General features: G+C 39.8%; 2 protein-coding genes and 1 long non-coding RNA gene across 15 annotated transcripts; 2 read left to right on the top strand and 1 right to left on the bottom strand.

Annotated features, from left to right (window-relative positions):
• Positions 1–26,861: 26,861 nt before the first annotated feature.
• Positions 26,862–34,798, bottom strand: LOC113539694 (uncharacterized). Of its 2 annotated transcripts, XM_053227061.1 has the most exons (6): positions 34,564–34,798; positions 32,879–33,011; positions 31,432–31,664; positions 30,249–31,320; positions 28,755–30,161; positions 26,862–27,560 (listed from the first exon to the last, which is right to left on the bottom strand). In XM_053227061.1, exons 3-4 carry the CDS (start codon positions 31,637–31,639, stop codon positions 30,389–30,391), a joined length of 1,140 nt encoding a protein of 379 aa, XP_053083036.1. In that variant the 5' UTR covers positions 31,640–31,664; positions 32,879–33,011; positions 34,564–34,798; the 3' UTR covers positions 26,862–27,560; positions 28,755–30,161; positions 30,249–30,388. The 2 variants fall into 2 exon arrangements, with proteins under 2 accessions (XP_053083036.1, XP_026791474.2); XM_026935673.3 differs by having other exon boundaries at positions 28,755–31,320.
• A 13,424-nt stretch (positions 34,799–48,222) lies between these two features.
• On the top strand, positions 48,223–51,524 carry LOC128317096 (uncharacterized). Its single transcript, XR_008300584.1, has 6 exons — positions 48,223–48,413; positions 48,604–48,728; positions 49,231–49,263; positions 49,344–49,415; positions 50,032–50,211; positions 51,101–51,524. It is a non-coding gene; the product is annotated as an uncharacterized LOC128317096 (long non-coding RNA).
• A 55,153-nt stretch (positions 51,525–106,677) lies between these two features.
• Positions 106,678–260,319, top strand: kaznb (kazrin, periplakin interacting protein b). Of its 12 annotated transcripts, XM_034314428.2 has the most exons (10): positions 107,325–107,353; positions 188,285–191,145; positions 227,594–227,690; positions 227,823–227,899; positions 231,032–231,220; positions 232,775–232,911; positions 233,280–233,450; positions 245,693–245,873; positions 255,642–255,775; positions 258,207–260,319. In XM_034314428.2, the coding sequence occupies exons 5-10, from the start codon at positions 231,088–231,090 to the stop codon at positions 258,378–258,380; spliced, it is 930 nt and encodes a 309-aa protein (XP_034170319.1). In that variant the 5' UTR covers positions 107,325–107,353; positions 188,285–191,145; positions 227,594–227,690; positions 227,823–227,899; positions 231,032–231,087; the 3' UTR covers positions 258,381–260,319. The 12 variants fall into 12 exon arrangements, with proteins under 12 accessions (XP_053083030.1, XP_053083031.1, XP_053083029.1 ...); XM_026935671.3 differs by lacking the exons at positions 227,594–227,690; positions 227,823–227,899 and adding an exon at positions 216,811–217,174 and having other exon boundaries at positions 107,324–107,353; XM_026935670.3 differs by lacking the exon at positions 107,325–107,353 and having other exon boundaries at positions 188,285–188,392.
• Positions 260,320–266,989: the final 6,670 nt, after the last annotated feature.

Here is a 266,989-nt window from a genome sequence, read left to right as displayed (position 1 = left end):
GCCCTGTCTGTCATAACAAATTATTACCACTAATTTCTGATTGTGGTGTAAGGTCTTGCTCTTATTAATAAACATATTCACCCAAGGTCTAAACATGGCATCAAATAACCTTCACCATAAACCTTTTTCATTCATAGCCCTTTTAAATTCATTCATCTTCAGTAACCTTTATCATTCTTTCCATCTTTATCCTGGTTAGGGTCACAGTGGATCTGGAGCCAATCCTGGTAACACTGGGTGCAAGGTGGGAGAAATCACCCTAGAGGGGACACCAGTCCATCACAGGGAATCAAATAAAGAAAAACTTGTGAAGATGGCAAAACCATAATTGCTCTTGTGCTGAGTTGGGTAGAGGGTTCAAATTCAAATTCAAATTTCATTTGTCACATGCATAACCATACACAGTACGACTTGCAGTGAAATTCTTTATACAACTGTTCCAACATAGAAAATAAAATATAAAAAAAATTAAATATAAAGAAAAAAAAAAATCTTAAGGCTGTTAGTTGAAAGCTGTTAAAGTGTGAGCAGTTCATGTCATTGATCTTGACTTGAAGGAGAACTCAGAAAAACTTTTAATTAATATACTTTAATTTTTCTTCACAAAGTGTAGAGGGAAATCTTCATGCACACTGCTTTTCATTTTACATTGTCAGTAGACATCTGAATGAATGTAACTCAGCAAAAAATTGGATTGTTGTCTAGACTCTCAGGTTCATGTTTGTGCTGCATGTCTAAGCAGAACATAGTATTGGTGCACAGGGCAAAATCTGTGTTTGCATGATGTAACACTGGGATGCAATTATATAGAACAAAACGACACATCTGACTAATTTTTGCCACTAAAGTCAACTTCTGAATATGTTGACTTTTGAGCCTTTCGAAGAATGACAACACTGGTGTTTTTACCCACTTCAACCTCACGTTTCCTCCATCTACTGGAAGAAAATGGAAGAAGTTACAAAAAAACAAAAAACGTTTCCCTGCAGTGGTCTCAGTTCTGACATCGACTGTGCGGTTAGAGAGAGAGAGAGAGATGGGGTGGAGTGGAGACCATACTGGCAGTGAGGAGAGAGAGAGAGAGAGGGAGAGATATATTAAGGTGAAGGGAGGGGTAAAGTAGAGGCAGAGGGAGGAGAAAGAAGGGCACACACCAACAGATCACAGCACAACAAATAGTGTACCAGTCTAGGTCTGTGTGTTGAGAGCTATCTGCCTTGGAAGAAGGTGAAAAACAGCCTGCAAATAGCTTCAGCATCTTTTGCGTATATCTCAGAGCCTGACTATCAGTGAAGCAGAAATCCAGCACACGGTCGCTGAGAGGCAGTAGCAGCTTTAACAGGCAAGGCATCATTACTTCTTCTCCCCATTTGTGAGGAGTGGGACTTCCTATCCTGAGTAGTATGTCTGTTGCTTTTCAAATAGTGTCCTACATAACTGTGTTTCTCTGCTGATAAAGAATTCACCTTCTGTCCTCAGTTTGGAAAAAGGTTGAAGGTTGGCATTCCCATCAGCTGCAGGTTTACAAGCCGTCACACATTTGGATGCACTAAGCCATGGAAGACACACTCACTTGCAGACCTGCCACCTTCTCCCAGGTGTTTGGCCATCAGGGACAACTGATGCAAGCCAGTGAGTACTTCTGACACACAACACACCCACAATGCCAATCACTAATGTGTCACAAAACAGCAAGCTGCTGTTTTTTCTTCTTCACCTCGAGCTCACTTCTTTGTGAGCAAATTGTGGCACATTGTGAATACTACTCTCAGTCCAGACACACTGATCAACCGGCAGAATGGGCAAAGCTGCTACTAATGAGCCTCACTCATTTCCCATGCAGATGAGAGCTAGGACTCGAGAATATGCCTTTCCATGGTCACAGACAGAGTGCCAATATATATATATACTCTGAAATGACACAGCACTTCAGTGAATTCTTGTCATACTTAGTACCCCCTGTCTCATGAGCTTCTTATGAAACAAATCTCACTTAAATCTGATCCCATTGTTTACAAATAGTAAAACAGTAAATTTGGTAAAAATAATCAGATTGAAAAAAATTAAGAAAAATCATACATAAATATTAGCATATTACACAAAATGTAAGAGCAATATTGTTAGATAAATATAACTTTGCTTTGGTCTAGAACCAGCAATAATAATTTAAGCATTTTGAATAAAGCTGTCATTCTTATGTTGCTATTCTATATTCACAGTAGTCAGTTGAGAAACCCCTTTAAAGCAGGATGTAGGTGGTAGGAAAATTATTACAAATGATTCCCTTAAATATAGAGGGCACAATATCAAGCAGCCTGTGAATCCTTCAAAATTGGTAAACATAGACTCTAACAGTATGTGGCTCGACCTGATTGCTATAAATTTAGGAAGTTTTTTCTCTAGCATGCACTTCTGTCTGTCAAATCTAGCAAACAGACTGCAGCAGCTTTGCTCTGTAGTAATGCTCATAAAATAGGGCAGCATGCTACAGATCATAGCTGTATAACAAGAACCCCAACTTCCACCATTCTTTATTCCATAATTTTTTTTCCCCTTCTCATAAGAGCAACATTATCTTAGGTTAAAAAAAATGCAATCTAATGATTGTAAGCATTTCTTTCATGTTAGTATTTTCTCCTGTAACTCAGAATTATATAGTTTTAATGTGAATAAATGAATCTGACACTGACGTAAATGCTTTTCTGCTTGAATGGATAAAAAGATGTAAATGGATCTGGCCATCTGGTCTCTGGTTATGGAATTATTGAGACCTTTATAAATAAGTCCCTTTTTTTTTTGTTTTGTTTTTTTTGTTTGTTTTTTTGTGCATACATTAAATTAGTTGCAATGTTTGCTATGCTGGGATGTATTAGTCTGCATGCTGGGTTAATATCAGCTAAATATGCTGGAGTCCTCTACAGTAGGTGGTCATGAGTAATGCTGGAATATGGATTATGCAATTTCCCCCACCATGCCCAGCTATTGCAGATTGAGAATGAGGTTTTAATGTTATATTGTCCCCCACTAAATTTATTTCTATTCTAATGTAACATCTCAAATCTAATATGCCTCAAAGGGTTCCTGCAGTTTTGAATTATGGGTTTGCTGTAATTTTCTATTTGATAATTTTTCTTTCCACACTTATTGTAACACCTAGGACTTGATCCTTGCTAGTATGCTTATAAGTGTATACATCACTCATAGTATACTGTATGTTGCTGGGAACAAAGGGATGCTGTGTTCTCGTTTGCATCCTGCAGGTTATATCTGCTTGCCCAGCTCCAAATCAGTGATGGCCTCTATCTCTCTGGGGCTGAGCTATTTCAAGGGAATGGTGGTGGAAAGCTGTGGAAACAAATAATGCTCTGTAAATAAGTGCAAAATGCTCTTGGGCAATACCGCAGACACAGAGGCATGCTTATTTAACAGAAGCCCAAAACTAGGAATAATAGTGAGGTCAAAATACTGGTAAAGTTGTAACAATCAACAAAGGCTTGTTATGTCAGGAAACAGGTAACTGAAAGATACTTTGCATTATGTGTGTTTGGAATGAGTATATATATAGGTTGGTGTGTTTGTTGCCAAATGCAGCATTAACCTGACATCCTATGTTGAATATTACCAAACTTTTTATTTATGCATGGCGGAAACAATGGCTATGTAGGCTTAGAATGCTACATTAGTAGCAAAGCAATAAATTAAAGACAAATTGAGTCATATTTGCCCTGCCATTCTTGGTGGGTAATTTGGTAGTATGTAAACACCAGGCCACCAGATCTGTAACACCAGATCTATTTCTGCACCTTTCTGCATAGCCGACTCAGGTCGATTTGACAGTAAGAAAGGAATGGCATCAGCAGAACTGTGTTAAATCCTATACCTTTTTCTAGTAGTTGAGAAACAAGCAACAAATGATAACCTGTCCATGCAATAGGTTGGTATGTACAGTGTGTATGAACTCTAGAATGTTCCCCTCTCATTCACACTGGCCAGTTCACTTTGCCAGTCAGTTATTTTACCTTCTAAGTCACCCATGGAATGTTGTTGTTTGGTGTGGAAGTTACTCCATGAGTATGGAGTTAATAATCTAGTATTTTAAAAGTACTGTCTTATTCTGTTATTAATCTTAAAATTTGTTATTCAGTAATTATAATTGTAACTGGTGTGTTGCACAGCAAGAGAAGAAAGATACGAAACTACCAGAACTGGCCATATCTAACTGCATGTTAACAAAGACACTGTATCTGTAATTTTTCATACAAATGTTTATTGACTGTGTTAACTGGGCATCATTCAGGGCTTTGCAATAGGATAGGATAAACTTTATTTGTCCCCGAAAGGAAATTTGTCTTGGGTAAAGTGCTACAGTGTTGCTCTGAACATACAATAATAATAAATAAAACAAATTAAATAAAACAATTAAGAACATACATTATATTACATTATATTACATACAACAGTGTATAAATATAAAATGCAAGATATGTAAAGTGCAAAACACAGTAAAGAGCTAATATGCTATAGTTGCGTTGTTCTTGGTAAAATTCAGCAGTTTTATCAAGGCAGGAAAAAATGAACGCTTCAGTCTGTTAGTTTTACACATTGGCATTCTCAGTCTCTTTCCCGATGGCAGCGGCTGGTATTTGCTAAAGAGAGGATGTTCGGAATTAGTACTGATACTTATTGCTCTTCTCATCACTGCCTGTTCATATAAAGACTGTATGGGCTCATATTGTTTTATTCCTATGATTTTCATGGCGATTTAATGAGTCTATTAAGGTCAACAGAAGCCTAATGTTAGAGTTTTATTATCCCAATTTCCCTCAATGGCTTGAACAAGCATCAAAATATTAGCTCTGATCTTTGAAATTGTTAATACAACTAATTTCTGTTTTTTTTTTTTAAATTACAGGGCTTTAATTGTTATATACTGCAACAGTAGCTGATTGACATCCAGACATGTAGGAAGTCAATCAGTACTCAGTGGACTGACTACCAGTGTTTCTAGTAAAAAGAACTCCAGAATAATCCTAATTGTCAGAAATTTCACGTAACTGACTGTATAGTTGAATGTCCCTGTCAAAGAGAATATCTCGATTAGGCATAATTCAACTAATTTTAACATGGGTTTACAGAGGATTTTGTTTAAATCTGTTCAGTATTTGAACATGTCAGACCTGAAAAGTTCCACTGATAATCCACAAAGAAGCAAGACCCTCTGGACAGCACAGATGTAATGAATCGCCGGAGGCGGGTTGTTAGCAGATATAATAGCAAATAATCCAAAACAGTGGGCAGAAACGTAGTCGAGAAACAGGCAGTAAAGTCCGGTAAACCAGGAAGTCGAACAGCGAGGCGAACAAATCCAAAAACACAAGGCAAAGGCAGAAAACCGTAAACGTGAACAGGGTCGAGCACAAAAGACAGCAAAACACTATGGCAGAGAGAAAAGGCTTGGTAATGTCCCAAAAACAATACTTCGCGTCCTAGTGTAGTGAACGCTCTGTTTAAATATCTGAAAGAACCCCGGAAGTGTTTCTCGTGGGTGGTGTCAAAACTCGGGCGAGGGCTCCCTCTGGCGGGCAGGTGCCGGTGGTGATGCTACAACAGAGCTAAAAGCTGTGGATTGTTCGACTTGAGAGCTGCAGCAAGAATTTTATTAAAACCCGATTTTCACATAGGATTTTCAGTTCATCCACACTGTATAATGCTGTTTACCCTGAGCAGAGTGAGGCATGTTTAGATAAGAGTAGGCTGAAACTGTGTTAAAGTGAAGACTTACTTTAGAAACTTGAAATTAGGTTTTGATATCTGTGCCTTTAAAAAAACCTCTTTAAACCTATTGGAAGGTCTGTTTTGAATACCAGTCTTCTGGAATTTCTAGATTACAAAATATTTTTGAATGTATGGTGAGGTTTTTTTGATTTGAGATATAGATCATGACAACAATCACACCAACTGCAAAAAGTTTAGATGAGAAACAGAGCTTATCAGTCTGTTTAATGTTTCCAAGTCAAACTGTAATGTTTAGCATGAAATTGCTAAACATTACAATTTTTACTTGGAAACCAGATGGACAGGGATGTTGACTTGGAAACCAGATGGACAGTGCGAGCATAGTGAAAGTCAAGTATATTTGTGCCTTTAAAGCTGAATTATACTTGCTGTTAACTATGCTTACATGTACACAAGATGGCCGCCACGCGTATCCTGTGGTCGTTCGACACGTTGCTTTTGCATGTCCTCAGAAATTAATCCACGTGGTGCAATACCAAAGTAAATGGTTGTGGCATTGTTGCACCATGTGACATTGTGTCCCCAACTGACTAAACAAGCTAATTTGGTTTCTGAAATATATTATATGGCCAAAAGTTTGTGGACACCTGACTATCGATCTCATATCTGGGTCTTCAACAAACTGTTGCCACAAACTACATCTGCATATTAGTATTAGTATAGCACATCTGTATATTGTACATATTACATCTGTATATTCTTGCACTATCTTAATTTAATTCCACTTATCTCTCATTGCCCTTGTCTGTACATAACTGCTCTTAACTGTACATTCTGTTTATTTACTACTGTTTATACATACTGTTTATACTGTACATTCCGTTTATTTACTACTGTTTATACACACTGTTTATACTGTACATACTGCACTTGCTGCTTTTTGCACTTCTGATTAGATGCTAAACTGCATTTCGTTACTCTGTATTTATACATGTGTAATGACAATAAAGTTGAATCTAATCTAATCTAAAAGTTGGAAGCACACAATTACATAGAATGTCTCTGTATGCTGTAGCATTACAATTTTACCTTCACTGGAACTAAGAGGCCCAAACATGTTCCAGCATGACAATGCCCCTGTGCACAAACCGAGCTCCATGAAGACATGGTTTGCCAAGGTTGGTGTGGAAGAACTCGAGTGGTCTGCACAGAGCCTTTACCTCAACCCCACTGAACACCTTTGGGATGAACTGAAATGCTGACTGTGCCTCAGGCCTTCTCACCTGACATCAGTACCTGACCTCACTAATACTCTTGGGGCTGATGGGCAAATCCCCACTGCTAAGCTCCAAAATCTAGTGGAAAGCCTTCCTAGGAGAGTTTAGGTTATTACAACAGCAAAGGGGGACTACATCTGAAATGGGTTGTTCAAAAAGCAAATATGAATGTGATGGTCATGTGTCTGCAAACTTTTGGCCATATAGTGTAGCATACTTATGTACTATTTGAATAACAGTGGATGGCACTTTTAATCCTCCAGATGCACATAAGATATACAAGCAAGTATGTGAACAATGCCACTTGCGTAGCAGGTACGTGCACACACGTACGCATGGTGAAAGTGAAGTATATTTGCCCCTTAATTTCTGAGGACGTGCACAAGTGACGCAACAGACGACCACAGGATACATGCAGAGGCCATCTTGTGTATGTAGTTAAACAGTAGTAGTTAACAGCAGCTATAAATAAACCTTTATGGCTTGAGTCAATCCATAGACTAAGCATCAACAACAAAATAGAAATGTTGCAAAACTTCAGCATTTGAGTTTATAACATACAAATGCAATACAAAAACTCCCCACTGGGTCTGTTAGACCAGTTACCCAAAGGACAAGACATGGCTTTGCTATATAACTGTCAAAGCCTTCAACACAGAAATCTAAGTTTTAAAGATATAAAATGAAGTTCACTAGGCTGTAAGAGTAAGAGCTTCAAAATGTAAGTTTGGGTCCTATTCTATTGGGAATGGGCAGGATTAAAAATTGTCCTGCAGACAGCCCCTAGAAGGCCTCAGAGACATTTTGGGTTCACTTTTAAATCCTTGCTATGCCATCCACCCATATATACTGTCATTGGTAGCCATAGCCAGGTTAGACTAGCCCTGATTCCAGAAGCTATCATAAATGGCTGGACAGTGAATCAAATTCTAGCTAATGGTAAATATAATTTAGTTACATCATGTTTTACTTCTGATTAATTTATCATCAGACTATATAGTGTAGGTCATGCTTATGAGCAATTTACAGAGATTTCAGTGTTTTCAAGCAAAATGGCGTAATATCAAACGTCAAAAAATGCAGTTAGTTATAAGTTTGAGTGCAGACTCTATTAGATGACATTTAAACAGTGAGTGTACTACATGAGGTCTACGATCCCACTGTTATTTTCTATGCAGTGAACAAACAGTGAAAAGGAAGCCAAATACCATATGGATACCTACGTATGGTATATCTCACTTGGCAATGGATATAACAACAGTTTATGAGATTAGGGACTCATAATCTCATATTAGAGAGTAGGGTTACTGTACTTTTATGTCCAGTGGAAAGGCAAATAAAAACTGCTGATACAAAGAATGGGAAAACTGGAGGACGTTTTCCTTTTGAGTCAGCACAAATGGCACCAGGATAGTAAATAATAAATGGGCCGATCTAAGCTGGTATACTAAAATGTGACTCTGCGCCATTTCTCTAGTTATATATCTCAAGTTAACATTTAAAACCTTGCTGGCTTTCTCCACTGTAACTTGTCTGTTGTTAAAGAACCATATGCTCTAGCTAAATAAACAGGCACTATGGCAGTGTATAATCAGTTTCTGTGCAAAGATGATGCCCAGTTTAGTCCATCATTAGAGTCCCTCACGGGTAGACAAATGCAGCACTCCCATCCATGCTCAGTGATTCTTGAATATTGAATATCTTTGCTTCAGACTCATTCTCTCATCTTCCTCTCTCATCTTTCAAACCCAGTTCAAAGTGGAGCTGGTGTCAATGGCAGGATGGGGCACTGTGACAAAATGGGGGTTTATTATAGACCATATTAAATGCAACAAGGACACTGCTATGTGTTAGAGCAAATGTATCCTATCAGCCGACACTTGTTGTGCCTTAAAGCTTATTAGTCTCACTTTTGGAGAACATCCAGGGAAAAGGTATATTTAGAAATAGTAAGCAGATGCAATGTAAACTTTATGGCTGCTCTTAAATGGTAGGTGGTTTTACTGCTGATTTTAATAATTGGAGGATTATTTTTATCCTTGAAATATTTTCTTATGTATCCCTTTTCTGCTTTTCTGACATAAGGAATATTATGCACTTCATATATAGAAAGAAAGTGACATTTTTGCTCCGCTTAGCAGAAAGAGAATAGAAGCTCACTTTATAGCACGTTGGCTAACTCACTAACTCACTAATCACTACTAGCTCACATTGATTTGTACATTCCTGTTAAAGGTGCTTCTGGTAAAACTGCCGTTCCTTCTTTTCAGCTTTCATATTTTAAGCTAAAGGTTATATTCCTGAAAATGCGGTTAGAGAAGTAGAGGTTAGTACCTACCAAAGGTGGTCCAAGGAAGCACAACCAGTGAACAGGCGACAGGGTCATGGGCGCCCAAGGCTCATTGATGTATGCGGGAAGCAAAGGCTAGCTTGTCTGGTCTAATCCCACAGGTTTCAGAACGAAAGGTTAGAAAGGTTTCAGAACACACAGTGCATCACAGCTTGCTGTGTATGGGGCTGCATAGCCGAAGACTGGGCAGAATGCCCATGCTGACCCCTGTATACTGCCGAATGTGCCTACAATGGGCACATGAGCATCAGAACTGGACCATGGAGCAATGGAAGAACATGGCCTGGTCTGATGAATCATGTTTTCTTTTACATTATTTGGACAACAGGGTGCTTGTGCATCACCTACCTGGGGATGAGATGGCAACAGGATACTCTATGGGAAGAAAGCAAGCCAGCAGTGTGATGCTTTGGGCAATGTTCTGCTGGGAAGCTGTGGGCCCTGGCACTCATGTGGATGCGACACATACTATGTACTTTAACTTGTTCTATCTTGAATTTATTCTCTACTAGTAAGGTAAACTAGTACTTGACTCAGTTAGATCTATAATCTTGCCACTTGAATTGTGTTGTATATTATTGTTGATTCTGTAGCATTGCTTGGAAGTGTCTGTTGATCTATGCTAATTAGTTCTCTCCGGTAGCTAAGCGAGAGTAGTTTCGGTCTCCCTTAAGGTGTGAATTGTGAGCAGGGCTTACTAAGATATATTAAATGTGTATCTAGCTCAATACTCAGAATATTCAATTGTTCATTAAGTTGTTCTTTCTTGAATTTATTCTCTCCTGGTAAGATCGGATTCTGACTTTTGTGAACTATCTACTTGACTCAGTTGGATCTAAATTCTTGCCACTAGAATTGTTGTACATTATTGTTGATTCTGTAGTGTTGCTTGGAAGTGTCTGTTGGTCTATGCTAATTAGTTCTCTCAGTTGGCTATTCAAGAGCAGTTTCGGTCTCCCTTAAGGTGTGAATTGTGGGCTTTCTAAGATATATTGAAGGTTATCCACATATTCTTCAATGGTTAAACACGTAAACTTAGATAGAAAGTTTAGTAATGTTTATTTCTTCATGTTCACTTAGGTTTTACCAGTTTCCTCTCAGCCCTATTTTCACTAACTCCACTCCTGACTAGGCTGCAGACATGTGCCTCAAACCCATTTCTATTTTCACCTCTCACAGACCCAGAAGCTCTCATCCACTAAAAGAGGCCAAACTACCAGTAACCTCATCTATCCTCCTCTGTGGTCTCAGTCTCAAACAGTGGTGGTAGGTGTGCTCTGGAACTGCCAGTCTGCTGTAAAGAAAGCTGATTTCATTTAAGCTTTACCTTCCCATTACTTTCTTGACTTTCTGGCACTAACTGAGACCTGGATGTCTCCACAGAACTGAGCTACACCAGTTGCCCTATCCTCTGCTTATGCTCCTCATGCTTTTCCCTACCGACAGCAGCCCTCTTACTGTCCTCGGAGACTTCAATCTCCCCTCTGACAAGCTCTAGTCCTCTTTCCTTTTCCCTCTTTTGCATTCCTTCTCTTTGACAATCAGCAGCTGCCCTCCCACACACAAGGGAGGAAATGCCCTGGACCTGGTCTTCTGGTATCCTTCTTGGTATCCTTCTGGTATCCTTCTTGGTATCCTTCACCATCACCCTCCCTATCCTGTCTAAAACCAACTATCAATTTTTCTCTCCCACTCATCGAAACCTCCACTATATCTCCCCTTCTTCCATAGCTTCCTCCACCCTATCATCCCTTCCAGGCCCTGACACTGTTTCCTCCCTACCATTGGAGTTAGCCACAGACCCTTTCCTCTCAGGTGTTTGTTCAGTCCCTTGTCATTTCGAGACTGGATTACTGCAACACCCTCCTGGCAGGTCTGCTTCTGAGTGCCACTCGACCTCTGCAACTGATCCAGAATGCAGCTGCATTGCTGGTTTTCAGCCTTCCTAAGTTCTCCCACATCACTCCATTGCTATGATCCCTCCACTGGCTTCCTGTAGCTCCCCGCATCAGATTTAAAACACTGATGCTTGTCTACAAAACCAAAAATGGACCTTACTTCAAAGCACTTATCACATCCTGCACTGAACCATGCTACCTGTGATCCTCTAGCACTGCTCAACTGGTCCCACATCTTTCAGGGTTCAAGGAAGGCATGCATCAAGACTCTTGTCTGTTCTGGCACCTAGGTGGTGGAATGAACTTCCCCTAAATGTCAAACAGCTGTGTCACTGGCAGTCTTCAAATGATGTCTGAAGACCTCTTCCTAAAGTACTTATATTAGCACTTCAAAAACACTTTGTGTTGTTTGTGCGATTTTTACTATATTACCTCCCCAACAGAGTTTTAGACTGATGGTATTCTTAGTCTGTGACCTAGTGAACCAGTATCAGAATGTATTTATTGATAGTGACTTCAAAGCACTTCTGTAAGTCACTCTGGATAAGGGCATCTGCCAAATGCCAAAAATATGTAACATACCACCTACATAAACATTGTTTGCAGACCAAGTACACCCCTTCATGACAATGGTATTCCCTAATGGCTGTGGAGTCATTCAGCAGGATACTGCATCCTGCCACACTACAAAAATTGTTAAGGAATGGTTTGAGGAACATGACAAAGAGTTCAAGGTGTTGACTTGGCCTCCAAATTCCCCAGATCACAATCTAATTGAGCATCTGTGGGATGTGCTGGACAAACAGGTCCTATCCATGGAGGCCTCACTTCGCAACTTACAGGACTTAAAGGATATGCTGCTAACGTCTTGGTGCCAGATACCACGGAACACCTTCAGAAGTCTTGTAGAGTCAGAGCTGTTTTGGCAGCACAAGGGGGACCTACACAATATTAGGCAGTTGGTTTTAATGTTATGGTTGATTAATGTATATTTAATTCATCTTGGCTGCTTGACATACACTATTTGCTTTTCAATGAATACTACCACTCTGTAGTTTCTATCTATAGGTTAAACTTGTCCAAGTGAATCTGCCTTTAATTAGAGTCATTTAGAGTTCAAATACAAAAAAAAACAATTCTTACTTCAATTTCTTTGCATCTTTGTTTTGTCTGTAGCATGAATAGTGATTAAATTAAATTATAATTTAAAATATATTAAGTTATAACATAAGTAACATATTTTTTTTATGTAGAGAGTTACTTCAAAAGGAGCAGGAAAAAGTCCCATTCTGATGTACTTAACTTTGATGTTGCAAAAAAGAGAAGCAATCATTAGGGGGTGAACACTTTCTGGAGGCTCTGTACACTCACTGTCCACTTTATTAGGAACACCTGTACACCTGCACAATCAAGCAATTATCCAATCAGCCAGTCATGTGACAGCAATGCAATGTGTAAAATTATGCAGATACAAATCAAGAGTTTCAGGTAATGTTTATATCAAATATCAGAATGTGGAAGAATGTGATCTCAGTGACTTTGACTCTTTGACTGTGGTTACTCATGCCAGATGGGCTGGTTTCAAAAACTGCTGATCTAGGATTTTTGTGCAGATTCTAGAGTGTACGCAGAATACTGAGAAAAAGTGTATGGCAGTTCTGCAGGAAACACCTTGTTGATGAGAGAATGGCCAGACTGGTTCAAGCTGCCAGGAAGTCTACAGTAACTCAAATAACCACTCTTTACGACAATGGTGGGCAGAAAAGTATCTCAGAATGCATACCAGACAATATTTTTCAAATTTTCAAATGTCTAATTTTGGTGAACCTGTGCCTATGAACACTGTAGCCTATGATTCCTGTTCTTGGAATGATCCACGGTCTTCTGCTGTTGCTCTGAGAAAGTAATGGGGAAGTATTTGATTAGGTCAAAAGCCTTACATTTATGAACTTGAATGTAAAGGTAAGGAGATACAACAGATGGAGGAGGACAGAAGACAAAGGGAATATGACCTAGAGGCAAGTGGTCAAGGCCTTGTACCCTAATCAAATATTTTCCCATTTCTTTCACTGTCTGTATACATTTTTGCTCCAGAAATTATAATTGCACAGTTTCTGCCTGATTACACATGAGTAAAAACAACCACAACAACAACAAAAATCTTGATTCAATTTCAAAACTACAAGAGAACAGTTTCTATAAATGTTTGAAAATAGGGAGGCTGATGTTGCAGATGAGGATTTGCCATAACTTCAAAATTTCTGAAATATGGAAAGGATGGTGATGAAAATGGGTTTTACTTAATTTATTCATCTAATTTGTGCATTTTGGAGAAGCACAAGCTCAAACCATTTCTCCTCTGATATGATTACTAGCACATTAAATATTATTTGGTCACCGTGGGTAACCATGTGCTTCTTGTTTTGAACCATATGACTATGTTGATATGCATAATCTTACATTCTGTAAAAAAGCACACTCCTCTCTGAAGGAAGAATTTAGATCTTAATTTACAAAGAGCTTTAACTCTAGAATTCATTGATATGTTGTACAAAAATATGTGCTTTGCATAATTATTTGTTGAGTTCAACTACCTATGGAGCTTAGAAGCCGACAAGAGTAGTTGAATATGAATTTTGTATATATTTGCAGTATATGATATATTCAAATACATTAACTAAAATATTTTTTTCTGTGATGTATTTAATAAATTTATATTTTACCTATTTATTTTTTCTTTGTTTTCAACTTGATAGGTGTCAGGTGGTAGAGATGGGTGCAGGTGCAGGTGAGGTTTATTAAAATTCAACAGACAATCCAAAACAATAGGCAAGAGCAGGCAAGGCAAGTGTGTTGGGTTGCTGCAGTAGTAACACAACTTCTTTTTTCCATGGTATTCACTTTCATTGTTGCTTAGATTGGCTTGGCCCACTTGCATGGGTTCAGGGCCTCAGACTGGGAGTTCCACTCCAATTTGGGTCTCTGGCAAATGCACAGGAGAATGCCTAGGCAGATGGTGAGATCAGTCATTGAGGCCACAGTTGCAGAATCGCAGCAGTCAAGTTCAGTGATTTTGAGTTCAAACCTTTGTGATATGCCTCTTGCATGTCGGTTCGTTCCATCCACTCCCTGCCACGAGGATATGGAACTCTAGTGAATAGTCTGCAGAACTTTGTTGACCTTGGGTGATGTAGAGGAGCAGCTCTCTGATCTCTTTTCCTTATGGAGGATGATTAAACACTCACTAGAATAGTTCTATGAAGAGACTGTAGGATGAGATAGGCTCCCCTGCCTGGGACCAGACAGCCATGGCCAAGATTAGCACCTTGGCTGTGAGCAGTTTGATGAAAGGGGTGACCTTCTGTCAGTCAGAAACACCTTCTTGGCCAGAGAAATAAAGTGAGCATTGCAGCATGACGCCGTTACACTGAGCTGGCTCTCCCAAATACTTTTCGGGATGGGAGATGAGGGAAGGAGCTGAAATGGCAGGATGCTGTGGTGCTGTGAAAGCCAGTGGGAGCATGTTGATGAGCTGTGTCAGCTTGGCGTCCAGCAGGGACGCCTGTTGGTGCTCCCTGACTAGATGGCTCACCTGCTGCATATATGTGCTGGTGAAGTGTTCGCAAGGTTTATTAAAATCCAAATGTTGATCCAAAATGTTAGGCAACAGTAATGTTAGAAACAAACTCGTGAAAACCAGAAACAAACAAAGTCAGAAACCAGAACAATGTGAACAATAAAGAAAGGCTTGGTGTGTACACACTGAGTTTTACCTCATGGTGATTGAGAGTTTAGTGTGTGCTTATACAGTATGTGTGGTGACTGAGTCCAGGTGTGTGCAATCAGTAATCTGGTGATGATCTGTGAATGTGAGAGTGCTGGCGAGTGCTGGAAATCGTAGTCCATGGAGGGCATATTCAGTGCCAGATCCAGCGCTGAAATTACAATAGGAGTAAGATTTTAGATTTTAAAAAATCAGAACTGTAAAATTTCGGATTTTAAAAATTCAGAATCCTAAATACAAATCCCAAAAATTCAAATGTCAAACATTCAGATTTTTTAGATTAGATTAAACTTTATTGTTATTGTGCAGAGTATGAATACAGAGCCAATGAAATGCAGTTTTTTTGCATATCCCAGCTTGCTAGGCAGCCATGATATGGCACCCCTGGAGCAGATGTGGTTAAGGGCCTTGCTCAAGTGCCCAACAGCAGCAGCTTGACAGTGCTAGGGCTTGAACCCCTGACCTTCTCATCAGTAACCCAGAGCCTCCACAGCCTCCTTTAGCTCAAAGGAAGGTCCAATTACTAAGATAACTGGACACTTGTTAATGAAATTCTCACAATTATCTGGGCTTGGTGCCGCTGCTGCCACAATGTGTCATATTTTAGAGATTGAACCTACCATTAGCTGTAGCTTCGCTGGCCTGTCAAATTGGAATCAGTGACCCAACTAGATGTCGCAATGAGTGGTGGCTGACATTAAACGAATGAAGAAGGGCTAAAGAGATTAATCCAGGCAGATAGGAAGGGTGAAACAGAATTGAACATTTTGCTTACTCTCATTCTTATACCTGCTTTGTTTTGGTGTAAACATCAGGTAGTGTACAAAACTAATTATGGTATGATTTCACAACAAACTAAGTAGGGTATGACTTCACACCACAAGCTGTTGTGTTCTGATTTTTGAACTGCGAAAAGCTTTGGAGGCTGCATTCGCTTTTTAGAGGTATGTGAAGTGTGTTGACTCACTTTCTACCCCTGACACATAAATACCTCTTATTGACACAAAACCTGTCACAGGTTCTCCCTGCAAGCACATTATGAAGGCATTAAAACCAGACATACATGTTGAACTGTGTTTTAAAGGGTCTCTTCAAGCATGCAATTTTTAATGTGTGTCTCATTTTCATATTAAAAGGAACACTGCAGAATTACCTACTTTAAATATAAGAACTAGCATCCCACAAATCATTTTAATCACAAGGGGTGATTTCACTACATACTGATTAAGACAACTTCTTCATTAACAAGGACATCCCAACTGGCTTCTAGGATTCATTCTCTGTCTGTTTCTGTTTTTGTCTTTCTCTGTCCCAACCGGAAAGGTGAAAGCTAACATGTGCTTGCTCTGAGACACATGAAGCCAGCCAACTGCATCTCCTCAAACTGCTGCTCATGCTGCATCTTATGGTAATATAACACACTCAGAGGAAAGTGCTATCTACCCTCTTTCGCATGCGTGAGCTCACAGACTCCCACAATCGGACAGTGTCGCTGTGAGTGACAAGGGAGAGAGCATGCCATCCCTCCCACTGAGATTGCACAGCCAGTTTTGCTTCCTAGCCTCCCAGCCATGGATGGATGTCTTTACTGGGTCACACCAGTTACTGAAAGCAAAGGTTCACATTCTGACTGATATTTAATGTTTGATAATGTATATTATTTATATGAGACAATACGAGGAAGAAACCTTGAGAGGAACCAGACTGAAAAGGGAACCCATCCTCATCTGGGTGCAACGGATAGTGCAATTATAAATAAATCCCTTCTATTATTGTGTACTATATGGACAAATAGTGCAAATGTGCAACCAGCAAATTCATCAATGTTTTCGCAAGAAGTCTGGTTGGTTAAAATCTATCCACTGTCCACTGATGGAGTCCTGAGTACAAAGAGGCTTGTGGCAACTGCAGCCCCAAAGCCACCACAGCAATCGCAGTCCCAAGCCATCACAGTACAGCTCCCCATATGTGAGCCCCAAGCCATCTCCACAGCCCCCAGGTGGCACCATCCCCAGCAATCCAAACGGTTCTTCAGGCCGTCCATATGGGGCCACCCCCAGCAGCAGCGAGCAAACTCAACTGATGAGAACTCCAACCAGAAGTAGGGCATCAGGATAGGTCAGGTAGGTCTGGAGAGCACAGAAGGGGTCAGGATCACTGGCATCTCAGAATTAGCATGTGTAGCTTGACAGAGTGAGAGAGAGAGAGAGAGAGAGAGAGAGAGGGAGAGATTTTTATGTAAGCTTTTGTCCTCTAATGGTTAAGGACAATGTACTTTGCGTGCAGAGTGCAAGCAGGGACTCCGGACAATACTAGCTATGACAGCATAACTAAAAGGGAGAGACAGCATCCAAACATCCCAGTTCACCACAACACTCTATGCCCGTGAACCCTCCAGACCTGCCCCTGTACCTAAGAAAAAACTATTCACAAAAGGCTTCATATGTTTTAAACATTGAGACTGTGTCTGAGCCCTGAACACTAAGTGAAAGGCTGTTCCATAACTGTGGGACTTTGTAAGAGAAAGCTCTACCCCCAGCTGTAGCCCTCACTATTCGAGGTACCAACAAATAGCCTGCACCTTTTGATCTATGTAGGCGTGGGGATCATAAAAGACCAAAAGTTTGCTCAGGTACTGTGGTGCAAGACTATTTAGTGCTTTATAGGTCAATAGTAGTATTTTATAATCAATACGAAATTTGACTGGGAGCCAGTGCAGTGTGGATAAGATAGGGGTGATGTGGTCATATCTTCTGGTTCTAGTAAGGACTCTCACTGCTGCATTCTGGACTAACTGGAGCTTGTTTATTCATCGACTAGAGCATCCAGACAGAAAGGCAATACAGTAATCCAACGTAGAGGTAACAAAAGCATGAACTAATTTTTCTGAATCGTGTAGTGACAATATACAGTTAGGTCCAGAAGTATTTGGATAATGACAGAGTTTTTGTGATTTTGCCTTTATACACGACCACTGTGGATGTGAAATAAAACAATCAAGATGTAATTCAATCAAGTGTAGACTTTCAGCTTTATTTTAAGAGGTTTTACAAAAATATGGCATTTACCATTTAGGAATTAAAGCCATTTTCAACAAAGTACCTCCATTTTCAGGGGCTCAAAGGTATTTGGACAAAGTGACATAACTGTAAATATAACCATAATTTTAATACTTGGATGAAAATTCTTTGCAGTCAATGACTGCCTGGAGCCCATGGAAATCACCAAGTTTCCACTGAGTTTCCTCCCTAGAGATGCTTTGCCAGGTCTTCACTTCAGCCACCTTCAGTTGCTGCTTGTTTGTGGGTCTTTCTGCCTTCAGTCTTGTCTTCAGTAAGTGAAAAGCATGCTCTATTGGGTTGAGATCAGGTGACTGACATGGCCATTGAAGAATATTCCATTTCTTTGCCTTCAAAATGTCTTGAGTTGCTTTCGCAGTATGTTTAAGGTCATTATCCACCTGCACTGTGAAGTGGCATCCTATCAGTTTTGTAGCATTTGGCTGAATGTGAGCAGAGAGTATAGCCCTATACACCTCAGAATTCATCTTTCTACTTCTGTCAGCAGTCACATCATCAATAAACACCAGTGAGCCCATTGGCAGCCATACATGCCCATGCCATAACACTCTCTCCACCATGTTTGACACATGATGTGGTATAAGTTGGATCATGAGCTGTTCCTTTCTTTCACCATACTTTTCTCTTCCCATCATTCTGGTACAAGTTAATCTTGGTTTCATCAGTCCACAGAATCTTATTCCAGAACATGAGAGGCTTTTTTAGATGTTTTCTGGCAAAGTCCAATCTGGCTTTCCTGTTCTTGAATGTTACCAGTGGTTTGCACCTTGTAAACCCTCTGTATTTACATTCATGAAGGCTTCTCTTGATTGTAGATTTTGGCAATGATACGCCTACCTTCTCCAGAGTATTCTTGACTTCTGTTGATGTTGTGAAAGGGTTTTTCTTCACCAAGGAAAGGATTCTGTGATCATCCACTTTAGTTCCACTTCCAGGCCTTTCGATGTCGTTGAGCTCACCAGTGCTTTCCTTCTTTTTAAGAATGTACCCAACTGTTGATTTGGCCACACCTAATGTTTTTGCTATCTCTCTTATAGATTTATATTGTTTTTTCAGCCTAATGATTGCCTCCTTCATTTGCATTGAGATCTCCTTGGACTTCATATTGGTAGTTCCAGTCGAACAGCTGCCAAATGCCAACTCAATACCTGATATCAACTCCAGACTTTTTATCTGCTTCATTTGTCTTGAAGTAACGAGGGCATGGACCGAACGTGGTCAATTAACTTCTTGTCAGTCAATTGTCCAAATACTGTACCTTTGAACCCCTGAAAATGGAAGTACTTTGCTTAAAATGGCTGTAATTCCTAAATAGTAAATGCCATATTTTTGTGGAACCTCTTAAAATAAAGCTGAAAGTCTACACTTTGATCACATCTTGATTATTTTATTTCAAATCCGTTGTGGTGGTTATAAAGGCAAAATCACAAAAACTCTGTCATTGTCCAAATACTTCTGGACCTGACTGTATTTCTTATTTTAGCAATATTTCTGAAGTGAAAAAAAGTGATCCTAGTGATATTATCTACATGAACTTCAAATGAAAGAAAGTCAATAATCACACCAAGGTCTTTTACTGCTGCACATGATAAAACAGAAAGGCTATCCAGAGTTATTATGTAATCAGAAAGCTTACTTCGAGCTGCATGTGGTCCTAGTACAAGTATTTCTGTCTTGTCAGAATTAAGTAAGAGAAAGTTAATAAGCATCCAGTTTCTAATGTCTTTTACACATTCCTCAACTTTAATAAGCTGGTGTCTGTCAGTCAGTGACATCACCAACAACCTCCACAGTGCAGGAGTGAAGGTTTCACAATCCACTGTTCGAAGAAGACTTTGAGAGCAGAAATATAGAGGCCATACCACAAGATGCAAACCACTCATCAGCTGTAAGAATCAGAAGACCAAATGTGTGGAGAAAGGATCTGCTCATGATCCATAACTGCTGATCTCCTGGGATTTTCACACACAACAGTCTCTAGACTCGAGAACGGTGTGAAAACCAAAAAACATCCTGTGAGTGGAGGGTCTGCAGGCTGAAACACCTTGCTGATTGGAGAGATCAGAGGAGAATGACCAGACTGTTCTGAGATGACAAGAACTCTATAGTGACTCAAATAAGCACTCTTTAAAACCGTGGTGAGCAGAAAAGCATCTCAGAAAACACATCAAGGTGAATGGGCTACAACTGCAGAAGACCACATCAGGTTCCACTCCTGTCAGCCAAGAACAAGCATCTGAGGCTATCATGGGCACAGACTCACTGAAACTGCACAGTTGAAGACTTTTTATTCAACTGTTCAGTTTGGGTGAGCCTCTGTCCATGATAGCCCCAGATTCCTGTTCTTAATTGACAGGAGTAGAACCCAATGTGGTCTTTCCTGTTGTAGCCCAACCACCTCAAGGTTCGAAGTTTTGTGCTTGCTGATATGATTTTCTGCTCATCAAGGTTGTAAATAGTGAGTATTTGAGTTACTATATCCTTCCTGGCAACTCGAACCAATCTGGCCATTTTTCTCTGACCTCTCTTATAAGCAAGGTGTTTCCACCCACACAACTGTCACTCACAGAACTGTTTTTGTTTTTCACACCATTCTGTGTAAACTCTAGAGACTGTTGTGTGTGAAAATCCCAGGAGATCAGCAGTTTCTGAAATATTCAAACCAGTCCATTTGGCACCAACATCCATGCCACGGGTAAAATCACAGAGATCAATCTTTTCCCCATTCTGATGTTTGATGTGAACATTACTTGAAGCTCTTGACCTGTATGTGTGTGTATATATATATATATATATATATATACATATACCCTATTTTTTAGTACAAACTTTGTTATAGACTTTTATTTTATGACTTCTACATTATCGATTCAATACAAAAACTTTTTATTTACAGAAAAATGTTTGTATGTCAGTAAAGAAAGCAGCATATTATATAAGAGACCACTTTTCAGACAAAAAACATAGTGAAGGCTGCTGGGTTTTGCTGCAAAAATAAGAAGCACGTGTGATAGTCAAAGTCTCCTGAAGAACTGTGGCTGTTTTTGCAAGATGTTCAGTAAAACTTACAGCTATTGTCCTTATAAAACTGCACAAATTGTACCTGAGACTACTATTTTTTGTGGGATGAACTAAAATGACATCTGTGCCCCAGGCCTTCTCACATGACATCAGTGCCCGAGCACACAAATTCTCTTGTGGCTGAGTTGGCCAATCCCCACAGCCATGCTCCAAATTCACATTTAGAAAAGCATGAGGTTTAGTTTGTACATAGATATTGTACATATATGATCAGCAACATTCTGATACTAAACTTTCAAGGTCAATTGCAGTTTTTTCTTAACCAAAGCCAAAAACGTTCTTGTTTTTTTATAGAGCGCAACTCATTTACTGTGTTTTTCCCTTTAGTACATTTTTTGTTTGTTAGGCAATGCTTTCAACACTCACCTCTGCTGAGATGCATGTAGAGTTGAAACGCATATGGGATATGGTATGTTTAAAGTCTTATTGTATTTAATCCCGCACGCACATGGCACATGGCTCGCCTTTTTAATCTGTGTTTGTATAACAATTAAAGGCTATGAAAAGGGCAGTGTTTCCTACTGCTGGGGTTCCTGCCATTTCCGGCATTCTGACGAAGAACCCAGAATTTTTAAGTGTATTGTTACTAATCAAGCTCAAGACAGAAGTTATGTACTACTTAGGAAACAATATCCCATGGAGTATAAATCATGCAAAACAAAATCTGCAGTATGCAAAGGATGTGTGCAGTATGCAGTTTTAAGTCCTGTGTGAGTCATTTCAGAAAAGACACACTGAAATTGTACTGCAGGGTTAAACTACTCTGAAGAGCAGGTCAATGAAAAAAAAAAACATTAAATCATTATTAAGAATAAATTAACGATATGGTTGATTATTGTTTTAGATGAGTGGGTGGGGCTACAATGCTGATTGCGCCTCACTGGTCAACCTTCACCAGCTCAAAATAAGAGTCTATCACTTAAACTTCCAGAGCTGCTAGAGGGTCTTTGTACATTTTAGCTTCCTGCATTGAACTGAAACGTAAACAAACAGCAAAACAACTTGTTTCTTGTTTTTTCTTTTTTGTCTATAGTGGAAGAAACGGGATTTCAGCCCGAATCACCATCTAATCGCCATCTAATCATTATTAAGAATAAATTAACCATACGGGTTCATTATTGGTTTGGTCAAGTGGATGGGGCGAAGATGCTGATTGCGCTTCTTTTTTTTTTCAACGGTCTTTGTACATGCACGAGCTAATTTTTTTGATAAAAGAGAGTGCAGGACCGGAGCTGGTAACTGCTACATTACTAGCTATAAGCAGCAGATTATGTATATATTATTATAAATGGAAAATAAGTTAATAAATTAATGCATATATAAATAAATTGAAGGGGAAAACCTGTCCAATAGACTGGTGATTTATTTCTGTAGCATACTTTCAAAAAATAATAATAGATCATATTTATTGTTCTTTTTGCCAGATTATCATATTTAATTAGATTAGCAGTGCAACGTCAGCCAGTTGGCTTACTGTACCACTTACAGATTTTTCAGTATATCTAGTTTTTTTGCTTGGTGTTGGAAGAAAATTGATAAATGCGTATTCCGTGAAACGGATAATATGAACTCGACAGGTGCATGTACGTTTCACCTAAATAAACTTGATAAACCTATAGAAACATTTTTTAAAAACTTTTTTTAAATTTTTTTTTTAAACTTTAATTAGGTTTACACAATCCATGTACAGTGTGGCAACAGTTCTGATAAATCTATCTAAAGTTTTTAAACGATCAAATAAAAAAATAATTTCCTTTATGTGTTTCTACTGACAGTTCTCTGACTTTTTGAAAGTGAGTCTATAATCAGCATTACTTAGTCTACTGTGTTCATACAATATTAGAATATGTTGAAGCTGAATTTGGAAAAGATTTATTAAAAATCCTGGAATTGAAATGTGATTGATGTATAAATAATAATAATAATAATAATAATAATAATAATAATAATAATAAATAATAAATAATGCTACAAACAAATAATATTTAAACATGTACAATGGAAATAAAAAGTCTACACACCCCTGTTAAAATGGCAGGTTTTTGTGAAGTAAAAAAGGAAACTAAGATAAATCAAGTCAGAACCTTTTCCACCCTCAATGTGAAATTACAGTGTATAAAAATTAAGTGAAAAACAATCAGAAACATTTTAGGGAAAACAGGAAAAATTAAAAAGTTACAATAACCTGGTTTCATAAGTGTGCACGCCCCTTTATTATTGGGGACGTGGCTGTGTTCAGAATGAAACAATCACATTCAATCTCAGGTTCAAAAGTAATTATTATACATGTGTTATCAATGAAATTATTCTGATTAACCCCAAAATTAACCCCAAACCAGCTGTTTCTGTAGGATTTTCTTGACCTCTTCTTGGTTTCATTTGACTGCTGAAGCCATGGTCTACAAAGAGCTTACAAAGCATGTATGGTATCTCACTTGTTGAAAGGTATCGACCAGGAGAGGGATATAAAAGAAGTTCCAAAACATTATTTGTGCTATGGAACACCGTGAAGGCCGTCATCAGTAAGTGAAAAAATATGGAACACCACAGTGACATTACCAAGAACAGGAGATCCTTCCAAAATTTACAAAAAGACAAGACAAAAACTTACCAGAGAGGCTGCCAAGAGACCTATGACAACATTAAAGGAGCTGCAGGAATGTCTGACAAGTACTGCATGTGACGACAATCTCTCATATTCTTCACATGTCTGGGCTATGAGTTAGGGTGGCTAGACAGAAAACCTTTCTCACAAAAAAACATCCAAGCCCCACTAAATCACCCTAAACTATGTGGCAAAATATGTTATGGTCTGGTGATGAGAACAATTCCAAAAGTTATAATTCCATAATTTCAAAAAGATATGTTTGGTGCAAAAAAAGCACATCACCAAAAGAACACTATGCCTACGGTGAAGCATGGTGGTGACAGCATCGTGCTGTACGGCTGCTTTTTCTCAGCCAGAACTGGGGCATTTATCAAGGTGGAGGGAATCATAAATAGCTACAAATTCCAGTCAATTTAGTGCAAAATATTCAGGCATCTGCTAGTAAGCTGCAGATGAAAAGGAATTTCACAACAATGACCCAAAGCATACATACAAATCAACAAAGGAATGGCTTAACCAAAACAAGATCAATGTATCTGAATGGCCTAGCCAGAGCCCAGACCTGAATCCAACTAAAAATCTGTGAGGTGACCAGAAGCGGGCCACAAAAAACGGCCATTTTAACAGGGGTGTGTAGACTTTTTATATCCATTGTAATTGTACAGGGACTCCAAATTATGTAAAAAATTAAAAGTTTAAAAACTGCATAATTGATAAGTATTCATCCCCATTTGTTTTAGCAATCTAAATTAGGACTAGTATTTAATTTTTGAGACTTCACAGTAAATATGTTAAACAGGGTACACCTGTTTTCATTTTAAATCCACCTGTGTCCAGTTGTGTGCTGAACTTTGATTTTGGGAGGTTTCACAGCTAAAATGGAAGATCAGATCTGTCCTGCTGTCGTGAAGACCAAGGAACTGCCCATTAAGCTTTGAGATGAAGTTATTAGAAGTAAAAATTCTGGAGGTTATAAAAAAATAGCAAAGCTTTGAACCTTCCTAGAAGCACTGTGAAATCCATTATAAGTGGAAAAAAATATGGCTTTTTTTTTTTTTTAACTCGGACGCTGCTAAGATCCAGCCAAACTGAGTGCCTAGGCAAGAAGAGCAGTCGTCAGAGAATTGTCCATGAAGGGGTTACCAGAGCTCAGTGGCTGAAATAGAAGAAGCTGTGCAGACCTCAACAATATCATCAGCTCATCACAGATCCAGCCTCTGTGGGAGCATGGCTAGAAGGAAGTTACTTCTGAGAAAATCTTTTAACGGTTACTCACATTTATTACTTTGCACAGCTGACATATATTCATAGAAAAATGCTAGTATTTTGCTAATGTTTTGCTATAATTTCCTGTTGACACTTGTGGAGTAAGAGAAGCAGTAATCTTGGAGTTATAAGAAGAAAGCCTTGTTGTCAGTGTGATCTGAGAGCAAAGGACTGCTGCATCATCACCATGGAAACCAGCTGGGTCAAACTTCTCATTTATTAATGTAGGGACAGTCTTGTCTTTTCCCTTCATTGAATTTTCACTATGCTTTTCAAAATACTTTAAATTCATTGGTGCAGAGAAATGAACTTCACTCCCTGTCTTACTTTTATCAATTGATAAGCAGGGCTGGCAGGGTCCTCAAAAATGGATTCTCTTATAGAAGAATTATCAATGCAATTATGCAAAGCTCAAGTGCAGTACCGGGAAGTGCACTATGATGCCTTACAGTAAATATATTAAAATACTTGTATGGCGTTTTATGCTTTTACCAGGACACTTTGCATTTTGGGCAATAAAATTGAGTTTTATGCAAATAAAATATAGATACAGTAGATTCAAAGATGATAAGATTCAAATTGGACTGGAAAATTTGGATGCAGGTGCTGGGACAGGGTTGCTATATTGAGGGTGGGGGAAGGTTTCAAGTAGGCACGGGTCCCAGTAGGACTTTAGGGAATTTTCACCTGATTTTTAATTCAATTCAATTCAATTTATTATTTGTATTACTCTTTCAACAATGGAAATGTATATATTCTGGATATAAATTTTAAATTTAAACTTGATTTTCATTTACCTTCAAGCATAAACTAAATTTTATTGTTTCAGTAAGGAAAAGAATAATTGAATCTGCAAATGCATTCAATCAAAATTCAAAACAGCCTTCCAAACAGTAAAAAATATAATCTTCCTCCAAACTCAAAACTATGCTTCACAAAACCTTAATGGTTGTTTTAAGCTCAGATGCATTAACTCATTTATAATCTATACCATATTTTTTTTTGTAAAGACATGAAAAATTATAAAGTAATAAGTAGAGAATGACATTTTGACCTGACTTGAATTAGGGTGTTGCCAGTTGAGTTATTATTAACCAAACTAAAAAAATTAAATGCTCCATCTATCATTGCACAACAAGTAGGGTAATACTACTCACCAGCACCACACAAATAACTTGTCTCCAGCAAACTCTACAAATATAAACACTGGCAGCTTTACTGAGTAGTGGTTGGAAAACACCTGTGAATGGATGGAGGCCAGCTGACTTACAGGGAACTGCAGACTAGTGTCATTGTTTAGGTTTGAGACACTTGGACATTATGGATTGCTCTTTTCCTCCCTCTTATGTCAATCCCTACACTGTTTAAAAAAAACAAAAAAACAAAAAAAAACCCTGTTGTTTTTACAGGAAAACGCTGGCACAATATGTACAGCAGCACAGTAGATAACTTTACTGGCACAATATGTAAACTGATTTACAGTGAATGAAATCACAGCTGAATCACATTACAAACTTGTTAAGTCTAAAAAAAACTTGTTTATTTATATACAACACAGTTATGCAAAATTGACTATTTCCTGTATTTTTTACATGTAATAATTGCTTATTGTGCATCAATAAATGATACAATTAACAGGGAAATATCAAACAAAATGCATTTTAACTGGTAAAACAACAGTAAAACTTTGCATTTTAAATGGAGATGTTCTGTATATTATACATAAAATCTATTCATAATATGCTGTATTTTTATGTTTTAATAATGAAGTTATTGTGGTAAATCTCAAAAACACATCTTGAGAAAAGACAAGAAGCAAAATATAACTTGAGAAATTTATTTAACAGCCATCGTCAATAGCTGTAAACAACTGGATGAATTTTTATTCAAACAAAGTTTTCAAAGTTTGAAACAAAGTTTATGTGCCAGGCACACAACAACAACCCACACTCTCCCTGTCTGGAATGTTCCACAGTATGGCATAAAACTAATCTATCTCCATGGAGCCAATCAGGTGATGCCAAAAGGCCAAGGTACAGGTCAGATCTACAGGCGAGCCCCCTCACGTTTGTTAAGGTATTTTTTGCAATAAAAACAGTTCTAATTGAATAAATGCAAGATAGATAAGTTTTATACCATATTGTGAAACATTCCCGCAAAGAAAGAACATCTTAATGAAACAAGCAGGTGGCGGACTCGCTACCAGAAAAAGTTAGTGCATCTTTAAGACTTTAAAAAAAAATTATATAGTGCCTTAATAAACATAATACACATTGTGGATTTAGAGCGAAAACTAACAGTACCTCTTTTCAAACAAAGAGTCAGAGTCCACAGAAAGAGTCCATATTTAGGCTTAACGCCACTCGTGATCGGAGAGTTCCTGTATCAGGGTGAGGACTCGAGGGTTCACGTTGAGACGACGATTGGAGTTTTTATTCTCTACTTTGGTTCCTTTTTCTGGGTTTATTGAGAAAAAACACCTGTAGAACAAAAGCATATTAAAGCATATTAAGCATTTTAATTGATCAGTTATAAAAAAAAATAAAAAAGACTACAAGAAACAATATACACACTACCGGTCAAAAGTTTGGAAAGTGTACTATTTTGATTGTTTTTGAAAGAAGTTTCTTCTGCTCAACAAGGCTGCATTTATTTGATCCAAAATACAGCAAAAACAGTATTATTGTGAAATATTTTTACAATTTAAAAATGCAATTTGTTTCTGTGATTTAAAGCTGAATTTTCAGCATCATTACTCCAGTAATGATCCTTCAAAAATCATTCTAATATGCTGATTTGCTACTCAAGAAACACTAATGTTAAAAACAGTACAATTTTTCAGGATTATGTAATGAATAAAGTTCAAAACAACAGCATTTATTTGAAATATAAAGCTTTTGCAACATTATAAATGTCTATACTGTCACTTGATCAATTTAATGCATCCTTGCTGAATAAATGTATTAATTTAAGTTCTTTCCTAAAAAATAAATAAATAAATAAATGAATGAATGAATAAATAAAATAATCTTACCGACAATGTTACAGAAGCTTTCTATTTCAGATAAATACTGTTCTTTTGAACTTTATATTCAAAGAAAAAAAAAAAAAAAAAAAAACTGTTTTCAACACTGATAATCATCAAATGTTTCTTGAGCATCAAATCATCATATTAGAATGATTCCTGAAGGATCACGTGACTGAATTTTGAGCATTTTAGTGATGCTCAAAATTCAGCTTTGCATCACAGGAATAAATTACACTTTAAAATATATTCAAATAGAAAAGTTTTTACATTTTAATAATATTTCACAATAACAGCTTTTTTTGTATTTTTAATAACATAAATGCAGCCTTGGTGAGCAGAAGAGACTTCTTTCAAAAACAGTAAAAATAGTACAGTTTCCAAACTTTTGACATGCATATATAAAAAAAACAGTCTGAGCCTTGCCAAGACTCAGAGCTGAACCAAGAGACTCAGGCCACACCCAGAGGCAAGGCCGAGAGTCAGACCCAGACTAAGACCGGGCTCAAGTCCGGCTCTTAGTCTGGGTCTGACTCTCGGTCTTGAGTCCCGGCCTTAGTTAAGGTCCGGATTAAGACCGGGACCTCTGAGCCGGACTCCAGGTCCCAGAGTCCCAGGTCTGAGAAATGAGTAAGCCATGTTTACTCACCTTTGAAGAAACTCCAGAGTTGAAGCCAGCTCATGAAGCAAGCCAGCTGTGCCTCGAACATGAGGCACAATGCAGAAATGAAGGAGGAGATGTTTGTGTTGATAAGGTTCCGATCCAGACTCAGCATGTACACTATATTACCAAAAGTATTCGGTCACCCATCCAAATGATCAGAATCAGGTGTCCCAATCACTTGGCCTGGCCACAGGTGTATAAAATCAAGCACTTAGGCATGCAGACTGTTTTTACAAACATTTGTGAAAGAATGGGCCGCTCTCAGGAGCTCAGTGAATTCCAGCGTGGAACTGTCATAGGATGCCACCTGTGCAACAAATCCAGTCGTGAAATTTCTTTGCTCCTAAATATTCCACAGTCAACTGTCAGCTTTATCATAACAAAATGGAAGAGTTTGGGAACAGCAGCAACTCAGCCACGAAGTGGTAGGCCACGTAAACTGACGGAGAGGGGTCAGCGGATGCTGAAGCGCATAGTGCAAAGAGGTCGTCGACTTTCTTCACAGTCAATTGCTACAGAGCTCCAAACTTCATGTGACCTTCAGATTAGCCCAAGTACAGTACGCAGAGAGCTTCATGGAATGGGTTTCCATGGCCGAGCAGCTGCATCCAAGCCACACATCACCAAGTGCAATGCAAAGCGTCGGATGCAGTGGTGTAAAGCACGCCGTCACTGGACTCTAGAGCAGTGGAGACGCGTTCTCTGGAGTGATGAATCACGCTTTTCCATCTGGCAATCTGATGGACGAGTCTGGGTTTGGAGGTTGCCAGGAGAACGGTACATTTCGGACTGCATTGTGCCGAGTGTGAAATTTGGTGGAGGAGGAATTATGGTGTGGGGTTGTCTTTCAGGAGTTGGGCTTGGCCCCTTAGTTCCAGTGAAAGGAACTTTGAATGCTTCAGGATACCAAAACATTATGGACAATTCCATGCTCCCAACCTTGTGGGAACAGTTTGGAGCGGGCCCCTTCCTCTTCCAACATGACTGTGCACCAGTGCACAAAGCAAGGTCCATAAAGACATGGATGACAGAGTCTGGTGTGGATGAACTTGACTGGCCTGCACAGAGTCCTGACCTGAACCCGATAGAACACCTTTGGGATGAATTAGAGCGGAGACTGAGAGCCAGGCCTTCTCGACCAACATCAGTGTGTGACCTCACCAATGCGCTTTTGGAAGAATGGTCAAAAATTCCTATAAACACACTCCTCAACCTTGTGGACAGCCTTCCCAGAAGAGTTGAAGCTGTAATAGCTGCAAAAGGTGGACCGACATCATATTGAACCCTATGGGTTAGGAATGGGATGGCACTTAAGTTCATATGTGAGTCAAGGCAGGTGACAGAATACTTTTGGTAATATAGTGTACCTTGTGGAGGAATAGCAGGACTGTCCTATGAACAAATTATTTAAGTGCTGCACTCACATGACAAATTCTATAAACAGTGCAATTAAAAAAAAGAGATATGAAACAGACTTACCACAGACAATAACAACGGGTGTCAGAAGCACTTGCTCCAGTTGGACCTCTTCTGCCAGACATGTATCTTCTACATGGAAGAACATGGACTCCTCCTTCTCATCAAAGTAGCTGAGCAGAAGCAGGATCATCTCTATCACATTATCTGAACAGCCACTCTGCAGTCCCCAGATCCTCTGAAGCCTTGCATAATTCTGAAGGAATTTCTTGCTCTTGTTGACACAAACTGTGGTCATGTAGCCTTTTTCCTTTCAAATCCAAATTTCGTGTGAATGTCTCTTTGAGGTCAATCCCAGTGAGTTCCATAAAGTGGACTGACATGCCAAGTTCATCAAACCAAAACGGCCACTCCTCTCTAAGGCATTTGATACTTTTTCCCTGGTTGACATGTTGACGCTGTGTGTAAAATGTGGACTTCATTAAACATTTTACCTCCTCTGGATTGGCATCAGAGTGTTGGAACATCACCTTGAGTTTTTCCATCTTTTGCTGCTGGCTCTCTTGAGTTTCTTCAAGGGGCAGAAATTTTACATTCCATTTAATGCATCCATAAGTGTCCTGCATTGCTGCTCTGTCTTCTAATGGGATCTCGTCTGTTTGGTCCGAGTCATCGGTCTGATGTTTTCTTTTTCTTATTTTGGGTGTTGAAGTGCGCCTCACATTTTCAATTCTGTTTTGCAACTGTTTGACAAGGGAATGGTAGCCTGTTCCAACAATATCACCCTCTATTACATCTTGGAGAGAACTGGGATATTTTGCCACCATTTTTGTTGCAACGTCAGTTGAATGCTTTTTACCTACATGAGGGCATTTTTGCATCATCTCAGTCACAACAATCCAGACCATTTGCCTCGTTAGTTTTGGGCCAGGCCTTTTTCCCCTCTCTAAAGCCTGCATCACTTCCTCAGGAAATTTACTCCATGGAATTTCAAAGTTGATGTCCCACTGTGTGTCAAGTCCTGGACTGCTGGAGGAGCTTGACGATGAACTTTGGGGTGAAACAGAGAGCGATGGCAGCGATTGGGTAGGTGAGGCTTCCATAGATGATAGTGAACTCTTCTCGGGAGTGTGGTCTTTAAATGGCAAAAAAATAAGATTGATTCATACTGTAAAATATTTCACAATGTCCATGTCTGCTGTTGATTTTGAATAGTTGTGTGGTGGTGTATAGTGTTTTTACTTACATTTCTGTTTCCAAGCAGAAAGAAGCTTTCTGGCTTCTACAGGTCTTAATGCTGTCATCAAATCAGCCTCCGTTACGAAGCGTAGATCATACGTCTCGACTCCAATGGACTGCAAGTGCTCTTCCAGGATGTTTTTGTTTACTGCTTGAAGTTGTGGTAGGACTTCCATGATGGCGCCATCTAGGAAGGTTCGCTCTGAGTCAGTCATATTTGCACTGAAGACAAAATGGCACCTTCAAACAAAACAGAAAATATATACAGTACATACACTTAACAGAGCAGGGACATGCATCAGGTAACACTTATATTAATGTCAAATTATTTACAGTAAGAAGTGAGCTTTAATTGGACTTTATTTTTCCACAATACTGTGTTTTAGTGGAATGACTTGGTATCCATCAAGAATGTATGATACCAAAGGATAGAAATCAGGCAGGTCATTAATGTTGATGCACTGTAACCCAAGACTGTCCTTTGTCACAGAATACAGATGGTATTCTGAGAGGAAGGTGCCTTTGTGGATATCCATCAGAACATACACAGATGTGTCATTATGAATCAAGATGAGTAGAAGTTCACCAAACTCCATATACTCATCATTTCTGTACACAAGAAACTGTCCTTTTTTATATGCAGTGCCCTTGTACTGAATGTCTGTGGTAACTGTGGTATGGCTTTCTGAAAAGGCTAACTCCCTGACTGCATGTTTAATAGTGTTACTGTAGAGGTTGGGATAAAACACACAGCTGTCCTTCACTTGCAGTAGTTTACTGCATTCTTGCCCAGCTAAAAGATATGCCTGATACATCTGATGACGCTCTGACGAAGTTTGACAAATGTTTTTGAAGTTTTTCAAGTGTCTGGCACATCTTTTAAAATAACTGTGCTTACTTTCAAACCTAAGCGTCCATATCAATGGACCAAATTTCAAGATCAGTGCTGAATAATGGCACAAATAGTGGTGCTTGGGTTTTAGTTGCACTTCGGGAAACAACATCTTTCTCAACTCCAAATATTCTTGGATCAAAATGTCAAGATATGCTATCTTGGACAAGGAATTGTTCTGAGCACAAATAAGATCCACAATGTCTTTTAGCTGGAGAGCTAACTGCCATACTTCATCCTCATGATTTTGCACTTTGTCACCAATCAAAACTGGTAGCAATCTCAAAAGGTTCCAGTTTTGAATGGCTTGCCCTGATAACTTGGCACTGTCTGGGTTGACAGCACATGGCTTTGTGAGTGCTTCAGATCCTTTGTACTTTAACTGTTTGATGCGCCTGTTTAAGAGTGAGTACGTGAACCATTTTTTCTTTTTTATAATGTTCTTCAGGTACAGTGTTAGATCATATGACAAGACTCCTTCAAAGAGGTCATGACCTAAACAGGGCGGGAGACCAGGCTGGGATACGTGAAAAGACTCAAGGGCATTAAAGATAGAGTTTACCTTTATCCCTCTGACGCCTTGGATGTTTTCAGCCTGGAGATCAGCAACAGCTGCGTCATACATCTCTGGAGTGCGTAGAGGACCACAGACATTCGGATCAGCCACAAACTCACTTCTTGTGATTTCACAGTACCTGCAAAAATATTGAGAATGGCTGAAGTTCTCTGTAAACCCACCTATGCAATGAGAACCCAAGTTATCCCCAGCAATGCAGTAAAGACCCCCTTTTACTGTTTGTCCATCTACATTTATTCCATCTGTCTCCAAGGATTTCAGATCTGCCAACAACTCTGAGAAAACTTTGACTACTCCAAAACGCTTAAGGTCATCCTCAACACACAACAAGACTAAAAACATATTATCAGTATTTGAACGCAAATGAATGGGTAAATTTGCTAATGAAATATAGACTGCAAGAACTTTGTGCATCTTTTTAGCAGAACCCAGGGGATTCACAATTTCAAATGAATCTTGGTACAAAATCAGTTTGAGGCTTTAAGGGTTTTCATTGAAGAACTGGTGACATTTGAAATTTTGTCCATCATATAAATCCGTAAAAACCTCTACATCAGGATCTCCAAACTGTTGTGACTGTGTATTCCTCCCTAAACGTGACTGTAAAAAGCTCTTCAGAGTTTCTGCTACTGGTATGTAGTAAGCAAATTTTTGTCATGTTTTCATCCATTCCCAGTGCCACTTTTTGGGGTTCTGTGTAATTAAACATTTTTGTGAATGTCTGATTTCTAGAGTATGTAGTTCTTAATTGTCCCTGATGACAGGCAGAGAACAAATCTGACTCTTTAATGCAGTCACAGATTTTAGAGACTGCTTCATCTGATAGGCTCATATCATTTTTTAAAAAAGAACTTACTCTAGTTATTGTATAGGCTTGACCTAACTCGTGCACATTCTGCATTTCCTCAACAATAGTCTGTATAGTTGAGGCAGAAATTAGCAGCTGTCCTTGTAGTTTAAGGTAAAAGAGACACATGTTTCTGACATAAGACTGACTATCATTCTCTGGCATATCACTGGCTGCACTAGCTGTTGGCATGACTTCATGTGTGTTTTCTGAATCATCTGTACTGGCAATGACATCTGGGGGCTGAGGGCGAGTTTCCCTGTACATGTTATCGATACCATCTGGGGAGCATGCTTTATGCTTTCTACACATGTGAGAAGTAAATGACGACTTTTTTGTAAACACGTGTTTACAACCACTTACTGGACATGACACAGACCTGCCCTCGCCAATATGATCATTTAAGTGAGACACAAGCTCTTTCACCGTGTGAAAACGGCGGGCACATAATGAAACTGCGCATTTTAAATCCGCAACAACAGCTATAGGAGCAGCTTGCGCTGCATTGTGCACACGATAAAAATGGCCCTTGAAAGCTGAGTAAGTGATAAATGTTTGACTACAGTTGGCGCCAACACATTTAAAAAGACAACGGGGCTCATTCCTATGCACTTTGCAATGTAGTACATAGCCTCTTAATGTATCCAATTTCTTTTTACAAAAGACACAGGTGATCATTTTTGGGATTTCAAGTGTTTGCCTGTGCTTTTCAGCTGAACCAAGTTATCACGCATTGATCTAGCTAGCTAGTTCACACCATGTGCTTTCAGCACACATTTTCGTTTGGTCTCGAAAAAAGTAGGCTAAACACTGTGAAGCTTACCGTGCAAACTTTTAATTTTCCAATTGAACAGCAGCAGACCCTCTAAAAACTTCTTAAAATTGTAGATAAAAACGTTTAAAAGACACTGTTCCGAAGACTTCTGCTGTGCCTCTGTTTTCTTTCTAGCAAGCGCTGCTCTGGCTCGCTCGTTATTGACGTCAGCCGCAGGTGAGTGTCTCCCGCTCCTCACGTCATTATCCAATCAGAGACGAGTTTATCTGCGAACTATGCGATTCAAAATTAGCAGACTCAGCGGCAGAGCACAATGAGAGAGGACAAGTACAAGTCTGTGTTTAGAGGAGGCACTGGTTGTTTAGCCTGTGATAATGATAAAATGCTCAAAACAATGCTGAAATAATTTATAAATATAAATAGAAAACCAGTAGGCTAAGTATAACATTACAATTTAAAGACTAAAAGAAACATAAAGCATACAAGGATTATGGTTAGGACTGAACAGAAGTGTTACTTTGCACAGGCCTCAGTAATTTTAATTCCTTATACACATACTTTATAAATAGAGTAGGCTACAAATAAATCATAAAGCGATGTTAGTGAAGGCACTGTTTGGTTGTTTAGCCTGTGATAATGACACAATGCTCAAATTATTACTATTGTTTTATCAATAGGCCTATGTAGAAAACCAGTAGGCTAAGAATTACATTAAAATTTAAAGACTAAAAGAAACATAAGGCATATAAGGATTAGGACTGAACAGTACCTATTACTTTGCATATCAATATTATAATTTGAATTATAAAAACAATGTTATTATAATTGTAGCCTATATTTTTATATATAAATCCAGACAGGCAACCTCTCAGGTTCACAATACATTTTTTTCTAAAAACATTTTTACTACCTCAATTTGCATCAATCATATTAAAAGTACAGCATAAACTTGTATAGTGACTTACTTTAGTTGTATTTTTAAGAACAACTGACTAAAACTTTAGTTTTTACAATATTTGCATGTCAAATGAACAAAGTTGTTTTGTTATGAGTATTACAGTATTTCTCTGTTTTTTTTATACCAATCTTTGTAGTTTTAACAAATAAATTTGATTATAATCGCATATCGATGTTGTAAATATAACAAAACATTCTGTTTAATAGTTTACAAAAGTTCACTGTGATTTAAACAAAAAATATATGTTTTTGGATTTACAATACTTTTCTGTAGGAATTTTACAGTGTTTTCCTGTAAATCTCACAGTCATTTTTTACAGTGTAACAATGCAGATGTATGTGACTGGATAGGGTTTGTTCTCGTTGTGAGGCCGGTAGTTTGTAATTATTGTACACTCAAGCCTAACCTCAATCAGAACTGAATCCTGTGATCAATTCTTCTTTCCTTTTCAACACCTTCCCCCTCAGATAAGGAGATCAGATTTTCCCATGTGTTTTAAATGTGCAAAAAACAAGTCTTGTAAAACAATTTTTGTAAATTTTAAGTCTATGTGCTTAATGTATTAAGCAGTTTTAAACTACTTTAAAGGTGATATGATTCCCAGCATAAAGAAGAGGCAAATATCATTTTCATACAAAGGGATTCATGTTTCTCAGATTACTACCATCTGTCATATTTTGTGTATTGAAATTGAGAAATGTACTTCTGGAAAGGCACAGTTATACCTGATTTACCCACCATATTTTCTGTCTATTCTTCAGGGACATCTCATCAAATGCACCAACCTTTGAGGCGAGCACACAATCACACAGGCTCTCTGGAATGAACTGGACATTAGAGACTTGTATTTGCTCTGTGTTAAATAAAAAAAATTACAGAGGAGAGATATATATAGAGGAGATAGGAGAACTGGAGATTGGAACTGTGTTGTTGTATGCAAGGAAAAAAGTTTGTTAAATAATACCATAACCATAATAAAAGTGTATTGTTCTGTTTTCCAGTAGCCTGATTAGCCTACTGTTGGGTGTGACTAGGTGATGTAGTTATATATCACTGAAGGGGGTTTCAAGACATTTATATTTGTATTGGATTCAGTTATGTTTGTAATTTGGCATCCCTTTAAAAGGGTGAAGCTGAATGCATTCGTATGTCCATACTCTTGGACACCTGAGGGACTGTAGACTTCCCTCAAATTGCCTTGACACACAAAGACCCATGGTGACTCTTCTAGTCCCACAAGCTAAAAGAGAATCAAAGTGCTAAAAAAGAATGATATTCTCCCCTTACACTAATATACACTAATAAATAGAGGAGCTCAGATAGACCTAATATTTACTAGCAAAACATTTCAGAGACAGAGCTGCAAAGGCATAAGTAATTAAAATTGTGAATATTCCAGAGCAAACTATTATGTACTTAATATTGTGTAAATATAACAACAACAACAATGGCATTCATGCATTAGAATGAGTGTGGTCTATTTTAGATAAGTTTAATTCATTGTCAGAGCTCACTTTAGCAAGTAATCCAAAAGTGTCCAAGTTCATATTTGATATTTATTGTTGCATACCATATAATTTACTGAGACTAATCTAGCAGAGCCAGAATATGCTAATTTGTTTCATTTTCCTAAAAAAAAATATTGCAAATGAAATATCTTTTCTACACCAAGTTACTTTTTTTAACCCTTGTATTTAGATTTTTTCTCCTACAGGGCATACATGTACAATAGTTGTGCCAACTACATCAATTTACATTAATAACAAAAAGGATGGTATAATACACCTAATATGCTATAATACACCTGCTGCATACATTCTGTATACCTTCAAATAAACATCAAAAGAATAAACCATGCAATGTATTGTAGTTAACTGAATCAATGATGCTTCTCACAAAGTACACAAATATTAACCTAACCCCAGTAGAACTTTACACATCATTGCTTACTTATATAATACCTGAAAAACATATTTACAGTTACATAGATTCCTTTAAACTACTCAGCATTATACAGAAGGCTTTCTACACAGCAGAACATAAGTAGTATACTAAATACGCTCTAAATGCAAAATTACAAAAATAACAATACTCAATGTATATACACAGTTACCGGCCATTCAAAAATAAAAAATACCACACATTACGTATTTTAGACTACTCTAGATCAAATACCAAGATTTCAATTGTGATCTAATTTTTTTTCAAATCTTTTTAAAAGTGCTTAATTTGTCCCTTATTGCAAATCTTATTTCTTCCAGATATAACGAATTTCCCAGCTCTCTTGCCCACATTGATTTCTGATTTCCATAGTTGTAATATTAGCTTTTTTGATAATATCATGCAAAATAAAATTGCCCGTTTTTGAAAATTATTACAATTTTGCGTCACCACTCCCAGAATTCCCAGGATGGGTTCAGGCTCCATCTCAATAGAATATACCTCAGAGAGGAATCTAAATATGATTGGATCTTACAACATGACCGAAGAGAATGAAACAAAGTGCCTTCTGATGATCCAAGTTAGTTTTAAGCAGTATTTTCAAGCAGATTTTTTTCGTTTGTGAAATCCTTCATACAGGCTAAAATGAATGGATGGGTTATTATTCTGACAGAATATTCTGACAGGTCAATATCAATTCACCTTCGCAAGATCTTTTATATTCCATCTCCTTTCTGAGCATTTTATCTTCTATTCTGCTGTATGCGAGAACAACGCAGGTAGTCATCTGCATAATAACAAGGGGAATGTGTGGACAGCAGCACACTAACTTCAGCATCAAGCTCCTCAAGAGGAAACCTGGAGATAAACCAGAATCAGAAGAGAACCCAACCTCTTCTGGGTGACATCTGATAGTGGGAGATGAGATTAATCAATACCATAGATAATTACAGTATAAAGTCTGGCTTTTAATGGAATCATTTTCTTAGTTGTAGTCAGCTGTGAATAAAGATTGGATTGCATAGTGTTATCCAGCTTGTGTGTAATGACCTGTGACTGTATCCCTGGTTTTCAGTGGTGTGTGTGTTTTTCCATTTCAGTGCTGCCCTTCATTTATCCACAGTGTCATGTCCTATGTTATGGAATTTCAAACTAATCCTCATAAACACAGACTGTGAAATAAGAAGCTGTCTGTCAAACCTAGATCATGTAAAGAATTTAGCTCATTTAGATTAAGCTGATGTATTCTCCACCAATATATGTAAGGAAATTAGCAGATCAGCTCAGAAGGGGAAATTTGTAAACTTAATCTTTTAATAGCTGATCAACTATTCATCCAGCGATAAGTTGAAACGAGTGTATTTATTAATTGTGTATGGGATATTACCTCCGTGGCCACCGGCAATAATATCCTAAATATAGTAAAACACTATATTAAGAGCACAGTAACATGATTGGCAGTTTAAGGCAATAAATCTGAAGCACAGAGACACAAGACACTGGCCTTTAAAAATCAGACGAGACTTTATTACTATTCTAAAACACAGAAACTAATCTAACACACACACACACACACACATAAACAGGGGTGAAAATGGCTTTGAAAGGAGAGTGAATGAAATTCCAAGTTTCTAGCAGTTTCTCAGACCATGACCTGAACAAACCATCAACTTATGAGTTTGATTTAACATTCGCTTCATTTAGAAGGGCTTTAAACTTGTATTAACTGCACCAGTTCAGCAAGAATCTGGAGGTACTATACTTGCGTTTGTGTTGCCAGGATTCCCTCGTTGTGTTGTTGTTTGGAAGGAGTTTCCGGCGATGTTGATTGGTCGGCGGTCAGGTTGGCCTTATGTAGCGTCTCGAAAGACCAATGAGGAAGATAAACAGAGTGAGGCGCTAACCCAGCGGAGTCTCGTAGGCGGGTTGCAAAACTTTGATGAGTGGTTCACAGCAGTGCGAAGGCGACAGTTGGAGGCTTTGCAGGAACCAGTCTGGATGCAGAATCTCGGAGCAAGCGTGATCTCCTCGTGATGAACTTCTAAAGCTCTTGGTTGATAAGACTTCCTTCAGATGTGGATGGAAACTCTCTTGAGCTGTTAGTTGAAGAGAGGCTCTCTGAAGATGTTGATGGACTCTTGCAGAGATGTGTTGGATGAGACTCCTTGAAAGATGTTGTGGATGAGACTCTCTGCAAAGATGTGGTGGATGAGACTCTCTGCAAAGATGTGGTCGATGAGACTCAGAATTTCCTTTGTGTCAGGGGGTTTTAACCCTTTCCAGTTGGGCTGACCCCAAAGTGTTTGCTCCAATCAGCGGGATCTTGGGGCAGGGTGTAAACTGTATTCTCCTCCTCTGACACTAATTAACATTCTGGTCTCTGAGTTATGTGCTTTGCAAACTTTGCACAAGTAACATGCATGTAATACATTGTACTCAACTTCACATTATACCAACCCTTAGGAAATTCAATATACGGAATGACATTAAAAGAGGCAAGAAGTTTCCAAACTATGGTGCATCATCTTAAAAGTCATTGTCCTTACAGAAGATATAAAGTAGCCTTATGTAGTCTGTTAAGGCTGGGTTCTGTGGAATGTGTGAAGGGTGGTGAACTTTGTGTTTCTGGGGAGAGGGGAGGTCTGGGGAGGTCCTTGGGTGAGCCATCTGGTCTTGGCCGACGGCTTAGATCAGTGAGTTTGACAGAGGTTCTTCTTGGCTGAGAGAGTTCGTCCTCTTGTCAGGGATGTCCTATCAGTTGCCGATTGTTCACAGGACAGTTGACATCCAGCAATCAGTAACCAAGCGGTAATTAACTTGGCTCTGCAAAGTCTGGGAGCAGGATTCCTAGATTTATTGCTTTCCTTGCCTGTTCTCTTCAGATCCTGCAATCATAAACATTTTATTGATATGTAACGAGGTACCTTGATGGACAGTAAATCTTTTGCATGTAAAGGCATGTGACAGACCAAGCTGTGCCCAGTGTAGCCAGAGCAGCTAGAAGTATGGCTCCATTGACCTGTCTATGGCTGGAAAGTTGTTGCCAATGCCTTTAATGCCCAGACACAGCTGGAAAGTCCAGGGCTTATGTTTCCTGTTAACATATGAACTGTCGGTTACAGATTAAGTGTTAATTTAGCATTAAGTAAACACTGTTGAAAGCCTGTGGTACATAGCACTGTTGTAGTGAATGAATTGGTGTCATTTGCCAATAATTGGATGGTATGTTAGCCTATTGATTGTGCTTATTGCCTTTTGAACTGTGTTCTCTATGTTGTACATCACATGTAGGAAAGCACAGAATTAGTTACTCATTGCATGAAGATAATAGGCCTCAGTGTTGTGACTTAGCATTGCAACTTATATGACACAATCGACTGTAATTTAGCTTGCACAACACAACTGAGGCGTTTACTGGTGCTTTTGTTTGGAAACAGGATTCATAGCCAGAACAATAACATGCTTCCTACTGAGGATGGAAGATAACAAGGAAGAGATATTAGCCTATTCCAGTATTGTTTTATAACTGAGTCATATTATGCTATTTCCTGTAATGTGATTCCTGTTTCCAGTGAGAGATTTTCTTGCTTTTAAATACAAGAAAATCATGAGAAAAAGTCTGTTAGAACAGTTATTTTATTTGCTTGTGCATGTGTGTAGCACACTGTATCTTAAATGACCCATGAAATGCTGTCGATAAAGTATACCTCGGTATGAGTGGAGGATAGGAAAGTTGGTCTCTGTTTTTCCTGTTATGGTCTGCTGAGCCACATTTACTACTTCTGAGTTAATTAACCTTTCATTAAAAGCTTGAAAAGTTTACTTGATCCTCTGAGTTACTCTTCTTCTGACAATCACTATCAAGCTGGGCAGCATCCTGGACAGACTTAGCTCAGAAACTACAGTGTAGTTCCAGTACCCCTGACAGCATATCCCCAAAGACTGCATTTCCCAGAATGCAGTGAGCACCTTGTCACCTCTCTGAGTTGCAGAAGTGAGGATGTGGCAGCCTATTAATTGGACTGGTTATGTGCCAAATGGCAGGACCTTGGCTCATCCTTAATCTATCTGATAAACAGATCTGACAACACTCTCACATCCTCTCTCTCTCTCTTCCTGCACAGCTGGCATGATGTGGCTACCATGTGAAGTGAATAACCATTATTATTGAACATAGCCACTTTATTAGGAACGCCATACTAATACTGGGTAGGATGCGGCCTTGGCTCTTAGAACAGCCTCATTTCTTTGTGGCATGGATTCCCAAAGGTGTTGGAAACATGCATTTGAGATTCTAGTTTATATTGATATTTATATCCCATATTTGCTGCTGATTTGTCACCATTTTACCACATCCCATAGGTACTCTATTGGATTCAGATCTGGTGACTGGGGAGGCACTGAACTCATTTTCATGTTTATGGAATCAGTTCGAGATGACTTGGACTTCGTGACTTGTCATGGCACATTATTGTGCTGGAAGTAGCCATTATAAGTTTAATTATAAGATAAATTGTGGCCCTAAAGGGATGCACGTGCTCAGCAGCAATACTCAGATAGGCTGTTGCATTCAGATGATGCTGGATTGGTATTAAGAGGCTCTATGTATGCCAAGATACACCGCCGCCAGCCAACTGTTGACACAAGGCAGGTTGGCTCATGACCTATCTCATTGCATGTTGCAGCAGAAATCATCAGACCACGTGATGTTTTTCCAGTCTTCACTTGTCCGAGTTTGGTGTGCCTTGCCTACCGTAAACTCAGATTCCTGTTCTTGACTCACAGGAGTGGAACTAGGTATGGTCTTATGCTGTTATATCCCATCCACCTCAAGGTTCAAAGTATTGTGCATTCTGAGATGCATTAATGCTCACCACAGTTGTAAGGAGTGGTTAAATGAGTTACTGTAGCCTTCCTGTCAGCTCCAACCAGTCTAACCATTCTTTTTTTTCTCACCATTTGGTATAAACTCTAGAGACTGTTGTGTGTGAAAATACCAGGAGATTGGAAGTTTCTGAAATACTGAAACCAGCCTGTCTGAGACCAACCATGCCATGCTGTCACATGATTGGCTGATAATTACATGAATAAGCAGGTGTACAGGTGTTCCTAATAAAGTGGCTAGTGAGTGCATTTCTGCATTTGCTCTCAGCCAGGTAATGGTCTAACAGAGGAATGAAGTTGAGGTGGGAGAGCATCATGCCACTTTCAGCGCACTGCATTTGTTGTTGCACTGATTGATTGAGGCATTCAAGGCTGTTATTTCTGTGACTTTTGAATAAATGCATTAAAAAGGGGATGATTGCAAAAGCTCTACAGTGCAAATGCAGTCCCACTAAGTCTAGCAGGCTGCTGGCAGAGGATTAATAATAAACTGAGTCTTACTGAGGGAATGACTCAAGGCCTATGGGAGTTGGATTAAAGAGGAACCCACTGCATACCAATAAACACAATTATCTATAGGGCAAGAGCAGGGCAGTGTGGTTCTTGGTTAACTAACCAAGGTAAGACTCACACTAGCTGAGGCAGGACACATTAACATAACCTAGCAGTAATGAATCCTTATGTCTAAATACTATTTTTAGAGTAAGTTTTAGTTTAGTACTGCCCTGAATAAGCTATTTCACATATGTTTACATATAGTCCAGAAGACAATATAATTTGAATTTACACAAATGAACCAGTTCAAAAATATACGTAAGCTTGATTCTTAATACTGTGTTTTGTTAGCTGGATGATCAACTAGTGTTTTTAATGTTTTGTGATAGTTGTTCATGAGTCCCTTGTTTGTCCTGAGCAGTTGAACTGCCCACTGTTCTTCAGAAAAATCCTCCATGTCCTGCAGATTCTTTGCTTTTCCAGCATCTTCAGCATATTTGACCCCTTTTTAACAGTGGCTATATGATGTTGAGATCCATCTTTTCACAGTGAGGACAACTGATGGACTCATACACAACTATTACAAAAGGTGCAAACATTCACTGCTCAAGAAGGAAACAGGGTGACCGGTGTAAATTGTTATTATTTTGTTTAAATATCTTTTTTTTTTTCATTTAGTATTGCCATTCAGAAGCTATATAAGATATTTACAGAAGACAAAATAATAATAATTTACACCATATGTAAACTCTGAATATGGGGCTGCGTAGCCACAGCGTGCCCATGCTGACCTCTGTCCACCACCGAAAGCACCCACAATGGGCACGTAAGTATCAGAATTGGACCATGGAGCAAAGGAAGAAGGTGGCCAGCTGGGTGCGTGTGTGTTGCTTACCTGGGGAAGATGTACTATGTACTATGGAGAAGGCCTAAGATGGGACTAAGATGGTGCCGGTGTCTGTGGCATACCGTCTACTGCGTGGTCTCATTGTTGGTTTTCTCCTTTTATACTTATTAATTCAGGATGTTTCTACAGTTCTGGTCTATGATCACCAAACGCTTCTTAATTTTAGAAATATTACTGAAGACCAGATCAAATCTGGGGGATGTGCACTTACCCCTTTTTAGCAACTATTCCTGTGTGTCTGCACTGACTGCATGATGGGATCTTTCAGAGAAAGCGCTGCAGAAGACAGGGACCATGGGGAGGTGCTGCCACTAAATATAAGCTGATTTGGAAGTTTGGGTGTGTACGATAATCCTGCCTGTTTTCCCTCATGGCTGACCAAGACCATGACTGCTTCCTCCTCTATCACTCATTGGAAGACGCTTATCAATGGATTAGACCTATTATACCATTAGTTACACTCTATCTAAATTCCAGAAAGTGGTGAGAGTTTCAGGAAATAAATATTTCTCAGATATTATTGGAAGAAACTGTCAAAAACCAAAGTTTCTTTTTTGTACCATCAATGCTGTTATCAATCCTTCTGCTTTTGCTTTTCCAGATCTGTCTTCAACAACATGTGAAAGCTTTCTTAAATTTTTGTTACAAAGACTGCAAATGTTACACTGCACACTGTACTGCCTAATCAGATTGTACCTTCTTGTGAAGCTGTTCGGAGGGAGTTTGAGCCTATCTCTCTCTCTCACTTCACGATATTATTGGTAATTTAAAGCCTACTACTTCTCCTCAAGATATCATTCCTACACGCTTTCTTAAACAGATTGTAGTGACTATTGGGCCTAACATTCTTTCTATTATAAACAAATACCGTGTTACTGGAACTGTCCCTGACCACTTAAAACATTTTACAGTTGTGCCTTTTCTCAAAAAAAAAAAAAAAAAACTAATCTTGACTCCTCTGTCTTAGCTAATTTAGACCTATGTCGAATCTACCTTTCATCTCAAAAATTTTGGAAAAAGCTGTCTTTACACACCTGCAAGCATTTCGGAGCACCAACTCTATTTTTGAAATATTTCAGTCTGGTTTTAGAGCCCATCACAGTACAGAAACTGCCCTGCTCAGAGTACTATATGATATCTACTTATCTGTTGATTCTGGCGACTCTATGATTCTTATACTTCTAGACTTTACTGCAGTGTTTGACATGATTAATCATTCCATTCTCATCACTTGTTTGGAGCACTGTGTGGGAATCCGGGGAAATATTCTCAATTGATTTAAATCTTATTTGACTAACAGAAGCTTTTCAGTTAGCATTGCAAATCTCACCTCCTCCTCAGCCCATCTCATCTGTGGAGTGCCACAGGGCTCCATTCTTGCCCAGGTTTTATTTTCCCTTTACATGCTCCCTATAGGTGCTATCTTTAAGAGACATGGGGTGTCTTTTCACTGTTAAGATGACGATACCCAAATCTACTTGTCTCTGTAACTTGGAGACTCAAATGCTCTTGAAACACTTTTGTCTTGCCTAAAAGAACTCAAATTTCCTACATCTAAATGAGAGTAAGACTGAGATTGCTATTTTTGGTCCAGCATCTACCGCACCAAATTTAGTACCTAACTTGGATCATCCTATATTAAAGAGCACATAAAAATTCTCAGGTTTTTACTGGATAGTGATCTTAAACAAGCAGATTAATGCAGCTGTCTGAACATGTTTTTTTTAACTTAGGCTCTTGGCTAAGGTCAAGTCTTTTCTAACTTTTAAGGATCTTCAAAAAGTGACTCTTCCTTTTATCTGTTCTTGTCTGGATTATTGAAACTCTGTCTACACTGGAATTAATCAGACATCTATGGCCCGATTATAATTAGTCCAGAATATTGCCGCCAGACTCCTGAGGGGTACATGGAAGCACAAACACATTTTGCCTATTCTTGCTTCACTACACTGGTCACAGGTACGCTACAGAATTGATTTCAAAACACTCCTACTAGTTTACAAATCTCTGAATAATCTAGCTCCTTCATACCTTACAGAGCTTCTATCTGTTCGCAATCCCTCTAGAAGTCTCCGGTCATGGATGACCGTGCTTTCACTGTGGCTGGCTCTAAGCTTTGGAATAGCTTGCTTCTGTGCATTAGAACTGCTCCTACCTTAACTATTTTCAAATCCAAGTTAAAAATGTATTTCTTTTCCTTGTCATTTGACCAGCCATAGAGAAAGTTTTAAATTTGTTTTATGATTGTTATGTAACAGCAGTTATAATCTTAATTTTTTTTGTTTTGTTGATATTGTTTTATTTCTATTTTAGCTTCTGTAATTATTGTTGTAAAGCACTTTGGTCAACCTATGTTGTTTTTAATGGTCCTATATAAATAAAATTGCCATTGCCATTGACACTGACATGGCAAGGAAACAAGCTGGCGGAAGCAGTATGATGCTCTTGGCAATGTTCTGCTGGGAAACATTGGGTCCTGGTGTAAAGGGTTAATGGATGGTACATTAAATTTTTAATGGAAAAGAGACCCCCCCCCTTTTAAAATAGGAACATTACCAATGGAGTTATCCATGCACATGTGTAAGTGTGTATTAGAACACCGCCACATCAGTAGACGGCCCTTGAGCGCTCGTGTGAAGCACAATAGAGACTAGTTTTCTCCTGGGCGCGATCTAAGAAGTAAATTCATTTTGTCTGTCTCTTTATTGTTTCACAGGTAAAGTAATATATACTTTAAACATTCTTCTGTTAATTTTTGTGACTTTGTTGAAGTAACTGAAAGTGATCACGAAGTGTGTTAAGTGACTGTGCGCGATTCTTATATGTTTCGGTGGATGCTAAATTGAGGCTGAATTTAATTGAGGTCATAGGTGTAATGATTAAGTGCATTTGAGAGTGTACCGTATAATGTTAGTTTACGGCAAAATGTCTGTAATGTTAAACACATTGGCAATGACTTGTTTGCTATTTAGTGGTACGGCTAACTGTGCACCTGTTGTATTAGCTGTTCAATAGCCATATTGAAAATGCGCACGTCCTGATTTTGCCAAGTGGTTGCTGTCCTGAGACCAACATATTTCATGATGTTCTTGGGACAACAACTGCGCGAGCCAATCAACGTTTATGATGTCATCACCGTGTGCCGTGCTGCTGCCGATTCCGCCAAAGTTTAAAAAAAAGCAATAACGGCAAAACCCCTCTGTCAAGCACGCAAGTTACAAGGTAAGACCAACACAGTTTTCACATTTCCTTATTAATTTACAGTAGTCTGCTACTACGGCTGATGATCATAAAATGCATATTTGTTTTTTAGATTAACATTGGTGAGTTAAGTGTTGATACCAGTCAAAACTGATGATGAAACGGTCTGATAGGAACATTTAGATTTTAATATTATTTTTATAGTCTGCCTAGCTACAAACAAAACAAACAAACAAAAAAACCTACAGACTGTGACTAAATGGTCGCATTTTTCTGCCGGTGCGACAAAGTTTGTTAGCGCTCGCACTGGTACCACGGCAAAGTTTCCCAAAATCTCATTTATTGGTGCCGTTTCTGTTGCGTATGAACAAAACAGCGCTGGTTTGAAACGCGCCGCAACAACCGTTTATCAGTTCAGCTCGGTCCATCAGACAGTGCAGCGCGATGCCATGCGAGACCCAGTGAGTGAGAAGCGTTTGAATTAGCTGATTTATTGTGTTACACGATGTTGTCTTCAGACCATCATATGAATATGTTGACCTCAGGTCGTCACTGATTTATTGTGTTACACGATGTTGTCTTCAGACCATCATATGAATATGTTGACCTCAAGTCATCACTGATTTATTGTGTTACATGATGTTGTCTTCAGACCATCATATGAATATGTTGACCTCAAGTCATCACTGATTTATTGTGTTACACGATGTTGTCTTCAGACCATCATATGAATATGTTGACCTCAAGTCATCACGGATTTATTCTGTTACACGATGTTGTCTTCAGACCATCATATGTTGACCTCAAGTCATCACCGATTTATTGTGTTACATGATGTTGTCTTCAGACCATCATATGAATATGTTGACCTCAAGTCATCACCGATTTATTCTGTTACACGATGTTGTCTTCAGACCATCATATGAATATGTTGACCTCAAGTCATCACGGATTTATTGTGTTACACGATGTTGTCTTCAGACCATCATATGAATATGTTGACCTCAAGTCATCACGGATTTATTCTGTTACACGATGTTGTCTTCAGACCATCATATGTTGACCTCAAGTCATCACCGATTTATTGTGTTACATGATGTTGTCTTCACACCATCGTATGAATATGTTGACCTCAAGTCATCACCGATTTATTCTGTTACACGATGTTGTCTTCAGACCATCATATGAATATGTTGACCTCAAGTCATCACTGATTTATTGTGTTACACGATGTTGTCTTCAGACCATCATATGAATATGATCTACTTTATTAAATGTGTTCAAATCATCAAAATAGTTTTGCAAAGAACAAAGAAAAATACTGCACCCAAAATCTGTTCAGTCATGTAAATCACATGCTTATAATTACAGTTGTTTTCAGCTGTCTTTTTATGATGTTATTATTGTTAGAAAAAAATAATAATAATTTCATTCAATTAAAAGAAGAACTGTCTTAATTGTAGCTTATGTATTTAAAGGACAGCAAGTTGCATTAAGAGCATATGATGGAAGGTAAGATTTCTCTCTATTTAATGTAATTTAACAATGTTTAAATTTTAACATGGTTTAAGTCTAACACAATGCACACCATGTTGTTATAAATATGTTTTTGTAGTGTTATCAAATGGGCTTTTTTATTGTTAATGATAACCCAATGTGCTTGCAAAATGTGTCATCTATTAATTATTCTTCATCTTTGTAGATGTTAAGGCATTAATGCTTTTCCAAAATAGGAGGCCAGCATTCACAGTAGGAAGTGTGGGGCCATATAACATCCAAGTGCAAAGTTTAAACACGTTAATGGAGGACAGCAAGGTTTCTGACGAGGTAAATCAATATCCTTATAGTAAACGGCTATGTAAATTTTCAACACTTATTTCCTGTCCACTTTTCCTACCACCAAGGAAAATGTCCATGGCCTCTGTCTAATTCATAAGTTCTGCATGTGATTGACAAAGATATTTTGTCTATTTTCTTTGGTTGCCAGATGCCAAAAGACACCAAAATACATACAAAATACAAAACAAACTGGGAAATTAACTTGCAGAAACCCCAGAATACATAAAAATAAATAACATGCTTTGTGTTTTTGCTCTAGCGGTAACGTATGCCTCCAACATCTGGCCATTTTGTTCTCCCTTCCAGTCTGTTTCAGGGTTAAATCACTTCCTCTCTTGCAAACCAAGCATGATTGTATTATTTAATTATTTATTTATTTATTTTACATTTTCATTTACAGAACCAAAAAGATCTTTACCTCATATTTTACATTTTCATTTACAGAACCAAAAAGATCTTTACCTCATATTTTTTTTCTTTAAATTCTCAGGTCATGGATTCCATATGTAATGTTCTTAGCAAGGTAAGCATGGTTTTATTGGCAATAATTTGAATTGGATACATAAAAAAATAACATAATTGCTCTGCACTGATTTGTCCTAGGATGAACAAACATGTTTCTGAAGTCTTATAAAGGAGTGACATTCCTCTTTAATTGACAGAAGGCTTTCACTAGTAAGTACATTTTTGTAAGTACATTTCAGACCTGTAGCCTTGACATGAGTTCTGACATATTTTTGAACAGAAGGGACAGTTATGGTCATGAGGGAGGCCATAGGGAAACCTGGCCTACTGCAGTGAGGAAGAGATGGAGGAGGAGGACAAGGAGGAAGAGAAGCATGAGCAACTCAATGAAGAAAGACATAGGCAAGATGAGGGAGTGGAGGAAAAGGAAAGGAAAGTGTACAAAGTTTTAGGAAGGTTAACAGCTCAAGGAAAGTGCTACCAGGTAGATGAAGATGAGTTGAGGTGGAGGGTCAAAGGAGAAAACATGTCCACAAACATGTTCAGAATGTTAATAAGGGTTTGTATTTCTACTACATGCATACATTTAAGTATAAAAGCACAAAAACAGTCATAAGATTTAATGGCAAATTAAAATAGTTCCAAGACTGCCAATTTTAAGAAACATAAATGCTGTTTTTTATATGCAAAGCACTTCATCTTGAATTATGAGTCACAGCAACTCATTCACAGTTAGCCACTCTGCCTCTTAGGGCTATTCACATGATTGCTGTCATGTTCTGCTGTCATGCTTTGCATCTGTGACACAGTACTTCTTTATACATAGGTCGGCAAAAAAGATGTTCCACCCAAAGTGCTGCAGCAGCCTACAAAGGCAAAGACAAAGGTGACAATATTCAGCACTTCAACAGAGGGAGAGGCGGAAGACCTTGCCGTGGCACTGGCCAAACGTGCCAAAAGAGAAGCTGCTTACTGGGATACCCAAAGAGGACAGCCCAGCAATACTGTAAGTGTGTTTATGTAAGCTCTCTCTCTCTCTCTCTCTGTCTGTCTCTCTTTTGCACACACACACACACACACACACACACACACACACACACAAACTTTTGGTGTCATGTCTTAGAAGATCTTGATGGCTATAACATTATTTTCTTTTCAAAAACCATGGGAATCAGTTAAGATGCAACACTGTATATCAATATTTTCATCCTATTAATAGGCATTAGTCACACAAATTTTTACTATCAGGAGAAAATTTTCGAAAGTGTCCATCTTATCAAAATCCATTGTCCATTAAACATATTTTGCTGGCCTGTAGTACTTCAACTCCTTTGAGGAACTTGTTGTATTCTGTTGATACTTTTGGAAAAAAAGGTTTTTAACCAGGTAAATACAAACTTAGTCTTAAGGTATTTAGAAAAAATTTATCTTAAACATCTTTAGTTTTATTTTTGACTAACAACTAAACCTGGCTCTCGCCATGAATATAGCCATAGAAGCTGGCATGGCGTTAAAAAAAGGAAGAAAAAAATAGGCATCAAATATCCTGCTCAACTGTTTTAGCGTGATGATCCTCTATGTTGGAAACTGTCAGAGGAAGGAAAATTAGAAAATGCTTAGGGATAAAATATCACACCTACAGCTTATATAATTTTGTTTTTTAAAATATAAATTAATCAAAATGTCAGTAATGTAAGCATATTTACTAAATAGATCTAGCCTTTCCCCAGACAATGTAGATTATTAAAATGTGATAGCAGCGTGGGTCTGGACAGATTTGTCTTATCTGCCTTTTTTCCATACAGTACATTACTAGAAGAGGACACATACATGGCCCACCACTGAGGTGTCTGTATAGTTACTCAAATGACATGCTTATTTTTATTTATTTGCAGGAGGAGCATTGAAAGAATGAAAATGAATTTGCAAAACCTTGGTCCTGAATCGGAGCTGGATTTAGCCACTCACCTCTTTGGGCCCACAGCAGCCAATGTTTTCTTATCTTTTTTGGGGAATTGTATGAAATAAACTCAGCACCCAGGATTGGCACGCATGCACTATCAAGTTTGTTTGTAAACAAAGAAGAAAAGTTCAGATTACAAAACGCAGAGGAGTGATATTTCATTTGATTTTTATTTAATTTTACATTACAGTTAAAAGCACAGGTGACTAAATACAAGCTTTTAATGATGGTAACTTTATGATTACTGGAGCACTCCAGATGTAGTGAAGAACAAATGCAAAGTTTGATAAAAAGGCAAAAAAAATGCACTTGAATAAAAGTACTTCATTTTAACCCTTGAGTTTTGTATTATTTTTTTGCACCGATTGCTTTGTGTTTTCTTCTCAACTTGATAGAAAACTTGATGTGATATCTGTCCTTGTCTCTGAGGCAATGCCGCTGTCAGTCTTTCTTTTTCTGTTTGCAAATAGTGGACATATTTTACGTGACTTGTCCTCCACACAAAATTAAATCTTTTATTGTTTGAATTTTCTTCTTTTATTTGCACTTTCAGTTCATTGACTTTATGGGCAATATCCTCAGGAATTCTCTCCCATGTTTGTAGAGTCTTCAGGATGCTTTCCAGCTTCCTGATAGTTGAACTAGGCCTGTCTTTGTCTTCAGTTTCATGTTGTGTAGGTTCCACTGAACTATTAATAGCATTTTCTGATTTTGTCTCACTTATCTCATTTAAAAGTCCCTTCGCAAGTAGTAGACAAGCACATTTCTTATGAGAAAGTACAGCAGTCACACACATTTGTCCCAATACATGGTTTTGATACTGCTCTCCCAAATAAGCTTTCAACATCTATTTTTTTGATGCTTTGCAAAAAATGGTATACTTATTCCTTTGTATCAAGTTGTTGGCATGGGCTTGCAGTTACAGTAACTCTCTTGGCCCAACCACTGTCTAGCATCCTCTGAGCAGATTTCTTTGTTTCTTCTATTTTGCATTCTAGAGGGTTATAGACCCTCCCAACCGACTGCAAATCCTGTATTATGTTGAAATACTTGTCAGTCTTGTTTAGTAGCTCATCAATGAGGTGATCCAGTCTACGGTTTCTGATACCACAGAGGAACTGGTATTTTAAACGGTGGAAGATACTAGAGGGAAAGAAAAACAGAGAGATTGAGGTTGCATAAAGACCAGGTTAGAACAATTAGAATGTACTCTTTTAATTTAGTCAGAATTCACTGAGATTAACAAGCAAATCAAAAGTCAAACAAATAATTACATTAACTTAAAAGTATGTTTTCTGTTGACAGTTGTGGTCTTCATATATTCATATGATGGTCTGAAGACAACATCGTGTAACACAATAAATCAGTGATGACTTGAGGTCAACATATTCATACGATGGTCTGAAGACAACATCGTGTAACAGAATAAATCGGTGATGACTTGAGGTCAACATATTCATACGATGGTCTGAAGACAACATCGTGTAACAGAATAAATCGGTGATGACTTGAGGTCAACATATTCATATGATGGTCTGAAGACAACATCGTGTAACACAATAAATCGGTGATGACTTGAGATCAACATATTCATATGATGGTCTGAAGACAACATCGTGTAACAGAATAAATCAGTGACGACTTGAGGTCAACATATTCATATGATGGTCTGAAGACAACATCGTGTAACACAATAAATCAGTGACGACTTGAGATCAACATATTCATATGATGGTGTGAAGACAACATCGTGTAACACAATAAATCACTGACGACTTGAGGTCAACATATTCATATGATGGTCTGAAGACAACATCGTGTAACACAATAAATCAGTGATGACTTGAGATCAACATATTCATATGATGGTCTGAAGACAACATCATGTAACAGAATAAATAAGTGATGACTTGAGATCAACATATTCATATGATGGTCTGAAGACAACTTCTGAATTTACTGAAGACATCATCAGTTTTGACTGGTATCAACACTTAACTCACCAATGTTAATCTAAAAAACAAATTTTATGATCATCAGCCGTAGTAGCAGACTACTGTAAATTAATAAGGAAATGTGAAAACTGTGTTGATCTTACCTTGTAACTTGCGTGCTTGACAGAGGGGTTTTGCCGTTATTGCTTTTTTTTAAACTTTGGCGGAATCGGCAGCAGCACGGCACACGGTGATGACATCATAAACGTTGATTGGCTCGCGCAGTTGTTGTCCCAAGAACATCATGAAATATGTTGGTCTCAGGACAGCAACCACTTGGCAAAATCAGGACGTGCATTGAATGCTCTGCATGCACATGCTCAATGTGTGACACGATGCAGATTACATTGTAAACGTTCTAAATGCAGTAGTGGTCGATGTATTTCTCTTGATATGTGTGTTTGTGACACATTTGTGTTTGGTTCTTTTGAGTAACGTGAGACACTTGTTAAGTGAACTTGGAACTTTAGTTTGTCCTTTAAGTTTTGTATATGGAATTTGTTGGCGTGCATATTCTGCTCTATATGCATGATATGTAACTCAGTGTTTTTTTATGTGAAATAAATAAGGTAAATGGATGCATATGTATACGTGTATGTTGTGTGTATGTATTATCCATATCACGTTATCCCATGTACAGATGTCATGTAACATGAGAAGTGCTCACAGTTTCTTTTTTCCTCTCTTTATTGACTTTTCTTATTTATGACCCATTAACAAAAGAACACATGAACAGGTACCCCTGCACTCACCCTTCTATACATACAGTTTACATAAATTAAATACTACAATAACAAATTATAATAAAAAAAAAAGGTACAATAATAAATAATAAGTACATAATAAATCAATAGATGTATTTTCAACATTTACAATGCCAAGTAAACATCAGTATAATGTTAAGTAAAGTCTATATCCCCACTTACATGATATTCATGTATGGTTCCCAAAGCCAATCAAAATCTTTTCGCTTGCCCTTTGCAATATAAGTTAGTCTCTCCAGTCCGATACAGTTCAAGATCTCCTTTTTCCACATTTTCAAGAATGGAGCGTCCATGCTCTTCCAACACAATGCAATAGCTCTCCTGGCTTGGAGAAGACTGAAATCTAGGAGCTTAGTTTGTTTCAAAGTAAAATCCAATGGATATATTCCAAGAATACAGAGTTTAACATTCAAAGGAATTTGGACATTGAATATGTCTGACATACATGTAATAACCTCTTTCCAAAATTGTTTTACTTTTGAACATTCCCAAAGGCAATGGTATAATGTGCCCTTCTCATCCAAACATTTAGAGCACACATCTGGGATGTTACCAGACATATGGTGAAGTTTAACAGGAGTTATGTAGGTTCTCATTAACCATTTATATTGAAGTAATTTAAACCTTGTATTTATTGTTTGTGTTTGTGCTTTTAGACATGCATCATTCCAGTCTGCTTCATCTATATCTTCATTCATATCCAATTTCCAAGCATTTAATTTATCTAATGTTGACTCAGTACTATATTTAACCAATAAATTGTAATACCTAGATATATGCCCCCTTCCTTCTAAATTTCCAAGAGTTGTTTCCTCTAGTTTTGATAAAGATGATATACAACTTATCTGTTCCTTTTTTGATGACAAAAAACTTTTTAACTGTAAATATTTAAAAAAAATGTTTTTTTGGGATTAAATATTTCTGGCATAAATGATAAAAGGGAAGTAAAACTCCATCTTCATATAAATCCATAATTTTCTGAACGCCTCTTGTATTCCATAACTTAAAGCCTCCGTCTTTATTACCTGGTATAAACTGAATATTACCCCAAATAGGAGTAAATTGGGAGAGTTTCGGCATATCACCTATATGTTTATGTGCAGCATGCCAAATTGAAATTGTATTTTTAAGAAAAGGATTTTTTGTGTGAAGTGCTCACAGTTACTAATAGGTTCGATCTCAGAAGTAAATTGATGCGCCAAGGGAACGACACTCATTTTGTCTGTCTCTTTATTGTTTCACAGTTTCACAGGTACACAGTGCTTAACGGGCTATGTGTCCTTAGTTGCCGACCCAGATATCCCCTAGGTCTGAGGCCGGTAACACTGGCATTCATGTAGATGTTACTTTGACATGTACCACCTACTTGAACACTGTTGCAGACCATGTACACCCCTTCATAGCAATGGTATTCCCTAATGGAAGCAGGATAATGCACCCTGTAACACTGTAAAGTATTGTCCAGGAATGGTTTGAGGAACATGACAAAGAGTTCAAGGTGTTGACCTCTAGTTTCCCCAGATCTCAATCCAGTCAAGTATCTGTGTGATGTGCTGGACAAACAAGCCCCACCTCGCAACTTACAGGACTTAAAGGATCTACTGCTAATGTCTTGGTGCCAGATACAATAGCACACCTTCAGAGGTCTTGTGGAGTCCATGCCTTGACCTACACAATATTAGGCAGGTGGTTTTAAAGTTATGGCTGATCTGTGTGTGTATGTACGTGTATGTATATATATATATATATATATATATATATATATATATATATATATATATATGAAAGGCCAAACAGGAAATAATTATATGAATATCTGAATATATATTTATAGATCCTGATTATAAAGTTATAATTCTGAATATGTAAATGCAAATCTGAATATGTAGTTATAAATCCTGAATATCTAAATGTAAACCCTGATTATATATCATATGATTATATATCATATATCATGATTATACAGTTAGGTCCTATTTTTTGTGAAAATAGTTTTTGTGATTTTGCCTTTATACACCACCACAACGGATTTGAAATAAAACAATCAAGATGTGATCGAATTGTAGACTTTCAGCTTTATTTTAAGAGGTTCCACAAAAATATGGCATTTACCATTTAGGAATTACAGCCATTTTCAGCAAAGAACTTCCATTTTCAGGGGCTCAAAGGTATTTGGACAATTGACTGACAAAAAGTTAATTGACCAGGTTCGGTCCATTCCCTCGTTACATCAAGACAAATGAAGCAGATAAAAGGTCTGGAGTTGATATCAGGTATTGAGTTGGCATTTGGCAGCTGTTCGACTGGAGCTACCAATATGAAGTCCAAGGAGATCTCAATGCAAGTGAAGGAGGCCTTCATTAGGCTGAAAAAACAAAAAAGACCTATCAGAGAGATAGAAAATACTTTAAGAGTGGCCAAATCAAAAATTTGGTACATTATTGAAAAGAAGGAATGCACTGGCGAGCTCAGCAACACCAAAAGGCCTAGAAGACCACGGAAGACAACAAAAGTGGATGATCGCAGAATCCTTTCCTTGGTGAAGAAAAACCCCTTCACAACATCAACAGAAGTAAAGAATACTCTGGAGAAGGCAGGCGTATCATTGTCAAAATCTACAATCAAGAGACGCCTTCATGAATGTAATCTTGATTGTTTTATTTCAAATCCATTGTGGTGATGTATAAAGGCAAAATAACAAAAACTGCATCACTGTCCAAATACTTCTGGACCTAACTGTATATGTAACCCTGATTATGATAATACATTTATCAGGCATATTGATAGACAAGCTCTTAATTTTTCCATGTTTGACTAAACCAATAAACATGCTTGGTGTAATCAGTTTTTGTTTTTGTCTCAATCATCAATCAATTATTCATCAACAGATTGTTGACAATTTCCCTAGCCCTCTCAGTCATGCTGAATTCTGCAGAAAAGCTGCATAGCATTAACGCTGTTAATGGACTGTGAGGACCCTTTGGCCTTTTGTAAAGTAGAGGAACATACTCCCTTTGGTTTAGATAAGTATTGTACACTTAAAATAATTATGTGATAGTACAATATTTACATTGATAAATGTATACAGGATGTACAGGCCTACTGTTTTCATAAAAAAATCCAATAAGAACATCTTATTGACATGCCTGATCATAAAGATATATTTATATTGATATGTAAACAATATATATTCAGATCAGCATTTATATATTCGTGATTTACATTTATATATTCAGAGTTATAACTTTATATTGCTGCCACTACAGGTCACTTGAGCAAGGCCCTTAACCCTCAACTGCTCAGTTGTATAAAAAATGAGATAAAGGTAAGTTGTTCTGCATAAGGGCATCTGCTAAATGCCGTAAATGTAAGTTGAATATTTGTACACTTCCTCAAGTGAATTTACAAGAGAAAAACCTACTTTTAACTCCATAAACTTTCATTTTGACTTTTGAAGTACTAACTAAATATCTAAAATACCATGAGATTTTTTTTTCTATATTTCTCTTGCCTGCTGCTATCATTTTAAAAAATTATTTTAAAATTAAATTCACATCAGTATCAAATTAAACTGCAACAACTGTGTTAATTTAGCAAAGGCCATTTGCCATCAAATCTAATAATGCAAGATAAGCAAAGTAAGCTAGCTTTAAGTTTGGGACATTTGCTTGCTAGTTTTGTTTTATTGTTATTGCCTCCTTAGCACATTCATTCCAACTGGTTTGGAATGTTAATCGATTATAAAATCATGTCTGGAATGTTAGTTTTTGATCAGTTAAAAATATTTACTTTTAAAGTTGCATACTTGAGTATATTTAAACGTTGATACTTTTTAACTTTCACTCAAGTAGGTTTTTGACTCCCTACTTCTACTTTTAATTGAGTATGATTTTGACACAGTACCCTTACTTTTGCTTAAGTATAGTTACTCTGTACTTTTTCCACCCCTGGTCATAAGTAATATGTAATATTTCAATATTTCAGTTAGCAGGCGATTTGAGTGAAAGAGAGAGACTTCCTCCAAGGTATGTCCAGCATTAGGTATGCTAGTTAGATGAAAGAGTGATGTTAACTGCCCAGTGCTAAATTGTTGTTTCCTGCCTCTACAGCGGTGGAGTCTCTGAACAGTCTGAATGATCAGATTGCCCACTTCATGCTGGACAGGCCCAACATACCAAGTCATGAGGATGATGCCTTCTTGCCCAGTGGGGGCGACAGACTGACACCGTCCATGGCTCTGATGAGACAACTGCTTATGGATGCACAGGTACACTTTAACTCATACAGCTGTGATTCATTTAACCATTATGTTCAGCAATGGATGTCCTGCAAAGCAGTACAATAGTAAAATGTGTCGAACTTTTCTTAATCTCTGTTATTTGAAATGTAAGTACTATTAATGGAAACATAAAACTCCTGCTTGGAAAGCCTCTATATGGCAGGTGTGTGTTTACAGGTGTGAGAGAATAACAGAAGAGAATAAGTGGTGTTGTTGTTGTTCTTTCGGCTGCTCCCGTTAGGGGTTGCCACAGCTGCATGTTTGATTTAGCACAGGTTTTATGCTGGATGCCCTTCCTGATGCAACCCTCCTTTTCTGCTCCAGACACATAGTTCCAAGACTTGAACTACATTCCAAATCAATATACTAAAATATACAATGTCTAAATAGTATGCCAGTAGTACACCATTAATGGCGTGGTATACTGTTTGGACATCAGTAGTATGTAGTAAACAGTCAGGACATAGTTCCATGAGGGAACAAATGCACAACTACTCACACTTTTATTTCCTCACTTTAACTGTTTCAGCTTATTGATAACATACAGTACATAGGCCAACATTTATTAGGGGGCCCCCTGGTGGCTGCAGGACCTTAAGCAGCCGCTTATGTCTATTATGAGGTAGAGCCGATTCTGCAATGTACAGTCACTAATGAATTGACTATAAGTCTATTAGAATAAAGAAATTTTAACAAATCAATATAAGTACAAATCAAATAATATAAAAAGACACACTATTATTATATTATTATTATAACAGTATTGAGTCATTGAATAACGGATATACTTTAACTTAGCAACATGACACATTTGTTTTATGAACACGAAACTTGAACAGCATATACAGGAGGAGATTCTGAGGTCATATGCAAAGTTTGGGGCATGGTTATACAGTTAATTTAGCAACATGACATATTTGCTTTATGAATACACTGAATACAAGTTCAGAAGCTCTCAGTCTCCCAACATTCATTATGTAACTGAACTTGGAATCATTCCACAGTCTTGTGCAAAGAGAAGAATGCTTTATTAAAATGCCATCAGATCCTTCTTTTGCACGTGTGTGTGTGTGGGAGAGAGAGAGAGAAAGAGAGAGAGAGAGAGGCAGGTAGTATTTCTTTACAGCTGAGTGTTATTTATGCATAGGTAGAACTTGGAGGAAACATAGCAAAAATTTGATGACTCGTTCCTAGTGATCTACTCTGGGTAGGTCATCAGCAGAATTCAGCATATTAATCAGAGTTTCAACTTCAGGCAGGTCTCAGTGTCCCAACACTGCCAGCCTGTGACTCTGGTTCATAGCAACCGATAAATTAGGCTAACTCATCTGCTGTATCTGATCCCATAATGATTCTGTCAGATTGGTTGAAGAGGAACTGACGAAAACTCTAGCACTTAGGTCATCTTTGTTTTATTAACCCCCACTGCTAGTATCCTCAAGATGGGAGATAGTCGAGATTTTCAGATTTTACAGAGCTGAAAGGATATGGATGTTGACAGAAACTGAAGTGACCTTAGGTGTCGCAATTTGAATAATTAATGTCATTTTGTTTGATAGAGAAGTATGAATTATTTAATGTGCTCAGTCTCTTTAAAGTTCAGAGTTCATATGGACTGTTCAAAACACATTAGTGAGGCCTTTCACTTTGACAAGTGTTGAATTGGTGGCTGTGTTGCCTAGCCTTATTTCATACAGAGAATAATCACAAGTTTCTCTGGTGTGGTTGCTATGAAAAAACATGAATATATTAGCAGGATATTGAATGAAAAAATATCTGTTGTATGCAGGGAAGTTGGTTGCCCTGTATTGATTGAGTAGATTGACTCTTCTCTCCTCCCAGCATGAAAAGGAAGCACTTGTCCACTGCACAAAAGCTTTTACAGACTTTTAAAAAAACTATTTCCTGATACAATATTACAATTACAATATTCCTCCTTCATCTATAGGAGCTATTTATGTAGAGAATAATAACACCACTGGTGCACCACTTGCTAGTGGGAAGGTCCCTGGAGTGCATTTTTAGTTGTGCATTGTGTTTGACTAGTTCTTCTAAGTTGTTACAACCTCAATTAGTCTAGGGGCATGTGGGGCATAACACTTCTTTGATTATTAAAAATATCAGTTGTGCGTGTGTAGTCAGGGACCAACAACTAGTAATGCAAATCAATCCAGGTGATTTATTTATCTATATACAAGTGGAAAAGTGTGTGGTGCCAAGTGATAGTGGTAATATTTACCAATTATTTACAATAACATGTAACAAGACACAAAAGGGGAAAAGGGACGTGAGCGGCACCAAAGCAAAGAAATGAACAAAACAAAACAAGTCTAACTATTTTGTAACCCTCTAACCTAACTGTAACAAAAGATAGAAAAATAAATCTTCAGCGTCCAGGATGCGCTAACTACCTACTCTATCTATCCAAACCAAAAGTACAGAGGGTGGTGCTCGCTCCTAACCTAGTGTGTCTAATACAAAAAAAAGGAATTCCTACGTGCTGTCCAATGTATGTCACGTGACGTACTTACCTGTCCACTTTTCCCCAACACTAACAGAGTCACAAACCAGGGTAACGAACATCAAGTTTAACTATACAAACAAGTCACTAGAACAAAGCGGGGGAAACATGGAACAAATGACATACAAGAACAAAACACAGTAGGGCAGCGTAACTAGAACACAGGTACAATAGGGTTTTAGTTTTAACAGCCAGAACAACAACTTCTGCATGAATGAATGGCTGCGGGTTTTAAATAGGCGGGGTCAGAGGTGGATTGGTTGTCACGGCTGATGACATCAGCGTGGATAATCGAGTACAGGAACGTTATCCAATGAGGCATTTGCTGCAGAGAGAGAGAAAGAGAGGGAGGGCAAGAGAAAAGGGGAGAGAACAAAACACATATTTATATACAGTACCAGTCAAAAGTTTGGACACACCTTCTCCTTCAGTGGTTTTTCTTTATTTTTATTATTTTCAACATTGTACATTAATACTGGAGACATCCAAACTATGAAAGAACACGTATGGAATTATGTAGTAAACAAAAAAGTGTTAAACAACCCAGAATATGTTTTATATTTTAGATTGTCCAAAGTAGCTACATTTCACTTTGATGACAGCTTTTCACACTCATGGCATTCTCTCAGCAGATTCACGAGGTAGTCACCTGGAATGGTTTTCAATTCACAGGTGTGCCTTGTCAAGAGTTAATTTGTGAATATCAATAGATATTGAATTTAATTAGCGCAAATCCAAGCACTGAAGGTACCCTATTGTTTTTGATAGAATTTTTCATATTATTATTAGGTGTTATTTATATTAGGTGATGAACCCTACTGTAATTGTTAGGATCTTCCTTCCTTCCTTTCATCCTTCCATTTTTCCATCTTTCTGTCCACTTTTCCGTCCGTCCGTCTGTCTTACAAATTGTGCAGCCCAAACCGTAAGTCGTAGAGACATGAAACTTGGTCAACAGGTAGTACTCCCTCCCGCTACTCAGGCAAGCAAGATGAGCCCGATCGGCCCAATGGTAGCAATAGAGCACAAGTGGTTACTTTTTGGTCCATATCTCATGAACTGTGAGTCTTACAAACTAAATTCTTTTTTCCTCTGATTCCTTGGTTTCTCCCAAACAAAAAATCCTCAAGAGCCATTCAGCTCCACCACTTAGATTTTTTTGCTAAATTGCATAATATGCAAAACATACTTTTGCAAACTAGTCCTAGGATTTTTGTGAATGGCAATAATTATTAAAACATGTTGACATTTGTAAACGATATAGCCACCACTTGTCAATCAATAGTAATGAGGCCTTATTTACTCAAACAGTTGTAACTCATGAATGCTTGCATGGATTAGCATGAAACTTGAAAGTTACATACAGGAGGAGATTCTGAGCTCATTTGCAAAGTTTGGGGTGCGGTTATACAATAGGGTGGAGATAAGGTCAGATAACTGTTTCTCAGGAGCTGTAAGACCAATCGAGCTGAAATTTGGTACGGTGTATCTATATACTGTATCTGTATTGGTAAGTGTATTTTTAAGATGACCTAATTAAAAAACATGGCTCCCATCAGCTACCAGCAGGCATTTAACAGGGTTAACATTGAGCTGATGTTATGAAACATGAATGGAAGGTTTAGGTAGTGACCCATTAGTTAGTCATCCAGTCTCAAATTGGCCCCGGCAAGGGGGGTGGTGGTGGGTGGGGTTGCCCGGTAGGGCTGTTCATATTTTTGCACACAAAACAAGCATGTCTCTTGGAAAATAAGGTGTAGAAAGAAATTTCTTCTTTAGCTTAATTCTATTGCTGAAACTATAGAAAACTGCCTTTTGGAGCATTTAGCCACACCCACTCAAATTTATAATAATTTGCATAATATGTGAAACATACTTTTGCAAACTATTCCTAGGACTTTTGGCCAATCTTCTCAATATTGATGTCAAACTACTCAGGAAAGTGTGAAACTCATTAATTATCAAAAACACGTTGACATTTATTTAAAAAAAATGGCAGCCACACATCATTAACTTCGAAGGAGGTTGAGCTAGTTTACTCAAATAGCTGTACTTCATGATTGGTCATATGAATTTGAAAAAAACTGGAAATATATTTTAGGCAGACAGACAGATAGATACTTTATTGATCCCAGTAAACAATTACAGACATAACACATGACATTACAGACACCAAATACTAACAAGACACACTTATCATTACTATTCAATACAAAGTCCTGAGGCCACCTGCAAAGGTTAGGGCGTAATCGTATATAGGGGTGGAGTTGAGGGTTAAGGGCCTTGCTCGAAGACACAGCAATGACAGAATGGTAGTGCTGGAATTTGAACTTATGACCCTCTGATCAGGGGTCCAACAGCTAAATTTGGTGTCAAAATACTCATCAGAGCGTGAATCTCAATAACTATCAGAAACATGTTGACATTTTTAAGCAATATGCCCACCGCACTTTAATCAATTCTATTGAGGTGGAGCTTAGCTTACTCAAACAGCTGTAACTCATAATTGCTTGAATAGATTTTCATGAAACTTGAAAATATTATACAGGACAAGATTCTGAGGTCATAAGCAAAACTTGAGGCGTGGTCATTCATAGGAGTGGCACAAAGTTCAGATAACTCTTTCAGGAACCATAAGTTGCATCGAGCTGAAATTTGGTATGCTGCATCTATGTTCTAATCTGTAAGTGGTTTCTTTGATGATAATTAATTAAAAACATGGCAGCCAGCAGCCAATCAGATTTAAGCAGGCATTTGTCAGGGTTAAAAGTTAGCTATCATCACAAAATTTAAATGGTAGATTTGGGTAGGGACACTCCACTATTTGATGCAGTCCCAATCAAATTGGCTACCGGGGGAGGAGGTGTGCTATTCAAGTTGTGAACACAAAAACAAGCACATCTCTAGGATATGCTTGGTAAGCATGGATATGCTTATTAATAAGGTGTACAGTTAAATTTCTTTTTTAGTTTGATTGTCTTGCACAATCCATACAAAATTGACTTTTTGAAAATACTGCACTGCCTACATAAATTTGTGATAATTTAATAATAAATAATACATTTGTTACAATTTAATAATAAATTGTCTTTTGGACCACTTAGCACTGCCTACAGAAATTTGTGATAATTTGCATAATATGTTAAACCTGCTATAACCCTAGGATTTTTTGGCCTATCAAAAAAATTGGTGTCAAAATGTGAACCTCAGTAATGTTCAAAAACATGCACACATTTACAATGGATATAATAAGTCTACACACCCCTGTTAAAATGGCAGGTTTTTGTGAAGTAAAAGAATGACACTAAGGACACTAAGAAAAATTACGTCAGATCTTTTCTCACCTTTAATGTGCAATTGCAAAGTATACAAATAAAGTGAAAAACAATCAGAAACTTTTATACGGAAAAAAATAAAAATAAAAAACTCACAATAACCAAGTTGCATAATTGTGCACACCCTTAAACTGCTTTGTTGAAGCACCTTTTGATTTTATTATAAAATCAAAATCTTGGCCATATTTTCCCCCTTTTCCTTGAAAAAACATTCCAGATCCATGAAATTGTGAGGGCTTCTCCTGTGCACAGCCTGCTTCAGTTCACTCCACAGATTTTCAGTTGGATTCAGGTCTGGGCTCTGGCTAGGCCATTCAGCAATGTTGATCTTCCTTTGGTTAAGCCATTCCTTTGTTGATTTGGATGGATGCTTTGGGTTATTATCATGCTGAAAGGTGAAACTCCTTTTCATCTTCAACTTACTAGCAGACACCTGAATGTTTTGCACTAAAATCGACTGTTATTTGTAGCTATTCATTATTCCCTCCACATTGACTGGCTGAAGAAAAGCAGCCCTAAAGCATGATGGTGCCACCACCAAGTTTCACTGTGGGTATGGTGTTGTTCTGGTGATGTGCAATTTTGGTGCCAAACATGTCTGTTGGAATTATGGAATTATTATACCTTTTGGAATTGGTCTCATCAGATCATTACACATTTTACTACAGGGTTTGAGGTGATTTAGGCAGGCCTGGATGTTTTTTTGAGAAAGCACTTCTGTCTATCCACCCTACCCCATAGCCCAGACATGTAAAGAATATGAGAGATTGTTGTCACATGCAGGGAGTAAACAGTACTTGTCAGATATTCCTGCAGCTCCTTTAATGTTGCCGTAGGTCTCTTGGCAGCCTCCCTGGTAAGTTTTTGTCTTGTCCTTTTTTGTAAATTTTGGAGGGACATCCTGTTCTTGGTAATGTCACTGTGGTGCCCATTTTCTCCACTTGTTGATGATGGCCTTCACGGTGTTCCATGGTACATCTAATGTTTTGGAAATTCTTTTATACCCCTCTAATGATTGATCTCTTTTGACAAGTGACACACCGAAAGCTTACATGCTTTGTAAGCTCTTTTCAGAACATGGCTTCAGCAGTCAGATGAAACCAAGAAGAGGTCAAGAAAATCCTACAGAAACAGCTGGTCTCTATTTGAGGTTAATCAGAATAATTTCATTGATGGTAGCTGTATGGTAATTAATGTTGATCATGAGATTGAATGTGTTTGAACACATTCTGAACACCGCCACAACTTTTTTATTTTTCCTATTTTTCCCTAAATTTTTCTGGTTGTTTTTCACTTAATTTTTATATGTTGTAATTTCACATTAAGGGTGGAAAAAGTTTTGACATGACTTATCCTGGTTTAATTTTTGTCATCACAAAAACTTGCCATTTTAATGGGGTGTGTAGACTTTTTATATCCACTGTATAAATAAGATGGCAGGTACATGCCAATCAATTATTGAGGTGAGGTGGAGTCTAATTTACTGAAACAGTTTTAACTCATGATTTGTTGCACCACACCTGAAAAGTATATACAGGCATTTAACAGGGTTAGCACTGATATATTGTCATGAAACTTGAATGATAGGTTTGGGTAGGGAACCTTAACTCTGCCTATAGAAATTTGTGATAATTTGCAAATATGTGAAACCTACCTTTTCAATCTAGTCCTAGGATCTTTGGCCAATTTTCAAAATTTTGATGTCAAAATACTCAGTTGTGTGTGAATCCCAGTAATTAACAAAAACATGTTGACATTTCTAAACAATATGGCCACAATACCTCAATCAATTCTAAGGAGGTGGAGACTAAGTTACACATACTGCTTTAACTCACGATTGCTTGCATGGTTTCACACAAAATATGATAGGCATATACAGGACTGGTAAACCATGCAACTCAATCAAATTGGCTAATGGGGGGAGGGGGCGCTGTTCATGGTTTTTCTACCCAAAAACAAGAATGTCTCTGGAAAATGTTAATAGTGAAATTTCTTTTTCTGTGTAATCCTTTGGCTGAACACATATAAATTTGCCTTTTGGACCACATAATATGCAAAATAGATTTTTGCAAAGTATTCCTAGGATTTTTTTGGCCTATGTTCACAAAATTGGTGTCAAATTATTCAGCAGAGTCTAATATTCGAGATTTATCAAAAAACATGTTGAGATTTGCAAACAATATTTGTTGAAGGTGCTTGGAGATGGATAATCACCGCTTACAGCTATATTTAAAGTTAGTTTTGTTGGGGTACTTGGTGTTAAGTGGATATTTTTAGCATTTGGATGGACTAAAGTTAAAAGAATTATCATTAAGGAACTGTGGCACAGTTTTTAGTGTTTCATCCTTCTGCACAGTTTTGTGGTCCAATATCTGATTAAGGACAGATAGTATCAATTTGCATGAATATAAAGTATTTGTTTTTTAGTTTTTAAAGTGAAATTCTTACTGAGTTCCCAGCAGGAGATTATGAAGCTTATGAAGCTGTCCTGATGAAACGCCTGTCTTCAGGACACATGAGTCTACAATGTGATGTAAAGAACCAGATGAATTATGAATTACAAGAGGGATGAAAAGGCAAAAATATGTTTTTTGATAAAATGCATATAATGAGATTTAGGTCCTGGGTTTAGCTCCTAGACGGACTTTGTGACTCTCTATGTGACACTCACATACGTTGCTATACGTGTGGAGACATTAGCATACATGAACACATGTATGCTAGAATAGGGTTATGTGGTAAAACAAGACAAAATTTGGCCTTTCAATATCATACCACCGCATTTTTAAGAGTAATACTGAGCTGGTAGTTCATATGTTATTGTCTCTTAAATGCATTGTTCAGAATGTGCTGCTCTTGCACTGAGATTAACCCCTTATGGTTATGTCTGTACACAGACCAGAATGTAAGTTTTACTTACATAATAAAAGAGAACTGCTTTTGTAATATCCATTAAACCTAGCATATGTGGTGTTATTCTGGGAACTTTGGAGAATGAGAAATCAGTGTCTCATTGTGATTACACATGACTACACAAAGGGTCAGAGACAGGACCAGGAAATGAAAATAAACAATTGTCACAATAAGAGCACGGTTAACACTTTAGGCATGGAAAAATAAATCCTTTCTTGTTCTTGAGCTAGTGTCACTCCTAGTACTACGGATTCATTCAGTGTGATTTGTGTCTTAGTGTAGACTTTAAAATATGCAAATTTCTGATGTAAATGTTTGGACAGCCTTAACTGGATGTTCTATCTAGCTAACTATTTCTCTGTTTTCAAAACATGACATTAATTTCTTGGAGTTCTAAAGATCCAAGAGTGGAGATTTCTCCTTACATTTCCTCACTTAATTGCTCCCAGAACAACAACTGGTGATGCACACAGAGATGTCTTAACATTAAAGTCCTTTGCTGTTTAAGTGTCTTCCATCCATCCATCCATCCATCCATCCATTTTTCTGTACCACTTATCCTACACAGGGTCATGGGGAGCCTGGAGCCTATTCCAGGGGACTCAGGGCACAAGTCAGGGGACACCTTGGACGGCGTGCCAACCCATCACAGGGCACACAAAATGATTGGCTAGTCTCCTCTTGGTTTCTCTGATGTATAGCTGATTAGATCTCTTATGGGAAAGACAATAAACAACTCCTGCAGTGATGCACAAGGACTGATGCGTAATAAAAATAAATATCCTTTAGGTACTGTGATTTTACTACCTGTATTAATAAATTTGCAGATGAAACATCTTGTACGGTTGCATGTAAGAGTGATAGATTCAATTAACCTGATCATTTAATTCACTTTTGACAAGCAGGTCTTTGATTTTTATGTATCGTCTGTAGGAGATGAGTGGAGGTTCCTTAAAAGGGAAGCTGTCTCAGGATCGTCCTGGAGGAGTGTGAAATTTTTAAGTATAATTTCCATCTCTTTTTTATTAGTGCGATGATAAGTGAGCATCAAAGTAATTCTCTCTGTCCTACCAGTGGAATGACCAGAGGTCAGTGCATCAGTTCTGTCAGTAGTGCTAACACTGGTCATGGCATGATCTATGACAATGAATCCACAGTTGTAAAAATAATTTCCTCACTTTTCTGGAGAAAGTCTTCATTCTCATTGCAGATGCTTTAAAGTCTCATTAGCTGTGAACAGGGAATGAAATTTTTGTGGCAAGTGAACTTTCAGTTCTCAAAGTTGATGTGTTGGAAGCAGTAAACATGAGCAAGCTTAAGGATCTGAGCAACTTTGACAAGGGCCAAACTGTGATGGCTAGATGACTGGGTCAGAGCATCTCCAAAATGGCAGGCCTCGTGGGGTATTCCTGGTATACAGTGGCTAGTACCTACGAAAAGTGGTCCAAGGAAGGACAACCAGTGAACCAGCAACAGGATCATGGGCGCCCAAGGCTCACTGATGTGCATGGGGAGTGAAGGCTAGCCCCTCTGGTCTGATCCCACAGAAGAGCTACTGTAGTGCAAATTGCTGAAAAAGTTAATGCTGGCTATTTCTATTTGTATATATATATACACACACACACACACACACACATATATTTACATACATATACAGCCACAGAGTCCTTCCATTTTTGTGGGTCTATCCTGCCTTCAGTAAGTGAAAAGCATGCTCAATTGGGTTGAAGTCATTGGACATTTAACAACATTTTGCTGCATTCGATGTATGGGTCATTATCCATCTGTACTGTGAAGCACTGTCCTATCAGTTTTGCAGCATTTGACTGAATCTGAGCAGAAAGTATAGTTCTATACACTTCAGAATTCATCCTTCTACTTCTATCAGCAGTCACACATTCAATAAACACCAGTGACCCTGTTCCACTGGCAGCCATACATGCCCATGCCATAACACTCCCTCCACCATGTTTGACACATGATGTGGCATGCGTTGGATCATGAGCTCTTCCATTTCTTCTCTGTACTCATCTCTTCCCATCATTCTGGTACAAGTTAATCTTGCATCAGAACTGGTCAGGCTTTTTTTTTTTTTTTTTTAGAGGTTTTTTTAGATGTTTTGCAAAGTGTTGCCAGTTCACCGGTTGTTTTTCCTTGGATCACTTTGGTAGGTACTAACCACTGCATATCAGGAACACTCCACAAGACCTGCTGTTTTGGAGATGCTCTGACCGACTTGTCTAGCCATCACAATTTGGTCACTCAGATCCTTAGGCTTGCCTATTTTTCCTGCTTCCAACACAGAGAACTGACTGTTCACTTGCTGGCTAATATGTTCCACCCCTTGACGGGTGCCAGTATAATGAGATAGTCAATCTGATCTGTATGTATTTGATGAAGTCCTTTGTTGTGTTGGCAGAACATTGTGGGTCGTTGTCCTGCATGACATTATGAAGTTCCTACCGATTAGACTGGATGCATTTCTCTGTAGATTGGCAGACAGAATGTTTCTCTAGACTTGACTCTGCTGCTACCATCATGAGTTACTTCATCAATAAAGATTAACGAGCCTGTTCCAAAAGCAGCCATGCAAGCCCAAGCCGTGCAACTACACCTATATGCAAAATAACATGTTAAGGGATGAATAATAATTTTGGGCAGAGTCTGTTAAAATGTAGAAAATTAATTTGAACAGAACCTCCAGTGTTTTTTTTTTTTTGGATTTGAGCAATGAATTGAGTGCTTCCCTTGACATTTACAAAGCCGAATAGTGCATATGCAATTGTAGATCTTTCTGGGGAAAATTATTTATCAAATGCATTTAAGAAGAACGAATATCAGTGTATCAGTGTATTTTGGAGTTTGAGTGCTTATAGGATGTGACAGTCCACATGAGCGCTTTAGCCTTTTTATCTTTTAGTAAACATGCACATGGTAAAATGCCATTATATTGCAAGTCAGGCATATAACTTGCTGCACTGATTAGCAGCATGACTGGATTCTTGTGGTCATTTGTAGGACCTGAATTCTGCTTGCAGTTGTGGATGTCTTCAATAATAATGGCACCAGTAAGCTTTGATTAGATACAGTATTTTATAGTAAGTATATTACATCTCAATCACAAGGAGCTTATGTAGTAAAACAGTGGGGTCCAAAAGTCCCCCCCCATGAAAATTTTGGATTTTTTTTTTTAATTGAAAATACTCAAAGTTTTAGACAATTGAAATATTTGAAACAAAGGAAGTAAATGTTCAATATCTTGAACATTTAATATTCAAGATTCTGCACTATTTCTAGGTCCCTATTTAAATGTAAGCAGTTATGTGATATTGACCATGTTAACTGCTTTGTACAAAAGGCCAGATTTTCCTCATGCTTAAGTTCTTTTATTGAAGCACGTGTTCAGACAACACTCGATCTAAAATGAATCATAACGTTTTGCGCAAACTTGTGGCGTCCACGCCAGCTCAAGTGCACAATGTTATTAAAGCAAAAAAGGGGACATATCAAATACTAAGAAACACTGAAATTCATGTAAATATTTAAAAAGTTGTTGTCAGTAATATAATTTGTAATGAAAATTGTATTAAATTATAAACAAATTCAAAATAGAACCATTTTCACTAGTGTTCATAGTTATATTAGGGCAAAGATTAGTTTTGTTTCAAGATGGAGTTCTCAGCATTGGACGAATACACAGATATCAGCACAATAATTTAAAAATATGGCCACATGTTTTGAGAGACACTCTGGTGGAAATTTTTCAAATATACAGTAGATGCACAGAATATAAATTTCTAAAGTTCAAATACATATGCTTCTTAGGTTAGCTAATTTCCTCATACACTGCATGCTCATACACTGCATTCAGTTCTTAAGTAACGTCACAGTTCCTTTCTGTGGTTTATGACACAGTATGATATACTATAATCTATAAAAATTATCAGATCAGATTTACTCAAGCTCTTGCAGGTATGAACTCGATGTGTCAGTCATGAATCTTCTATGTATGTCATTTAACAGACTGTTGTACTTCAGTTGACTTCATTTAGCCAGTTGCTTTTGCATAAACATTTCAGCTTTGCATTTCTTAACTCCTTACCTAATGACCATCTGGCTCTTGGTGATTTAGACAGGCCACAGATGTCACATCCTTCTTTGAAGTTCAGAGAAGAAGCAATACAAGAAAAAAAGGACTGTTACCATAACATGATGAAATGTGTGTTTCCACATTTTCTGCCTGAGTAGAGAAGATAAATTACAGCTCTTGTAGAGTAGATTATACTTTCACTGCCAGAAAGTATGGTTTCATGTAAGTTTAGTGTGGGGTGCTAATTTATTCCTATTCAATCACAGCAGTTTGACTGAATCGTGGCACTAAAAAATTATCGGCTAATCAAGATTGAACAGAGTATGTGTGAGCCAAACAAATGTCATTAATGGGTTCTCTGGCTGGACTATTGATCTGTAGGGTTTGAGTTTCATCACCGTTTTCGTACTTTGTCTGTAGTGCATACCAGCTATGCAGAACTTATTCACAAGTGAATATGCTTTCTTTGGAAAATAATTACTAATTAATAAGCAATTACTAAGCAGCCTTAGTAACTTTCACTATACATGTCAGCTAAATGTTGCTTTATTGTCCAATAGTATGAGTTAAAGCCATTGTAAGTGATGTAGGTGATTTTGTTAATTTCTACCAGACTTAGCCGTAGAAACAGTCCATCACCTCCCCTTAATCCCATGCACGCCATTTAAACCAAACTCTCCAAAGCTTTTTTTGGTCTCCCTGCATATGCTAATACTGCACGACTATTACTGGAGATTTGGAAATGTAAAAAATGTAGGCACCCCTGGTCAAATTATTTTTTTTGGTTGTAAAATGAACTTTACAAACTTCAGTTTGAATTGAACTTTAATGCTCATTTATTATGTATTTTCTTAATTTAACTGACTGAAATATATAAACTCTAAATCTAGTGTATATTCAGTGCCATCTTTCAGAAGTAATTACTTTTTGTAGCCTTTAGACTTAACCTTTTGCATTTTTAGCCAAATGAGTGGCTGTTTATTTGCCATTCTGAAAAAAAATGTTAATGACATAAGCATCACTTCTTTGTTTGTTTTTTTTTTTTTTTAGTGCGCTTGCATCAAGACATTACCCCCTTTTTATTTATTTGATTAATTTTTCTTGTTTTCCTATTTTGTCATTTCCTTTATCAGGACCAACTTTCTTTCCAAGAATTCTTGGCTCAGCCTGAAGCATAAGTAATTTTAAATTTGATCCGAATATGAAACGATTGCCAAAGCTGCATTGTTGCTCTGTGATCTCTTTTGTAAAGACCCAGAAACAGCATGCTGTCTGTTTGCTCATGAAGAGTGTTGGTGGCAGAATGATATTCCATGCTGCTTGATTCCCACCAGGTGCAATCTGTTCCAGGAACCCATCCAGGCAGGTCTTCACTAGCGCACATTAATCTACAGCCAGCTTTTTATCAGGAAACAACTCTGTATAGGATGGCAGACAAGTTCCAGATGTCAATAACCTTCTCAGAGAAGAGATGTTCCCTCAAGACATTTTCTCAGTTTCTCAGGCAGCATATGGCCTTTTATTTGGTTTCTGTTATCAGGTATTCATCTATTCTTATAACAGATGAGAAGAAAGAACATTTTTGCCCTTAACTTCATAGAGAAACAGTAGCAGATTTGCATTGCTAAGTGGAGTGGTGGCGCTTTGCTAATTAATAGTGTGCATCTGATTAAGTGCATTCCAATGGTGAAACTGCCCTAGTTGTAGAGGTGTTGGAAAATAAGATAACATTAATAAGCATACTACAGAATAGGTAAATTCCGAATCCTACTACCAGTGTGGGCATCTTTAAATTGGTCAATGCATTAAAGCTGGTATTATACTGTAACAAAGGGATTTAAGAGTTTACTATCTAGATATTTTCCCCCTAAAAAGCAGTCTTGTGAACTCAAATATTTTGCAGGCCAGTTGTGCTCTGCCATATTTTACATGATGTACTGGTAGTGCTGAAATTGTTATGAAATTATTATGACATTGTTTTTTAAAATCATTATTATTTATTAATCATTAAACTTGAAAGGCATACATACATAGAATAATATTTTGACATAACATACACAGTTTGGAGCACGATCATGCAAAGGGGGTGGAGCTAAAGTTAGATAAATTTTTCTCAGCAATCGTGAGTCTGATCAAGCTGAAATTTAGTATGCTGCATCCATGCTAATTTGTAAGTGGATTTTTAATGCTGACCTAATTACTACTGCCATCGATCAATCAGTATTCAGCAGGCATTTGGCAGGGTTAACATCATGAATCATGAAACTTGATATGGGTACAGACCCACTGCTGTGGGATGCAGTCTCATTGAAATTGGCCACTTGGTGGTGCCTTTCATTTTTGTGCACGCAAAAGCAAGCATATCTCTTGTACAAATAAGGTGCTAATTTGTTTGCACAAACTCTACAAAATTGCTTAAGCTCTACCTGATTTTTGTGATAATTTTTGTGATAATTTGCATAATATGCAAAAACTATTTGTGACAAGGAAGAGGGAGGGGCCAGGCTGTGAGGATGCACGCCTGGCACTGAGTTGTCTAATCAGTTGTCTAATCAGTTAGATAACTAGTCTGATAAAGGAGCGGTTGGAAACGCCTGAGAGAGAGAGAGAGTTGCACGCGTGTTTTATGTTGGTGCTACGTTTGTGGTTTCTCTTATGTTTGAGTTCTGTTTATTATTAAAACTTTGTGTTGGTTCACTTGGTTCCCGCCTCCTCCTTGCCCATTTTTGAAGTTTCTTACATTGGTGCTGAAACCTGGGAGGGAGAAGGGATGTGCTGTTGGAGATCCCTCGCCAATGCGGGAGGATCGCAGTGCCGAGGAAGTGTGGTGTTGGAGCGGTTGCTGGAGGACGGAGGAGTCGCTGCAGTCGGCCTGAAAAGGGGAGGAGTCGCTGCCGTTGGCCTGAAAAGGGGAGGTGCGGCTGCCGTCTGTCTGAAAAGGGGAGGAGCCATAGCCATAACATTAATTTACGAGAACAGGTCATTGTGTAGCTCATCTTCATTTTATAACTTGTACATAGCAACTGTTCTCTGAAATGTTGTTTCTTTTTTTATCGTTTATTGTTTGTAAACACATATACCGTCTTTAACCCCTCTTCACTGTTCTCACTGAGGTTGTTTCTTGTTTATTCTTTAGCTTGATAGAGGAATGGTGTGGGCGCACTGAATGTGTATAGGCGAATGCTGAGGTCATGGATTGCTGAAAGGGTGGTTGGCAGACATGGACTTGTTCGTTGTCCAGTCTGCACTAGTTTACTTGGGTGGGCTTTATTTTGGTTTTTTGTTTCCGGGTCCTGGGAAGGAAGGGGGTTGCTATAATGGTAGACTTTTGATGATAAAATTTTAGGCCTAGTTCTTTTTGTAAATAAAACGTTTCATAGTTATGACTGACCTCAGCATTTTAAGTTGGAATGTCAATGGCCTACATGCTCCCTGTAAACACACAAGCTTTTTAAATTAATGTGAAGGAGGAATATTGATATAGCTTTAACGAAGAATGACGTATGTAGGTCCAATAAGAAATTCTCTGAGGTGATTTCATATGCTGCTAATAACAAAATTAAAGCTGTGTTGAAAAGGTGTTTCTATATTGAATTGGGGCAGTGGTGCAGATGGAATAATAGCTCACATTAAGACTATGATTGAAAATAGGAATATAGCCTTCCTTTCTGTTTATTTCCACCTGCTAGTGCCCCTGAATTTTTTTCTGCACTCTCAACTTACCTACTTAAGATGTCAGATTTTGAAGTAGTGATTGGAGCAGATATGAATGCTGTAATGTCCCATTACTTGGGTAGGTCTGGAGAAAAAGAATCATACTCACAGGCATTTGCTACTTACTTTCTTTTTCTTTTTGTTACTCTCTCTTCCACAGTGCATACAGCAGACATTTGGCCTATGTCCCTATTGGATCACAGTGGTAACGTCAGACTCTCATTAGCTGCTCAACCATTGTGCGCACCTCGCTGGTGCTTTAACTCAAAATTACTGAATGATGAAGGATTCTGTTGTCAGTTAATGTTGAGTTTATTCAAATTAACCAAGATTCAGACCAATGAATTCTTTGGGATGTAGTTAAGGGCCTCGTCAGTTATAACTCAATTTCGTATACCTCTTTCAGTAGTAAAACTCATCTTAAAAAGATATCTGACCTTGAATTCCAGCTTATATCTCTAGAAAGATATAATCAGCACTCTTTTCTAAAACTTGTTGTTAAAAAGAGCTTAATCAGTTGTACCAGTCCAGAGCTGAATTTCTTATTCAAAAATCTAGACAGTACTACTACTTCAGTGGTAGTAGAGCAGAGTATAGCATTTCTTTCCATTTTAAACTATATACCTCAGAATCTGACTGTGATACCTCAACTATAGTATAATTTCTTGGCTCACTGGATTTACCATATCTAACTAACATAGAAATGCCCTAAATTGTATGAATAAAGGAAATCTCCAAGTATAGACAGAATCCCTATAGAGTTCTGTGCTGCTTTTTGGGACAAGTTGGGTCTTCTTGTGTTACATATGATAAACTACTCAATTGATCAAGGTTGTTTTTGGCAAGTGATTAATACAGCCATTTTCTCCCATCTCCTGAAAAAAGACAAGGACCCAACTTCTTGCTCAATATATCACCCAATTTCTATGATTGGAACAGATATTAAACTGTACACAAATGTCTTAGCATAACATTTGGAGGTATTTATGACCAAACTTGTCCACCAAGACTAATCAGGCTTTATTATATCACATACTGCTTTGGACTACCTCAGTTGACTCTTTCATATTATGTACTTAGCTAATGGGATTTTATCTCTAAATGCAATGAAAGCATTTGATCAGCTTGAATGGAGGTGTTTATGGGTAGTATTAGATCATTTGGGTCTAGGTTCAGGTTTTATCATCATGGTCAGGTGTCAGATATGTTCACAACCTTTTTCCTTAGGCAGGGGAACTCGCCAGGGCTACCCTCTCTCTGCCTTATTCATTGCATTGTATCTGGAACATTTAGCTCAGGCTATCACTGTTAGAAACACATAGAACACCATATCTCATTATACGCAGACAGTATCCTGTAATTTATCGATAACCTTGCTCTTTCAGTTCCTCATGTTATGACAGACAATTTACAGATATTAGCCATTTCACAGGTTGAAAGATGAATTGGAATAAGTCTTGCTTTCTTCTGTTTAGTCCTGATCTGGCTTCTTTACCTCTTCCCAATGCTGTTCCAATCGTTCATTCTTTTAGATATCTTGGGATTGATATATATGCTTCCCTGTATAATATTGTTACCAAAAATGTTAAAAATATCCTCTTAAAAGTTAGTTCAGCTCTGTCAAATTGGTCACATATCCCTCATTCTTTACATGCCCAAATATCTTCAGTGAAACTGAATGTCCTCCTTCACATTAATTTCTATAGTTCCATGATCCCTCTGCCTCCACCTGTTATTTATTGGAATAAGCTAAACTCAGTACTTTGCTGCTATATTTGGAATGAGAAATGCCCTCGTATTAAGCGATCCACCATTCAGCGCAGTAAGACAGAAGGAGGTCTGTGTTTCCCTAATTTTAAATTATATGTATCAACTTGTATCAACTTGCTGCAGCAGCAGGCAGAACACAGCCAGGGGGCTGGTGTTTAGAGAGCCTTTTATTTTCTTAGGTGTGAGGGGAAAGGGCAGGCGGGAGTGAAGAGGGGGTAGGGGACGCCGTCTAGAGGTGCAGAGGGCAGTGAGGGATGTCTCAAGGTGGAGCGTGTTGGCGGTCGCTGTGGGCAGGGCAGTGTGGCACAGGCTGGTAGCAAGGTGTGGTGGCGGGAGGACTGGGATTCTTCTGAGTGTAGCGAGGGTGAAGGGTCTTGGCCATGGCTTGTAGCAGAGGGAGAGCGTTGGTGTTGTCCATTCAGCACCACAGTGGCAGTAGTGTGAGGAGCGTGCAGCCATTTATGCGTGTGGTATGGCAGCCCGTTGTCACATCTTTTACTTTATGCCCACTCTGTGTTTGGTTTAACCCTGATGCCCTGGTATCATGGTGAGCCATTGAAGAATCATTTATTGCTCCATATAAATTAAAAGATGTTTTTTTTGTGGTGTTCTTATTAGACAAAGTAAGCCACACTTTGGCCCCATATTCGCACATCTTATTTCTACCTGGAAAGATACCTGGCAGTGGAAAGATACACAGTGTCCATCATGAAATGGCACCATCATTTTCCTATTTTCCAGAATCATATTGTTCAATCTGAAAATGCTCTTTGTCAGTGGAGTTTTGCAGACATTTATGATGACATAGGTTTAAAAACCTTTCAGGTTATAAAGACCCAATATAATTTAACAGATACTTCATTTTTCATGTATTTATATATCACATCTACTCTCTGTGGCTATGGCGTCCTATCAGACACAAAGTTACCTGTCCACCCACTGCATGATAGATTTTTCATATGATATTTTTCATGATATTTTATAAAATTCCACTGCTGCCTCAAATACCTACTTATTTCTCCTAAAATCATCCTACAAACCTGGGAACTGGGAGGGTGGGGATTTGTTTAAATTTCGTTCGTGTATTTTTCCACACCGGTTATTAATTACACAACCCAATATATATATATATATATGCACACACACACACACACACACACACATATATATATATATATATATATATATATATATATATATATTCAAAAAAAAAAAAAATTATAAACAATATGGCTGCCTATACATCAATCAATTCTAAGGAGGCAGAGGTAGATTACTCAAATAGTGGTAATTCATGATTGGTGACTTAATAGCTGTTTCTTAGGAATTTGGCGCCTCACAACAACACCAAGAATGTACTGCAGCCTACAAATATGACCCCCACAAACCACAGTTCCCAATCTGCTTCATGGTCTACAGACTTGGCTGCCATGGACTACAACATCCAACACACAGGAACTCTGTCTTACTGATCATGCACACCTGGACTCAATCACTTTAACACTCTATATACAATCCCTGCCAAAAGTATTGGAACAGGCCAGTTCTTTTGTTTTTGCTATACACTGAAGACATTTGGGTTTGAGATTAAAGATGAAAATGTCTTTCATGTTTGCTTAAACTCCATATAGCCAATCATGAATTACAGCTCTTTAAATAATCCAGCTCTGCCTTCTTAGAATTTATTGATGTATGGCAGCCATATTCTTTACAAATGTCTACATGTTTTTGATAATTATTGAGGTTCACACTCTGCTAAGTAGTTTAACACCACAATTTTGAAGATAGGCCACAACTCCTAGGACTAGTCTGCAAAAGTGGGTTCTGCATATTATGCAAATTATCACAAATTTAAGTGGGCAGAGCAAAGGGTCCAAAAGACAGTTTTTTTAGTGTGTGAGGAAACACAGTAAGACAAAAAAGAATTTTCACTGTACACCTTATTTTTCCAAAGATATGCTTGTGTTTGTGTGCTCAAACATGAATAGTGGTCCCCAGTAGCCAGTTTGAATGAGACTCCATCAGATTGTAGTGGATCCCTACCCCAACCTACAGTTCAAGTTTCATGATGCTTGCTGAATGATAACCCTGCCACATATGTGCTGAATTCTCATTGGCAGATGGCAGACATGTTTTTCAAGCAATTAAGTCATCAAAAATCCACACACACATAAGCATATAGAGGCATCATACCAAATTTCAGCTCAATCAGACTTAAGGTTCCTAAGAAACAGCTATCTGACCTTAGCTCTGCCCCCTTTGCATGACCATGCCCCCAACTTTGCAAATGATCTCAGAATCTTGTCCTGTACATGCCACTAGAATTGATTGATGTGTGGTGGCCAGGTTATTTAGAAATGTCAAGATTTTTTGATAATTATTGAGGATCACAGTCTGGGACTCTGGAGGACTAGTGGTTGGGCCACAGCACTTTCACCGCTGCGACCCGCGTTCAATTCCCGCCAGGGAGCCAACCCCAGCTACTGGGGTTCCGTGCAACAGTGCACTCTCAGTGCTGGTCCCAAGCCCAGATAAAATTAGGAAGGGTTGTGTCAGGAAGGGCATCCGCCATAAAAACTGCGCCAAATCAAATAAGCAGACCAAATACGATGTGCTGACCCCTAACGGGAGCAGCTGAAAGGGAAACAACAGCACTGAGGCTCACACTCTGCTGAGCAGTTTGACACCAAATATGTGAAGACATACCAAAAATCCTTGTTTGCTTGTTTTTATGTGCAAAAACATGAATAGCGTCCCCCCAGAGGCCTAGATCAGAGAGGCTATATCAATTATTAGGGAGTCTTTAGATTTAGATTAGATGGACCATAATTTCAAGTTTTGTGACAACAGCTCAGTGTTTCCCTTGTCAAATGCCTGCTGAAAGCTGATTGGCCGATGGCCAATATACATGGCCTTGTATATAGACTCCTATCATGAAAATGTATAGGGATGTCCACAGTCATGAGCAGCTCTCCTCTCTCTCTCACTCTCTCTCTCCTCATCTGAACTGATAGGGTAAGCAGAACATGGCTGACATGTTGAGCAATTTAATTTTTCAGCCACTCAGAGCAAGATGACTAGGCAGTTGGTCATTCTGTTATCCCCAAGGGCATCAAATGTTTCTCACACAATTTCTGCTTTCCCCACACTTGTCTACATGCCTTGCAGTCACCTCAGGAGACCCATCACTGCGAAAAAGAAAACACACAAGTGCTTTGGCAGAGAGGATGCAAAAGCTTAAGAAAAGATTGGGAATAATAAATTAAAAAATTCTATAATAAATAGATCTGTCTATTAAAAGTCAGTATTTCTAGTGAGTACTATAAGTAATAATACAGATACACAGATGGCTACTTTTCTGTTTAAAACTACACTGCTGTTTTCTGTCATTACATTGTTTGTTTGTTGGTTTGTTGTGACTTAATGTAATCAGATTCAGTCTCAATTCATATTAGGGAAAATCAGTGACAACACTAAGGAAAACACTCACAACTCACAAATCTAGGAATATTTGTGACATTGAGAATGATATCTAACATCACATTACAGTCTCTCTGGGGCACTGTCACATTTATTCAAATAAATTGATTTAATTAAGAACAGTGCAGTTGGTGTGCTAACAACACAGCTGCATGGTTGCAAGTTGTACCAGTGTTTAAATCACTGCATTGTCTTTTCCTTAGTTAAATTCTTTTGCATATGCCAATATGCTGTTAGTTGAGAAAACAATAAACAACCACTAAATAATCTGTGCTTCGTGCATGAATCACGAAGGTTTATATTCAAATTCTTTAATTAAGTTAGAATATAATAATAATTATTTAGATGCAATGTTCAGAGAGACTGGGTACTAAAAAAGCTGAAATTATAGGGTTCTAAATGTTTTAGAGACTACTGAGTTCTCTTCTGATTTCTACTGCTCAATATACTGATTTATAAGTCTCAAACCTTTCAGACAACATTTAGACAGAAGCCTGCATTTAGAATTTCAATCTAACAAATGTCTTTTCAGGTCTGGAGGTCAGGACAAGCAGAACGCTTAGAAGCCCAGGAAAACAGGGCAAATCCACAGTCTCAAACAGAATCAGTATATGAAATGAAACAATGATTACAATACAGGAACTTGGAACATAACCAAGTGGTGCAAGTAAACACTAGCATGAGTTCACAAAGTGCATAGGGCGAAAATGGACCATTTATACACAAGAGGTCATGATATTTGTAAAGTCACATGGGTGCACATGACAGAGAGGGTGGACCACTATCCTCCCATCATTAAATACAAACAAGAGCATGTTCTAGTGATTTGATGGAGTTTTGCCACTGATGGTTCTGTACAGGAAAGATATGATAGGTCTCACATAATTGTTGAACCAGTGACAGAATGATCTGCTGTGCCATCTCACTCAAACATCCCTAAACACGAACGTCATTTAAAAACATACCAACAGAGGATGTCTGAATTGTGTGCATCATGTCTTGTCTTCATTTCTACCAGTCCTCTGTTAGCGCTTACTTTCAGAGGGAAATCTGAAGCTCTAATAGTGCACAAATGAAGCCAAAATTTTACATACACTTGGGCTAAAGATATTCAAACTAAAGTTTTCCACAACTCCACACGTTTCATGTTACCATACATTTACTGTGTTAACGTCAAGTAGGGTATATACGTTATTTAAAAAAAAAAACATCATTTTAAAATAATAACTAAGAGACAGATTTATTTCAGCTCTTATTTGCTACATTAGATTTTCAGTGGTCAAAAGTTTACATACATGTTGTTAGTATTTGGTGGCATTGTCTTTGAATTGCTTGAACATGAATTAAATGTTTGGGGTAGCTTTCCACAAGCTTCTGACAATACTTTTTATGGCCAAACAGTTAAAGTTTTGTTTAATCTGACCAGATAACAGTCTTCCAATCTTCAATCTGGCTTTTTTATGCTGGTGTTGGAGTAGGGGCTTCTTCTCTGCATGACGGCTTTTCAGGCCATGGTCAGGCCACAGATGTACATACTTTGGTACCTGATGCCTCCAACTCCTTTACCAGTGCTTTTGTTGTTGTCTTAAGTTCAGTTGAACCTTTCACACCAAAGTTCATTCATCCCTGGGAGTTAATTTATGCTTCTTAATTTTATTGATCCGGAGCAATGCAGTGTCTGTGTGGTCCCAAGATTTGTTTGTGCAGATGCTCGTGGTACCTTCAGTTGTTTGAAAATTGCTCCTAAATATGAACCAGTGTTGTGGAAGTTCACAATTTGTTTCTGAATTCCTGGCTGAGTAGCTTGTATTTTCCCAAGTGCACTCCCAATTAACTCCCAATTATGACAATTAGCTAATAAGAAGCTTCTAAAATTACATATTCTAACCCATTATTCTGGAATCATCATTGTCTGGAATCTTCCAGACTAATTAAGGAGACAGTCATTGTGGTTTATGTAAAAATTTGACCCACTGGAATTCTGATATAGTGAGTTTAGCCTAGGTATACTTTTGGCATCAACTGTATTTCTGATTCTAAAATACTAATGAGTACCACACGCTACTTTATGAAATATGGGTAGTTACTTCAGGCAGGTCCATGTGGCAATGAAAGCAAATACACTTGCTCTGTAAGGATATATATTCAATTGATAGATGGATTATAGATGGATTTAGCATTTAATACTATCCCCCAAACTCAAAATTGGCTTGTAAAGGTCATGTATTTTTTTTTTAAGTTGAAAAGCATCTTGTAACTCAAACAACAAAGATCATATGTCCAGTCTCAGGGACAGGAACTGCATGATGCTCAATTGTAGTCTGGGAAACCACAGACAAATCTATGTGAGTGTCTAAGAGATAGTAATTTATTCCGTACAATAAATTCAGTATATCCTCTATACCTTTGTAAAAATCTACATACCCATGTTAAAATTTGTTAAAATTTTCGTGAAGTAAAAAAATTATGCCAAGATAAATAATTTTTCCACCTTTAATGTGATATAAAAGCCATTAAAATTCAAGTGAAAAACAAATAGAAGCATTTTATAGAAAAAAAAAGAATGTAAAATAACCTGGTTGCACAAGTGTGCACATGCCTTAACATTGTTAAAGCACATCTGGCTTGCAGTACAGCACTTAGTCTTTTTAGGTAAGAGTCTACCAGCTTAGCTTATCTTGACTTTATTCCACGCTTCCTTGCAAAAATGCTACAGATCTATCAAGTTGCGAGGGGATCTCCTGTGCACAGCCCCCTTCAAGTTATTCCACAGGTTTTTGAATTTAGATCTGGGCTCTAACTGGGCAATTCCAAAACTTTGATAATTTTCTTCTGAAGTAACTCTTCAAAATATCTTTTAATGAGATATTAACAATGCTTTTGCAGTGTGTTTAGGGTCATTATCCACCTGCACTGTGAAGCGGCATATCAGTTTTGTAGCATTTGGCTGAATGTGAGCAGAGAGTATAGCCCTATACACCTCAGAATTCATCTTGCTACTGCTGTCAGCAGTCACATCATCAATAAACACCAGTGAGCCCGTTCCATTGGCAGCCATACATGCCCATGCCATAACACTACCTCCACCATGTTTGACACATGATGTGGTATACTTTGGATCATGAGCTGATCCTTTCTTTCACCATACTTTTCTCTTCCCATCATTCTGGTACAAGTTAATCTTGGTTTCATTAATCCAATGAATCTTATTGCATAACATGGGAGGCTTTTTTAGATGTTTTCTGGCAAAGTCTAATCTGGCTTTCCTGTTCTTGAATGTTACCAGTGGTTGGCACCTTGTTGTAAACCCTCTGTATTTACATTCATGAAGGTGTCCCTGATTGTAGATTTTGACAATGATACGCCTACCTTCTCCAGAATATTCTTGACTTCTGTTGATGTTGTGAAGGGGTTTTTCTTCACCAAGGAAAGGATTCTGCGATCATCCACTTTTGCTGTCTTTCGTGGTCTTCCAGGCCTTTTGGTGTTGCTGAGCTCGCCAGTGCATTCCTTCTTTTTAAGAATGTACCAAATTGTTGATTTGGCCACACCTAAAGTTTTTTCTATCTCTCTGATAGGTCTCTTTTTTTTTCATCCTAAAGATGGCCTCCTTCACTTGCATTGAGATCTCCTTGGACTTCATATTGGTAGCTTCAGTAGAACATCTGCCAAATACCAACTCAATACCTGATATCAACTCCAGACCTTTTATCTGCTTAATTTGTCTTGAAATAACGAGGGAATGGACCGCATCTGGTCAATTAACTTCTTGTCAGTCAATTGTCCGAATACCTGCGAGCCCCTGAAAATGGAAGTTCTTTGCTGAAAATGGCTGTAATTCCTAAATGGTAAATGCCATATTTTTGTGGAACCTCTTAAAATAAAGCTGAAAGTCTACACTTCGATCACATCTTGATTGTTTTATTTCAGATCCATTGTGGTGGTGTATAAAGGCAAAATCACAAAAACTCCTTCATTGTCCAAATACTTCCGGACCTGCCTGACTATATGTATATATACATACATTTATATATATATATATATATATATATATATATATATATATATATATATATATATATATATATATATATACATATATATATATAAAGAATTCTGTGAATATTAACAATCGAGAACCCTATACTCCCAAACCATCCCGCATCAAATCCTATCACCAGTAGAAGGCCCCACCCATACATGACCAGTGAAGCACTATGATGGAAACACCTGTCGATCCCGCCCCCAGAACATTTCTCTGAGTAATATATCTTAAAAAAAAGACCATATGTGCTGCAGAGCACTTTGACCACCCACAGGAACAAGTGGCCACAAACATTTGTTACAGTGCAAGAACAATTGTCCAGCACATTTCAGTTCTGCAGCACATAACATAAACTTGTCCAACACATACCAATGGTACCTCAGTCTTGTTTTCCTTTCCATGTGAAGCGCATTATTGCAGGATATGCCAGCGTAAAACGAATATCCAACTCGTGCAACCACTTTCTGACCGCCGTGAACCGCTGTCTTTTTTTCCACAACATCCCTCGTCATGTAAGGAAACAGGGATATCTTGGAGCCCCTCCACATAATGCTGCCCCTCTCCCACACTTTCGCCCTCACTGCCACCATAACCCTCTCTCTTTCCAGGAAGCTATGGAAATGCATAATAATAGGACGAGGAGGTTTATTTTCATCCGGCATTGGCGCTGAAGATCGGCGAACATGCTGCAAATCTGTTTCGGATAAATCCACGCCCAAGGCCTCGAAGAGTATCAGCCTCACACATTCCCATAATTTACCACTCTTGGATTTTTCTTTAAGACCAAATAGCCACAAGTTAAGGCACCCCTCTCTGTTGGCAATATCACACAAGGAATCTCGAATCTCTGCACACTCTTTAGCACATGCAAAGAAATTAAAGAAATGCTGTAGTGCAAAGATGTCTTCAAAAATAATGAAACTAAATGTTTCTACATTTAAAAAATAAAAGCAGTAATAAATGAAAGTCAATATTCCTAGGGAATTCATGTGATTGTCACCAATCTTGGTCAACATTATGCCAAGACATAGAGGATGCTAAATTGCGAAGGGATTTTTGATATCTCGAGTGGTTTTGCAATGGCAAGGCAATAAATTTATGGTGAAAAAATGGAACTAGGAAGCGTCTGATATTGAGTGATTTAGATGAAACTTGGATGACCACATGGATGTGACTATTTTGATGCACAGTCATAGCGCTACCAACTGGCAGCATGAAGTGTGTGACTTACAACAGACTTTAAAATAATCCTCATATATTTATCCGAATCTCCTCAAACTTGGTCAGAATAATGTCAAGACATAGTTGATGTAAAATTGTGAAAGGATTTTTGATATCTTAAACAGTGTTGCCATGGTAATGCATCAAACATTCAAAAGGGGGCACTTTTACTCTTTTTGGGTGTTTTTGAGGCTCTTAGCATGTTTAAAATTTCATGAAAGTTGGCACACACATCAGAGTTGTAGGCCGTTAGGCGTAGGCAAAAGCTAAGACATGGCCATGGAGGAGGGGCTCTGTAGTGGAGGGGGGGCACTGTAGTGCCCCCTTTTGACTAAAGTGGTGGGGCCAGTTGTACCTACAGTCACCAAACTCTGTACATACATTGTTCTCATCAACCCGGACAACTTTCAAACTGACAGTCATTAGCTCCACCCAACAGGAAGTAGGTCATTTTGGATTTAATGTGGATTTTTTGAAAAGCAATCTTTTTTAAAAAAGACATCTTAAGGATATAAGGATAACAATGTATATCTTTTATGTTCTTCATGCATTATCTTACCAAATATTAGCTCTATGTTTGGGCATGGAAGCTGTTGTAAAGCCTTAGACCTGGGCTTAACCTACCACATCAGTGCAAAACAAGTTACTCTACAGCGGTCACTTCACTATGCATTGTTTTCATACACCCACCAGGTGGTGATGGCACCGTAGTGCTTGGGCCCATTATCGCTGCTTGCAGCTATATTTACAGCTGTAATTCCATTCTAGAAGATATAACTTTTACATGCTTACTAGGTGGCAAAAAACTCTGAAACTTGCAGTGTGGAAATGCAGTAATTGGAATTGTAATCTCATACATTTTGTGTTATTTTTGACTATATAGCCATTGTTTTCATTCTAAGAAGATGAATATAGCATTCTTCTATGGGAGAGGGAAAGAGAAAATGGCAGACTTAGTTCTTCCACCAGAGGAGAGTGAGGATGAGCTAGTGAGCAGCAATGAGGAAATCAACATTGACTGGATGCTGGATGAGAGCAGTAACAGTTCAGAGTCAGTTTCAGACACAGAACCAGAATCAGAGCCACTGTAGACCGGCATAGAATTTTACCCAGTGGGGTGTATGTGTATGTACAGCAGGTACAGGTACCAAATTGGGGTGGTCGCATCTGTGCGGGAGTGGTGGTACAGCTTGAACAAAATTGTGTGATTTGGGCTGTGGGCTCAGCCCAGTACGTATGTAGGTACATTTATGTAAGAGAATAAGTTTATTGAAGAATGCCTGCAATGCCACTCCATGTTATAGGTTAACTTCAGAAATGGCTAAACCAAACTTAAAATAGAGGGTTATGACAGTGGGTCTTAGCTTCCTTGCTGATATAACATGGTATTTAATGCATTATTTTTGGCCATGGCCTGCCACAGACCCGGCTATACTGGAATCTGAAAACAAGAGTAGAGAATGTTGCAAGCATCATGGGTGGGAGTTCATCAAATGATTCCTCCACTCCACTGTTGAAGCCAGCTGTCAGGAAATTGAGGAGTGGCCTTACTTTGAGCAACTTATCTCCACCTCCAACAAAAGTGACCAAGTGCCATGTGGAGATGTAAAAAAGTAAAGCCACTTCTCAATTTCCTGACAGCTAACTTCAACAGTATCCAAATGGATGAAATGTTGTGTGTGGATGAGCAGATTATCCCCTTCAAGGGCAAGAACCAGTTGAAGCAATATGTCCCAATGAAGCCGAAACACCGGGGGTACAAGGTATTCGTTTTGGCATTGTGTATAACTTTGATGTCTACACAGGGCCATTTCAGCCACCTAATGGATGCCCTAACATTGGTGAAAGTGGTAAGATTTTGTTGAAGCTGGTCTATATTATACCCTGCAACATGTCGTACAAGATCTTCTATGACAACTGGTTCTACAGCATAGATCTTCAAGTGCTCCTTGAAAAAAAGAAGAGCCACAGCATAGGAACAGTCAGGCAAAACCGTCTTGCAGGATGTACATTCATAGATGACCAAACCATGAAGAAGAAGGGACGAGACACACTTCAGGAGAAGATTACCACTCATGTGATTACAACTGCCCTGTCACACTCTTGAGCACCTTTGTCGGAGCAAACCCTGTGACACGTGCAGAGGTGGGACAAAAAAAGAAAAGAATTCCTACAAGTCCCATGCCCCAACATTGTATCACTGTACAACATGAGCATGAGAGGAGTGGATCTTCTTGATTCACTAATTGCTCTCTACCACACCAAGATCCGCTCCAAGAAGTGTTACCCTCGGATTGTGTTCCATATGCTGGACTTGACCGTGTTAGAGGCATGGCTTCTCTACCGAAGGGATTGATGATCCCGGAGAAGGCCCAACTCTCACTGTTGGATTTTAAGACTGAAGTTGCCTTCTGCTTATATATGGAGTCCAACAAAAGAAAAGGGAGGCCTCCTCAAGCTGTCCAGAAAGAACGAAGAGGGTTCCAAGGCTATGTACCACCAGATCCTGTTAGGAGAGTGACCACTGGCCCTTACAGGGAAATGAAAACGGAAGATGTAAGGTGCTTGAATGCAAAGGCATTGTGAGGACCAAGTGCTCAAAGTGTTTCATCTTCCTCTGCATCACAAGTGAGAGAAACTACTTCTTGGACTTTCACAAGGGGTGAAATGGGATGAAATTAGGAAATAGCATGGAGGTTTAGAATGAAAGATATGATTTAGATTGAAATGTAGGATATGAAAAGATCCACAATGGAAATGTCAGTTGGTTATACCTGAATGTTTTTAGAATTGTGACAAAACTCAGTGTCTTTATGCGTGGATATACCTACACTATCATATTATATATTATGATTAACAATTGAAAGGACACTAATTTTGTTGTTATAATATGAATTTCATTAAATAATATGAAGTCATGAATAACTTTTTTCTGTAAAAGGTGTGTTTTCTAAGTCACACCTCTCTTTGAAAGTCTGTCTGTTCTGTTTACATGATATAAAATCTGGGTTCAAGATGAAGCAGCATATCCCAGTCCTGTGATGGGTACAATAACACAGAACCTGTCATTTTCAACACCAAATCTCTCACACACACCCCAAAAAACCAAACATTTTCCTAACAGTTCACTGTCTTTATTTTCACAACGTTAACAACACAAACTTGTCAGCATCTGCATTTAAACAAGACAACAGAGAACAAAAGAACAGACTATAGAACAGAAGAGAAAGTGTGTGTAGAGAGAAAGTGAGTGTTTGTGTGTTAGTATGTGTTCATGTTAGCATATTTGCATGTATTTGCTCACGTGTTCTGTCTTGAACAATCACAATCTTACTGAATTTTTCTGTTGAATTTCAACAGTAATTGGCTCTCGATATTTACAATGCAGGCTTGATCTTTTAGCTGTGAGTCCTGCATGACTAAAAAGTCTCTCACAGGCTGGAGATGCTGAGATGGCTGTGTTACTTTGAGAGACAACTTCTTGCCTTGTGGAAAGGAATGTAACCGATCCATACCTCCAGTTGATGGACATCAAAGGTACCTCTCCAGCTTTTGAGAGTCCTGTCTGCATGGATGCGAAGATGTCATCTTCATCCAACTGGCTGCTGTTAGAGAGGGCATCATTTTCCACATTGGTATCTAATTGATTTTTTTTTATGTAGTTGAGTCCTGTGCCAAGACAGATTTAAACACTTTATTAAATTATTATTCAAACCTGCATATTCCTAGATTTTTTTAAACTGTATTACCAGCTGTCAGGACCAGCTGCTTTGTTGTCCAGGAGGTTCTGAACTTGGGAAGCAGTATAGCTGCAGCAATCAGCTCTGGTTCCTTCATGACCTCTCCAAAATGTTTCAGGGGTTGATAGACTTTACAGGTTGACTCCAGCCTCTTCAGCTTGTACAGCAGTTGGTAAAGAGTTGGCAGCAGAAAACCCATATGGACAAATGATTGCACTTGGAGTAGATTCAGGGCCATTGCATCAGGCTTAATTACAGAAGTGTGCTCAGCAAAAATGCCATTTCAGCTGGATTCAGTCTGCACCATAAAACACAAATGGTGAATAATAATAATAGTAATAATAATATATTATAATATATACATATATATATATATATATATATATATATATATATATATATATATATATATATATATGTGTGTGTGTGTGTGTGTGTGTGTGTGTGTGTGTATATGTAGTTAGGTCTGGAAGTATTTGGACAATTTAATATATGGACAGAGTTTTTGTGATTTTGCCTTTATACACCACCACAATGGATTTGAAACAAAATAATCAAGATGTGATCGAAGTGTAGAATTTCAGCTTCATTTTAAGAGGTTCCACAAAAATATGGCATTTACCATTTAGGAATTACAGCTATTTTCAGCAAAGTACTTCCTTTTTCAGGTGCTCAAAGGTATGTGGACAATTGACTGACAAGAAGTTAATTGACCAGTTGTGGTCCATTCCCTCATTACTTCAAGACAAATGAAGCAGATAAAAGGTCTGGAGTTGATATCATGTATTGAGTTGGCATTTGGCAGCAGTTCGACTGAAGCTACCAATATGAAGTCCAAGGACAAATCTATAAGAAAAACCTTAGGTATGGCCAAATCAACAGTTGGGTACATTCTTAAAAATAAAGAAAGCACTGGTGAGCTCAACAACATCGAAAGGCCTGGAAGACCACAGAAGACAACTAAAGTGAATGATTGCAGAATCCTTTCGTTTGTGAAGAAAAACCCCTTCACAGCATCAACAGAAGTCAAGAATACTCTGGAGAAGGTAGTAGGGGTGGGGGAAAAAATCGACACAGCATAGTATCGCGATATTTTCCGTGGCAATACTGTATCGATACACGGATGCCAAGTATCGATATTTTATTATACTTTTTGGTAGAATAATAAAATCAATTTCTTTACACTCCACTAGATGGTGGTGTTGAGTTTTTTTTTCTGGTGAGGTCAGCTGGGTCAGCTTCAGCATGCAGTAAGTTAGTAAAATAAAGATGGCGGCATCGCGGAAAGTTATCAGGAAAGCCCTGTCTGCGTTTAGATTGGATGTATGGACTTACTTCGGATTTGTAAACAAGGAGGGGACAACTGAGATGGATATGACGTATGGGATTTGCAAGGAGTGTCATATGAAGGTAAAATACTCTAAGAATACCACAAACTTTTTACATTTAATTAAGGTGGACTAGACTAGATTGTAATACAAATAGTTGAGTTTGCCAGGTGCATACAACATTTATGACAGGTTTTCATGAAAGTGTTGGTCAGTTTGTCTGCACTGCAGCAATAAAATTGAAGTGAGATAAACAAACTGAGAAATGTTTCTTTTTAGTTAAAACTGATGTTGCCAAAGTTTTCCTTTGGGGACATAATTTGAAGTTGGAAAAAGGTAATAAATTGCAATATATCGCAATATATTTAAAATCGCAATAATATTGTATCGTGACACAAGTATTGTGATAATATCGTATCGTGGGGCCTCTGGTGATTCCCACCCCTAGAAGGTAGGCGTATCATTGTCAAAATCTACAATCAAGAGACACCTTCATGAATGTAAATACAGAGGGTTTACAACAAGGTGCCAACCACTGGTAACATTCAAGAACAGGAAAGCCAGAATGGACTTTGCCAGAAAACATCTAAAAAAGCCTCCCATGTTCTGGAATAAGATTCTTTGGACTGATGAAACCAAGACTAACTTGTACCCGAATGATGGGAAGAGAAAAGTATGTGACTGCTGACAGAAGAAGCAAGATGAATTCTGAGGTGTATAGGGCTATACTTTCTGCTCACATTCAGCCAAATGCTACAAAACTGATAGGATGCCGCTTCACGGTGTAGGTGGATAATGACCCTAAACATATTGCGAAAGCAACTCAAGACTTTTTGAAGGCAAAGAAATGGAATATTCTTCAATGGTCAATTCAGTCACCTGATCTCAACCCAATAGAGCATGCTTTTCACTTACTGAAGACAAGACTGAAGGCAGAAAGACCCACAAACAAGAAGCAACTGAAGGTGGCTGAAGTGAAGGCCTGGCAAAGCATCTCCAGGGAGGAAACTCAGAATTTGAGTTTTGAGAACATGGGCTCCAGACTTCAGGCAGTCAATGACTGCAAAGGATTTTCATCCAAGTATTAAAATTACGGTTATATTTACAATTATGTCACTTTGTCCAAATACCTTTGAGCCCCTGAAAATGGAGGTACTTTGTTTAAAATGGCTATAATTCCTAAATGCCATATTTTTGTGGAACTTTTTAAAATAAAGCTGAAAGTCTACATTTCGCTCACATCTAGATTGTTTTTTTTTTTTTTTTTTCAAATCCATTGTGGTGGCATATAAAGGCAAAATCATAAAAACTGTCATTGTCCAAATACTTCTGGACCTAACTGTATTTCCTGACATGATAAAACAGAGTATTTACTTTCTGGACTTCATCCAGTGAGTGCCTGCTAGTCTTCCAGTGAACACACACACACACACACACACATTATAAACATTCCAATATCTACCAAATCCTACCAGGATTGCAACTTACATTTTTATTTTTAATGCTGTGCATAAGTTTCAGATTGCTTAAATGGTTGACATATTTGTCATAACTGGCATGAGAGCGTATATCAGGAAAAAAATGTGAACAATTGATTACATAAAAATACATATAAAAAATGAAGAAAAAGAAGTCAATGTGTGAGATTTTATATTAAAATAAGGTCAAAGTGCCCATAGTTACAAAATTACCTTGAAACAGACATCATCGTGACACTTACGACAACGTAATTTCTTGGAGCTGAAATTCCTGTACGCTGAGATGTCAAGTTGTTTTAGTGCACATAGCAGGCATCGCATTATGTAACTGTTCATTTTCACTGCTTGGAGTGAAAAATTAGATTGAATATGAGGCCAGGAGTGTCCTGTCTCCGTCGACACGCTCGCTTCTTCCCCCTCTACAGCCATTATCTTCCAGAACTGAGCCCACTAAAAACATTGAGCGGTTGTTGCGTATGCATTAAGACCACTGAGCGACCTCATTATACGTGATATAAACTAATTATTAAAGCTACATACCGAATGGAGCGAAGTAAAATTCTGTGATTAAAAATGAACTTGAGTAAGAGTATAATAAAGGCCAGTTAAACCTACTCTTAAAAGTAGTTTTTTGTTTGTTTGTTTGTTTGTTTTTTTCCAAAAAATGTAAATGCAGCGAAGTAAATATAGTGCGTTATGACCCACCTCTGTCCATTGCGCACACACATTCAGACACTCATTCACAGGTAGCGGAACCATTGAAGCTAAAGTATGCGGAATGCATGAGAGAATTTGTTTTCGTATCATTTCCTAACTACGCTGGTGTACTTATACAGTAGGTGATAAATCTACTTCTTACTGTTCAGTTTGTGATACCTATAGCCATAGGTACCTTGTATTACTTTGGAATCTCAATGAATGATACTACAATCAAAGGATGAAGAAAGTCAGTTAAACATCACTGTATTGACAGTGTCTCGGCTCTTTCTGCTTTCTTTCCCTCTAGCACGCATTTCACAAATAAACAGGACATTTCTCATATCGTTTCTCAGCAAGTCACAAAATGCACATGTCAGTACAGTGGGGTCTGAAGCTGAGAGTTATGATAACATTTATTGCTCATGTAGGGGATGGAAAATTACATTAAAAAGTCAGGGGTGGTATGATGCAGGGTCGGAGGGACAAAAAGAGACAGAGAAGTAGATAATAAAGAATAAGCAGGTGGTTCCAGTGCTTCTACCTCAGTCTTATCCCCAGCTCCTGGTCTAGACAAGCTGCATTGCAACCTTTTCCAGCTATACATAAATTACACCAAGCCTCCACACTGAAAAAACTATAGTGAAATTTTCATCATCTGGTGATCTTTTTCTCTGCAGTCATAGTGTCTTTGGCTGAGAAAGTGTTTAGAAGCACTTTGATTGCATGGCTAATTTAGATTTAAATTTACATTTAGTTATTTAGAAGATGCTCGTATCCAGTGTGACCTACAAAAGATGCAAATAGAGGTGCAGCAATACAAAGCACCTAGTGCATCAGCAACATAATATCTTGAAAGAAAAGAGAATACTATATTTTACAAGTGCTAGAGTGATAGATACAAAAAAAAACAATTTTAATGTAAGTTCACAGACAATGCAAAATTACATCAGTAACAAATGTTTCACTACACAACACTAGCCATAGGTTTAATACATGCAAAATAAAACCATTGTTAAAATCATAAAAGTAGTCTATACACCTCTGCATTATTATCTGTATGTAGAGCTGCATGTAGAATTTCTGTATGCATTGCGCATTCAGTTATGGCCATTATCTCCTTTAAGGGTCAGGATGTCCCACCTTGTTAGAGATAGAGCCTACATTTGCCATAGCATCATACCAACCAGCAAGTCATTAATCTCAACCATAGTGCTTCTGTATTTGCCAGTGCAACCAGTATGTGTGCCCTTTTATCAGGTTGCTACTTAAATGCGCTCTTGAATGTGCAACGGGAGCTCTTTAGTGAAAATAAGAAATTGCGGGATAGCCCAGTCATGCGCTTGGGACAGTATACCACAAAATGAGTTGGGCTGCACTCCTGCATTACACTCTGATCATCAAAATGCTCTCATGGTGGGCTATGAGCATTCTCATCACCCAACTCTGTCATGCCTGGCAGAAAAAAACAGCTTGTCATCCTGCCCTGAAATACAAGAGATTGGGTAAGTTCAACAGTTCATCTAATGTTCTATGAAATACTCATGCAAGAAAAAAGAGTTTAGTTTTTAGGCATTCAGTCATTTATTTCTGTGAGACCAGATAATTTTATCCATAGCATGCAATATGTGTAATACCCACAATATGTTTAATATCCCTTGTGCATTATGCTCTTCCAGATTATCTAAAGTAAGATGGAGCTACACTGTCCATGGTAGATCTTAGAGTATTTATTTATTTTGATGTATCATTTGATCAAGCTGAAGTCTATTACATGTTGCACTGCATAGTTCACTTAGGTCTGGTAGGTTCTCTATGACTGCTGTAGCTATGAATTGTGTAAGTACATGTTTCCATATTTCTTAACAGGAAGAATCTAGTGCTAGAATCTGTACTTGTCTAAAAAAATTAGACAGTGTTCCAATACAGCTTTCTTCTCAGAAACTGTAAATATCACTTGCTAATATTAATGCCAAAATTCAGAATTAGTTCTAGGATGTGATTAAACTTTAGGCATTCTTTCACCATTGGAATTCAGAACAGACATAAATGATATCCTCAAATGGTAATTTTCATTTTCCATATGATTACTGAAATCAGCAACTGCTTTCTTAGTGTCAGGCATACCCTTCTCAGTGCACACATGCAGCCCGGAGAGCAACGGCCTCCCAAGTCCTGTTCCTGCTAGAGGCAAACGAGACGGCCTGCCAAGCCCTGCTCATACCTGAGGCTGATGAAATGGGCTGCCGAGCCCGGGTCACGCCTGAGGCCAATGAGACGACCTGCCGAGCCCTGCTCACGCCATGCTCCTCTCTGAAGCTGAAGGCCAAGCCTCTCAAGACCAGCTCACTCTTGAGGCTGACGATGCAGCCTCCCAAGCCTGGTTCCCACCTAATAACCCTGGCGATCATGTCCCAGCCCAGCCATCTGACCCTGGCGAACCTGTCCCTGACCCACTGCCAGTATGCCCCATGTCTGCTTCCTGGCTTTTCTGGAAGAAGCTCATATCATAGACGATGCCTGCCTCAGGACTTTGGATTGTGCATGGACATTTTGCCTAGGGGGGCAGGACCACCAGGGGGGGAGTGTTTTTCTGTGCTTCCGGGGGGTGGGTGGGTGTCGGGGTGGGCTCTGTCAGGTATACCCCTTCGTGCAGGTATACTCCATCGAGTGTCAGAGCGTTCAGTGAGCTTATGCAGCCCAAACCACTGCAGCACGCTTCCAGGTTATTGTGACCGCTTTCATTGCCATGTGCATCTGTGTTTGCTTTGACAGGTGTGTTTGTTTTGGTTCCTGTCTTGTCTCCTCCCTTGTCTTGTTATTGTTTGTGTTCCTAATGTGTCACCATCGTTATCACCTATTTCTGATTTGCCCTTGATTAGTTTGTCTATTTATGCCCTCATGTTTCATTGTAAGTCATGAAGTATTGTTTAAGCGTTTTGCCACCTGAGCCACACCAAGCCTTTGTTCTGTGTTTGTTTTCCTGGTTTCTTGACCTCTTTAGTTCTCGGTTTTCGTGTTCTGTCGTTGCCCAGTGTTCCCTGTTTGCTGATCGCCTGACCCACGCATGTTTATTGATTCTGATTCTGCCTGTTGTTTTGGATTTGTCTGCCTGTCTCTCTTCAATAAACGAGATTAGACAAGAATTCATATAATTCTTCTAGAAAGTCAGTGTACAGAGGCCTATAAGTTGTATGAATTTGGAAAAAAATTGTTTCCTGGAAGTAGAAAAAACAATGTCACAAACAGTCCTACAATGCAGCTGTTGTCTTTTACAACAGAATAATGCTTCAGTCAGATGCAAAGGGTGGAAGGGTAAATCTGGAGTCAGCAGATGAATTTTATTTGCAGAAAGTTCTTCAGAAGGAAAAACTGTGGGCGTGTAGTCAGAGTTCTGTTTGGCCTTTTCACAGAACTTGTCTGCCTTCCTGTCTAACTAAATGTGTGAAAGCCTACCCAATATATAACAAGTTTTTAGGTCATTTATGTTATAACATATTCACAGAGGCTTAGCTCATTGTATGATAAAAGTGTCTTTGCATGACAACATGGACCATTTATCTATCTCTTTATGTACTTTCTATCCACTTATGGTGAGACATATCAGATCAGATGTTGTTATAGAACACTCACAAATCATAAGAATGAACATAAAGAGGATGAAACCAATTTTAAGAGAAACCAAAGGAAAATCAAATAATTCCACACAGTTGCAAGTAAAATCTTTAATAGTAATCTAAATCAAAAGGCAAATGCGTAGAAAAGAGGTGATAGGTCAGGCAATCGTACAAGCAACATGTAATAGCCAAAACCAGGATCAGAAATGTTCAGAAATCACAAAAAAGTCAGAACCAAAGAAGCTAAAAATAACCACTTAACCACCACTTAACCACAGCAAATTGAACTGTAATGACAAAAGCTTGCAAAGAGCAGAGTGGAGTGTGGAATTTAAAAACATTATATGATTGGCATGAAACAGGAAGTGGGTTTAACTGGCAGGTAACGCATGATGATATATCACCTGTGTCCTATAACCGCCACACTACTTATATGTGTTTCTATGTTCAGCAACTGCCATAACCTGAGAGAGAGAGTGGCATAGCTGGCAGACCTTGTAAGACACACAAACACACACACACACACACACACACACTAGTGACACTGCTAGTCATGGCCCCTTTTCTGTTGGTTTGTCCCTTTTTGTTGAGTTTTTGAAAAGCATGGTGAAACTAAATGAGGGGCCAGAGCTCTGCTGACATTCTGCCTACCTCCCTCGTCTTGCTCTGCACACATCCACACCATTCTACAGTCATGCCAAAACCTGGGATCCTGGAAGACTGCCATGGAAGCCTCCACACTCAGCAAGATCATAAAGTCCCTCGCAACCCTCCACCAAACCCAACACCAAGCGCTTCTCGACTTGCACAACAAGCATCAGCTGCAGGAGGAGGCCGAGAGCCAGTGGGCACACCAGAAGCTGCTGAAGGCCACCATATTTACAGCTTTTCCCCTGCCACCTTTATTCACCTGACGCTCCCCAAGGTGGCCTCCTCTGATGATCTTTAGGACTTCTCTGAGATTTTCAAGCATGCAGCAGCTGTGTGGGAATGGCCAGAGGATGAATAGGCTCTGTGACTCCTCCCCTTGCTATCAGGGAAAGCCCAGCTGGCCACCCAGTAGCTGCTGTCACGGACACAGCTGGAGTATTCAAGCAAGAAGAAGGCGGTCTTTCAGTGGGTTGGCCTGACATCAGAGGTGCACTACCGACACCTCTGGTCGCTTCAGCTCCCTGAGGTCGGTTGCCCCTTTGCCTACGTGCAGCAGTTGAAGGACTCCTGTCACCACTGGTTGATGCAGGGGGAGCGGGACATGGAACAGATCATTTAGCTGGTGGTACTGGAGCAATTCATTGCTCAAAAACTGACAGGAACAGTGGAGTGGTTCCAGTGCCCAGCCCACATCTCTGGACAAAGCCGTTCAGCTGGTGGAGAATTACTTGCCGGTGGTTGCTGGTCCAGGTGTCCCGAGGTGCCTGGGCCCCAAAACCGACACCCCGGACCCGGTTTCCACTTCACTTTTCTTCCCTTGCCTCTGTAACATCTCCCCATGCTCTGTCTCTCTCCACACAGGGGGAACATCCTGTGCCCACCAGAGCTGGTGCAAAGCCAGTCAGGTTTGTTGGAGCTGTGGGCAATCCAGGCATTTTCAGGAACAGTGTTTCCTCATGGAGGAGGAAACTCTCATCCGGATTCCTGATGTGCCTCAGGCAAACCCCAGTCAACCAGGAATGTACTGCATATCAGTGAGTATACAAGGACGTACACATTAGGCCTTGGTGGACTCAGTGTGTAGTCAGACCCCAGTCCAATAAAGCCTGATGCAATCTGAAACCTTTGGAAGTGCACTTTTGGTGAAGGTGAGGTGTGTGTGCATGGAGACAATCAGAAATATCTGTTGGTGGCCGTATTAATAAATTTCTGGGGACAAATGCATAGCGTGGAGATGGCGGTTAGTCCCAGCCTCACCCATCCACTTATTTTGGGGACAAATTGGTTTTCACAAGAAGTCCAGTATGTTAAACCTATCCACTGTCCACTGATGGAATCCTGAGTACAAAGCTGCTCGTGGCAACCACAGCCCCAAAGCCACCACAGCAATCGCAGTCCCAAGCCATCCCAGTACAACTCCCCATATGAGGTCTCCAAGCCATCACCACGAACCCCAAGTGGCACCATCCCCAGCAATCCCACTGATCTTCAGGCTGTCCATGTGGGGCCACCCCCAGCAGCAGTGACTGATCTCAACCAATGAGAACTCCAACCAGAAGTAGGGCAGCAGGATGGATCAGGCAGTTCCAGAGAGCAGAGAGGGGTTAGGATCACTGGTATCTCAGGAGTAGCATGTGTTGCTCGACAGAGAGAGGGGGATAGAGGGAGAGAGAGAGGGAGAGATTGTTAGGTATGTTCTTGTCATGTAATGGTTAAGGACAATGTACTTTGCGTGCAGAGTGCAAGCAGGGACTCCGGCAAAACTAGCTATGACAGCATGACTAAAAGAGAGAGCCAGAAGGTAACACAGACATGAGTGCGCCCTGGGACATAAAGCAGCCAGCCACTCCACAGTCAACAAACCTGAGTGAATGCGTGAGAGTGGGGGGGCAACAGTATCCAAACATCCCAGTTCACCACAACACTCTATGCCTGTGAACCCTCCAGACCTGCTCCTTTACCTAAGAAAAACTAATCAAACTTGACTAAACAAATATGCTTTCAGCCTGGACTTAAACACTGAGACTGTGTCTGAGCCCCTAACACTAATTGGAAGGCTGTTGCATAACTGTGGGGCTTTGTAAGAGAAAGCCTTAAACTCTTGTTCTGTGAAGATCATCATAATCCCATCGTTGGGCATTTGGGGAAGGATAAAACACTAAACCAGCTCATGGCCCATTTCTATTAACCAGGCGTTTGTGGCAATGTTCGTATTTCACGATTGTCAGCTGATGTATCCATCAGCCACACCAAATGCGCAATTGCACCCTATCAAGGTCCCCTTTGAAAGAATTGGCGTGGACCTTGTCAGGCTATTAGAACAGGCTGCACAAGGGCATTGTTTTGTGTTAGTTTTAGTGGACTTCGCAACGCAATACCTGCAAGCCTTGGCTCTGAGGCACTCTTCTGTGTTATCTTCTGAGTCAGGGTCCTGAAAGAGATCCTGACTGAACTAACTGACCAGGGCACTACATATGTCATGCCCCCTTTGCTAATTGTATGGATTATTAGATTAAATCGATTTGCACCAGTGTTTACCATCCATGTACAGATGGGCTGGTTGAATGGTTAAACAAACTTTTGAAACTTTAAAAATATGATTCGTAAGTTCATGCACATTCATGCCCAGAATTGTGTTAAGTGGCTCGAACCTCTGTTTGAAGTATGAAAGGTCCCACAAGCCCCCACAGGGTTCTCGCCTTGTGGTGTCTTAGACATGGTTAGGAAGAATTAGAAGGAGAGACCTTCTGTCAGCAAAAATGAAATTCAGTACATTCTGGACCTGAGAGCAAAACTTCACACCTTACAACAGGGGTACTCGGCTATGGGAATTTGCCTCGGTAGATAAGGTATTTTATTACCCATGTCAAGACTTTTCCAGGAGTGGTGGGACACAGCCGTTGTTACCGGCTACCTGAACACAAAAAAATGTGGTTTTGGATGAACTCAAGGCTATGCATGACAGGGTAGTAACTGAGGGCTTCCACAGTCATTGGAGCAGCCCGGTGGTATTTTTTTGTATGGACTTTAGAAAAGTCAACACGGTGTCTAAATTTGACACATACCCAATGCCACATGTTGAACTGCTCAATCAGTTAGGCATGGCTCACTTTCATTTGACAGTGGACTTAACTAAGGGGTAGATTCCCTTGACTCCAATGTCTTGGCCTTTTCCACCCCATTTGGATTACACCAATTTGTCACTCTTCCATTTGGTTTGTTTGGAGCCCCAGCGATGTTTCAGTGCCTGTGCTGCCTGTGCTGCTGCTTATTTAGATGACATATTCATTTACAGTAATGATTGGCAGCAGCATTTACAACATCTGAGAGCTGTACTGAGATCCCTGATACGGGCTGGACTCACTGCAAATCCAAAGAAGTTTGCAACTGGATGGGTGGAATATCTGAGCTTCCACTTGGACCATGGGCTGGTGCATCCCCAAATTGAAAAGACAGCAGTGATTGCAGCCTGCCCAAGACCCAAGACCAAAAAGTGGGTGAAGCATTTCCTGGGGCTGGCTGGCTATTATCAACAGCCCGCTGACAGATCTCACTAAAAGGAGCGCTAGATCCAGTCCAGTGGACGGAGCTGTGTGAGTGGGCTTTCTGCCAGGTAAAAGTGGTTTTGTGTTGGGGCCTGCTGTTGCATTCGCCTGACTTTTCTCTCCCTTTTGTTTTGCAGACTGACGCGTTGTACAGAGGGCTGGGGGCTGTTTTGTCCCAGGTGGTGGAGGGAGCGGAGCGCCCTGTGCGGTACATCAGCCGTAAGCTCTTGGGGAGGGAGACCAATTACTGCACAGTAATTTTTGTGGGAAATATACTTTCCTCTGTTGTTTATCAGTACTCACATAAATAGGTGGGTTTTCTCTTTTTGTTGCTTGGATAATGGGTTGATTGAAATGTATTGCCATAGTGATGAAGAGTCACAGCAGCAAGTCAGAGAAGTTAGATTACATTAGCTTGGCTCTGAGAGCTCTCAGTCAACATGGTTCTAGGGAAAATTATCCCCCCTTTAACTAATCCTTTTCCAAAATCATGCAACTTACCATGAATATGTACTCAAGAGCTTTTTTTTTTTTACTGACATTAGGAAGGAATAAGAAAGTTGGTCAGCTAACTCATTCTGTCAAATGAAAGATGAAGAATGAGGGGCTAGTTACTGTCCACTCACACTGATTCTTGTTGTGTCATCACAGTGGCTAGAAGAGAAACATGCACATATGTATGCATGCACTCATTCACACAGTAAAAAACCAGTGGAAATGACAAAATAAAATGAGTTATGAGAACTCAGTAACTGAACTTTATTTGAAGAATTGATTGAGTTACTTCATTTGTGTGTGAAATTTAAGGTAAAGACAACATATGTGACTCAAACTTTAATTACTGAAATAATTAATTAATACTTAAATTGGTAAAGGTCCAGTTTAATAAAATTCCTTGCTTATAGTGACTATTATGACTGAATGGTCACAACGGTTGAATGCTTGACCATTAATGATTATTTAATTAGTTCACAATGATTAGTTCATTATTATTAATGGGTGATTGTGTGCAGTTTTGCATGTTCTCCTCCAGTAGGCATATAAGATAAATAGCTAAGATAAATTGCCACTAGGATGTTAGGATGTAAAACAAAATTGTTTCAGATACTCTACATGCAACCTAGGGATGTAACCAAAAAAAATACGTTATACGGAATGAACATATAATGTGTTATAAATGGATATTAATACAGACACAAATAGGAGGGACACTACAGGGTTTTTTCTAATTAAATCTTATTGAATTGGTCCTTTCAGCTGGCAGCGGAACCGTAGTTTGTATCCCTGTGACACCATCGTCAGGATCTGCTGAAATGATGTAGTCATCAATCCAGTGAATATGTTCAGCTGTAAATCACCCCCTTGCCAACCAGGCCTGAGAGATGCTTTACTGATAGGAGGTGCTGACAAGGGGCACTGAGATGCCTAGCAGGAGTATTAAGGTGTATCTTTTGTCCCCAGTATTTATCCACAGTGTTGAGATGGCCAGTTCCAAGGCAATGAGCACAGGCTGCTACACATCTAAGCATTCTGAACATTTCATAAATGAGTTGTAAGTGCTAATGATTGTAAAAACTACTCAGCACAGGTCAGGCCCAAAGGGATGAACTGCACACTAAACATACTATTATTATATGAGAGGAAGCTGAGATGGCAGACAGAATAATTTCTCACAGTAGGCTGATAAGAGCTTTATGAACAGTAGAGCATTACTCTGGCACTGTATGGAGGGAAAAAAGAACAGATTCCAGTATACCACAGATAAGTCAATATTTAATTAACATACAGTGGCTATAAAAAGTCTAAACATCCCTGTTAAAATATCATGTTTTTGTGAACTAAAAGAATGACACTGACAATTGACTGACAAGAGGTTAATTGACCAGGTGCGGTGCATTCCCTCCATTACTTAAAGACTAATGAAGCAGATAAAAGGTCTGGAGTTGATATCAGGCATTGAGTTGGCATTTGGCAGCTGTTCGACTGGAGCTACCAATATGAAGTCCAAGGAGATCTCAATGCAAGTGAAGGAGGCCATCATTAGGCAGAAAAAACAACATAAATCTATAAGAGAGATAGCAAAAACTTTAGGTGTGGCCAAATCAACAGTTGGGTACATTCTTAAAAAGAAGAAAAGCACTGGTGAGCTCAACAACATCGAAAGGCCTGGAAGACTACAGAAGACAATTAAAGTGGTGGATCGCAGAATCCTTTCCTTTGTGAAGAAAAACCCCTTCACAGCATCAACAGAAGTCAAGAATACTCTGGAGAAGGTAGGCGTATCATTGTCAAAATCTACAATCAAGAGACGCCTTTATGAATGTAAATACAGGGCTTTTACAACAAGGTGCAAACCACTGGTAACATTCAAGAACAGGAAAGCCATGTGTCAAACATGGTGGAGGGAGTGTTATGGCATGGGCATGTATGGCTGCCAGTGGAACGGGCTCACTGGTGTTTATTGATGATGTGACTGCTGACAGAAGTAGCAAGATGAATTCTGAGGTGTATAGGGCTATACTCTCTGCTCACATTCAGCCAAATGCTACAAAACTGATAGGATGCTGCTTCACAGTGCAGGTGGATAATGACTCTAAACATACTGCAAAAGCAACTCAAGACTTTTTGAAGGCAAAGAAATGGAATATTCTTCAATGGCCAAGTCAGTTACCTGATCTCAACCCAACAGAGCATGCTTTTCACTTACTGAAGACAAGACTGAAGGCAGAAAGACCCACAAACAAGAAGCAACTGAAGGTAGCTGCAGTGAAGGCCTGGCAAAGCATCTTCAGGGAGGAAACTCAGTGGAAACTTGGTAATGTCCATGGGCTCCAGACTTCAGGCAGTCAATGACTGCAAAGGATTTTCATCCAAGTATTGAAATTGTGGTTATATTTACAATTATGTAACTTTATATATATATATATCTTTGAGCCCCTTAAAATGGAAGTACTTTGCTTAAAATGGCTGTAATTCCTAAATGGTAAATGCCATATTTTTGTGGAACCTCTTACAATAAAGCTGAAAGTCTACACTTCGATCACATCTTGATTGTTTTATTTCAAATCCATTGTGGTGGGGTATAAAGGCAAAATCACAAAAACTCCTTCATTGTCCAAATACTTCTGGACCTAACTGTATGTTAATGCATTATTATCATGACTGGAGGGAAGGTTACTTGGTTTTTACTTTGATACTGTGCTGTGTATTCAGTAAAAAAACAGACCATCATGGTGACATTAATCTTGATTTCACACATAATCGGCAAAGAGCATCGATTCCAAAGCAGTAAATATAAATACAAGTAAAATTTTACATGATTTCCAGAGAAACGTTTTGTCCAACATCAGTAGTGGATGAGTGGAGGTCCTCTGGCTGACTGTGGGAAATATTGACTTGTAATATATTGGGTCTTGTGCATGATGCTGCTAATCAAAGTGTTATGAAATTTGTAAGTCAAGTTTTGTAGTGCTGAGTGTATTTGGGACGGTATCTTCTTTTTCCAAAAGACAGGTGGCAGCAGCAGAGGTTAGCTGTCCAGCCCCTGGCCTTTGTATAGAACTAAAACACCCACTATATTTGTCACTGAAGCCTTTGTGCTAGCTGACCTGTTCCAGTCAATGCAGAAGCGTTTACAGGCTGTTAGAGATCTTAAATCAGAGTTAAATCAGTGTGGCAAAGAGCAGCTCACAGGCACAAAGTCAATGCTTATGCTGGAATTTCTCTCTCTCTCTTCCTCTCCTGCCAATCTTGTTGCTCCTCCCTTTCCCCATTGTACCCTATCAGCAGTGGTGCATAAAGTGTCCGAAGACATAAGTAGTAAGAAGCCTGGTAAAGTGATTTATTACATGGAATTACAATTTAGTAATTCTACACACTCCTGTTAAATGGCAGGTGTTTGTGATGTAAAAAAATGAAACCAAGATAAATCACGTCAGAACTTTTTTCGTCCTCAATGTGAGATTAAAACATATAAAAATAAAAAAATAAAGGAAAAATAAAAAACTTACAATATCCTAGTTGCATAATTGTGCACACCCCTAAACCAATACTTTGTTGAAGCAACTTTTGATTTTATTACAACACTTTTTGGTGAGAGTCTATCAGCATGGCACATCATGACTTGGCAATATATTCCCACTCTCTCTTGCAAAAACATTCTAGATCCATCAAATTGTAAGGGCATCACATGTGCACAGCCCACTTCAGGTCACCCCACAGATTTCTCATTTCTCATCAGACCATACCACATTTTGCTACATGGTTTGGGGTGATTTAGTTGAGCTTGGATGTTTTTTGTGAGAAAGAGCTTCCCTCTATCCACCCTACCTCATAGCCCAGATGTGAAGAATATGAGAGATTGTCGTCACATGCAGAGAGTAATCCGTACTTGCAAGTAATTTTAATTTTAATTATTCAAAATGCATTTAAATATAGATTTTACTTTGGAATAGACAGTGAACATTAGCAGTAGCACTAAACTATGAATTCAAAAACTTTATTGCTTAAGATTTGTATTTATTTACCCATAGTATTTTATTATTTATTTGCACAGTAATGTATGACTGTCTTCATGGAGGAATATTGCTTTTATTTATCCTACATATAGATTGAGAGCATATGTAGTGAATTCCTGCTCATGCACATCACTGGTGCCCGTATATTTTAACATATTGCACATATTAACTGTATACATAATGTGGGTGATTATAATGCAACTACACACAACTCATTACATCTACCTGTGTTTCTATAGATTTTGTCAATACTATTATATGAATATAAATTATATATATAATTTGGTATTTTTGTAATATTTTTGGTATATTGTGGTATTTTTACTTGTTATATGCATAATATTCCATCTCTGTACCAGTTATCCCACACAGGGTCATGGGGAGCCTATACCAGGGCACTCAGAGCATACCCTGGACAGGATGCCAACCCTTTGCACAATCACTACAAACAATTTAGAGATGCCAATCAGCCTACAACACATGTCTTGTGTTAACACAGGCAGAACATGCAAACTCCACACATACAGGGTAGGGTGGAGGTGGGACTTGAACCCCCAACCCCAGAAGTGGGAGGCAAACATGCTACCCACTAAGCCACCATACCTCCCTATGCAGTATATTATCCTTTTATAATGGAATTCCAGACCAATGCCATTAATCTGAAAATGCAGGAAAAACTTGACACTGAATAGGTTTTGAGGTTAATGCTACAAGAGCACAGAGTTGTTGGAGATCATCATTTAAAGGTATATATATATAGTTGTTCATCAAGGGCTGGTTATGCCTGATTCTTCATCTTCTAAATATAGATGAAGAAGTGTCTGATTTTGAGCAGGGAAATAATAAGCTGTTTACTTCTCTTTAGTATAATGAGTGAAATTTGCCTTGCTTCTCTCACACTTGCTCTCTAGGGAACAACTGAGCCCATTTTGCACAATTTCCAGGCTGGAGGAGGGTAAAAACACTGAAGAATAAACAACTGGCATTGGTCATAATAATATTTGGGAGGATTTTATGGATGATTTCATAACTTGAAATGGTTTATAAAGTGCTTCAGTCAAAAGCATGAGTGGAGTGTTTTCAGCGATACAGCAAATGGGATTGTTTGTAGCTGGAGGTACAGTAAATAGACAGCATTTGAAATGTAATCATCTTTGAAATAGCAAAAGCTTGGAAAAGGCAGCCTCAAATTTTCTGACCTGGTGGAGATTGATTAGTTGTAGTGTAATTGTCTTAACTTCCTGTGTTCACTATAGAGCTGTGCTAATGGGCAGCTGACGTGTCCACTGCAGTTCTAGAATGTCCTGTCTCTCTCTCTCTCACTCTTTCTGTGTGACTGACCCACCCCCATCCCCATTTTTGGGGGTGGGGTAAAAATCTACACCATGTCTATTTTGTTTGAGATGTAAACATGCTCACTTTCTTATTGATTTTTTGTATGCAGCATTAATTTCCTAGCATAGACTGCTCGTTTTACATAAGTTTGCTTAACAAAAACATTTCATGTTTTTATGTAGGCCTAGATTTTTATGCATCTAGTGTATAATATACAAAATATTGTATAATTTCTAGGTGGGGGTGGGTGCAGTGTGTTCCAGGAACAACAAAAAGAATGAATATGTAATGAACACTGAGATTAAGGGGTGAGGGTGAATTGTCCATGTGTTCATATCCATGTGTGTGTGTGTGTGTGTGTGGGTGTGTGTGTGTGAGAGAGAGAGAGAGAGAGAGAGAGAGAGAGAGATTTTGTACGTGATAAAAGGGAATACAGAATAGGCGAAGCCAGTCTGACAGCTGTTTGGCACAGGGATTTCTGTTGCAGATTATTTACTCATTACAAATTACTGTGGGACTTCACAATCTGGAAGTCGGCAGCTATAGTTTGTTGAGTTTCTGTAGAAAAGCTGCACTTCAGCTTCCTCCCCCATTCTCCCCTTCGGTTCTGAAGCACATGGTATGTTCCGTTTAAAAGCAAGCATGTCATCTTCCACTGCACTGGGTCCCCTCCTGGAGCAGCTGCGGAAGAGAGGAGGAACCCTTGCTCACTCTTGCTTTTTCTCATTCTTTCACACGCCATTTCTTCTCATGTAAAACCACACACTTTGTAGGCAACACACACAACACACACACAAACAAGCTAGAAGCAGGACCTCTTCAGTCAATGAGAGAAGGACACAGAAGGAAAGGGAAGCTTGTTGGAATTGTTTGTCTTTCTGCACATTAAAGGGAGAGAGAAGAGGGAGAGGGCACGTTGTTCCCCCCGCTGCATTTGACACCATGCTCCTTTGTGTGGACTGGCTCTTCCCCAGGGTAAGATCTTGAAGATGATGGAAGATAATAAGCAGCTGGCGCAGCACATCGATGGTGCCCTCCACTCTGCCAGCCAGGAGGTGACCAACCTGCGCTCAGAGCTCTCAGCCACCAGCCGCAGACTTGCTGAACTCAGAGCAAACAGCCCTACTGGAGTCGAGAATAACCACCAGCACGGTAAGATTGCGTTAACTTTCAACAGATGTGCTGCACAAAGTTTAGGAGCTCTGGTTTCAAGTCCAGAGGTGGTGCCATTTCCCCAGTAACAGTGTTTCTGAAGTGTGGAATCAAAAGCTTCATCTTGTTTTCTGGGCACCTGATGGAATGGCAGTTGTATGTATCTTTGCCTTGTAGAGAGAAAGCGAGAGGGAAGGGATTGTGGGAGAAGGAGAGAGAATGGAAGCTAGCTCTCCACCGGTTCTGTAGAGGAGGATGAGAACATGTGCTTGAGTTTTGAACATTCATGAATTTCTGTTTCTAAAATTTTTCAGTTTCTATGTACATGTGGTATATCTGCAACATTAATGGCAACCTTAAATTTTAAACATGTGTCTGGTTATAAGTCAATATGTGGGTATTGTTTCTTGTTCTGACTCAGCAGTTTATATATGTGTCTAATTATTTCACTGTGCATCTTGTTGCTGTATGACTAACATGTCAATCAGTGTGTTTGGCATGTTATTGAGAAAAGAGAAAGCTGTGCTGTTCGAACAGGTGGCATTAGCAGTGCCTCTCAGAAAGGTTTGTTTTATGCTCTCTTATTCCTGCTTGGATTTTTAATTCCTGTCTTCCATCTGTCTTTCTATCCAATATGTCCATTCATTAATGGGGCTCTGTAACTGTGTTGGAGTGTCCAGCATGGCTCTGTTTATGCATGTCTCTGACATAGAACACATTCTCTCATACTTTGGTGCATTCAAGTAACTGTTATATGCCAATGCTGCTGACTGAGTTTGCAGAATATAATCAAATATGCATTCTTGCCCCAGGCTGTCCATGGGAACTGCTCTCACAGTTCAAACAGCCAGACACCCTGCCCTTGGCTCATAAACAGTGTTCTACTCAGCAGGGCCATTCCATCTAACACTATTACCTAACACTGAGTCAGTCCACATAGGTTTTTTTTTTTTTGCCACTGAGTTACTCTTTTTTTGTGTATATTTGTGTGTAACGATAATGCAGGGTGGTTAAGGTGTCCTTTTGCACATGCCCTCCCTCTAATGCTGTTATGGCAGAGGTGAAGGTTTCTCAGACCTATTGGCAGACATCCGGTCCATCAATTGGATTATTGTACTGTAAAATTAAACACGTGACCCATAGTCAATTTATTACACTGCTACCAGCATTTAAGTGTTTGCTGTGGGGGGAAAACATCTGACCATTACATATTTACTTATCATCGAAACAGGAAAGATTTGCATCCACTAAAATTAATACTCTGAGGCCTTGGTTCGCTTGGTTTGCTTGTGTAAAAGAACTATGCAAATGTGATAACACTGACCAAAAACATGTAAACTGATACATTAACAGTATCTGCTGAGGATTGTGTCTTTCATATGAACAAAATATCATGTCCTGGCTGTGTATTTGCCTTAATGAATTTTAAATTGGGGGATTCTTCATAAAAGTGGAAAATACACAGCATTTATGCAAATCGAATAATTTGGCGTGATTTCTTGCAGACTGAAATTGTAAAATTATTTAATATGACTCAGATGGCAGATATAATTGCATGAGAGTGTACGGAAGAGTGTACAAGTCTTGTTTTCTCACTATCATGATGTGCTGCACTAGATTAAGAATTCAGCAATAATAACTGACGAATTTCTTCATCCACCTACCTCTGCAGTTCCAAGAGACTCTGACCCAGTAGAACAACAGAAGTCAAGAAAACCAACATGAAAATCTGCCAAAATGAAACATTAATATGGATTTACAAGTGTGATGGTACATAATGAGGAGAAGCCAAAATGCCACGTTTGGCAGTGTATTGGTACACTGGTACACTGCAGAAACGGAGTACCCAGATATTCCTTTGTGTGCACTGAAAATGATGGTTCCTGTTGTAAAGTGAAGTTCCTGTTGTGTGAAGCTAGATTCAGCACTTTTGCCTGCATTAAGTAAGGAATAACACACAATGGGTCTTCGTGGTATAAAAGGAATGGAAAATAATAGACTTTGGAATGGTAACAGTAACTGTGCTTAGTGTTGAACTGTATCACACCACCCCGGTGTGGAATACGTTCCTATAACAACATGCCCCATCGTGTTTTTTTTCCTTATGTATTTTTTTACAGCTGGATGTGACAGCAGAAATGAGACACGCCTTTTCAAATACACCTCCTGACTCTTTGAAAAGCTGTGTCAAGAAGTGCAAACTCAGCCTCAGTGTAAGGAATACGTATGTAACTGTGAACGTAAACGTATGTAACTGACATATAAAATATTCATAGGTTACAATAGTCCTAAATTATAACTCTGGAAAAACTGTAGGGTGGTCAAGGCTTGGGATTTGCAAAATATTCATGGTGGGTTTTGTTCTTTTTTTAATTTTTTCCCCAATTTTTCCCCAAATTTGGGCTAAAGGTCTGACTTCTGCTTCATCTCTATTTCTGTATGGGTTTGTGATAGTTAAAAAAAGATGAGAGAGAAATGAAAGCTAGGAGAGAAAGATAGGGAAAATGCATAGGGAAACCAGGAGAAAGAGAGAAACAGAAAGAGATGAGAGAGAGAAAAGAATGAAAAAGAAAGAGAGGTAAAAAGATGTGAGGAAAAGGTGAGGAAAGAGAAAGGAAGTGAAGGAGGCAGAGGAAAAAGTGAGACAAGAGGAGAAGAAAGTGTGTGCGTGTGCGTGTGTGTGTGTGTGTGTGTGTGTGTGTGTGAACGCACATGCTGCACCAACCGACACTACAGACAGAAAGGTGGGAAAGACTGCTCGGCTGGCAGCCGTCACCGTAGAAACGGCTGGCTGGCCTGTAGGGCAAACAACAGAGCAGATCTGTGAACAGGCTCCTGGCGCATAGGCACATTCTTACTGCATTTGAATGCCCACTTCCTTGCTTTACTAGTTTGACTTTTATTGTCAAATCTTATTGGCAAATAGGTGTGTTGTGGGGGATTTACAAAGTATAACTGCGTTAATGATATCACATGAAAAGTAAGGTGAGAAAACTTGTTTAATTTAACTTCTCCATGGCTGTTGCAATCCTGGATCTCAAAGAAACTTGCCACACATAATTATACATCTGGTATAATGATGATTAAAGGTGGTGAGGCATGTCAAAAAACTGTTCAAAATATGGTATGAGCATAAAGTGTCATAGCTAGGTAAGGTGTGCATTCTGTTCAAAAAGCATGTGAAAAGAAAACAGGTTCACAGGCTCCTTAAATGCTATTGCCATCAGATATGTGAACACACAATAGATCACATCTAGCTTTTAAAACGTTGTGTAACACCTTAAGCTGTGCTAGTTTGGTGGGTTTTATTGTTTCTGTAAGGATGAAGAAGAGATTACATGTTCGTGCTTTCTTTTAAATCTGAAGATGAGGCTTTTGATTCTGTAATTTTCTTTTGAGTGGTTTGATCTTATGTGAATAGGAAAAATAGCTCTCTTGTTAACTATAGCAGTTCACGTGAGATGAATTACAGTAGACAGAAAGTGATCTTGTTCTCCCCGCCCCACCCTCCATTAAAAAAATCCCCTACTTTCCTATCTGGGACCTCCTAGTCTTCCTGTTGGCTCCTCCTGTGCAGGAAAAGTCCTCCCTCCACCCATCTTCAAACCAGGGCCTGACTACTATAAGCCACACCCTGTTTGTGGTTAATGCAGCATGAATGGAGCTGTGTGTCCAAACAATAGCCCTGAGCTGGGCTTCAGCATAGGAAAGGCCTAATTACCCAGAGAACACACACAAGCTCTTCTCTTGGGGCTCCAATAGAAACTGGATGGAGGCACATTTGTGGAAAGTAATCTGTTTTCGTGGGAAGCACTTGGGACCTCTGATCCCTGTGATAGCTCTTTACCTCCCAAAAAATTGCCCCACTCTGCACTTTCAATCCAAGTTCCTCCTGTGATCATCCATCTCAGTGGCTTGAATGGAACAAAATCAAATCTCTCATATGGGTCTGTGGCCAAGCTGAGTCCTGTTGCTGTCAGTGTACTGCAGTTTGTGTATGTTATTCAGCCATAGCTGTTAGCTCTTCTGGCATTGTTGTGCATAATTAATCCATTGTTTAAGAGGGCAATGCTGGCTATACACAGACAGGATATGGGACTGAAATGCAAATATATCTTGCACTGAAATGCAAATATATCAAATATGTAATATATATATCATGGGTTATATCATGCAAAACAAACTTACATAATGCAGGACCAGATTCAGATCACTTTTCGATCTTTTAAAAGATAGTTGAGATTTTTTGTTTTGTAGAATGCTTATTTTATTGCTATTTTTTTTCAACCGCAGAAAGATGATCCTTATTACTGCCAAAAAAGGAAAACAAAAATCATGAAAGACAATTTCCCATATCACTGAATGGAGTTGAAGGTCTCATGTGTTGATTTGAGCTACCCTATCAATCCCCACCATTGACTTCCAACCTCTCATGGTTCCCATGGATGTTGTGGCTCTTGCAGCTGGTGGCAGGAGCAGTAACGGTGGCAGTAGTGATGCTGAACTCAGTAGCAGATGGCCTTTTCCCCAACACCAGCAATCAGTGACATCAGCTGTGGTTTTCTGCTTTACACACAGTTGAGCAAGATGAAGAAATATTCTCTCAATGAGGGTGGTAGCTTTATGAAAAGGGCAGAGAGAGGGAGAGAGGAGAGAGGAGACACGGAGCTAACTAAACCTTGGTGACAGGGACTCAGCTGATGGAGAAATGGTAACTGTAAGAGTAAAATGCTTGTGTGATCATTACAGAGTAAACATGTTAGGCCCTTGATTTGTGGCTCAGATCCAACGGAGCTAAAGCTAAGAGAATAAAAAAGAAGTGACATTTTTACTAATGCTACCTCTGTCTGATTCAGTTCCCCTTTTTTTCTAACATTTTCTGTAGTCATCTCCAGAGCTTTTGATCTCATCTGGGAGCAATAATTCTTTATCTAAAGAGTGAATGGCTGCTGAGGCATGACACTTGCACTCTGTTTTCCACTCCACACTGACTTCACAGCTCCCTTCTTCTTCTACCCTTCACTTCCCACTGAGCTGCTGTTTTTTCTACTTCCCTACCCAGGCCTGCTCATCATAATGCAATGAGTGACATGGTGCATATTTTCTCTAAGGACAAGAGTAACAGAGCTCCGGCACAGGAAATGAGACACTGTGCATTCTTCAGCTCATTTCTGTGTCTTGGTGGGAGCCTCGTGTTTATTAAGCCCATATGTCAAGCTCTGAAAAAAGGGCAGCTTTGCATACAAGGAGAGTAAAACAATTTCCTGTTCCTGCCTTGGACAGTTCCATCTGATGCATCAGCTGTTCTGCCTCATGTCAGGAGAGCATTGTCTGGGCTGAGATCAGGAGTTTCAGTAGGCTCTTTAGGTGGAAGACATGGCTCTCACAACGGAATGCTGGGATCATGTAGGTGTCTGGAACACATGCTGGCAGAATTACATCTGATGCCATCCATTTCCATCACTATGAAATTGGAGAAATTCCTATACAAAGCTAGTCATAGGAACAAGATGCATGTTTGTTTTTATCCATTAATCTTCAGTAACCTCTTTATTCTGTTCAGGGTGGATCCGGAGTAAGGCAGTAATACACCCTGGATGTAACTCCAGTCCATAGCAGGGCACCATTCACACACTCATTCACACACATGGGGCAATTTAGAGTCACCAATCCACCTACTGTCATGTTTTTGCGAGGTGAGAGGAAACCCACTTAGACATAGGGAGAACATAGAAAATTCGACAAAGACCAAAGCTCAGGATTCAACCAGAGACCCTGGAACTGTGAGTCAGTAAAACTACCTGCTTCACCTGCTTAAAATAACTAAATTCTACTTGACATCAAAAGGCTGTAACATTAGTGAGTGAGTGGGTGGATACGTGAACTCATATGAAAAGTTCCAACTCATCCCCTTAACATTCCTCATTTACTTCGGCAGCAACAAAGATTTTTTACTGTTACCTTCCCTGGGCAGTACAAATCTTCCAAACTAGTACAGTCTTACTGCACTGGAGAACAATTTCAAGAGCTCTCAGATGCAACTTCATTTGTTGTATAATGTGACAATCTAATTGGCTAACCAAGAAGCAGTGATGAAGCGATGCTTCTGCAAGGTTTTCCAAGGGCACTAGAAGGTCAAAGTGAATAGGAGAGGAACAGAAGAGTAGAAAACCTACAGTGGATATAAAAAAGTTATACAACCCTGTTAAAATTGCAGGTTGCATAACAAGCAACAAAATTCAAGGTGGAAAATGATCTGACATGATTTACACCATACGACCAAATGTATGTGGACACCTGACCATCACACCCATATGTGGGTCTTCTCCAAACTGTTGCTACAAAGTTGGAAGCACACAGTTGTATAGAATGTCTTTGTATGCTGTAACATTACAATTTCCCTTCACTGTCCAAACCTATTCCAGCTTGACAATGCCCTGGTGCATTAAGCGAGGTCCATGAAGACATGGTTGCCATAGTTGGTGTGGAAGAACTTGAGTGGCCTGCACAAAGCTCTCACCTCTACCCCACTGAACACCTTTTGGATGAATTGGAATGCTAACCACACCCTGGGCCTTCTCACCCGACAACAGTGACTGACCTTACTAATGTTCTTAATGGTTGGTTTAGAGACCAATTGTGGCAAGTTTAGGACTCCACCCTCTTGCTTACAGCTTGTTCACTGTGCTTATGCCAAGCTCAATTTTCAGCCTGTAAAGCCTTTACATTTCGTAACATTGTCAGCCTTAATCTGGCCTTCCAAATAACTCTTTTCTTCCAAGGGCCCACCATTCCGGTTCCCTCTCCTTTAAACATCTAATGAGGGCAGTGGCTCTTCGCAAAATGAGTTGTCAGATCATCCTTCATCCAGGCAAGCAAACAGTGAAATTCATTCATGTTTTTTACTGCACGTGTGGTTTCACTGGGAATCCATACTAGACATTTTCCCATGACTAAAAAGTCCCATAATTAACCACGACTTTAGTCTCAGTTGCTGATTGAGCTGTGGAATTTTGCTCAGAAAGCAAACCAGCCCTGGCTGCTTTGCCAAAGCTCCTCTCATAAGGGTTGTTCTCATCTTATGGTAAGTATTAGAACATGGCCAACCAATTGTACAGTGGAATGACTTGCAAATTATGCAAACATTCAAAAACATGCTAAAAAGTCTGGAAAGAACAATGTAGAGATGCAGTCAAAGGAATAGTTTGTGACCCAAGGTCATGATGAACCCAAAAAAGCCACCACTGTTACCCAGAACTTTCTGGTAAATGATTTTATGTGATAGTCAGTTTATATAGAGTGCTGTATAAAAATACAGAAGCTGATGGAGGCAGCGGAGAGAAGATAAATTCTCCCATAGTGCATGTGCTGTGTGCATCATTAAGAATTTTAAAAGGTAATGTCTGCCCTGGGGCTTAGCAGGACCTTTGCACAAGTCATATCTGAGAATTATAGTAAGAAAACTGATTGTGGAAGTTTTCAGTGCTTCTCTGTGCTTCTGTATGACGAGCAGGGTAATGATGCAGGATCCAGCAGTACCTACAGTCTATAAATCTGTGGTCATACCTGTGGATGGAAAGGCAGGTAACGTGTGATGATCCTGAATCCTGTTACTGCCAGTCTACTTATTTGTGTCTCTTTGTCTCTCTCTCTGTCTGAGAGAGAAAGTTGCTGTCCTTTTTTGTAGTTCTTTGAAAGTGTGGACTGAATAAATGCAAGCCAGGAGCTCTTCCTCCACACCTTCTCACACCGGGGTTCTACAATAATTTGGACTCCTATTTGGTGCAGCCCTGATCCTGCAGCTGCCTGACCTTGTCCACAATTTATGTCTGTGTTATGTGGCAACATGCAAAGTTTGCTTCTCACTAACAGGTTAAAGGAGTATCCATGCTCTTACCGGTCTATCAGGAAACAGTAACTATCACACCTTAAGAACAAGTGGTGCATCTACTTTTCCTGGACAAGTCAGAGCTGTCAAGCAACAGGACCAAGAATTGCTACTTGAACTATACCAGGCTCAGGCCTGACAATAACCCTTGCCCTCTTCCTCCTCCAGCTCAACTCTGAGGTTTGGTGTAGTCTAGGCAGATTCTTGAGTCAAAACATCATCCTTTTCTGTTAATTAGTCTTACTTTCTGACCTAGTTAATCATTTTAGTGAAGTGAAGTGACGTGACTTGTGGCCAAGTATGGTGACCCATACTTGGAATTTGTGCTCTGCATTTAACCCATCCAAGCGCGCACACACAGTAGTGAACACACACACACACCATGAACACACACGCCCATGCCATGTTGGCTTTTGTATTGTCAATAAAACTGGTTTATGTGTACCAGCCTCCATATTGCTTGCTGTGGTGATATTATATAAGATTCTTGTACAGCACAGAGAGAGGTTTTGATTCTTTATCTGAAAACTTTATCTAAAATTTCCACATACTTGACTAATGAAGCATGCACTCTGACAAGGAATCATACACTATATGGCCAAAAGTTTGTGGACACCTGACCGTCACACCCATATATGGGTCATCCCCAAACTGTTGCCACAAAGTTGGAAGCACACAATTATATAGAATGTCTTTGTATGCTGTAGCATTACAGTTTTACCTTCACTGGAACTAAGAGGCCCAAACATGTTCCAGGATGACGATGCCCCTGTGCACAAACCGAGCTCCATGAAGACATGGCTTGCCAAGTTTGGTGTGGAGGAAATTGAGTGGCCTGCACAGAGCCTTTACCTCAACCCCACTGAACACCTTTGGGATGAATTGGAATGCTGACTGCACCCCAGGCCTTCTCGTCTGACATCAGTGCCTAACCTCACTAATGCTCTTGTGGCTGAATGGACAAATCCCCACAGCCATGCTCCAATATCTAGTGGAAAAGCCTTCCCAGAAGAGTGGAGGTTATTACAACAGCAAAGGGGGACTAAATCTGAAATGGGATTTTCAAAAAGCAAATATGAATGTGATGGTAAGGTGTCCGCAAACGTTTGGCCATATAGTGTATCTAGAGTATTTTGCCAGTATGTTATGTAAAGGGAACAAATAGCAGAATACAGTCAGGATAAATCACTAAAGTTATGGAATAGAATGGAACATAAATGTAAATTAAAAAAAAAACAACTTTTATTTACCAGGTGAATATGGTAAATTGCTACAAGGTATGAGGTTATGTTAGCTAGTTAATTGAAAATCCATCCTTAAAAATAATATGTATATTGATATTGAAATATTTGTAATATTTTTTGCAATTCTGGTGCTAATTTGTAGGTGATGCAGTATTTTCATTATTCCCATGAGTAAGTGTTTGTGTGCTGCTCTGATATCACAGGGGGGACATTGGTAGCAGAGTTACAATTGCATTTAATAGGAGAAAAATATTACATAAATTACAAATGGTGCTCACCATTTTCATGTGTGTGCAACTATTAATTAGTAACACAACATAGAATTAGGGAAGATACAATTTGGATTCAGAGGTCCAGGATTCAATGCAGCTATATGGTGCAGGTGTGGTGAGTTAGGGGGCATGGTTTCTGGTGTGGTAGTCAACCAAATCAACTCAGCTCATTAACGATCAATAATATATCAAGCATGATGGCTTTGATTGAGGCTGGTGATATTAGCATGGAAGCTTTGGAACCTTATCTGTTTGAGCTGAGTGTACAGATGAGGAATTAAGATAGCTGGATAGACTAAGGAAAGAGTTGCTGGTTCCTTTAGGTGGAGATGAAGTAATGGCTAATTCCCACTAGCGCTGGTAGCCAAAGTGAAAATGACCAACATGTTGATGAAAGAAGCAAAAACATCTGAGAATTACAGTATAAAATAAGTCTTGTATGCCATTTCAAATTACTTAAAATAATTTTAAATATTGATATGCAAATCATTAAGAGTGAATTTTTCCTTTAATTTTAACCCTGGTAATACTTCTGAAAAGAAACAAACAAAAATGACTTTTATCTGATACACAATTCAATCAGTAAATGGATGTTAACTGTCTATGAAACAAACAATTCACTTTTTGTAAGTGTACACTTTGGTCTGTCATGCTTGTCAAAGCATACTGTATATGAGTTACAGAATAGCTCATATACTGTATACAACAGTTCTCAGCATACAAAGTCATTTTAAGGCACCAGGCATTTTTCACAGCATTGCAGTTTATTGATAGAAACGGTGTAGCCTGGTGGCAGCCAGTATATACACACCATTTCACTTACACAGCTGCATGTCACTCAGCTTTAAGTATTTATTGATAGTTTATGTGCTATATACCATCAGCATGTCACTCAGCTTTAAGTATTTATTGATAGTTTATGTGCTATATACCATCAGCATGTAGCCTAGCGCTGTTAGGTTTCATATTTCACACTCACTTCACTCCCTCACTTCATATTTCACACTACACCATGTATTTAATGATAAGGAAATAATGTAATTATATTACATCCCATCCCATTTGGAAGACAGCAGACCACTAAAGTGCCATATTTTTCTCAAATTGGAAGGTAGCATGGCATGCAACTCTTTATCCGAGAATTGTATGTACTGTATCAGCATAAATTTACTCAGGGAAAGGCAGATAGGCAGTTGCATTCTCCTCCAAAGAGAAAATATAAAATACATAAAGGTTAAAGCTTTGCATTAGTTCAGCTCTTTCTTTCAAACTAAGAAAGACAGAATTGAATGTTCTGTTGTGTTGTGTAATTTATACTTTGGAGGAGAAACTATAAATAGTAGTGCTAGGCACACAACATCCAATCAAAGTCATGTTTAAAAATGGATGATTGAGAAAGTAATCCACCTCATTCATTCCACAGCAGTACTGAGTTATTTAGGTTCATGTTTATATGAAAGTTTTCTTTATACACAGTTGAGGCCAAAAGTTTACATACTGCACCTAGGCTATAAACATTAAAATTTCACACATTTCATGTTACCATACATTTCCTGTGTTAAATCAGTCAGAGTATCTAGTTCATTTCCATAATAGATAATTTTACAATAATAGCTAAGAGATAAATTTACCTTAGCTTTTATTACTATGTCAGATTTTCAGTGGTTAAATTTTACATACACTTTGTTAGTATTTATGCTACACGGTTGTGTGAACACAGATAGTGTTCTTTGCATTAAACGCCTCATCATTTTCCTCCAAACTTAGCACTGATCATTATGGCAAAACAGTTCGATTTGTTTCATCTAACCAGTGAACGCTCCTCCAAAAGGCTGGTCTTAGAGTAGGGGTTTCTTTCATGCATGACTGCCTTTGAGGCCATGGCCATGAAGGAATCTCTTAATGGTGGATGTACATACTTTGGTACCTGATGCCTCCAACTCTTTCACCAGTTCATTTGTTGTTGTCTTGGGGTTTAGTTGAACCTGTCAACTATTGGAAGCTCAGAAGAGAAGAACAGGAGAACAGGATTCTTTATTGAGAACGTGCTGTTTGGCGCTGCAGTCATCGAGACTAAATAAGGGATCTGTATTTTGTAGATTTATATACATTTTAGGGAGAAGTCCTTTGAGGTGGAGACGAAAGCACTCAGTTGACAACATGAAACAAAGTATGCAAAGGAACTACACAGTTATAGGTACCTGCCCCAGACTTTGGAGTTACAGTCACTTCACTCACAATAAAGAGAACAGGAACTGGCAGAAACCTCCTACTAGAAACTTTGCTCAACATAATCATTCAGCTGATGCTATACACATATAAGAAAACAGTGACTTTTAAATTTGTATTCTTAGATGACCAATGTTCACTCATACCAGGTAGTTAATTTGTGCCTCTTTCCTGAATGATGTAGTGTCTGTGTGTGTGTGTGTGTGTGTTTTTTTTTTTTTTATATATATTTGCATACGCATGTTTATAAAGATGCTCATGGTACCTTCTGTTGTGGATGTCTGCAATTTTTTTCTGAAGTCTTGGCAGCGTTGCTTGTATTTTTCCATGTTATCAAGGGCGAAAAGCACTGTCTCTAAAGGTAGGTTGACAGCCACAGGTGCACTCCAAATTAACACCTAATTATGACAATAGCCAAATCAGAAGCTGTAAAAGTCAAATTCCATCAATTTCTGGAATCTGTTTAAAGAGACAGTCAACTTGGTGTATGTAAACTTTTGACCCCACTGGAATTCTGACATGGTGAATTAAGATTAAATAAATCTGTCTGTAATTGATTGTTGTAAAATTACCTCTGATATGAACAAAATAGATGCCCTAATTGACTTGCCAAAAGAAATGTATTGTCACTTTAATGTGTGAGGTTGTGAAAAACTGAGACTGAATATCTTTCGCCTAGGTCAGCCATTTTCAAACTTGTCTTCTATGAGCCCCACTTTAAACTGTTCATTTATTCAAGTATTCATTGTTGACCTATAAAATTTTTCCTTCTTGTCAAAAATTCAGTCATGCTTCTCTTACACCCGAAAACCAAAAGTGCTGTTTTTGATTTTCTGCCTATATATTCCTCTGGCGTCTATAAATATTATAAATATAGTTAACTGATGTTAAATACTTGTTTAATGATAGTTACATTTACACTTACAGCATTTGGCAGACACCCTTATCCAGAGCAACTTACAATTATCTCATTTATACAACTGAGTAGGGTTGAGGGTTAAGGGCCTTGCTCAGGGGCCCAGCAGTGGCAGCTTGGCAGTGCTGGGATTTGAACTCTCAACCTTCCAATCAGGAGTCCAACAGCTTAACCACTGAGCTACCACTTTGGACGCTTTTTTTATTGATAGACTGTATTTTACATTAATAGTCAAAAAAAAAATCTCCATTTACCACGACACGACATCAGCACATATTTCAAGGAGAGACCTCAAAACACCTGTTGTCAGTCATTGTGGATTCACATGCTGCTGATGTATTTTTTTAGGGGGGAAAAAGAAGACCGTTCTTTTGGCATATTTTTTGCATTTTGTTGTTAAAATGTGTAGCTGCTATGCAAAATATGTAAAGGTTAGCAGCTGAAATGGTCATTTAAATATTTATTTTTTTAAATCATTTAAATTTCACCCCAGATGAACTTCAAGTCCAAAAATATTCAGATTTAAGGCACTTATTAACAGTAAATAAGACAATGCGAATGCCAAAAATTAAACCTTATTCTGATTTTTTCCCCTTGAAAGATTCAGTCAGTTTGCAACTACTCAACAGATGCATAAGTGTGAGCTCATTTTCACTCATCTTATTGTTGTTTTTTCTTTATTTTCCTTCTAGTGTTTAATGTATTTTGTCCCACAGCAGTCTCAGCCTGAAGCTGATTCCTATCGAGCAACTGCTTTTTACTTGATGGGAAAATATTCTTGGCTTTGGACCATCTTCCATTGTGACACAGTGGAAGGAAAGGGGTGTGAGCATAGGGCTAATAAGGGAAATGGAGAGCTCTGGCCTTGTCAATAGAGAGGAAATATCTACTTTAGTGCATACAATTGTAGACTTTTGTTAAGTCAGTGCACAGTTTCTGAATAATAAAATCATGAATACAGGAAAACAGTCAATTAATTGGATTAGAAAATGCCCAGCACACACTTTCTCTTTAAATTTATGGAAATAAGATTAGTCATGATTTTTTAGGCTTAGAAGATGGCCAATATTTGTCTTGTAAGCAGATTTCTGCTCTGTTGATCTCTGGACTTTTTGAGTGTGTTGGGCTCAAGGTGAAAATGTGGATCCAAATTTCAAAAGTGGATTGAGTGTTAGGCTCCTTAAATACCACACATGCATATACATGCAAATTCATCCTATTATGAACAGTATGAAAAGGAGAGCTAATAATAAGAAGGAGACAATGAGTATGTGGTAATATACAGTGAAGATTTATTGGTGTTTGAATAGCACCATTATGATGTATAGCACTAAAGATTCAGCCAGCATTTGTATTATTTTATTTTATTTCATTTTATTTTATTTACTGGTAATTGGTCTCTCAGTCTCTGTGCTGCTTGTTCCATCACTTGCTCCAATAGCATTATATACATCCAGACTACACATTTCTCCTCTCCCTCAGTGTAAAACCACAGATCAATACTTAATGCCTGTTTACACTGAACACAAAAACATACACGTATTAAAATGTATTAAAATTAAAAAAATACAACTATTTCTATGAACACTGACTGACATTTCTTTATTCCCCAAAGCCTCTTGACTTTCTTGCATTTTTCATCAGTCCCTTGATTTCTGCATTTTAGGGTGTGGCTAGTGAAATTCTCCTTGACCAAAGAAATATAGCCTTTTATACATGTTAAACAACTCATGAAATGTTAAGCTGTTACCAAGCTGTTTTCCTTTTTAAAGAAACATGAACCTGAAGGAAACTATATAGTTTTCAGTGCTGATGTTGAACAAAACTAACAAATGTGCCTTAGTGGAAAAGGCTACTGTGAGGTTATAGGTTTACATCATTTTCAGCCATTTTAAATTCAACAGACAATACAATTTAAGTTTATTAGTAAACATACTATAGTAGATTTATAAATTGTGGCAGAAATTTGATTAAGGTTAAAGTGATTAAAGTGATCAGGAATGTGGGTCATGTGAACTAAACCTGGTCATATAAACTATGCTTAACTGAAATATTCTTCAGGGCATGTTTGGTATCATTCTAATCATGGTGAGCAATGCGGTGACATCATAAATATCATATAAATTTAGTAAATAACATTTACAGAATATGTTTCAATGTGTGTCTTTACTTCCCACACACACACCTACACCCACACATATACATACTGGGACCCCCTGGTCTACACGGGAGACCTTTTGATTAGTTTAGATTCTCAGGAACCAATTAACATTCAGTTCCCAATGGTGAGCTACCCGGCTGGGGGTCCATCCTGCCATAAAACACATTGTGTCTCTTCCATCTGGTACTCTGGTCATGATGAACTTCAAAGAGGTGTACGGTGTAGAGAGATTCTTTACCATCACGCATCCAGATGCTTTTCAACGATTTTTGGTGCCAGGGGGCTGGTTCGAGTATTTCTATAACTGCTGATGTCCTGGGTTTTCAGACACAACAGTCTCAGAATTTACTCATTCCAATAAAGAATAAACTTCCAGTGAGCAGCAGTTCTGTGGGCGGAAATGCCTTGTTGATCACAGAGGTCAACGGAGAATGGCCAGACTGGTTCGAGCTGACAGAAAGGCTACAGTAACTCAGATAACCACTCTGTACAATTGTGGTGAGCAGAAAATTATCTCAGAGTGCACAAATCAAGTCAAGTCACCTGGAGTTTATTGTCATTTCAACCATATACAGCCAGTTAGTACATAGTGAAACAAAACAATGTTTCTCCAGGACCAAGGTGCTACATAAGAAAACACAGACCAACACAGAACTACAAGGGACTACATAAATTTATACATAAAGTGCACAAGTGCAAACATGTGCAGACAGCACAAGACAGTATAATGACTACTGGGATAGACAATGGTAAGTCCCAGTGCAGCGCCGACAAGTACACAGTTCTATTTGAAAGTGAGTCCAGTGAGAATAGTGCAAAGAGTACAAGAGTACAATATAAGTAGCTGAAATAGTGTAAACATAAGAGTAGCAGCCTATGTACAGTATAATAAATATTGTAGCAGCATAATGTAATGTGCAAAAACTTGAAAAAAAATTGCAAAGAGGATGGAGGATGCTCAGTTGTGTGTGTATATATGTATGTGTGTGTGTGTGTGTGTTCAGTTCAGTTTCTGAGTGTTTAGGAGTCTGATGGCTTGGGGGAAGAAACTATTGCACAGTCTGGTCGTGAGGGCCCGAATGCTTTGGTACCGTTTACCAGACGGCAGGAGGGTGAAGAGTTTATGAGAGGGGTGTGTGGGGTCATCCACAATACTGGTGGCATTGCGGATGCAGCCTGGGGTGTAAATGTCTGTGATGGAGGGAAGAGAGACCCCGATGATCTTCTCAGCTGTCCTCACTATCCGCTGCAGGGTCTCACAATCCGAGACGGTGCAATTCCCAAACCAGGCAGTGATGCAGCTGCACAGGATGCTCTCGATAGTCCCTCTGTAGAACATGGTGAGGATGGGGGGGTGAGAAATGTGCTTTCCATAGTCTTCTCAGAACGTACAGGTGTTGCTGGGCTTTCTTAGTTATATAACTGGTGTTGAGCGACCAGGTAAGGTTCTCCGCCAGGTGAACACCAAGAAATTTGGTGCTCTTGACGATCTCCACGGAGGAGCCGCCGATGTTCAGCGGAGAGTGGTCATTCTGTGCTCTTCTGAAGTCAACAACCATCCCTTTAGTTTTGTCCACATTTAGAGACAGGTTGTTGGCTCTGCACCAGTCCGTTAGCCGCTGCACCTCCTCTCTGTATGCTGACTTGTCATTCTTGCTGATGAGACCCACCACGGTCGTGTCATCAGTGAACTTGATGATGTGATTCAAGCTGTGCATTGCTACACAGTCGTGAGTCAGCAGAGTGAACAGCAATGGACTGAGCACACAGCCCTGTGGGGCCCCAGTGCTCAGTGTGGTGGCGTTGGAGATGCTGTTCCCGATCCAGACTGACTGAGGTCTCCCAGTCAGGAAGTCCAGGATCCAGTTGCAGAGGGAGGTGTTCAGGCCCAGCAGGTTCAGCTTTCCAATCAGGTGCTGAGGAATGATTGTGTTGAATGCTGAACTGAAGTCTATGAACAGCATTCGACTATATGTGTCTTTATTGTCCAGTTGGGTGAGGGCCAGATGGAGGGTGGTGGTGATGGCATCATCTGTTGAGTGGTTGGTACGGTATTGCAGGGGGTCCAGTGAGGGGGGCAGCAGGGTCTTGATGTGCCTCATGACAAGTCATGATGATTGGTGTAAGTGCAACGGGACGGTAGTCATTGAGGCAGGACACTGAAGATTTCTTTGGCACGGGGGTGATGGTGGTGGCCTTGAAGCACGTCGGAGCAACGGTGCTGCTCAGGGAGGTGTTGAAGATGTCTGTGAAAACATCCGCCAGCTGGTCTGCGCATCCTCTGAGCACCCTGCCAGGAACGTCGTCTGGTCCAGCAGCCTTCTGCGGGTTGACTGTGTAGAGTCTTCAACACGTCGAACCTTGAGGTGGATGGGCTACAACAGCAGAAGATCACTTCGGGTTCCACTTCTGTCAGCTAAGAACAGAAGGCTGAGGCTGCAGTGGGCACAGCCTCACCAAAACTGGTCAGTTGAAGACTGAAAAAATGTAGCCTTCTCTGATGAATCTCAATTTCTGCTCAGGCACATAGATGGTAGGGTCAGAATTTGGCTGGTGGAGATGGTGTAATGGTGTGGGGAATGTTTTCTTGGCACACTTTAGGCCTGTTAATACCATTCAATCATCGCTTGAATGCCACAGCCTATTTGAGTATTGTTGCTGACCGTGTGCATCTCTTCATGGCCACAATTTACCCATCTTCTAATGGCTACTTTCAGCACTATAATGCACCATGTCACAAAGTAAAAGTCGTCTCAAACTGGTTTCATGAACATGACAATGAGTTCAATGTTCTTCAGTGGCCTTCCCATTCACTGGATCTGAATCTTATAGAACACCTTTGGGAAGTGGTAGAACAGGAGATTCGCAGCATGAAAGTGCACCTGAAAAATCTGCAGGAATTGCGGATTTCATTTCAACATGGACCAGAATCTCAAAGGAATGTTTCCAACGTCTTGTGGAATCCATGCCATGAAGAATTGAGACTGTTTTTAGAGCAAAGGGAGGCCCTACCCAGTATTAATATAGTGTTCCTAATGTTCTCAGTGACAGCATAGGCTCAAAGGAAGCATAGAAGATTATGTGACTAAATAGAAATCAGAGAATATAACAGGAAACTTGGAGGCAGTACGGAGCCACAAACTTTCCGTCAATCTCCTACTTCCTCTGGCTGGTCTTGAAATATTTTTTGTCAAATATTTCCTGATCCTGATAACCAAAGCTTTTTTTTTTATTTTTTAAAAATTATTTAACTGCCTCTGTGTCACCCGTCGTCCATAGAGTATCAAAGGTTGCAATTGTTCAAGTGGTCCACATTTATTACTACTAATAACTAATTCCTTAGCTTTGTTCACATTTATCTCAAGCTCAATCAGTTGGCACCAAGCCTGGAGGGAATTTACATAACGATAATATAATTTATTCCTTTCTGTTCCACTTTCATACAAAAGGCCATATCATCTGTGTATTTAATTAGGCTAAAATATGCATCTTGAATTTTAAATTCATTTGTGTACAATGAGAATAATAAGGGTGATAATATAGTTCCCTGTGGTACTCCTGTATTTAAAATATTTGTATTTGACACTTTGTCATTAACAACCACTCTTTGTGGGCAATTAAAAAAAAAAGTAAACCAAATCAGGCCACCATTGACCCCTAGGTCAAATAATATATGTAAGAGAATATCTATAGGTCAAATAATCTCTGTAAGAGAATAGCCATTTTAATTGTATTAAACGCTGAACTAAAACCTATAAATAAAATTCTGGCATAATTCATAGTCTGATGAATATGTTCAGCCCCTGTATCAGTGAGAGCAGAGTTGGAGATGGGGAGTCCATCTAGACTGGATTAAAACTTTTGCAAAGGTATGACCTGGTCATTTTCTGCCTTTTTTGCATTTCTGTCTTTCTCACACAGACTGTTTCGGTAGAATTGAGAATTGTACAGAAAAGTGTTTTTTTTTTTTTTTTTTTAAAAATGAATGTTTATTTTAATAAACACAATATACAGTCCAACTCCTTATCTTATCCATTTTAAGACTTTCTTCATTACCAGCCTAACTGCCATAGTCATCCCTAAGTAATCCAGCCAGTGGGAGGCCTGAAGTACAGCTGCAAGTTAGTGCAGAAGGTGAAAACGCAAGCATGTCGGTTGACCAGAGACATCAGATCACACCACCCATCCTAATCCTTGCTTTGAAGCACTGCTGTATGCTGAATGGTTCAGAGACATTCACTGAGGTGGTATTTTCTGTTCTGAGCAAAAGTTTAAGGGGACCTGTCTACTAAGGCTGAACCAGACCACATGATTACAGGGCAATTACAGAGCCACTGAGGTTCTGGACTTTAACTGATAGATATCAAAGGCATTTCATCAAGGCCAGTGTTTGGACAGTTAACAGAGAAATTATTTTATAGTGGAGTGAATTAAAGGGAAAAACACAGAGAAATCAAGACTCAATTTTATTAGCTCAGCATTAAAGGGGTTATGTTGTGAAAATCTGCTTTACTCTGGTGGGTTTTAGACTATAAGACAAGACTATAGACCAGAGGTATTCAACTGTGGGGTGCAAAAGAGTTGCAGGGGGGACACTGGGTGGGGTTGAGATGAATTCTACAAAATAAATATTTACTAAAATAAAGACCTTCCACCTTTTACATATATTGTGTAGAGGTGCCATATTTTAACATCAGGGATTGCTAGAATGACTTATTGCTCAATAAGCCTTCTTTTTTCCTAATAAAAGCCAATGGCAGATGAACCAACTGATGTATGAATCTTGAATGATACCCTTTCAACTAGTGCAATCATCTCCACAGATTTCCAGATTAAAAATGTGGCCTTACACAGTGTTCTCTCTTTCTGTCATGGTGAATGTTGAAAGGTTCATCAATAAACTCTGTCAAATCTGAAAAAAAAAGACCTAAAACAAAGTTTAAAATCTAACACAATTAATTGTAATGATAATTAGACAGTGATTTAAGATTTAAGATTTGTTGTAGGGGTGTATGTTCTCAAATGTCTGGAAGGTGGGTATCATGGGGAAAAGTCTGAACAGGCTATAAGCTATCTACACTTTTTCTCAACAGTGCTGACAGAACGTGAATTCTGTACTGCAGTTTCTTCATGAATTTACTTCTTGATTTTACGTGCTGTTCAAAATCACCAACATTATCTACATCACAAGATTTATTTGAATAACTCACTGTAACTCACTATGATTGTAATTATTATGCTGAGAAGGTGTGCCATACAAGATGCATTTGAATAACTCACTTTGAGCAGCTCATTTCAATATACAGATCAACAAGAAAATGGGTTACATGGCAAACACATGTCCCAGAGAAATGCAGTGTTTATTTCCACTGCAAGAGTAAACTTTCTTTTTTTTTTTTTCACCCAACTCCTTATACTCACAGCACAGATTATTTCTGTGAGGACAATGCTGAAGACACACATAAGTCAATCACACAGCTGGTTACAAAAGATTTTTTTTTTTAAAGAAAAGTCTGGTTGTACCCATTTTTAAAATGATTCTCCCTTCCTTCAGCACATTATTAGCTAATTTAATGGTGCATGTAAATGCAACTCAACTAATAAAACATGTAAACAAACACTGGAGGTCTGCTTTATGAATATTGATACTTGAGCAACATCCTCCAGAGCTGGTCAGAATAACTTATCTGTCTTTCTTATACACATTGACTATGGTCTATAAGTTAGAATTGGTTATTTACACTTTTTTAAAAGGGATATTTTAAAAGGAAAAAGTGTGCGGCAAGGGGAAATGTCTTATGGATGAAAGGAACTCCAATCTATTAATTAGCTTTTCTCCACATTAATAAGATCTCTGCACAAGCTAATACTGCTATCTGTGAAAAGTAGGAGGAATTTCTCTAGAAGTTGTCAGGTGGTGACTAGTCACAGGCACAAGTAGTAAAAATACTGGAAATACAAAAATGATTTCGAAATTAAACTAGGCATATCTTATTTTAACCTAAAATATATGTGGTTCTGCCATGCTTTTCCCTCACATGGTGAACCACGGAGTACAAGACATTTTGTTTTAACGGCAGCAAGCACACCCAAATACAGTCAAGTGTGTCAATACTTTAAACTTTAATGAAAATGATGAGAAGTTGCATAGAATTGCATTTTTTTTTACATTTATTCATTTAACAGACACTTTTATCCAAAGTGACTTACAAATGAAGAAATACAAGCAAAGCGATATATCAAGCAGAGAACAATACAAGTAGTGCTACCATACAAGATTTTTAATTGAATGCTAGAGGAGCAAAGTGCACAGAGTAGAGATGTAAGAGCCAGTGTAAGTGCATGCAGATTTTTTATTTTTTTTTGAGCCTTTTTTTTTTTCCAAGATAGTAACAGATTCTGCGGTCTGGAAGTTCATTCCACCACTGAGGGACAGTCCGTTTAAAGGTTCTGGAAAGGGACCTCATGCCTTGCTGAGAAGGGAGGGAACATAAACCTCAAAGAGAGTGTTGAGGTAGGAAAGGGACCTCATGCCTTGAGTTTTGGGAGGGAACATAAACCTCAAAGAAAGTGTTGAGGTAGGAAGTGCTGTTTCAGACAAGATTTTGTATGTAAGCATCAAGGCCTTTGATTTGGTCAGCTACAGGAAGCCGGTGGATGTAGACGAAACGACGAAATGAAGAAATGGCGACGTGGGTCCTTTTGGGCTGGTTGAAAACAAGGCGTGCTGCTGTATTCTGAATCATCTGAAGCGGTTTGATGGAGCTGGCTGGGAGGCCCAGGAGTGGTGCGTTGCAGTGGTCAGGTTTTGAGATAATAAGGCCCTGGACTAGTAGCTGTGTGATATGATCAGTGAGATAGGGTCTGATGTTTGTTGATGTTATACAGAATGAACCTACAGGACCGCGTAGTCATTGAAATGTAGCCTGTAAAGTTCAAGTGTTCATCAAAAGTCACCCCAAGGTTTCTGGCTGTTCTTGGTTGGCTTGAGTGTAGTTGAGCGTAGCTGTATGGTGAGGTTGTGGTTGATTGAGGCGCAGGCAGGAATGACAAGCTCCATTGACAAGCTCCATTTTTGCCAAGTTGAGCTTAAGATGGCATTTTTCTGTAGCTGAATCTTAAATGGAATGCTGCATGTAGGGCACTAGGTAGGCTGTGTAGTTGTGTAGGTTGCCATTATATTCCATATTCCACATATTCCATGTGTACAGAACAAACAAAGTGAATTGGAAGCATTCTGGGATTCAATCTAACTTGTTCTGGCTTGGCTCACATAGAATCTTGGCAGGGAGGTATGCAAATTCAGCACTGGTAAGGCAGGGCTGGTTTATTGGTAGAAATAGTGACAAAATGTGGGATAATTCGCCCAGCTGACCTTAGACACAATGTTGTGTAGAAAAGCCCTGTTAGACAGAGAGGTAATGAGACAATGAGATCGACAAGAGTGACGAGACTGAATGTGAGCATCCTCTAAATTGTCATCTTTTAGTTTCATTTAGCAGGCTTAACCTTTGTCAGATTCCACTGACTGACAAATTAGCCTTCAGACTAATTTGACTAAAATTACTTTGACATTTCTGGGGCATGAACATTAAAGAATTTTGCTTTGGAGAAAGCCAGATACACGAATGAAAGACTTGCAATTTTGATGTATGCAGTGATTTTATACTAAATGCCAGGTGAGACAAAAACCACTGATGCAAACCAACACTACGCCATGTTATGGTCTAATTTTAACTGCAGTGAAGATACAGCACTACATTACTATATGCTATAAAATAAGCTATAATAAACCGAAATAATAGTAATAGTAATAATAATAATAATAATAATAATAATAATAATAATAACCAAGAATAATCTATAAAAAGACCTTTCTGGAAAAGTTACTAATACAAATGAAGACAGTACAGCAGCAGTAAAAAAAAGATATCATGCCATATGTAAACTCTAGAGTGGTCATTTCATTATGACTGCCCTCTGGAGCTGACTGTTAGATGATTTATTGAACAAATATGCTTACCTGTATCTTTAACAGTGAATAAGTGACAAAACAGCTTGAGCAGAACAGAGAAACATATCTAGTAGTAGGAATAAACACTTCCTGCATGCAAGCCTACTGCTGCTGCACTGTACAGGCACACTGAATATTACAGGTTCTGATCTGAAGCTCACAATAATTGGTGCACAAGTAGCGTCTTTTCTGGCAGTTGCAGTCTTGAAAGTACCCCTATTTCCTGCAACTATGAGTCTGTTATGGATTTTAAATCTAGGTCATCAGTGTGGTCTGTGGCAGCAAGAAACCAATTTTAAATCAAACAGATCCCACTGTGGGCATTATACGCTATCAAATGTAATGCAAAACCGAGTGAAATAACTTTGATAGAGAATGTAAATATGAGCTAATTGTCAACAGGCTATTGTCAGGGACGGAGAGGTGAGGCGGATGCAGGTGCAGTTAAACCGCATATTTGAGAGGCAGGCAGACAAATCCAAAACGTGAATCAGGGCAAAAACAGTAAACAGGCAGAGGTCGGGCGGTAACAGGGATAATCAAAATACAGAATCTAAGAGACGGAACAGGGTCAAGAACTAGAATATTGCTAACAAGCAACCACAGCTCATCAAAGCCAGGTGGGTAAACACGGAACAATACTTCGCACAGAACAAAAACACACGAGGGTTTAAATATACAAACTAATTAAATAAGGTAGATATGAGGGAGACAATCAATAACAGGACATGGGTGGAGACAAGACATGAATCAAAACAAAAACACACGTGGCACTATAAACAACCCGGAAAAGCGCTCTGTAGCGCTGCGGACTGTTATGTGCGTTGAGCACTTCTGCGCGCAACACTTGGCGTGAGAGGGAAATTTCTGACAGATATAGATAGCAGACATGATCCCATTCTTAAATATTATTATTGAGTTAAGAAACCAGGTTAGGGCAACTGAGGCAACAAGCTAAAACCCCACTGCATTAACATCAAACTTGTGGAAACCTATAGACAGAATGATCACAAGCAGGTTAACACATTTTACTGAGATTTTCGAAAGGATGCACCACTTTGGACTCAGGAATCCAATGTTTGCCTTGATTCTGATACCACGAAGGAAAGTTATTAGCAAAACTCTTGCTGCTAAAACTTAATCCGATGGGTAAGTCATGTTTGGAGCTTCCATAGTTAACAAAACACCACAGAGTAATGCCTGCAGTGCTGAACAATATGTTCTATTTTTAAAGGGTAGAGCCTGGAGTGTGGAGGTCATTATATGCAGATGACTTGGCTTTCTAGAAGAGAGGAATGAAAGTTCCATGTACAGTTAAAAAGATTGTCAGCAATTCAGTCACTGGTTATCAAGTAAGCAAAGATCCAGGTTAGAAAGATAGCAGTAAAATTATTAAGGCTTCCCTTTGAGCAGGTACATGTGCCAGAATGCCTTTTTGGGAAATTTGGTTGGACAAAAATTGACCCTTGGGGTTCATATAGAACTGAAGATAAAATGCAAAAAAAAAGGCTTTGATTGTCATGTGATCATTGTTAGGGTGTGAATGGGGAGCAGAATCATTGCTCAAAGCCACCTGCCTAATATTGTGTAGGTCCCCCTTGTGCTGTCACAACAGCTCTGACCTGTTGAAGCATGGACTCCACAAGACCTCTGAAGGTGTGCTGTGGTATCTGGCACCAAAATGTTAGCAGCAGATCAGTTAAGTCCTGTATGTTACGAGGTGGGGCCTCCATGGATTGGACTTGTTTGTCCAGCACGTCCCACAGATGCTTGATCGGATTGAGATCTGGGGAATTTGGAGGCCAAGTCAACACACTGAACTTTTGTCATGTTTCTCAAACTATTCCTGATCAGTTTTTGCAGGGTGGCAGGGTGCGTTATTCTGCTGAAAGAGGCCACTGCCATTAGGGAATACTGTTGCCATGAAGGGGTGTACTTGGTCTGCAACAATGTTTAGGTAGGTGGTACATGTCAAAGTATCATCCACATGTGAATGCCAGGACCCAAGGTTTCCCAGCAGAACATTGTCCAGAGCAGCACTCCGCTGGCTTGCCTTCTTCCCATAGTGCATCCTGGTGCCATCTCTTCCCACGTTGTAAGCAATGCACATGCACCCTTCCATCCACATGATTTAAAAGAAAACGTGATTCATCAGACCAGGCCACCTACTTTTCCAATGCTCCATGGTCCAGTTCTGATGCTCACGTGCCCACAACTTGGCCCATGTCGAAGTCACTCAGATCCTTACACTTGCCCATTTTTCCTGCTTCCAACACATCAACTTTGTGAACCGACTGTTCACTTGCTGCCTGATATATCCCACCCATTGACAGTTGCCACTGTAACAAGATAATCAATGTTATTCATGTCACCTGTCAGTGGTTTTAATATTTTGTCTGAGCATCGTATGCTTGCATGGTGTATGGGTCAGCGAGTGAGTCATAGCTGAGTAAAATAGTAAGGATTCAGAAATACACACTCAGAATATAATATAGGGCTTTCAGGACTTCTTCTGTGCCTGCACTACAGAAACTGAAAGTGAGGCGTCTACAATTGGCATTTAGGTTTGGTATGTATATGTAAGGCATAATATTTGCTGGACTAAGCCTTTATTTATAAAGTGTTGGGAGCATAGCCAAAGTAACTATAAGTAACTATAAGGTTGGAGTCACAACCTAACAATAAGTACAGTAAGGCTTACTTAACTTCTGAGCTACCACTGTTTTGTACACTTCATATAAACAAACATGAATAGATGACAAAAGCAGATGAGTGCCTCAGTTTTTCTTTACTTTGAGATTGTCAGGTCAAAAGAGAATCGTCTTTAAAGCTATGACATTTTTTTTTCTTTTGTGCTCAGCCACTCTATGATAAAGTGGGTTCAAATTTATGTCTATGCAACTGTTGCTTAGCAACTGCAGAATTGTGGTATACTGACTAGCTACAGTGTAAAGTGGCATTAGAGACAATGCAGGCCCTCAACACGTAGGTCATATTGTACAAAAAATATTTATCCATGCACTGTGAAGTATGACATTGTTCTTTTCAATACAAATAGAACAGATGTCAGTCTGCATGCCTGCAGATGATAAGCCTGTACAGCCAGATGCTCTTTATGCCCTTTATGGCTGAATGATGCATTATCAAGCTTGCAATATTACAGTCCATCAGTGTCATTGTTCATGGAACTTTAGGTAAATTTTACAAGCTTAAGCTTAAATAAGCATTTAATTAATTAACATCATAAAGTGACTTCTTAAGGATGGAAGTTTAAAGGATCCTTTTTACACAATCCTTTTTTGTGTAAAGGCATCCAAAAATGTACATTCTCCATCAATGCTTTTGGTGCTCACAGATTTGCATTTGACCTTTGTGGAATATATTTACATATTGAATCATGGAAAAAGAGCAGTTCTGAGATTCGTGACACTTTTTAGAGGGCACATTATACATTTTAATTAGGAACAATTTTCAGGGGCCAGCTGAGTTACAAATATGTCTTCATTTTCAGCTTTGCCAACTGCCCTGAATGTCTTTGGACAATTGGCTTACTTGAATCTTCTGTAAATAAAATGAATACAGGGTCTGCTGTAATTAAAAACATTGCCCTGCAATGTTAAGTAAACAAGGCTCAGCAGAAATTAGGTCATGGACTGAGAATACCATAGAGAAAAAATGTTTTCAAAATGCGGAAAGTCTTTAGGCTGTAAATTCTTCAGGTTACAGACACTACAGACACTTTTTTAACCAAATGTCTTGGAAGCCAGATTGTGTTTGCAGAGAAAAGGAGAAAATTCATGAGCCTGGTAAGTCTAATTATATGTCATGAAAAGCACAGACCTTTTGCATGAATTGGGCTACACTCAATATGTTTAAAAAAAGACGCAAAATTATACAATATCTGGCCTAAAGTATGTGGACACCTGATCACCATACTCATATGTGGGCCTTCCCCACAAAATTGCAAAAAAAAATGTCTAGAATGTCTTTGTATGCTGTAGCACTAAGGTTTCGCTGCACTGGAACTGAGGGGACTAGCCCAAACTTGGGCAAGTCCATATTAATGCTCATGGTTTCATATCAATCTTATTCATACAGCATAGTTGTAGAGGTAGGCTTGGTTAAATTATGTTGGTGCAGAACATGGCATACACTGCATTCACGTGAATGTTGGATACACTGTTTGTGACAGAATGTTGACAGAATTTTTTTTTTCTGTGAGACTGGGTTGAAAATTAACCTTCTACAACTTTGAATATCATATATAAATTATAAATATCAATATGAAAGTTGCTCAGGGTGGATTTTTCCTTTAAGGCTATTCCATAGTCACAGTCTTTACACACTTTGTCTTGCCACATCACCTTCTACTACTGCCATGAACTTCATTTCCCATATTCCGGCATGACATGGCACTTCTGTTTCCCATTTCCCATCAGCCTCACAGACTACAAACATCGTCACATGATTGACGTTCACCAGACGTCTAATTAAGCACACCTTTTCACAAGTCATGCAGTCTTTGCATAGTTTTTCCTAGTTTGCAATAGTAATGATACCACAGCTTTGTACTGTTGCTATTCAGGTTTTGATTCTGTTTTATAACGAGGATTCCTGGTTTTTGGCCTGTGCTTGTGTTTTGACTATGTTTTTTTGAATTTGCCTTTTGGATTGTCTTCCTGTTTTCAATAAACCAGCATTTGTATCCAACCTGAACCACCTCTCTGGCACCTCTTTCCTTCCATTACTGTGTGTTTGAACACTTTTTTGACTCCGCTGTGATCCACATTGGTCCACTTCATCACCTGCTGCTTTATTGGCTTTTATTTGCAGTCTGCCTCTTGTGCCACTACTCCCATCAATCAAAATGCCACCCCCTTGGTAACTGAGACCCAGTTATTACCAGGAGATTTGATAACCTGTGACAATTGATTGGGTGGACATTGAACTCAGCAAAGAATGAGAGATGAGTCAAGCAGAACAGGACATGTGGAGCCAAGAGGCATTTACATCAGAAGGAAAAACTGGGGGCTGGACAGGGGGCCAGTCTGAGAGAGGTAGCTGTGTATACTGCTTACTAGCTGTATACAGGGTGATAGACTGTTGCTGGGTGTTTGTGTGTTTCAGAAATCCTTCCTGAGCCATTCTTTAAGTGCATGACTTTACACCCAGAACATATGTTTACACAGTCCTCTATTTGCCTGAGTACTTTAAAGTATTCAAATGTATTCAGAGTTATCAACATTTTCTGGTTTACAAATGATACTATGGCACATATTTTCTGGATTAATGTTTTTTTTTTTAATTATGTACTCGAACACTCCATTTTCAAAGCCAAAATAATCAGTGGTAATAGGTTTTTTAATCACTATTCAAACCCCCACAAATTAATATTGACTGTTATATTTTCACTGCAAAAACAGCTTATGAGCTAATTATCTTCTAGATTTGCACTCTGTTTTGGAGGAATTTTGTTTATCCATTTGTCTTGGTGAATGTTGTTCAGGTTGGTTGGTTGATTCTCGTGTAGAGAAATGTAGACTGCATCACTTCATTGCTCCTTAGACCTTCTCCATGGAATAACTATCCTGTTGAAAAGTGAACTTTCTCTCAATCTTCCATTTTTTTTAGCAGACTGAAGCAGATTCATATGCAGTATGTTCCTCTATTTTACTTTGTACATTCTCATATCCTCCTGAGAACCCAGGTAAAAAAATTGTCTTCTAATTTTTTTCCTGTCATTTTAGAGTAAAAAAAAAATCTTACGATTTAGACCATTATATATTTATTTATTTATTTACTTAAGATGATTTTAATGTGAGTCTTGACCATGCAAAACGTAAAAACTTCAGCCATGCCACATTAAATGTATATTTCTATTATTCTGTTCTTGTTTTACCTCAGCTGTAACTGAGTAAAACCTGTGCTGTTGTCCTGTATCCAAGTAAAACATACGTGGTCATCCTGTAACTAAGTAATACATGTGTGGTCATCCTATACTTAAGTAAAACATATGTAGTCATCCTGTAACTAAGTAAAGTATATATGGTCATCCTGTAACTAAGTGAATCATACGTGATCATCCTGTAATTAAATAAAGTATACATGATCATCCTGTAACTTAGTAAAACATTTGCAGTTATCCTATAACTATGCAAAAAAAATGTGATCATCCTGTAACTAAGGTAAGTATATGTGATCATCCTATAATTAAATAATACATGCATTGCCATCCTGTGACTAAGTAATACATATGTGGTCATCCTGTAACTAAGTAAAGTATATGTGGTCAGACTGTAACTATGTGTAGAACCCAGTGTGTGAGGGTGTGGAGGAAGACTCGGGAGACAGGCGGAATTTTAGCTGAGCTCCGGGCTCGCATTTTTTCACACTTCCCACACTTTTCAGTGCACTTTTAAAAATGCAACAAATCCAAATAACTCAACGTAAGCAGGTAAGTCCGGGACTTGCAGCTTTTGCTCCGACAAGTTCAAGGTCATGCTCCACGGCGCGTGTGTGCTTGTGTATGTGTGTCTCTCAAGCACCGCCAGCCAGCTAGCTAGCTAGCTAGCTCCCTCTCTTTCTCTCTCTCTCTCTCTCTCTCTCTCTCTCTCTCTGTGTCTCTCTCTCTCTCTCTCTCTGGTTACCAGAGTCACTGAAAGCACAAAGAGACAAGTATAAGTAGATTGGCGTTAATAAGACACAGGTGAGAATCATCATGTGTTACCTGCCGGTTTGACCCGCCTCCTCTCCGTCCACAGCTGACGCTGGACCACGCCCACACCACCACATTCCCCCACCACCCGATTTAAGCCATCCAGCTTTGAGCTGAATAATCCCTCCTCCTGGGACAAAACGGCCCCCAGCCCTCTGTCTGACACGTCAGTCTGCAAAACAAAAGGGAGAGCAAAGTTAGGTGAGCTTGGCCCCCACACAAAACTGTAGGCCACACTTGGCCATGAAACCGCTTATCAGTCAGTTGTCCAATTACTTTTGAGCCTGTGAAAACAGGTACTATGGAAAAAAATGGCTGTAATTCCTAAATGATTAATGCAAGAAAATTAAAACAGGCCACACACGCATCAATGAGCCTTGGGCGCCCATGACCTTGTCGCAGGTTCACAGATTATCTTCCCTTGGACCACTTTTGGTAGGTACCAACCACTGCATCTTGTAACTAAGTAAAACATACACAATGAATATTTCTGAAATATGTGTCTTTACTCCCAGTGTGTTATAATACTGAAACAGCTGCTCATATCTCTCATCTCCTCCACAGTGTACACCGATCAGCCATAACATTATGACCACTGACAGGTGAAGTGAATAATATTGATTATCTTGTTACAATAGCACCTGTCAAAGGTTGAGATATATTAGGCAGCAAGTGACCAGTTGGTTCTTGAAGTTGATGTGTTGGAAACAGGAAAAATGGGAAAGCGTAAGGATTAGAGAGACTTTGACAACGGCCAAATTGTGATGGCTAGATGACTGGGCCAGAGCATCTTTAAAACGGCAGGCATTGTGGGGTGTTCCCGGTATGCAGTGGTTAGTACCTATCAAAAGTGGTCCAAGGAAGGACAACTGGTCATGTGCGCCCAAGGCTCACTGATGCGCGTGGGGAGTGAAGGCTAGTCCATCTGGTCTGATCCCACAGAAGAGCTATTGTAGCACAAATTGCTGAAAAGTTAAAGCTGGCTATGATAGAAAGGTGTCAGAACACACAGTGCATCGCAGCTTGCTGCGTATGGGGCTGGGTAGCCACTTGTCAGAGTGCCCATGCTGACCTCTGTCCACTGCCAAAAGTGCCTACAATGGACAGGTGAGCATCGGAACTTGACCACGGAGCAATGGAAGAAGATGGCTTGGTCCGATAAATCACATTTTCTTTTACATCATGTGGATGGCCGGGTGCGTGTTCATCGTTTACCTGGGGAAGAGATGGCACCAGCATGCACTATGGGAAGAACGCAAGCTGGCGGAGGCAGTGTGATGCTCTGGGCAATGTTCTGCTATTTTGACACATACCACCTACCTAAACATTGTTGCAGACCAGGTGCACCCCTTCATGGCAACGGTATTCCCTAATGGAAGTGACCTCTTTCGGCAGGATAATGCGCCCTGCCACACTGTAAAAATTGTTCAGGAATGGTTCGAGGAACATGACAAAGAGTTCAAGGTGTTGACTTGGCCTCCAAATTCCCCAGATCTCAATCCAGTCGAACATCTGTGGGGTGTGCTGGCCATCAAGTGCAATCCATGGAGGCCCCACCTCGCAACTCACAGGACGTAAAGGATCTGCTGTTAACGTCTTTGTGCCAGATACCACAGCACACCTTCAGAAATCTAGTGAAGTCCATGCCTAGACGGGTCAGGGCTGTTTTGGCAGCACAAGGGGGACCAACACAATATTAGGCAGGTGGTCATAATGTTATGGCTGATCGGTGTATATATCATAGTGTCTCAATTCATGTGTCATTCATTATTAGAAAATATAAACAGGTGCTGTATTGCATTCAGTGCTACCTGAAATTAGGTTACTAGGTTCAGTGAACAGGTTAGGTTTTTTTTTTTTTTTTTTTTTTTTAATAACATAACATTATCCAGGTAGCTTTCACTGTGACTACCTGATTAAGCAACAGTCTTCCTGTGCACTACCGATGCTGCAACAGTGCCTGTTTTGCAAAATCATAAACAAAATATAATCTCCAGAATGAACTAGTCACCTCACTAGTCACTCATGCCAAAAGCTGGGACATGTTTTCCACATTTGTCATGGACAATTTACCCCCAGACCACCAGAGGGTACCCTCACTCACATTTTCAATGTCTTCTTCTGTTGCCTGTAATAATTTCCTTGTTTTATGTTTCTTTGATTAGTAACCCATGTAAGTTCTGTGTTGTGTTTGTATTGTGAGAAGCCTGCATTTATGATGAGTGTCTTGATAGGGAATTGTTTTTCAATCTTTTTAATAGTTATGCAAGCAGTATTTCTGATGATTATCAGCCTATGTAGCCTGAAACATGATGTAATATCATGAGTTCATAATAAAATACTAATGTGTAAGTTATTATTTATAATCTAGAAATCAAATTTGAATCCTTTTACAAAGCACTAGTTGTCAAAATCTGTCTGTCATGTTGTGAATAAAGGAATAAACTTAAATTTAAAATTTATATCGGGAATTTATATATTTCTGAAAAGCTGCTTTGTGACAATGTCCACTGTTAAAAGTGCTATACAATTAAAATTTAATTTAATTTAATGACATGGAGTCAGACTATCATTAACAAGGTTAAAGTTGAGCCACTTTGTTACCTGTGACTGGAACCAAAGATCACGCATCAATCATCCAGTTTGGTGACAGAAACAGGATGGCATTAATCGAGCTACTAAGTATAACAGTATGCTGCTAGTTCTATAACTCAGCTGCTGTTTGCGCTGATCATTCCATTGCGTGCTATGGAAATATTGTCTGGTCAGCTAGTATCAAGGTAGTTATGGTTACTTTTTAGTTATCATAGTTTTAAGTCTAATTAACAAATATAAATTATGTTACTTATCTAAATACAGTTTTACTAAAATGATGCAGATGTTTCTACAGTGGAAAGTTCAGGAATAAAAAGCTCTATTGGCTTGAATAAATTAATGTCATTGTACACAATTGCCCTGTTGTTGTTTTTAATATTAAGTCTGTGGTGAAATCATAAGGGGGTCTTTTTTTAAAATGCTTTTATTCTGAAAGGGGTCCTGGCTGCAAAAAAATTTGAGAACTCTTGTTATTGACTTTATGTAAACTGTTCATGAGTATAAGTTACTAATCCAGTCATATATACGGTTTGTTTAGGTTGAATATGGATTCTTAAAAAAAATAGTAATGGCTTGCCAGTGCCAGATGCCTAGCCTAGGTGCTTATTAGTGTAACCATATAACAGCTGACTTATTAAAGGCTGCTGAAGAAAGGATGAGCAGACTGTATCTTAGAGGCTGTGAATATGTTATATTTTCTATTTGAAAAGCAGTGTGTTCCAATTTTTAGACTGCAGTTAAGATTTATCTTTTATTTCCCACTAATATTGCTCAGCTTCACAACTCTTTGGATGGCAGTTCTCAATTTGTCTGCGTTTGCCCAGAAATGAATGGTGGAAATATTTCTGGAGGGAGTTTGGCATTTCCCCTGAGTTAGCAGAGGCATTTTTTTCCATAAGCAGGTTTGTCAGGGTTTAGTTTCTTTGATTTGTGGACTTGAGATATGCATTAGGTGGAATTGAGCACTTGAGCATTTCCCTCAGTTCCTCAGCTGGATCAGTGATGATTAGCTTAAATGTCCTTTTGATCAAGATTTGTTGTATAAAGCTGTGTGTAAGTAGCAGGAGAACTCAGTCTCTCTCCTTACAGGAGCATGGTAGCATTGATCAACTGTCACTCAACATATACACACAGCTGGAATTGCAGCGAGTGTATTCGTACCACATCTCTGGTTCAAATATTGATCAGGGACCAATATGTTACTCTAATTTTTCTACAGCATGCTGCAACTGAAGACATGCCTAATATAATCAAAACACTCCATTAAGTAGAGAGATGGACAGAGACACAGCACTGAAGACAGCTATTGACAAATTTCCTGCAGTCAATCCATCCTCCGTTAGCCTGAAAAACAAACAGCTTGACCCCAGGGATAACCACAAAGTGTTTACTTCTAAATATGGCTGATTGTGCAGCTGCAAGGACACTCAACCATTCATGTTTACCCTGTTGAACATGTTCTTTATTCTGAGTTTTCACCCAGTGTTCTGTTTATGTACTCATTGGCCTCTGCTTCTAAAGCTAAATACATTTAAAGCTTAGGTGATGATATAGCTGCATTTGAGCGTAAGTGTGGTATGATATTTGCTGTATGGCAAGTCCAATCATGAAATGCAACACATTTAAATGTCAGACTGCCAAATACCAGTTTTCCAGTATAACAGTCATTATGCAGTGACATTCCAGTTTGCTGTTAAAATGATTGAATATCCCTTGTGGTGCTGGGGGGCATTTTTCTCCCATAAGAAAGGGGTATTGAACTTCCTCATTTGGTTTTTATGTCATGCTGTTATTTTTAGTATGACTCCTCTGTTTTTCTTCTTCTCCTGCTCTTCATCCACCTAATGCATCTGCTAATAAGTCAGGCCTCATTTCATCTTTTCTGTCAAGAGCACTTAATAATGAAATCTTACCCTTGTTCATGCCTCACACTGCAGCTTATAGAAGGATTGGCTGCACAGAAAATAATATTTCATTTGCAATTTCTGATCTTAAAAGCATATATACAGTATGGTTACCAATGGTGTCCACAGGGATGCCTCCTAAACAAGTCTAGAGAGTTTCTACAGTACATTAGAGATGGTTACAAGTACAGTGGATATAAAAATTCTACACATCCATGTTAAAATGGCAGGTTTTTGTGAAGTAAAAGAATGAAACTAAGATAAATCATGTCTGATCTTTTACCACCTTTAATATGAAATTGCAAAGTATACAAATAAAGTGAAAAACAATCAGAAATATTTTTAGGGAAGAAAAACTTACAAAAACGTAGTTGCATAAGTGTGCACACCCCTAAACTAATACTTTGTTGAAGCACCATTTGATTTTATTACACCACTCAGTCTTTTTGGGTAAGAGTCTATCAGCATCGAACATCTGGACTTGGCAACATTGTCCCACTCTTTCTTGCAAAAACCTTATATATCCATCAAATTGTAAGGGCTTCTCCTGTGCACAACCCTCTTCAGGTGACCCCACAAATTTTTAGTTGGATTCAGGTCTGGGCTGTGGCTAGGTCATTCAAAAATATGGACCTTCTGGTTAAGCCGTTTCTTTGTTGATTTGGATGTATGCTTTGGGTCATTGTTGTGCTGATCTTCAGCTTACTGGCACACACCTGAAGGTTTTTCACTAATCGATTGGTATTTGTAGCTAATCATGATTCTCTTCACCTTGATAAAAGCCCCTGTTCTGGCTTAAGAAAAGCAGACAACACCATGTTGAACCATGGGTATGGTGTTCTTTTGGTGATATGCCTTTTTTTTTGCACCAAACATATCTTTTGGAATTACAGAATTATTATACCTTCTGAAATTGGTCTCATCAGACCATAACACATTTTCCCACGTGGTTTGGGGTGATTTAGGCAGGCTTGGGTATTTTTTGTGAGAAGGGGCTTCTGTCTAGCCACCCTGCCCCATAGCCCATAGATGTGAAGAATACAAGAGATTGTTGTCACATTCAGAAAGTAATTGTTACTTGTCAGATATTCATGCAGCTCCTTTAATGTTGCTGTAGGTCTGTTGGCAGCCTCCCTGTTATTTGTTGTCTTGTCCTTCTGTAAATTTGGGAGGGACGTCCTGTTCTTGGTAATGTCACTGTGGTACCCCATTTTCTCCACTTGTTGATGATGGCCTTCATGGTGTTCCATGGTATATCTAATGTTTTTATACCCCTCTCCTGATCAATACTTTTCAACATATTGAGATCCGCTACATGCTTTGTAAGCTCTCTGGAGACCATGGATTCAGCAGTCAGATGAAACCAACAAGAGGTTAAGAAAATCCCGCAGAAACAGCTGGTCTTATCAGAATCAGAATAATTTCATTGATGACAGCTGAATGATAATTACTTTTGAACATGCGATTGAATGTGACTGAACACATTCTGAACACCATCACATCCCCACTTATAAAAGGGTACGCACGCTTATGCAAGCAGTTTTTTTCCCTATGTTTCGGATTGTTTTTCACTAATTTTTATATGTTGTAATTTCACATTGAGGGTGGAAGAAGTTCTGACATGATTGGTTTCATTTTGTTACACCCCAAAAACCTGCCATTTTAACAGGGGTGTTTAGACATCCATTGTAGAGCCCACTAGGAAGGTAATAAAGAACCCTTGAGTGCGTCTTTATAGAACTTTTTGGAGCAGCAAAGAACCTTTCTTTCAGGGAGTCTTCAAATAGAAAATGTTGTACCTAGGACTGTTCATCCAAAAAACCCTTTTTACAATAATGAATTTCAAATGCTCTGTGCAACTAAGTGACATAAAACTAAAAAGCAGATGTGAATGAATTTCTGCCTTTTTAAAGAAGCACAAAACCAGGCGTAAAATTAAACTACATTTCTAATAACTTAATGACTAATTTAAAATATCATAACTATAATAACACTGCTACAAAAGAGGCCATGATGGTGGGAGTGAATGGACAAAGTTTCACTCACTAGTTCAGCCAGAAGGTAAGAGAGCTTGCTCTATCCATTGTGTGTGTGTGTGTGTGTGTGTGTGTGTGTGTGTGTGTGAGTGACAGGAGAGCTAATAAATGCAAAAGTCCCATCACACACACACTAGGAACACTGAAATACTTAAGTGAAATGTGGTTCTGCCTTTCCTTTACTGCTGCTATCAACTTGTTAACCTTCTCTACTCTTTTCTGAAGTGGAGATGTCAGCTCTTCATTTTGAGAAGTGTGTCCTGGCTGAATGTCTCTCCTTGCCGTGTCAGTGCATGAGTTCAACAGGCAGAATTTGCTACTTTAATCTTGATCTTAAATCCCAATTCACCCAGTGAGCTGTCCAGAAAAGCCATTAGGTCAGGGAGATGAGTGGCTAAAGGCCAGCTGTGACATATAGGCTGTACTTGTGTGTGTGTTTGTGTGTGTGTATGAGAGACAGAAAGACTGAATAACTATCAAAACTATAAAAGAGCAGGAGTTCACTGGAGTTTTTTCATTTATCAGTACTTTCCAGTGTTTCCACTGCACCATAGGTAATGAAATGAGTTGCTTTTGAAAACAACATGTGTATATTTTATTTGATACCTGCAGTGGGCATTTATAACACATTCATGGGCAATGCATTAATCTTTTCTCTTAATTAATCTTAATGCCTGAGAAATTAAGACTCATGATTTAAAACTCATGTTGTGACATTAAAGTTTTTATATATGTAAAAACAGCCACATACTAGATAAGATATGTAATGAAGCCTCATGTGTTTGTCAAAAAAACTTTACACTAATCCCCCAGCATTGTTTTTATAAAGGATGCTTGTGTGATCCTTATGAGGGCCTACTTTTATTTATACTTCAAATTTCTTCCTTTTATTTCTCCTTCAAATAAAGTGTTGGCCTGAGAATTTTACAATTGGTTTTCTGTAAATTTTTCACTTTCCAGAAAGTGACAAGCTACTACTAACATGTCCTTGTCTGTCAACTTCTGACATGGACTGTTTTCATTTTTGTACCATCAACATCAGCAGACACAAGACCATAAAACTATTAAAGTAGTTAGCCACAGACTGTGACACCAATCCTGTAGTTGTAAAGTCAAATCATATGGCAAGAGGCTTAGCCATCCTTGTATCTCTGCAGCATACAGAGAGAACAGCATATGAATAAATACCATGAAACTGTGATCAGAAACCTTCCAGGGAATTATTAGGTATGCACTTCTTTAAGAGATTTAGAGATTTATCAGATGTTGGCTATCTCAAATTCCATTACTGATAAGGGACTCAAGTTCTTCACGTCTTCAGCACTGACTTACAACTGGCTTTCAGTTGTTTTTTCTATTTGTGCACACATAGATTGTGACATAATTCAAATGAAAATGCAAATCGCTTATTGCCATTTGCATTTTTGTTTACACAAATGTACAATGTCTGCTAAATTTCAAATGGAAAAGCAAAGTCTATTTGCAATTGCATTTCCCACGTCTTTTGAGTTTTGACCCTGTCATATAGAAATAGCAATAGCACATACCCTGTTTGCTATTTAATTTCCTCAGCGTCGTGTAGGGAGCCTGCCAAAATTCAAATGCAATTGCAATTCCCTTTGTATTTGCATTTCCGAGGCCTTGCACAGAAACCTGTCAGTGTTTGGAGTGGGAGAATACTATGGGGCATGTTTGTATTAGAAGTGACGTCAGAAAAACGTGCAGATGATTGTGCTGATGCTTTTTTTTTTGGAATTGTTTGTGCTGTGTTAGTTCAACATAAATTGTATGTATGTATGTTGTAAATAATGTTCAATATACATATGTAATAGTGTTTGATTTTTTTTTTTTTTACATTATTTAAAGTTTTTATACCAAATATAATGTAAAATTATGGTATTCTGGAAATTTTAAAGTTTAGTATAATTACATTGAATACTTTAAGTGATATATGTGCACGCATACCAATCATACTTCAAAACATTGCTAAATTTGGCTGAATTATAAAAGCCAGAAGTGGTACTAAATGAAGAGCTGTTTGGGAGCCAAAAGATTCAGCTGTTTTTTTTATTCAAGAAACATGAACATCATACACTTTCATTCAATTGCAAATATTAAACATTATACAGTTAAATGTGCTGGCTCTTATTGCTGACATTAGCCAAACGATCTGGCTCAATAAAAAGAGCCAGAATTCCCATCACTACTTCAGTTCAATTCAATTCAGTTTTATTTGTATTGCACTTTTAACAATGGACATTGTCACAAAGCAGCCTTACAGAAATAAATACATTCAGGGTATAAATTGTAAATGTATGAATGCATTCCTAATGAGCAAGCCAGAGGCGACAGTGGCAAGGAAAAACTCCCTGAGATGATATAAGGAAGAAAACTTGAGAGGAACCAGACTCACAAGGGAACCTATCCTCATCTGGGTGACAATGGATAGTGAAAAGGATAATTATAGTGATTATAAATAAAAACCCCTCTATAACTATGTACTATATGGACAAATAGTGCAATTGTGTAACCAGGAAATTCATTACAGTTTTGACATGAAGTCTGTTTTGTTGAACCTATCCACTGTCCACTGTTGGTGACCTGAGTGCAAGACTGCTTGCGGCAACTGCAGCCCCAAAGCCATCACAGTACAAATGGCAGTATGAACCACAGTCCAAAGCCATTTCCATGGTCCCCAAGCAGCCATCCCCAGCAATCCCAATGATCTTCAGGCCATCCATGTGGGGCAGCGAGCGATCTCCAACTGATAAGAAATCCAACCAGAAGTAGGTCATCAGGATGGATTAGTCATGTCCGTAGAACAGAAGGGGTCAAGATAACTGGTATCTCAGGAGTAGCATGAGTAATGACAGAGAGTGAGACAGAGAGAGCTTTTTATCTTGTAATGGTTAAGGACAGTGTACTTTAAAACTGCATACTGCAAATGCAAAGGTATGTGTATGTGTGTGTGCATACATCACCAGAAAAAGCAAGAGATGTTTATTTTAAGCTGAGATAATCATGTCTTTTAAAAAGGCTGTGGTCCCTTTAAATGAGATTGACTGGATTGACTAAACAGAGTGTGCCCGTCACAAGCAGTCCAATTCATAGAGGAGTAGAAGACTCATGCATGTTTCAAGAACCTCTGAGTGCTGATTTTTTTAGTTCGTAAAGTTTATTTAGTTTGTTAATTTTATTTAGTGGTTGGTTAGTTTACTTATCTTTAGTCAGGTGCATTGTGTTTGCATATTAAGTAAGTAAGATTGTGCTATTTTCATTGTTTGACTTTAAGCCATATGAATAATATTGTCATGTTAGGATGATATATGCGGTTAAGCTTCAGGCATTAATATGGTTGTTACAGTGAATTCTTCTACTACTTTGTATTTAAATTGAACCTTCCCTTAAGTTGAACCTTGAACTTGAACAGGGTGAAAGCCGCAAGCTAGTGACGGCCCCTTTTCTTTTCGTTTGTCCCTTTTTGTTGAGTTTTTGGAAAGTGCACTGAAAAGCTCCCCGAGGTTGGCCACCCCTTCACCTACGCAAAGAAGCTGAAGGACTCCTGGCGCTGGTGGTTGATGGCAGAGGAACAGGATGAGAAACAGATCATCAGGCTGGTGGTACTAGAGCAATTCATTGCTCGACTCCGAACAGGAATGGTGGAGTGTGTCCAGTGCCACTGGTCTGCGTCCCTGGATGAAGCCGGTCAGCTTGGCGGCAGTCCCTGGTCCAGACATCCCTCGTTTTCTCTCTCTCTCTCTCTCTCTCTCTCTCTCTCTTTTCTCGCCTTCCCCTCCCCATCCTGCTTCTCTGGCAGGAATCCAGGCATTTCCAGGATCAGTGTTCCCTCATGGAGGTGGAAACTCTGAACCGGATTCCTGACGTACCTCAGACCTCCCAAATCGAGCAGAAACAGGAAATTGCTAGGGCCAAATGCATAGCATGGAGGCCACAGTTAGTCCCAGTGTCACCCATCAATTTTTTTTTTTTTTTGGGACAAATTGGCTGGGGTTTTGGAATATGTTAAAAATTTATGATGGTGGATGGGTCCTGCCGTGGCATAGCGAGGTGTGGGATGCATGCAGCTCTGGCCCCCCCCCCCTTCCCTTCAACCATGTGAGAGTAATCGAGGATTAAGTAGATCAGGCAGGTCCGGAGAGCAGAAGCGGTCAGGATCATTGATATCTCAGGAGTAGAATGTGTAGCTTGCCAAAGAGAAAGAGAGACAGAGAGAGAGAAACACATATTATTAGGTATGCTTATTATCATGTAATGGTTGAGGACAATGTACGTTGTGTGCAGAGTGCAAGCACGGACTCTGGCAAGACTAGGTATGAGAGCGTAACTAAAAGGGAGAGACAGAAGGTAACACAGACATGAGGGTACCCTGGGACATAAAGCGGCCAGCCACTCCACTGTCAGCAAAACTGAGTGAACATGTGAGAGTGTTCATTCTATGCCCATGACCCCTCTAGATCTGCTCCATTACCTAAGAAAAAACTATTTATAAAAGGCTTGACTAAAGAAATATGTTTTCAGCCTAGACTTAAACACTGAGATGGTGTCTGAGGCCCAAACACTAATTGGAAGGCTGTTTCATAACTGTGCGGCTTTGTAAGAGACATCTCTGCCCCCTGTGTAGCCTTCATTATTTGAGGCTCCAACAAATAGCCTGCATCTTTTGATCGAAGCAGCCGTGGCGGATAAGACCAGAGGTTCACTCAGGTACTGTGGTGCATGACCATTCAGTGCTTTATAGGTCAATATAGTAGTTTATAATCAATGTGAAATTTGATTGGGAGCCAGTGCAGTGTGGATAAGATGTGATAAGGGGTGATGTGGTCATATCTTCTGGTTCTAGTAAGGACTCTTGCTGCTGCATTCTGGACTAACTGAAGCTTGTTTAAGCACATATTGGAACAGACAGTAAGGCATTACAGTATTCCAACCTAGAGGTAACTAATGCATGAACTAGTTTTTCTGCACCAGTGACATTAAATTTCTTATCATAGTAATATTATCTACATGAGCTTCAAATGAAAGACTGGAGTCAATAATCACACAAGGTCTTTTACCTTTTACTGCTGCACATGATGAAACAGAGAGGCCATCTAGAGATACTGTGTAATTAGAAAGCTTACTTCTAGCTGCCTGTGGTCCTAGTACAAGTACTTCTGTCTTGTCAGAATTAAGTAGAACGAAGTTACTAAGCATGCAGTGTCTAATGTCCGTCAGAATGTTTACACATTCCTCAACATTATTAAGCTAATACCAGGTTTACGAATAATATATCACAATTTTATATATATATATATATATATATATATATATATATATATATATATATATATATATTACACACTGCTCAAAAAAATTAAAGGAACACTTTTTAATCAGAGTATAGCATCAAGTCAATTAAACTCCTGGGATACTGATCTGGTCAGTTAAGTAGCAGAGGGGGTTGTTAATCAGTTTCAGCTGCTTTGGTGTTAATGAAAATAACAACAGGTGCACTAGATGGGCAACAATGAGACGACCCCCAAAACAGGAATGGTTTTACAGGCGGAGGCCACTGACATTTTTTTCCCTACTCATCTTTTCTGGCTAGGGTCAGTGTCACTACAGGTAGCATGAGGCGATACCTGGACCCTACAGAGGTTGCACAGGCAGTCCAACTCCTCCAGGATGGCACATCAATACGTGCCATTGCCAGAAGTTTGCTGTGTTTCCCAGCACAGTCTCAAGAGCATGGAGGAGATTCCAGGAGACAGGCAGTTACTCTAGGAGAGCTGGACAGGGCCGTAGAAGGTCCTTAACCCATCAGCAGGACCGGTATCTGCTCCTTTGTGCAAGGAGGAACAGGATGAGCACTGCCAGAGCCCTACCAAATGACCTCCAGCAGGCCACTGGTATGAATGTCTCTGACCAAACAATCAGAAACAGACTTCATGAGGGTGGCTTGAGGGCCCGACGTCCTCTAGTGGGCTGTGGTCACAGTGGGCTATGGTCACTGCCTGGCACTGTGGAGCTTGATTGGCATTATGCTGCCTGTAACATCGTTCAGCATGACCGGTTTGGTGGTGGGTCAGTGATGGTCTGGGGAGGCATATCCATGGAGGGACGCACAGACCTCTACAGGCTAGACAGTGGCACCCTGACTGCCATTAGGTATCGGGGATGAAATCCTTGGACCCATTGTCAGACCCTACGCTGGTGCAGTGGGTTCCTCCTGGTGCACGACAATGCCTGGCCTCATGTGGCGAGAGTACAAAGACAGTTCCTGGAGGATGAAGGAATTGACACCATTGAATGGCCCCCATGCTCGCCTGACCTAAATCCAATAGAACACCTCTGGGACATTATGTTTCGGTCCATCCGACGCCGCCAAGTTGCACCTCAGACTGTCCAGGAGCTCAGTGATGCCCTGGTCCAGATCTGGGAGGAAATACCCCAGGACACCATCCATCGTCTCATTAGGAGCATGCCCAGACATTGTCAGGCATTCATACAAGCACGTGGGGGCCATACAAACTACTGAGTACCATTTTGAGTTGCTGCAATGAAATTTCAGACTTGGACTAGCCTGCTGCATCATTTTTTCACTTTGATTTTCGGGGTGTCTTTGAATTCAGCCCTTTGTAGGTTGATAATTTTCATTTCCATCAAACGATGTGGCATCCTTTCGTTCCTAACACATTACCCAAATCAACAGTTGTGTACATTCAGTTGGGCCAAATCAACAGTTAGGTACATTCTTAAAAAGAAAGAAAGCACTGGTGAGCTCAACAACATCGAAAGGCCTGGAAGACCATGGAAGACAACTAAAGTGGATCATCGCAGAATCCTTTCCTTGGTGAAGAAAAACCCCTTCACAACATCAACAAAGTCAAGAATACTCTGAAGAAGGTAGGCGTATCATTGTCAAAATCTACAATCAAGAGACGACTTCATGAATGTAAATACAAAGGTTTACAACAAGGTGCAAACCACTGGTAAGGAAAGCCAGATTAGACTTTGCCAGAAAACATCTAAAAAGCCTCCCATGTTCTGGAATAAGATTCTTTGGACTGATGAAACCAAGATTAACTTGTACCAGAATGATGGATAGAGAAAAGTATGGTGAAACAAAGGAACAGCTCATGATCCAAAGTATACCCCATCATGTGTCAAAAATGGTGGAGGCAGTGTAATGGCATGGGCATGTGTATCGGGCTATACTCTCTGCTCACATTCAGCCAAATGATACAAAACTGATAGGATGCCGCTTCACAGTGCAGGTGGATAATGACCCTAAACATACTGCGAAAGCAACTCAAGGCTTTTTGAATCCAAAGAAATGGAATATTCTTCAATGGCCAAGTCAGTCGACTGACCTCAACCCAATAGAGCATGCTTTTCACTTACTGAAGACAAGACTGAAGGCAGAAAGACCCACAAACAAGAAGCAACTGAAGGTGGCTGCAGTGAAGGCCTGGCAAAGCATCTCCAGGGAGGAAACTCAGAATTTGAGTTTTGAGAACATGGGCTCCAGACTTCAGGCAGTCATTAACTGCAAAGGATTTTCATCCAAGTATTAAAATTATGGTTATATTTACAATTATGTCACTTTGTCCAAATACCTTTGAGCCCCTGAAAATGGAGGTACTTTGTTGAAAATGGCTGTAATTCTTAAATGGTAAATGCCATTTTTTTGTGGAACCTCTTAAAATAAAGCTGAAAGTCTACAGTTTGATCACATCTTGATTGTTTTATTTCAAATCCATTGTGGTGGTGTATAAAGGCAAAATCACAAAAACTCTGTCATTGTCCAAATACTTCTGGACCTGACTGTATGTACATAAAAGCAGTGGGCCTAAAACAGAACCTTGCGGAACACCAAACTTTACCTTAATATGCATAGAGAAGTCACCATTTAGATCTACAACTTTTCTATGATCTTGGAAATAAAGGGGAGGTTTGATATTGGCCTATAGTTGGACAGCTGACAGGGGTCGAGGTCAGCTTTTTTCATCAGGGGTTTGGTAACTGCTAGTTTAAAAGATTCAATGCAAAGGGAAGAATAGATTATTGATTATAGAAGAGGTCCAATTGTTTCTGGTATCATCTGTTTGAAGAAACATGTAGGTGAGGGGGCTGGTACACAAGTTGATGATTTTGATGAGGAAGTTAGTTCAGTCTCTCAAACGGGAGTAGAACATTCTAATCGCTAATCTGATGTAGTTATATTGTTATCTACAGGGTTAATCATCAAATAGTCCAGCTTTAAATTTATAGTCTGAATTTTCTGCCTGATATTTTCAATTTTGTCATTGAATAAATTCCTGAGGTCATCACTACTACATACTAATGGTGTGCAAGTTACTGTGGTGGTCTTATTCCTAGTTAATTTTACTACTGTATTAAATAATAATCTTGGATTATTTTTGTTATCTTCTATTATGTTGGAGAGACATGTTGATCTAGCAGGACTAAGAAATTTTCTATAGCTCTGGAGGCTCTCCTTCCATGCTGTTTGAAATACTACCAATTTAGTTTGACACCATTACATTTTAATATCGTATGGTCTGTTTCAAAGTGTATGTGTGATCATTATACCAAGGTGCTAGTTTTTTTTCTCTATAATTATTTTTCTTTTAAGCAGAGCTACATTGTCTAGAGATAATTCAGTTGCCTGATCAAGTTCTGTGGGGGCAGATGGTGATCCAATCATAGCTGATAAAAGTCTGTGAAGTAGCTGACGTGAATGTACGTTTGACGCGGTAGCATGGCAAGGTGCATATATTAAGACTAAGACACAATTTAAAAGAGATGAGATAATGAGATAACTTCAAACTGTGGAAATGTGACTATATTTTCTATATTTAATCCAAATGTTAGTATTAGATCAAAAGTATGACCACCAATATGAGTGGGTCCTATTACGTTCTGATTAACCCCTACTGAATCTAGAATGGACACAACCACTGTTCTTAGAGGGTCTTCCAGATTATCAAAATGAATATTAAAGTCTCCAACAATTTGGCTTTTCTAAAGAAACAACCAGGTTTTAAATGAAAAGTTCACAAAGGAATTCAGAATCTGGCCCTAGATTCTGGCCCCAAATAATAATTAGTGGAATCAACTGTGTAGACTAATTTTTTTGTGGCTACATATGTTATGTTAGTATAAAGAACTTCAAATGCATTGAATTTATCTCTAGGTTTTTGTGTGACATCTAGATGATCATTCTAAATAACTGACACCTCCTTCTTTGCCAGTTGGACAATCACTCATTGGTATCTGGCACTTCAGCCATTCATATTCGAGGTGGTCCACAGGCTGCGGGCCACCTCGAATATGAAGGAGGTGGGAAGGAGTCAGCTGTAGGTCAGATGGCTCCTGGCCTGAATTGGGGTTATGTGGCAGCAGGGGCATGGTTGAACGTCAGCTGCGGATGGAGAGGATGCAGGTTGAACAGGCAGGTAATGTGTGATGATTCTCACCTGTGTCTTATTTTTTCCAGTCTACTTATGTGTGGTTCTTTGTGCTTTAAGCAACTGCCATAACCTGATAGAGTGCGAGTGGCATACCTTGATCTTGAATGGGGCAAAAGCTGTGATGCCCCCTTTCTGTTGGTTTGTTCCTTTTTTGCTGAGTTTTTGGAAATTGTGCTAAAAAGCACAGTGAACATAAAGGCAATCCTGGAGTGCTGCTGACATTCAGCCTTCCTCCAGAGTCTTCCTCCGCACATATCCACACTGGGTTCTACAGATGCCCATCATATCATCAAGCCAATCTCAGTTATTTTAAATATATTTTCATATCTGAACATGAACTGTGTGACTCCTACATAATCAATTTTTCCAGACGGAGCACATCATGAACCATTTCAATAGGGGTGGGGTTAGGTTCAAATAACTTTCCTTTCTCAGGCTGTAAGTCAAGTGAAGCTAAAATTTGTTGTACCGCTTTGGACACTTTGTTGTATTTGTTGTCTTGCTAATCTGTGAGTGGATTTCTACTGTTGACTAGGTTACTTAAAAAACATGGGGGCCATCAGCCAATCACATTGCACAGTTTTAGCATTAAGCTATAATAATAATACGACCATCTGTGGTTGCTTTAGTGTTGTGTGCAACTTGGCGAGAACTAGCTACCTGTTGTGCGGTCTGCACATGGTGCTTGGCCCCCGCAGATTGCCACTTGCAACTATATTTCTTGTGCTTCTTCCTTTTCTTATTCTTCTTCATCATCTTCATCTTCTTTTTTTCTCTAAAATGAAATTCTTATATAGAATAAGATTCTGAGGTGATAAGCAAAATCTAGGGCGTGATCATTCATAGGGACGGAACTATTTCTCAGGAACCATTTGCATCAATCTTTAACTCATGGATTTGCACAAAACCAGAAAGACATATACAGGAAACCATTCTGAGGTAATATGCAAAGTTTGGGGCATGATCATACATACATTTGATAGTGCGCATATCTGGGCTACGCCGTACGTGATATAATCTGTAATCTTTGATGATGACCTGATTACTTAAAAAACATGGCCACCATCATCCAATAATCTTTCAATTCTAATTTGAAACACATACACATACAGCTCTAACTCACAATTACTTGCATGGTTTCATCCAAAACTTGAAAGTCATGTACAGAACTATATCTCTGGAAAAGGACAATAGTAATATTTAATTTTTCCTTGTAATCCTTTGGCTGAAAAAATTTGGCTTTTGGAACCTTTAGCCAAGCCCACTCAAATTTATGAAAATTTGCATAATATGCTACACATACTTTCGCAGAGTAGTCCTAGGATTTTTTTAGCCTATGTTCCCAAAATTGGTGTCATGTTACTCAGCAAAGTTTAATGTTTAAGAACAATCAAAAACATGTTGACATTTACAAACAATATTGCTTTCATTGCTTGAGTTAATAAAACAGCTGTAACAGATAACCGGATGTATGGATTCACATGAATCTTGAAAGGCACCTTCAGGCCAATGTCATGAGGAGGTGTGCAAAGTTTGGGAAATGGCTGTTGAACCAGAACCGAAAGTCTGATTGAGCTAAAATTTGGTGTTCTGAATTTCGCTGCTAATCTGTAACTGGATTTTAATTTCTATTTTTTTTTTTACTTCAAAAACATGGCCGCCTTCAGCTAAATGGCTTTCGGCATTTCATACAATTTCAGACATTTCGTACTTATTAAATTATGTTCATCTATGAAATTGTTATTGTTCTTTATAACTTCTGAAGGTTGAAGGCTGAAGGTGCTTGGACCCCAATAATTGTTGCTTGTGGCTATATTTAATTTTGAAAAGTTAAGCCCATCTATCTGCCATTAGTTTTAAGTTTTCGACACATCACCATCTCTTTGTAGTGGATGGTGTGTGTGATTGAAATGTCAAGCCCAGGTGACCTTTCTCCAAGATCCCCTGTGTGTGCTCCTGGCCCTTATAAGCTGGCTTGGATCATTAGTATCCAACTGAGCACTATGAAACATTTAGCCATGCCTCCAGATTCAGCAGGTGAACCCCTGTGAGTGTGGGCCATTATTCAGAGCTGTGGGGGAGCATGACTCATTTTGACTCAGAGTCATCAGACTCTTTTATGAAACTGTGCTAGTTTTAATGTCATAGATCACCACATATAGAGGAAAATCTGAGCCTTCTTTATCACTCCCACTCTGAGATTTTTTTTTTATAAAAGCAGATATTGGCATAAAATTGACAAATATTATACAAATATTATTGTGGTCCAATTATGTTCCAAATCTTCTTTGTCCAATTCAGGCTCCTATGTCACTTCCCAGGGCAGTGGATACTAGTTTCAAGGTATAAGTAAGGTTACACAGTTCTGTGCCAGGTTGTTACCTGGTAATCTCAATTCCAGTCTTTCTGCTGAGTCAGTATTCTCTGATCTGTGCTTTTTTTTATTGTTATGTCTCTGACAAATAGTTGCCATTCTAAAGTGATACAAGACCAGCATCCTTGGATCAAATTTATATGTGCTTTAATATAAATACTTTGTTTTGTCTTTCTAATCACCTGTATGTAAACCAGTTTGAGATTTTGAAGCCAAAATGAAGTGCTATATAAAGACTATTATTATTATTATTATTATTATTATTATTATCATTATTATTATGTATTGGGTACACTATTGGATACAACAGGGACATATCAATGTGTTGTATGAAAAATTGAGTATGACTGAACTGTGTCAGATTGAACTGTGTCAGAGTTTTTCTCATTATCGTGTCTGAACAAACTGCTAAATCAGTTGGATGGAATGAAGACATTTGTATAATAAAGAAATATGTGTGAATGCATCTACAAACAGTTCAGTAGCTACTCATATGATTTTTGACAGCTTTTTAATGCAACCCCAACATGGCGTTCCTGCTGCTGAGCACTCCGCTCCATTCGTTCCACCATGTCAGAGGCAGTGCCACGTTTAACGGAGTGGGCATGGCGAAGAGTTTTTGTCTTGAGATCTAGCTCATGACAACTATCATGACAACAGTTGAAAGTTTTAACAAAGACAGAGCTTGTCAGTGTGTTTAACATTGCTGTGGATGAAATTGTGTAGCATTTTACATATGCAAGCATTTTACATACACTGACTTACCATTTTATTGGTGGTGTGATACAGCCAAGCACAAAGCAGATGAGCCTGGTTTATACATGAATTTTTGTGCACATGCAGAAGCAATGGCTATGCGAGGGACATTGTTGACATTGTTGATAAATGCGACACATCAGGTTTCCAAGTTTAAGTGTAAAATGTTTAGTGATTTTATGCACAGTGATGACACACTGACAAGCTGTCTTTCTGTAAAACTTTTTACCACCTTTGTGATTGCTGTTATGGACTGTGTATCGAATTGAAGACCTTACATTCAAAACTATTTAACTAATCTAGAAAAGCCAGAAAACCGGTACGCATATTGGACCTTTCGGTGGGTTTGAAGGCTTCATGGGAGGTTTTTAAAATTCACACACTAACTGTAATAAGAAAACTGGTTAGTGTAAGTGCTGAGTAATGGTCTAGAATAGAACATAAGTACGTGATTTAAGACCCAATGTTAGTATATTTAACGGAGGTTGACGGGCAGGGAAATTTGTATGTTTTTATTGCTAACCTACTCTATTGTAATGTGCACTATTAATTTAAATGTGACTTCCAATAACATTTCTAATTATATAATAGCACACAAAATCCATCTTATTATCTAATGTGTAAACTAAATGCATGAAACAGAAGAGGAGATTGTGAGTTTCTTACAACCCCTTTCGTAAATCAAGCAACCTGCGTGGGGTTACGACTCCTAGTTTGGAAACCCTGGTTATAGGACTAAAATATGAAGTGTTGTTATCTTAGTCTGCTGCTCTTCCTGACCAAGGATGGAAAACAGCTTCATGTCAGGCTTTCATTATAACATGATATTCCTATGGCAGAGGCTTTTATATAGCCTATTTATTAAACAATTATTCTATTAGCTCAGAAGTTTCTTTCGATGTGCAAGCCTAGGCCTTTCCTATGTACTTGTCAGAGGTTTCCTTTAAGCTAGCAAGCATTAGCGTCTTATCATGGCTTGTTAGAGGTCGCTTTCAAACATGTCTAATGTACTAAAGCTTTAGCTAGGAAACTATTTCTAATAACCATGTAAATCATACAAAGTCATGCAGTTAAATGCACTGCACTCTCTTGCAGAAGAACTAATGAGTAATTAGAGGTACAGTAATAAATAATATTGTATGAACCACAAATGCACAATATACAAAAAGTAAAAAAAGTTACTTACATAGTTGGTAGATAGAGGCACAGGATGTTTGATGGAAAAGCATCTCATTGATGGTAAAGCCTCCCATCTTGTACAGTGCATACTTCTTTATACCCCTGAGCCTCTTTGACATCTATCATGAACAGAGTACCAAATGGAAGAGATGCAATGTATTTTATGGCAGGATGGACCCCCAGTTGGGTAGCTTACCCTAGGATGCTGTATGTTAATTAGGTTCCTGAGAATGTAATCTAGTCTTAAGATTCCAGAGTCTGTGAGAACAAAAAGAAAAGTTCTCATGCAGACCAGGTGGTCTCAGTAGCTATACGTGTGGGTGGAGGTGTGTGTGTGGGAAGAAAACACACATTGCAATATACTGTAAATGTTGTTTCCTACATTTATATGATATTTATGGTGTCACCACATTGTTCACAATGATTGTTGTTCACAATGATTGATACCAAACATGCCCTGAGGAATATTTTAATTAAACACAGTTACATGACCAGGTTTAGATCACAGGGTCTCTCTGTCACACATTCCTGATCACTTTAACCTTAATCAAATTTCTGCCATAATTTATAAATCTACTCCATCCGCCATTAAATGTCTCTGAATGCAGAGACATTTAATGGCCCAAGAACGTGTGGCAGTCATCATGGATTAAAATGATGTCTACAGGTGATGGTGATCATAGGGCTGACCAGGACACAACTCCTGAAGATTCAGTTCCACCAAACGTCTGAAGTCAGTTGCCTGGTGTGGGCTCCTGTGCCCTCCCAGCAGGCCGTGTCTCTTCTTCCAGCAGAAAGATACATCAGCGTCCACTGGTACTCTTGCCCAAAATGCATGAATGTCCCATTTTGAAGTTATTCCTTACTTCCTTTGCGGGATACAGAAGACCCCATAGTTTGAAGAGGTCCTCAGTCTTTCAGACACTTCTCTATGTTATTTGGACAAACACTTGAATACACTGATAAACTTCTATTAGACACACATTGCGACTGTAAACTCAGACTGACAAGGTACACATGGCATAGTTTCATATTTCATGGGAAGCAATGTGATGAATATTACTTTACCTTTAAGTGAGGTAACCATTTGGTCCCATAAGATACCCAGATCTTTGATAACAATCTCTAATAAGATTGAATTGAATTAATGATTAAATCTTGAAAAATATGCTCAGGATGTATAAAAGGGTATGTATTAATGTTAGTCAAAAATGACAATATACTCAGACAGATATTGAAGATAAGTTTCTCCTGTACAAACTGATCAAACTGACCATTTCTCATAAAAAGAGAACTGAGAAGTACTGATAAGTAGCCTAATATGTTCTAGTTGTAAATTAAAATAGACAGAAAAAAGGGACAAATGTGAAGATGTTGCTGTATATGTAGTTGCTGTAACTTTTCTATTGCAAGTTTAGACATCTCACCATATAAATAAAACAAAACAAAAATGAAGATGTTAATGTGAGTGACATTTATTCTTTTTTTTTTTTTCCCCTGGAATCACAGGGCACAGAGCATGAATAAACATTGAGTGGGGTGCTAGCCCATTACAAAATCATGACACAAACACACACACACCCCTAGGGTCAATGTAGGATAGCTAAAACGCCTACTGGCAGGCTTATGGGAATAGAACATGGCAGGGTCTGCTGTTATAGAAAATTAATCAATGGCTTCAGGCAAATGAGATTTGAGAATTCAAACAGCATTGTGAGATGAATGTAAATAAAATGCTCCAGCAAGAGGCAATATGACATTTAATTTTTATCAGTGAATGATGCAGAATTTGGAGAAGCCTGGTGCTAAACCAGGGAGCCAATAATGCACAAGTTGTGAACTGGCTCTATTAACTATCCTGTTGCTGTGTAACAGCATGTTACCTTAACTACAGAGGTATAGCACCTCTAAATGCTGTGGGGAGAAGCATTACATTAAGTTAAAATTCAACAGTCAACTCTACTACTTAGTAGGGCTTTGTTGGTGTTATTTACGGAAGAAATAACCCACACAATGCCATTATTAGAGATCGGAAAAAGTTTAACACATGGGTCTTAATAATCTAATGACTACTTCATTATCAGATTGTAGTTTTAACCTCAAACATAAGCTTACTGGCTGTGGTTAAGATTTACAGCTTTGCTAAGTCTATATACTACAGTTTTACCCAAATCCAGTCTTATGTGACAATTTTAACTGCTTTATGCTAAATGTACTTGAGTACCTTAACAACTATAGGACAGCTGTAGCTGAAACAACTGCGGCAACTTTAGCTACATTAGCCTAAATGGACTATAATCCATTAACAACTATTCAACACCAGCTAAAGCCACATTAGTCTAAATGTATATTGAATACATAAACAACTAATAGCATGTGTTTCTATAAGTTACAACAGACTGCTATTGGGACACCTCAGAAATCTTTGTCAGGACAGAAATGCATAAATCACGGAAGGTCATTAACCAAGGCATCATCAAAAACAAAGTTTATTATTAGGGCACAGCTAACCCTCTTGCTACAAACCCCAAAACTTTATTAAACACAGCTGTGAGCTCACACAGTATTTCTTTATAGGCACATTTATCTGCTCTGGGTTATCAGAATACATATATTTGCACCAAAGAAAATAAGGTGTTGGACACGCGTTTCCTAAATAGGAATAAGATAAGTTAATTGGAATAAGATAAGTGTTAAATACTTGGAAAAGATAAGTGAAGAACTACTCATTCATTCCTACTTAGTTCCTGCAAAGTTACCTATGAGTTTTTCAACGGCATTGTAAAGTGTTACCAGCTTTGGTACACGATACCTACATAATAAAATCAGAATCAGAATTAGCTTTATTGACAGGTATGTTTACACATACGAGGAAATTGTTTTAGTGACAAGCTCCACAGTGCAACAGAATGACAGTGACAAGACAAGACACAGAAAATAAAAAGAATAATATACAAATATACAAATAGACAATGTACAAATAGTAAAAACACAATATACAAAATAGACAATTTGTATGTACAGGTATGTTATGTGCAAATTTGAAAAGTAAATAACTATGTGTATTAAGTAAATAAATGTATGATAGTGTTGTGTGCCATGTTTTTGTCAAGTGTTCATGAGATGGATTGCCTGAGGAAAGAAACTGTTCCTGTGCCTGGCCGTTCTGGTGCTCAGTGCTCTGTAGCGTCGACCAGACGGCAACAGTTCAAAGAGGGAGTGTGCTGGATGTGAGGGGTCCAGAGTGATTTTGCCAGTTCTTTTGCTCACTCTGGACAAGTACAGTTCTTGGAGAGTGGGAAGTGGTGTACCAGTGATTCGCTCAGCAGTCTGGACTATCCTCTGTAGTCTTCTGAGATCGGATTTGGAAGCTGAGCTGAACCAGACAGTTATTGAGGTGCAGAGGATGGATTCAATGATGGCAGAGTAGAACTGTTTCAGCAGCTCCTGTGGCAGGTTGAACTTCCTCAGCTGGCGAAGGAAATGCAACCTCTGCTGGGCCTTTTTAACAATGGACTCAATTTGAATGTCCCACTTCAGGTCCTGAGAGATAGTGTTGCCCAGGAACCTGAATGACTCCACTATCGTTACAGTGCTGTCCAAGATGGTGAGTGGGGGTGTGCAGGGGGGTTCCTCCTGAAGTCAACTATCATCTCCACTGTTTTGAGCGTGTTGAGCTCCAGGTTGTTAAGACTGCACCAGACAGCCAGCTCTTTTACCTCCTGTCTGTAGGCAGACTTGTCACTGTTCTGAATGAGGCCAATAAGTGTGGTGTCGTCTGCAAACTTTAGGAGCTTGACAGAGGGATCTTTGGATGTGCAGTCGTTGGTGTACAGGGAGAAGAGCAGTGGGGAGAGGACGCAACCCTGAGGAGCTCCAGTGCTGATTGTACGGGTGCTGGATGAGAATTTTCCCAGCTTCACTAGCTGCTGCCTGTCTGTCAGGAAGCTGTTGATTCACTGACAGACGGAGGTGGGCACGGATAGCTGGGTCAGTTTGGACAGGAGTAGGTTAGGAATGATAGTGTTGAAAGCCGAGCTGAAATCCACAAACAGGATCCTCACATAAGTCCCTGGTTTGTCTAGATGCTGTAGAATGTAGTGCAGTCCCATGTTGACTGCATCATCCACAGACTTGTTTGCTCGGTAAGCAAACTGCAGGGGGTCCAGTGAAGGTCCGGTGGTGTCCTTCAGATAAGCTAAAACCAGCCTTTCAAATGACTTCATGGCCACAGACGTTAGAGCCACAGGTCTGTAGTCATTAAGTCTTGAAATTTTGGGTTTCTTAGGGATGGGGATGATGGTGGAGCGTTTGAAGGAAGGGACTTCGCACAGCTCCAGTGATCTGTTGAAGATCTATGAAAAGATGGGGGCCAGCTGGTCAGCGCAGGTTTTCAGACAGGCTGGTGTGACCCCGTCTGGGCCTGGTGCCTTTCTTCTCTTGTTCTTTCTGAAGACCTGACGCACATCATCTTCACTGATCTGGAGTGCAGGAGTGGGGGAGAGGGGGGTTGCTGGAGGTGTTAATGGTGTTTTTTCAAACCTGCAATAAAACTCGTTCAGATCGTCTGCCAGTTGTTGATTCTCCACGGAGCTGGGGGATGGTGTCTTGTAGTTGGTGATGTCTTTCAAGCCTTTCCACACTGATGCGGGGTCACTGGAAGAGAATTGGTTCCTTTGCTTTCCACAATAATTCTTCTTTGCCACTCTGATCTCTTTTTCCATTGTGTATTTGGCCTGTTTATACAAGACACTGTCCCCATTCCTGTAAGCATCTTCTTTGGCCTGACGGAGCTGTCTGAGTTTTGCAGTGAACCATGGTTTGTCATTGTTGTATGTTAGATAGGTCCTGGTAGGAAGGCACATGTCTTCACAGAAACTGACATAGGATTTTACAGTTTCTGTGAGCTCATCTAGGTCTTTGGCAGCAGTTTCAAAAACACTCCAATCAGTGCATTCGAAGCAAGCTTGTAAATCCCACTCTGCTTCATTAGACCATCTTTTTACAGTCCTTTATACAGGTTTAGCTGATTTCAGTTTCTGCCCGTAGGTCGGTATAAGATGAACCAAGCAGTGATCAGTGAGTCCCAAAGCTGCTCTGGGGATGGAGCGATATGCATTCTTTATTGTGGTGTAACAGTGGTCCAATATATTACTGTCTCTGGTAGGACATGTAACGTGCTGTCTGTATTTTGGCAGTTCATGGGAGAGATTTGTTTTATTAAAGTCCCCGAGAATGATTATAGCAGAGTCTGGGTTTTGTTGTTTTGTTGTGTCTGTGATCTGATCAGCGAGTTTGTGTAAAGCCAGGCTCACATGTGCTTGCGGAGGAATGTAAACACTTACGAGAATGAACGAGCAGAACTCCCGCGGCAAATAGAAAGGCTTACAGTTAATGAAGAGAGCTTCTTTAATACTGTTACTGTAATATCTGTACACCACCTCTCATTGATGTAAAAACATGTAACAGTGGTCCAATATATTGCCATGCGATTTGCCCGCTGATTCTGCGTCACGATCCGCTCTGAGCAGCTGGAAGCCCGGCAGATTTAAAGCGCTGTCCGGTATAGCATCATTCAGCCAGGTTTCTGTAAAACACAGAGCAGCAGAGTTTGGAAAATCTTTATTTGTCCGGAAGAGCAAAAGAAGTTCATCCGTTTTGTTGGGTAGAGAGCGGAGATTCGCCAGATGGATGCTAGGCAGCGCCGTTCGAAATCCACGCTGACGAAGCTTCACGAGTGCGCCGGCACGCTTCCCCCATCTGCGCGTCCTAAAGCGTCTGAACAGCGCCACTGCTCCACCAACTACAATGTTCAGCAAAACGACCGAATAGTCGAAAACTGGTAGAAGATTGTGTGGTGTGTTCTGCCGAATGTTCAGCAGTTCATCCCTGGTAAAACTGATCATGTTTGAGAAACAAAAAACAGGAAAAACTAACAAAAACAGTACAAACACTGGGGAGCCAAGCACAGAGGCTGCCGTATGCAGCACCATCTTGGTTGGCAAAATGTTCAAAATGTTACTGTATTCCAAAATTATAAATCTGTTTTTAAAAATATATATATAGAGATTGGTCAAGGCTTGGGGTTGCAGAAAATTCAAAATGTACATTTGGGGTAATTTGACAAGGAGGGGAGGAACATGGAACAACCCAATATATATATATATATAATAACCCATAACCAACACTGCACTGGATCTGAGGGTAAAAGAGGAATCTTTTCCTTCTGTCAGCATTCTTTCACCGCCACTCTCCAAGAATTTTGATAAGATGGACAGGCCCAATAAAAGAACAGAAAAAAGGCAAAGCCAGATCTCAAGCCTGAGACACTTTGTGAAACAAACAGTAAACAGTAAGTTTAAGTAGGCCAAAGGTATTATTGGAGCTAAGAAGTTACCTCACTGAATTACTGAAACCTTCAAATGTAAAGGTACATTCACACTAGTGAGCAACAGAGCAAAAGGCAACCATTCCTTTTCTATGTAAGCATGCAAGACATAGCCACAATTACAAGGCAATGCTCCATGCAAGTTGAGATTTCCTCAACTTTATGCATATTAAGTATAATGCAGTAAAGTGACAAACCCAAACAAATGCCTCGAATGATTCCTCAGACCAAATGTATGTTGCGCGTGGTACAACATTTTTTCATTCCCCACTCACAACATTAATTCCTATCTGCAATTAGTTCCTATGTACTGCTTGAGTTGAAAAACTCATAACGGTAGTTTTATCTTATTCTGTCATATACGACCTCTCATTAAATGTGTATTGAGACATTATGAAGAAAAATAAAGCTTGGAAGAAAACAGCAGAGATCATTGGTGTCTCTGGAGAGTGTTTGTAGCTAGGACAGTTAGCTTGCATTGCTGATCTGCTAATAGCTAATGAAACCTGGCGAATAACATGTAAACCAAACAACCCATATGGGTTGGTTATATATATATACCGGAAGTATTTGGACAATGACAGAGTTTTTGTGATTTTGCCTTTATACACCACCACATATGGCATTTATCATTTAGGAATTACAGCCATTTTCAACAAAGTACCTCATTTTCAGAGGCTCAAAGGTATTTGGACAAAGTGACATAATTGTAAATATAACCATAATTTTAATACTTGGATGAAAATCCTTTGCAGTTAATGACTGCCTGAAGTCTGGAGCCCATGGACATCACCAAATTTTGAGTTTCCTCCCTGGAGATGCTTTACCAGGCCTTCACTGCAGCCACCTTCAGTTGCTGCTTGTTTGTGGGTCCTTCTGCCTTCAGTCTTGTCTTCAGTAAGTGAAAAGCATGCTCTATTGGGTTGAGATCAGGTGACTGACTTGGCCATTGAAGAATATTCCATTTCTTTGCATTCAAAAAGTCTTGAGTTGCTTTTGCAGTATGTTTAGAGTCATTATCCACCTGCACTGTGAAGCAGCATCCTATCAGTTTTGTATCATTTGGCTGTGAGCAGAGAGTATAGCCCTATACACCTCAGAATTCATCTTGCTACTTCTGTCAGCAGTCACATCATCAATAACCACCAGTGAGCCCGTTCCACTGGCAGCCATACATGCCCATGCCATAACACTGCCTCCACCATATTTGACACATGATGTGGTATACTTTGGATCATGAGCTGTTCCTTTCTTTTGCCATACTTTTCTCTTCCCATCATTCTGATACAAGTTAATCTTGGTTTCATCAGTCCAAAGAATCTCATTCTAGAACATGGGAGGTTTTTTAGATGTTTTCTGGCAAAGTCTAATCTGGCTTTCCTGTTCTTGAATGTTACCAGTGGTTTGCACCTTGTTGTAAACCTTCTGTATTTACATTCATGAAGGCAGATTTTGACAATGATACTCCTACCTTCTCCAGAGTATTCAAGTATAGTAGTAGTCAAGTATTCTTGACTTCTGTTGATGTTGTGAAGGGGTTTTTCTTCACCAAGGAAAGGATTCTGCGATGATCCACTTTAGTTGTCTTCCATGGTCTTCCAGGCCTTTCGATGTTGTTGAGCTCACCAGTGCTTTCTTTCTTTTTAAGAATGTACCAAACTGTTGATTTGGCCACACCTAAGGTTTTTGCTATCTCTCTTATAGATTTATGTTGTTTTTTTCAGCCGAATGATGGCCTCCTTCACTTGCATTGAGAGCTCCTTGGACTTCATATTGGTAGTTCCAGTCAAACAGCTGACAAATGCCAACTCAATACCTTATATCAACTCCAGACCTTTTAACTGCTTCATATGTCTTGAAGTCACGAGGGAATAGTCTGCACCTGGTCAATTAACTTCTTGTAAGTCAGTCAATTGTCCAAATACCTTTGAGCCCCTGAAAATGGAAGTACTTTGCTTAAAATGACTGTAATTCCTAAATGATAAATGCCATATTTTTGTGGATCCTCTTAAAATAAAGCTGAAAGTCTACACTTCGATCACATCTTGATTGTTTTATTTCAAATCCATTGTGGTGGTGTATACAGGCAAAATAACAAAAACTCTGTCATTGTCCAAATACTTCCGGACCTTACTGTGTGTATATAAGTACACTATATGGCCAAAGGTTTGCGGAAGCCTGACCATCAAGCCCATATGCTATTATAATAACCCGTTTGCTACAAGCCCGTTTGCTATTATAATAACCTTCATTTTTTTGGGAAGGCTGTCCATGAGATTTGGGAATTTGCCCATTCAGCCTGTGGGACCTTGCCCATTCAGCCACAAGAGCATTAATAAGGTCAGGCACTGATTGTCGGTCGAGGAGGGCTGGGGCACAGTCGGCATTCCAGTTCATCCCAAAATAGGAAATCGAAACTTCAGTTAGAACTTTGATACAAGTGCACTTACCGAAATGGTTGGAGTTTATTCATTTAGAAATGGGTGGAATTTCTATCAGTTTCTGGTCATGTGGCAGGCCTCTTTTTTTTCTTTTCTTTTTTCTTTTTTTTTTTTTTTTTTTTTACCAACTTGGGGCTGTTCATTGCCAGAATGCTGGAACCTCAGATTGAGAATGCAATATACACTGCCAGGGCCTCTCCATCGCTAAGAGTAAGTAATATCATTTTATCTACCACCCAGACACATCAGATGTATCCTGGTGGCAACCCTGCAGCTCTCCATCACCATCAGCACCACTGACCATAAACTTCACAAAGCTACTGTCAGATTTGCTTAGCCTGGGCGGGGTGTATCGTGACCGCTACTGGCTGTGTAAATCAGTCAAGCACTCCAACACCCAGTCACTCTGACTTCCTGTCTCCAAGGGATATTTGGATAGTTTACAGTCATAAATACTCCATAAATTTCAGTGCTTATAAAATTGTGCTGTTTTAAACAAGTTCGAAACTGACATATTTGCAAGTTTTAAAGCTTAAAGTACTTGTACAGTTACTATTAAAATTCATTGTAAAATACAGTCTGGTCCATAACTATTTGTAACAGTGACACAATTTTTGTAATTTTGCCTCTGTACACCATCACAATGGATTGGAAATGAAGCAATCAAGATGTGATCAAAGTGTAGACTTTCAGATTTAATTCAAGAGGGTAAACAAAAATATTGCATTAACCATTTAGGAATTGCAGCCATTTTTACATAGTCCCTCCATTTTCACAGGCTGGACAAACTAACACAATTATAAATATGAGGATTATTTTTAATATTTTGCAGTCAATGACTGCCTGTAGTCTGGAACTCATGGACATCACCAAATGTGGAGTTTCCTCCCCTGAGATGCTTTGCCAGGCCTTTAATGCAGCTGCCTCAAGTTGCTGCTTGTTTGTGGGCCTTTCTGCCTTCAATTTTGTCTTCAGTAAGTGAAAAGCATGCTCAATTGGGTTAAGGTCATATGAGGAGGGGGTTGATGATTCTGGAAACTGGATGTAAGCTAGGAGGGAGGTGGAGTGTTAGGTGTGGCCTTTTGCTGTATTCAGCTAACAGAACAATATCATTTTCAAGCTCTGTGCATTTGCACTACAAAGTGGGGAAAAAAACATGGATGCCAACATGTTCATCTTTTGTTCGCAACAAGCTAGCCAGCTAACTGTGATGAGTGATGTATATTTTCCTCCTCAAAACAGCAAACAGTATATTCAGTGTTATAGGTTTAACAAGTGAGTATGTCTTTATGTTTATTGATTTAAGGCAAATACTTTTAGATCCAGCATAATTCATTTAAAGGTAAGAGTTGCTGCTTTGTTTATTACTGTTGCTGAGAACAGCCATGTTTATTTGACATCACTTGCTGAAGTTGGAGAAATTTGGAATTGAGGAGACTACTCTGAGTACTCTGAGGGGGTGTTTTCTTCCTCCGTCGTTAGTAATAGCTTTACTTGTGTATACATTAGCATTTAAGTGTATACATTAGCATTAGAGGTGTGCATCCAGACTCTAGAGAGGGTTAGTGGGAGTAAGAGCAGCATAGTTTCTGTAGGGGAAAGTCTGGATGCCTTAGGCAGAGTTAGTGATCCCCCAACTCTGGCATTAGAGCCCTTACAGCAGGGCGATGGGTGATGACTCAAGGGCATAATTGCAAAGCCAAAGCTAATGCTACATTAAGTCATGCATAATGTAGTGCACTGCTTAAATTCATCTGTCCATAACACTTTTTTCATGTTCTTTTGCCCATTTTAATCATTTCCTTTTATTGGCTAGTCAAAGATATGGCTTTTTTAATAAAACTGCCTGGTAGGCCAGCATCCCGGAGTCACCTCTTTACTGATGAAGATGAGACTGGTGTTTTGTGGGTAGCTGCTAGCTGAGAACCTGTGAGGTGTCTGTTTCTCAAAATAGAGACTCTGATTTTTTTAATCCTTCTACAAAGTTGTGGGGCCTCCAACTTCTCTTTCTATGTTGGTTAGAGACAGTTTTTGCTGTTTTATGAAGGGAGTAGTACACACCTTTTTAATATATCTTTAGTTTCTTGGCAATTTCTCACATGGAATAGCCTTCACTTCTCAAAACAGCAATCAACTGATGAGTTTCTGAAGAAAGCTCTTTCTTTCTGACCATTTGAGACCATATTTCAAACCACAAATGCTGATGCTCCAGGTACTCAAGTAGCCCAAAGAAGGTCAGGTTTATTGCTTCCTTAAACAACACAATGATTTTCAGCTGTGCTAACCTAATTGCACAAGGGTTTTCTAATGATGAATTAGACTTTTAACATGATAACTTAAGGTTAGCTAACACAGTGTCCCATTGGATCACCGGAGTGATGGTTGCCGAAAATGGGTCTCTGTATGCCTATATAGAAGTCCATTAAAAATCAGCTGTACATTACAACCTTAACAATGTCTAGATTGTATTTCTGAGCAATCTAATGTTAAAAGTGATTTTCTTTCAAAAACAAGGCAATTTCTGAATGATTACAAACTTAAAGGAACAGTAGTGTAATGTTCACACTTAATTAGTTTTTCCACAAACAAACCATCACACCATCATATAACTTTTTTTTCTCAGTCAAAGGGTATTTATAATAATTCTTGTTGTGGAACATACAGTATGTTTAGATGGATGTAGATGACAAGCTTTAGCACATTAGTACAGAATAGTATGTGTATATGTGTGTGTGTGATCTGGAGAATTTGGAGGCCAAGTCAACACCTTGAACTCTGTGGCATGTTCCTCAAACCATTCCTGAACATTTTTTGCAGTGTGGCAGGGCACATTATCCTGCTGAAAGAGGCCACTGCCATTAGGGAATACTGTTCCCATGAAGGGATGTACTTGGCCTGCAACAAAGTGGCACGTGTCAAAGTAACATCCACATGAATGCCTGGACTCAAGCTTTCCCAGCATCACACTTCCTCCCCCAGCTTGCCTTCTTCCCATAGTGCATCCTGGTACCATCTCTGCCCCAGGTAAGTTATGAACATGCACCCGGCCATCCACATGACGTAAAAGAAAATCTGATTCATCAGACCAGGCCACCATCTTCCATTGCTCCATGGTCCAGTTTTGATGCTCACGTGCCAGTTATAGGTGCTTCCGGCAGTGGACAGGGGACAGCATGGGTACTCTGACTGGTCTTCAGCTACGCAGCCCCATATGCAGCAAGCTGCGATGCACTATGTGTTCTAACACCTTTCTATCATAGCCAGCATTAACCTTTTCAGCAATTTGTGCTACTGTAGCTCTTCTATGGGATCGGATCAGATGGGCTGGCTTTCGCTCCCCATGTAAATCAGTGAGCCTCGGGTGCCCACTGGTTCACCGGTTGTCCTTCCAGTTGTCCTTGGACCACTTTGTTAGGTATTAACTACTGCATACTGGGAACACCCCACTGTACCTTTGACCTTCTCCCTGTTAATAGTCCTCCCTGGGCCAGACTGTTCTCCCTATCAGGCCCTGAGTGGAAAGCCATGGGAGACTACATTCAAGAGGCCTCCTTCTGGTGGGCACAGGTTGGCCAAAGCTGATGACGCAGCCCCAGGCTGGGCTGTTACAATAATGCTGCATTTCAAATAGTTAACAGCTAAGACCAAGGCAGTCATGAACTGGCTGCATCTGACATCTCTCCGCCTAGTGCAACACTTTTTGGGCTTTGCTAATTTCTTCCTGCATTTAATCTGGAATTTTAGCACCATGGCCAGACCACTATGTGAAAAGAAGTTCTGCCTTGTGGGCTTCTTTGTAAAGGCATTCAAGGAGCTCAAGCTCCACCTGTCCAGAAGTCCACAAGGCAGTTTCAGTGGAACTCAGAAACCTAGGAGGCATTCAAGGAGCTCAAGTTCCACCTGTCCATGGCCCCAGTCCTGCAGCTCCCAGAACCCCAGCTCCCCTTTGTGGTAGAGATGGATGCACCTTCTTTTCACATTGCCTCACTCCTGCAGAGCATAATTACAATATTGGGGATCAGGAACTCTTGGGAGTTAAACTGGCCCTAGAGGAATGAAGGATAGACCATAGGAACTTGGCCTACATTCAGCAGGGCAAGTTCTCTCTGCCCCATGCACTGACAAACTCTGACCCTCTGACCCCCCCCCCCCCCCCCCACACACACACACACACACACCGACACACACCCACACACACACACTCACACACACTTCCCCAGGACAAATCCACCCCCCCACCCCACGGACCTGCATCAGTCACCTGTGCAGCATTAGTCTGTGCTCTACCTCATACAGCATTGGACTGTAAACTACCTCTTCTGACTGCTCTGTCACTTTAAACAGTCTGATAAGCTCTTTGCACTATTATCTTTACATTTGCACTGTTTGCACTCTATCTGTTGTGCCTTGTGGATCTATATTTATACTATATTTATATGTACTTATTTGTATTTTTCCATTTTCAATTCTCTGTTTGTGCTGAACTTGTGGCAGAATTGACAATAAAGCAGACTTTGAGTTTGACTCTGAAGTGTCTTATCCCACAACACTCTTTTGTGCTGTCGTTTCGACCAGGCCCAAAGCCCAATGCCCTCTCCCGCCAGTGGATGCCCCCATCTACTGAGCACCAGAAACTATTGTCCCTGAAACATGAATTATGGCTCCAGTTTGTTGGGGGTGGAAAATTCAGTGTACGCTCCAGATTGAGCCAAACCTGAGTGGAGGGCCTCCAGATGGTCCCACCTCTCTTGAGGCCAAATTGCTGTGGTGGGGACATGCCTCACCATTCGTGGCTCATCCAGGGGTCACTCACATCCTGGAATTCCTATGTAGGTGTTTCTGGTTGCCAAGTATGGACAAGGATGTTTAGGCCTATATATCAGCCTGCCAGGTATGTGCTCACAACAAGAAGCCCAGGACAAGACCCGCAGGCCCTTTGCCTATCCCTTTGCATGTGTGGTTCCACCTTTCTAGGCTTTATCACCAGACTGCCTGCATCCCAGGACAACATGTTGATCTTATTTGAGATTGAATGGTTCTCTAAGGCCTGCAAATTCATTGGAATACCCAAGTTCCCATCAGCCAAGGAGACAGCAAGACTACTACTGCAGCATGTAGTCTGGGTCCACTGGTTACCCTTGGATGATGTGGTATTGGACCGAGGCTCGCAGTTTGCCAGCTGGTGTTGGAGGGCCTTTTGCCAGCTGCTAGAGGTACAGGACAATGGGTCTAGTTCTCCGCCAAGGACTTGCCCCACCATATGGAGTCTCGGAAGCTGGCTCCATGCTATATAGGTCCCTTCAAGATTGTTCAGGGAATAAACCTGGTTTCTTATCAGTTGCTCCTCCCGTGCTCTAGGTGCACCAACCCCACATTTAACATGTGCCACCTGAAGCTCATACTTTGCAGCACCCATGCCCCAGATCTGACCCCAGCTCCCTCAGCCCCATGCCTGGTGGACATGTCTTGGACATGCAGTGGGTCCAGGGTAGCACCCAGTACTTTGCTGACTGGGAAGGATATGGTATTGAAGAGAGCTTATGGGTGCCGACACACCACATTCTTGACCCCAAGCTTCAAGCACAACCATACTATGGGGCTGGGAACTTTGGGAGCTGTTCCTCAGTGGGGGGGTTCCTGTAACTGCCCAGCCTGTGGCTGTATCATTGGCTAAGCCGCCTACAGCCACAAGAAGGATAAACAGGACCATTAACAAAATAATCAGGAGCAATGAGCCACATCTGTCCCTCTGGCTACTTAAGAGTATCACGCAGGTTCTCAAGCACTCAGTCTTTATTTCATAGTGCTGACAAAAGGCTTGACCGGTAATTGGTCAAGTGATTTTTTTTTCTTCTTTTTTTTTCTCTCTGTTTGCTCTGCACTTGGGTTCTATCTATTAAGTGCTGGTTGGAAGCTCACTCAGTTTTCTCAGGTCTCCCATACACAGAGAACTTGTTTTGATTCCAGGCCTGGGTGTGTTACCACATTACAACAATAATAATAATAACCTTTATTTAAGGTAAGTCAATTGAGAACCAGTTCTCATTTACAATGACGACCTGGCCAAGAGGCAGCATAAAAAGCAGGTACAACAATAAAGACATTATACAATTACAAATAATACAATTATAAACTTGTTTAACTAAAATTATAATGGCACTGCAGTGATAAAAGAAAAACAATGGCAGTGGCATGCACAGACCTCCATACAGGGGTGGAAGGACCAAAAAGGGCACTAAAAATACTTAGTACTTTAATGTACCTAACCAAAAGTATTTTTACGGTATTTAAATATAATTATTTATTAAATAACTCACCTGTATTTAAAGCAGCACTTGTCTGTCTTGTGTTTTTGAATATTTTAATGACTTCATCATGGTTAATTGGAATGTCAGACTTGAATAAGAGTAGCCATAGGTCAGAGAGCCTCTCTTCATTACATAGATTTCAAAGTCTGGATTTCAGAAATTTTAACTTTGAAAATGACCATTCAACTGTAGATGTGGACATAGGTAATGTGGCATATATTTTGAGAAGGAGAATGGAAAACAGTCTCAATCTCATAGTCTTTTAGGCACTTGAGCATTTCCTGGACATTGCTTTTGGGGATGGAGTAGGATGCATGAAACACTAAGTTCTGTAAGTTTCTGTTCTGTAAGTTCACTAAGTTTCTTCCTCAACCCCACAGAACTTGCTAACTGTTCTCACAAGTTCAAAATCACCAGGATCTACTCCTTTTGACCATCTGGATGCTACTGTGTATGCTATGATGCTATGTTAGACTGTGTAAGCCTTTGACGATAATCCCAGTTGAACTATTATCCTTTCCTTAGAATCGTCTTACTATCTCTTGAGTAATGGTGTCCAAAAAAGGTGTAGTGCACCCTTGTTCAGTAGAACTTCTCCAAATTCTCTGGGTGATGGTCGTCTCCTGTTGACTTCACTTTCTGCCCTCAGTTCCTGAAGCCTTTTTAGCACTCCTTCCACAACTGTGTATGACACTGCCAGATCTACACTGATTTACACTGATGAGCAGCTGATGCAACAACAGTCTCTTGAAACACTGGGGTGGCCACTTCCAAACAAAGCATAAACTCAAAATTTATGCTATGAAACATCAGAGCATCACCTGCAGCTGGATCAGGTGGATTGCTGTTACCAATAAAGATAACATTAGGATAGTTGTTGTTTCTTTCCTTTACTTCCTTTTGTGAAGAACTCACAATTTACAGTCTTTGAATTGAAGTAACATTGTTGTACATCATTGTAGCATTGAATATTTGTATTTAAGTGTATGTGGGTGTGGTCAAACAGTAAACAAAGATAAACAACTTAAAATTAGATTACAAAATTAACACAACTTAGTCCACTTAGATTACTACATCACTTCATGATCAGTACGTTTTACATTATAACTTCAGCAAATCAGAATCCTTCTATATAAATTCTTAAACATTAGGCTTAAGCTCCAAATATCTCAAAATATGCTAACAAACATCTTCAGAACATTTTCGCTTTTTAATAGAAACCAAACAAGTGTATAATCATAGTTAAATAACAACTGCGTCACATTTGGCGTTTAGATGCTGGTTATCCACAGCGATCTCAATAAACCTTAACATGAACTACAAATGATTCAGAAACAACAATAAAATATGCTCACCACGCTGCGATCAGGAAAGAATCAAAATAAAAAGCAATTTAGATGTTATTAGGTCGTTTTAAGTCTTAACAGGATACATGAATCTCGTGCTGTGCATCGTTTTTTTTTTCCTTTCAATGATTCTGAATCATATACGCTCTAAAGCATCGCATTCTTAAAGGGGCAGAACCCAACAATTGCTCTCTGACAATTTTTTCAACAGCTGCATAACTGCAGAAAAGACTTTCTCTAGTACTTTTAAGGCATTTTCTCGACAGGCCCAGCATGTGTCAGTCAGCCATTTTAATTCTCAGGTTTTCTCTCCAGCATATAACAACTTTTGCATTACTATGAATGCAGCATGGTGCTTGCTAGAAGAAGACAGGAAAGTATAGAGCCTCTTTACCAAATTTAAAAAATGCACAAAATGGGGGATTGATTTAGCAGTCTCCATTAACACTAAGTTTAAACAGTGTGCCTGGCAGTGCACATCCAGTGCTTTTTCATTTTGGCTCTGAATTCTAGCCTGCAGCTCCTTGTAACTAGCACTCATGTTCGCTGCACCATCATAGCCTCGACCCCGGATATTTTCAGTTTTCATCCATTTTCTGAAAGAAGGGCCATTACCATTTCATCGAAGTCTTTGCCACTTGTTTATTTCACATGACACACTTCGATGAAGTGCTTTATTTGCATGTACTTGCAACACCTTGACTACACACGCTTCTGGTTTGGGTGAACGCTGGCGTGTCCGTCTGCAATTGCCCTCCGGTATTTTGTTGTGACTTGTTTGTATTTGTCTTTGTAACCATACCACTGGACAGTGCGAATTTGCTCCCTGTATATGAGGATTACATTCTTTTTCCCTGTCCTGCACTGGCCTACCGCGAGCTTTCCGCACCCTGGTTACCCCTAGTGTGTTGCATATAGACCCATGGGTAAGTTTCCACTTTCTTACTGGTTTATTGCTTGTTATTCTCCATTGGGTCTTAAAGGTTTGGGGCATCCTTTACCTGCTTGCTCTTTTTCCTGCCCGATGGTTTTCTAGGTGGTGTAAGGAAATTAGCTGTTTAGGTTAAGCTGATGTATTCTCCACCAATAATGTAAGGAAATTAGCAGATCAGCTCAGAAGGGGAAATTTGTAAACTTAATCTTTTAATAGCTGATCAGCTATTCGTCCAGCGATAAGTTGAAATGAGTGTATTTATTAATTGTGTATGGGATATTACCTCCGTGGCCACTGGAAATATTATCCTAAATATAGTGAAACACTATTTTAAGAATATAATAAGAATATAACAGTAACAAGATCGGCAGTTTAAGGCAATAAATCTGAAGCACAGAGACACAAGTCACTGGCCTTTAAAAATCAGACGAGACTTTATTACTATTCTAAAACAGAGAAACTAATCTAACACAAACACACACACACACACACGTAAACAGGGGTAAAAATGGCTTTGAAAAGAGAGTGAATGAAATTCCGAGTTTCTATCAGTTTCTCAAACCATGACCTGAATGAACCATCAACTTATCAGTTTAATTTAACTCACTTCGTTTAGAAGGGCTTTAAACTTGTATTAAATGCACCAGTTCAGCGAGAATCTGGAGGTACTATACTTGCGTTTGTGTTGCCAGGGAGGTACTATACTCGTTGCGTTGTTGTTTGGAAGGAGTTTCCGGCGATGTTGATTGGTCGACAGTCTGGTTGGCCTTATGTAGCGTCTCGAAAGACCAATGGGGCTGATAAACAGAGTGAGGCGCGAACCCGGCGGAGTCTCATAGGCGGGTTGCAAAACTTTCACGGCGATGCGAAGGCGAGAGTTGGAGGCTTTGCAGGAACCAGTCTGGATGCGGAGTCTCGGAGCAAGCGTGATCTTCTCGTGATGAACTTCTAAAGCTCTTGGTTGATGAGACTTCCTTCAGATGTGGATGGAGACTCTCTTGAGCTATTAGTTGAAGAGATCTCCTTGAAAATGTTGGTAGAGGCTACCAGATGGACTCTTGATGTGTTGGATGAGACTCCAAAGATGTGTTGGACTCTCTCAAAGATGGATTGGATGAGACTCTTGCAAAGATGTGGTGGATGAGACTCAGAGTTTCCTTTGTGTCAGGGGGTTTTAACCCTTTCCAGTTGGACTGACCCCAAAGTGTTTGCTCCAATCAGCAGGATCTTGGGGCAGGGTATAAACTGTATTCTCCTCCTCTGACACTAATTAACATTCTGGTCTCTGAGTTATGTGCTTTGCAAACTTTGCACAATGGTTAAATTAGAACTTTTGTAAGGAACTTGGTACTTCTTTCTTTTCTTTTGGGCTCCTGCAATTGGGGGTGGGGGGGTGACCCATCCCGGTGCGTTGAGCTGACCAGATGAACCAGTTTTTTCCAGCACTGGTGGTCTTGTGCCAGCTGCTCTGCATCCTCCACAGCAACTCCGTATTGTTGGAGGTCCCCCGCGACGACGTCAAGCCACTGGGTGCGGGGCTTGCCTCGTGGTCGTCTCCAGCCTGCAGCCCTCGGGTCAAACTGGAGAATGGCTTTTGTCGGATGGTCAGGTGGGAGACGGAGGACATGACCGAACCAGCGGGTGCGGCGTTGTGCGACCAGGCCAGATGCTCTGGGCTGGCACGTGCGGGCTCTAAGCGCCTCGTTGGAGACTCGCTGGGGCCACCTGATGTTTTCGATGGTTCTGAGAGCCCTGCTATCAAAGCCATCTATTCTTGCAGCCAGAGTCTTGTTTAAGGGCCATGTTTCCGAGCCATATAGCAGGATAGAGAGTACGGCGGAGTTGTAAATCCGGAGCTTCGTCTTGCGTGAGATGGTCTGGTGCCGCCAGAGTGGTTTCCAGAGAGACTGCAGAGCTGATGCTGCCAGGGCTCTTCTGCGGAGAATCTCTGGTTTTAGGTCCCCATTATCTGTCACAGTGGATCCCAGATATACAAAGTTCTTGACGGGCTTTACGATGTTGTCCCCAAGCCGAAGGGGAGGTGGGTCCGGTCCATCACCGACACGCATGAACTTAGTTTTTGTCCAGCTCACATGGAGGCCAAGCTTCTCTGCCTCTTCACTGTATACGCCCAGAGCGTCTCTCAGCTGGCTGTAGGATGTGCTGAGCAGGATGGTGTCATCAGCGTACTCCAGGTCAGTCAGGTGGTAACTGCCAAAGGGCACTCCGGGGACCCGTTCACAAACCTTAGACATCAGATGGTCAATGATGCAGTTGAAGAGATCAGGAGCAGCCACACAGCCCTGGTGGACGCCACTGGAGATGGGAAACCAGTCAGAGTCTCTGCCGTTCACACGGACACAGCTCTGTGCGTTGCTCTAAAGCAGCTTGAGCAGGGCAACAATCTTAGGTGGTGCTCCAAGGGCCTGTAGGATACTCCAGAGTGAAGAGTGGCAGACGCTGTCAAAGGCAGCCTTCAGATCTACGAATGCCACGTATAGATGGTGATCTTTACGGAATTCGTAGGTCTTCTCTATGAGCCGTCGAACGGCGGAGATGTGGTCTATTGTGGAGCGGTTGGGCACGAAGCCAGCCTGCTGGGGACCGCGGCTGCTTCTGATGGCTGGGAGAGCACGTGTGAGCAAGATCCTGGTGAAGAGCTTGCCAGGGATGGATAACAAGGTAATGCCTCTGTGGTTGCCGCAGACTAGCCTGTCGCCCTTACGTTTCCAGAAGGGCAGGATGACTCCTCTGGTCCAGTCACTGGGAAGCCTCTCTGTCTCCCACACCTGGTTAAAGATGTGGGTCAGCCACTCGACAATGCTGTCCCCGCCTGATTTTAGCATCTCGGCGGTTATTGCACAGATGCCGGGGGCTTTCCTGTTGTTCAGTTTTTTCAGAGCGGCTCTGACTTCCATGGGTGTGACAGGATCTGTGCCGCAGGCGTCACTACCGACACGCTGGGGTCTTTGTTTGTCTGGAACCTGCCCTGGAGACCGGCCCGCCAAGGGTGACCCTACCAGGAGTAAGCTCCAGATGGTATCGCTCTCCAGGGTCACTGGAACGCACAAGCCTCCTCGCCACGTCAAGGCCAGACCCATTTGAGGAAGAAGGAACTTGGTAACATGCATGTAATACATTGTACTCAACTTTACGTTATACCAACCCTTAGGAAATTCAATAGCGATCACACATACCAAACATGACATACCTGCTATTACTGATACACTCACAAACACTATGATACCTGTTAAATGATCAAAAGCATCATAATGACCTGGTGGCTATAAGCATGCATACACAGAATGACATTAAAAGAGGCAACAAGTTTTCAAACTGTGGTGCATCATTTTAAAAGTCCTTACAGGAGATGTAAAGTAGCCTTATATAGTCTGTTAAAGCTGGGTTCTGTGGAATGTGTGAAGGGTGGTGAACTTTGTGTTCCTGGGGAGAACAAAGGTCTCATTCCATGAGGGTCCTTGGGTGAGTCTCCCCCCCCCCCCACTTTTCTGTAGTTATCAGTTTTACCATTGTGTTGGATGAGCCATCTGATCTTGGCCAACGGCCTAGATCAGTAAGTTTGACAGAGGTTCCTCTTGGCTGAGAGGGTTCGTCCTCTGGTCAGGGATGTCCTATCAGTTGCCGATTGTTCACAGGACAGTTGAAATCCAGCAATCAGTAAACAAGCGGTAATTAACTTGGGTCTGCAAAGTCTGGGAGCAGAATTCCAAGCTTTATGGCTTCTTTGCTTTCCTTGCCTGTTCGCTTCAGATCCTACAGTGGTCCTGTGGTGTTTAGGCTAACGCGTTTCACAGTATGGTTGTGTAGACAGGGCAGAAAGATGCGCTGTTCCTGGTTGTGTGTTTTTATCGCAATGGTTTATCACTACTCATCTGCAGAGCTTTATCGTTGGAATTCTTCATTGCGCCTGCCAGTTGGAGTTTATAAAACATGTATCGACTTGGGAATTGCTCGTCACTCACACTATGTCCATCGCAGCTCTAAACGCAAACATTGTCCTGTCATTCCCCCCGACACATCGATGATCAAATATTGGCCATCTGGTCTCCTTTTCACAGCTTTCACTCTAGATCAAGTGCTGGAAATGGAGGAGCTAACTTCAACAATCTCAGATCACTGGAATATCTACCAACAAATAATACCGTGTCAGACCCAGTGTGTACTATGGACCACCCTGTTAAATTTGCTCTAATAAATGCTAGGTCTTTGTCCAGTAAATAATTTATTTTTAGTGACTTTTTCACCACTTGTGCTCTGGATTTTTTTTTGTGACGGAGACCTGGCTCAGCCGTGGTGACTCTATGGCCCTAAAGGAACTCACTCCTTCAGACTGCCTGTTTTTTAATACTCCAAGAACTGCAGGTTGTGGAGGTGGAATAGCAACAATTTTCAAGAACTGTTTTGATTGTAGACTTGGCATTAGTAGCCTACCGATGAATTTTCATCCTACCTCTGAATCTTCCTACCTTCTTGCTATGTGCACTGGTTTACAGACCACGTAAATTTAATAAGGACTTCATCCAGGAATTCTCTGACTTTTTGTCCTCTGTGGTGTCATGTGCTGATAGACTTCTGATTATGAGCAATTTTAACATACATATTTGTTGCCAGTTAAAACCCCTGGTAAAAGAGTTTTTCTGTCTCATTGACATTTTTTACCTTGTTCAATCTGTCTCTGGACCTACACATCAGAAGGGTCATACTCTTGATTTGGTGATGTCATTTGGTTTTTCTGTGGCAAACCTCGAAATATGTGTTGTTGCTATTTCCGATCATTGCCCAGTTGTTTTTGAATCTGTGCTGTCATGTCCATTGTTCAAATCTTATCACCCACCGTGTTATTCTAGACGTCTTAATTCCTCTAATGCCAGGTTCTTCAATGATGTCTACATATCTTCCCAACTGCCAAATGTTGTGGCTCTCCGTTTGTGTCAACCCTGACGAAGTGGACTCAGTTGCCCCCTTTTGGTTACAATGACCCAAAGCGATGCATAAAGCTCTGGCTAGGTGGGTCCATTTGTGCCCTTAGACAGGAGTGTAAGCGCGCTGAGCACAAATGGAAGAAAGATAAACTACAGGTATCTTATGAAACTCTTAGGGAGTGTCTTAGGCATTATCAGAGCTCTGTTAAGGAAGCACAGTTCAAATATATGTCAGACTTAACTGCATGAAATGCACCTAAGGTACTTTTTAGTCAAATTAATTTTGTTTTTTTTTTAAGTCCTACCCCTAGTGGCCCTTTAGAGAGTTCTACCGCCCAGTGTGATCAGTTCTTAAATCATTTCATCCAGAAAGTTGAGGACATCAGATCTAACATACCATCTCATAGTTCTGTTGTGTCTATCTCAGTTTCAACTTGTCTTACCTTCACAACGCTTTGACATTATTACAAATATGAAGTCCACAAACTGTCCTACAGATATTTTTAAAGAGGCTTTCCCAGCTTTAAGTCTGGTTGTTACTGCTATTATTAATAGCTCCATAGAAAATGGAGTTGTACCAGCCACTTTTAAACATGCTGTAGTCCAGCCATTGTTAATAAGGCATAAACTCGATCAGTATGAATAATTACAGACCGATCTCCAAGCTATCTTTTATTTCAAGTCTTGGAAAAAGTTGTTTATTCTCAGATCTCTTCATACTTGAGTACTTTCAACATTTTTGATACATTTCAGTCTGGTTTTAGAGAACTCCACAGTACTGAATCTGCTTTATTAAAGGTCACCAATGATATTTAACACTCTCGTGACTCTGGCTCCTGCTGTCTTTTAATCCTGCTTGATCTAAGTGTAGCTTTTGACACAGTAGACCATGAGATCCTTTTAAAAAGACTGAATCATGTCGCTGGGTTTCAGGGATCTCTGTTGAAGTGGTTTGCCTCTTTCTCTCTTAAGGGGAGAACTTTTTCATATAGGGAATTGTTTCTCACCGCATGCACAAATATCTTATGGTGCTCCCCAGGTTTCCATTTTGGGACCTCTTCTGTTTGCTCTATATATGCTTCCCCTTGGCTACATTACCCAGAAACATAACTTATCGTATCATTGTTCTCCTCACGACATGCAGCTTTATTTGCCTGTTAGCACAAGCGACAGCTGTTTTGTGCCAAATCTATCTGAATGTCTCAATGACATTAAATGCTGGATGGACATGAATTTTTTGCAGCTAAATACTGATAAAACTGAAATAATTATCTTTGGTCCACCAGTCTCATTCGCTGTTATTGTTATCAGTGTTATCAGTTAGGTACGCTGTCTTCCAATGTGCATGATTGTGTCAAAAACCTTGGTGTTTTTCTAGATCCTTCGTTGTGTTTTGATAAGCAAATTAGTGCTATTGTCAAAAGCAGCTTCTTTCAGTTGAGATCTATTGTTAAAATCAAGAAGTTGCTATCTAAGCAGGTTCTGGAAACTGTTATTCACCTTTGGGGTTGCCAAAGACTGCTGTAGATCACCTGCAAATGGTGGAAAATGCGGCGGCCAGACTTTTGACTGGCACCAGAAAGCATAAGCACATTACTCCGGTGCTCGATTCTCTTTACTGGCTGCCAGTCAATTTCCAGATTGAGCTTAAAATTTTATTATTTGTTTTTAAAGCTTTGCATGGCCTTGCTCCACAGTATATATGTGATCTCCTTACTCCGTATACTGCCTCAAGATCTCTTCAATCATCAAGTCAATTACTCCTCACAGCCCCATGTTCACGTTCCAAAGCCATAGGTGACCGGGCTTTCACAGTGGCTGCTCCCAGGCTCTGGAATAGTCTCCCTTTTCATATAAGATCATCTTCCTCTATTGCTATGTTCAAATCCTCTTTGAAGACTCACTTTTATTCTTTATCTTTTAATTCAGTATGAGGCTATAGAATTTCCATTTGTCTTCCAGTAATTTGTATTGTTAAATGTTTTGTATATAGATATGTTTTATACTACTTGTACAGCATTTTGTTTTCAACTTCAGTTGTTTTTAAATGTGCTTTATAAATAAACAAACTAAATTAAACTATGTCTTGGACAAACCGCACCACAAAGGACTCACTTGCTCTGAGTGTGGCACATCAGCAGTTTCAACCAAAAGAATTGAAAATATCTTGGCCTCTGTAGGAATCGAGACTATCAAGCTGAAGAAACTGACTGTCTCTCCAACCACACACAGGACAAAGACATCCCTTCCCACCCAACGGACCTAAGATGGCTCCAGCCTGTCTAGGCTAAACGACAGGTCATTAAACATTAAGGGATGCTAACGGTTATCGGAATGCAGAAAACCCCCAAAAAAGGGTCTAAATTACCCCTCGGTGGAGCTGACATCGAATTGACCACCCTTAACAGAGGCCTTTTGTTTGGATTAGGGAACTGGCTGAAATTTATCACACTCCACACCACGCTACATCGTACTGAGTTTGGAATGACCTTTTGTACTTAACTGAATCAGCAAAAGCACTCTATGCCTAAGACTCCTCCACTTTTAAGAATGTTCTTTTCTTTCTTCGTGTCTGCCTTATCTTATTTCAATGTATGGCGAACATACCCTCACGCATGCTGTCTCAAACAAGAGGGCAAGAGTCTAAGGTTAACTTACAACTCAGTTACGGCAACTTCTCACAGGGTGGGAAGTCTGGTGCTACCTCCAAAATCATATATATTTAAACCAACATTACAATGCAACCCTACTACTAATGAAATTACATAATATTAGACCTGTGTCACTCTGTAAACACACCATTATATGCAGAAGCTAATGGTCTCATGTATGTATGTCGTGTTTGGTATCTGCATGTTTGTTTCCATGTGCTGAAGCTGTTGATGGTGTGCAATTCTCAGTATCTCATATCACACAGTTAGTATAAGTATTAAAGGTAAATGAGACCACATTACAATGGACATTGAGAAGGAGGCGACCCGGGAGGGGTCACTTGCAAATTAGCTGGAGGGCCAGCCAAGCCGCTCTCCAATCATCTCCAAACCGACCTGCGGTTGGTTGAAGACCTTAGGAGGCTGGCTCATCCAAACTAGCATAAGAAACTCATGCCCAAGCAAGTAAAACGCACAAACACACAGGAACGCAACAACACAAGAACAAAGAACAGAGCTGGGACCAGAACAGAGCTGGAACAGGAAGAGAACCTGCACCAGAAGATTCCAAGACTTGCATTACCGAACATCGCTTGACTCCACCCTTCGCCCAGCCGTCCAGACTCCAGCCTCCCTCTCCGGCAACGATCAATAACTTCTCTAACATCCTCCAACTCCGGTCCAACTAGAATCTGCTGACCAACACCAACTCCTTCCATTCACCACCTAGGCAAAGCAAGTATTGATACCTCCCAACTTCATTAAGCTGGTGCAGTAAACCTAAAACTCTTTTCATCGATTAATGCTGATTTATGTTGATGGTTCACTCAGGTCAGGGTCTCGTGATTTGTCAGGTTCATGTCTAAGAACTCAACTCTCTGATTATTCTCACTGGTTCTTCTCATTCCATATTCCTACATGTATGAATGTGTATGTCTGTGTGTGTGTTGGTTGTGTGTAGTAGTTTAGGATATGTGTGTAGTAGATTAGTATATGTGTATAGTAGCTTAGTATAATAAAGTCTCGTCTGATGTTTAAAGGCCAGTGTCTTGTGTCTCTGTGCTTCAAATTTATTGCCTTAAACTGCCGATCTTGTTACTGTGCTCTCAATATAGTGTTTCATTATATTTAAGATATTATTGCTGGTGGCCACGGAGGTAATATCCCATGCACAATAATAAATACACTCGTTTCAACTTATTGCTGGACGAATAGTTGATCAGCTATTAAAATATTAAGTTTACAAATTTCCCCTTCTGAGCTGATCTGCTAATGTCCTACATATTTTGGTGGAGAATACATCAGCTTAACCTAAATGAGATAAATTCCTTACACCTCATTAATCTCTTCCAGAATTACATTCTTCACTTGTGTTGCAAGAGCTCTTATTAGGTCATTTTGGGTCCTATTGGATAAAAGTGTCACCTGTGGCATCTTCTTGTGGGACTGAGTGATCTGGATACACTCAAGATGCATTCTGAGGACATTGTTATACTCAGCTAAGAGGTGCACAACCTCAAGTTTCCTCTGTTTGAACTGGTGCTACTTTCATCATGGCCCCTAAAAGCAAGTCCTTGCCTTGCCTAATATACTGTGATGTCTATTAACCGAAGCAGGATTTCTCTGTTTTTCTGTCTTTCTATTTCATTTTTCTAACTCACATTCTGAAGACTGAGCTGTAAAAGCTTCAAGGTCCTTTCTATAGTTGGCCCACCTCAGCATACTGATCATATGGGTTTCAGTGGCTGCATGCTCATGAATCTTTTTAACAGCCTTCCTCCAGTTAACAACTCCAACTGTTCTCCATGCTGTTCTGACTTTAAACTTTCTTTCTGTCAAGAAGCGAAGACAACTAAAGCAGTACATTGCATCTTTTTCCACAGAGTACTCCAGCCAGTTGTTGCCAGCTCTGAAAAGAGCGTCCTTGTGGATTTTTTGGAAAGCCAGCTACTGGTTGACATGGCCCAAGAGAGCAGCAGAACTCTATATAGTTGCTCTTAACCTTTATTTTACACTGATCAATATGAGCTGAGTCTGTTGGAAATTGTAAGGCCATCAAGGATGGGTCAACTTCTGGATCTGCTTCTGGTGCATCTGGACCCTGAACCTGGTATTCCATATCTGCTTCAGCAGGTCATTCCGCTGTTATGTTTCTATCCTTTTCTTTGTACCTCCCTTTTCATCTCTTCCTCTTCCTCACTGGGCCTAATGTGTCCTTGTTTTTCCTCACTCATCTCACCTTCTTCTTCATTGGCTGTAAGCTCTCCTTCATCTTTCTCTCTTGTCTCAACTGCTTATCTTTCAACAAATCAATGAATACTTTATATTAAAGTGATAGTTCGCCCCAAAATGAAAATTCTTTGTTCTGCAGAACATAAAATTAGATATAATGAAGAATAATTTTGTCCATATAATGAACGGAAAAGGCTTTCAATATAAGGACAAAAAACATTTCTTAAAAATATCTTATGTTCCACAGAACAAAGTCATACAGGTTTAGAACTGCATATGGGTGAGTAAATGATGACAGAATTATCATTTTTCAATTATCATTGAATTATTCCTTTAATAAACACTTGTTATTGTTCTTCAGTGTCAACTGTTTTAGGACTATAATATAATGGTTTAATAGCTTATTAGTTTAAACAAAAAGTACTTGAAACAGTAACTTCATCTTTATTCTCTCTCTTCAGCCAACTTGTGAGAGGGATGCTGCAACTGAGAGTTCCTTATGTTTTTTCTTTGTAATCTTTCTTTCCTTGGCATTCTATGAAAGATGTTGATACAGATAGACTGCATAACATAAATCAAATGAAAATAGGGAGATGATAATAATACTAAATATTATTTACTTTTATTTTACCAAACAAAACAGTGAGAATCAAGAAGGTAATCATGTTGAATTCATATTCAATTTTGTTGATGTTGTAAACTTTGTGTTAGGGTTTTGCTGGGAATGGAACCCGGGTCACCGGCGTAGTAATCCAGCAAACCCCCACTAGGCCACCAGGGGAGTGACTCAAATGCAGGGGAGTGAGGCGAGAGTAAAGTAAAGGAAACAGTTTATTAATTAAGCTCCAACATCCAAGGCAAAAAATAACAAAAGTATAATCCAAACACTCAGAAGATACAAGGGAAAAAAAATTTAAAAAAAAAATCCAAAAGTGCACAGTCCAAGAAACCAAAAATCAGAAAAAAAGAGGCAAAAATCCAAACGCTCAGAAGATCCAACAACAGCAAATACAAAGTCCAAAAAGTCCACAAGAAAGCAAAGTACCAAAAACAACACAAAGACATAAGTAAGGAACACGGAACAGAGGTTACTAGTCTTAAACATAACAGCACAAAGACTCCGTGACAAGAGGCCCAACTGAGGGGGTATAAATACACAAACAAATCAAGGGGGCAAACTGAAAACAGGTGTAAGTAATGAGGACTAGGCGGGGCACAAGGCACATGGAAAACAAAAGCACATGGCTGTCAAAACAAAAACACAAACACGGAAGCAATAGCGGCCTCTAGAGGCCAAGATAGTCCAAGTCCTAACACTTTTTAGTATTATATGGATGAAAGTGTTAGCTATCATGAAATCAAAGACATGAATGCCTTACATGTTAGAGAGTTGAACTTGGACTTAGATTTCATTTCACTTAGATGCATTTCCCCAAAACATACCATAAAACTTAAAAGCATTTAAAAGTGTCATTAAATAAATAACTAATACTCACTGTCATTGAATGGCTTGGATAAAAACAAACTCATATGCAGTCTTCTCAAGTGTCCTCATTCAGTAGCAGGATTGCCTGAAGGTAGAAACTCCTCCTGAGTCTCCTGTTGGTCCTCAGGATCCGGTAGCGCTTCCCTGATGGGAGCACTGAGAAGAGACTGTGGTGGTGATGTTTCCGGTGAGAAGACTCTCCACAGCCCCAGTGTAGAAAGCATAAATGGTGTAAATCAGGGTTTCTGAAACACCCCTTCCAGAGTAAAAGAATTTACTTCTATTAAGCATGACACCGAATTAGTTTTTTTTTTTTTAAAAAGGAACAATAAGGGGAAATAGTTTAATCTTGTTAATTCATTCAAGCCTTATTCCTGACCTTTCACTCATCCAGATGTAGATTTGAAACACTCTTTATCATATTAACACATCTACACATATTAACATATTTTTTTCATTAAAATTGCAGTTAAAGTTATGATAGCTAAAAATAACTATAGCAACCTTGATACTATTTGATAGTATTCTCCACAACCATCATGTATTTAAAAAAAAAAAATACAGTTGTGGACCCCTGGATATATGTCACAGACCCCTGGGGATCCCTGGACACACTTTGAGAACCATGGGCATAAATGTACATTTAGCCCAGTGACCCAGCTGTGGTGTGCATACCCCAGACCTAGGGATAAGCCAGAGTAAGAGAGGCAACAGCAGGACTAATGCTAAATACACAGAAAACAGGAGACACAATGGGTTCATAATAAATAGGAGCTCATAGTATATCAAGCTCAAAGGTCAGCCCTGTTAGCAAAGAGTATATTTAACAAAAAATCGTTTGAATGCTACACTGCAAGACTGTTTTTAGAGGTAATGCAAGAAAAGAAATGTCCTCCAGACCAAGCTTACAGAATCTCAAATGGAAAGGCCCACCCACGAGATGTGAATTGGGGGCCCCAGTCACTCACTGTCTCCTCTGGGATCCAGGTATGCTGGGGAGGGGGATTAAGCATAGTGACTCAGAAAAGCAATTGGTTACCACTAGGATGACAGGGTTTCCCATTATTCTGGGAGGTCGGTGATGAAGTCAATCGCTATGTGGGACCAGGGCCACTGTGGTTTGGGCAGTGGAAGGAGTTTATCAGATGGTAGGGTGTGGGGCACTTTCACCTGGGCACATACAATGCAGGAGAACACCACCCGGTGTACCTCAGTGAACATACACGACCACCAATACTTCTCTCACAGGAGACGATAGGTGCGATGAGTGCTCGGGTGACTGGTTGCTAGGGAGATGTGGGCCCAGGTGATAAGTCTGAACTCGTTGTAGACAAAGAGCTTGTTAACAGGGCATGAGCAGGGAATGAACCATTGAGGGATGTGTGAGAGGGCCTGGTCCAGCTCCAAGTTTACCCCTCCTACACACAGTAGGTGGAGAAAGATGAGCTCTTCCTCAGTCCCTCAGGGTTCAGGGGAATGGATGCAGGATAGCGTGTCCGCTTTCATGTTCTTAGAGCTGGGACGATATGACAGGGTAAATTGGTAGCAAGCAAAGAACAGAGACCAGAGGGCTTCTTTGGGGTTCAAATGCTTGTCTGTGTGTAGATATTCCAGGTTCTTATGATAAATGAAAATCACAAATGGATGAGTGGCCCCCTCCAGCCAGTGTCGCCACTCTTCCAAGGTGAGTTTGACAGCCAACAGCTCACGGTTACAACATCATTGTTTTTCTTGGCTGGGTTTCCGGGAAAGGAAGGGTGAAGCTTGGGTTTGTCCCCAAATCACTGGGACAAAATGGCCCCGACTCCCACTTTGGATGCATCCGTCTCTACCACGAAAGAATTAGTTGGGTCAGGATGCTTAAGTGTCTTGAGCTGAGTGAAGGCCTGTTTGGCTGCAGAATTCCACACCAGACGCTTGGGAGACCCACAAAGCAGTGATATCAAGGGATGGGCGATGGAGCTGAAGCCCCTGGTAAAGCAGCGGTAGAAGTTTGCAAAGCCCAGGAACTTCTTCAGGTCTTTGATCATCTGAGGTGAAGGCCAGTCAACTATGGCCTCCACTTTGGCTTGGTCCATCGTGACTCCATCAGGGCTGTGGATGTGTGGATGTGCGGTATTCTATGCTAATTGCAACGTAACCACGTAAATTACACATTAACAGTAATAGATGGGAGATGCTGGCACAGTGACTCACACGCCCTCCAACTGTCTCCTCCATCCACCTATGCCCACAGGAGGATGGTTTCATCATGCTGGAAAAAATATGCTGCATTCCCCAACATGTTTTTTCTTAGTCTCACTGTAGTTCATAATCAGTAATGAACACTATAATTTATGATGAATAACTTCATAATATGCACAGATTTTAAGGGGTTAACATTAACCACATGATATGCTAATATCACTGCAGGTCACTCAGCATAATATGTACTGTTTTCCAGAACCAGAGTCTACAGTCCATAGACAGAAGGCAGTGGTGTCTGATATCTGCTTTCAGACAGGCATGTCAAGCCTCATGGACTTTAGCACACCAGACACCTCGGACAAAGGTAAGGCACACTCATGCATGCACTGGTAAAATGCAGAGCTAAGCATTCCTGTGACATCCAGCCTTATCATACCTCTCAACCCTCCCGTTTTTCCCGGGATTCTCCCGTATTTTACCATTCTATCCCGCTATCATCCCGTTTAAATATTTTCCTGTATTTCTCCCGTATTTTTAATCTTTCTATAAAAAAAAAAAATCCCACTGGGTGTAATTGATATGTTTGCTACATTCACCTCCGGTAAAGCAGGCGACAGTATACAGAACATTAGCTGTAACATCTACAAAACTCACTCAAACGGCACCCGCCAATAAAACAAGTAGAAGAAGAATAGCGGTCAAAGAAGAACAGCATGGAGGAACGTGAGAGAGATGGCGTTGGAGTACCTGCAAAAAAGGCGAAAACTTTGTGCAAGTATCTTGGTGTGTGTGGACCCCCCAATTGAGTCAAAACGAAAAGGAAACATATTTTATTTTTTATTAGTAGTATTTTTCTATTTATGTATTGTCATTTAGTTTTAGTTCATTTAATTTTTTTTTATGTTTAACTTGTTAATACTCTAAATCCGTCACAACAGGTTGTTTGTTCTTTCACTGTTAAAATCCAATTGTCAATAATAAAAAATGAATAAATAAAAAATTGTGTGTGTGTGTGTGTGTGTGTGTGTGTGTGTGTGCATGAAACAACATGGAGCCACCATCTGAGGACTCTTAAAGAAGTGCTGTTCATTTCAACTAACTCAGATGTGAATAATGCTATTCTATTCTTTTCTAGTCACCTCAATTTTACTATTCTTTTCAAATAAATTAATTTATTCAATTATATTCTACTGTATATTTTATTTACCTCAATGCTCCTATTCTGTACAATTCTGTTCTAGTCCTCTGTTTCATCACCGCAATTCATCTACCTCATTCTAATCATGTCAGCTCTTCTGTTCACATCAACGCTTCTATTCTATTCTATTCTATTCTATCAGTCTACTCAAATATACTGTAGACTATTGTCTATTTTATTCACTTCAATTCTAGTTGAAGTTTTGAGAACAACTTCAGGCAAATGAAAAATGGGGAAACTAGCTAACAAATGAATGACAATTTCTGAGTTTGTTAATTTCATGAGAGTGGTTTGTTCTGAAATCTTCTCATAAACACAGTGAATATACAACCCTATTTGAATGTAGCATTAGATCCATTAATGATCATAGAAGAAAACAGATCCAGCCAGTGGTTTATTATCTCCATCTTTGCATTACACAGTTTAAAATATTGCTCTATGTGCTAAACAACAACTACTATGCAGGCAAACGGTTCAGCACTGATGGGGAGTGATGGAGGGATGAAGACTGATTCTTTTTTCTGTTTTACTCATTCGCTGGCCTGGACCATGTCTCAGTTAATGGCATATGAATCCATACTGCTGAGATTTGGACGCATTCATTCTGCAACAGATAAGTGCTCTCTGCCAAATCTTCTCAGATATCCATATGAGCATTTGACTCACAAAGACTACAAACAATCTTTCACATGGTTGTGTATGTTTACTTGAGGGTTTTGTTAGGAACTGAGAAACCTAAATGGCTGATCTCCTGTGCACACACAGAATGTTAGAACCTCGACACACAACATTAGAAGCAGGCAGCTCAATCAAGAGGTGAATGAAAAGCACTGATGAGTCAGTAAAAATTTAAAGCAATACAGCACTCAAGTGTCTGCATGGTATCTGAGGCTGACACAAACCCATGCAGGGAGCCACGACACAACCCACTGTCAGGTCTGTGAAGGTTTACACACAGATCTGACCCATTGTCTGAAGGCAAGTCGCATGTTTTGCTGTGGGAAGGCTGGAACTGCCACACCTCGGCCTGATGAAGGGAAAAAAGGGTGATAGAATATGTAATTCACTTCATTTACCAAAAAGGACATAAAATATAGGGGGTATGTCACTGTGTAATTAGCTGACACGGCTGTCCCCGATAGAATGCATGAATGTGTAGACAGTGTGAGCTAGAAAGAAATCAGCCCGACCTTACTTATTCATACCATTTTGTGTGTTTTTCTTAAGAACGTTGTAGGGCTACTGGGCCTAGTTCCACAAAGATTCAAATAATCTGCAATAAGACATTGGTTAAACCTATATTAATGTCTTTTTATCTTTGAAAGACATATGCACAAGGACAGGCCATGGATGACTGGCTAAGAGTTGTATTGTTGGTTTCTGGCCATTAGTTGAAGCAAGTGATCCTATGAAATTAGATGTACCTGCCTTATCACCTGAGGATTCAGAGAGCAATTTCTCATTACCCACTGATGTGTGGATGGGTGTGTGAGTTTGAACAATGCTGGGAGAAATGAAGAAACTTCCCCACACTCTTTCTCCCTCCCTGGCTGCTGGCCTGGGAGGAGTGAGAGAGAGAACAGGTTATGGAAGCATGTGGAGGGGGAGGGCAGAACAAACTGCCCGAGGAGACTGCCTGAGTATGCATGAGAGAGTGAGAGAGTGCACGCATGTGAGAGAGAGAGAGACAGAGAGAGAGAGAGAGACTGTGCACAAAGGAACTCCACCCTGGTAACAGGAGGAGCCAGTGCACAGGGCCATGTGCCGTGTGTGTGTGTGTGTGTGTGTGTGTGTGTTTGTGTATGAAGTGTGGAGGTCAACTCAAGTTTTCTTGCTATGAGAAGACATACCGACGCTAGATCCCACTGGAGCCAGTGCAGTTGGGGTCATGAGGTGTGAAATAGAGGATGGCAGACCAGGTAAGTGTGTGTGTTTGACAGAAAGAATGAGACATATTGGACTGAGTCACTGATTCAGACAGGTATGATCAGCATGATTGTGTGTATGGCTCTCCATGTGCACTAGTTTGTGTTTAATCTGATTTGTGTGAACTGGTGAACTTTTCGCACTGCACCTGCTTTTAATGAACATGTGTTGACAACCTCTCAAACAGGGATTAGCTTTTAGCTATATATTTCCAGTGTAAGACAACACTTTGTGGCACAGCTGATGTACTTTTAATACTGTTCTAACTTTTAACCATGACAATTAGCAGGATGTAATTGTTTTGTGCTCTTGTGGTTTTGTTTCTGATCGATGTAACTCAAGTTGAGGGACAATGATTCACTGCTATGCGTATGAGCTGTCTGCAGAATGCTGTAACATACTGTGATCTACTGTAATTAAAGGTACTTTAGGGGTATTATGTGACCGCAGTTAATAGGCCAACATTGCAGTGGAAATTTTTTTAAACAAATCAAGTGATTGTGCAGATTTAATCCACACCATAATTCTAGATTTCTGAAGTAATGGAAGTGGGGTTGCTGTCTCACAGGACTGGGTCCTGTACATGATTGATTGTCCATGGTTTAAGATTGTAGACAAATGTATACTTAAAGTATGTTACTTGTTTTGAGTTATTTGCTAAAATATTTGGAACACCTATTGAAGGGGTGTCACTTTTTAACTGACTAATAAATTGGATAACCTTTTCTTTCCTTTTGCCAATTTTTGTGTTTTTGCTAACCACTGAAGACATTTGAGTTTGAGATCCAAAAATGAATATGAGACGAATATGAGATCAGAATTTCATTTCCTGATATTTATATCTACATGTGTTAAACAACTTAGAAGATGGCACCTTTTGATTGAACCCACTCATTTTTCAAGTGATCAAAAATATTGGAACATGTGACTGACAGGTGTTTCTTGTTGCCCAGATGTACCGTTACACATTTTTCTCTTGGTTTCGCCTGTGAAGACCGCATTTGTTGTATTTAGCATTGTACTTTTGTAGATTTTGTAATGTAAATATTTGTAAATATTATATACCATAACATCAATACAATATCAAAATTGATTCAAAAACATTTGTAACATACTGAGCAGACCTGGATGTTTTCAAGGAAAATGACAAAATTAGGTATTATTTTTGGTATTGACATCAGCTTATCTGCTGTTATTCATACGAACAGTTTTGCTACAATGGCTTATGACTACAATTGCTAAGATTTGCTAAGCTTTTGGACTGCAATTGCCACGTTTTGCACTCAAGTCTCCATCAGTGAACAGTTGATAACTTCAACAAAATGACTTCATATGAAAACTATAATGAATTTCCTGGTTACACAATTGTACTTTTTGACTATGTAGTACACAGGTATAGAAGGGAATTATTTATAATCATACTATTTGGTGTCACCCAGATGACAATGGGTGATAACATGTATACTAGTCCCTTCCGAAAGTACTGGGTCAGCAATGTCAATTCTTTTGTTTTTGCTATACACGGAAGATATTTGAGTTTGAGGTTAAAAGATGAATATGAGACGATAGATCAGAATTTCAGCTTTCACTTCCTGATATTTACATCTAGATGTGTTAGACAAGTTACCATGGGTAACTTGGGTAATTGTTCTTAGCAACTGCAGTCTTTAGGTTATCCAAGAACCTTCACAGCCGTCTTTAGGGTATCCATTCTTGGTCTTGATGCAAATTCTCATGTGTTAGGTGACTTCAGGTGTGGAGTTTTGTTCTCAGGTCCAGAACGTACTAAACATACATCCATTATTTGATATCTTACATTAATATCACATTTATTATTGCTAGCATAGATTAGATTGTTCTAGAAATGTCCCTGTTGGGCTGTACTGGTTGAAAGTGTTGGGGCAAGCAGGGCACTGTGTGCTGTTGCAGTAGGCAGATATCATGCCTAGCCTATACAAAAAAGCATCCTATGAACATAAAAAAACTAAATGAATAACTAATAAACAACTGTGCATATCTTAGTATGTATATTTGTGCATATATTTTTCAAAGCTTGAGTTATGATGTTTAAACTGCATATTTAATAGAGAGAGCAAGAATGGCCTTACTGAGCATGCAGAGAGAGTGTGGTCATTAAAGTACAAGGCGCCATGAATTGCGTGCACACAATTGTATTTTCAAGTATATAGCAGTGAAACGAGCATGCAGAGAAACTGTTGCACGTGAGAGCTAGGCCTGTTATATAGAAAAATTTGAAAATAATAAATGATAGAAAAATAAAACACTTAAAATGAAAAGGAGAAACAAATTCCAATAGTTGTAATAAATTACAGTTTTTTACATTTTACAGCTGATATTAAAAGATTTAGTACAGAAATCATCTGTCTGTCATGTGGCAGGAACGAACACAAATTCAGTTAACGGAAGTTTTATTTAACATGCTGGCAGACAAATCCAAAGAGTTAGGAAAAGCATAATTGAATTCATGTGCAATAAGGGACTTCCATGTGCAATACAAATTTATTATTACTGCCTATTATTAATACTACGATTAGTGTGCAATACATACTATATAACTACTGTACTTAATTACCGTTACCACACTGGACTTATCATACTCAACATTTCCATTGCACTTCAATTAACTTCACACCTGATCTAAACTATCATCTTCACTGGTACAGTTCTACATCATTATTTGTATGTTTACGTATTCATTTTTATATATATACTGTATAGGTATATATTTATTTTATTTTCTTATTTCTTTCTTTCTTTCTTTCTTTCTTGAGAGCAATTGTAACATGGCAAAGCAATTCCCCCCTGGGATTAATAAAGTTCTTTGAATCTTGAATCTTGAAAAACAGGCAATGGTCAGGCAGTCAACAAACAACATGAACTAGGCAAGACTATGGGAAAATAGCAGAAAACCAGAAACTAGATCAATACCAGAGATGTGTGATAGCAAGATACAAAAAGGCTTGGTAACAACAGGTATGGAACACTGAGCCTATACATTGCTATGAACCCAGTGAAGGGTGCGGGTGTGACGACTTGAGAGGCAGGCGGAATGTCAGCAGAGCTAGGGGCTCGTGTTTATTGTCACCACACTCTTCAGCACACTTTCCAAAATTTAACCAAAAAGGGGCAAGCCAATGAAAAAGTCCCATAGTTGAGTACCCCGCCATATAGTCGGGACTGCCGTTCTTGGGCTTAATGCAAATTCTCATGTAAGGTGACTTCAGGTGTGGAGTTTAATTCTTAGGTCCAGAATGTCCTGAATTCAATTCAATTAAATTTTATTTGTATAGCGGTTTTAACAATGGACATTACAGAAATAAATGGATTCACAAAAAATATATTGTAAATATGTGAATTTATCCCTAATGAGCAAGCCAGAGGCGACGATGGCAAGGAAAAACTCCCTGAGACGATATGAGGAAGAAACCTTGAGAGGAACCAGGCTCAAAAGGGAACCCAACGGATAGTGCGATTATAAATAAATCCCTTCTATTATTGTGTACTATATGGACAAATAGTGCAATTGTGCAGCCAGTAAATTCATCACAGTTTTTGCAAGAAGTCCGGTTGGTTAAAATCTATCCACTGTCCACTGATGGAGTCCTGAGAAGGTGCTCGTGGCAACTGCAGCCCCAAAGCCACTACAGCAATCGCAGTCCCAAGCCATTATAGTACAGCCTGAATTCACATCATTATTTCATATTCTACATTAATGTACACACTAAAGTCGCAGGCCATCACTAGCGCACAGCTTTTGTCCCATTTAAGTTCAAGGTTCATGTACATGCTCCGTTTATGTATGAGTTTGTGTGTGTGCATGCGTGTCTTGAAAACTTCTCTCCTGCTAGTTACAGGAGTCACTGAATGCACAAAGAGACACAAATAAGGAGAATGGAGGTAATAAGACACAGGTGAGAATCATCACACATTACCTTCCAGTTCAACCCAGCTCCTCTCCATCCACAGCTGATGCTCGACCACGCCCCAGCTGCCACATACCCCCACCACCCAACTCAGGCCAGGGAGCTGTTCAGCCTGCAGCTGACTCTCCCCGTGAAAGCTAACACTCCTTTACTGAAAGCTTCTGGCTGATGTACAGCACAGGGGCCCCCAGCCCTCTGTCCAATGCATCAGTCTGCAGTACAAAAGGGAGAGAAAAGTCAGGAGAATTCAACTGCAGGCCCCAACTCAAACTGCTTTTACCTGGCAAAAAGCCCACTCATACGGCTCTGTCCACTGGAGCAGATCTGGTGCTCCCTTTTTAGTGAGGTCAGTCAGCGGGTGTGTCCAGCCAGCCCCAGGAACTGCCTCACCCCTTTTTGGCCTTGGGTCTCAAGCAAGCCACAATCACTGTTGTTTTATCAATTTGGGGATGCACCTGCCCATGGCCCAAGTGGAAGCCCAGGTACCGTATTCCATCTGGCCAGTTGCACACTTCTTTGGATCTGCTGTGCGTTCCGCTGTCTCAGGGATCTCAGCTCTCAAATATTGTAAATGCTGCTGCCAATCATTACTGTGAATGATAATGTCATCTGAAAAAGAAGCATCATATGCATTGTGTGGGCAGAGTGTTCTGTCCATTAGATATTGAAACTTCGCAGGGACTCCAGACAAACCAAACAGAAGGGTGACAAATTGGTGTAACCCAATCGGAATGGAAAAGGTCGTTTTTTTCTTGATATATTGGAGTCAAGGGAATCTGCAAATACTGCTTACAGTCCAGTGTCTTTGCCAATTCATGAGTTATTTAGAGCTCAATGAGGGTAGTAAAATGAGTACCGTATCTCCCGGTGCAAAGTCCCATAGCCGAGTACACCGTCATACAATCAGGACTGTCCTTCTTGGGCCTGATGTAAATTCTCATGTGTTAGGTGACTTCAGGTGTGGAGTTTTGTTCTCAGATCCAGAATGTACCAAATTTCGTTTTTGCTGTTAGAACCTCTTGTACTGCAAATGCCAGAGGTTCGAGACATTTATCCCAATTCTGAGCATTTTGTGAACGAAATTACAAATCATATTTTTAAGCATTTAATTAAACCGATTAAACCGTTCGAACACTGGTGCAAATCGATTTAATAATTTCTACAATTCTTAATAATTCGTACAGTTCACGAAGAGTGCATGACATTAAGGATGTGCCCTGGTTCATCAGGATTCTGACTTAGGAGATTACTCAGAAGAGTGTGTCCACAACATACATGCTGAGATGCTGCAAAGAAGCACTGCTTCTGGATGTCACGTTGCGTGGTCGACTATGACTAACACAGAAGTCTTTCGAATGGGACCTTGATTAAGGTTAATGGGTGCAGTGGTGACTTTAGAGCGGATTTACCAGCTGACATTTGCAACATGCTGCACACCACCTGCGTACATCACTGTGAATGCCTGGCCAATAAACATGAGCCATTGCATGGGATAGTGTTTTATCTTGTCCTAGATGCCCGTCATTGGATTATACTGAGCCACCTTGAATAACATTTCCTGATGGTTCTTCAGTACCAAAAATTGGGAATAACTGCCACCTCCATTCTATGCGTTTGCACTGCGTCAAGCCTTGCACTGAATCAGCCTTTGGTGGACTAAGGTCTGACTACACCCCAAGTCCACCATGGCCGTAATGTGTAATCTATTGTATACTCACTGGGATGTGGTACGTTCCTGCTTGATCAGGGGAGGCCTGAGGTGTGTCAAGGATCTGGATCAGAATTCCCAACTCTGTGAGGGAGCACTGATCCTGGAAATGCCCAGCATCCCCCCAGCACCAACAAACCTGCCGGGCTTTGCCCCAGCTCTGGTGGGCTCAGGATGCTTCCCCTGTGGAGAGAGAGACAGAGCATTGGAAGATAGATTGTTAGAGAGGCAGGGGAGGAAAAGGAAGGTGGAAACCGGGAGCTTGGGGCTTGCATTTATTTCAGCACACTTTCCAAAACTCAACCAAAAATGGGGCAAACTAATGAAAAAATTGGCTGTCACTAAAGGTTAGCTGATGTGTGCTCCTTTTTTCTTGCCTGGGTGTTCTTCCTGTACAGCATCGACAAACATCAGGTGAATAGGTGTGATCTTTTATATGCAGTTGCACTGTGTTTACTGTTTGCAGATTATCATGTGTCTGTGTCAGGAATGTACAGCTCTCATCAGAATACAAATGGGCATGCTTGTGGATCAGTCTAATGGTAGAATGGTAAAATTGTTTATTATTGAGCAATAAACACTGTACTAAAGCAAAAATCATGCAAATCAATAATTTAGACAAAACAGGTAATATTGTTGGCACCTACACGAAGTTTTACAAGTCCACTTAATATTACTGTGTGAAAAAACGGTTACAAATGCTTCATAATAATTAAATTATGATGTAAATATACAAGGCTGGACAAATCACAATCCTGGATGCCCAGGACAAGCAAAAGATTTGGTATATATTGCATGTAAATGCAGCATCATATACGTAACTCTCCTGCTAGCACAATACATCACCTCACAGTTAAAAAATGTCTAGAGAAAAGACGTTAGCCAGGCTTGAATAATATCTTTTACATGCAGTGAAAAGAAAAGAACACCTGATCTCATAGACAAAATGTTTGCCAGGGTCTTTTTCTTGAATACAGCAGAATTAACAACAGAAACTTCACGACAAGCAGTACTAAGTGTGTTAAAAGAACTTGCGTATGAGGCCTCCTTGGAGCTTTTCAAACATGCTGCAGCTGCGTGAATATGGCCAGAGGAGGCACGAGCTCCCCGACTCCTCCCCTTGCTATCAGGGGAAGCCCAGCTTGCCATCCAGCAGCTGCTGTCACAGAAGCAGCTGGAGTATCCAAAGTGTCAAGAGGGCGGTCCTGCAGCACGTCAGTTGGACACCAGAGGAGCACTGCTGATGCTTCCAGTCACTGCAGCTCCACGAGGTGGGCCACCCCTTTGTCCATGCACAGAAGATGAAGGACTCCTTTCACCCATGGTTGATGGTGAGGGAGTGTGATGCAGAACTTTTGGTACTGGAGCAATTTCTCAATCAACTTCTGACAGGAATGGTTGGAGTGGGTGCAGTGTACACAGCCCACATCCCTGGATGATGCTGTTCAGCTGGTGAAGGATCGCTTGGCTGTGGTCCCTGGTCCAGGCGTCTCTCTTTTTCCTCACTCTATCTCTCTTCTCCCTACTTCTCCCCAGTCCCAGCTCTGTGGAACCAAGGTACTGGGGCCCAAAAACCTCCCCAACCTCCCGCTTGAACCCTGTTTTCTCCTACATTTCCTTGCCCGCCCCCTTTTCCTTCTCCTCAGATGTCCCCCCAAGCTCCCTCTCTCTCCACAAAGAATCGTCCTTGCCCACCAGGACTGGGTAAAGCCTGGGCAGATTTGCAGGTGCGGCAGGGAAGCCAGGCATTTCCAGGGTCAGCATTCCCTCAGGGAAGGGGGAACACTAAACAGGATCCCTGATGTGCTGCAGGTCTCCCCGATCAAGCAGGAATTTACTGCACATCAGTGAGTATACAGAGGAGTACACATCAGGCCTTGGTGGACTCAGGGTGTAACAAAACCACCATCCATCAAAGACTGATTCAAAGCAGGGCATTGGAAAATGCATGATTGTTAAAAGTGAAGTGTGTGCACAGGGATGTTGATGAGTATCCTCTGGTACCAGTCATTATTAAACTTTGGGGGCAAAAGCATAGAGTAGAGACAGTGGTTAGTCCTCATCTCACCTGGGTTTCAGGCATTAGTAAGAGAAATGTTTGTGGATGGGTCCTGCAGGAGCAAGGCATGGTGTGAAATGTACTCACTGTTGGCTGGGGAGGTTGTGCTGGGACCATCGATGTCAGCTCCGGGGAACAAGGGGACACAGTGGGGGGGGGGGGGGGGGCTCTGCCCCTCCACCCTTTGCGAGGATTCCCCTCAGGGATTTGCCCTTGGAGCAGTCACGTGACGCGACCCTGAGGCATGCCTTTGACCAAGTGAGACTCAATAGGGCCTTTCGCACCACGGGAAACTTTTCATAGTTCCTGAACTAATTGTGGAACTACCCACTTTTTGGTGTTTTCGCACCTCCGGAACTGGGTGCGATTTTAGTACCGGACTGCCTTTTTCAAGAACCAAATTAGCTCCTACTCCGGAGCAGGGTCTAACCAGCACAACTGGTACTATCTGTGACGTAAGTAGATGTTGATTGGCCAAACGTGTACGAAAACGCCCTCACACGTCATGATTTAAAATGCCGTGTAAACATACTGTAGTGTCAACTTATTTCGCAAGTATGTTTACGTTGTTCTTCTTTGATTCTTTGATTCCGTTGTTGAACGCAGAGCATAAATGATGTCGCTGTCAACCGGATACGTCACTTCCTAGTGCCCACTGTTGGTGCGAATGCAACCCTTTAAACGGTACTGGGAAATAGTTCGTGCAAAATCGCCCAGTACTTTAGTACTGTAAATTTAGTTCTGGAACTAAAGTGGTGCGATGCCATGGCTCTTTGCAACATCTCGGCAGGCAGCATTGCAGAGGACCTCTTCCAGGTTATCTCCTGGTGGGCTGGTCGAATGGTTTAATCAAATGCTTAAAAATATGATTTGTAGGTTTATTCACAATGAAATTGGGATAAGAGGATTGAACCCTTGTTGTCTGCAGTACGAGAGGTCCCACAAGCCTCCATGGGCTTCTCCCCATTCAAACTATATTACGGACAAAAGCTTGTGGCGTCTTAGACATCATTAGGCAAAATTGGAAAATTACTACATTCTGGACCTGAGAGCAAAAGGTCACACAGCCAGTTGGAGAAGTCGCTTATGAGGACAGGCAAACAGACAGAGGTGATGGACTTCAAATATACCATCTCAATCTCCTGAAACCGTGGAGAGGGGTGGTTCCTGTGGTTCTGGCAATGGTGGTTCCTGAGAGGGAGGAGCTGGGATCAGAGGTAAATCTAAAAGTTGTGGCCCAATTCACCCCGGTCCCCTGTGCAGAACACCTCTCACCATTTCAGAGTGCACAGGTTGCAAAGGGAATTCTCCTATGTGTTTTTGCCTCTACCTGGTTGCATGTAGCTCATAGAGCACCTCATCAAGTCTCTTCCAGGTGTGGTGGTACTCAAAAAATGTGGTTCGGGATGAACTCACGGCTATGCTTGGAATGGAAGTAATATAGCAGTCCCACAGTGATTGAAGCAGCCTGGTGGTCTTGGTGCCCAAGGCCAATGGGATGGTCCATTTTTGTGTGGACTTTAGAAAAGTCAGTGCGGTGTCTAAATTTGATGCATACCCAATACCCAGCATGCATTTTTCAACAATGGATTTATAAAACAGATATTGGCAGATTTCCTTAACTCCAATATCTCAAGAAAAAAACTGTCTTTTCCATTCCATTTGGGTTACACCAATTTGTCACCCTTCCGTTTGGTTTGTTTCGAGGCCCAGCATCATTTCAACATCTCATGGACAGAATACTCTGCCCTCACATTGCATATGCTGCTGCTTATTTAGATGACATTATCATTTACAGTAATGATTGGCAGCAGCATTTACAACATCTGAAAGCTGTCCTGAGATCGTAGAGACAGGCAGGACTCACAGCAAAGCAGAATCTCACAGTAAGAGAGACTAAGTACAGCACAATCAAAAAGGAGTGTCTGGCCATTGGCACCCCTTTTACCCTTTGTTCCGATCAGGCCCCACTCCAGTGGCTCCTCTGCATAAATGCCATTGTGCGGATCACTCGTTGATATCTGGCATTTAAGCCATTCAAATTCAAGGTGGTCCACAGGCTAGGGGTACATATGTTGGTGGTCGGTTACCTCTCCTGCCAGGGGGAGTCAGCTGCAGGCCAGATGTCTCCCCGGCTTGAGTCGGGCGGTGGGGGTATGTGGCAGTGGCGGGGTTGAGCATCAGCTGTGGATGGAGAGGAGGAGGGTCGAGCCAGCAGGTAACACGTGATGATTCTCCCTTGCATCTTATTACTGCTAGTCTACTTAGGTGTTTTTTTTTTGTGCTTTCAGGATGGCCATAAAAAGAGAGAGTGATACACTTGACGGCATGTGCAACACACACACACACACCCTATGGAGCGTGAACTTGACCTTGAACAGGGTGAAAGCCAGTGATGGCCCCTTTCTTTGTTGGTTTGTCTTTTTTTATTGAGTTGTTGAAGGTGTGCTGAAAAGCATGGTGCAATTAAACGCAAGCCTGGAGTTCTGCTAAAATCTGTCTCCCAAGTCTTCCTCCATACCCTTACGCACCTACTGGGGCATCCAGACAGCATGCTATAATCCAAACTAGAGGTAATAATATCATAAAATAGTTTTTCTGCATCATGTAGATATTGGATTTCTTATTTTAGCAATATTTTGGGGACAGATGAAAGCTATCCTAGTAATATCTACATGAGCTTCAAATGAAAGACTGGAGTCAATATTTACACCAAGGTCTATTACTGCTGCACATGATGCAACTGAAAGGCCAGCTAGTGTTACTATGTAATCAGAAAGCTTGCTTCTAGCTGCATGTGGTCCTAGTAGAAGTAATTTTGTCTTGTTGGAATTAAGTAGGCGGAAGTTACTCAGCATCCAGTGTCCTTTACACATTCCTCGACATTAAGCTGGTGTCTCTCATCTGGCATTGCTGAAATATACAACTGTGTGTCATCAACACAACAGTGGAAGCTAATACCAGGTTTATGAATAATTGTATGCAGAGGTAGCAAATATAGAGAAAAGAACAGTGTGCCTAGAACTCTACTTTTCTATGCATAGAGCACTCACCATTTACATCTCCAAAATGATAATGATCAGGCAAATAAGGCCTGAGGCAGGAGAGGGATGTTCACTTAACTCTATGGTGTCAAAACCTGCACAAGCAAGGAGACACAACCCTGATCAGAGGCCAGTAGTAGGTCATATACCACTTTAACTAGCACTGTCTCAGTACTGTGATGAGGCCTAAATTCTGACTGATAGATTTCATTAATGTTTTTCCTATGCAAGTATGAGCATAACTGCTATGCTGCAAACTTTTCTTGGATCTTGGAGATAAAGGGGACATTTGCCTATAGTTGGACAGCTGGCAAGGATCAAGATTGGGTTTTTTTAATCAGGGCTGTGATAACTGCTAATTTAAATGATTTAGGTACATAGCCAGTGCAAAGGAAGAATTGATTATTTAGTAGAAGAGGTTTGTTTGTTTCTGGTATTATTTGTTTGAAGAAACATGTAGGTAAGGGATCTAATACACAAGATGATGGTTTTGATAAGGAAATTAATGAAATTAATTTAATTAAATTTCATTAAATTAATTTATTAAAGGATTTCCTAAGATGGCGCACTAAGTAAGGCTGCCTATGTTAGTGCTTGCAACCCACACTGCAATTTTTGTGTATTTTATCTTGTTTTTTGCACTGTTACTGAGTTAGCCCACAGACATATAGACTTTACTCACCACTCTATCTCCCGTTTTCATCCTGACCCCGACTGGCCTTTGGAGATCACTGTGAGCCAGGTAAACAATAGATTTACTTACCTGAGACAATGGCAACGATGACAAGGAAAAAGAACCGGCATGAGGAACCGGGTACGAGCCAGGGCACACACCACACCAATGCCCAGCATATTGTTAGCTAATATCCAATCCATTGACAACAAACTGGATGACCTTAGAGCCTGGATACAGTTCCAGCGAGGCTTCTGGGACTGCAATGCTCTTTGTCTCACCGAGACATGGCTCACTACACTACTGGGACATTTGACTACTACAAACATCGCACCTGGAAGCAGCACTGGTGTTTATCGGTGACATTAACAAGGCTAATTTTAAAAAAAATCATGCTGGATTTTTATCAACACATAACCTGCAGTACACAGTTAGAAAGGACACTGGATCAATATTACACAAAACAGAGACTGCTATTAGGCAATAAAAACACTGCCACTTGGTAAGTCTGACCATGCCTGCATTTTACTGCTCCCAAAATATAATGTGGCGCTGGCCTGAACAATCACAAGCCACACTACAAGACTCGCTGGAGGACGCAGACTGGGAGATGTTCCAGCGCAGCTCTGATGACATCAGCAAGCTTACAGCAGCGCTGCTTGGTTATACAGAGTTTCTGTTAGGAGGGACTATTCCCACATCTGCAAACTGTTACAGACTACAAACCCAAGCCCCCCACCATAAATAATGGCAGTGCCTCCCTAGCCAATGACTTGAATATCTTCTATTCACGGTTTGAGTTTACCAGCACCAACACAGACCAGGAAAACCATTAGTATGAACCATCAGGTCTAGCTGGGGAAGAGGAAAGACTGGTCATTTCAGAGCTGGATATGAGGAAAGTGATGCACAAAATTAACACCAGAAAAGCATATGGCCTGGACAACATCCCCAGATGTATACTAAAAGTCTGTGCTAACAAACTAGCACCAGTCTTTTTCACCATTTTAACCTCTCCCTCAACCCCACAAGTCCTCCACCATTATTCCTGTCCCCAAAACCCCTGTGCCGAATGACTGCTGTCCTGTAGCACTCACTTATATTGTGATGAAGTGTTTTGAAAAGCTGGTCAGAGCCTACATCTGCTCCTTCTTCCCCAGCTGCCTAGACCCATTAAAGTTTGTATATCGGTCCTAGAAGCCCACAGAAAACACCATCAACCATACCCTACACACTGCCCTCTCCCACCTGAACCAGAGGAAAGGAAACTACTGTTTGTGGATTACAGCTCCGCCTTTAACAGCATCCTCCCCTCATACTTCTGCAAAAAGCTCCAGAATCTGGGGCTGAACTCCATCTGCCACTGGATTCTGGACTTCCTGACCGGACTGAACACCTGGGGTGGATGTTAAATCATACATCCTCCACACTCGCCCTCAGCACTGGAGCCCTCTGCTGTGCTCCCTCTACACAGCATCCTCAGCCCCCTGCTGTGCTCCCTCTACACCAGTGACTGCATGGCCACACAGAGCTCCAACAAGTTGGTGAATTTTACCGATGATGCATTGGTGGTAGGCACTAAGAACGACGAGAAGGCCTACTTAGAGGAAGTGGATGTCCTCTCCACATGGTGTCAAAAGAGCAGTCTCTCCCTGAATGTCACCAAGATTAAGGAGATGATTATTTGGAGGAAGCAGATGAGTAACTACAGCCCCCTGATGATCAACTCGGCCACAGTCTACCATCTACGATGCCTGGCCAGGCTCAAGGTCTCCCTCAGGGTGATGAGGGCTTTCTTCACTGGGACTGTGAGTGTCTTCTCACAGGGAGCATCACTGCCTGGTTTGGAGGCACCACGGCCCAGGACCAAAAGGCACTGTGCAGAGTAGTGAGGACAGCAGAGAAGGCCATCGGGACTTCTCTCCCCTGCATCACAAACATCTACAACCAATGATGCAAGACCAGGGCCACAAGGATTGTCAAAGACTTTCATCAACCTAGACACAGTCTCTTCCAGTGTTCCCATCAGGGAAGTGCTATCAGGTCACCGAACAGACTCACCGAAACTTGGCAATTGAAAACTGGAAAAAGACCAGGTGATTTTTCTTTCTAATCATCAACTCTCCAGTTTGGTTGAGTCTGTGCCCATGATAGCCTTAGATTCCCGTTCTTGGCTGACAGGAGTGGAACCCAATGTGGTCTTCTGCTGTTGTAGCCCATCAACATCAAGGTTTGATGTTTTGTGCATGCTTAACCAGTCTGGTCATTTTCCTCTGACCTTTCTTATCAACAAGGCATTTCCACCTACATAACTGTCACTCAATCAATGTTTTCTGTTTTTCGCACCACTCTGCCTAAACTCTAGAGACAATTGTGTGTGTTTATGAAATACTCAAACCCATCTGGCACCAACAAACATGCCAAGGTTAAAGTAAGATCACATTTTTTTCCACATTCTGATATTTGATGTGAACGTTAACTGAAGCTCTTGCCCTGTATGTGCATGATTTTATGCATTGCACTGCTACCACATGATTGGCTGATTAGATAACTGCATGAATGTGAAGATGTACAGGTGTTCCTAATAAAGTGGACAGTGAGTGTATGTAACTATATCTGAGAGGACTAGCTTAATTTAATGCTACATATTAATTTGCTTTAATCCAAATTTCATTTACAATAAGTGCTTTAGATGCAAGAGATCTAATATTTAACAGTCCTAGCTTCAGATCAAATCATGCTGGCTGTGCATTCAGTATGATCTTATTTCATGTTAATTAGGTTACTTACACAAACTTTTTGAGTGTTTCTACATTTTCTTTTAGCTCGGGGAACAGACACAGTCTCAGTATGGTGGAACCTGAGTGACAATTCAAGGCAGCTAGCAGATGGTCAGTTTAGCCTGCTTGTCTGCTCCCTGGCCTTGGCTCTGGACTTTCACTGAGTAAACAGGCCTGTTCTTTGACGATGAGCTATGCTGCAAGAAATGGGAGCAGCACCTCCCCAATTGGGATGGATATGGTTCTGCCCTAACAGGCCAGCCTTGCCTTCAAAATTACTCTAATTATTAAAAAAGCCCACATTGTTTTCTGAACACCACCTGCATAACTTGGGGTAGACTTCATCGCCACACCACACTGGGATGGAGCCAGAGAATACTACTGCATTGGACATCGCATTCACTAATTTACAAACCTCTACAATGTTACTCTTAGTAACTTCTGACTGACAAAAGTGTATATCCTTATCTTCTATGTGAATAACCACCTTTGAAAACCTATACTTGTGTAAGACCCTAAGATTACCTGCTCTGCCTGGCACCCTGGCTCCCAGCACACATCTAACTATCGCTGCTAATGCCACTGAAGTCCCAGCTAATTTCATGTGCCGTAAGTCTCCTATAATAGGACCTCTATCAGGCTTCTCAGCGGATGCTTCACTGAGGAGAGCAAATCTGTTGATGAAGCATTGATGGAGTGGTGGTCCCATTGGTGAGCCTTAGCAATGGCTTTGTGATCATGCCACTTTGTCACCACCTATTTGCCCCTCTGTGAGGGCTCTAATTCTGTATCTGGATGCGCACCTCTAATGCTGCAATTTTCTCGGTCAGAGGGCTAACTAATATAGATTTATCACAAATAAAGCTACAGTATTACTAAGGACTAAACAGCCTACATTCAACACACTGAACAAGCTGAAAGTTTGCCATGTTAAATGTACCTAGGTCAAGATTATTTTAGGCAGAGCTGATCTGGATGGTCTCCGCTTGCTGTCTTTAGACAAAAAAATGGGAATGAGAATCTGGCAGAAGAAGAAAGTGAAAAACACAATAAAAGAAAATGATAGCACAAAATTATTGATGAAAAAAATTGTATAGTTTAAACACTGACATAGGCAACTCTCAGCAAATGATTTGTGAAAAGGATAAAGATAGAAAAGGATATTGATATGGCTACACAGAGTCATCTTCTCCCTGGAATTTCATATACTCTTTTCCTTTAGTCTGTATAAATGCACTTAACTAGTTAAGTTAAATTATGTTAGCCTAGGTTTCTGAGCTACCAAACATGGGACCAAGCAAGCGCACTGGGGCTTTCACCAGTTTTCTGGTGGGCTAGCTAATGAATTGGTCATTAATTTACCCCTGATATACTCTATATGGCCAAAAGTATGTGGACACTTGACCATCCCCCCCATATGAGAGTCTTCCCCAAACTGTTGCCACAAAGTTGGAAGCACACAATTGTCTACAATGTTTCTATATATTGTAGCATTATAATTTTCCATCAACTAAGGGGCCCAAACATATTCTAGCATGACAATGCCCCTGTGCACAAAGTGAAGTCCGTAAAAAGATGTTTTGCCAAGGTTGGTGTGGAAGAACTCGAGTGGCCTGCCCAGAGCCCTGACCTCAACCCCACTGAACACCTTTGGGGTGAACTGGAACACTGACTACACAACAGGCCTCCTCGCATCAGCACCTGACCTCACTAAAGCTCTTGTGGCTGAATGAGCAAATCTCCACAGCCACTTTCCAAAATCTAATGGAAAGCCTTGTGAGGAGATTTCTTCATCCTGACAGGGGCACTTTAATTACTGCAGTCTAACTGTGACCTCGCTCGGAACAGGAGTCAGATAGCTACCTGAATAACACTGGAACACACAGTTGATCAGTCTAGCTACAACATGAGGCCTTTTTAGGAAGGAACACGCTTAAGGAACACGCTTAATTCTATCCTCACTGCACTGAGAGGAGATTTCTTTGTCCTAACAGGGGTGAATTAATTTAACATTTACTGCAGTTTAACACTAGGGAAGCAAACCGAGTTATCACTTTCTATCTATTCACACAGCAAGCTGGCTGAATGCACACACATTAAATGCACATCACACATTAACACATTAGTCTGGTCTTTTCTGTCTCTGATCTATTATCCACAATAACAGAAAAGATACACACCTGTGACTTGGTCAGTGCTTACAATTTAGATTAAACTGCCCGCATCTTCCACCAATATGTAAGGAAATTAGCTGTTTAGGTTAAGCTGATGTATTCTCCACCAAAATATGTAGGAGATTAGCAGATCAGCTCAGAAGGGGAAATTTTGTAAAGTTATTATTTTAATAGCTGATCAACTATTCGTCTAGCGATAAGTTGAAATTAGTGTATTTATTAATTGTGTATGGGATATTACCTCCGTGGCCACCGGCAATAATATCCTAAATATAGTGAAACACTATATTAAGAGCACAGTAACAAGATTGGCAGTTTAAGGCAGTAAATTATAAGCACAGAGACACAAGACACTTGCCCTTTAAAAATCAGATGAGACTTTGTTACTATTTTAAACACAGAAACTAATCTAACACAAACACACGAACACATGCACGCACGCACACACACACACGTAAACAGGGGTGAAAATGGCTTTGAAAAGAGAGTGAATGAAATTCCGAGTTTCTAGCAGTTCTTAGACCAAGACCTGAATGAACCATCAACTTATCAGTTTAATTTAACATTCGCTTCGTTTAGAAGGGCTTTAAACTTGTATTAAATGCACCAGTTCAGCGAGAATCTGGAGGTACCATACTTGCGTTTGTGTTTCCAGGGATTCCCTCGTTGTGTTGTTGTTTGGAAGAAGTTTCCGGCGATGTTGATTGGTCAGCAGTCTGGTTGGCCTTAGGTAGCGTCTCAAAAGACCAATGGGACTGATAAACAGAGTGAGTTGCGAACCCGGCGGAGTCTCGTAGGCGGGTTGCAAAACTTTAACGAATGGTTCACAGCGGTGCGAAGACGAGAGTTGGAGGCTTTGCAGGAACCAGTCTGGATGCGGAGTCTCGGAGCAAGCGTGATCTCCTCGTGATGAACTTGTAAAGCTCTTGGTTGATGAGACTTCCTTCAGATGTGGATGGAGACTCTCTTGAGCTGTTAGTTGAAGAGAACTCCTTGAAAATGTTGGTAGAGACTCCCCGAAGATGTTGATGGACTCTCGCAAAGATGTGTAGGATGAGACTCCAAAGATGTGTTGGATGAGACTCAGAGTTTCCTTTGTGTCAGGGGGTTTTAACCCTTTCCAGTTGGGCTGACCCCAAAGTGTTTGCTCCAATCAGCAGTATCTTGGGGCAGGGTGTAAACTGTATTTTCCTCCTCTGACACAAAAGGGCCTTTCGCACCACTTTAGTTCCAGAACTAAATTTACAGTACTAAAGTACTGGGGCGATTTTGCGCTATTTCCCAGTACTGTTTAAAGGGTTGCATTCGCACCGACAGTGGGCATTAGGAAGTGACGTATGCCGGTCAACAGCGATGTCATTTGTGCACGGCGTTCAACAACAGAAACAAAGAAGAACAAAGTAAACAACCGGAGGATGGAGGACGCTGTGATCGGAGCTGTGTTTTTGTTGTGTCTCGCATCCATCTATCGCTGTTCTGCATACATATGTTTACACAGCGTTTTAAATCATGGCGGGTGAGGGCGTTTTCGTACACGTTTGGCCAATCAACATCTACTTACATCACGGATAGTACCAGTTGTGCTGGTTAGACCCTGCTCCGGAGTAGGAGCTAATTTGGTTCTCGAAAAAGGCAGTCCAGTACTAAAATCGCACCCAGTTCCGGAGGTGCGAAAACGCCAAAAAGTGGGTAGTTCCACAATTAGTTCGGGTACTATGAAAAGGTTCCTTTGGCGCGAAAGGCCCTTAATTAACATTCTGGTCTCTGAGTTATGTGCTTTGCAAACTTGACACAAGGTTAAGTTAGAACTTTGATCAGGAATTTTGTAACATGCATGTAATACATTGTACTCAACTTCACGTTATACCAACCCTTAGGAAATTCAATAGCGATCACACACATACCAAACATGACATACCTGCTGTTATTGATACACTCACGAACACTATGATCCCTGTTAAATGATCAAAAGCATCATAGTGACCTGGTGGCTATAAGCATGATACATATATGGAATTACATTAAAAGAGGCAACGAGTTTTCAAACTATGGTGCATCATCTTAAAAGTCATTGTCCTTACAGGAGATGTAAAGTAGCCTTATGTAGTCTGTTAAAGCTGGGTTCTGTGGAATGTGTGAAAGGTGGTGAACTTTGTGTTCCTGGGGAGAACAAAGGTCTCATTCCATGAGGGTCCTTGGTTGAGTCCCAGAGAGAACATACACATCGGGTAGCAGGCCTACATACACATACACACACACGCACACACACACACGCTGATCTGAATAACTACATGTGAAACTGAATGGAGGACAGTGTACATGGCATTTGGTACATTAACCATTCACAGGATGTTTTTTTTTCTTCTGCATATGCTAGAGGAGCTCTCCTCTTGAAAGCCTTAAAATCTAGCACAGTGCAACATGTTCTTGCATGGCTGGAACTGTCAGGTTGATTGTGTAATATCCTCAGAAAGATCTGCACTAACCACAGCACAAATCTCTCAAATCTGAAGAATACTTATGTGTATAATTCTGACCAAGCTGAATGTTTTTGATCAAACATTACTTTTGTGCTTTATCAAAAAAGAAAGTAATATAAAAGAGTCTGAATGGAAGGGGATTGGAATAATGCAGTGTAGTGATTAGTGTTTTATGGACCTTCTCTCTTGTCCACAGAGAGCTCTTTTGATCCATGTCTGTTTGAACTCTCCCCAGCTTTCTGCTCGTAGCTGAATGTCTATTAAAATATGAAGGCACCAAATGGGTGCTTGTCTTGTGAAGAAACTAATAGTCATTCTTAATGAGTTGAGAAGGCTTTCTTTTGTTTCCTTTCTTTTCCCACAAATTTTGAAATATAGAATAATGCAGGAATCATTTGAAGTTCAATGGGTGCTGCTCACTCAGTTCAGTCAGCTTGACCACTAAGTTCCGAGCTCTATAGACAGTCAGACAGTGCAGCCAACACAGTTGTTCTAGGAAATGATTGTGGGCAAATTCCAGCAAAGTGATCTGCCCCTGTTTGGGCATTTCAGAACACAGAATTACATCATTTTCGACCTCCATGCATTTGAGGTGCAAAGTGGAGGATAAAACATGGACAACTCCATGTTCATCTTTTCTTAGCAACAAGCTAGCCAGCTAACTGTGATGAGTGATGTATACTTTCCTCCTCAAACAAATATCTGTATAGTCAGTGTTATAAAACATGTAGTTCTGATCCACTTATTTGATTCAATAAGCGGTGTTCCAAGAGTGCATATATTTAGTATACCTGCACTGGGACGTTTCACTGTTTGTATCACTCTGCTCATCTGTGTTCACCACATAAATTTCCAATTCTAGCTATAGTTTGTTGCTACGGTAGAGGTCATCATCAGCAGACATGGCAAACGATACATTTTTCATAATTGTAACTTTTGACTTTATATATGAAAGCTCATCCAATGAAGATAAAACGGAAGAAGGGAAACCAATTTCACCAGATGCACCTTTAACAGGAATGTACAAATCAATGTGAACTAGCTAGCCAACAGGCTATAAAGTGAGTGTAGCTTCTTCGGGATCTACACTCACCATACACTTTTTTTAGGAACCTATACACCTGCACATTCATGCAGTTATCCAATCAGCCAATCATGTGGCAGTAGCGCAATACAAAAAATCATGCAGTTACAGGTCAAGGGCTTCAGTTAATTTTCATATCAGTAACTCAAATAAGCACTCTTTACAACAGTGGTGAAATGCATCTCAGCATGCACAAAACATCAAACCTTGAGGTGGATGGGCTACAACAGCAGAAGACCACATTGGGTTCCACACCTGTCAGCCAAGAACAGGAATTTGAGGCTATCATGGGCACAGGTTCATTGAAATTGGACAGATTAGGAAAAAAAAACTGGACAAGATTAGGGAAAAAAAATCACAATTCCAGTCTTCAACTGTCCATTTTCAGTGAGACTGTGCCCCCTCACATTCATGTAGGGCAGAGTAGGACAAACAATAACAATAAAATTCCTGTATCACTGATAATTAAAATTGTGCATCTTGGAACCTCATACTAAATTATAGGTAATGAGCTTTAGTATCAAAGATGCAAATGTGGCTGTTTATCAGCTTGTTAGTCCTATAAATAAATAAACAGGCACTTTTGCTCTATTCAAAGATGCTTGAATATAATCACACATTTTTATTACAAAATTTCATATCAACAGTAAAGCACACCCGGTGTGATTTTATTCATCTTTCATATTTTATTCATCTTTCAATGTTTTGGTTCTATGAAATAAGGCTTTGTCCATTTATTCAGAATGGAAACTTGAGTCACCTATGTTTATAAATAGAGCTTTAATTAAATCTGACCTTTGCAAGTACTAAATAAATAAGAATTTACCCCCAAGTAGAGTTGATCTAAATACCTGCAGAGGAGGTTGGAAAAAGGTTTAGTTTTTTACCTGATTTTGACCCTGAATATCTTTATAAAGAAAAACAGAGCATACCTATGTACATCTACATGATACCTTTAAAAATAGAGAAAGAACACTGAAAGACAACCTGCTGTGCCATCCACTGTTGAATTTGCAGCTACCCCAGACATGAGCACAAAACTCAGCTTTACTGAAATTTTTACCCATTTACTTCCTCGGATCTTGAATAACTAAATGTATATGAGGGTAAATTGAGGCATGCCATATGCATATGACATGTAAATAAGGTACTGCTGGGTAGATGCTTGTGTCCACACAGCTCAAGCTGATTAATCATTTATTCTCAAATCACTGCCTACAACTACTTCATGAATCAGATGCCAATTTGTTCAAACTCCCTTCCAATGTCTCATGTTTTCCAAGCAAGCAGTAAAAAGAAAAGAACCTTTTAGGTTTTTCCAGAACATTTAAGTCAGTGGAGGTTCAGGCTCTTATTTAGTAATTGGAGGAATATCAAGTTCAAATCTCTGGCCTTCCAGAGAGCCACTGTTGGGCCCTGATTAAGCCTCATAAGCCTCAACTGCTTTGATCCTCTCTCTTTATTACACAGAGTGTTGCTTTTGCAAATGAATATTTAACTTTCTATCAATAAATGTGGCCAAGAACTGCCTATAGGAAGAGGCTTGTTTGACTTACATTACAAAGAGCCAACCACATTTACATACCACTGACTGTTTTTGTAAAACTCTAACTCTTTAAACTTTTATTTGCTTGTTTATTTTATTTATGACAATGTTCAATACTAAAGGTTCTATACAAATAAAAATTTAATAGAATTGACCTGAAAAACCTTTAACAGTGGGATTTAATTTTTTTTTTTACAACCCAGTGGCTATACCTTGCCCATCGTGTCACATTGTTCAAAAGCCCCCCAAAAAATCCTGTTTACTATAGTTTTTTAAAAGCAATAAGTGTTAATTTATTGCATTACTTCATGCAAAGCAATACACTAGTATTCCCACATGTGAACATAACTGAGCTTTTAAACATGTTGGATGATCTGATATCCTACATTAATACCACATTAATTGTACGTAGTATAGATGATATTATTTTAGATACATGGCTGTTGAGCTGTGCTGTTTGAAAGTGTTTGGAGCAGGTGGTAAAATAAGTAAAGCAAGTTACATTTCGGTTATTTACTGGAATACCATGTTAAGAAGGGGTTATATATACATACACACACACACACACACATATACACTGCTCAAAAAAATGAACACTTTTTAATCAGAGTATAGCATCAAGTCAATTAAACTCCTGGGATATTGATCTGGTCAGTTAAGTAGCAGAGGAGGATGTTAATCAGTTTCAGCTGCTTTGGTGTTAATGAAATTAACAACAGGTGCACTAGATGGGCAACAATGAGACGACCCCCAAAACAGGAATGGTTTTACAGGCGGAGGCCACTGACATTTTTTTCCCTACTCATCTTTTCTGACTGTTTTTCGTTTGGCTAGGGTCAGTGTCACTACTGGTAGCATGAGGTGATACCTGGACCCTACAGAGGTTGCACAGGCAGTCCAACTCCTCCAGGATAGCACATCAAAACGTGCCATTGCCAAAAGGTTTGCTGTGTCTCCCAGCACAGTCTCAAGAGCATGGAGGAGATTCCAGGAGACAGGAGAGCTGGACAGGGCCGTAGAAGGTCCTTAACCCATCAGCAGGACTGGTATCTGCTCCTTTGTGCAAGGAGGAACAGGATGAGTACTGCCAGAGCCCTACAAAATGACCTCCAGCAGGCCACTGGTGTGAATGTCTCTGACCAAACAATCAGAAACAGACTTCATGAGGGTGGCCTGACGGTCCGACATCCTCTAGTGGACCCTGTGCTTACTGCCCGGCACTGTGGAGCTCGATTGGCATTTGCCATTGAACACCAGAATTGGCAGGTCCGCCACTGGCGCCCTGTGCTTTTCACAGATGAGAGCAGGTTCACCCTGAGCACATGTGACAGATGTGAAAGGGTCTGGAGAAGATGTGGAGAACATTATGCTGCCTGTAACATCGTTCAGCATGACCGGTTTGGTGGTGGGTCAGTGATGGTCTGGGGAGGCATATCCATGGAGGGACGCACAGATCTCTAAAGGCTAGGCAATGGCACCCTGACTGCCATTAGGTATCAGGATGAAATCCTTGGACCCATTGTCAGACCCTACGCTGGTGCAGTGGGTCCTGGGTTCCTCCTGGTGCACGACAATGCCCAGTCTCATGTGGCGAGAGTATGCAGGCAGTTCCTGGAGGATGAAGGAATTGATACCATCGAATGGCCCCCAGGCTCACCTGACCTAAATCCAATAGAACACCTCTGGGACATTATGTTTCAGTCCGACGCCGTCAGGTTGCACCTCAGACTGTCCAGGAGCTCAGTGATGCCCTGGTCCAGATCTGGGAGGAAATACCCCAGGACACCATCCATCGTCTCATTAGGAGCATACCCTGACATTGTCAGGCATGCATACATGCACGTGGGGGCCATACAATCTACTGAGTACCATTTTGAGTTGCTGCAATGAAATTTCAGCAAAACGGACTAGTCTGCTGCATAATTTTTTCACTTTGATTTTCGGAGCGTCTTTGAATTCAGCCCTCTGTAGGTTGATAATTTTCATTTCCATCAAACGATGTGGCATTCTTTCGTTCCTAACACATTACCCATTCCATATCAGTGTAGATATCCAGCATGACAAAGTGTTTCTTTAATTTTTTTGATAATTTATATATATATTTATATATATAAAACCCCTTCTTAAGGTGGTGGTTCAAATATGATTAAACAAGAGCCTAGGCTACCGGCAGTTGAGTGGTGAGCTGGCTGGAATTTGCTGTTTACCAAACAAGACAAAACTTTTATAATAATTTTATAATTTATAATGTACATAAACGTATTACAAAATGTAATAAATGCAACACACTATGAACAGCCAAACCTCACATACTTTGGGCCCTATACCGCTTAGAGTATAGTGAGTCTCCAAAATGGTGGAGCACTTCTGTCTCTGTGGAGCGGGAAAAAACCAGGTTACTACTTCTTCCTTCCATCTCCCTCACGTAACACAAAACAGTACAATGTAACCTTTATCAAACTAAATGCTTGATTGGCCAGGAGTACTACACCTTTGTTTAAGAAAACATTACATTGGTTATGAAATAAAATATAAAAATGAAACAAGGCATTCTGGTTAATGTAGATTCAGTGACATGTAAACAAAATAAAATAAGTGCGTTTCAACATTCTTGGCTTTATTATATCAAATACACAACACATTTTAGGGGTCCCTATACGCTCCCCCCAACAAAAATCAAGTATGCCCCCATGCTGGTCAGGATAAACACTACCCAACACTTAAATGGAGTCCATTGGTTTAAAGTACAGCTCTACTACTACACACATTACACAATGCTCTAGCATTGCACCACCCAGCATGCAAACTGTTATAGCCACCAGAAAGATACAGTGTGTCTGTAGCTACAATATTAACACTACAGCACCTGGATATATACAGATTCAATATGTGGCAATCCCAGTGTATCATGGGTAAATCTGGTATTAGGCTTTCTGTCCCTGCTTGTTCTGTGCACCATAGGAGGCACTACATCTATCTGAACTTCAAGACCCTCATCAGCAGTAGCAGTAGTCTGAAAGGTACTTTCCTGACTTACAGCCATTACATTATCAGTTACTTCAGCACTTCAGTCATCGACAACCTCAGGTTGGACACCAGAAAGTTCACTCTGAAATGGAACTGTTGGAACCTCTGAACAGTGTGAGAATCATGGGACTCTGCAGATTCTACCTCCATTATAGGAGGTGCACTCTGTGACTCCTCTGTCACTTGAGGAGAAACCTTCACCACAATAACAGCATAACAACCAAACTCAGACTCAGAATATGAAGAATTACATTCTCTTTGAGAGGTGTCAGATAAAAGTTGTGAAGTCTCTAACTCAACAGTCTTGTGCTTCTCCTTTCTACGCCCCAGGTGTGAAGTCTCTAACTCAACAATCCAGGTGCTTCTCCTTTCTACGCCCCAGAGTTCTAGGTGAAGGAATAGGTCTGGTGTCTACTTGGGGACGCAACCTGACTGCCTGTCCCAAAGGCACTATATGATACAAATGACACTGCCTGGCCAACCACCACCAACAGGCCTCAAACGTTACATCGGAATATCTGGCAATTGACTTTCCACATCATAGGGGTTAGCACTCCACCTATCCGCAAACTTTTGTTTTCGCTTTAAACCAAGGTTCCGAATCAAAACTCTATCTCCAGAGTTTAAACTATGGTAGTGGACTTTCTGATCATACCTCTCTTTATTACTCTGATTCATCTTTACAGCAGTGGCTTGAGCTAACTGATAAGCTGCTTGTAATTTCTGCCTCATTTTTGACACATACTTCAAGTATGACAGATTAGGTATCATCAGTAGAAACACCAAAACACACATCAACAGGTAATCTGACCTCCCTACCAACATAAGAAAATATGGTGAATCACCAGTAGCCTCGTTGGAGGTACAATTGTATGCATGAACTAGATGCACTATGTGCTGACTCCACTTACATTTCTGACTAGGCTCAAGGGTACCCAGCATGTCCAACAGTCATGCTACACCACTCCTGTGCACGCATCATTTCTCTGGGCAGCTTGGAGCTCACTTAGAATAAGCACAGGTGACTGGTCTGCAACTAATGCAGTAGCATGAGAGTAGGCCTTAGGAACAGCAGACACGTATTTCTATCTGTTGTACTGCACATGGATAAGATATATAATCCGCTCTTTCCTCTGCAGGCAGAGCACAGCTAGATCTTCAGCTGGTTGGGTATGTGGACGTGTGGACAATGCATCAGCATCAGTGTTCTTTCCATCTGGCCTGTATTTCAGACTGAAGTCAAGGCTGACAACCAACAGTGACCAGAGGAAATTGGTTTTGCTGACTTCAAAAACTTCGGGCGTAGCCCTTCATCATGCTCTTGATACAAAACACCTCCAAGTCCATCCAGGCTTGCGTCCACATAGACATAGGGTTTTTGTACATCTGCAAAGGCTAACACCGGAGCCTGAGTCAAACAAGTCTTGAGGGTTTGAAAGGCAATATCACACTGGGTAGTCCGTTGAGACCCAAAAAGTTCAGAGGACTTGGTGTTGCTCACAGGTGAGTTCATATTTGGATGCCCCTACAGCAGTTCGTTAAGAAGTCGAACTTTCAAAAATCTTTCACAGAACAGCGGTAGAATCCACAGAACCCCAAAAATGATCTGAGCTCTGTCACTGTTTTAGGTTGGGGCCAGGATACAACAGCCTCTATCTTTGAAGGGTTAGTGGCTATTCCATCTCGTGAGACAACATGCCCTACATAGTTTACAGAGGTCCTGCCAAATTGACACTTATCAAGGGAGATCTTCAGTCCCTCGTCTCTCAATCTATCCAGAACCTTCAACAGCCATGTTTTGTGCTCTTCAGGAGTCAGTCCAAAAACAATTAGATCATCTAAGTACATGAGCACTTCCAAGAAGTTAATATCTCCCAAAGTTTTCTCCATGACCCTTTGGAAAGTAAGTGTTCCACAAACGAGCATACGCTCAAATTGATAAAAACATTAAGGACAGGTGAATGCAGTCTTCTCCCTGTCGGCATCACTCATAGGTATTTCAATTCAATTCAATTTTATTTGTATAGCGCTTTTAACAATGGATTCACAAAAATATATTGTAAATATTTGAATTTATCACTGTGAATTTATCCCTAATGAGCAAGCCAGTGGCAACGGTGGCAAGGAAAAACTCCCCGAGATGATATGAGGAAGAAACCTTGAGAGGCTCGAAAGGGAACCCATCCTCATCTGGGTGCAACGGATAGTGCGATTATAAATAAATCCCTTCTATTATTGTGTACTACATGGACAAATATGAATTTGATGCACAATTGCACTCACAGTTTTTGCAAGAAGTCTGGCTGGTTAAAATCTATCCACTGTCCACTGATGGAGTCCTGAGTACGAATCTGCTCGTGGCAACTGCAGCCCCAAAGCCACTACAGCAATCGCAGTCCCAAGCCATTACAGTATAGCTCCCCATATGTGATCCCCATGCCATCTCCACAGCCCCCATGTGGCGCCATCCCCAGCAATCCAAAAAGTTCTTCAGGCAATCCATATGGGGCCACCCCCAGCAGCAGTGAGCGATCTCAACCGATGAGAACTCCAACCAGAAGTAGGGCATCAGGATGGGTCAGGCAGCGAGGAGGAGCAGAAGGGGTCAGGATCACTGGCATCACTGGCATCTCAGAAGTAGCATGTGTAGCTCGACAGAGAGTGAGGGAGAGAGAGAGATGGAGAGAAAGGAAGAGATTGTTAGGTGAGCTTTTGTCCTCTAATGGTTAAGCGTGATGTATTTTGCATACAGAGTGCAAGCAGGGACTCCAGCAAGACTAGCTATGACAGCATAACTAAAAGGGAGAGCCAGAAGCTAACACAGACATGAGGGCACCCTTGGACATAAGACAGCCAGCCACTCCACCGTTGACAAACCTGAGTGAACGTGTGAGGGTGGGGGGGGCGACAGCATCCAAACATCCCAGTTCACCACAACACTCTATGCCTGTGAAACCCTCCAGACCTGCCCCTGTACCTAAGAAAACTATTCACAAAAGGCTTGACTAAACAAATATGGTTTCAGCCTAGACTTAAACACTGAGACTGTCTGAGCCCCGAACACTAAGTGGAAGGCTGTTCCATAACTGTGAGGCTTTGTAAGAGAAAGCTCTACCCCCAGCTGTAGCCCGCATTATTCGAGGTACCAACAAATAGCCTGCACCTTTTGATCTGAGTAGGCGTGACGGATCATAAAAGACCAAAAGTTCGCTCAGGTGCTGTGGCGCGAGAGCATTTAGTGCTTTATAGGTCAATAGTAGTATTTTATAATCAATATGAAATTTGATTGGGAGCCAATGCAGTGTGGATAAGATAGGGGTGATGTGGTCATATCTTCTGGTTCTAGTAAGGACTCTCGCTGCTGCATTCTGGACTAACTGGAGCTTGTTTATGCATCTACTGGAACATCCAGACAGTAAGGCATTACAATAATCCAACCTAGACGTAACAAAAGCATGAACTTTTCTGCATCGTGTAGTGACAATATATTTCTTATTTTAGCAATATTTCTGAGATGAAAGAAAGCAATCCTAGTTATATTATCTACATGAGCTTCAAAAGAAAGACTAGAGTCGATAATCACACCAAGATCTTTTACTGCTGCACATGATGAAACAGAAAGGTCATCCAGAGTTATTATGTAATCAGAAAGCTTACTTCTAGCTGAATGTGGTCCTAGTACAAGTACTTCTGTCTTGTCAGAATTAAGTAAGAGAAAGTTAATAAGCATCCAGTTTCTAATGTCTTTTACACATTCCTCAACTTTATTAAGCTGGTGTCTGTCATCTGGCTTTGCTGAAACATACAACTGTGTGTCATCAGCATAACAGTGGAAGCTAATACCATGCTTACGGATAATTTTACCCAGAGGTAGCATATATAGAGAAAAGAGCAGTGGGCCTAAAACAGAGCCTTGCGGGACACCAAACTTTACCTTAGTATGAGAAGAGAAATCACCACAAACTGATAACGATCAGTCAAATAAGACCTGAGCCAGGAAAGGGCTGTTCCCTTAATGCCTACTACATTTTCTAGTCTATCGAGCAGAATAGCATGATCAATGGTATCAAAAGCTGCACTAAGGTCAAGCAGCACCAGCAAGGAGACACAACCCTGATCAGAGGCCAGTAGTAAGTCATTTACAACTTTTACCAGTGCTGTATTTGATAATTTGATAATTTGATAATTATTTGATTATAGGTATTTGATAATTTCCACTCCTGAAATCTAAGACAGTAAACCATCTACTCCCAGATAGGCTATGTAGAGCATCCTCGATTTGGGAAACAGTACACTGATCTGGTATGGTCTGTTGGTTGAGCGTCTGATAGTCCACACACATTCTGACCTTCCCCAGCCTTTAACGCACCACCACAATGGGCGAAGCATAGGGACTTTGAGACTCTGAAATAATGCCAGTTCTCTTAAGGTCCTGCAGATATTGCCGCACAACCTCCAAATCAGCTGGGGCAAGTTGAGAGATCTTTCCCAAAAAGGCTGCAAATCGTTCAGCCTTATCTCATGCACGGTACTCTTTGAACACTGCATCTCCCACTCATGAAGGGAAAACACTTCTCTTCTCTGCATCATTTTCTCACACAAGCTCTGTTTTGCTTTTTTTCCAGCACAGGAGAATTTCCGAAATCAAATAATGCAGGGGAAAGTTTACTTTGGTCTGGCGGACGGTTGGGGGTAAGCTGTGGCACTAAGGTCACTGGAAATACATAAGCGAGTTGAGTGCTCCATTTCACCAACACTTACCTTGTAGAAATGTTCTGGACAGTCACCGCAACTCATCAGCTTTACACAACAGATGCTGAATGTACTTCAGGTCTCACCTGTAATTCAGCAGAAAAGGCAGTATTGTCATCTGCCGCTTGGTCTATTAGCACCAATGATTCAGGCATCTGACCAGGGAACTTAGGTAAACTTGTGAGTTGTAAAACCTGTCCTGGCTTCAAGACAACTGGCTTATGCTTCACAAACCAAACTGTGTCATCCTATGACATATCTGTTTTCTGAATAGACTCATAAGCTTCTCTGATAATGGGATATATAGTCAAACTGCGTAAGAATGTCTCTCAGCTCATTCATGACAACACTCAAACAGCTTCCTCATTAAACGACTACCTACCAAAATAGCTATCCCCACCCTTTTCAAAGGGTCTGGACATACTATTGAAAGAGTGTCAACCACCTGATGCACTCCAGCTACATGTTCAGTAAACTGAAGTCACAGGGGTAAGTATCCATCATATGGATATCGGTGAGAACTCAGACCCCAGATCTCAAGATTTTCTGTAGGCTGAAGAGGCAAGACAATGCAATGCAAGGCAATGCATCATAAAAACTACAGTACAATACCTGAGAACCACTGTCAAGAAGAGCTCTTGTGAAAATCCCTTCTATCTGAACAGAAACCTCAGTGACAGGTCCTATTAAACCTACAGACAACTGTGCCTGGCTAGTTTTAGCCGAAAATGAACAATGAGTGTAACGTGTTATTCAGAGCCCCTTGCCATTCCTTGACGGAACTCTGGTCACATTTCCCTGTGAGCAACATATGTTAATCAGTTTCGATTCACTTTTCTAAGATCCTCAGGTGCTCCACATTTGTAGCAGAAGATACCAGGCAAAGGCAACTTTGAAGTTTTAGACTTTTGAGAACTGTCATGGATCACAGTTTTGGGCGCCTGACTGGGGGTTTTCTGTATGTTCAGAGCCAGAAGTCACAGTGGCCATGCTCAACAGTCGACTCACTTGAGTCAACAACTCTAACCTCCTTCTTCAAGCTATGCAATTCAGGTGGCACAGACACCTGGGGAGTAATGACAGTGGCAACAGAAGCTTTAAAATCCTCTCTGGCAGTTACTCCGTGTTCTTCCTCTCTCACAGCGGGATCCTGCAGTATTTGTAAGGGCTTTTTTAAGGGCTCCCTTAATAAGCCGCTCCATTCTAGCTCTATTTATGCCTGCTGCATCAGTCCTTCCCTTCAGGAAAACCCAGTGAAGAAGTTTATCTAACCTGTAAGAGAAAGCCAAAAGTTTCTCTCCACTTTCCTGATAGGTGTGACAAAACCAGTGATCCTGGCCCCTCCTGCTCTCCGGACATGCCTGATCCATCCTGATGCCCTACATCCGGTTGGAAACCACTCGCTGTTGCTGAGGATGGCCCCACACAGACAGCTTAAAGTGACATGAGCTTACTGTGGATGGTACCACTTAGGAACCATGAAGATGACTTTAGAGCTGCTCAAATGATATGAGCAGTTTTGCTACGATGGCTTAGGACTACGATTGCTTTGATAGCTTTAGGACTACAATTCCCACAAACAGTTTTGCACTCAAGTCTCCATCAGTGAACAGTTGATAACTTCAACAAAATAGACTTCATGTGCAAACTATAATGAACTTTCGTGGTTACACAATTGCAATTTTTATACAGTTATGCAATTATTTATAATTGCACTATCTGGTCTCACTCAGATGAGGATGGGTTCCATCTGAGTCGCGTTGCTCTCAAGGTTTCTTCCTCATATTCACTCATATTCTTCCTCATATTTCTTTGCAGCATCTGTGCATTGCAATTCACTGAATATTTGAGCGGCCTGCTCCATCCAGACTTCATACTCTTCTTCCCATGGAGGGACAAGTGTCATCCTTGAGAACAACCTCAATTTTCTATTACCAGGCCCTGATTACACCTGATTACAATGGACTTTTAATTTGCCTATAGAGTCAGCTGGACCCACAGAAGACTGATTTCCCATGACTATGGCCTTCACTCCCTCCATAGATTTACCCTCCTGCTGCAACAAGGCTAGCAATTTAAGCTGGAAGGTATCATCTTCAGAGGCAGGACTAGGAGCTACTAGACTACCAACCAAATGGACAGTCCAGGGTCCAGCTTCCCTTTCAGTACCTATTTCAGGAGGTATAATATCGGGATCTAGATCAGTACTGGTCTCCACTAAAATAAATAGCGTCACCACAGTGACTACGTATTTTAGTATGACCAAAAACTTCCACTGTGTTTAACACTTTGTCAATAGTCTCATCAGTAGTGACAAAGGTACATCGCTCAACACGATGGCACATAAGATATTAACACTCTCCTCTCAGCTCCGCTTGACAGTCTGCAAAAGGTCCAAGGTTCACCCTTGCCCTTTCCCTAGAATTATTAAATTGGTTGTATTAATTATTCACCCAGAATGAAATACAGTGACACAAATGTTAAAAGAACAGATAAACAAAAAATTTTTTTGTATTAGCCCCTCTTCTTGACTCTGTTCTTGACTGTATGATGAGCCCTACCAACCTAAACAAAGTATATAATCACAGTTTCACAAGAAAGGAAAATACCCTTTAGAATTTTATACGCTTTCTTTCAAAAGTACCTGGAGAAGCGTTTGAAAAAATAACACAACCCACTCTCAACATATTTCAACCACTTGAGAGAATAAACCCACTATAAACATGGCACATATGAAAGTTTAAGTCTCAATTCGTTATGTAAAGACCTTTTCAAACAGTCTCACTTGCATGAAGTGCGCAAACGCGTATTATCATTGGGGCCCAGCTCGTTAGTGCACATTCAACGGATGATGTTTCGGCTGTGTTACTCGCTATATTCAATGTGGTGTGAAAGCAAAGTCACTTACGAACTAATCAAACTAAATGCTGATTGGCCAGCAGTGCTACACCTTAGTTCAAGAAAATATTACATTGGAAATGAAATGAAATTAAATGAAATAAAATAAAATAAAGGAAGCTGGTTCTGGTTAATGTAGTTTCAGTGACATGTAAACAAAATAAAACAAGTGCATTTCAGCATTCTTGGCTTTATTATGCGAAACACACAACACATTTCACATTTTAGGGGTCCCTACATGCATATTGCACATTATATATATATATATATATATATATATATATATATATATATATATATATATATATATATATATATATGTATATATATGTATGTATATACATATATACTGCTTAAAGGAACACTTTGAAAACACATCAGATCTCAATTTGGGAAAAATATCATGCTCGATATCTATACTGATATGGAATGGGTAATGTGTTAGGAACGAAAGGATGCCACATTGTTTGATGGAAATGAAAATTATCAACATACAGAGGGCTGAATTCGAAGACACCCCGAAAATCAAAGTGAAAAAATGATGCAGCAGCCTAGTCCATTTTGCTGAAATTTCATTGCAGCAACTCAAAATGGTACTCAGTAGTTTGTATGGCCTCCACGTGCTTGTATGCGTGCCTGACAACGGGTATTTCCTCCCAGATCTGGACCAGGGCATCACTGAGCTCCTGGGCAGTCTGAGGTGCAACCTGGCGGCATCAATTTGGACCGAAACATAATGTCCCAGAGGTGTTCTATTGGATTTAGGTCAGGTGAGCGTGGGGGCCATTCAGTGGTATCAATTCCTTCATCCTCCAGGAACTGCCTGCATACTCTCGCCACATGAGGCCAGGCATTGTCATGCACCAGGAGGAACCCAGGTCCCACTGCCCCAGCATAAGGTCTGACAATGGGTCTAAGGATTTTATCCCGATACCTAATGCCAGTCAGGGTGCCATTTACTAGCCTGTATAGGTCTTTGCACCCCTCCATGGATATGCCTCCCCAGACCATCACTGACCCACCACCAAACCGGTCATGCTGAACGATGTTACAGGCAGCATAATGTTCTCCACATCTTCTCCAGACCCTTTCATGTCTGTCACATGTGTTCAGGGTGAACCTGCTCTCATCTGTGAAAAGCACAGTGCACCAGTGGCGGACCTGCCAATTCTGGTGTTCAATGGCAAATGCCAATCGAGCTCCACAGTGCCGGGCAGTGAGCACAGGGTCCACTAGAGGACGTCGGGCCGTCAGGCCACCCTCATGAAGTCTGTTTCTGATTGTTTGGTCAGAGACATTCACACCAGTGGCCTGCTGGAGGTCATTTTGTAGGGCTCTGGCAGTGCTCATCCTGTTCCTCCTTGCACAAAGGAGCAGATACCGGTCCTGCTAATGGATTAAGGACCTTCTACGGCCCTGTCCAGCTCTCCTAGAGTAACAGCCTGTCTCCTGGAATCTCCTCCATGCTCTTGAGACTGTGCTGGGAGACACAGCAAACCTTTTGGCAATGGCACGTATTGATGTGCTATCCTGGAGGAGTTGGACTGCCTGTGCAACCTCTGTAGGGTCCAGGTATCGCCTCATGCTACCAGTAGTGACAGAAGCAAAGGCGCATCCGATTACTGGCTTTTGACATGATACTTGTGTGAGAGGCGGCAGGAGTGTGGATCAATAGAAAATAATGGTGTTTCCTTTTTGAACAAATCTTTTAAGTGAACGAATCATTCTCGTTCACTACCATGTACTGACTCATAGTTTTTGTTCATGTAAGTACCGCTCGTATAAAACGTGTGACTGCTTTGGTAGCTTTTTCCTGCTTTTTAAAGACTGCATTAGAAGTGAAAGAGCATGATATTCGTTCAATATGTCCAACCAATATGACCCTTACTTTGAGTCTGAACAAGAGTGGTAGCCCTAATATTGAACGAACTGGTACTTGCAGTTTGTTAACGAAATGAACGAACTGGTCATTTTTGTTCATGAATGAATCAACGAAATAGGTGAACTAATGAGGATCTGCTGTCTCACTGACGTCGACTGGGCTGATATAAGCATGACGTTCATTCAGTTCGCCACCCTTTCAACAAGATGAAAACAAGGACGGAACAGTGCATTTGAAAAGTGTGTAGCACTAAGACAATTCTTATGTGTTGTTGTTGTGTTGTTCATAACGTAATCCGCTATACATGAATGTGTAAAAATGACTGATGGATATGTTTTTAAATTACTGTAGCACTGAAAACTACTTCATGCAAGTATGTAAAAATCTTTTTTTTTTTTTTTCAAATTACATTCGTATCCTCATTTGTGACCACTCTCTCAAAACTACCCTGCACTGACTAAAATGTCTTTCTTGAAAATAAATTCACCAGACCTTCTCTTTGTGGATTGGACATGCCAGTTTTACTAAATTATAATATTAAAACTTGTCTCTTGAAAAATTGGCATTTTTAAATGAATGTATTGAGTCAATGAAACAACTCATAATATCTAAAAAGTCACTCACTGGCGCCATCTACTGGGGTAATGATGTAAATTACAGAAAGGGTCACTGAACGAATCAGTGAACGAATCTTTTTAGTGAATGGAATCAAAAGATTCGAGTCACTGGGATGAATCGAAATTACCACCACTAATAGAAAAGTGTATTTGGGGGACTAATGGGTGTGGCAGAGGTCCTACCGATTGGCAGAGCATGTGAAACACACATACACACGCCAAGGAGCGTGCACTTAAACCCGATGGAGGGAAACCTGCCTGTTGTGGTGTGGTGCCGTTTATTTATTTTATTTTATTTATTTATTTTTTTGAAAGTGCGCTGAAAAGCGCGGACTGGATAACCGCGAGCCTGGAGCTTGGCTAAAGTTCCGCCTGCACTACAGTAGTAATAGTAAAAGTTGCACTGTTAGCCTGAGCAGGCTTAGGCTGGAGAACAACACAGTGAAAGATGACACTTTGGTGGAGAAGTTCTGTGTCACTATCAATCCCATTGCACCTGCTTGTGCCAGGAGTTGACAGACAGTGACCAAAGTACTGTCTCTCTCATTCGCCTATCAGTTGCTCTGCAGCCACACAAACCTGTCCGCACTAGAAGCAGGATAGTGCTGTCTCAAATAAACTTTGTTTTTCTCTCATTTTATAGGATGTGTTTATATTTTTACAATCAGACTCCAGCTTCTTTAAGTGATTTGTCGTTTTATTTAGATGGGCGCAGCTCTCCACTACTACCTGCCAGGCCCCCGTGGGCTTCATCGCATAAGGGAAGTTACTTGAAGCTATATCAGATGAGCAACTTCTCCATTCTGACGTCATCTTCTGATATTTCGTACAATTGCAATTATTTATGAAATTAAAATGACAGTGAGCTGGCCAGTTTCAGTCTCAATACTCTCTCCATTTTCAAAGATTTGAGGATATACGGGATGCAAAAGATATACAATTTGCAATATACACAAAATTCTGTATGGAAACAGCTCAAGGGCAGATTTCTTTTGCGATACATGAAAACGTACATGACATTTTTTTTAAGGATGACGTCATCACGCACATCATTTTATCGGTAAAAGGCCAATTGGATGGAAACAGGTGGGAGACAGCAAATTTCGCAAACCTTTTTTAAATGCACTTTCACTTTGTCGATAACAGAAAATGCGCATTACATGCTAGTGATAATTGGATGTTAATGTAATTATTGTTTGAATTTCAGTATATTTGTCCAATATAACTGGAAGGGTACCATTACAAGGCAAACCCTTGTTTCAATTTTCTATGAAATAATACCTGAAACATACAATGGATACCACATTTTATGCCACAATGCTTTTAAAACACACAGTATTGCACAATGTTAACACTTGTATTGCACAGTGATAACACTATTTTTGTTCCTGGGTAGTAAGTGTTGTTTTCTAATTGCTTATGCCTCAAAAGTATATTATAGCTATTAATCCCCTCAAACTTTGCTTTTGTGACCAGGACATTGGTATTTTGAAATTTAACTATTTTCAAATAGTAAATATTGGGAAATTTGCATCTTTTCATTCACATAAAGTAAAAAAAAAAACCAAACTCAAAATTAACATGTATTTATACTAAAGTATAAATGACCACAAAAAGATTTATAAGTGAGTAGTTTTTCAAGGGTTACGATTGTATTCTAAAGCACTTTCACATAGTTCAGCTCCACGTAGTTTTTGCATTGTGTTTGCCCAGGAAGCCCCGAACCACTGTAAAAAAGCTGTTGCAAGCCACTTTGTCCTTATTACTTCTTAGGGAATTCCTTGCACTCCAGGATCTTCTTTATCTGTGGTCCGACGAAGACACCAGCTTTGACTTTTGCCCCACACAGCTTAGGAAAGAAGTCTTGAAGGTAAGGCTGCCGACTCTTTATCTAAAGCTGTGACAAATTGTTTCATAAGGCCCAATTGGATGTGCAGTGGTGGCATCAGCATCTTCTGGGGGTCTACCAATGGCTTCCACTTGACAATGTTTCTCCCCACAGCGAACTTGGTGCACAGTGGCCAGTCCTGCATTTGGTAGTGCGCCTTGGTGTCCCTGTCCCAAAGACAAAGACAGCAGGTAAAACCTCCTTGGAGACCCATCAGGAATGCCACAATTTTGAAGTTTCCAATGATCTCCCAGCTGTACTCATCATACTTCAAGGCATCCAGCAATGTCTTGATGTTGTTGTAATCCTCTTCGAGATCAGAAAAAAATAACATTTTTTGAAATTTACCTGTTTTTTCTGACTTTATGTGAATGAAAGGACGCACATTTGCTGATTTTCTCAATGAAAATAGGTAAATTTTAAAAAGCAATGTTCTGGTCACAAAAACAAGGTTTGAGGGGAATAATAGCCATTTTCTATAGTTTTGCAGTATAGGCAATTAGGAAATAACACTTACCACCGAGGAACAAAAAAGCTTGTGTCGTCAGGAGCTACAACAACATTTCAACAATGTGTCCCTATTGTGGAAATGCAGATACACGAGAGATGAGAAGGGGTCTGAACACAATACTTTGCAAATGAACAGGCCTCCAGTCATTCATTCCAGTCAGTCATTTTTCTCAGTAGTAAGATACAGAAGATTCCATACCCATTGAAATTTGTTATGATAAATGTAGTGCAGGTCTGGCAAAGTTTACTAAGTAATACTTTATTTGACTTCCAAGTCCAAGCACTTCCAATGGAGCTCTGTTTTATCACTGTAGCATCATTGGAACAAGTCGATTTAATTTTCACCAAATTCTGCAATCTACAGAAACTGTCTATTAATTTCACGATCAATTGACTATTTGATTGATTTCTGAACTACTCAGTTGTTACTACGATGTTGCTGCAAAAGAGAAAAGGTACAGAGGTACAGTCAATTTTATTGTTTTTCCTTCAAAGACTTTTTGTGCTTCTGATTTAGCTGCAGTTGTTTGTAATGCAAAGTGCACTCATCTAGGTCTCAGTCAAATTCATTCACAGTGCCTGTGCTTTAACAGCACAAACAGATAAAAAATATACCTTTACAATCAGTTAGTGCTGTTTCTGTCTGTCCATGTCTGAGCCTGTTTCGACCCAAACAAAAAAATAGCCAATCTTGCAGTCATTAATAAAAACATTTTAGCTAACAGTTTTTGTAGTCAGCTCTGGCCTCTCCTGGCACTTTTGTAAATATAGTAGTGTATTTACTAATGTTTTGCCAGTTATGATTGGATGGCATCCATCACTTATTGCCATGATTTCACACTGTTGTCTAACACATCTGCTCTCTGAAGCTTGTGTGTGTGTGTGTGTGTGTGTTGGAGTGAATAAGGGTGGGAATTCACCAAAAAAATCTGAAACAATAAAATAGCTAAAGATTTTATTTTGAACAATGAATCTAAGATTAAGGTTAGGCATAGTGATGTAATTCAGTTCAGATCAAATGAGGTTTATTTGTATGGCACTTTTAAGAGTACACATTGTTACAAAGCAGCTTAGCTCTAGATCCCTGATAAACCAAACAGAGGCAACAGTGGCAAAACTCCCCGAGATGTCATGAGGAACCAGTCTCTAAAAGGGAACCCCTACTCCTTTAGATGTTTGGAACTTCTAGGCACTGACTTCAAGCAACACAAGCGAAGAGACACACCCCGATAAGAGGCCAAAAGTACACCATTTACTACTTTAACCAGCTATTTCAGTACTGTGACGAGGCCTAAATCCTGATTGAATGATTTAATTCCTGTGCAGATATGAGCTTATCTATTGATCTATTGATCCTGGTAATAAAGGGGAGGTTTGATGTTCGTCAAAACAGCTGACAAGGTTGGGCTTTTTAATCAGCGGTGTAATAACTAGTAGTGTGAACGATTTAGCCAATTAAGAAAGTAAGAGAAGAGTGTTATTTTTAAGAGAGGTTTGTTTACTTCTGGTGGTATTTGGTTAAGAAAATGCATATATCAGGGATCTTTATGTCTGTTTTCAATTTTGTCATGGGGTAAATATATAAAGTTGTCTAGTATGATCATTATACTGGGGTACCGGCGCATATATATATATATATATATATATATATATATATATATATATATATATATATATATATATAAATTTTTTAATGGGTCAATATTATCTAGCATGAAGTGAAATGTTGACTCAAAGCATTCAGTAACTGTGTGTGTGTGTGTGTGTGTGTGTGTGTGTGTGCGCACATGCACTAAAGTTAAGGTGCTGAAGAGCACTTAGCAATCTGCCATTATGGCTTTTCTCACATACTCAGCTTGGAGCCTTCTGGTGATGAAAACAGTGAAAATGAGGAAAGCAGGAATCAGAGTAAAAAGTAAACTCTTTATGTGCTCTTTCTTTGTCATTATTTGAGACTTCTTGCTAAAAAGAGGTTGCTGTCTTTAAATTTCACTGTCATTGATCATAATTACAGCTTACTAATGCTTGCACTCTCTCTCAAACCTCAGCACCCTGCTTTTTCCTTCTCTTTGTCCCTGACAACTGTGACTCAGGACCTGTTGGATGAGGGGACTGCTGTTTGGAGATCAGGCTCCTTTTTGAAAGTTCATCATTTTAGTTTTGTTGGGATTTACTGCAAGTGCCCAGATTTAACAGTACGATACAGCAGGAGTTTAATCTCTGAGTTATGTAGAGAGAGACTGGGTGTTGTAGCCCGCACTATTGTCTTTGTCAATTGAATATTATACAAGTATGAATAAGCTTGGACATAAACAGCAGCCCTGTCTCACTCCATGCTCCTGAGAAATGAAATGTTTTTATTTATTGACAATTTTTATGCTGTACTTGTTTCCTGTGTTTATAGATCACTGCAAAACTTCCAGAATATTGTAAAACAGGCTGTGATCCCAAAGGGAGACAAAAGCCTTTTCAATAAAGCATACAAATATTTTTTATTTATTGTGTACATCATATTTCTCAGTGAGGGTGTGTAGGGTATACTGTACATATGATCAGTTGTATAGCAAGTTGATAAAAATCCAGTCTGACTTCTACTCAAGACATTGTGCTCAATAAGGAAGTTTAAAAATCTAGAGCTCATGATGTTACACTTTATCTTCCCCTGATTACTGTTCACAAAAATGCCTTGGTAATTATTAGGGTCAAATTTAACTCCATTTGCATAGAGTGGAGTTATTTAACCTTGATTTCATATTTCAACCCTACACCCATAATCTTTCTCTCTCTCTCTCTCTCTCTCTCTCTGTACACAGTGCTGCTGAGAGAGGAGGTCACTCAGCTGAAGGAGGAGGTGCAACTGCTCAGGCAGATGAAGGAAATGTTAAATAAGGACCTTCAGGAGACGCAGGGCTGCTCGGCCAATGCGCTGTCCGCTACTGAGCTCCGCATACGGCTGGCAGAGAAAGAACGTGAGCTGGACCGTGTCAAAGAGGCCTTACAAGGTTTGGACTTCACCTTAGTGTCTTATTCATAACCCACAGCTCTCTGAGTGCAGGATCACAGACACCCAGCCATATTTCAAAAGCGGTTTCGCTCCATTGTCTCTAAAGGTCATAGTATTGTCTTTTATCAACCAAATGTGCTTGAGGTACATGACCTCTTAGACCTTTCTTTGATGATGGCATGGGATACAACTGTTATCATCCACTTTTAAAGATTCTGTTACACAAGTGTGACCTTTAGCACCCAATACTTTAACAATGACTGAGATGTTCAGCTTCATAAATGCAATTCAACTTTTATAAATTAATTTGTGACTGATAAGTCCTATGTATACACAAAGTATTTTGGGAGCATTGGGACATTTGGAAGGTTCTTATCTCCAGCTGCTTCTAGGGAATCATCTCTGTGTAAAATTGGAAACATCACTTTTCCATGCTCAGGCAGTCACCTTCCTGGGGTTTTTGGTATCCAAGGGCTGTCTGAGCGTGGACCCAGCCAAGATCAAGGCAGTCGTGGACTGGCTGCGTCTGACATTTCTCTGCCTAGAGCAACTCTTTCTGGGCTTTGCTAATTTTTTCCAGCATTTCATCCAGAATTTTAGCACGGTGGCCGCACCACTAACTGCCCTTACAAAGAAGTCCATAGGGTGGTTTCAGTGGAACTCAGAAGCCCAGGAGGCGTTCAAGGAGTTCAAGCGCCTCCTGTCCATAGCCCCAGTCCTGCAGCTCCCAGAACTTCCAAATGGGAAAAAAAGTCAGACAGAAATAGAGCTATTGTAATTAAAATTGAATGCTAGGCCCTTCTAGGGACCTAGTACCTGATGCAATCTAACACAATTTGGCCACTTGGTTGCGCTATTCATGTTTTTGCACACAAAAATAAGGTGTACAGTGAAATTCCTTTTTTTCTGCTGATTAAACCATAAAAAAGTGTCTTTTTGGACAGTTTAGTCCTGATAAATTATATGCAAACTAGTCCTAGTCCTTTTTGCCCCATCTTCACAAAATATTTCCCACCTAGGATTAATAAATTGTTATCTTATATTACTCATCAGAGTCTCAATCTCTATAATTATCAAAATTATATTGAGATTTGTAAACATTGTGGCTGCCACAGCTGTAACTCAGAGCTAGTTCCATGGATTCACACAAACCATGAAAGATATATTGTGGTCTGCAAAGTTTTGGGTGTGTGAATTACTAACACTCATTGAATTACATAGCTTTGTTCCAGCTAAAGATATTTGTATCCGTTTGCATTATTTAGTGGGACTTTTTAACCTAGGACACTGTAGAAATTCCTTTGACTGCAATGAACAAAACATGCTTGGTCTGTAGTGCCCCCTGGAGGGTGGAATGTTGCATTTCAATACTGCGGTATAATCTACTGATAATTTTATTTAATCTACTCATAAATACAATCTGGGATTAAAAGAAAGGATGAGGAGATCTTTAACCCGAAGGTGAAAACCTCAATGAATGATTGAATGAATGTTTTTAGAAAAACCAATGAAAAAATGTTTATAAAATGTATGTGTGTTTACGGGTGTGTAGCTATGAAATGCGACCGTACTAGGTTAAAGGCAGAGAAGGCTGACTTAGTGAACCAGATGCAGCAGCTATACACTACATTAGAGAGCCGAGAGGAACAGCTCCGAGACTTTATCAGGAACTACGACCAGCACAGAAAGGTCAGTGTGCTCACTGTCACTCATTACATCCATTAGCCTCAGTACATCTAAATATTTAACAAGGCCTTTTGATATCAGTTTTAGGAAAACAGCCCAAACCCATCCTGTTACTCTTGCATTACTTATACTTTACTGAAAATGCACTGAGCTATGTCCAGTCAGTTGTTATAATGTAATATATGTCAGCCTGGAAAGTGTCATAACAACTTTATGTCAACAAAAATCTGCATCACTTCTAGTCAAGTCAGGTGGCATGCCAACTTAAAATTGACAAAGGAAGTCTCTTTGAAAGTGTTTATGTAGCTTTCTTAGTTGTTCAGTTGTTATGAAAGTGTGTGTGTGTGTGTGTGTGTATTGGGGGGGTGTAGGAGAGCGAAGATGCGGTGAAGTCTCTGGCGAAGGAGAAGGACCTGCTGGAGAGGGAGAAGTGGGACCTGCGCAGACAGACCAAAGAGGCCACAGAGCACGCTGGCCTCCTGCGCTCACAGATTGACTTGAAGGAGAACAGAATTAAAGAGCTGGAAGCTGAGCTAACCATGGTAAGATACACACACACACCCCTTATCATTTCTCTTATGCTGAGAGACATGACAGAGAGAGACAGAGAAGACCTCTGGTTTTCAAATGGTTATCCCTGCCAGTCTTCAGTACTCCACTCTAGACACATGGCCGCTGCTGATGTGCACTCACAGACACACTGAGCACTGTGGAGTGCCTGAAAGCTGTTCATAGCATAGTGAGAACATTCTCTGCTTAAAGACTGTCTGCCCAATCTACAGTGTATTTTTCCATTAATAGTTCTGACAAGCTCCCACCATTACACACAGATTTAAAGTTTCTTGATTTTTGATTGTGTCCCCCCCAACCACCCCTCCTCCCTAATTTAGTTTTAGCCAATTCCCAGCCACCATTCACAGTTTACACTTCTGCATGCACGTCTCTGCATGCATGTCAGGCTATGGTGTGTGAAATATTCATACTTGCACATAACGTGAGTGTGTCCTCTAGGAGGCACTGTTGCATGAACCACACCAGAATTTACTTACACAGCGAAGAAAAGCCAAAAAACAATGCGAGTTGTGTGTTTCACTGACCCATGATTCAGGGCAGTGGTAGCTCAGTGGTTAAGATGTTGGCCTTCTGATCGGAAGGTTGAGAGTTCAAATCTCGGCACCGCCAAGCTGCCACTGCTGGGCCCTTGAGCAAGGCCTTTAACCTTCAATTGCCCAGTTGTATAAATGAGATGAGGGTGTCTGCCAAATGATGTAAATGAGCAGGTGTTCCAGGTGACTAGTATGTGTAAGTGACCAGTAAGTGTAGTATTCCATAAATAAATCCATTATTCAATAATGTGAACATATATGATCACATTCTAGCATTTTTTTAAAGATGGTAAGATGGCATGCTAGTGGCAGCTGCTTTCAGTAGTTCATGTCTCTAGGGACACTTAGACATCTACTATTTATCCTTTTAGCTTTTAGCTTGTTTTGACACAAAGTTTTTTTTTACATTTCTACATTTGTCGTGGCAAAACTCTTCAGTTCAGAATAAGAAAAATAACTTTCAGAAGTCAAAGGGTTTTGGATGCCAAAAATCAGACTTTATTGAATCAACCAACAAAGCCGAGAGGATCATCTGATGTACATAGTCATGGCTCATGCTTTTATAGACTTCTAAAACGATCTCATTAAGTGAAGTCTTCTCTTTTTTTCTTTTTATTACACCTTTGTCTCTCGCCACAATTACTTCATTGACCCTCTATCTTAGTTTTAACCATGGCAAGAGTTCAGTCAGTTTTTTTGTTTTTTTTTTAAAAAGTTAACCTTCATCACGACTTCAACAATGCACTTCAGTAGTCTGGTAGAGAGAAAAACACCCTCCCATGAGACATGACAGAGCACATCTGGATGGAAGAATATACAATTTATGAATGAGAACTGTGTGCTTAATTTTTTTTCCCAAAAGCAGTCTACCTGCAAGGTCACACCAGTTTGTTTTAGGTTTCTTGATTCACATACACAGAAATAGCCTTGTAAAATAATATGCATAAAGTTACTCTCTAAATGTACTAAATCTCTTATTATTTCTAAGTATTTTAACTCTTGATTATACTTAATGGATTATATGATAGCTATACTTGAATCATACATTGATTAAGAAAATTCTTCCATACATTCTGAATGGAAGCCACGGAGAAGTAAATGATCTTACAGCTGTGACCAGCTGTTTGCGCTTCACAAGTCAGTGTGTTCATCCTGCACGTGGTTAAACATTGCTGAAGAAATAAACAAACCATTCAGAGGATGCAGAGTTGGACTCAGAAAGAAAGCAAAGAGGAAGGTACAAGCCCTTGCTGTTCCTACAATAAGCTCTAGATTACCAAGATCTGAAGAAACTGCTGAACAAGAAGAAGTAGGCCTTCAGACATAAGGACAAAGTACAGATGAGGAGGGTGCAGAGCAAGTTGAAGGTGAGGCTGAGGGAGAATAAAGAAACCTACAGAAGGAAGCCAGAGGGTAGGCTTCAGCAAAATAATGCAAAGGGGGTATGGACTGTCATGAAGCAAAACACTGGCTTTAAGGTGAGTTGGGGACAGCTTTCACAGAGCCAACGAGCTGATAGAGTTTTTAAAAAGGTTCAGCATGATGATCTCCTCCCCCACCTGCTGCAGCCACACATCCTCCTTCATTTCAGTGTTTGCACAGAACAGCACCAAAAAGGCACACAATCGTTAGCTCGTTAGCTCACAGGAGGATTGCACATCAGCACGTCATGTCTCTGCATGTCATGTTTACTGTATTATACTGTATCCATGTTAATGCAGAACTATAAATTGGATTTTACACATGCTTCCTCCAAGAAAAATGAAGCTACCAAACACACCTTTTCTGTGTCACTATGCGATAAAGCATAATTTTAAAGGGACTGTCAACTTATTATAAAATGCGGTTAATTTTTTTTCCAGCATCAATGCATTTTGGTGGGGTAGGATGACATTTGTAGCACCGCCACATATTTTTTCTCTTATAGGTGATTTAAATACTGTTAGCACGTGTTAAAGGTTTTAGTCTGTCTTTGTTGCTGCCATATGATGTCATGCACTTGCACGTATCACAAGACTTGAAGAGACTTACACATCATCACAGAAGGATGTAGATGTAAGTGGAAATGAACTTAAACCGGAAATTGACACTATGAGGGAGACAAGACAAAAAAGGTTGTGGATTATTGTTTTGCTTGGCTGAAGACAGCGTGACGGCAGATTAAAGGCGGATACCGTTCCTTTGGAAGTAGTTTCCGTTGGAGGGAGGATTCACCTGTGGTTGTGGCTTTTAGCAAAAGCGGAGTGATACACTCACCTGGGACCGAGTATCGGGTGAGGCCTACCCTAAACAAACTCTGAACATGTACATAGACTTATACTGAGTACTGTTTATTAACAGCTTGAGGGACTGTAGGGAATTGGGGTCTGTATATAGTGTGTTTGTTCGTATGTATATATTCTTGGTTAATACACTTTCTCATTTTTCACGTATTTTGGTGTCATCTTTATTTTCTGTGACTTTTACTGTGGTCAGGGTCCGTATTTGTTTTTGTAAACAGGGCCTCTTAGAGGTGAGCCATTACACATTAATAATGACAATGCCTTAAACAAAATAAAGCCAAAAGGCTGTCATACTTCCATTATGCTATAGGCTACTACCTAGTGATAGATTTTAGAGAAACCCCATACGGTTGAGAGATGACTTGAACGAACTTGATCAAACTTACAACTTTGAGTTGGAGATCAAAAAATGAATATAAGATGATAGATCAAAATGCCATCTTGCATTTTCTGATATTTACATCTAGATGTGTTAAACAATTTAGAACCTTTAGTTTGAACCCATTTTTCAAGTCATCAAAAATATTGGACATTGTCACTTACAGGTGTTTTGTTGTTGTTGTTGTTGTTGTCCAGGTATGCCCTGTTAGAGTCATTGTTTAAACAGTTAATAGCTCTGAATATCTACTCTTGGTTTGAGCCCTGGGTTTCACCTGTGAAGACTGCATTTACAGCTGATAAAAGAGGGAAAATTGATCAGAGCCATTTCATAAGCATTGGGCATAGATACAACATAGATTCCAATACAACAATTTGGAATGTCCAGAAAGAAACCACTGGTGGACCAACAACCAGACAATGAACAGGTTGGCTAAGGAAAACAACAGCAGTTGATGACAGAAATATTGTGATAGCTGAGGAAAAAAAACCAAAAACAACAGTCAGTGAGATCACCAACAACCTCCAAAGGGCAGGGTTGAAAGTACCACAATTCACTGTTTGAAGAACTTCAAGAGCAGAAATATAGACGCTATACCACAAGAGGCAAACCATTCAATAGCAGTAACATCCCAGTTAACCAAAACACCCTATGCCTGCGAACCGTTGAGATCTGCTCCTTTACCTAAGGAAAAACAATTAATGAAAGGTTTGACTAAACAACTATGTTTACAGCCTAGACTTGAACACTGAGACTGTGTATGAATCCCGAACACTAATTGGAAGGCTTTGTATCCTGCTGTAGCCCTCACTGTTCAAGAGAAGAGCCTGCACCTTTTGATCGAAGTAATTGCAGCGGATCATAAAAGACCAGAATTTCACTTAAGTACTGTGACACGAGACTAATCAGTACTAGTAACTGTAGATCAATAGTAGTACTTTATAATGTGAAATCTGATTGGGAGCCAATGCAGTGTATAGAAGATAGGGGTGATGCAGTCATATCTTCTAGTAAGGATTCTGGCTGCTGCCTTCTGGACTAACTGGAGCTTGTTTATGCACAATCTGGTGTGTAAGGGTGTGGAGGAAGACTCATGAGGCAGGCAGAGCTCCAGGCTCGCGTTTATTTAGTCGCATCAGTCTGCTGAACAAAAGGGAGAAAAAAGTCAGGAGATTGCAACAGCAGGCCCCCACACAAAAATGCTTTAACCTGGCAGAAAGCCTGCTTGCACGGCTCCATCCACTGGAACGGATCTGGCGTGAGATCAGTCAATGGGCTAGTGACATCCAAAAAATTAGGTACAAACCTCCGATAATAGCCAGCCAGCCCCAGGAACTGCCTCACCCCCCTTTCTGGTCTTGGGTCTTGGACAGGCCTCAATCTGTGTTATTAATTTGGGGACGCACCTGTCCAAGGCCCAAGTGGAAGCCCAGATACCATACTTCGACCTGTTGAATTGCACACTTCTTTGGGTTTGCTGTGAGTCCTGCCTGTCTCAAGGATCTCAGGACAGCCCTCTGATGTTGTAAATGCCACTGCCAATCATTACTATAAATGATTATGTCATCTAAATATGCAGCAGCGTATGCATTGTGCGGGGGAGAGTATTCTGTCCATGAGATGTTGAAATGTCACTGGGGCTCCAAACGGAACTGTGACTAATTGGTTTAGACAATAGAAATTTAGAAATTTAGACATTGATTTTTCTATTGATTTTTCTAAATCTGGGTTTGCTGAAACATACAAGTGTATATCATTAGCATAACAGTGGAAGCTAATACAATTTTTACACAGAGGTAGCATATATATAGAGAGTGAGAGAAAAAAGAAAAATTATTCATGCTCACTTCACTGCTCCATGCTCACAAATACATTTGCGTGTGCAAGAACCTTACACAAATATTTAATGATCAGACTCACTGATACTGCACTGTGTACTCAGATTGGCTGTCCTTGCACTCTTTGTTTGAGATACTGAGCAAAAACCATAAGTGGTTATTGGACAGGAAGATGCTGTAGATCCTCCTCTTGATATTTGCACAGAGCACAGTTTGCAGTCTTCTCTCTCAGAAGAACTCCCAGAGGCATCAAGAGGAAGAAACCTTGAGAGGCGCCAGACTCAAAAGAGACAACCTCATCTTCTGGGTGACAACAGATATTGTGACTATAAATAATTGATTTTATTATTTATTTTTTTTAACTGTATACTATAGAGGCAAGTAGTGCTATGTGTGTTAAAAGGAACTTGAAAAGGAAAAGGAAGTTAAATTTTTGTTTAATCTTACCAGAGAACACATCTCCAAAAGGCCAGGGTTTCATCCTGGTGGTCACCTGCAAACTTAATTTTGGCTTTTTATGCTGGACTTGGAGTAGGGGCTTCTTCCTTGTGTGACAGCCTTTTCAGACCATGGTGATATAGGATTAATGGTGGATGTACATACTTCGGTCCAACTTCTTCACCAAGTCTTTGTTGTTGTCCTGGGGTTCAGCTGAAATTTTCGTTCATCGTTCATTAGTTTGTGCTTCTTTCTTGAAAGATGTAGTGTCTGTATGGTGCCAATGTTTTTCATATCTGCATTCAATTGTTTGTACAAATACTTGTGGTACGTTCAGTTGTTTGGAAATTGCTCCTGAGAAGGATCTGGACTTGGAGCTGAGTTGTTTAGATTTTGGAATGGTATCAAGGGCAAATTAACTCCTAGATATGACAACTAGCCAATGACAAGCTTCTAAAAATTATTACATCAATTTCTGGAATCTTCTAGACTGTTCAAAGAGTAAAATATGTAAATTTTGGAAACTGGAATTCTGACATAGTGTATTGAAACTGAAATAAATATGTCTAATAAATTGTTTTAAAAATTACCTCTGATGTGAACAGAGTAGATACCCCACTCTACAAATTAAGTAGTAGTACAAATCAGTGTTATTCTAGTAGTAAATGTAGGTAAATGTAAGGATGCTGTTAAGCAGTGTCATATTTTAAAGACACTTTCATGATTTTCTTGCACATCGCGAATAAAAGATATGGTCATACACCATATGTGAGGATGTCCAGAAAGTCAATAGAGATGAATTTTGGAATTTTGTTATTTTCTGTTATTCTGTTATTTTCTGATCTTCCTTAGTGTCTGTATGCAAAGATTACATTGAGTAAAGTGCCAGGTTAACAAACTATACCCCGATCAGCCACAACATTAAAAACCACTGACAGGTGAAGTGAGTAACATCGATTATCTCATTACAATGACACCTGTCAAGGGATGGGATATATTAGGCAGCAAGTGAAGAGTCAGTTCTCAAAGTTGATGTGTTAGAAAGAGGAAAAATGGGCAAAAGTAAGGATCTGAGCGACTTTGACAAGGGCCAAATTGTGATGGCTAGACAACTGGGTCAGAGCATCTCCAAATGGCAGGTTTTGTGGGATGATCCCTGGTTAGTACCTACCAAAAGTGGTCCAAGGAATTGGCAACATGGCCATGCCCAAGGCTCATAGATGCACATGGGGAGCGAAGGATAACCCGTCTGGTCCGATCCCACAGAAGAGTTACTGTAGCACAAATTGCTGATAAGGTTAATGCTGGCTATGATAAAAAGGTGTCAGAACACAGAGTACACCACAGCTTGCGGCGTATGGGGCTGTGTATCAGCAGATTGTTCAGAGTGTCCATACTGACCCCTCGCCACCACTGAAAGCGCCTACAATGGGCATCAGAACTGGACCATGAATCAATGGAAGAAGGTGGCCTGGTCTGATGAATCACATTTTCTTTTACATCATGTGGATGGCCAGGTGCATGTGTGTTGCTTCAATTCGATTCAATTCGATTTTATTTGTATGGCACTTTTAACCATGGACACAAAGCAGCTTTACAGAAATAAATACATTCAAATTAAATTAAATCAAAATAAATTGTAAATATGTGAATTTATCCTTGAAAGGAACCAGACTCGAAAGGGAACCCATCCTCATCTGGGTGATAACAGATAGTGCAATTATAAATAAATAATTCCCTGTGTACTACATTAACAATAGTGCAATTGTGCAACCAGTAAATTCATTAGTTTTCACATGAACTTCAGTTTATTGAACCTATTCACTGTCCACTGAGGGAGAACTGCTCATGGCAACCGCAGCCCCAAAGCCACCACAGCAGTCGCAGGCCCAAGCCATCACAGTATGACTCCCCATATGAGATCCCTAAGTCATTTCCACGGCCCCCAAGTAGCACCATCCCCAGCAATCCCAATGATCTTCAGGCCGTCCATGTGGGGCCACCCCCAGCAGCAGCGAGCGATCTCAACCGATGAGAACTCCAACCAGAAGTAGGGCATCAAGATGGATCAGGCAGGTCCGAAGAGCAGAAGGGGTCAGGATCACTGGTACCTCAGTAGCAGCATGTGTAGCTCGACAGAGAAAGAGAGACAGAGAGAGAGCTTACCTGGGGAAGTGATGGCACCAGGATGCACTATGGGAAGAAGACAAACCGGCGGAGGCAGTGTGATGCTCTGGGCAATGTTCTGCTAGGGAACCTTGGGTCCTGGTATTCATGTGGATGTTACTTTGACATGCACAATCTAAACATTGTTGCAGACCAAGTACACCCCTTCATGGCAACGATATTCCCTAATGCCTGTGGCCTCTCTCAGCAGGATAATGCACCATGCCACACTGCAAAAATTGTTCAAGAATGGTGGAGGAACATGACAAAGAATTCAAGGTGTTGATTTGGCATCCAAATTCCCCAGATCTCAATCTGATCAAGCATCTGTGGGATGTGCTTTACAAACAAGTCTGATCCATGGAGGCCCCACCTCGCAACTTACATGACTTAAAGGATCTGCTGCTAATCTGCTGCTTAGCAGATCTGCTGCTAATCTGCTGTACCATATAACACAGTTCAGAGGTCTTGTGGAGTCCATGCCTCGATGGGTCAGAGCTGTTTTGGTGGCATAAGGGAGACCTACACAATATTAGGCAGGTGGTTTTAAGTTATGGCTGATCAGTGTATGTAGGGAATAACACATGACAGACTATGTGGTTATACAAATATAATCCACTTGGGGATGCTAACAGCATGATGAGTTCACACCACACTGGTGTGGATTATTTTCCACCACCTGGTCTGCTGTGTGTTATTCTTTACATACAGTGCCTTTCAAGACTATTCAACCCCCTTAAAAGTCTGCACTATCCATTCTCCCTTCAATTTTGACAAGATGCCCAGGTTCTGAGGATGAAAATAGTGCCCAGAGCATGATGCTACCACCACCATATTTCACTATAGGAATAGTATTATTTGAAGCATGGCTTTACATTAGGTTTGTCTCAAACAACTGTCTCAATCTTGGTCTCATCCCACCAAAACAACACATCTATACTGGGACACTCTCATATGGCTCTTCTTGAACAATGGTTTCTTTCTAGCCACATTTCCATACAGCCCTTAATTATGCAGAGCTCTTGAAATGGTTGCCTGGTGCGCCTTCACTCTGCTCTCAGCCATTATACTCTGTAACTCCTTTAGAGTGACCTGTTGGCCTCACTGTGGTTTCCCTCACCAGTCTCTGCCTTGTTTTTGTTCTGAGTTTTGAGGGACTACCATGTCTAGATAGTACTTGGTGGTGTGACACAGCTTCCACTTCCTCACTGTTGATCCAACAGTGCTTAGGATATCCAATCTTTTGGATATAATATAATCTTTTGGATATAATATCCAACCTAGATATAAGAGGTGAAGCCAATTAAAAGTTAATTGTCTTTATAAAGACCCAGGAAGGGTTGAATACCTGTGCAAGCAGCATTTTTCAGTTTTTGATTTTCTTTGAAATACTTGCTGACCAATAATTAAAAAAAAAAATATATATATATATATATAATAAAAAAAATGTAAAAAAAATAATGACAAGAAGAAGGTGTATTTATATTTATTATTTGTTATTTAATCTGATAAATTCAAGTGGGATTGAATACTTTCGCAATTCACTGTATTTTAATTCAGCTTCAAAGTAAAATTCAGTAAGTGCATCCGTTGTAGTATAGGACACTGCTGGGTGCGTATCATGACAGTGTAATGCATAGAGGGACTACAGCAATGATTGCAGGGGAATATGAATGTATTGTGAGGGAATGCAAAAATTGTGAGGTAACGCAAAACCTTTGCAAGAAAGCACAAAAATTATTGTGAAGGAACGCAACACTATTGAAAGAGGAAGAAAAATGATTGAGAGGGAATGCAAAAGTATTTTTAAAAAATAAATAAATAAATCTCATTGTAGCTCTTTAGGTTCTCAGTGTCATGAAGCTGGACCATGAATGTTAGTGAGAAAAAGAAAGTTACATTTTGAACACAGTTAATAGTAAAAGTATTTCATTATTATTAGCTGCCCTAAAATCAGATAGCCTTAGAAATTTCTCTTCCCTAAGCTTTGTGTTGCAGCATGCACTTCAATGACATTTTTACATTTACATTTATGGCATTTGGCAGACACCCTTATCCAGAGCGACTTGCAATAGTGCTTTGAAGTCTAGCAAAAATACATTCTGATATTGGCTCACTAGGTCACAAACTAGGAATACCATCAGTCCAAAAATCTGTTGGGGGGGGTTTTATTTTGTTTTGTATTTTGAAATATAGTTTCACCGTGTCAAGTCAGCACTTGTTTTGGCCACAAAATGGCTGACAAGCAGCCTCACAAATCACATTACCTATAATCACCTCTTTTGTGTTCTCCCCAATTAGTAACCCTATTTAAGTCCTGTTTCCTCTGTGTTTCCTTGCTTGTTGTATACACACAATAGGCGACAATAGGCTTATTGTCGCCTATTGTGTGTATATGTATTTTGCCTCGTCTTCCTACAGTTCTTGTTTCTACATTGTTTTGTGTCTGATTTCTTTAATAAACCGCCTACACTTGCATGTGCCTCCAATATTTGACACATCCCCGTTGACCCTTGTGTGATGTCACATGAATTAAGTCATGTTATTCCCATCAAGTACATCCACTGCAAGGCATCAGTAACAAAAGGTTTTATGTTTACTTATAAGGCCAGAAAATAAATGCTACTAAGTTTCACTGTCCCACTTTACCTGATGTTCTAATATACCTGAATTCACCCTATATATTAAATGTAGGTGGCCAACGTTGATAAATACACAGGTTTTAATAATTTTCTGAGTTAAAACTTTGATCTATGAACTATTTGTAACCTCATTACTAGGGACACTTTGCTTTGATTGGGGGATCATTAATCATGAAATACATCCAGATTGCTGTAATTTTGTGTTGTCTGTTCATTAGCACAGCAACATGCACTAGCCCAGAGATGTCAAACTCTGTCAGGGCCAGATCATTTTTGTGAGGGCCATAATCAAAGTCTTAAAAAAAAAAAAAGTATTTAACATATTCTAACTAACACCAATGACCTCTCTGAAATCATCCTAAAAAGTTTCTATAGGAAAAAGAAGAGCTAACAAACTATAAAGGTATATGAACTATTAATTAATAACATTTATTATACTGATTATATCTATCTATCTATCTATATATATATATATATATATATATATATATATATATATATATATATATATATATATATATATATCGATATAGTTTCCTTTGTGTAATCACATTTTATTGGATACTAGTACTAGCTGCTGTGAAGAGAAACAGGATTAGCCAGTTGATATGTTACATTTTTATATGTTTACATTTTCCTGTTTCTGTTTGAAAGCTAGCCAGATAGCTACATTATAAGCACAGAGATATTGAGGTGAAGTAGACTGCTAGAGTTAACTGCAAAAGGAAAGTAGATCAGGATTCATAATATAAGGTGTAATTTTCCCCTTATATTATCATGTTTTTTAATCATTTTATTGAACTGTCATAACATGCCATTTTATGGCAACATTATTAATATTGAGAGATTAATAAATATTAAAGATTGTTTGGCAAATTGTGCCATAAATCATTAAATAACAAATTAGTGTCCTCACCGCTCCTACTGCTGTCTGACCTCCAGCTGAAATTGCATGAGCGCGTCACACTTACCTTAACTGTCACACTTAATTTAATTGTACAAATCAAGAAAACAATCATGATTTTATTTTGTATGATTTCCTCATCCCACTGAAATTAATTTCTTCTTATGCCACTGCCAGCATGACACACAATGGGCTTCTGAATTTAGACATGAGTGTGAGTTACATCAAGCACAGCACACAGTTGTTAACTGCTGTTGACGCATAGAAGATAGAATGCATGTATATACAGCAAATTATGGTAACTACCCTTTGGCTACTGCCCGTAGTACACTACAGAGCAGTATCACCTGCTCAACAGTATATCACCTGCTATCTGTTGTCAGTAACAGGGCATCTTTTATGAGTACAAGTAAATGAGCACGGTATCGGGCTGATACCAGTTACAGTATTGCTACATCCCTAATTATTACACAGTAATATTTTACAACCAGTGGCATAATGTTGCAACAAAAAGCTTAGGGAGGAGAAATTTCTAAATCTATCTGATTTTAAGGCAGCTAATCATACATAACATACTCTTACATTTAACTGTTATCAAACGGTCCTTTTCTTTATCTTGCTAAAGTTTGTGGTCCAGCTGCGTGATAATTAAATTTAAAACTAAAACTTGTTAAAATGATATTGCCAGTTTTTGCCTTATTTGGTTATTCACTTACTTTTTTCTATAGTGCATTGGGATTGTTTTAAATTTTGTGGGTTTTTTTTATGTATTAGGTTTTATGAATTGAGTATTATTTAGGTCATATTTTCCAGTCTGAAACACAGACAGAAATGTAATTAACTTACTTAGCATCAGTAAATTGCTGTTCTTAATAATGTGTATGTGCATTATTATATTACTAAATGTTTATGTTAAGAGATCATAAATATAAAATCAACAGAAAATGTGATTAAATGTTATACACACTTGTTTTTATGACAATAAGCTAAAATGTTCATGATGTTAATGAAATGTCTGCTCTCCCGCAGGCCAAACAGTCTCTGGCCACCCTCACTAAAGATGTTCCAAAACGCCACTCAGTGGCCATGCCGTCAGAGCCGGTGGTGAATGGTAGTCAGGAGTGGGTGATGCAGGCTGAGCTTCCTCTCACTGCAGCCATCAGACAGAGCCAGCAGACCCTGTACCATTGTCACTCTGCAGACAGACAAGGTATACATACACACAGCAGATCCTGTACCAGTGTTGCCAACTTTCAATTCAATTTCAATTCAATTTTATTTGTATAAAATAAAACATTGGACATTGTCACAAAGCAGCTTTACAGAAATATATAAATTCAGGATATAAGTTTTAAACTTATAAATTTGTAACTTTATCCCTAATGAGTAAGCCAGAGGCGATGTTGGCAAGGAAAAACTCCCTGAGATGACATGAGAAAGAAACCAGAACCAGACTCAAAGGGGAACCCATCCTCATCTGGGTGACAAGGAATAGTGCAATTATAAATAATTCCCTTCTATAACTGTGTACTACATGGTTAAAAAGTGCAATTGTGTAAACAGGAAATTCATTATAGTTTTCACTTGAAGTCTATTTTATTAAAGTTATCGACTATTCACTGATGGAGACTTGAGTGCAAAACTGTTCGTGGCAATTGCAGTCCTAAAGCAATCATAGCAATTGTAGTCCTAAGCCATCATAGCAAGACTGTTCATATCAAGTGCAGTTCAAAGCCATCTTCATGGTTTTTAAGTGGTACAACCCTCAGTAATCTCACTGATCTTTAGGCTATTCATGTTGGGCCATCCTCAGCAGCAGCAAGTGATTTCCAAGTGATGAGAACTCCAACCAGAAGTAGGGCATCAGGATGGATCAGGCAGATCCAGAGAGCAGAAGGGGTCAGGATAATTGTGTCTCAGGATTAGCATGTGTAGCTCGACAGGGAGAGAGACAGAGAGAGAGGGAGAGAGAGGGAGAGATTGTTAGGTATGCTTTTTGTCCCGTAATGATTAAGGACAATGTACTTTGTGTGCAGAGTGCAAGCAGGGACTCCGGCAAAACTAGCTATGACAGCATAACTAAGAGGGAGATCCAGAAGCTAACAAAGACATGAGGGCATCCCAGTTCACCACAACACTCTACGCCCGTGAACCCTCCAGATCTGCTCCTTTACCTAAGAAAAAACTATTCACAAAAGGCTAAACAAATATGTTTTCAGACTAAAAAAAATATATGTTTTCAAACACTGAGACTGTGTCTGAGTCCCGAACACTAATTGGAAGGCTGTTCCATAACTGTGGGGCTTTGTAAGAGAAAGCTCAGTATTTTATAATCAATACAAAATTTGATTGGGAGCCAGTGCAGTGTGGATAAGATAGGGGTGATGTGGTCATATCTTTTGGTTCTAGTAAGGACTCTTGCTGCTGCATTCTGGACTAACTGGAGTTTGTTTAAGCACTTACTAGGACATCCAAACAGTAAAGCATTACAATAATCCAACATAGAGGTAACAAAAGCATGAACTAATTTTTCTGCATTGTGTAGTGACATTATATTTCTTATCTTAACAATATTTTTGAGATGAAAGAAAGCTATCCTAGTAATATTATCTACATGAGCTTCAAATGAAAGACTGGAGTCAAGAAGCACACCACATCAGCTGCACATGATGAAACAGAAAGACCATCAAGAGATACTATCAGAAAACTTACATCTAGCTGCCTGTGATCCTAGTACAAGTACTTCTGTCTTATATATATATATATATATATATACACTGCCCTCCAAAAGTTTGGAAACGCCTGAACAAAATAGGGTTTTTGGGCAATATCAGCATAAATCCTCTTTAGTTAGTGACCATTTTGCGTTGATAATAAGGGACAACACAAACTATGAAAACATATTTTATTAAATAAAAAGTTTATGAACATAAACTTGAACATAACATAGAAAAATACTCAAATTTTGGATTCATCAAAGAAATCCCCATTAGCAGCTATTACAGCTCTGCATACTCTAGGCATCCGAGCAGTCAGTTTATTCAAACATTGACTTGATATATTACCCGAAGCCTCCTGGAGGATTGCCCAAAGATGATTCACACTGATTGGACACTTCTTACGGACATCACGGTCCAGTTCCTCCCATAGCAGCTCAATGGGGTTAAGGTCAGGTGATTGGGCAGGCCACTCCATGATAGACAAGACACCGGCTGACTGTTTCTTCTCCAGATATGACTTACACAGCTTGGAAGTATGCTTTAGGTCATTGTGTTGTTGAAAGATGAAGCAATGACCAATAAGGCGCTGACCAGGTGGAATAGCATGTCGCTGTAAAATGCTGTGGCATCCATGCTGGTTCAATATTCCTTGGACACGATACAGGTTTTCCTGCTCCAAAACAGCCCCAGACCATTACACTGCAGTGGGTGTGATACAGGCATCTAACATCTTCTCACCAACTCTGCGCCTCACGTAAAATCGCCTCTTCGAGCCAAAAACTTCAAATCTGGATTCATCTGTCCAAAGCACCTTCATTTAATCGTCTGCTGTCCAGTATCTGTACTTCTTTGCCCACTGCAGTCTCTTTCTTTTATTGTTTAAATTTAACAGTGGTTTCTTAGTTGATACACGGCCATGCAGACCTGCTTGTTGAAGTCTCCGACAGACAGTAGAACATGACACTGGTACATCACGTGTACTGTTAAGCTCAGCTGTCAGCTCTGGACAAGTTAGGCATCTGTTGCGAAGGCTGGACACTCTCACATATTTGTCCTCATTAGAAGAGGTACATCTTGGTCCTCCACTCCTCTTTCTGTCTTTATTGGACCCAGACTTTTGCCTTCCGTTCCAAACAGTAGTAGACACCTTTCAGTGAAATCTTTAACTTTTTGGCTATATCTCGCATTGGATAGCCTTCATCCCTTAGAACTATTACAGACTGACGTGTTTCTAGAGAAAGCTGCTTCGACCTGGCCATCTTCTCAAGAAAGACATGAACACTCTCTATAAAACGAGCCAAACAAGTCATTTGACTGGCTACAAGCTGTTTGAGTTAATTGGCAATCAGTCATAAAGCTGTTTAAGGTGTGCTGACCCAAAAACCTTTAAAAAACATTGGCCAGGTTTAAAGCAGTAATCAGGTATCACAGCTACCCATGGGGCATGTCTGACTTTGATGTGTATATATTGCCATTATTATGTAATAAAAAAAACAATTATTGTTATTATCTTTAGTGATAATGACAAGTTATTTTAATGCATTTACACCAGGAAATGATAAAGATTAATGCTGATATTGTCCAAAACCTCACTTTGCTTAGGGTGTTTCCAAACTTTTGGAGGGCAGTGTATATACATATAGACAGAAGTACTTGTGTGTATATATATATATATAGAGCTAATAGAGCCTATAGAGCTAATAGGCTACACAGCACAGCGTCAAGATAGAAACAGAGACTCCGGTAAGAGCAAAGGAGGGGGGCTATGTGTGTACATTAATAACAACTGGTGCACAAATATAGTAACCATAGCCAGGCACTGCTGCCCAGACCTGGAGTTTGTAACTATCAAATGCAGGCCCTTTTACCTTCCGAGGGAGTTTACTGTACTTATGCTAACTGCCGTGTACATTCCTCCGGATGCCTATGCTAACTCAGCTCTCGGGAAATTGCATAGCAGCATTAGTTTACAACAGAGCATATATCCTGACGCAGTGTACATAATAGCTGGCGACTTCAACCATGCGGATTTAAGAACAGTGCTTCCTAAATTTTACCAGCATGTAAAGCATGCTACCAGAGAAGCTAATATACTGGACAAGGTCTACACCAACCTAAAGCTGAGCTACATTACCACACCTGGGCCAGTCTGACCACATGTCCACGTTCTTAATCCCGGCATACACCCCCCTCAGGAAAACTGCTAATACTACAACCAGGTTAGTTAAAACCTGGCCAGATGATGCCTCTCAGCAACTGCAGGACTGCTATGAAAGAACCAGCTGGGAAATATTTGAACATCAAGACCTGGAGACACTGTTTTATGTTACATAAAGAACTGCATAGACACTGTCACAGTGGACAAACACATACGGGTCTATCCCAAGCAAAAACCCTGGATGACCAGGGAGGTCCAGCAGCTGCTTAAAGAGAGAAACACCGCCTTCAAGTCGGGCGATAGGGCTCTCTACTGCACAGCTCGAGCCAACCTAAAAAGAGGCACCATGCGAGGCGAACTATGGAAAGAAGATCAATTACCACCTGGTCAGCAAAAACAGCAGGCAGGTATGGCAGGCAGTCCAACACCTCACCAACTTTAGACCTGGCCTCGGAGCTGCGAATGGTGACGCATCACTGGCAGAGGAATTGAACATATTCTTTGCACGCTTTGAGGTAGCATCACAAGACACAGTGCTGCACCAAACAACAAACAGCAACTCCAACTTCACCCTCTCGGTAGAAGAAGAAGGGGGGGGTTAGGCGCGCGCTAAGGGCCATAAACCCAAGGAAGGCTGCAGGCCCTGATGGCATATCTGGACGTGTGCTGAAGGACTGTGCAGACCAGCTGGCGGGGATCTTCACAAGTGTCTTCAACAGGTCACTTTCCCGATCTCCTGTCCCATCCTGTCCGAAATCTTCCATTATAGTCCCTTTGCCCAAAAAACCATCTGCTACCTAGGACTATCGGCCAGTAGCACTCACCCCAGTGGTGATGAAGTGTTTCGAAAAGCTGGTACGGAAACACATACTTGCATTCCTACCTTCCACCTTTGACTCACATCAGTTTGCCTACAAGGCAAACAGGTCTACGGAGGATGCCATCGCCACTACCCTTCACACTGTGTTAACCTACTTGGAGCAGCATGGGTAACTACACTCGACTTCTCTTTGTGGACTACAGCTCGGCATTTAACACTATCCTCCCATACAGACTGGTGTGTAAACTGCTGGACCTGGGTCTGCCTTACTCCACGTGTCTTTGGATTGTCAGGATGCCCACAGAGGGTTAAAGTAGGCCATCACCTTTCCAGCCTCAGCACCAGCTCCCCTCAGGGCTGCGTACTGAGTCCCCTGCTCTATACTCTCTACACACACGACTGCACCCCTGCCCACGTCAGAAATAACATCTTTAAATTTGCAGACGACACCACTGTAGTGGGACTCATTTCAGGGGGTGATGAGTCTGCCTACCGAGATGAGGTCAGAGGCTGTCAGAGTGGTACAGAGACAACAACCTGCTCCTGAATACGTCAAAGATGAAGGAGTTAGTCATTGACTTCAGGAGAAATAAAACTGACATTCAACCAATACTGATTGGTGGGGATTGTGTGGAGAGGGTCACAGACTTCCGCTTTCTGGGAGTTTTCATTGAGGAAGACCTGACCTGGGGTGTGAACACCACAAAACTGGTGAAGAAGGCACAGCAAAGACTCTACTTCTTGAGGGTCCTCAGGAGGAACAACATCGCCCAGAGTCTGCTGGTGTCCTTCTACCGGTCCACCATCGAGAGTATTCTCACATACTGCCTCTGTGTGTGGTTTCCCAGCTGCACTGCAGCACACAAAAAACAACCACAGAGAGTTGTCAGGTCTGCCGAGAAAATTATTGGGTGCCCTCCCGCTACCCTAGAGGATCTACACAGTTCCCACTGCCTCAAAAAAGCACAAAACATAATCAAAGACACATTCCACCCTGGTCACTCTTTGTTCAATCTGTTACTGTCAGGTACAGATCCCTTAAAACGAGGACAAACCGATACAGAAATAGCTTCTACCCTGTAGCTATACAATCTGTAAATGCCAAATGACAGTGTATGTTCATGCCAAACTGCAAAATGTTTTGCATTTGAAATTTGGAATTGAACTGTGCAATTTTTCAACTCTGCAACATCTCTTTGTTGGTACAATATTTTAACTGTGCAATAATCTTTGATGCCATATTTACAATAAGTGCAATATTTTAACTGTACTATTTGAAATTTGGGATTGAACTGTGCAATTTTTCAACTCTGCAATATCTCTTTGTTGGTGCAATATTTTAACTGTGCAATAATCTTTGATGCCATATGTACAATAAGTGCAATATTTTAACTGTGCAATATTCTTTGAGGCCATATGTAAAATAAGTGCAATATTTTAAATGTTCAATATTCTTTTTTTATTTATTTTTATTTTATTTTACTTTCTGCACTGAGAGTACTCACTCAATTTCATTGTACATCCATTGTTACAATGACAATAAAGAATTACTTAATTACTTAATATGTATGTTTGTATATATAAAAGCAGTGGGCCTAAAACAGAACCTTGCGGATCACCAATCCTTAATATGCATAGAGAAGTCACAACTTACGCCTACAAACTGTTAACGATCAGTCAAATAAGACCTGAGCCAGGAGAGGGCTGTTCCCTTAACTCCAACAACATTTTCTAGTCTAATCTAGCATGATCAATGTTATCAATGGTTGCACTAAGTTCAAGCAACACAAGCAAGGAGACACAATCCTGATCAGAGGCCAGTAGTAGGTCATTTACCAGTTTAGCAAGTGTTGTCTTTGTGCTATGATGAGGCCTAAATCCTGACTGATACAGTTCATGAATGTTATTCCTATGTAGGTATGCTCATACCTCACTACAATGGCCTCACTACAACTTTTAACCCCACACATTCCAATACAAGTGAATGGCAAACAAGCCTAAATTACATATTAATACTCCACAAATTATTTTCTGGAATAGTGCTCTGTTGTTTTTACAAGTTCAGTTGAGCCTGATAAAACTTTATATTATCATTACCTTTATATATTATATTATCTATATTTGTCATTTTATAAGAGGTATTTGATGATAATTAAAAGGGAGTGGTTGATTAAATGATTGACAGTATTGGAATGGGCTGATGAACAGCTTCAAATGACAATGTCAAACTTCAACATATAGACAAACAAATGAAACCATGAATAACACTTTCAGCAGGATCAAAAATATATTAAACAGGGAGATGTAAGTAGAGGTGATTGTATTTATATTTTAACTAGCAAACAAATGTGAGTAAACAATATGATGGCATAATCTAAGACAGCTAACACTGGTTAAATTTCACAATTTACTGTTGACTGTATGACCTCAACACTAAAAGTACCTTAGCCAGTCACTCATTTTTAAACATATTTCTCCATTCAGATGGGTAACTTACTGCAGGTGATGAAAATCATGTAAATCAGCAACCTTTTCCCTCATGTTTTACAAATGTGTTAACTGCTGTTTAACAGTATATTTTCAGTTGGTATACTGCATTAGCTACTTAGACCAATCAGCCATAACACTAAACCACCTGCCTAATATTGTTTAGGCTTGTGCTGAGAAAACAGCTCTGACCCATCGAGGCATGGACTCCACAAGACCTCTGAAGGTGTGCTGTGGTATCTGGCACCAAGATGTTAGCAGCAGTTCCTTTAAGTCTTCTATGTTGTGAGATGGGCATCCATGGATCAGACTTGTTTGTCCAGCAACATTCATACCGTTGCCATGAAGGGGTGTACTTAGTCTGCAACAATGTTTAGGTAGATGGTACATGTCAAAGTACATGTGGATGTTAATCCACATGAATGCAAGACCCAATGTTTCCCAGCAGAACATTGCCCAGAGCATCACATTGACTCTGCCAGCTTGCCTTCTTCCCATAGTGCATCCTGGTGCCATCTCTTCCCCAGCTAAGCGACGCACACGCACCAGGTTGTCCACATGATGTAAAAGAAAACTTGATTCATCAGACCAGGCCACCTTCTTCCACTGCTCCATTGTCCGGTTCTGATGCCCACATGCCCATTATAGGCGCTTTTGGCAGTGGACAGGGGTCAGCATGGGCACTCTGACAGGTCTGTTGCTATGCAGCCCCATACACAGCAAGCTGTGATGCACTGTGTGTTCAGACACCTTTCTATCATAGCCAGCATTAACTTTTTCAGCAGTATGTGCTACAGTAGCTCTTCTGTGGGATTGGAGCAGACAGGCTACCCTTCGCTCCCCATGCACATCAGTGAGCCTTGGGTGCCCATGACCCTGTTGCTGGTTCACCAGTTGTCCTTCCTTGGACCACTTTTGGTAGGTACTAACCACTGCATACCAGGAACACCCAATAAGACCCACTGTTTTGGAGATGCTCTGACTCAGTCGTCTAGCCATCACAATTGGCTAAATGTTGCTCAGATCATTACGTTTGCCCATTTTTTTCTGCTTCCAACACATCAACTTCACTTGCTGCCTAATATATCCCACCCCTTGACAGGTGCCATTGTAAGATAATCAAAGTTATTCACGTCGCCTGTCAGTGGTTTTAATATTATGGCTGATCGGTGTATACTTACATTACTTTGGATTAACATAATGGATTAGCTGATGTCAGCTAACTAGCAAATGGTCAGTCATAACTCACAGCTCTAAAATCTTTCCCTGTCACTGTGTATGCTCTTGGCATGAAGAAAGTGAGGGACCATGACCAACATGGGTGGGCGAGAGGCCATATCTACTGCTTAGATTCTGCTCCAATGGTCTCTACTGCACAGGTTCTGACTCCAATTTTTACTTACGGTGCAAACTCAGTCAAGATGGTAACTTTCAAGTCAACCAAATTTAGGCTTCAAAACCACACAGTGGGGGTCAATGGTGCCATGCTGTCCACTATAAGATGCTCTGTCATGCATTACTAAGGTCATTAGTAATGCCTGAAAGAGTTGCACTTGCACATGATTATGTTCCCAAAAACAAACCACTGATCACCATTGTGCCCAACAATCAATCACTGATTACCATTGTTTCCCAATGACCAATTATTGTTCACCATTGTTTTCCCACGATCGATCACTAATCCTGATCACCATTGTTTCCCAATGACCAATCACTGATCACCATTGTTTAACCCACCTGCTTACACCTGACTCCTGACTACTTCTGATTCATTTTGTCTGCTTTCCTCATAGAATTATAGATTTTTGTATATACTTAAATAGTTTGTGGTGCCAAGACCAAAGGCTTCTTCTTTCTATAAGAAATAAATTATAAGCTATTATTTTCTGTTCTGATCTCTATTCTGTCCTATTCTATTCTAATTTATTCTATTCCATCTTGTCATGTAACACATTTTGATATGCAAATTATTATGACAATTCAATTCATGTGTAAATTAGTATATGACATCATCTGGTGACTTCTAGCTATTTTTTGAGCATGCATTAGCTACTTTCCCTTAAAAACAATCAGCACCACTGCCTTGTACCATTCTCACTCTGTAGACAAAGTGCAACACACTCACACTCCATGCAATATATTTTTTTTACCCCTTCCTACAGTGATAGTGGATCTGAAAACTACACTTTTCTGCTTTTCAGCTAAAGAAATGGTCAGAACAAACGTGAATAAAATTCACACGTCTGAAAAGCCAATTCCAAGGGAAAGGATGCAGGATATGAAAGACAAATTTGTTTTTGCTCACAGTTACTTATACTTTACCCATCTTTATGTAGATGAACTTTAACATGTGAATTCATTAGCTTCAGTCATGTAATAAAAACGTGGGTGGGACTGTGGTCAGTAAAAAGTAAAAGAAAGAGCCACTACCTATTAGCAGTCCAACTGAACTTTTGCCTCGCTGCATGGCACACATCTGGAAAAAAAAAAAAAAAAAGCTAGCTAGCTAGCTAACATTACCCCAACATTCTCAATGAAAAATACCTGCTTTCAGTAGGCTATACACCCAGCTGATTGCTAATAAATATGTTTTTGCAGATTGTAGCTAAATATCAGTTCAACCACTAAATGTTTTATCATTAATGCTGTTCATGGAGCCATCTCGTCCAACAACATACTCTATGGGTTTTGATTTAAAATGGTTTAAACTGGAGGCCACAGCTGAGTGGGGGACACTGAGTAGACAATCCTATCCTCGACATGATGCTTTAGCTGTCTGTATGTTTCTCACAGCTGCATTGCGAATCAGCCCATGTCACTCACGCCAGCCGTCCATCCTCTCAGACTCATCAGCAGCTGATGGTGATCGCTCATCTACACCCAGTGACATGAATTCTCCTCGCCACCGGACTCACTCCCTCTGCAATGTAAGAGCTGCCTGGCACCCTCGACCAAGTAATCATCCCTCCCAAATTTCTTTATTTCTTCTTTCTTCACATCTCTGCACAGCAGCAGGGCTTTAGGGTTCAGCCTTTGACTTTTGAAAAATTGCCAATCCAAGCAATAGGTGCTTTAGTACATTAATAAAGGCTAAGCAATAAGTATGTTAAGACTTTACTTAAGAGCAGTGCTCAGATGGCTACATAACATCTGCATTAATTCCTTCATAACAACTAATATACAGCCATGGGAAAAAGAAAGGACACCCTGCTTCCAATTCTCTGTTTTTATGTATCACGGATTAAATAGCAATTGGGTGCTCCAAACCAACTTCTATAAACAAACAAGTTACCTCAGATCACAAAACAACACAATAGATTTCAATATGTAGCCATTTTTTCCAAAAAAGTAAACCAACATTCAGAAACCAGGTGTGAAATAATAAGTACACCCTTCCTATTTCTACAACCATTAAGAGAATAATTAGGTGTTACTAATGAAGCCAGGTGTTACTAATGAAATGCATAAGATTAGTTAATCATCAAGAAGCATGACTACCTGTATAAAAGCAGAACTTTTAGCAGTTTGGTGTTCTGGAGCACTCAGGTGTGTGTCAACATCTTGCCAAGAAAAAAAAAACACACTGGCCATGACCTCAGAGAAACAGTTGTTGCTGCTCACCACTCTGGGAAGGGATTGATATATCTCAACAATTTGAAATTCTCCGAACAATTTGAAATCACCTTTCAACAGTGAGAAGGATTGTTTACAAATGGAGAGCCTTCTTGACAGTTGCCAGTCTTCCCAGGAGTGGGCATCCAAATTCAGGCCAAGATCAGACTGTTTAATGATCAGAGATATAAAGAAAAACCCACATCAGGTGACCTACAGGCCTTTGTAAGCACATTAAATGTTTATGTTCATGACATCACAATCAGAAAATGACTGAACAACTATGGCTTTCATGGAAGGGTGGCTAGGAAAAAGCCTCTTCTCTCCAAAAAGAATATTAACACACAGCATAGGTTTGCAAAATTGCATCTGAACAAACCACAGAAGTTCTGAAACAATATCCTTTGGACTGATGAGAACAAGGTAGAGTTGTTTGGTCATCATGCACAGTGCCATGTTTGGCAAAATCTAAACACAGCACCTAATACCAACCCAAACCCATTGAGATGCTGTGGCAGGATCTTAAGAGAGCTGTTTATAAACAAATGCCCCTCAAACATGCCCCTCAATGAACTGAAGCAATGTTGTAAAGAAGAGTGGGTCAAAATTTCTTCAAAATGATGTGAGAGACTGATAAACTCCAATAGAAAACATTTACTTCAAGTTATTGTTGCTAAAGGTGGTTCTAAATGTTACTGAATAACCAGGTGTACTTTTTTTTCCCCACGTGGTTTATGAATACAGGTGTACATTTTGGGGAAAAAATGACTACATATGAAATCTGTTGTGTTTTTTTTTTTTTTTTTTTTTTTTTTTTTTTTTTTGTCGTCACCTGAGGTTATTTGTTTGTTTATAGATTTGGTGAGGACCATACAAGTGTTATTTAGACCCAGATAAATAAAAACATAGAATTGAAGGTAGGTATACTTTCTTTTTCCCATGAAAACGTAAAGACTGCATTAATCAGTTTTTGTGTCAAGTTGACATAAAACTTAAGTGACTAGATTTTCCATATAAGCTTGTGTTTATAAGCAATTGACTTCGTAGCTCAGTGCAATTCTGTCAACATTGCAAAAGAGTGATGTGTCATAGCCAAGTGAGGGTTAAATTGGAAAAATTTACAAACATAAGCACTTCCAAAAATATAAACCTCAACTCCTGAACTAAGCACTTAGTGGCATTATAAAGGCATAAGTCTGCTACATAGTTAAGGCAGTAACTGTCATCAAAAGGTAACAACAGAGCTACTGTATGTATACTTTTTCTTTAAGTAAATTGAGATTATGATGTTTTGATGTATTTTGATGTTTGACATCACATCATGACCATTATGTGATATTTCATAGTTGCGCAAGTTTGAAATTGGTTGCCATGATGTTCTAATGTAATTTAGCCCAGAAAATGTCATACGTCATGTTAACAAAACTCTGCATTTGAATTGGGTGTTATTTCAACTCCATATCAAATTTGATGAAAGCAATCTTTACAATAATAGAAATTATTGAAATAATTAATTGAAATTATTTTAAATGTTTATGTAGGTTTATTTAAGTTGCAATCAAAGGATTGTGCAAGTGTTATCTAGCTTCTTGAACATGACCCTTAAGTAGCATTAACAAAAGTAGAAGACAAGATAAGGCTGATACTGAATCCCTGTTTCTGAAGAGACAGTTGCTTTCTGCTGATCTACACATAAACTCTGATTAACTCACCCTTTACTCACTTGTTTTGCTTTTGTTGGCTCAGTCCATGGAGGACCTCGAGGACCAGAAGCGTAAGAAGAAGAAGGAGAAGATGAGCCTGGGCTCACTCTCTCGAGTGTTTGCCCGGGGAAAATCCCAGCGCAAGTCTCTGGACCCTGGCCTCTTTGATGGTACTTCCACCCCAGATTATTATATTGAGGAGGATGCCGACTGGTGATTGAACTTGTGCGTGTGTGTGCATGTTTGAGCATGTATGTGAGTAGGACTTTGAGTTCATGGGTCTGTGTGTGTGTGTTCTATATTTGCTCAAAACCACAAGAAAGAGAAAGACCTGCTGCCTCATTGAAGTGTACATAATGCACTTAAGATATTGTATGTAAGTGAAATATATATTTATATATGTAGGCATATGTATATATGTTTACATGCACACAGTATAATTTATACAGTACTGTGCAAGTCTTAGGCACCCTAGATTATTTAGATACATTTTGTATAAGATGTTTATTTTATGTCTTCTGCATTACTTTGTCAATAAATAGGAGCAAATTTTAGGTTTCCAATTATTCAATTTCCAAAACAAAAAATTTTTACAAAGAAATGTATGTATACCATTAAAGAAAGTAGCAAATTAAGTAATAGTCCATTTTTAAAATAAAAATGTTGCAAAGCCTGTCTGGTATTACCTGCATTAACAGAAGCAAACGAAACAGCCAAAGTGTCCAGAATAACTGTGGCAGGTTTTTCAAGATTCTTGGGAAAAAATTACCAGCCTTTTTCCTTATAAAACTGCATGACAGTGTACATAAAAGAACTGATGCAGTTTTAAAGGCAGAGGGTGGTCAAGCTAAATATTGATTTGGGTTGGTTTAAAAAACCAATCAATATTTACTGTTTCCTTTAATAGTAAACAGTAAAAGAACATCCTTTAGAGTACATTTTTATATAGAAATGATTCATTTAATTTTAGGCATCGTTGCTTTATAAAGTTTATGTGCCTTTTGTACAGTACTGTGTATTATACTTTATAGGCTCATTAGCGTGTGAATTTGTTGTGGTAATGTATGTCTCTTTTTATAAACTGGACACTTGAATTACTGATGTGCTGTTTCTGACAGTTTTTGTGCACCTTATATTTGTTTTACATCTGTCCTGAATTCCTTGTTTCATTTTTGTTGTTTTATTTTTAATTATTTGCAATTTAAATTTCCTGTTATTAGATACTCTATGGTCCACATCCATGCCATCATCGGCACTCTTTCCAAAATTGGCTGTTTACTTATCATTTATTTATCATTTATTATTACACAAATCAATGATTTCTGACTCTGTGTATACCTGTAGAGTTGCTATTAAATTATCAATATCATATAAAAAACTCATGGAATAAACCTAGAAATTAAACTGGACAGCACTCCTTTCGGGGATGGAGGGGAGGTCAGTGCTATGCTGAACATCAGGGTGGATCAGACTGTCAGTGTGTAACTGTGTGGAGTACACACTACACTACAGCTGTAATTTTAAACTATTTATTAGAGTAATAAGCTTTTTCTAGTTCTACTTACTATAACATTGTCACTCAAACCCAAGAAAATATTGAAAATGCCTTAATTAGGTATTATGTTTGGATTCAAGAGCTCAAATGGAATATATATATATATATATATATATTTGAGGTTTATATATATAAACCTCAAATGAGTGCCAGAAGTTTCAAACTAAGGGAGTATTGCCATGTTCAACTTGTATAGGACTGCTTTTACAAACAGATCTACTAAAAATAACCTGCAAAAAAAATAATCTGCATTGTTTTCATTACTTACATCTAATTTATTTAGTAATGAAACCAGTGACACCATGCTTCTCTCATCTTTGACATATCAAGTGTTTTTCTTTAAGGTTTTCTTTAAGCACTCCTCATGTTGTTCTAATGAGTTTTTAAGTTGTAAAGTTTGTAATGTACAGTATATCTGACACAAGAGTAAATCTATTAAAGATGTTTATTTAAAGAGTAGGAACAAGGTTATTTAAGTGAAACAAGACTACCGGTAATTTCACAGACAAATAAAAAGGTTTTAACATTGTGGAAACAAAAATTATTAAAACAATATCAAAAATAAAAGCTTATTTTAAAATAAAACATAACCTGACATTCATGCCTGACTTCTTGGCTTTGTCTGTGTGTGTGTGTATACATATATACCTTTGTGAAGACGAAAAAAGGCCAGACTACAGTGGTAGGATAGTGTCAAATATCCTCACAATCAGTGTTTTTATTTGAAAAACTAAACAAATCAAAATATTTCCTTTTGGAAAAGTTCTCCAACAGAAAAGCAATTGACTCAGCCACTTCAACGCAAAGAGTGGATATGGATACAGATTCAGAAGTGGAGTGACCATCAGTAACCTCCTATACATGTAGGTCGGGAGTGAATGAGACATCGACTCATTGATCCACCTCACCAGGATCTACAGCGTGGACATCAGGATGTCATTCAGACTGGTTAAGTGTGGCTGCATGGTGGCAAAGAGAGGGAAGGTCTGAGGACTGAGGGGGTGGAGTTACTAGAAGGTAGTATATACAGGGCAGCAACAAGTACCTTGGTATCCCTCATGCCATTGGGAGCCACAATGAGGAGGTCACAACAAGGAGATCGGCTACAACCAATTACCTCCAGGGTATTTGCTAGGGTAAGGCTGGAATAGTAAGCTGGCCACAGGAGGACATAGATGCCACTGATGTCAAGACAGGAAAACTCCTCACAATGCACAGAGGTTTCCAGCACCCTGAGAGCAATGAAAATAGAGAGGGCAGGGGATTAGTGAGTGTCAGAGCCACTATCCAGAATGAAACAAGGAGCATTCATGAAAACATTAGAAAGATGGCCCCTCAGGATGACCTGCTAAGGGAGTGCATCAGGCAGCAGAACACAGATGATGATGAGAAGGAAGAGAAAACATTGTGGAAGACCAAGCCCCTCCATGGGATATATCACCGGCAGATAGAGGAAGTGGCTGACATCAAGAAATCCTACCAGTGGCTAGAAAAGTCCAGCCTGAAGGATAGCACAGAGGCTTTTATCATGGCAACATAAGAACCATTTGGCCCTAAGCACCAAATTCATAGAGGCAGGGGTTTATCACAGCTGACAGGACCCAAGGTGCAGGCTGTGCGAAGCAGTACAACATATAGTAGCAGGGTGTAAGATGCAAGCTGGGACAGCATACACGGAGAGGCATAACCAAGTGGCTGGGATAGTGTATAGAAACATCTGTGCCGAGTATGTGTTAGAAGTCCCCAAGTCCCAATGGAACACATTACAGAAAATGATTGAGAACAGTAGAGCTAAGATCCTGGAACTTGATGGACAAGCAGATGCTGGCTAACCAACCAGACATAATGGCAGTTTACAAGGAGCAGGTAGTTTAAAAGATGGCAGGTGTGATAGATGTCGGGCCCAGCTGATAGGAACATCGGGAAGGAGCATGAGCAGATCAAGAAGTACCACAGGCTGAAGGAACAACTGGAACAGATGTTGAAGGTGAAGTCCAAAGTGGTCCCAGTGGTAATAAGAGCATTAGGGGCTGTGACCCCCAAACTGGAAGAGTGGCTGAAGCAGATTCCAGTTAGAACATCTGAGGTCTCTGTCCAGAAGAGTGAAGTCTTAAGAACAGCTAATATACTGCACAGAACCCTCAAACTCCCAGGCCTCTGGTAGAGGGCCTGAGCTTGAGGAAGAACCCCCCCCCCCCCCCAGGTGGCCAGGTGTGGCCTGTTTCCTCTTTTTTTTTCATAACACATAAGGAGATAAAAGGTCTGGAGTTGATTCCAAGTGTTGAATTTGCATTTAGTAGCTGTACATGGGAACTCTCACTATGCAGTCCAAAGAGGTGTCGATGCAAGCAAAGGAGGCCATCATTAGGCTGAAAAAACAAAACAGACAGATAGCAGAAACTTTAGGAGTGGCCAAATCAACAATTTGGTACATTCTCAAAAAGAAAGAAATTAACTGGTGAGCTCAGCAACACCAAAAGGCCTGGAAGACCATAGAAGACCATAGAAGACAAGTCCTAAAGTGAATGATTACAGAATTCTTTCCTTGGTGAAAAACAACTTCACAACATCTAGCCAAGTCAAGAACACTCTCAAGGAGGTAGGCGTATCATTGTCAAAGTCTACAATTAAGAGACGCCTTCATGAACTTAAATACAGAGGGTTTTCCTCAAGGTGCAAACCACTGGTAACACTCAAGGACAGAAAGGCCAGATTACACTGCTAGAAAACATCTAAAAAAAAAAGCCTGCCAGTTCTGGAACAAGATTCTTTGGACAGATGAAACCAAGATTGTTGTAACCAACTTGTAACAGAATGATGGGCAGAGAAGACTGTGGAGAAAGAAAAGAAGGGCTCAGGATCCAAAGCATCTGTCAAACATGGAGGCAGTGTTATGGCATGGGCATGTATGGCTGCAAATGCAACTGGGTCACTGGTGTTTATTGCTGATAGAAGTAGCAGGATTAATTCTGGAGCATATAGAGATAAACTTTCTGCTCAGATTCAGTCAAATGCTGCAAAACGGCGTTTCACAGTACAGATGGATAATGACCCAAAACATACCGTGAAAACAACCGAAGAGCTTCTTAAATGGCCAATTCAGTCACCTGACCTCAACCCAAATGAGCAAGCTTTTCACATACTGAAGGCAGAAAGACCCACAAACAACTGAAGGCGGCTATAGTAAAGACCTGGCAAAGCATCTCCAGGGAGGAAACTCAGAATTTGGTGATGGGTTCCAGACTTCAGGCAGTCATTGCAAAGGATTTGCATCCAAGTAGTAAAAATAATCCTTATATTTATAATTATCTTAATTTGATCAATTACTTTTGAGCGTGTGAAAATGGCGCGACTAGAAAAAAATGGTTGTAATTCCTAAACGGTTAATGCAATATTTTTTAACCCCTTGAATTAAAGCTGAAAGTCTACACTTCAAAAACAATTTGATTGCTTCATTTCCAAATCCATTGTGGTGATGTACAGAGGCAAAATTACGAAAATTGTGTCAATGTCCAAATACTGTCAAGAGGTGGGACATACTACCCAGTGAAGTGAATAGTCAGTTCTCGAAGTTGATGTGTTGGAAGCAGGAAAAATGGGATGGCTAGATGACTGGGTCAGAGCATATCCAAAATGGCAGGTCTTGTGGGGTGTTCCCACAAAAGTGGCCCAAGGAAAGACAATGGGTGACAGGGCACCCAAGGCTAATTGACACATGGGGAGCAAAGGCTAGCCCATCTGGTCCCATCCACAGAAGAGATACTGTAGCACAAATTGCTGAAAAGGTTTTCATTTACTTTTACATTTATGGCATTTGGCAGACGCCCTTATCCAGTGCAACTTATAGAAGTGCTTTGAAGTCTCTATCAAAAAATACATTCTGATACTGCCTAAGAATAGCAGTATCAGAAGTCACAGACTAAGAATACCATCAGTCCAAAAACTCTGTTGGGGAGGTAATGATAGTTACAAGCACTCAGACAATACAAAGTTTTTTTTTAAAAAAGTACTTTAGGAAGAGGTACGTCTGAAGACTGACAGTGACTCAGCTGTTCGGACATCTAGCGGAAGCTCATTCCACCACCTAGGTACCAGAACAGAGAAGAGTCTCGATGCATGCCTTCCTTGTACACTGAGAGATGGTGGGACCAGTTGAGCAGTGCTAGAGTATCAGAGAGACCATGGTGCAGTGCAGGATGTGATAAATGCTTTGAGGTAAGTGGGTGCTGGTCCGTTTTTGGCTTTGTAGACAAGCATCAGTGTTTTAAATTTGATGCGGGCAGCTACAGGAAGCCAGTGGAGGGAGCGTAGCAATGGGGTGCTGTGGGAAAAAATACAAAGGTTTATAACCAGTTGTGCAGCTAAATTCTGGATCAGTTGCAGAGGTCAAATGGTGCTCAGAGGCAGACCTGCCAGGAGTGAGTTGCAGTAGTCCAGTCTTGAAATGACAAGGGACTGAACAAGCACCTGAGTGGCCTGTGTGGATAGAAATGGATGAATCCTTCTGAGGTTATAAAGGACAAATCGACATGAGCGTGTCAGATTAGCAATTTGAGAAGAAAAGGACAGTCCATGGTTACCCCAAGGTTGTGTGCAGTAACGGAAGGTGAGCTCAGAGAGTTGTGCAGGGAGATTGCAAGATCCCGACATGGGGATGAATCACCTGGGATGAACAGCAGTTCACTTTTGCTGGGATTAAGTTTCAGCTGATGAGCTGTCATCCATGACGAGATGTCTGCCAGACATGCTGAGCTCTGAGCAGAAACATGAGTGTCTGAGGGAGGGAAGGAAAAAAGTTAATGCTGGCTATGATAGAAAGGTGTCAGAACACACAATGTATCGCAGATTTCTGCGTATGGGGCTGTGTAGCCGCAGACCGGTCAGAGTGCCCATGCTGACCCCTGTCCACCGCTGAAAGCACCTACAATGGGCATATGAGCATCAGAACTGGACCATGGAACAATGTAAGAAGGTAACCTGGTCTGATGTTACAGCATGTGGATGGCCAGGTGCATGTGCGTTGCTTAGCTGGGGAAGAGATGGCACCAGGATGCACTATGGGAAGAAGGCAAGCCAACAGAGGCAGTGTGATGCACTGGACAATGTATTGCTGGGAAACCTTGGGTCCTGGCATTCATATGGATGTTACTTTGACATGTACCACCTACCTAAACATTGTTGCAGACCAAGTACACCCCTTCATGGCAATGGTTATGCTTAATGGCAGTTGCCTCTGTCAGCAGGATAATGCACCCTGATACACTACAAAAATTGTTCAGGAATGGTATGAGGAATATAACAGGTGTTGAATTTGCCACCAAATTCCCCATATCTCAAGCTGATCAAGCATCTGTGGGATGTGCTGGACAAACAAGTCCTATCGATGGAGGCCCCACCTCTCAACTTACAGGACTAGAAAAAAACAGCATGCATGCGTTTCTTGTTTAATGATTTAAAGATATCCCCAAGCTCTGTCATCTGTGACCTACCATCTGTGTTAATATCAATCTACCTCAGTGGAGAGGAATGCTTGTAAACTGTGCTGCATTCCTAACTTACAGGAATTCTGTCAACTTAAACTACTATAAAATTAACTTACTTTAACCAACAACGCAGTTCAAGTCAAGTGGCTTTTTATTCAATAACATTCACACTACAGCACAAATTTTCTTGGAAAGTTAGTTTTTTCTCCAATTATAATAATAATAATAATAATAATAATAATAATAATAATACCAGAAGCCACTGGGACCATCTGCACTTGCAAACAAGGAAATATACTAAATTTGAAGGCAAATTATCAAGCCTTTGCTGAGATATTGCCTCACTTCCTGTTTTCAGTAGACCTCCCAAGTTGCAACTGAAGACAAGTCTTATCTCTTAACTTTAGATTGCTTTGTGAAATTTATCTGAGAAGCTTGATGTCAATATGTAAACGCATTGCAGAAATATGCCTTTACATCCTGTTTTATCGGCATAGCCATCAAAAATTGTTTGCAGGTTAAGGATAAAATGTCACATACATATAGAAAATCTGTTACACTGTTTTTTTTGTTGTTGTTGTTTTTTGTTTTTTTGTTTTTTTCAACCAATCTCACAATGCTGTGAACTGAATTTCATGATGATTGGACAAAATGTGTATAAGAAGCAAAATACAGTTTTTGTTAAAATTTCAAATGGCCAACATCTTGTTTGGCAAATCTGTTACATGCAGAATCAAGAGAAAGAGGAATCATGATTGCAGGTTAAGTGGTACAAAAGTTATGAAGTTGTATGAATTTTTTAATTATAGCTCCCCTAGATGAGATTTAGACAAAACTTCTTGGAGTCCCTTAGGATAAGGCCAATTGCCCATCTACAAATTTAGGTGAAAATCCATTACACCATTGCTGAGATACGCCCTCACTTACTGTTTGGTGACCATCTAATTTGTTTGTGCATGACCCATTGATCATACCAAAAATCTGAGAATCACCAACACTTGGAACGTTCAAGTAAATCAATCCAAACAAGAATCTTGATTTGATTTTGAGTAGTTCAAAAGTTATGAGGAATTTTACAAATTTGCAAATAATAGCTCCAAGTGGAGGTGAATTTAGAAGCCCTTAGGATGAGGCCCTTCAGTAATCTACAAAATTTGGTCAAAATATTTCAACATGCCATCACTTCCTGTTTGGAGACCTTACCATCAAATTTGTTTGTGCGTTATGGATTACCCATCCTGTACATAAAAAATCTAAGAAACAATTTTTTTTATTGGACTGGTCTCACAAGGGTGCTCACAATTTGGTGATGATTGGAGAAAACTTGTAGGAGAAGAGGAGAATTTTTTTTATTTATTCAAAATGGTGGGAAATCCCATATGGCAGAAATTAACATCATGGTATCTGCTGAACTCAGCTTGACCCAAGAATCAGAGGAAAGTGGAATCGCATTTCTACAACATTCTGTTGTTTAGTGATTATTGTAAACAAATGTTGCCTACTGTTGGTGCTAAAGGGCTTGAGTAGTGGTCACCAAAATTGCTGTGAAGGTAGCAGAGACTGTCCTCTATCACTGTGCCAAAATTCAAAAAAAGTTTACAAAGCATTCTATGATATAATAATAAATGTACACTGATGCATGTAGTTTGAACAATCATAAGTAGGAAGATCAGAAGCCACTGGGGCCATCAGTGATCAGTATCACAGTAAATTTGAAGGTAAAACATCAAGCCGTTCCTGAGATATTTCCACACTTTCTGTTTTCTGTAGCCCTCCCAAGCTGCAAAA

This window comes from Pangasianodon hypophthalmus, chromosome 20, assembly GCF_027358585.1.
Source record: "Pangasianodon hypophthalmus isolate fPanHyp1 chromosome 20, fPanHyp1.pri, whole genome shotgun sequence".
In the NCBI taxonomy this organism is placed as follows: Eukaryota; Metazoa; Chordata; class Actinopteri; order Siluriformes; family Pangasiidae; genus Pangasianodon; species Pangasianodon hypophthalmus.
Note: the sequence above shows the minus strand (reverse complement) of the source record. Positions and strands in the feature narration are given on the sequence as shown.

Coding starts and splice junctions, on each gene's coding strand:
- kaznb (XM_053227054.1), top strand. CDS start 107,191: ATGATGGAAGATAATAAGCAGCTGGCGCAGCACATCGATGGTGCCCTC. Junction 107,354..188,284: donor CGAGAATAACCACCAGCACG/GTAAGATTGCGT, acceptor ACTGTTTTCCAG/AACCAGAGTCTACAGTCCAT. Junction 188,393..231,031: donor ACCAGACACCTCGGACAAAG/GTAAGGCACACT, acceptor CTCTGTACACAG/TGCTGCTGAGAGAGGAGGTC.
- LOC113539694 (XM_026935673.3), bottom strand. CDS start 31,639: ATGACTGACTCAGAGCGAACCTTCCTAGATGGCGCCATCATGGAAGTC. Junction 31,321..31,431: donor TTCTGCTTGGAAACAGAAAT/GTAAGTAAAAAC, acceptor TGCCATTTAAAG/ACCACACTCCCGAGAAGAGT.